Here is a 281,434-nt window from a genome sequence, read left to right as displayed (position 1 = left end):
AGGCTGATTAGGTGAGTGAGGGAGAGTGTGGTGAGAGAGCGGGGGCTGGGCTATGAGCTGAGAGAAATAGTGCAGGAAGAGTGAACAGGCGTGACTGTGACAGAAGTGGAATTATTCTTCAGGTCACGAAAGGAGAAAAAAACACCAGGAGGCTAAATTGCGGGATAACAATCAGGTAAACTTGTGTTCTCTCATCTTCAAGTTTAGTTAGCAAAAAGACAGTGACTGGGGAGTCCAGACTCTATATGCGCGTGATTGCACTCATAGAAGAACATTACTTTAGAACAAGTCAATGATTATCTGTTCTCTCAGTCAAGGTTAGGTTACAACCTATAGTCTATGGTTACAAGTCTGGACTAATGAAACATGGAAATGAATGGATTGACATTGATCATTGATCAATTATAACCAAATTTCGTATTTGAAAATGTATAAAAGGAAATCCTGGGGAGCCAGTTTGAAATGGCCTAAGGCAGTTAATAAATTAATAATAGTATTTTCAGGGCTATCTATAATTTACAGGTGCTATGCAACCTAGTCACAGGCTTATGTTTACATTGTACAGCCACATCTAATTGTACAATATTGTAAAGACTGGACTAATTACTAGGCAGCAGAGACAAAGCTCATTGCTACACTTTATTATCTTCTACATTTGATATTGAAAAAATGATTACATTTTAATGTCAATATTCACTTATTTTATAGAAAATATTCTATTAAATAAATGTTTGTTATATGTCATTCTGTACTATAGGTCTGCGCACTGTTAGGCTGCAGGGAGGGTTCTAGTCAGAGCACTGGGGTGAAGGGTGCGACTGTGGCAATGGCAAGTGGTTAAATTATCACACGGTTTAGGACATGCTCGGTACGCAAGCGTTGAGGGGGGAACGCCCGAATGTGTGTTCAAATTTGCAATCAGTCCAATACTACCAATACGTTAGATTAAGTTGGACCGATGTGGTGGACCGCCAGACAGGCTGCCTAAAAACCTTTCCTCATTACATTACATTACATTACAGTCATTTAGCAGACGCTTTTCTCCAAAGCGACTTACAATCAGTAGTATATATTACATATCATTCACCCATTCACACACTGATGACAGGGCTACCATGCAAGGTGCCACCATCAGACTCTAACTAACAGTCCACACCGATGGCAAGCCTTCGGGAGCAACTTGGGGTTAAGTGTCTTGCCCAAGGACACATCGACTGCCGAAGCCGGGTATCGAACCACCGACCCTCTGATTGGAGAACTACCTTGCTCTCCACTATGCCACAGCCGCCTCCTCAAAAATGGTTTCTCAAAACGCACAACGACCGGCATTACATGATGACATTTCCCTACAGTAAAAGCTTCGTATGTTCTCCGTCCTTTATCTTCATCGCGTCTGAGTCAGGATTTGATTTATTGAAGGTCAGCAGTGATTATTCAATATCTTTTTATAAAAGACGATGCAGTATTTGATTGTATGCTTTTATGTAAGGAACAGGCCCCATATCAAGACAATGTCCACTCTGGTATCTGCAATTAAATTGACATTATTCACTTAACATTTCTGCTTTAAACTCAGTTCCTCTGCAACTGTTATAACTTAATCTCACCAACCAGCAGTTTCAGTATTTGCATAGATAACGTTAAAATCCCCCACCAGTAACCCAACTGGCTGCTTCCATCAATCTTCTGTTTCAGTCGCCCATTCGCCCAACAAAATGCAACAAACATGAAATGTCGTAAGACTCGTTCAAGACTGTCATGTTGACATTAGAATAGGAGTGAGAGGTTGGGTGTAAGTGAAACGGAAAGCTTGTGCAATGTTGGCTGAAACGCAGCTGTATGACGTCACCTCTGTCGTGGTTCACTGGACTGAATGGCATGTTTGTTAAGAAGAATGATGGGTTTGAATGTGACGTGGAAGGTGAAAGGCAGGATAGCTGAAGGGGAATAGGTGAAAAGCTGATGACCTACCCAAAGAGATATTATGGACATTTTATAGTGGTACCTGAAACTCTCTCATCATTTGGGAATTTTCATCATTTTGCCCATTTTGCCCAATGGCCTTGCTTGCACAATGGCAGACAGACATTGTGCAAACAAGGCCATTTCTCTTTCACTCTTTTTAGCTGTTACATTAGTTGTGGACAACTTACAATACAGCCTGAACTATGGCTCTCATTGGATCTCATTAGTTACACACAAAATTTCCACAAGAGCCAAGTTGAGGCTATGTGGTCACCAGCGGGAGGGTTTTAACAGACTTCCCCTACAGGGACATGTTGAAAATCTGATTACAGATGGGAGATGTTGGAGGTAATCAGGGGAAATGTTAAGAAAACATCATCTGGTTTTAGCCCAGGCCGCCCTACCACCCAGTGACTATTCCCCCGCACCACAGGATCCCTAATAAATAAGACTACAACTCTGCATTTCACTTTTATTGCGCGTGTGTGTGTGTGGGTGTGTGTGTTTGACCCCCTCCCATCGTCAGGCACGTGGAACTTTTTGCTCTGCGGTTTTTACAAGCCCAGCGTTAAGCTGTCAGTCAAATGCCAGGAAAATACCCCGGATCTTTTCCCCCCATATCACACACACACACATGCACAGATACACACACATAGATTCCCCAGAAACCACAGTCGCCGTAGCGGTAGCCGCTCCTCTGCCAAAAGCTCTTAAACGCGCTGAAAACCAACCCTCTCTTTAAGGCCTCTCCTGTACATGAGCCTTCTCTTTTTACATCTCTCCCTCTCTCCTCCGTCATCCCTTCCACCCATCATTCATCGCTCTCTACGTCTCTCCCTAAATATCCTTTCTGCTTGGATACAGGCCATGTTACAAGGCCAGCAACTGCTGACTAGATGGGCCGCGATGCAGCCGGCCTCATCTAGCCTCACCACCTGAGATAGGCTTGTTGGGAGATATGATTGTAAATGTAAAATACAGCTTGACATGGTGTGCCTTTCGCAGTCAAAAGAGAGGGTGCAAAGGTTGTGTGTGCATTTGAGTGTGTGTGTGTGTGTGTGTGTGTGTGTGTGTGTGTGTGTTTTATTACAGGCAAGCCAATATATCAAGCTGAAAAAAATATCTTTATTTAATATTGAATATTGCAGGAAGCATAAAGGTTACAGCTGAATCACCGTCTCAAAATACATGTTTCGCTGTAAATGAATCCTTATGTGAGGGCTGGGTTGCGTCCCAGGTTAACTACTACAGAACCATTTTGGTCATGCTGTTGTAAAGAAGTTTCATTTTTGTTTTAAGTGTTTCTGTCCCATGATGACCTGCAATAAATAATGTTTCCAGAAAGAAAAACACAACACAAGATTGCGTTGTGCAAATTTTGACTCAAATTGAAACTGTATTGTCAAGAGGAAGACGGGAAGTGTTGGGGGGATTTAATGCAACAATGGTCCTCGGTCTGACTTGGACCAGTTTAAGCCTTTTTGTCTGGTCGTATCATAAATTGGCACTGCAGGGGGCGCGGTGGGCAAATCAACAGCAGCACACATGAAACATGCTGCAGAAGAAGAAAGAAGGAAAAGCCTCATGTGACGTTCTTTAAAACTTTAAAGCTGCTGCGTTTCGCCGTTGTTCAATTTGGTTGTTTCTAACTCGCTTTTTTGTTTCTTTGGCTTTTATAAATACGTTGGTTATCTGTGTGCTGCTGTGTTTGGAAAGGAGGCAGAAAAGGAAGGGATTGGATCGAGTGGTCCCATAGACCAATGAGCCATCCAGTCGCAAACCACATGTTTAAAACCATGTTTAAATTTCCGGGAGGCATGAATATGCTTAAAATTTTGTGAAGCACGTACGTAGCCGATTTGTTTGTGGATCCTGGAGCCAATTTTGACTAGCTAACCCTACTGAAAGTCAGTAAGTCGCAATTCATATAGTCAGCTAACAGCCTTACTTGTATCCACAATTTGTCCATCTATGGAGTCACATCCCAAATTCTTCCACACATTTCAGTTCTCAGTGGTTTGGTGTCATGATTATTTATTCAGCCAAAATAAAAACAATAAACTGGTACAAAGTAAAACTTGTTGTGCTTACAGTGCGTGTTTAAACTGATCATTCTAAATATTTATTTCATATATATATTATTTTCTTCTTCCTCCATGTTTGAGCAGTAGTTTAAATTCCGAATAAAAACTGACAAACATTTTCCTAATCTCTTACTTGTCTGCATGTCAATCCAGACACATAATAAATCATTGCATTTTTAATGGGGGGTGACATTTCTATAGTTCACTTGCTCAGCAGGAAAGTTGTCATTTTTATAGGTATCGTACATATGTATATATATTGTCCGTCAGTGGTTTCAGAAAAAGAATGAGTATTGGTCTTGGCCTTCAAAAACTCTGTCAAACCCCTGGTATAGCTATACATCTGTGTGCATGGGGGAGAGTATACCTGGGGAGAAAACACTACAGAGAACCTTTGACAAATAAAAGGTGGGAGACAAAGGGGGGAGAACTAAAAGGAAGAAAAGCATCACAGGGGCCATGATGGAGAGAAAAACATCAATACCGTGTGCATTTAGACGAAGTGACTGAGAAAGAGAGAGAGAAAGACAGAGCCATGGGAGAGAGGCAGGGAGTTCCGCTGAGAGAGAGAGAGAGAGAGAGAGAGAGAGAGAGAGAAGGAGGCTTGAGAAACAAGAGGGAAAGTCTAAATGAGATTATCTGAAAGAAGTCGAAGACAATGAGAGAAGCATTCAGAGAAACAGACAAAGGGAAGAGTGGAAGGCTTTCTACAAACTGAGCAGGAGAGGAAAAAAAAACTCCAGCCTCGTCAGTGACGTGAATTTGGATCTTCATTTTTTGCTTTCAGTGTGGACATAAAGACTTTTAGTCTCCATTAATGTGTGAACATAATTAACGTCATCATCTTTCCTGCATACAGTATGCACATAAGGTATCCAAGGAGATTGGCTGAAGGACCATATACTGAGATTTACTTGTAGAGAAGAAGGAAACAGGAAAAATAAAGCTCTCCAACTCTAGAAATGTGCATAAATCAAAGTAGAGTAAAATCATACAGCTACTCCTGAGAGAGAAACAGAATTCCATGTTCAATGTCATTTTGCTCCTTATTCATTTCTTTATTGTAATGTGCTAGTCCATCTCTCAGACTTCCCTACCCTGTTAATGTGCTTTTTATAGTTTTTTAGACAACAATGGACGTCTTGTGGCACATATGAATTACAACTATAAATAATATTTTAGATACACAGATATAACTTGTTGGTAGGGTCAACTCTTTGTTGGTTTTGGTCTTTTCATGGGATTTTTTTTTTAATTACTAAACAATATTGTAAGCCCTGTCTTGTTTAAAACAGAAAGTATATGCTGATTGACTGAGACCTAATTCACAGTGGGTCATGTCTACCTCACTGCCTCGCTTTATTCCTGCAGATCATTTAGATTTTTACTTGACCAGAAACAAGCTTTATAACATGACATGTACGCTTCAAAACTAAAACAAAAAACAGGCCTTCAGGCTTGAATGTGTACGTAATGCAAAGGCTTGAAAACAAAATACAGGAAACAAAGGACCAGATCCGTACAGCCCTGATCAGTGTGTTCTTGGAGGTTGAAAACACAAAATGCACCTCACTGCTCTTTATTTTGAAGACGCCCAAACAGAGCGTTTTTTGTCGTTTCAAATTTGTTGCTTGGCGACCACCAAAGAATTGCTAATGTTAGCATAGCGTAACACAAACCCTAAACTGTATGCTATCTAATAGTTAATAGCCCCGTTTTATTTAATGATAGCAATTTACACAAAATTTTAAGAAGCGTACTTATTTGCCTGCTGTTTCCAGATGATAATTTCATTGTAACTAAGGTTGGTAGGAAATATAGCACCGGTTATGCAGCAACAGTCAACACAATGATAAGTCTGTTATGTTTATGACACGGGTCCATCTGAACCACTCTTTTAGGTCTGTTTGGGTCCGTGTTTTATTTCAAATGGTTCGTCCCACTCAAGTTGGGTTGAGGTGCAACCTTTTGAGTAGTCCCTATGACTTGAAATTAGTATTCTGTAAAGGTAAATGTTAATGTCATACATCTGCAGAGTGTGTTATGGGTAACCGTAGGCTGCAGAGGCTCACAGAAACACCCCCTGGCACTCAGTATTGTGTTGTGTGGTCCTGCATATTTTTTTTAACACCACTTACTGTCGATATCTATTATTACCTGTCATACACAGTTTGAATTTTTAATTTTGGAAATGATTACATCTGTCTTGTAACATCATTTGAGTTTTTGACACACAGGCGCTGGTAGTGCAGATTTTTCCCTCATTGTTGAAAAAGTTGCGTCAATGACGGAAAATATTTGGTTAACGCGACCTCTCATCGAGGGGTTGTTCAAAACAAAGCCCTGGAACTTACATGCCACCTTGTAAACTGAAACAAACATTTGAAACTTAAAAGTACTACTTAAAATTGATCTTTTATAGACTGTTTAAAATTGTTTTCTATATATGCTGTAATCCTCCCCAATACTAAAGAGAATAAAACAATGTATAATCAGTGGAATCCCCCTTTTAAAGAGGTACAACATAAATACAAATACACAAAAATAATATTTTTTTGCCATGAGCCAGCCATCAGTTCAGCTAACATCCAAATATTCAACCACCTAAAATTGTGTCTCTGAAGAGCCTCTCTATAAGTGTGTGTGTGTGTGTGTGTGTGTGTGTGTGTGTGTGTGTGTGTGTGTGTGTGTGTGTGTGTGTGTGTGTGTGTGTGTGTGTGTGTGTGTGTGTGTGGTTGCTTTTGGTGGGGTCACGTCAACAGACAGTCGGTGATATAATTGCACCTCATTAGGAGTATAGATTGGCGCGTTCCACTCCCTTTCCATTTTCCTCGCTCCGGACGACCCCATAGGACGGCTGCCACTCAGAAGAAAGTCATTAACCAATCACAGCGTGGCGTTTGCCACTAAGGGAAAAATAATGATAATCGCAATCCTTAGGATCTCCCGGATAACTCATTTATTTCATTTAAAAGCCAAATTACAGTGCTCAGATGCGACGGAGGCCACGGTGGCACTCAAAGCCCGAGCTTCAGAGAGCGATGAGCAACGCGTCGTGTCTTCATTAACTGTGCGAGGGGGAAACCAAAGGCTCTGCACGCAATTAATGCAACATCACAGTGCTAACGTTTATCACTCGCCCCCATAGACACACACACACACACACACACACACACATACACACATATATAGTGAGTGACATAGACACAACAGCACGCTGCTCATTACTCCTGTGCATGGCTGGTCTCCATGGTCTAAGGGATGTGATGGGGGCTGTGGGAGCAGCCTCCCAGTCGTCTGACACACACGTACCTAGCTTCACCTGCTATAGGGGATCAGGATGAGGGAAACCTCTGATTCTCCGCCTTTTATCTCGGGCACATAGAGACACACACTCTCTCTCTCTCTCTCTCTCTCTCTCTCTCTCTCTCTCTCTCTCTCTCTGTGTCTGTCTCTCACACAAGCGCACACACATGCGGTGGAGTCATATCTTGATTAGGCAGCTTAGGTGGTCCCAGGGAAAATACACTCATCCCTGTCTGTCTCCCTGCCTCCCCCTCTCTTGCATGTTGTTATCTCCAGGGTCCAAATGTTTGGAGATATCTTCACACACACCTGATGGCAAACAACCTCAGTTGTCTCCCCGGCCTGTCCTTCCTCTAACAGGCTGCTGCAGCCTTGACCGGACCCACAGCCTGTTTACAAAGGGTCAGTCCCGACACAGCTATTAAGCCCTGGTAGTCAAACGGTTGAAACAGAAAGGTAAAGAGGTGGCAAGCTTTACATTACCAAATCCTTCTCTGGAAAATTGGATTTCTGACATACTAAGGAACTTAATTTGCATTTTGTTTAAAAATGACAATGTATTCTACTGAATAGTTGCCTACTCATTGCCATGCTGTTACAGAATATGATATTAATTATCCTATTTATTCTCTATCCTCATGGAAGCCTGTTTTTATTCATTGATGGTTTGTAAACTTGTGAGAATATCACTTTGTAAAAATGTAAGCAAGAAGTGGATCCGACATATAATTCATTAAATTATAAGTCAAATGTATCTTGTGGATATCTAGGTTTAGAGTCGAACTACAACTGGGCATTTAAGCTGAAGTTTAAACTGCACACTGATGCATGAGAGGGGATCTTAAACCTTTTTTAACGGGATCGGAAAAATACGTTCTGCGTTAACATTTACCCAAGCCCTCAATTTAAAGTGACGATGCAGCTGTTTAATACAATTGCAGGCAATAGTGGTTCTAGGAATCTTTATCTTTATCTTAAGCATTAATATTAATAATTACTCATAATCGGATAAAACATAATAGGCAACATGCATACACATAACCAAACCTTTATAGTCAAGCGGGCTAACATTAAAAATTATGAATAAAAAGGATATTTTTCTAAGCTCATTGACAAAAGTTTCACCAGACACAGCGCAGCGCATTTCAGAAGCAGCCCAGAAGCATTACAGAAGTAAGTGGCATGGGAATTGGCATATACCCAAGGAGAAACTGAAGTGAAACTCCTCCTTGTGCACACATTTTTTTTTTTTATTATTCTTTGCATTTTGGTATTTTCAATTTCATAAGCAATTGTGACCTGATGCCTTCTGGGGCAAGTATTTTGTTTTGCATTCATTCAGTGTAATACAGAAATGTTTGAAATAATCATTATCTTTATAATGAAAAGAGTTTAACAAAGCTGACAGTGCAAGTGCTACTTCAGTCCCCATCAGAAGGATTGTGTTTGTCCTTGATACTTGTGTTATTTTCGAAGATACATCAGTGTGCAATCGGAATAAGAGACAGTGTGCAGTAACCTTAGGGGTGGGTGATATGACCGAAAATGTCTTTCACTTGGGTTTTTTTGAGGTGATGGTATTATAATGCTGTATTACAAAATGATAAGGGATACTCCCCTTTTAAAACATGATACTACCAATTCTCACACTATTGGCAATGTATAATCCTATGTTAAGATTAACATTAAAAACGGATGCGTTATTTGGCTCCAATTAAGCATGAAAATTAGGTGAAGACCTACATGTGTTTTGGGAGGAGGAGACCAGGTGTTTTTTCGAGTTGTGAGTGAAGTGTATTGCTGAACAACTTGCACCTCGGCAATAAAGAATATTTCAATTTTTTTCCACATATTTACAGTAGTTTTATTATTTCAACGTTTTTTTCACTTCTTTTCACCAAAGCCAAAATAGGAATATTACACTTAAAAGACATTTGAAGAAATCCATTTATACTCTTACATCTTAATCCACAAGAATGTGCAGCGTATTTTCGTGGTTGGGCCAGTACAGTACAAAAGACACATGGACCTGGAGCAGCTTGGCTCGGCTGCGGGCGGCAATCTAAAGATTCAGCGTGTGTTGCCTGTTTTTTCTCAGATAAAATACACAGCGAAAATGTTCTGTTGAGGACTAGCAGTGGCATTTCCCTATGGACATTCTCATTTACTTCATTGTAAGCTTGGACTGTGACTCTCAATTTTTATTGTTGGATATTTTAATTATGAGAATAATTTATGTGGACGTCAAGTTATTTTATACATTTTTGTCAATGCATTAGCAAATTAAGGTTTTAAATATTGTTATTGTTAATGATATGCAATTGATTAAAAGTTGTGTGTTCATATTTTCTATGACAGCCGGACTCATTCTGTGCGTCTGCACACATTTTTTCGCAGAGTAAGAACAAATATAGGTGAGAAAATATTGTTGAATCCCGGATTGGTGCGAAAAAGTTTGAGCGCACGTTTTAAGCACTGATTTGTGAGTATGCATGTTTGTAAATCAGGCCCAATGTTTTCAATTTGCTTATAAATTCCCATCTCTGTGGTGAGAGAAGTGAGCTGAGAAAAATGAAGACAAGCTTACTCAGGATGAAAACAACATAAACATGTTTTTTTTAATAAAAAAGTAAAAAAAATAGGATGAGTGCATTTCTACATGAAATGCCTAATTAGTGCAGCTAATAAGCTTTAAGCATTTATTTTTAGCAGTGATAAAATGACTTGCACCTCTCAAATTACTTAAGAAGTTTTCCGAGCGGTTGGCCCAACCACCTACAAAGACAGAGCTTCATAAAACTGTCAGAGATGTGTGATCACCTCTCTCCTTTCCCTGGAACTAGGCCTTCATTCACTTCATTTAAACTAGTCGGAGACGGCAGTTGAAATTCAGGAGTCACGATGAACATTATGTTCCTAGAAAAACAAATACAGCCAGACACAGTGGAGTTTCTCGTCAGTTATGCAGGTTGTAAAAGAAGATATAAATCACTAATCTACACGGTGCAAAACAAAGCTGACAGTTGTGTTTATGAGTATTTGTGAAAGGAGACGTCCCTGCAGGATCAAATGTTTGTCAGCTCTCTTCACACCTTGACTTTAAAGATCAGTCAATAGAAGCTTCGGCATGACTCACGATGTCTTCCTCCCCTCAAGCAACAGATCATCCACAGGTACATTCAGATTAGCTAAATCACGCTCTTAACCGGCATCCTGACGAACTTCACCACAAATGAGATCACAATTCTCCATAATGACAAGTGTTTTTTGGTCACTATTTACATGAAAAAGATGAAGGAAATGGTGTAATATGATTAGCACTTAATTTTAACTGTGAATCTTTATCTCCGAAAGATGTTTATAAGTAATAGAGTCCTGCAGAGTTTGTCATAAACAGTTTCAAATCTTATGTATTTCTCTATCTGACTATACTTAATCGGCAACAAGTTAAAGTTAGAAGAAAATGTCTTATCTATTAAGACTTTAACACTAAAAAACTGTGTGGTTTGATTAACATAAATGAGGTTTATGTAGGTAGAGATCTTACTTTTGTCTGTCTATCCATGGCTGCTGTCATTGCTTATGATTACTACTTATTCCCTCTATAGGTGCGTCCCATCCCAGTAGCCAACTCCCTTAAAGTCCTCTATTCAAGACCAAATAAATGATTCATGCGTCATATCCGGTTCTAAAGGTCTGTCGTGTTGCAACACAGATTCACACACATCCTGCGTACTACGTAGAGCCCTTATTATCTCAAAACTGTCACCTCAAATGTGTTTGTGCTGTCCTTGCCAAAATGGAAATTTCCCAACCATATTGTTCTTACAAAAGGTAGTTATTCAGGTCACTTTTTTGGTCTTAGGTAAATGAAACCGAACTAAACCTGTAAATACTATAAGCTGGTTTGTTCCCATTTGCTGAAGATGCTGTTCATCACTATGTAGGTTGTTACCTGTTATATATGGATTTATTTACCATTAACCTTGTACATTATTTCCTGTCTGTCCATCACATGCAGAAACTAAACATCCCAAAATATAATGTAGTATGTGCTATTGTTTATCACTGCTTTTCTATCTTAACTTTTCCCTCCGACACATCATTAAGAATTTAGAGAAACACAATTTACAGGAATACTTAACGCTATATGGGAGTTGGTAAACGCAGGACACAGTGAATATCCAACTGTACATAGTTACACATACAACTTTGTGTGACGGTAAGTAAACCATGATAAGTAAAATTCCTGCAGTTGACAAGCAGCAACGAAATTTAAGGATGATTGACTTGAGTACAGACACACAAACACACACCCAAACACATTTTGCACGCATTGTCTCTTTCTGTCTCACACACACACACACTGATCTGCTTGAATGAGCTCTGTTCAGCACGCAATGACTCTGCTATGTGCTTTTTATTTTTCTTAATCCCCTATAGTTGACTCATGCTCCACTGCTGTGTGTGTGTGTGTGTGTGTGTGAGATGAAATGCTAACAGAGTTCACTCTTCTCATATTCACAAGAACTGATGATGTGGTGTGATCGGTGACTGTAGCCAAAACTATTGCAGACAAGTTTCAAAATGAGATAGAGGAGGAGCTGTTCAATTTTTCAACTGACTGGCTGTTGAAAGCCTGAGCTGCTTGTATAAATACAGGAATGTGCGCAGACACACAGGCTCGTAGCAGGTTTAAAATATACAGATGCTTCAACACACACAGCCTTGGAGCAAAATAAGTAAAGGCATCATAAAAAAGAATTCGCGCTACTTCATCCTCAATCTTCGTTTTGCTGGTGAATCACATGTGCAAACAATGATGTGAAAAGGCACGCTGACAGGGACAGGTAGGTTGTATCATGCAGTCTGGGCCTACAGTGCCAAAGGGCTCAGTAATTGAAAACAGGACAGAATGATCTGAGGGAATGACAGCCCTGAAAGATTATGTGAACTCAAACATTAACACAATTAAGTCTGTGAGCACTGGAGTATGTCGCAGCATTAGACACTGTCTTAATAGTCCCCCAGCAGAAAGACAGGAATGTGTGTGTGAGTGTGTGTGTGTGTGAGAGAGAGTGCATGCATGACAACCCATATCACCATGGTGCAATGAAGAAAGACCAGAAGCAAAAGCTTTTAAAGCACCAAATGTTGCAAAACAAAGAAATATGCTGCCATATTTTGGTTTGTTTTGTAATCAGTTTGATTACAAAATAACTGAAATTCAACCAGACTTCTCTGGAACCCTGTGAGGGGAAAAACACAGCGATAACAAACGGTGTTATTTTTTATTGCGGTGATCCGGTTGTTAAAGACAGACGCTTTATCAGACAGTGAGCAAATGATTCAATTGTCTCCTGGTGATTCCACGCCTTGGCAACAGCCGCCGGGTCGGCGTGGCGACGGCCCAGTTCTGATTTATCTAGCGGGCTACACTCAGGTGCTGTTTTGTTAACAGGATTGCAGCCATTTATAACTGTGTTTCATTACTGTACTAAGAGCCGATAAGATGATCACTCACGCACACATACACAAACATTCGCACACACAGAGGCGCTAATTCAATCCGCTGACAGGGAAACACGGCAAACAACATCCATTATGGCCTTAGAGCTAATTGGTAATGGGGAAGGGAGGGGGAAGGGGAAGAAGGGAGGCGAAGGGCTGTGTGAAGGGAGCAGGAGGAAGCCTGGGTTCGGTGGGCGATTTCTTCAATAATGTGATCCTTTGGAGAAAAATATTTCCTCAATTTTTTTCACCACCTATGGTTTGCGATTACTCATCACAATCTATCGCAGCTCACCTTATTTTAAGACGAGGCCTTTCCAGACACAAGACACATCTTCCTTCTCTTTGGAGGAAAGCAGTTGCCAGGAGGTAATAAAAAAAAATGAAAATACCTGCCAATAAACCAAACACATCCATGTGACCACCAGCCAACTGTAAGCCCCCCCAAAAGATGGCATCTCAGCCCCAGGTGGCATCAAACTACTGTTGACATTTAATAATTCTCTCTCTCCCACTAACCCTCACCCCCTCCCTTCTCAATCACCTGACTCACCATTACAATTAGAGATAAATCTCCTCCTATAGGCTACGCAGTGGAAGCAGGGAGAGAGAGACAAGGTAGTGATGAATTACCGTCATTCACGCTAAGACAAGATCTTTTAGGATTCCTGGCTTAGGCTCTGTTTATTTACTTCCTCCATCGCACCACATCAGCAACAGAGTGACGGTGGATGAATGGCTGGAAAGGCAGGCAGACTATCAGACAGATGGAGTTGCGGGGAGAAATACATAATGCCAGTGGAGGTGTTTGAGAAGAGGGAAAAGAGAGGAAAGAATTATAATACAGAGAGAGGAGAGGAAAAGGAAGGAAAAAAGCGCAGAGGGGAGGATTCAGGATTCAGGATTTGAATGCCCGGGGAAGAGAGACGGATAAACAGATAGAGGAGAGGAGAGGCAGAATAGGCAGGGAGCGATGGAGGAGCAGATTTAGAGGGCAGGAGATAAGAGGAGAGATAAAAGCGCGGAGGAACAGAAGGAGGGAGGGATTGGGCTGCTGCAGCGTACAATGTTTACATGCACCAATACGTTGTTGAACATGTCCGCTTACTTATGTCATTAGCTGGAGCTGCTGAGTACACACACAGACGGCGGATGATGGCAGGTACCAAGACACACACACACAGAAACCGAGAGCAAGAGACTGCGAGGACACGTCGGTAAAACAAAAGTATGTGTTTTAGCAACTGGACACACCGTTCTCATGTTGGCAGATCATAATCCTGTGCAAAGGTGTGTGTGTTTATGTCTGTCCATACCTAACGAACAAGACAGCACTAATATAACATCTCAAAAGAAGCACATATCATATATATATATACACACACACACATATATAAATAAGCATTTAGTCCGTTTAAATCAAGCTGTGATACGGTTCGTTTGGGCAGTTGTGAACACAGCAACCATACTCTGTTGAAGACCAAAACAACAAAGTGAACCAAGAGCTGTTCGATTGCAATGGGAACATAATGAGACCCAGTTGCAGGAAGTGAACTAAAACGCAGGGGAAAACAATTTTTTGAGCAGCAAACAACAGGGATTATAGGCTGCGTTTTGACTTTTTAGTTTGTGATACACTCGTGATAAACGCTACCGATGCCGGGTGAGTTTGAAAACTCCGGGGTTGACTCGTTGTGTGGACAGGCGCTGAACAGGAAACCTTTGAAAACGATATCGTAGACTAGACACCCGTGTTTGCTACTTGAAACTGAACTGTCAAGTTTTAACAAAGATTCCATTGCTGTGCAAAACCATTCGGTTACAATAATTTAAACACTTGAAGCAACTAAAAAATATATTGAACCAGTTACACACTAATATGCCTCCTTCCCCACAACAAACTGCACATTGCCCACATGCCCAGGCAAAGGTTTATTAGACGGAACATGAATTTATCCGCCGCTGCCAGAGAACTGAAACGTCATGGACAGTGTTGGCAATATTTATCACATATTTAATAAATATGCCAATTTGATTGTGCATAATGTGCATCATTTCATACATTAAACATTCTAGCTTTGATAGGAGAACTACACTCATGCAATAGATACAAAAAACAACATTGTTGAATTATTGTGGATCCCAACCCCTCCTGTGTTCTAGTTATTTTTACTCTAACCTCTGAAAAAAAACAACTATATTGCTTCATCCTGTTAATAGAATGATACGTAAATTGCAACACAAACATAAAGCACTTTAATGACTTTAAACGTGCATTTAGTTTTACCCCGAAGGCAATTGTGTACATTTGAATTAACAACTTTGACATTATTTTCCTACTATTACATTATTTTTTAAATTTAATTTGTAGGAAGTCATGCAGAAAATGTAATGGTGAAAAAAACATTTAAGGCCTGTTAAACTGGTGTAGAGACCTGGAACACAATTTAGATAAATAAGATAGCACCAAAAGTAGAGTAAAATGCTTTGATTGAGAGTCGTCATGAGAGACAATAAATATTTACTTTTAATTGTCCAATACATTTTTGGTTCAAATTCCGAGCTCATGGTGTTCAAGATTTAAAATGCAGGCTCACTACTCCTAACTGGCTATACTGGATATTAAATAGTGTTATAATCCTGCTTCCAGTGCTGGTACACGAGGCCTGGGCAGTGTGTGTGTTTTGATAAGATAAAAAAGCCTGCAGTTCTTTGAGAGATGACCAAGATGGATTTCTGCACTGAATTGATTGAAGGTGTTTGACTTCATTCTGGATTTCTCAGTGTGCATGCAGACATCATCGACTTGGAATATGGGGAAGTGATGCCCTAAAATGGCCTCATATTCCTCAACTGTTATACAGCCATACAAAGAAACCTTTGGACCCAGCAGACTCTCATAACACCTGTAAGAGAACCATGAAGGCAGCTCATTAGATCATCTTACTCCTGTCCAAGCCTCTGGGTTTTCTGGTCCTCACACACACTAACTGCATCTTTGTGCATTGGCCTTGGTAATAGGCTGTTTGTGAATGGCAGCCCTGAATGCCAGCTTTCACACTGTACAGGGTTAGTTGACCATGTGTCACAGAAAGTTTGAGAGGTTGATTAAAATCTGTGGCCAGAGTTTGTACTTCTACAAATGTTAGAAGCCTTTCCATTACAAGTAAATGTTTGTCTATCTCTGTGGCTGAGCTTTGACTCCGAAACACTTTAACTCTTGGCCCTTTTCATCCATTAAATTTATACATGAAAGAGGTTTTTTTGTTGCTTTTGTATGTGTTGGACAAATGTTGCTCATAAGAACCACATCCTGATAGAGGACTTTTTCATTAACAAGATGTCAACTTTTCAGAAAATCATTCACATTTTTTTATTTATGACTTCTTATTTTTAACAAATAGGATCGCAGGCTTATTTCCTCAACCCATAGAAATACATTCAGCCGTTAATCAGCCGCAGTACAACAGATCTGATTTTCAGTTTTATCGTGTTCAAGGACACTGGCACAGTTAGACTCTCACCCTCCAGTTCAAGCAAAGCAGTCTTGAAAATCAATCAAATCTCAAATTTATCTAAATGGGCGTTTCTATAGTTTGTTCGCTTTTTTCCATGCTAAGTAAAGGTGTTGTCATTCAAATGCACATTAGTACCTACAGCAGTAAATTAATGCATCACCATTTATGTCTATGACTATCCTCAGTTTAGCAGTATGTTCAGTCTGTTGTTGGTTCAACCTGTTTTATTCAGTTCAGTTAAATGCATAGTAGTGCTTTACGACCTGTTACAGCCAGAGCTTTGGTATTACTGTAATGACAAATAGTACCACAAGGTGGGGCATCCTTTTGTTGTGATGAGTTAGGAGTTGAGCCCACAGTGGCGTCGCTATGAGTTAAACGAGTTTGTGCAGGTTATGCTATCTATTTTTAACTGCTCACATATGACAAGTGAATATATTTCCATAGAGAACCGACATCATATGCTTATTGTTAAGTACTGTAGAATAAACACAAACGTTTCTTAAGTGATTTTGTGTGCTATCACAATGCTGTTCTTGCTTTTACTGTGTCATTTACTCAATTTAGTCTGTACTGACTGCCATCCACTTGAATATGCTATGCTCAGAGTTAGAGACGTAATCTAAAAAGTCTATTTATGGTGGGCGGGAAGGGAGGTGGATTGGGTCAAACAACACAGGACTTTCACCCAGGAGTTTGGTGTTAGTGTCCCGTGTGAAACCTTAAAGTTTTGTTGACTTATTTGAAGTTTCGTCAGTTACGTTAGTAAAGTTTGTGATAAGTTTTCTGTACCAATGTTGTGTGGATTTTGTTCGTAAACAACACAAAATCAATACAACCAAGACATTTTTCCTTGCATAAAAATAACCGCGAAAAAAAGCATTAAATGACATTCAGAAAGCTTAAAATGTGCGTCATGTCACACAGATTGTCCTTAAAAGTGGCGTGCTATATGTACGCCTTCTCATGAGACCGCTTTGGCCAACCTCACATTTCAGTCGGCCGGTGTATGACTTGATCATGTGGAGGTGGAATTCAGGCTACTGATGATGATGACTTCTTGCCTTTCACAAGGCCTACCTCCCAGAATGATTTCAATTAATTATTGCATTACTGTCACACATTAGCCCACTGGCCAGAAAACAAATCTTCCTCAGCAAACAAAGAAAACCAAGAATAAACCAATGAATTAATTTACTCTTGAGGCGATTTGCAGAGTCAAGCCCATGAAAACGGAACCAAATACCAACGATTATTCAGAGCAGAAGCAATGCCATCTGGTTTGAGTTTATATCTCTATGTGCGTGTAATTTGTGTTGTAGTTGATCCGAGTGCTGTGTAAACACATTTTAATGCACTAGGGGGGGAAGAACATCAGGACAGAGACGAGTGACGTGGTCTCTCTCAATCCACGTCTTTTCCTCCTCCTTCCCTTCTCTCACACACAACATTTTGGTATGTTGATGGATACAGCACAATATTTCAAGGTATGAAAGAGGCGCAAAAAAAAAAATCCTTTCAAAACAAACAGGCCTTCGAGCTGCTAAGGCTTGTGTTGACAAATGGAGAGGGAGCATTAAGTACATTCAGAAATGGCAATGTGAATCCCCTGAAGAATAGAAAGAGAAGAAATCTGACTACTTGGTGAGACCATAACCATAACCATAAGGCTGGGTAAATCTGACACTCACACACACACACACACACACACACACACACACACACACACACACACACACACACACACACACACACACACACACACACACACACACACACACACACACACACACACACACACACACACACTCTTCTGATGAGCCTCGGGCCTAGAGGGAATAATGGTTAGCAACCTGAAAAATGCCCTCATCACAAAAGGCCTCTGACAGTAATAAATGAAATAGTTGAGCCAAACACATTAATCCATACCGGGGCTTCTGTGCGTGTGCGTGCGTCTGTAACTCTCTGTGTGCATTTATCCTCATATTTCCACTGGTATCCGAGAGTGTTTTTTGTGTGTCTATACACACATGCATGCATGCGTACAAGCCTGTGTGTGTGACCCAGAGAGAGAAAGGGAGACAGCTGGAAAAACTCTGAGAGAGCTTTAGCGTATGAAAGTGAGAGGTAGTAACGCACTGTCAAAGAAAATACTCTCGCCTTCACTCTCTTTAGGCTGCGTTCACACTAAGCCTATGTGGAAAACACTGGTAACGTGTGAAAACAATGTGCGTCTAAAATACCGGAAGCTTTGATAACATTTTAGGATTATTGTAAAGTTGTCTGGCAAAATCAACACAAAAAACGATTAATGACACCTTTACCGAGACAAGTTCTCAAAAGGAGGACTATGGCACGGACTATTCGTTCAAATGCCTAAAAGCATGTATGTTCCTACCAGCAGTCAACAGATATTATAATCATGACCATAATCTTTTTATAACATTAACAAAATATATATATTATAACAAAATTAGACGTTATGGGAGGGACGCAAATCTGTCCATTAATTATAAAGCCACAGCTAGCAGCTTAGTAAGCTTAGCTTCGCACAACAACTAGATACATGGGGAAAGCTGCTAGCCTGTCTGTGTTGCAAAGGTAAAAAAAAAAATCCACAGGGCTGCTGCCTTTAATTTACACACCAGTTTACTCGTTAAAGGTGTCACTACTCAACCTGCGAGTACAGTTTTGTATCATGATGATGGCTCTGGAGTAGCCTACTAAAGTCTGATCTTGGCTTGGCCTTGGAGACACTATTGAGTTACATTATGGGCACACACACCCTAACCTTTGAGTCAGCTTAGAGAAAAATTAAATAAAGCCCAATCACTGTCGACACACTCTCTCCCACAAATCCTTTCGCACAATGGTGCATGTGTCGCCTCCCACTTCTTCTTCCACTCTTTCTTTTCTCATCTTTATCACTTTCTAAACTGTATACATTTTCACACTCTCTTTGTGTCTTAACTGTGTATTTTTAGTCACCATTTGGCCTCACCTTTTTCTTCCCCTCATTCTCTTTGCCTTCGCTCTCTCTCCCTCTCTCTCCAAACTGTGTATATTTGGGTCTGTCTGTGGGGAGTCAGGGGTCATTATTAATCTTGCTAGCTCTCTTACCTTCAGGCATATCAGCAGGGCAGCGTGTGTGTGTGTGTGTGTGTGTGTGTGTGTGCATGTGTTTGTGAAAGTGTGTGTGTGTGCATAAGTGAGTGAGAAAGGAGTTGTTGTGAATGAGTCAGTTACGCTGTTTGAGTAAAGGTGTGGGAGAACATGTTTTTGTGAGTGCACCGTCTGTATGCCGTTTAGGAGTGTGTGTTTGTGTGTGTGTGTGTGTGTGTGTGTGTGTGTGTGTGTGTGTGTGTGTGTGTGTGTGTGTGTGTGTGTGTGTGTGTGCGTGTGTGTGTGAAGCAGAGGGAAAGTGCATTTTGCCATGATGGATCATGAGAGACCCACATCCTTAATGCACACTCGCACAAGACAGACACCCATGAGAAATGAAGGGCGGGGGAGAGGGAGCGGAGAGGGGAAGGGAGCAATAGAGAGAGAGAGAGAGAGAGGGGGAGAGAGAGAGCAGGGATAGTCCCTGTTTCTCCTGAACTCATTAAATGTTGTCCTCTCCGCCCTCCCTCGCGCACTCCCACAATGCCAAGCAGCGGCGCGCATCAATAACGCCGGTGACAGCACGAGGGGGACGGGTCAGACAAGCAACCGCCATCTCCCTGGCAACCACCGCTACGGCCACGATCGCCACGACAACAATTGCCGAGTGCACACAGGGGGTATCCCCCTTCCCTGCCGGCCCAGCTCCCCTCCTGCAGCCGTGACACAGTGAGAGCCGCCGTGCCCGCTGCTGCCGGATCAGAGGCAAGCTAAATCCGCAGCACGGCTCCGGCATAGGATGAGGCGAGAAAAAAGCTGACTGATCTCGATTCTGAGGTGAACTGAATGGACAGGAGATTCAATCTGAGCCGAGTTTAGCCGCATTATTCGACAATTCAAGAGGAAAAGGAAGGCCGAGGGATGTTCTGGAGGCAGAAATCCCAAGAAGGGTCACTGTAGCTGGTCTGTGAGGATCACAAAGTACAGCTAGCTGCATGGAAGACATGATTTCAAGAAATTAGTTTGCATTTGTTTACAGAATGAAGTAAAAAACGGTTTGAACATTTAGATAAGCCTTGTGTTTTCTATGCAAAAAACAAGTAATATTTTGTGATTTATCTGCCTCTGATTCTTTCTGGATTGTGAAACCTGCACTAGTTCTTTTTTTTTTTTTTTAACACTGATGATAAGACTAAGTTATGTGATATGGGTCGATCACAATGCTAAAATCCTAAAAAATTACTTCCCAACTCTGCAAATCTTTTTAGCTGCTCTTTGCCCCTTTAAGTTTTGGTTTTGCTGACAACATCTTCACCGTCTGTAGTGAAGCAATGAAGCTCTGATAAACCTGAACATTACGACCACAACCGAACAGCTGACAAATTTAGCGGGTAGTTAAAAAAAAAAAGCTTAAGAGCAAAATGTTTCTTTCAGGAGCTGATGGAGACCACGCTAAAGACCAACTAAGAGCTAAAAGCAAAAGTGAATATGGCGAGCTCTCGCTAATTCTTTTTAAAAACATAAAATATTGCAATATTCAAAGCTGAATGTAGTTTCTAATAAAATCTAAACAGGTTAAAATAACTGTTATTTTGTAAGCATTCAACAAAGGTTTTGACATTGAAACAATTGCAAAGCTTTTACTCTAAGAAGCAAACATACTGTGCGTTTCTGGGACTGAGAATGACCTTTTTCTAATTCAACTAGTTTAAACATTTTGTGAGCTTTTAACATACTCGCTGTGTTTTTTGCTTTTTTAGAAGTGCCCTTTCACCTAACTGAACACATTTGAGACAGAACAATATAGCCTACTAACAATTCACATATGAATAAGTCCTTTAATAACACACTCCTATGTTTTAGTGGTGCACACTAATATAACATAAGGAGAAAAGTTAAAAGAACTGAGGACATAGCTAGGTAGTTAGATAGAGACCAGACGCTATACTCACACACCACATTTGATTAAGCTCTTTTGCCTGTTAATCTTTAGTAATACAATTAATTCATTAAAGGTTAATGGTCCTGTCACTGCAAAACTGCACATATGAACATGGAAAAGTCAGTGTTTTAGTGTGTGTGTGTGTGTGTGTGTGTGTGTGTGTGTGTGTGTGTGTGTGTGTGTGTGTGTGTGTGTGTGTGTCGGTGTGCACAGAGCACACACACTCCGAGCGAAGCGGCTTCTTCTTTATGAAGAGAAAATGAAGAAACAGAGACACAGGCAGAGCAAACGTCTCGGGGAAATTGGTGTTAAAACGAAATAACGCAACACTCCGCGCACGGCGATGTCGACGCTGAGTTAAACATCGTATCTCGTAACCTCGTGTTTGTCTTATTTTGGGGCCGTTCAGAGGATCGGAGCCAAATGTCAGATCTGAGTCCGCTCCTCCTGATAGATGTAAAGCGACGACGGCGGCGCGGCTGCCCTCGGACGAAAAAACAAGGCAAGGAAGGGTGGAGGGGGGGCAATAACGCAGTGAGAGCCACATGGGCGGGGTTTGAGTGTGGGGTCTCCGCCAATGAGAGCTCAGATTAGGGTTCCAGCCCCCACGTGGGTCCTGAGTTCCACGCAACAGTGACCAGGCTTCTGACCAATCACGGACGCGCAGGGTGTTAATCTCGACGCTGATTGGCTCGCCGTGTTCCACAGAGTCCCCTCACTCATCACGTTTAGCCCTTTGTTATTAACTCTTTCCTACCACACAGGAAGGAGCTGCTCTGCCCATAAAACAGCAACCCGCACTGTAATAGCCAAATGTGAATTAATGAATGATTCAGAGGCGGTTTGTTTTTAGAAACGCGATACATCAGTTAATCCGGACTGTTTCAAAGCCTCGTTTCAGACACATTTAAAGAAAAGCGAGGGTAATATACTGAACTGTAGTGAAGCACATGGGGCAACCAGCTTTTCCTTTACAAACGTGCGTGTCGCCCCGATCATAATCAAATCAGCATGCAAGAAAAACCAATGGGATTAAAAGCACATGATAAATGCATGCTTGGTAGTGAGGTATAACCCACATTCACAGATTCAGTGGGTCAGACCTGCTCCTGTTATACCACGTACAGCCTGCATTACAGACTCTGGTATACAGTGACTGGAAATGATTGAAACATGGGGAACTAGTCCCCCTCCTCCTCTCTCGTTTTAATTGCACTGATGTTTTACAGTTGATAACGCTGCACGTGTTGTTGACGCCTTTCAGTTTCAGCAAAGTCTCTCTCTCTCCCCCTCCAAAAAAAAAGGAGACATTAAAAGCAGCCATTTTAAATAGCACTAAAGTCATTCCCTCCTACGCTATGCAGTCACACAGGCACCAACACTGACAAACCAAGCATCAATCTTCTCTCTTTTTTTTTTTTTTTTTTTTACCCTCCAAAAAAATATATAGGCAAGGTTCTCATAAAGGAGCCAAAGTAGAAGGCTGACACCGCCTCCCAGTGGTAGCTTTGGGAATTACAGTTGTGAGCGTGCCAGGTCAAGTGTGTGTGAGGATGTTTCAACATGCATGAAAATCATAGATGAAACTAGAAAAGAGTGACTAAGACGTTTGTTTTCTCACTGCAGTACTTGTGGTTATAGTTGTACTACATTAGTTTAGATGCAAGACACTAATAATGTTCATCAAATGGAACAAAATGTAAAAGTGTATGTGTGTGTCTTTGCCAACATTCCTGCTGGCAACAGGATTGCGTGTTTGGTTAGCATTGAAACAAGATTTGTTTTTATCATTGATATGTCAGCCAGACAGTGATTACAGTTGAAGCTCTTGTGGGTGGTAGCATCCAAAAACTTATTTTCATTTATTCATACGCATGTCAGAAAAACATGTGACTGCAATAAAAAAAAGAGAAGAAAGTCTTTGCCATTATTTTTCTAACAAAGTTGTGTATTCTTATGAAAACAATAAGACAATCACTTCTGGGTTAACAAGTAAGAGCCATTTAAGTTGGCCAGTCTCAGGAACCAGGAGTTCCCAATTCTAGGATTTAGGTTTATATGCAGTCAGTTCTTTTAACCGTTTTACACTTTTTTACCCTGATGAAGTTACGCCTACACCTCAAATATGACAAAGAAGTCATAACAGTACCTCAGAATACTCAACAAAGTCTGTGTTTTCCTTTTTTCCCCCCCTTGTTCTCTTCTGGCACAACCCGGCCCTTAGATAGTCATGTTTAACTGATTAACAGGTTGCCCTGAAATGCATACTTAAAGTGTTGAGTACAAATTTGGGTCCTGATACAAGTTCTTACTAAAACACATTCATGTGTCAGGGAACAGAGGAAGTAAAGTGAACAAAAACCCTTTACAGCTTGTTTTGGCATGCTCTTTGCAACAACAAGGACAACCGCTGGACTGAAAGATTGATCCAGGTGATCTTTCTTTCATTCAGTTCACAACCTCTGGAATTGAACTGAAGATGAGAGAGCGAGGACGGGGTGGGGGGGAATGACTTAAAGTGGAAAAAGAGGGGGAGGGAAAGAATGACTGGAGGAAGAGTGTGGAAGGGAGTGTGTATCTGCGGTGTGTAGGGAAGGGGGTGTCTGTAAGTGCAGGGGGGGGCACTGTGGGGTATGAGGCAGCCCCCGCAGTCCCAAGTAATGGCAGAATAGAACTTAATAGGGTAGAAAAAGGCTGGAGGCTGTTAACTCAGAACGGTCATTTTGAATTTCCCATTCTCTCCCTCAGTCACTCCCTTCCTCATCCCTTCTTCCATGCACCTTCTATGTCTTTAACGTGGTTTCCCATCCCTGTCTGTCTGTGTAATTTGCCGATTCTCCCCCCGTCTCCTTCCACCCTTAACCCGTCTCCCACTGGTCACCTTTCAGCCGTTGCCCCTTTCCTCTCCTCTCTTCCGACACCCCTTCTCCTCGCTCCTCATCTTCTCCTCCTCGGCACCTCTGCACCTCTCGTCGCCTTCACCCATCCATCCTTCCCTCTTCCTTCCCTTGCCTCATCTCTCCCTTCCCTTCTCACCTCCCTCTCCTCCTCCCCCCTCTGTGTCTCCTTGGAGGAGGTGTAATGATAGCTATTTGAGTGTCATCAGAGGACCACTGTAATGGCTTCTAAAGCACCATTCCACGGTTGCCACGGTGAACCTTGCACAGCCGCCGTCCCAGAATAAGGGTTGAAGAAAAAAAAAGAAAAAGAAAAGAAAAAAAAACAACATCTGGTTGGATATCGACAGGCGTCACAGAATGAGTGCCGGCGCAACAGCAGACGATGACGTGGCCCCCGGGGGCCACGGAGAGCGAGCTAATGATGCGTAGGATAGGACACATATGAGGAGGAAGTACAGTAATAGTGATAATAGTGATGGTGATGAAAATAATAGACTGATAACAATAATAGTGTATGACTTTTTTTATTTTCGTGTCCATCTACTCCTCCTGCGTACCGTTTTCTCCAAATCTCTGCGCTGTGCTCCCTATATGTGTGTGTATTTGTATATTAGATAAGAAAGGGAGACAGAGAATGTGTTGGTTTCCCCGATGAAGATTTCATGCATGGGGAATGTGAAGATGTGATTTCCAATTTACTTATGTTATTTTAAAGACAGTCAGTGTTGCTTCACACATGCACACATGAACCATTCAGCTCCTCGTACCAATTGGAGGCATCTTGTCCAAGAAGCAGAGTGAACGTTTAAAGTGATGTGATTTAGCCACATCATCAAGTGTGTTTATGAACAGACAGGTGGACTAGAGTGTTTTTCAAATGTCCTGATGGACTACAGTAGCCCACCTATTGTAAAAACGTATTTTACCCTGCTAATGCCATTTAATGTCCCTTTCTTTGTTTGAATGGCACGTGTCTGTTGAATTGAATAGTAAAGGTTAAAAGAACACCTAAATCTCTACAATTTTGCATTGCAATTTTCTGTTTTTTAGCTGCAATGTAAGAGACAGTTGGTAAAAGGCCTATAATAATTATCAAAACAACATTTCGTAAGACTTTTTGAACAGAGTCTCTTTATATGTTCTCATTTAGATAATAACAGTTGATGTAAACACTGATGTGAAGAGTCAGCATTTTAATAAACACTTTTCTTTATCATATGACCATTATTAAAAAGATATGTCTCACACACACACACACACACACACACACACACGCACACACACACACACACACACACACACACACACACACACACACACACACACACACACACACACACACACACACACACACACACACACACACACACACACACACACACACACACACGTGACAGCGGCCGCTTTAATCATCTCTAGGGCTTCAAAATTATCCAAGAAAAGAAAGCTGTTTGTTATGAAAAGGATCCTTTATGAATTGTTATAATTAAAATTAAACAAGAAAACCCAAATTACCCAGTGCCTACTGTATTACAGCGACGAGTAGAACTAAAATTATTATTTTATTTTTGAAAAGTACCACAGCCCCAGGTTTGGCTTCATGTCTGATCCCAGTGTTGGTTCTAGGACATTTTGAAGCATTTCCGAGGTTCCTATTTAGATACTTTGTGGGTAAAAGGGATCATTTTCATTTTCATGATTATTGCAACATTTCGATAGATGATTTTTGCAAAGCCAGAGGTCTGCTCCTGGGTTCTTATCGTATCTACAGAGTTTTTACCATAGTAGTTGCATACTGTGGGGATAAAACTAGCAGGAAAAAGCAAAGCAGCAAAGTTTAGGGAAGCTGATCTCAAGCCAACATCTCAGAAATGTGGGATGACCGTCTGCTTAGTGTTCACACACTCAATTACACCACTCATGTCCCTCAGTATCTGTGTTTGTGTGTGTGTGTGAGACTTTATGTGTATGTGACTGTGTGACACACATTGTGTATCACATTTTGCGTTAAAGCGCAGCAGTTCAAGTCTGGGTCAGGAGGAGTAAATCTTCGGGTGGGTGGTGTTTACTATGAACTCTTGGACCCTTTTCTAACCTTTGTGTGCGTGTGTGTGTGTTTATGTGTGTGTGTGTGTGTGTGTGTGTGTGTGTGGTGATGACACGCATGTTGCTGTGGGTCATTGAGTCTCTGTGTATGTTTATAGCCATTGACAAGCAGAAGGGGGAGTGAGTGTGTGTGTGTGTGTGTGTGTGTGTGTGTGTGTGTGTGTGTGTGTGTGTGTGTGTGTGTGTGTGTGTGTGTGTGTGTGTGTGTGTGTGTGTGTGTGTGTGTGTGTGTGTGTGTGTGTGTGTGTGAGGAGTGGGGAGGGGTTGTGCCGGTAGATTAGCCAGGTTGGGATGATTGGTTTGAGGATTAGATGGATTCAGGAACAGACACGTCTGTTTACTCTGCAAAGAAGACTTATAATAGGCTGATTGGCAAGGTTGATTAGTCACAAACACACACACACACACACACACACACACACACACACATGCAGGCACACTTGCTGCAAACACACAGTCATTCAAAACCCCATATGTTGATTAGCTTATTATTGTTTCCTCTACAACAGCCACCATCTCCTTTCCCTTTGCTTGTCTACTAAATTTGTATGTAGAGCGCGACTCCCTCGGCCTCTCAGACACATTTCCCATTAGGACTGACCCAGAGAGCTTGCAATCAGAGAAGGTGTGTAACTTAACCCCCAGCATAGGCAAGTAAGGGGAGCCGCACTCAGGCAACTACCCCAGAGGCATGGGGAGCGCTCTGGTTACCCGGTGCTGTATGTGCATGTGTGTGTGTGTGAGTGTGTGTGTGTGCGCGCATTGTTTCTACTTACCTGTCTTTATGTGTCACAGAAAGAGGCGAAATGCAGAGCTCCGAATAAAGCGCAGAGAAAGGCAGGATTATACACATGGCAGGTTAGAGAAAGGCAGAGAGAGAGAAGGAGAGGATGGGAGGAAAGAGCGACAGAGGGAGGCTTAAGACTACAGAGGAGAGCACCCTTTGTTGCTGAGTTCAGCTGTGATGGACGGCTTATGTTTAGGGGAAGAGTGAAGGAGTCCTTCAATGCGCTACCATAAAATTTGCAGGACCGCCGAGGATGTTCTTCTTCACTGATCAAACTTTTGTCTGACAAACGAGGATCCTGGACTTCAAGGAGGGTGAAGAAGAAGGTCAGTGTATTCGACGTGATCCATAGATAGTCGGCAAAGGAACCAAAGGAGGGGCAAAATCAAAACCCAAGGGAAGGCTAGTCAGGTGGGACAAGGTGATTGAGCCCTCGGGGTGAATAACAAGTCAAGCAAGAGTGAGGCTGGACGAGAGAGCACAAGAGAGAGAGAGCGAGGGGGGGGGATCAGCTGCAGAGTTGGAGTTAAGCAGTCCAGAACAAAATTAGTCTGCAGAGAAAGAAAGGTTGACTAAAGAGAGATCAAGCTTGACTCAAGTCTTTGCTGCCTGATTATGGTGAGGAGAGTTAGCGGTGGAGGGGAGACCCGATCAACAGGACGTGAGAGCCAGTGAGAGAAGGAAAGGAGAGAGAAGGAATTACAAGAGGACGCTTTTCGAAAGAAGCCTCTTAAATCTGGGAGTTGGAATTAGAGCCGCAGAAACTGCAGAGGGGAAGCCACAAAACCACAGTAAGTAAATTAGGAGGCTGGAGCAGGAAAAATATATAATAAAGCCATGGGCGGGGGGAAGGAATTTGTGGTCTATGGAGTGCTTTATATACTGTACCTTAATGAATTGATTTCCTGTCTCTAAGACTTTCTCATTTCATCATTCTCCATGACTTCATCCCCTTCCCTTATTCCTCACCTCTTCAAACAACTCTTTAAACTGCCCTTTTTTAAGGAATAACCCTCACTTCTGCATCCCATGTCAGGTCTATTGGCCAGGTCTTCCCCTCCCATCCCTAACTTGCCTCACCCCTTGTCTCCTTCTCCTGAATCCACAGGTGAAGATGCCTGCTAATGGGAACCGTCCCTTGAAGTTGCAGTTTGGTCTCATCAACCATGAGGGTCGTTACCTTACTGCCGAGGCCTTTGGCTTCAAGGTACTAACAGAATCTTAACATATTGCCAGGATGTGTCTTTTTTTGATTAGGCATGAACTTGTTATATAGAGAACATAAGGCCTAGGATGAAAGGCCCTTATGCTCCTATGTTGGAACATTTGCTTTTCCCTCAGGTGAATGCGTCAGCACCCAGCCTGAAGAAGAAGCAGATATGGACCCTAGAGCAGGACTCTCAGGACGCCCAGGTGGTCTACTTGCGTAGCCACCTGGGACGCTACCTGGCCTCCGACAAGGACGGCAAAGTCACCTGTGAGGCCGATGGACAAAATTCTGACTGCCGCTTTCTCATCGTGGCTCAGTCAGATGGTCGTTGGGCCCTGCAGTCTGAGCAGCACCTGCGCTTCTTCGGTGGCTCTCGGGACTACCTGTCCTGCTTTGCACAGGTAATCACAGATGCCGAGCTGTGGGCGGTGCACCTGGCTCTGCATCCTCAGGCCAACCTGCTGTCTGTGGCCCGCAAGCGCTACGCCCACCTCTCCATGGAGGACGGGGAAATCGCTGTGGATATGAACATTCCCTGGGGCGTGGCAGCGCTCCTGACACTTGTCTACCTGGATGGCAAGTATTGCCTCAAGACCTGCGACAGCCGCTTCCTCAGCAATGACGGGAAGCTGTTGATGCAGAGTAGCAGGACCACGGCGTACACGCTGGAGCTGAAGTGTGGGAAGCTGGCCTTTAAAGACTGTGAGGGGAAGTACTTGTCTCCCATGGGGCCCACTGGCACCCTGAGGTCTGGACGGTGCTCCAAGCCGGGCAAAGATGAACTGTTTGACCTAGAGGAGAGCCACCCACAGGTGGTTTTGATGGCCGCCAACGGGCGATATGTCTCCATAAGACAAGGTAAGGAAAACACAGACACACATCAGCAGGATATTTTTGCCTTGAGGCCTTGCATGCATTTACAAGTCGCAACTCTTTCAGCTTCCTAGGTTTCCTAAAGTCTTACACAAATCCCAAATGTCTGATTAAATTGACCAAAGGCTGACCTTATGTGCCATTGAGGTTGGTCACATGAGCCTTTAGCTGACACACAGTGACCTGCTCACATACATAAACAAAGTTGCAACAAATACTACAGCTACTACAGTTACTCCTACTAACCTATACACAGTACATAGTGTGCACTGATACGCCCCCAGGAAAACTGACCTTACTATTCACAGGAAGTAACTTGTGTGCATGGTTTATCTGCATGGTAAAGGGAATAGGCCACTCTCTGAAGATTGACAACTGTTAAGGGATGCATGGTAATTATGGGTAGTGTAATTTGCACATCAACAGGCATCGACATCACATTGAATAGTGGCATCTTTCCAGGAAAACAAAATAGATGAGGCTGAAATGGGAGACCATCAGCCTCATTTGGTAGACCTGATACAAACACTTCATTCGTTTTAGAGCTGCAACTGATTCAGGTTAGTTCACTGTCGGTATTGAGTCTTAAACCTGTGACAGATTTACTGTGTACCTATGCTGAGAATAACTACAAAGTTTTTCATGTATGAGTTTGTGCTAAAAATGAATGTTGTCAATGAATATGTTGTATTCCTAAAACAGTGGATACTCGTTATTGAATGCAGCATATATAATGAAAAGAAGTTTTGCCAAATAATCCGCCATAAATGGTAATCCTTTCTAAAATCCCCTTTCATTCCGTCTCAGATCTACCTCCTGGCTTTGGGGGTAATGATGTTAACGCTGTACGCTTTTCCCTTTGGGGCTTACTGACACAGCTGCTTGTAACCTATATGCTGTATAGTGCTGCTCTGTTGATACTGTATTATGTATTTACTCTCCAGTCTTGTCACAGGGCTGTTGGAGTGCGTTATTTGATCAGCATGCAGGCCCGACAGCAAACTACTATACTGATGGATTACACCTTCTCCACATTGGCTTCAAAGTTGATGTTTTGTTTTTCACAGAAACATGGTTTGAATTTCTTCTTACACTCTGATCAGTGTAAATACTAGAAAAACTGTAATTGTGACGATCCGGTTTCATCTAACCAAAGCTGCACTAGACGGACTTGGACAAGTGTTCAGTTGCTGATATTTTAAATGGTTTGCTGGTCTGATTTTGAAACTGGATTTGGGGTGGATTAGCATACACCAACCGTGCTTGTCAGCATACTTGGCCATGACACCCATCCACTGGCTGCAGATTCTTGTCTGCAGGGTCGAATTACTTCAGCCCCCGGGTGCAGTAACTGAATCTCTCCCCGCTCATTGTTCCTGGGTAGCAGTGGGAGCTTCAGGCAGAAACCAAATGACTGGGAGCTCTGTAAACTGATTGGTTGAAGGGAAGGAATGATGTGGTGCAGTGTAACACACACAATCAGTACATAGAGCAGCTTCATGTACGAACGTATGCACAGACAGGAATATTTGCAGCATGCTCACATTTTTCTGTTGCTGTCTATCTCTTTCTTTCTCACTCTCTCTTCCTACACTTGTTCTGCACAAACAAAAGCTTTATCTTCCTCACACACACTCGCCCCCGCACACAACCATACCATCCTGCTGCGGCGAGTGGTGAGTTGAGGTGTGTTGAATTATTGATGAAGTTGGCCCCTGTTCCTGGAAGGCGAAGGGGGGGAGTCTGCTTTCAGAAACCCAAGCTGCCTCTCACCTGGGGCCAAGGCTTCTGCCCCTCTGAGTCCCACTCTAACCCGCTAATCTAACCCAGTTACCCCCAGCACGTCAGTCAGGGCTGATGTGCTGATGAAAATCAAGGAAACAAACTGATAAAGACAAAGACCTATATAAGGTGAAAGCTTACTTATTGTATAAGTTGGACTAAAAGAGGGACAAAAGCACAAATTTGGCAAATCCTTTCATGTTAGTGCCTCCAAATTCTTTAGTACGGGGGTGAAAATACCTTGTTACCTTCTACCTTTTGGTTCCACATGATGATTAAGGAGATGAAGAGAAAAATTGAAAGTAGAGAATCGAGGGTACAACTCTCAAAGGATCTGAGGACAATAGGAGAATGTGTGGAGACAGGTGTGCTCTTCGTCCTCCTTTATGTCATCTGTGTCTTTACACATCTATTAGCACCATTGTTTCTGCTCCATTTAGCACAGAGGAGTCACATTGGCTATCTATTTTAAAGCGAGTACGAGAGCAGTAAATGGGTTAGTAATAAAAGAGGGTCACCTGTAATGAGGTAGAGCTGAATTCAGATATCAAATTGTTAAAAAAGGAAAGCAATGGAATGCAGAAAATGCTTTCTACCTTGAGTGGTTCATCTTTATTACTTGCAGAGTGTGTGTATGTGTGTGTATGTGTGTGTGTGTGTGTGTGTGTGTGTGTTTGTGTGTGTGTGTGTGTGTGTGTGTGTGTGTGTGTGTGTGTGTGTGTGTGTGTGTGTGTGTGTGTGTGTGTGTGTGTGTGTCTTAGCAGCTCATGTAGATCTGCCATCATGTCTCTCATCATCTCCATGTGGTTTCGCTGTACGCTGAAAGTGAGTAGGAGACGATAGTCCATAGAGACAAACTTTTCATTAACACACGTGAACACATGCACAAAAATACATACTTGAACACGTGATGAACACATGCATACACAGGGAATAAAACGGGAGGACTGAAATAAAAAAAACAACAGAAAATGCAGTGTTGCAGAATATAGGATTGGGAGAATGATGAAAATAAGGGATAGGGGGATAGTGGCAGCAGCTTACCATTAATAATAGATGTCAGAGCCGGCTATTGCTGATGGATTAGTTAGGCCTGCTCCACTTGCGGCCTGCAGGTAGGACAACGCCAGAAAGTGGAGCTGGATCTGGGGTCTGATCCAAAATGTGGCACTGCTGATGTGTGCTTTTGTGAGTGTGTTTTTGTAGATGCACCAGCAAGTGTACTGATTAGGAGCGCACTGTGCATAGTTTATCAGTGATCATGGCTATGATGACAACACCTTATTTCGCATGCTTGACCAACTGCTGTGTCAAAGATGGTCATCAACACTGCTATTGATATCCTCGGATTGCTGGCTTGGATTTCAGCGTATCTAATCTCCTTTTCCCCCCAGTTTTCCTCCATCCTTCTCTCTTTCCTCTGTCCCCTCTCCTCTCATCTATCAGATAGTGTCTGCCAGGTCCCAGCCGAGCCCTGTCGGAGGATCATTTTTGGGTTGAATTAGTGTGAAATGGACACATGGAATAGGTAGACAAAGCATGACAAAGCATGACATTGAGTCGGGATGAAAGAGAATGAGAGTGATGGGCCCCCAGGCATAGGTGCGGAGTAGAGGGGCAGAAATGTATGCTTCAAATGCACTTAAGATCAATGATAATTCACCAGATGTAAGACCTCAAGATACCTAGTTTATCAGGTGTGAATGAGATGTGATAAAAGCGTCCCGGTAGCTCAGTAACCATGACATCTTTGTCACATGTCATCCCATTTCTCCATCCTTCAGTCTGTATCTGCAGTCAGATATCAAATTAAAGCAAAAACGCCTCAAAAGATTCTTAAAACAGATGGGATTCACACTGTCATGAAGCACAGGCCAAGGCTGAAAAACTGGTATAAAAAATGTATGAAGAAATTATTTTTTTTCAATCAAAAAACTGCTGTGAGGCGTCTTCAAACTGGTACAGACATGTGCATCTATGTTGGAATATGCAGATGTAACTTGTATGCATGCATCCCTCATTTACCTTAAACCACTTGATGCAGCGTGTCATAGTGAGCTCAGGTTTATTACTTGTGATGTCTTTAAAGCACAACAACATAAGCATATAGGAGAAACCTGAGTTGACCTAACTCAGGACATGCAGACTCAAATATCTCAGGAACTAGAGGATGGATTACCATGACGTTCTTTAAAAAAATGAAAGTTCTAGCGCCATCACCAGGTGAAAGTTTAATTACTTTGTTTTATGACAAAATACCTGCATATATACCATTAAAGTCAGCCGTATCTGTACTTAATGTTTAGTGCATGACGGTGTAGAACACAGGTGCACTTTCCTGGAAAGCATGGCCTTCATCTGTTGTGCCTTGAGAAACCCGATTCAGTTCTTTCAGTTACAATGCTGATTCAGTATATGAAGTAAAGTCAGTTCTGTCGGAAAATGTAATGTTTAAGATTTGTTTGTGCATGCACTGAAACACCTTTAGCGGGCATATTAACATGCTTACGTTAGGATTAAATCAGAGCACCGCTGTGCCTAAATAGAGCCTCACTGAACTACTAGCACGGCCTGCCTTGTCTCTGACAGAGCGCTTTAATATGGAGTGAAGAAGAAAACAGTCCCAAAACCCAGACTTTTTAAAGCATTTTTCCAATTCTGGTTCCCTCCTGTCGAAGTCAATAGGTTTTTTGAATGTTAATTTTGTTTTATGCCTGAAATACGGCCTGTGGTTAACACAAGCGTAAATTATTCTAACATTTTGTTCTACTATATTAAATACGTCAGTAAACAACCATTGTGCTCGTGCAACCGTCGTGTAGTTCGTTTTCTAGCTTAACGTTTGCTTTTTACTTCTGGTGATTGTACTCACGCGTGAAAAATCATAATGGTGTTGTTCATTTGTGAAGATTATCTTGCTAGTCAAAATGTGAAAGTATCATAAACTTGTGTTTGCGACAGAGTTTATTTCCTTCAATAATCCAAAATCTAATGAAAAAATCCCATTGGCATTTTTATTTTGAGGGAGTGCGTTATGTGTTATGTGTTACATAGCAGTCTACTTCTGGTACTTTTTATACATTTGGTTTTCAAGAGGTTCCAGTCTTTAATTTACCTTTTGATTATTTATTTTTTAAGTCACTGTCGTCAAAGTATGGTTAAATACAAGTCCCCTCTATACATGAATATACTTTGGGTCCTTAAAGATGTATAAAACAACATAGCCAGTTAATGCAGTTACATTTTTAAGCATGTTTTCCACATGCCTGATCCTTCATCGCTCCGTTAGCTCGAGGATGAGAAGGGTTGGTAATTATCTGTGCATCCCGCTAAGTGTGGACCATAAAATCCTCTGGTCTTTTCCTGTTTTTTCCTTTATTCTTTTACTGAGGGGATTGAGGGATTGGAAGGGTAGCACTTGAAAGCTGATTACATCAGAGCCCCGCTGTGAAGAGGGCAGATAGGCAGGGCCGGAGGTGGGGTGATGGTGGGTGGGTGGTGGGAGGTACAGGGGTCAGGAGGAAGGAGGGAGAGATGGGGGAAGGGAGGAAGGTAGAGAAAGGGGGAACCAGAGAAGGGAGCAAGGGAGAGATAACAGGGGGGTGATAAGCACACATGAGTGCTGTTAAAAGATTAAGGAAATGCATCTAATTTGGGATTTGGCTCTTTGCAATCTTTCTCTTGGTGGTGACCAGCAATTGTTATATTCCTCTGCCAACATTTATGATAATGTTTAAAGTTGAAATATTACAGTGGCCTGCTTTAATGTCATAAAGAACTTTTAAAAATAGAGAAGCAGTTGATAGTAAAGCTGCCTTCTGACTTTTTGAAACCAAACCACCATTAAAGCAGAAAGGGAGTGATTCCACTGTGTTGTGTTTCTAATGGTTTGACACAGATACTCAATGTACATTCAATGTGTGAGCAATGGAAATGCTAAAATAATTGGTTTCTGAGTGTTTGGCAATCAAAGGTGTGGTTTCTGTTTGGTTGTGAAATAGTCAATGTCATTCATGCAGAGTGTGAGTGTTATCTCTGTTATCTCTGTGAAGCACATTTTATTATAAGAAGCATGCATTCTACACATTTAGTGTGTGACAGCTTGTCTCTGGAAGATTCTCCTGCATGGGCAAATTAAGCGTATTTATTTTATTTACATACATATTCTGTCTGTATATGCATCCAGAACCACAATCAGTGAACATGTATTTACCCTCGGGAAAGTATATCCTTGGCTCATCAGAGCAAGGGTGCAGTTTAAGAAGGAATCGCTTAAAAACAACCCAACATCCCAGGATCAAATGTGATTAGCAACTCTTTCATGCTGGGCCAAACTAAACATAACAATACAACCTGATGAGGAGGCTGCTATGTTGCTGTTTCCCCAAATTACATTGTTGGTTTTCGACTTGCATTAATAATCCAAAAAAGGAAAGAAGAAGTCTGTAGAGAACTCAGTTTATTTTATGAACAAACACCTCAAACACCTCAGTACAATCAAATATATTTTTCTGAACACGCATTTTGATGCTGCCTTAAGTTTCAGCAGCAATTGCACATAAGCAATATACAACACTGCAATAAAAATGACTGAAATGGAAAGTGACCATTAATAAAAAATTGTGAACAGCAGTGAATGGATGGATTTCTCCAGACACTTAATAGTCCTCAACATTTAATGTTGAAGTATTAATGACATCGCATGCTTGCTCTGCCCTCCCAGGAGTAAGCCTTGCAGCCAATCAGGAAGATGAGACGGACATGGAGACGTTTCAGATGGAGATCGACAAGGAAACCAGGAAGTGTACGTTTCGCACCAGCCAAGGGAACTACTGGGATCTGGTGGCCCACGGAGGCATCCAGAGCACTGCCACTGAAGTGTGAGTGAACGCTCTCATGTATCTTGTTCCCAGTAAAAGTGTATACATAATCAATTGTATGTGTCAGGTCTATCTATATTTTACATAACAGATATGGGCTTACAAAAGGAACTGTTCAATCATTACCTCCCTATCGAAACATAAATGTTACTTTTTAATCACATGCAACCTTCCACTATGAACTTTGACCTCTGAGTTCACACGTTATGGACTGTAAATGTGAATCAATGCTTCATACAATTTAAAGTGACACAATAGCAGATATTTATTGAAGGAATAATGCTACATTGTCACCAACCCATTCTCACCGATCACAAAAAAGTGTCATTGAAAATGCAAGCCGGGCCTAAAAATGTAATCTATTGAAAGGAGAAGTGATTGATGACTAACACTAAAATAATGAAAATAATAGGCATGCATATAGGGATGTGTCACTAGTTTGAGTTCATAATCTCAACCCCCTAAACCTATCTTGACAACTTCAGTCTTTCTTAGTTAACCTGCTTTACCTTGTATGTGCACTCAACGTGCAAACACAGTATTTCCAAAGCACTTAAAAGCGAGGAAAGTCAAATGTTCTCCCCTGTTATGCTCACCTGCAGGTCAGCAAACACCATGTTTTCAGTTGAGTGGCTTGGCCACAGGGTGGCACTAAAGGCTAACAATGGAAAATACATCTGTACCAAGAAGAACGGCCAGCTACTGGCTGTCAGTGACTCCATAGGTAAAAGACAATTTTAGGTTTTGTTCTTCTCTGCCCATCTATTCACTAATGTACCTCCTCCCTCTGACTCCCCCTTGTGTTCCCTCTCATGTGTCTTCATGATTTCCTTGTCTCCTTTTGTCAGGCGAGGACGAGCAGCTCATTCTGAAGCTGATCAACCGACCCATGCTGATCCTGAGAGGAGAGAACGGGTTCATCTGCCACCACAAGAACTCCAACTTACTGGACGGCAGCAGATCGGTCTACGACATTTTCAACCTGCAGTTCAGTAATGGAGCGTACCATATTAAAGGTCAGGATATATCCACTAGAACAAGATTGATTTAATCCATGCTTCTTTTTGTTTTGCAGCTTTCTCTCAAACATATCCGTGTTTCAGCGACAACAAAAAAAAGTGTACTACACTGACACGCTGCTGCTGCTCTACTCTTTGTGTGTTCAAACTTTCAGGCGTGGACGGTCGGTTCTGGTACGTGAACAGCGCTGGACTAGTCTGCTCAGACGGGGAGGCCCCTGAGGATTTCACTGTGGAGCTCCTGGAGCACGGTCGCCTCGCCATCCGCAGCAAGAACGGCAAATATCTGCGTGGAGACCAGGGAGGCACGCTGAAGGGAGACGGACACAGCCTGAGCAGCTCAGCCCTTTGGGAGTATTAACACAATCCAACATTAGTCCTAATGCTGCATCCTCTCATCACCTGCTCTTCACCAATCAATGCTTTATCTAGAGATAAACTCTTTTTGAAGTGAAAGACAGTTACTGGTCAGAGACAAGATTTTTGTGATTTTATTCCACTTTTTTTCACTTTCTTGTTGCAAAGAGGTCGCAACAGAGACCTCACAACAGATAATTGCCTCATACGACAGGAGAACGTGCAAAATGAACTGACCATACTCAGCCAAGATAAGTCTCGAGTGAACAGCAAAAAGTTTGTCTGAATGAACATTTTAGTTTTTGTGTTGCTCCTTTGGATTGTTTTCTCAATGAGCTACTTTCAATATTGACGTGTAGATTTCTCAATGTCCTTGAACCCCTGCAGATGCAAACCCCTTGTTTTCTGGGAAACATCGTCTCCTCTTCTTTATCTCCCACTCCTGACATCTATTACGTTATTGACAGCAAGGCAACAAAGAGGTAATACAGGTGTGTAAATGATGACACTCCAGTCTAAGAAGTACAACCAATCAGGGTGCCACTTGAGACAGACATGGTTGCCATTACAAGTAAGGTCACCTTTTAGAAGTCATTAACATGGCACCGCTGTCTGAGGAAGTTTATTAGGAGAGAAGAATGATTGGGTTTCTAGAAGCTGGACTGTAACCAAGACTCATGTACATTGTAGCATTACTAATAGGAAGCAACTGGTAGGGGGTGCATTTTACATTTGTCTCTCTGTTTTGTTTTTCTACATTTCTTCTGTCTTTTATGAACATAAAGATAAAAATGACTATGGTTATGTTTTGTTTTAGTAATGTCACATTTCTTCCAGGATTATAAGAATTGGGTGTGGTTTGTGTTTTTCCTTAGACTGTATAAAAATAATTTATAATATGAATTTATATAACGTCTATGTTTTATACAGACTAACAGGTTACTCATTCATTTGACAGTTCTGCATGCTGTCAACAACAATCTTTACAAGGACCCACGTGGTCAAATCAAATTTCTGTATATCTTCTTGTTTCCTCCTCATGGTTTGTTGGTAAAACGTCTGAGTGAACTTGAACCGGACCAAAACTAAAATACAACAATGTATAATCTTTAACCTGGGTCCTGCCCAAATTAACTGAACTACAGGTGTGCAAGCATCCTAGACGTCAATAATACAAAATAACCTTCAAATGATACAGTCTGAGAAGGAAAAACAATGCTCTTTGGTTGAACTGCTCTACAAACACATCCATACTCGGGGCATGTCCATATGATTATGGAGTCTGTACTGACTAAGCCCTAAACTTAGTAGTACTGGTTGTTGATTCCGTTTATAGTTTCCGACGTGCGCCCAGCGCGCTCCAATTACCGCAAAAACGAAGACAGTTCAGTTTATTTTGCTGGTTTATTTTCCTTCCAATAATACACAGCCGCAATAATTCTAACTCAAAATACATGTAACAAAACAATAAACCCGAATTCCTCACTAAACTAAGATGCATTAACACACGGGGACACGGGCACACGGGCACAGTCGAAAAACTGTTTGCTTCCCCATCAACAACACCTGTGATCAGGTTCAATCAGGTTAAATGCCTCACTCTGCTGACCCGAGGTCAACTGAACCACACAGCCCCCTAGTGGCACGGGGTAAAATTACACGAAAATAAAGCACATTTAATATGGCTCCTACACACCAGCCCCTAATTGCGTCTGCTAGAGCAATTACACCAACAATTTTAAATGAGCCATGAATACCAAAAAAAATAAATAAAAATTAAAATATATATGTGTATATAAAGCTCATTTTTAAATGGGAACCAATTATTCCTTAGCTTCATTAAACAAGCATATTTTGGTTATCGGTCGTTCAATGATTTTTTTTTTTTTTTTGGTTTTTAAACGAACCACACGTACTAGACCTCTTTTATCAGGGAAGGTTTCCAGAACTCTTCCTAGCATCCATGACCCACGTGGTGCTGTGGAGTCTGCAACCATGACTAGGTCTCCAGGAACAAAACTCCTTCTCCTGGTTCCATTTTTGACGCTCCTGTAAAAGCGGGAGGTACTCACGGATCCACCTCTTCCAAAAGAGATCCGAGATGTACTGGGTTTGTTTCCATCTTCTCCTAGCATAAACATCCCTTTTGTCGAACAGTCCCGGTGGGAGAACTGGTTTTCCTTTGAGTAGCAGCAGATGGTTTGGCGTCAAAAGGTCGTTAGGGTCCTCAGATAGCCTTGTGATGGGGCGATTGTTGAGCATAGCTTCCTTTTCCTTCCTAGCCTTCTCCTCCTCCTCTTTCTTAATAATTTCCTCATCCTCTCTTAGCCTCCTTTCTTGTTCCTCAAGCCTCCTCTTATTTCCTCCACCAATCTCTCAAGTTCTTCCTGTTCTGCAGAAGCTCGGTCATTGAAGTCATAGTTATATTGGCTAATTAACAGTTCTTCAATATGGTCAATGGCAATTCTATTTGCACAAAATGAAGGGTGGTCACTTCCACAGTCGTCACTTCCCCCTAACGGGCCATTTATTACCCACCCCAGTAGGGTTCTGATCGCGTAGGGTCCATCTTCACCTTCACGACTGTTAATGACCTCCCAAGGCTCCATCAACTTGGAGGCGTTTGTGCCAATTAACAGATCCACGTCAGCGTTTATGTGTTGAATGTTTACATTGTCTAAATAATGCCATTTTCTCAGCTCCCTTTCACTGATTATGTTGGCTGTAGAGACGGGCATTTCTTTCTGGGTAAACACTTTGGGAAGTGGATAGAAGCTCTCACCAGACAATCCGGAAATCTCCAGACTGTCAACGATAGAACTTTCTATTGAGTTGTTATGGCCCAAGGTGCGGATATGAATTTTGAATTTGCGTCCTTCCATGTTCAACCTGTCGACAAGCTTCCTGGTGCAGAAAGTTCCTGTACTCCCTGGGTCCAGAAAAGCGTAGGTTTCAATAACCCTGTTTCCCTTTGCGCACTTCACCTTAACAGGCAAAATGGGAAGAATACCATTGCAGTGGCCAGCCCCTGTAAGACCACAAGCGGAGGATGTTGTGCGGCTCTCAGATGTTTTTGACCGCTCACTGTTCTTCTCATCCTTTGAAGAAACCCTTTCTTTCTCTTCAATGTGCAAAACACTGGGGTGCGTTCGGTTGCACTTTTTGCAAGTGATGCGCCTGTCGCAATTCCTGCTCAAGTGTCCTGTGCACAAACAACTGAAACACAGACCTTTCTCCTTTAGATAGTCCAGTTTCTCCCTGTGTGGTTTTCTTCCCAGTTTAAAACATTGATCTAAAACATGACCACCAGCAGCACAATACTGGCAGAAGACAGAAGTAGTTTTAGTGAAGGTGGTCACTTTGCCGAGAGCCTTTTCCCTCTGGTCACCATCTGGTCTGCTGCATCCGTCCTCATTCCTGTGAGTGTCTGCTTTATATCCATCCTCAATGACCACCTGTGTTGCAAAGCTGTTTCTTCTCAGCTGTGGCGTCACCTGTATCTTGCTCACTTTTGTAGCTCCTTTGAGCACAGGTGAAGTGTCCTGTATATCACCAAAGACTGGATCTGAAATGATTCTGACCTGGCACTCAATGAACTTGACAAGGTCTGAGAATCGTGCCCTTCGACCAGTTTTCTCCAGTACGTCACATGCCTTTGCTCTCCACTTGTCTCTTAGTTTATACGGAAGCTTCTGACTAAGAATCTTCATGTTCGCTGGCATGTTAAGTTCCTCCAAATATTGAAGATCTTCCATAGCGTTGGAACACTCACGGAGGAAAAGCCCATAAGCTTTGAGCGCTTTGGTGTCTTCAGCTTTGATGCTTGTCCATCCTGTGACCTTTTCCATGTAGGCCGCTGTTATTTTGAACTCATTTCCAAAGTGCTCCTTTAGTAACCTTTTAGCGACAGCAAATCCTTTGTCTGCAGTCATGTGAAGGCAGCTGCGTACAATATCTCTAGGCTGCCCCCTAGTGAATTGTTCGAGATAGTACAAACAGTCTCCTTTACAGCCAGTCTTTGCTTCCACGCAGTGCTCAAATGCCCTCATAAATGTGTTGAACTGCAAAGGGTCTCCATCATAAGTTGGAATTTCTCTGCGCGGCAGCAGATGTGATGTTTGCATTTGAACAAGGAGAGCCGTTATGTCATTCTGTTGTTGCAGCAGATTGTAAAGACCTGCTGTCTGATTTTGGTCTTGCAGGGGTTGCTGCACTTGTTGGCCTAGAGTGGGTTGAAAGCTTTGACTGAATGTTGGCATTGATTGCAAGTGAGGCAGTTGAGAGCCATGACTGACAGTTGGCTGTGGTTGTGATGCAAAATGCATGGACAAAGATGCTGAAACGATTGAAGTTTCAGCATTGCATTGTTGTGGTAAAGATTCACGCTGCTGTGCGGGTGGAGCCACATATATTGAGGCCTGTGGATTGAGAGAGGTGAGCTTAGATCTAGCCCCTTTTCTGAAGTAGGAAGCCATTCCATCAGATTGCCTTGAATGGACGCTCCCCATCTGTAGCACTGCTAGCTTAGCAGAAGTGGCAGCTATCTCAGTGTCCAGCTCAAGCTTCTCCCTTTTTCTCCTCCAGAGAAGTTCCTGCTCCTCCAAAGCATGTTTAGCCTTTAAAGCAGCAGCTCGGGCCAAGAGTGCGGCCTGTTCCGCCTCTGCCCTGCATCTGGCTGATGAAGTGGAGAATCTGCTACTTGACGATCTGTTTGAGCCATGGTGCCTTGACTGCACATTTGAAATGCTGTCTTGAGGTCCAATCTCATTTTCACTTTGGACAGTTTGAGATTGTTCAGTTTGACCCAGCAAATCATCATTAACCTCATCATCATGATCATCACCCACTTTAGTAGCTGGACAAGCAGCAGTGTCAGACAACCATTGATTTGTACCCACAAGAAACTCCTTTACATTCAACATTTTAGCTTGGTACCATATTTCATGTTTGCTTGCTTCCTCAGCAGGCAATAAACCCAATAAAGATGCATGCACCTGCTGTATTGTGTTACACAACTCATAAAAACGGTTAACTCATTTTCAACCTTATTCACATGTTCTTTATCACCCATGAATTTAAGAATAGATTGTTTTACTTTAGACAGTTTACCAAAGTTAGACTTTCTTTCCTTTTCTAAAAAGCTTATTTTTTCCAACAAAGCTTTATGTGTTAATTTACCCACACGTTTTTCAGTTACAGATTTTACCTCTGCACCCGCAAGCTCAGTCTCAAGGCCCAGTTGGCCTGTTCCCTCTTCAGCCATAATGACGACAAAGTCAGTTGGCTTTATTAGTCCGCAAAATAGTTTGTGTTGCGCAAACAACTCGTCTCGACGAGAAAGTTATTTTTAGTCGGTTGCGAGTCTGCTACCAATGCATTGGGTTTACGCGAATGTGTGCACACAAATTACCATGGCCATTCATATCAGCGCTGATCCACACATACCCCAATCGAGCGTTGGCCGGCTTTGATGAATGATGTCCCGGTGAGATGATGCTGTCGCTGACCCGTAGCTCACTCCGGTAGCTCCAGCTCCGTTAGCGATCGGCAACTCCAAACACAGGGGCGGCTGGCCCATAGTGGGCGATAGTGCACCGCCCTCCCTCACATCCGTGGTTTCCAAAGAAGACGTTAATCCACAATGTAACAAGTCGGCGTCCTCTTGGTGAACGTTCTCCAAATCGAAGCAGTTTTTCGACCTAAATGTACTGACTAAGCCCTAAACTTAGTAGTACTGGTTGTTGATTCCGTTTATAGTTTCCGACGTGCGCCCAGCGCGCTCCAATTACCGCAAAAACGAAGACAGTTCAGTTTATTTTGCTGGTTTATTTTCCTTCCAATAATACACAGCCGCAATAATTCTAACTCAAAATACATGTAACAAAACAATAAACCCGAATTCCTCACTAAACTAAGATGCATTAACACACGGGGACACGGTCACACGGGCACAGTCGAAAAACTGTTTGCTTCCCCATCAACAACCACCTGTGATCAGGTTCAATCAGGTTAAATGCCTCACTCTGCTGACCCGAGGTCAACTGAACCACACAGCCCCCTAGTGGCACGGGGTAAAATTACACGAAAATAAAGCACATTTAATATGGCTCCTACACACGTGGTCAAATCAAATTTCTGTATATCTTCTTGTTTCCTCCTCATGGTTTGTTGGTAAAACGTCTGAGTGAACTTGAACCGGACCAAAACTAAAATACAACAATGTATAATCTTTAACCTGGGTCCTGCCCAAATTAACTGAACTACAGGTGTGCAAGCATCCTAGACGTCAATAATACAAAATAACCTTCAAATGATACAGTCTGAGAAGGAAAAACAATGCTCTTTGGTTGAACTGCTCTACAAACACATCCATACTCGGGGCATGTCCATATGATTATGGAGTCATCAGTAATTTTTATGGCTAACAAGCCAAAATTAAAGTTGGGAACCTGTGGTTTACAGTCATGGGTGGTTTATGAGACAACAGGCACAGACATGGAAAAGGCCCAACCACCGCTCCTTCATAGGAGCAAGACACACAGACTTTTTGTAGACATTTTGAGTGTCATTGTTGTTGCTTTGTGTCTATTTGTGGTTGTTTTCACTATTTCATGATCTTAGGGAATCTTTTTGCAGTTGTTTTGCATCTCTTTGTAGTTGTTTTGGTCTCCTCATATTCTTTTTGTGTCTCTTTGTAGTCGTTGTATATGTCTTTGTGGTCTTTTTGAGTCTCTTTGAGTGACATTTTTAAAGATGAAAGCCAGGGGGCATGTGTGCAGTAGGCCCGTTAAGTGATCCATCTATGCTTAAAGTCTAACTGGACTAACATCACAAAATCCAATGGTGGAAGATGTTTTCCTCAATGTACAAATACTCCATTGCAGATACAAAAATCACGGACCCCTTCTGTCTTGTCTTGTCAAATTAATTGACTTACTTTTTTAATTCTTTTTGGCCATCAGCATTACATCATCAAACCCCTGCAATCTACAAAACTTCTTGGAAATGTGTGCAATTGTTCAAAAACAGCTATTATACAAGACGTCATGTCATGTGTCAATGTTACACCTACATGTCTGACACTTATATATATTCTGAAACTGCGACCTTCAACCGGCTGCGTGACAAAGTTTACCCATTTAGACCGTAATTGCAGATATTTTTATTCCACCTGAGCTCTACAGTCACCTTGAGTTGAATATCCTGGTTTGTACAGTGAGGTTGAGTTGAAGCAAAAGACTTGGGTGATGGACATTATTTCTCATGCATCAGCTGCAAAGACAGTTAACATAACATTGGAATAGGTCGAGGGCAGCTGCGTGGGCTCAGCAGAAAAAAAGGTGTTAAATTATAAGGAGAGGGTTTTCTCTGAGTTCTTTGTAAACGCTGAGAAGTGATTGGGTCATCTGCCCCGTGGACACGCCCACACCGAAGGCCCCTGAGATTCGACTTTGCTGGATCTGCTGCAAAAGGCGCTGAATAACAAAGAAATGCCACCAAGATAATTAAGATTTAAACATCACCAAATATGTCATTTCTACCTTTAAGCTCCAAAATACAATTTACAGCTTCAGATGCACTCAAAAGTGGATAATGTCAAAGAAACAATCACAGATGGAAAAAAGACAAAATAAACAAAACGTAGTTCATATAGGTCTTACCTCGGCCCGCTGCAGAGCCTGTCTTAAACCTAAACTCTGGATCCTCTTTGTAGAAGCAGCCCTCTCAGGAGCCGACTGCAGCAGAGCCTGTGTGAGGAAACAGAGCGGACAATGTATCTGAACTGGCATCAGTCCAGAACAGTCAGAGGTAGTTGTGCTGTCTAGTTGCAGCTCCATTCGAATCATTGTGATCGTGTTAGGGAATGATTTAGGTTTCTTTCACATACGTTCCAAATTAGCACGACACAACTAACATGTTTGATTGTATCACTTAGTTATTCCAGTAATCGGTTGGGTTAACTTGTGAAAGACTGGCAATTAACTAAACTAGCAGATTTTAGAAACCAGATTTATCCTCAAAAAAAAAAAAAACATTGAGTCGGTGTAAAACAAAAAAAGACTAAAAAAGTTACAAATGTCTGACAAAACTCACGCCACTGTAAGTTTCTCTGAAGATGTGTGTTTGTACCTGTATCCGGCGCAGCACAGCATGATGCAGTCCACACACTGCTGCTATAGATGAGCTCTCAACCTGAACCTCCAATGCGGTCAGGGACTCCTCCTTCCCCGTGCTCTCCTCCCCTACATTTACCTAAAGAACAGAGGAGCAACACTTTCATTGAAATAAAACAAGATAAAATAAACCTTTATCAATATAACGTTTGATCATTCTTTACCTCTTTCGCGGTCAGTTTGACTGCGTGTCCGTTTGGATCTAGCGCGTGGACCACTGAGCCGCTCAGTGCAATCTTGCGTCCCGCTGTGACGCCTGCAGGACCTTCAGACAACAGCCATTCCAACAGAGAAAGGCCCACATTTTGAGGAGCAAAGTCTGAGCGCCCCTGAGCGTCCAAATCTGAGCTTTTCAACAATAATGTGTCCCTCAGCAACTCTGACGACACTCGAACACTTGCTGAATGCTGCTCTCGCTCAGTCTCTCCTCCCTCTCCTCTTCCACTGCAGCCAATCCGGCGTGATCTTAAAAAAGCTTGGATTGTATCTGTGGTGTTGTTGGACTGAGATGAGGCCTTTCTATGCGTACCGATGGGACTGGTTACCTGCAGGGCGTGCAGCCAATCCACTGTCAGTGTGTTCAAGGGCAAACTGACACAACTACTCTGCAGACCAGGAAGGTTTGCGGCCTCCTCACCCAGGAGACCGGTGAGTGAGAAGATGAGCGAGCAGCTCACTGTCACGGGGAAGGATGTTTCACCGGCAACTGCTAGGGGCAGCGTTACTTCTAACGTCTCACCTGGATGGAGATTGTGGAACGGGAATGAAAAATTTGTGGAGGAGCTCTCCCCTCCTGCACTGGGAGGACATGACAAAGGAAATACAGCGATGCTCAGCGTCCATCCTCGTTCCAACACATAAGGACTTGAATTATCCAGGACGCATGTCAGGTTCAGGGAGTCTTTTTGAAGTAATCTGCTCCAGCTGGCGATGGCGTGACATCTGATCGGCTTCTCCTGGACGGGAAGATGCTCTTCAGTATTTGTGCTGGCAATCAGCAGGAAGCTGATGTTGAGCAACTGATTCAGGTGCCTCAGTAATTGGTTTTTGGATTTGATGGCAGTTTTGAGCACTGACGCTCTAAAATAAAACAAGGAAAATCACATTTATACCAACAGAAACATAATATTAACTACAACGAACGTCTACTGTGTTGGTTATACCTTTCACAGACGTCCCCGATAGCAGACAGGAGGTCCCTGACGCTGCCACCCCCCTCCGTGGAAGGCACCTTGGGCAAACTTGCATCCTCTCTTCCCACAGGTAAGGTAATCCTCTGGAGCTGCCCTCTAACAGTCAGTCCCAGCAGCTGAACTCCCCCTTGTATGTAAAAGCAATTAAGAAAGAAAAAACTGTTTAGTCTTAAGACTTCAGAGTCCCACGTTAAATGGAAAGCAGGATCACTACCTGCTGTAGACTTAATTCCCATCTTGATGCAAAATTTAACAGCATAAAGAGATTAGTCATAGTTTCTAACAATTTCTCTACTGCAAGACAGTCAACTAACATGCAGAGAACTAGATCAAATCAATCACTGTGAATATTATTGCACCCTTATTTTCTCAATAATTTGCTGTCAAAATCCCACTGACCCCTGTGAAAAGGATCCAATTAATTAAGTTTTTTTTTTTGCATTAATAAAGTTGCTGATTAGCCGCTGAATCACATGCAACTGAACACACTTGACACCTAACTAAACAATACCTTTTCTAATGCTTAACTTACACACATTTTTCAATTGTCTGCAAGTTCATTTATATACAGTTGTGGTGTTAACTGAAAGCAGTAGCTGCCAGAGGGAATTTGTTCTATGGTTGGCATTTGTAAAGTCAACACCTCTGTGCTAGACCTGCTTACCTGCAGTGTTGCATGAAGGTTCAGCCAAGGCGACCACTCTACACACGTTTAAACTAGTGGGGCTTTGGAGGGCAGCGTCTGGCGTTCTGGGTGTCTCTACATCCTTTCCATGGCCTTCTTTCTCAGATGATAGATCCAGTACCAGCAGGTCTGAGCCGGTGCTGTAGTAAAGACGCTTTTTATCCACACAGCCACACATCACAGGCCCCGGTACACACACCTCAATAAAAACAGTCCTGTTGCCTCCTCCCTCTGACCCTCCCTTGTCTGATTGTATCAGCACCACTCTCCCATGTTCACCCACTGCCACCAAACACTGTGCGTGTCCTGGACCAGTTTCCATGACACCAGATGCTCCAAAGAATACGATTGGCTGCTCAAGGCTGTGAAGGACTCTGAGCCGGGATCCTGGGGGACGCAGAGGAAGAAAACACAGGCGCCCATCCGGCAGACCACATAGGATGACTGGTGACTTGGCGAGGGCGGCGTCAATCCCAAACAGAAGTTTGAAGAGGACCGGCTCGAGGCATAAGTGACCGCCACTTACAGTGGCCTCCAGTGAAGAACCGGAGGGGGAAGATATTGGTGCTGCAGCACTAGAATGGACACAAACCAGCAGAGGGCACCTTCCTATTCTTGTCTTTGCCTCAACTCCTGAGACATGTGGTAGACTGAATGAACTGAGCATCTCGTAGTTTGAGGATCTGTACAAAGTCAAAATCCAGGACCTGTCTCTCTGAGAAAGAGTCAGGAGTACAGAGCCGACGAGGAGCAGCGATAACACTCCTTCTCCTGCAACCGCAAGAAACTCATTGGACATTTTCAGTACAGCTGGACTGGAGGATGCATCAGCTGGGGAGCTTTTAGCCCTGCAGAGGTGAAAGGTCACATAAATTAGAGGCATTGACAGGATTAAATATAACCATTTATAGTAAAAATGGGCATTTTGTCATGGACTTGGACTTTAAATGCACTCAAGGAACTAAATATTCGACCCTCTACATAAGGGCTCATACCTGGATGTCAGAAATTGTGAACTGACACAATAAACTCCGCTTCTACAGGCTACATAGAGGAACTGCTTGTCATGACTCTCAACCAGGTCAGTCACAGGATCAGGACACTCGATGACAGCCTGCAATAATACAACATATCACAGTCAAACAAAGAAAATGTAGACATCTTAAGTCATGAGCTAGCTTTGTAGTGTACTTGGGACGCCCGATCAGTGCACAGTGTGACTTATTTACCGTGAGTTTTCTCTCCTGAGAACTGAAGACATAGACCTCGTCGTTGCCAGTGCAGAGGAACACATCTGTACCAAAACCAGACCTGAGCCTCGGTGTGCATGATGCTCCTGAGAAGCCAAACTCTGCCCAAGTCTCAACAGCACACCGTCTTTCCATAGCCAAAGCACCGAAGAAGAAGAAGAAACGGACTAGTCTGTATATGTGACATTAGTAGGTAGTTAGATAGGACATTTGCGGCTGAACTGGGAGAGCTACTTCTGCACCGGTTGTTGACAGAGGTTGGGATGCCGGGACCACCTCACAAAATCAGGCGCGTCGCGGTTTAGACCAATCAGAGCCGAGAACTACATTACCCATGACTGATAGACGGAAGGCTGATATCAGGGAGTGGATGTGGGTTTGGTGTTTATACTTATTTCTGGAAACAGGGTAGAAGGCTAGAGGATGGGACTGTGTTATTTATTCTTTGAAAAACATTTTTATTAAAAAAAAAATGGGTCGACTGGTGGTTTTTTTTGTGTCAGCTCCGGTAAAAGTTCACCGTAACAGTTGCGCGCAGCCGAGAACACTGGGGGGCGTACCTGAGCGTTGCCATGACAGTGTGGCTGGTGTGATCCACGAAGAAGAAACTACGCGACCCACGTGATCTGCATCGGCCAATGAGAATACTCGAAACGAACATTAGGCGAAATTTGAAAACACCCTGTAGCTCGGACCCTTTAGGTGGCGGTGACACACTGTTTTAAGCTAAAGAGCACTCCTCTTTATTTGCGCGAATTACAATGGAGCCGTTAAACGAAGAGGATATCAAAATGTATTTTTATGAGAACAGGCTGAAAACTTTCGCGGGGTGGCCCTTTGACGAGGACTGTTCGTGTACCCCGGAGAACGTGAGTTTGAAACGGTTCAGACTTTGGCTGCACGGCCTCTAGCTAGCACAACAAACAGCTAGCTGCAGCTAAAGCAAGGACACCGACATTAGATGAGATAGGTGCTGTAGGTAATCAGTCTAGATATTAACTGTATATAGACTGCTCTGTCACAAAAGTAACGTTTCAAAGGATAGATTAATGTTACTAAATTACTAAAGACAGTTTCCCAGGGCTCAAACATGCTTCATTTGCAATGACATAAAACTAAAAAAGAGAAGCAAATCCTCACATCTTAAAAGTTAAAAGCATAACTGACAACCTGGAACCTGAACTAAAACTATTATTTTCATTATGGATTGATTTTAATCAATTATCATTTCTTCTATATAATGTCAGACAACTGTAAAAATGGCCATCATGTAAACCCAGAGCCCAAGGTGAATCTTCAAAGATCATTTTTACTGAAAAATAACTGAATCAATCAATTATCAAAGTAGTTCATTCATTATTAGTTAATTGATATATGTTCTGTGGATCTACTGTTATTCTGCTTATTGTTTCAGTTGAGCACAGTTTTTGCTTAGTAATAAAATCTTTATTGAACAATTAAGTGGTTGTTAATTTATTTTCTGTTAGTCAATTTATCCTTCCAGCATATTAAACTACACAAAATCTCATGTGGTCTGTCTGTTCATTTGTTTCTCCAGATGGCCAAAGCTGGCTTCATCCACACTCCTTCAGGGAACAGCCCAGACATCGCGATGTGTTTCTTCTGCCTCAAAGAGCTGGAGGGCTGGGAGCCAGAGGATGACCCAGAGTAAGATCATCACATCCCTAGGCTCATGAGTCAGAAATACCAATAAATGAGCAGGAGATTTATGCAGCTTCTTTTTTTTTTATCAATTTAAAGTCATCTTATTTTTCTTTTTAGTGTAATTTTGATTTAGTAAGAAATATTATATGACTCAGCAGGGTAAAAAGACAAGTAGCACAGGCAAGCAATGGCACAAGAAAATTATAAAACCATATAGAAAAATAATAAAGTAGGCTGTAAAGTTAAATAATTTGATCAGTATGCAGTTTATGTTGTACTCCACATGGTGAATAAACTGAACTCAAATGTGTAAAATCTGCGCATTACCTTTTAAAAACTTTGAAACTGACTGGCCATATATATGTGTAAACGAGCACCAAATGATTTCCCATAAACACATTTTGAGGCAGCTCTCTTGACCCTGGGACACTCACCCTCTTTGGCTGACCGCTAACAGAATGTTACTGTGTGGGAGATGCAGTGATAGAAGTCATGGACAAAAAAACCCAAAGTACTATACAATTTTAATATTAAAAACATGCCAAAGCCTAACCTAAAATCTCTCAACATGCATTTTCAAGGCTGTAGTTTAACAGATTGCAATGCATATGTCCTTTTTAACTTCTGTTCTGTTTCCAAGCAACATTTTTCCTTGTTGTAAATTTTGTTATAATTCCCAAGACTTTCCTCCTTTGTGTGTTACATAATTTTGCAGTGTTCTTGACTGATGAATCAGCACTTCAGGCATAAACTCTCTGACCGCATAAATATTTGATTTATATTCATGGTCATTAAAATGGCACCATTACTTTGAAATCACTGTTGGTGAACTTAACAATATATGGTGTGTATATTTTAGTGTTTTACCAGCTGTCTTCTCCACAGCAATCAGACTTGTATTGGTAAATGGACTGTACATTTCTAAGCAGAAACCATAAGGAAATAATTTGTGTGTTACAGAGTTCTTTAGAAGATGTCATACTATGGGATTAGAGAGCGAGCTCCCCCTCATTCTTCCACTTTGTTTTGTTGGTAGGAAGGAGCACACATCTCATTCACCATCCTGCCAATTCATGGCCCTGAAGAAGAAAGTAGAGGAGCTGACTGTGGAGGAATTCTTCAAACTACAGAAGGAGAGGCACAAGTTCATCATTGTACGTTGTTCAGGGCGCTCCATACATTTCAAATTACTGACTTGCATAATACATCATTTAATGAATTGATTGTTTGATCAAACTATTTGGCCGCAAACATTCTTTTTCAATCCTTTTGTTTTTTCTTACAGAGTAAATGAGAATTGATTGCACAGCAAGATTAACATCTACAAAATGTTACCAGTTTCCTGTGAGAACATTATGTCTCATCCAGATTTGATTTCCTCCATCCACAGAACAAATCCTGTAACGAGGCCATCACAAAGTTTGAAGAGGCAGCCAAATTGAGAAGAGCGGATATCATCAAGACAGCCATGGGCGAAGAGTGACACGATAATAGATGCAGATTGAAAGAGAGAAATGAATTGCTGGCTGACTGTTTCTTACTGAACTTATTTCCATGTTTCCTATATATCTTCACCTTTTAACCTTTTCTGTTGTCATGCTATCTGTTTTTATTCATTAAACTTGTTATTTCCTGTTATCCTTATTCATTATTTGAGGGGAGGGGATTCACATGAGAAATGTAATAATGTCTATAATCTAGGTGAATCTGAAAATGTATGAATCCAACAAGAGGAAAGCTGTACAGCCCATACAACTCAAAATGTCTGGCTTTATTATCCTATGAAACTTTGGTGATGATATTCTTGGCTTGATCTTTCCAATGGTGCTCGTTTTACCAAATCGGTATACAATTTTTAAATATATTATCCTTAATCTAACTCTCTTTGTTATAGCGCAGCTGGCTGTATTCTTTTATTTGATCCTTTCACGGTTTTTAAACGCCTCCCTAATATTGAAGTCCCTCCCAGACAGAAGAAGCTGCGGCTCAGTAATGTTCAGTCCTGTGACTTCATTCAGGGATGAGTTGAACTCAATCTCCATCCTTTTAGATATTAATTAATGCCTCGGTAGACCATTTATTTTCGGATAACCTCAACATCATTATATTTATTGCGCATCCGCGATACGCATAAGTTAAAGCCATCACCATTACGCGTGAATAACTCCATCACCTGTTCGGGAGGATGAAGGTTACCTTTGGCTCTCTGGTGATCACAGCCGGCGTCTGCGGGATTCTGAGTTTCGCCTTTTTGGCGACTTCCCTCGGAACCGAGTATTGGTACGTAATCGAGAATATTAGCGACTTTGAGGACGCGAGCTACCACTCGGGACTGTGGAGCACCAACGAAGGTAATGGGGAATTATTTCCCATAACTCTCTCTCATACTGATTTTGATGTCAGTGCTGTATTTGATAACCAAAATAATTACTCAACTTGGGTGCTTTTAATTGTGACACCCAGGTGTGAAGAACAACGCAGACGCTGTTGAGTCTTTCACAGCTGACTACTCCGGGCAGTCTGAGACTCAGCTGCACATGCTGAGTGAGTCTCTACTTCATTATGGCTCTTCTTACCACATCAACTCTGCTAATGAAGTTTCACTGTCAAGACAGCCATAACTCTACTGATGCTCCATAATCTATCTGCTGTGTGTGTGTGTGTGTGTGTGTGTGTGTGTGTGTGTGTGTGTGTGTGTGTGTGTGTGTGTGTGTGTGTGTGTGTGTGTTGGTGAATACAGGCATGCACAATGCAATAGTGGTGGTGCTTTCCCTGAGCCTGGTCCTGCTGCTGTTTGGTGGGATTGGCGGATTGGTCAGCTCCCTGGCTCGAAGCCCCGTCCTCCTCACCGGCACAGCATCCTACTTCTTCATCTGCAGTAAGTTGAGGTTCAGTTCCTTGTCTGGGGTCTGCTCTCACTCTATCCATCTTCATCTATAGTGGGGCCGTCTCTGTGCACCATCAAAGATATTTCTAGCAGCTATTCAAGACCAATCCGTTAAAACAAAAACCATAATGCCCAGTGGCACCCATGCACCAAGATGAACCAGTGCTGCCAATACTACCATAACTATTGGCAATACTTCAAAGAGCTTCAAAACACAGAGTAGGGAGTTTCCATCTACACAGCATGGACAACACTCTCTCACAACTACTGTGTTTCTATCAAGAAGGCAATGCTGCTTTTGTCACATTTAAGATTAAATTGCGGTTGTAACATTGATACTATAATTATTGCCAGTATGTTGTTAGAAAGATGCTAATACAATGACGTATATAGAAATCATATCTTTAGCTACGTACATGTGTCGAGTACATTGGGCACTGCTTCTGCAACTGTCAATGTTTCTCTGTGCTTGTCCCTTCCAAATAAACTAGGAAATACTTAAATAAAACACAGAAGCAGGATTATCAGAAATCAGATTAAAAGAGCACAGAACAGACACAGTTTCCTGGTTTAGCTTAGAAAATGGTCAAAATCAATGTGGTCGTGATTTATGGTTGTACTCTCCAATCATACAACATTTAATGCACTGATTATATTACAGAGGTAAGTGGAACACTGGAAAGGTGCAATTTATATGGCTGAAGTGTGGCAGTAAAGCAAGGCCATGTGGTTAATTTGCGCAGACGAGAATACTTTATGTGCAGAGCTGAAGTCGACCTCACTCATAGTTATTGACCGCATGAGGCAAAAGGGACTGACGTTTATCACCACCAGGACTGATTGGCTGTTTCATCCGGCCATGTTCGTTAAGTATGCATGAAGGGCCGTGTGTGTGTGTGTGTGTGTGTGTGTGTGTGTGTGTGTGTGTGTGTGTGTGTGTGTGTGTGTGTGTGTGTGTGTGTGTGTGTGTGTGTGTGTGTGTGTGTGTGTGCGTGTGCGTGTGTGCGTGGCAGCTCTTGCTTCTGTACCATCAGAAGGCTTCATCCTGTACTCTGTCAAATGGGTTATGAGAGCTTTTATTAGTCTTTGGAGAACAACAGGGAAGTCAATATGCTTCACAAACAATTGCTGCTCAAAATTGCGTCTCTCTCACATTCAGTTTTTCATATCATACCGTCAACACTTGAGAAGGCGTTCTGAAACCTGCACATGCTGGTGAACCAACTTGGTGGGGTTCAGGTAGGATGTAGAACATTAGCAGTGCAACTAAACAGACGAGACATATACTATATTTATATGTCTTTGAGAAGTTTCTATAAACGACATGGTTAAAATCATTATCACAATTAATTATTTGATGCATATCACTATGGGGCACGATGTTATGTCTTTGACAATGACTTTCATTGTTAAAAGGGATAAGTTCCAGACTCAGCCCTCACCATAACAGTTCACCTTGAAAAGCCGTTCAGGCTACAGCCGAGGAAACCAGCATCCATGAAGACACCACAATACTTTGGGACCATATGATTATTTCACATCACGATTATCCTGACCAAGATAATTGCAAATCATGATAATATCCAGATAATCATCAAAATATGCTTAAAACACTTTTAGGTTAAAAGTTTAAGTTACATTTTAAACATGGCTCTTAAAATATTGAAATCACTTTACCTTGCATTTAGAAAAATATTTTTATTTATTTTTTATATATTATTTACTATAAAAAAGAAAACACGTTTCTTAAATAAGGTAATCATAAATCATTAAATCCCCCTGCATGAATAGAGAATGAATTTTAAAAAAAGCACTATTGGGTTACATGATAATTCCTGTATTTTTAAAAAGCTTTTTTCATTTCTCTACCATGATAGTGAGCTAGCATGCTTTTATTCAGGTCACTCATGTCGATATTGACGATCATCCTGATAATGGAGATTTACCACATCCATCTAATTTTGGGTTGTTTTTATTGCAATCAGCAATACAATGCTATATAATCCCAGCCCTAGTTACAGACAAATGGTACCTGTGTTTGGGCAAAAAATAAATCTGGTGATTAAATCACAACTCACAAATAGACTAAGTCTCTATTTTACCTACTGTTTCCTTTTAAGCTGCCTACCACACACTGACTTGGTCATTATTTTACTCTCAAACAGATTCTATAAATGTGGGTTATTGGGAGAGTTAGATTACCGTTAAGCATGTTAGCACTGTTATTTTAATCTGGGTATTTGCAGTAATGAAGTTATTGGTGTGCACATAGATGTAGTTCCTGAACATCTCTTGTGTGCTCCCCTTCCAACGCCTTGTGACCTCTATCAAGAGGACCTTGTGATGGATAAACACTTACTTTAACAGACTCCTAATGTTCTTCCTTTAATAAGCAGCACATGGCGATGTGTGGAATGGAATAAAGGCTTTTATTAGATTGGAGTTGTCTTGTGAACTTGTTGACTGTCTGAGTTTCAAAATACAACCGCATCCAAGCAAAGCATTTCTTTGTTTTCAGTGTCTTTGTTCCCCCCCAAAATTTGTCATTTCCCTGTTTGTTGTCTAGCCTTCATCCACTCTTAAATTAATAGTATTTCAAAACATTCTGCAGCAAGTATTCATTCATTAAAGTAAAACACCTGTGCTTGCTCTGTCACTGTGTATTGTGTTAATAAACCCCCAACACGAATAGATAATGTGTGTTAACTATAACAGTGGGAGGTTGAGAGTGAGATCATGCCTTAATGGAAGATTTATATTGTATATATTTATAAGAATTCTCTTTTAATTGCTTTGTTCCGTCTTTGTTCTAATGTTGCAGCTTCTTTCCTTAACCAACCATGAAAAAGCCTAATGTTTTTTGTTAGTCAGGGTCCCCTGCAGGGTCGTTCGACTGCTTCCCTTGTTCTTCATTTTCAGGGTAATTGCCATTCTGAGGAAGGTTTCCTCTGAAATGAGCAGATCCACAAAGTGCTACCATGTTAGAAACCAATCCACACTAAAAACGAAAGAAAAAGTACATGAAATGACGTCATTATTATTGTGTCGCTGACCCACAAACATTAATGTTGTTATTGCTGCTGTTTTCATCATTGTAGTGTCTGAAAATCTAAAAAGCTATTTGGACTAATTACAGTAACAACACCAGTAGGACAAGGGATATAAGAGTTTCCATAACATTAACACAATTATTGCTATACAGTACATGGGACTGTCTTTAGTTTTGCAGGTATTGATCATAAACATAAGTATTGGACAAACTCAATATTTAAATCTGATGTTGCTGCTACACCAAAAGTTAGGGAAATCACAGAAGGGATTTTCCATCTATCAAATAGTTGTTGAGATATTTTGTCTGGACCAAAGTAACTGACGGGCAGACAGATATATTGAGCAATCTCTCTCCATCTCCAAAAACACCCACCACAATTTCCCAGAGCTCAAGCTGATATGTTGCCTGTTTGTTTGGCTAAAAATGGTCCGAACCCCAGTTTCCTATCACAGTAGATTTTTAAGAAAGCAGCATCTTATTTAATTTTTTCTCAAAAGTTTTTCAAACGATTTCTCACTAATCAAAATTGTTGCTGATAACATCTTGTCAATCCACCAATCAATTAATTGTTGTTCCTACATCTACAATATGTGAGGCAGTTTCCAGACTTCCGATGCAGCCTCCTCCTCATTCTCTGAGCCTGTAGCACCTCTGGGTGTGATCGTCATAACACGATTATTATTTCCGCCCTGGGTAGTAGCCTCTACACTCCGCTAGCATCCCCTTAAAACCAGTCGCAAGCCTTCAAATTTCCAATGGTTTCCAATGGCAACACTATGACACTTGTGAGGACTGTGTGGGTTTGTGCGTGCCTTAATCGTTTCTGTTGACTATTGTGTAAGCAGACAACTCGTACGTCAGTATATTTCTGGTCTCTCACATTATGAGATTTTGGGAAGCTACTGGCGTCATGTAATTGCTGTTGTTCCTGATGAGCTCTCAGCAGGCACAACTATGACTATTCGAATTTCCGCTTTATTATTGCTTGAGCATGATGACGTCAGTGTTTGTTCCTGAAAACATAAATCTAAAATGTTTTAAATGGGCAGATAATGAGTAAAACAATATTTTAAGTTTTTTTTCCAGTTATGTGTGTGCCCTGCGTCTCCCTCCAGGTCTGCTGACCCTGTGTGGTGTGAGTCTCTACATCATCTACTCGTACCAGGCCCTGGCTGAGACGGAGAGGCTGGTGGGGCCGGAGGGTCTGGCCTATATTCGCACCTCCTTCGGCTGGTCTCTGGGTCTGGCCTGGCTCTCTTGCAGCCTGGAGCTCCTCACCAGCATGCTGCTGCTCGTGGCTGCAAGAATGGCTAAGCTGCAGCAGAGCAGTCTCACCATGACCCGACACGAGACTCCACCGTGGATCCAACACATTCAGGAAGGAGGATTGAACTGTACTGAACTGCATGTGTTGCTGGCATGTGGTTCTGCCTTAGAACAAGGTAACAAACAATAAGTGGGTACTATTAAGTCTTTCACAAAATACAAATGAACTAAATATGTTTTTAGACTGTATTAAAGGAGTGTCTTATAAGTTAAATGTCCTTAAACTGCTTCAGATTGGCGGTCTGGTGAGTTACACCAAGTAAACTGAAATGGTGGACTACTCTGAGTTAAAGTTGACCAATTGCGCCCTCTTGTGGTTATAATTGAAGATGCTTTTTAAATCCACCATCATTTCACCTGACCATGCTTATTTTCATACTTCAGAAATGTAATGTGCCAAACTAAACTGAGGAGCCCAAACTTTAAAACTATTTCATGATACTTAAAATCTACATATATTTTTATTCTCACAACATTTCATATTGTCTATATTTTGAATGCCGATTATTTGTTGTAAGCCATCTGTTTTTTGCTTTTGATTGTGGATTTGCAGTGTTAGAACACCATAAGTAAAATGTAAAGTGTTGTATAAATCATAACATGTTAGTGACATGTTTTTCTATTGAAAATGTATAATCAATATTTGTTCCATGAAAGTGCAGCTTACTACCACTAGTTCTCTGAGAACTGTTCCCATGTTCGTTCAGTACTTCCGGTATATGATCTACAACAGTGTCTGTATCATACAGTGGTTTTACTTCATAACCAGTTACTCTTTTTTTTCTTTTTTTTTTTACCATTAAATGTATTTCCTTTTGCAAATATGCCATTGTTGGTCATTTAAATCTGTTTCATAGTGAAAAGAGAGAGAATCACTTTTTGGTGCCAGTACCAAAGTCTCTATCTCTCCCCTCTTACTTTGTTTGTTGCCCTTAGAACTGCAACATTTGCACCCTAAAAAGGTTAAAATAGATTTGGTTCGAGCGTGAAAGGCAATTTGTATTCTTTACTTTCTGCAGCAGCAGTGAGCAGAGGGAGGCGACTTGATTCCTGCTGCTGTCACACATTAGCTGGCTGAATCTTTTCAGAAAAACGCAAACCCACATCACCAAATACCTTTTTAGACGTTCCTATGGAAACCTAAGCATTCTGTGCATCCACGCAAGGGATGAAAAGTGGGTGTGAGATTCTGCTCTAAACAAGTGCTACTTCACTGCAGGAGCATGATTTATTTTGGGCCATCAGATTAATTTATGTTATCTAAGATTTTAACAAAAAGCAAGCAAGCCTTCTATTTTTCAGCTCTAATCTTGAGATATTTTACTTTATTAAATGAGGTGTGGAATGATATTTTTTTCTACCTAATGAAAATCCTTCAGCTGAAATTTTAAGAAAATGAAAATCACCTAAACACAATAGGTTTTCACAAAACAGCAGCTATATGTTGACATTCCAATATACAGTCACTTTGAATTAAGAAAAAAAATGCCATATTTTTCTGTAATGAACCCAAATCTGAACTCCTTGAGCTTCTTAACTGCTGCTCACCTTGCGGTCTCACCTTGCCTTCTTTCACTGTTAGCTGCTCCAGATTGTCAATAATTACAGTTCCATGGTCTCCAAAAGACAATGTTAAATTGATGAGACAATTGGTGTTCCAATGGTTCATTTTTAATGAGATGAGATTTTCCATGCTCTTTCGTGAACATCACAGTGTTTCTAGAAAATGCCACAGACCGGCTGTCTGTTCATTTATACAGAAATGAATTCAGGATCAGTGTCTCAAATATATAAAACAAACTAGTCATAGATTCAGTCATTTCTTGATACAGTGTTTAAACAACAGGAAATGTTCTAAACTGTGAATGATACATTCATCATCACCTAAAGTAACAAAGGTGTAACAGACAGTTACCGCTTTGTGGTGAGCAGGTTTGACCTGCTGACACCACTGATCCATACTGTGGATGGTTTAGCTCAACAACATCCTAGAGACCAGCTCATCGTCCAGCAACACATCCACTCCCATAATTATAATTTTGGAAAGACACATGATTGCCCATTATACATTCCAGGTCTAATATTTCTATTCTAAATCATTTCATCTAAGTTGATCCAAAGCCACTTAACAGTATTATAGTTTTTCTAAGGTTAACAGATCTTTTAAGGCAAAGTGATGGACCACACATATTAACGCCGTGGAAACACTGGGATACATTGGGCCTTTTACTAAGATTTGCCTTTACTAAAAGACATAACAATTAAACAAATAAATAAAATGTGCCTAGAAAGTAGAGCTTCGTTGAGTTTATTACATATTGTTCCATGTAGCTGTAGTCAGGAAGAGCCTCCCTCATAGTAGAGGTAACTGGTCGATATTTGGTGCTTTGGCCGCTATTCGGCCTGACACATCAGTCTATGTGCATCGTGGTTGAAGGGATAAGAAGAACAAGGGTTATTTGTTATCTGTCATCAGATCTTAGGATGACGGATAATACCACAGCGCTCCTTTGAAAGTCTGGATGCTTGAATCCATTTCCTTCATGTTTTATTTATTCCTACTATTCTCCTTTCTGTTACCACCTCACAGTCGTCCTTCCGGAGGGACTATGGTGGAGGCCATTTCATAGCTCCTGCTCAGTCTCAGAACCAACAGATGCAACGCGATGATTTTGGCTCCCATGACAGTTCATCCAAAGGGAAAACACACACTGGTTCTTCTTCAACAATACTTCCAAAACTGCCATGGAAGAGTCGATTCTTACAAAACTTGCTTCCTTTGGTGTTTCTCCAAAGATACAAAAAGAGGAGGAAGTCAGCCAGGCAGACAAACCTTGCCAGCAAACAGCAGTCCCACAATGGTGAAGAATATGGACAGAACGAAGAGTACGTAGGAGGAGCCCACCGCCGTGTTGTTGGGTAGCTTATATGGCTGTCCTCCAACCTCGTTGATGTAGAAGCCTGTGGGGAATATGAGAGCAGCCATGCAGAACAGGACCACTGTGACAGAGGAAAAACAAAGGGACAGAGAAAAGATTAGACAGGTACTGCACACTGACATGATTTCTTTGAGCTGTAAACTAAACATCATGACTGTCCTGTGATGAAACACATCAATGCTGGTGTTAATATTGACATTTCGAACCACATTTATTAATAAAAATCAGCATTTCATGGGTTGAGAATGGCCCAACAAAACATCTACTGTATTAAATCAGCCCTGAACCTTGCACGGCAAATGATGACACAGAGTCAACCGGTCGTCCACGGTGAATTAGCTCAAAGTAATAGATGCAATGGTTTAAAAAGATAGTTACTGATAAGAGAACAGCGAGCTCAAACTCATGAATAAATGGTTGAAAAAGTGGAGTCATTCAAAGAGTACTGGAGTACATCTGATATGGCTGCAGGCTTTATTCTGATTTTAAATTAAAGGTTAGAAAAATACATCACTCTAAACAACTCTACATTTGGTTGAACAAAAAATATTAGTTTTTTCATATCAACCCCAAACAACTTCTTTACCACCTTTTTAAAGCAGCTTTCGGGTATGAAATATGTGATTAAAGTTGCCCCCAGTAAGAACCTGCTTCATGTGTTAACATATTTAGAGCCAAGTGAAGTGCAGCTCCTGCCCCGGTCCTCTCTTATAGACAAACTGTCTCTTTCCTTTAAAAATCGAAACCAGCTCATGTGGAATCACTTTGTCAAGATGCTCATAATTACCAGACTAAAAGCTTTTATGAAATTCTGATGTCGATGTAAACCCCATTTATTTCACAGGAGATACTTAAGTAGAATCTCTTACTTTCACAGGCATTTTATAAACTATAATGGGCAGTTTTGCTTCCACCTACAGTTAATTTCTGACCCCGATGTGGTGCTGAAGAGCTAAATTGTTTTACTGTGATATTAAAGCAACTTTGCAACACTTCATAAATTCTGTTATATAACAGCTACAAACTGGACAGAGCAATTATGTTTCCTAAGATTACTGATGCTTTACAGGAAAAAGATCCAAAATATATAATTCCAGTCTTCTGATGCAGAACATTTGAGACTGCTTGTGTTTTGCTCTCAACTTAATTTTCCTGTTGGTTGACAAGTGTCCTCGACCCTATACTGTAAAGAGAGAAAATCAATTCGGTCTGTTTATATGATGTTGATTGGACAATGCATGGACATGGAGTTGCATTAATATAAACATTTGGACTCTATTGATTCAAAGACAGCTGGCTGTGATGGAGGAGGACGACGGTGAACACCTACTCCCAGTGAAGGCGATCCACCGGGCGTATCGGGCGGCCTCGCGGCGCCAGCGTGACATCACCAGCAGACCACAGGTGACGGTGAGGGAGATGATGCCCAGGATGATGAAGAAGAGCGTGGTGATCCACTCTGGGGGCAGCTGCGGGGGAATGCAGGTCCGGTCTCGGCCGTGGATGGTCTGGCACTGCCGGATCAGACCCACAGTCAGAGAGCCTGGATGGAGACAGAAAAGGTCAAGCGTGAACAGAGAGAAGTTAATCAAAATGTTACTAACCAAAACCCTGAGAACTTTACTTTAGTTACAACTCCAATCAAATGTGATCAAAGCACATCGATTGGAGTTGATTAGCTGAGTTTTCTTGTGTTAAACTACTAATAAAAAAACCTGAGGATGGTTTTTTTTTCTGAATTTTAAGTTTCATTGTTGCTTATTCACTCATCAGTCTTTAAACAATTTTTTGCCATTTCGGGACACTTAAAGCTGTGAGACTGAACAAAACCACTTAAGTTGTGGACCAGCCGCTATTCAATAAGCTGAAACTTTCTTTAGAGCCCAATAAAGCCGAGGGGCTTGCAGATTTTGCTAATATTCTCTGTAGGTTCATCACTACGAGTGGCCCCTTTCACATTGTTCTAACATTCTAAAGATATTGATTATAGCTGCTTTAAAAATACTCTGGATTTACAAATCAAGTTTCCAGGGGCTTTGATCACATTCAGAACAGATTTTTTTCATTGATTGTAATAGATTAAATATTATCCTGGCTCCACAGTAAATAACACATCAGTCCAGATGGTATTTTATCCAGAAAATTTCAGAAAGTGACTCTAAAGTCTACTACACATTAAATCCATTAAATGACAAGTTATAGCATAATGTTAGCTTGCGGCCTGTTTGATGAGTTTGCATGCTTCATATAACAAACTCAGCCTAAAGCACAACAACATATATCATAATTTGTTCACAGTGTTGGAAAGGTTACTTGAGAAAAGTAATGGGTAACAGTTACCCTGTTTTATAGTATATAATAGATAATACAACTATTTTAATAACTTCATCAAAGTAATGAAACATGTGATTACTTGTTGGTTACTTTTCAAAAGTGTTAAACTGGGCAATAGAGTTGAAAGTCTAAAAAAAGATATATATATTAAACCATGCAGTGTAAACCTCACAACGTGCTCAACCTCATTACTGTAAAACTTTTGTTAAAAGCTCATAAATATAACTTCAATTGGATCAGAGCAACAGAATTAATGTTATATTCTACAGATAAGCTTTTTAATGAAAAGTATATGTTCGGATGTAACCCTTTTGTAACTACCAGCATTTTGATATTTAACTCAGTTTCACGTGAATAGTTACTCCCCAAACACTGTGTGTTTATATGTTGACTCTGGCTGTAAGACATGATGACCTCCCAGGAGTCCCTCTGATTCCCCCCAGTGACCGGGGCAGACAAACCTGTTGGCATGGGAACCTTCTGATGGGGGTGTGTGCCAGCAGCAGCAGTGACCCCCCAAGTAATTCATGAATGATGTCAAACAGGCACAAAGTCCTGACATGAAGCACCAAAGCATTAAAGAAGTAGAGGGAAACGGTGAGATGTACAAAATAAAGAGAACAGTGACCCTACAGCAAGTCATCTGATGGCAGAGCCCAAGAGAGACTGCATCTGCTGAACTCTGCATCCATTCTGACAACACTGAAGAAGCAAAATACAGCACATAAATGCTTAATTAAATCCTCCCACACCTTCATTTATTCTTTTGTCTCTGTCCTTTTTCTGTCTCATTATCCTCGGCAAGCAGTTAGTGCCTGCCAAAGCAGACACAAGGGGAGGAGGATATTTAAACATTTTATGGATTTATTCAGGGCAAATTAAACCCAGTGACTGTAGAATTAACATAATTATCACGATGGCCAAAGATTACAAATAACTAATATCACAAAGAGTGCAGGACAAACAAGGAGAAGCACTAAAACATCATTTAATTAAGAGAAAAATGACATAAAATAAGCTGCTTGTGAATAAACGCCTGGTACTTAAAGCCATTAAACCCCTCAATTAAGTATTTTAAAATAAATATTATGTAAAACATGTACAAGTTTAATTAAGGACTTTAGAAAAAAAAACGAAAAAACAGACAAAGGACTTTTTCATGCTCATAAGGGGACTCCCATATCCATTAGCCCTTTAAATATTTATCGTTGAAATGGCTTCAGTTCCTGATCATGGATAAAGTGCTGGGTGATGATTCCAGGACCAGGCTGAGGGGAACATCAGGCCTGGACCACATCCTCCTGCAGGCTGACCTATCCCCCTTATTCACAGGAAATCCTGTTCCATTTCAACACATCCCTTCATGCTGCAGGCTGGGGAACAACGTAAACAGTGCATTCATTTCCGTGCATATGGGACTTCATAGCAAAAAAACAACCAAGTCCTTCATAAATGTGTTTTTGCCTCATGCCATTGTGGTTTTGGTTTAAAATGAAAATATGATTGAGAGCGATAATAAGAAAAACTTAAGCAACAGCAATGAATTAGTAGGAATATGAGCCAGCATTATAAAAAGTGAAAGCAGTCAATTAGTCATTTTACGTCACGCATGCCACAAACATTGTATATGCTTATCTTGTTATGGGAACGTCTGGTATTACTGGTGTATTGTACAGGAAATGGCCTGATATGATATTGAACACTGTATGTAATCAGTCCAATACTTATTTAACAGACTAGGCCTTTGCGATAGCTGACGATAACAATAGCTATTATTATACTTGGCTCTAGTTCAAAGTTTAGTGATATTATAAATGATATGTTCATTATAAGACTGTGACATTTGTAAACTTTGAAAACAATTGATCGTGATAACTATAAGGAAGTTAGCTTGGGCTTGTATATTATCACTATTATATTATTATGACTATTATTATTATAAGTTTATTTTTTCTTCCTCCTCCTTTGGGTTAAAAAAAACTAGAGAGCCAACTAAAAAACAGAGCTGGGAAACGAAAGGGTCTGAGAGACAAATAGGATTTTCTTTACTACGTATGCACAAGGCATCAAAGTAAAATACGTCACGGCTGAGCCTGAGGAACCTTTATTCTCCAGGTGGGAAGAGTTACTCACCCAGGAGGCCTAATTAAAAGTCCCACATCTTCATTACCGAACAACACTTCCTGCCTTCAGGTTATTGCTATTGGTCTAATTAGGCCGGAACAAAAAGCTTTTAGTACAGTAAGTACAGTCATTTTACACCATGTTTACTATGAGGGAATGTTGTGAGCTGGTCTGAACTAAGGTCTATTTTGTACTGTGACGATTTAGAAAGAAAGATTTGGAGCTTGGTTACTCATTTCATTATGCAACAAAAAACTGCTCGTTATGTACTCAACTTGCTGCGGCAGACAGCATTTTTTAAAACAATTAAATCCTGTAATAACCACTTGGCACGCCGGTTACGTGCTTATCTCTGCTCCGCTGTAGCATTAGGATGGAGGCTGACAAGAACCTCGGCCAGCTGTGCATATACTGTGGTGTTATGGTTTGTGTGTTGCATCACTTTTAGTCAATGTTTAGCTTTTGGACTTTGTATCTGAATATTACTCGATTGCAATAACCAGGGAGGCTGTGGGATTTAGTAGCAATGTGTTTGATTTGCAACGCTTGATTCTAGGAGTGAGTGTACAATAAAGGCAAATAGCAATTTAATCCAGAACAACAGCTTGATGAAGACATAAATCTGAATTATCCCATTAGACGTAATTCTTTGCCCCTAGTGGTGCATAGTAGATGTATTTTAACATGATTTAACATCTTAAGTATTAACTATGACATTAAATATCCATTGAATAAATACGAAATAATAAATGAAAAGGTATGTAAAATATTCTGAGTTGGGATTTGTTCAAAGTTAAAGGGGAACTCCACCCATTTCACACATCAAAGTAAGTTTACAGGTGTTGGGGAGTAATATTGCACATGTGCATAACAGTTGTTCTTTAGTGGCTCCAGGGGGAGCTGCCTGAAATCTGAATCTAGCTCTATTAAGCTAGTGGCTACAATAGCAGCTTCTAGCATAACACGCCTAAATCTATAACAGAATTGTCGATTGTCGAGTTGCATTGTGGGCAATGTAGGCACAAGGAACTGGAATGCGTGGAATGCAATAGACAGTATCTCTGGATCTGCTGCATAGATTTTGATAGTGTTTTTTAAACAACACAACAACTGTGCTCACATTTTCTTTAAAATATGATATATCTTCATAGGTGCATGTACATGACATCACATTTTTACAGCTTAACTCAGACCAGTATGACGAGCACAGATACAAATACAGAAATCCCAAATGTAAAATAACCAAAACTAATAAAACTTTGCAAAAAGCTGATTGAGAAAATGAGTTTTTAGTGACTTTAAAATGCACTGCACTATAACGAAGCTGCATATATTTACAGTATGGCTCCTGGAGAAAAAAACCTCATGTCGTGGGTCCAACACTCTTTATATGACACTCTTTAAAGATGAGTGCAGATGATCTTGCAAGAAGAATATGGACCTTTGAACATGTTTAAATACCACAGAACAAAGGGGACACTACTGGCACTATGTTGTTACTTTCGTATCTAAACTTTGAGACTTTGGATACATTTGCTTGACCTTTGCTGAATTCAGGAGACAAGTTTGATAGATAGTGTTTCCTTTTTTTGGCTTCATTGCCACTCACTCACTACATTGTAACATATCTGTGCAATCCTTTCAAACTGTGATTCCCATCCTGGGGTCGGGACTCTCCAAAGAAATCCGGGCAGCCACCAAATTAAGGAAAAACATCTGTTATGGATTTGTTGCTTCTTTTTAAGGGGCCACAAGCAAAAAATGATGAGAACAACACTCCACTGACAACTTATCAATGTGTGTTCACAACTGTTGCTTTTAAGTTTGCTGATTTTGGCTGAAAACACTCTGACATATACTGACATATACTGACTTCTGACACACATTTGTATGTGATTTTTCCTTACAAACAGATACCATTCTTGATATATCCAATGAACTGACCAACTAAAACAGTGCAGGAGTGGGACAAAGTGCAACAACAACAACAACAACAACAACAACAACAACAACAACAACCTACCAGCTGACTCTCCAGTGCTGATCCAGTCCGGGTTAGCGATGCTGGCGATGGCGAAGATGTCTGCAGCGAGGAAGAGGCATCCTGATATCACGGTGAGTTTATCCATGTCGGTGAGCCCAGGTGGAGGTCAGTGTTTTTATGCCTCTCTCTCTCTCTCTCCTAAAGGGAGGCGGCACATGTAGAAGTCAGTAACCTAAAGCCAGCCATCGTTAGGGAACTTGGAGTGATGGTGAAGGGGTCGGCTTGATCCAGGATTTGTCCGCACATTGTGCTTGATCCAAGGCGGTGAGATAGGCAGGGTGTTCCTTCAAAAGACCCCCTTTCATTTAGTCCTCTAACAGCCGAGCCTGACCCGACCTGCTGGCCCTTCTTCAGCCCAGGAGAGGGAGTCACCGCCCGGGCTCGGGGGAACACTTAGCTCCGGATGCTCCGCCACATCCCGGTGACATTAGCAGAAAGAGAGTGGAGACTTTGAAATAATAGCTGGTTAAATCTCCAGCAGTGAAAACGGACTCATGCAGGCGGTCGACTTATTTCCTGAGTCTTGCATAGAGCCCGGAGCTCTCTCTCTCTCTCTCTCTCTCTCTCTCTCTCTCTCTCCCCCTTATGGAAGCTTGTTCTCCCCTCTGGACGCACACAGACGGGAAACGCCGCCCATGCTAAAAATAAAAGCGCATTTGTTTTGGGTGTTTCAAATTTCCGCTAAATATCGTCAGTTCATCTATTTAAAAGCCCTATTGAACGAGGAGGAAGTGTGTTTTTCCAGCAAAGACAGTGCCCGTCCTCTCTCCGCAATTAGATCTCCAATTCAGGCAGCTCGCATCTCCATGTCTGTAGAGAACAAATCTCGCGAGAAATCTGTAAATCGCTCACGCTCCTGGTACTTTTTGCATCATCACAGATTATGCAGGGGTGACCATTTAAATTATATTCTAAAACATCTCTGTGAACATGTTGGCAATTTAAGTAACACTACAAAGCAGCACCTTTTTTTTTTTCTCAACATTTGAAATTTGTAAAAAAAAAAAAAAAAAAAAATAAAAAAAAAAATAAAGAAATAAATAAAGAAAACTTGAGGTCCACCTGCCTGCTCTGGAGCTTTCGACTGCGTTACAGTTTTCATCAGCAGATGAATTAAGCCCAGTTACCAAAGAACTGTATTTTTTTAAACTGTTCACATCATTGGACTTCTCATCCATGTTGACATGACAGTTAATTCTTGTTTAGTCGGATTCGGTGGAAAGCTCAAGAACAAGGGAGCATGTGGATCTGGAGTTAGGATTGTTTTTGTGAAATGCTTGTTTCCAGTGTCAAGAATGAACTGTCAACATGAAACTCTTATTTGATATAGTAGGAATGGAAACATTAAACACCACGACAAAACACTTTAAGCTCTGTAAGGTAGATAGAATTTATTCATTATTTTACATCAGCTATACAGTTAATGTGGACAGATGAGTGGATCCCGATAATGTGAAGCGCCAAAGCAGCATCAACTGAAAATATACCGTTACAACACCTATAAATAGCCAGTGGTGTCATGACATTAAATCCCTCAGAACAACAGCATTGTTGACCCCTGCTTTATTTCTGTTTAAGTCAAATGTAGAGGAAAACATCTGTTGTGCACAGTACGAGGTAACGAGGGGAGGGCTTTAGATCTCATCCACGAAGGGTGTTTTTATAAGGTTGCCGCTGGATGTCATTGTCTTCTTGCCAGTCACAAATTTCTTGGCAGCCTGCAAATAAAAAGAAAGAAAGTTAAAGCACCATTATTAACAACAAAACATACTCTTGTCTTAAAATTTGTATTTAACTAATGTAAATTCAATAATATATGACTATGTCCTATCATGACAACAACCAGGCACCGACAACAACCAAACGTCTTACGTTGGCGACATCAGTCAAGGAGACGTTGTCGATGTTTTTGGAGACTTCCTCAGCGGAGCAGTAGGATCCCTCGGCCAGAGCCTGAGTGCCCATGGCCTCCAGCAAACCCTCTGAAGTCTCCAAGGACATCAGGAACTGCCCCTTCAGCTGGGCCCTGAAGAGAAAACAGAGACAAGCTCATTATAAAAAAGGTACAATAATGGAAACTAGGAGGAAAACTATTAACTTGATGTATTTTCTTGTGAATGCCAAGAATGAGTGTGAAATGAAATGTTTGAATTAGTCCAGTTGATATTCATTCCCCCCCCCCAAATTTCTCAGTTTCTCTCATCAAACAGATATTACATTAAGCGGTTTAAAGGATTAGTGGAAATAGAGGAAAACAGCTAGCCTAGCTATGTCCAAAGTAACAAACAAAATCTGCCTGTCAGCAACACCAAAGGTCACTACTAAAACACACTAGTGCATGTTGGGGCTGCTTTCAACTTCCAAGTCTGAAGTTGACTGGATGAACACACTTACACACATACACATAAATGTTTTCTTTTGTCAGAAACCTGGTTACTGATTTGTTGTCTGACAAATAAATAAATCATTATGTATCATATTAAATTGCATAGAATTGTATTATTTAGCATCGCATCTTGTTGAATCGCATCTTGTTGAATCGCATCGTGTCGAATCGTGTCGAATCGCACTGTCGCAATCGCACTGCATTAAGGTTCTCAAGATTTGCAAAGACCAGTCAGTCATACATACACAGACAGACGAAAATTCATTCCTTAGATACAACAGCGCCACCTACTGGCCAAATGGCACCAAATTTCTCATGGTCACTCAGACGTCCTATTTTCAGATGTCCACCAAATATGGTAGCAAAAGCGCAAGCGGAGAAATATATATATATATGAGGAGATATATTTTTTCCGTGAAATACGCAATGCACACAGTGTCTGAGTTTACTTTGAGGGCCAGTTATAGCAAAACTCTATGGAACATCAACAATTTGAAAAAGGGACATTTTACAGCCATGTTACAGGCCAAAATGGGAAGTTTGTTACAGCGCCACCATCTGGTCATAGTCAGCCACATTTGACATGCACTCTCTTGAGTTCCCAGCAGTACAGTCACAGAGTGTGAAGCAGGTCAGGTTCTTGAGATATGAAAAGGACATGCTTACAGTCCTTGCGTTTATTGTTGGATAAACCTGATTTCTTTAATCTTCTTAGTTCTAGAGCTAGTAACCCTAAATGATATAAAAATGTAGCGGTTGCATAGCTTCATCTCATCCGCATTTTCTTTTTACCATTAAGCCCATTTTGGTGGTGTTGATAGAAAACTTGAATAAAAATGTAAAAATTGACCTCAAAATGCATTCATAATTTAGACTATAGCTTAAAAGAGGCTAGATATTAAAGTAGTGGCTCTATTCGTCTGTATGTCTTACTTTGCCCGAGTGAGGTCAGCAGCTGTGACTCCACCATCAGCAACAGCCTTCACCTCGGCAAGAGCGGCTTTAATCACCTGGAGAGACAGAGGAGCACAGATATTACATCAAGACCCCTTACGGTTTCTAGTTTTATTAAAACATTTTTAACAAAGATTGCTGCTACTTTGTTGAAGAGACTCTTGTCATGACTATTGGATACTCACGTCACCAGCAGCTGCAGGCTGGGAAATGGTGTAGACTCCAAACAGACCAGAGTCAGAGTAGCTTGAGTTGAAAGCACTGACCTGTTCAGGGGGAGAAAAAAAGGAAAATGGGGAGAAATTTAGATATTATGATTTAAACCAATCAAGGCCCCAATGTATGTCTCATTTTAAGTGTTTATATTGAGAACTGACAATCACTCACATCAAAGGGGTCAGCAGTTGCCTTAGCAACACCCTGGACCAGTTTGCTGGAGACGCATGAGCCCCTCTTGACATGCAGACCAGCTCCCAGTAAATGCTGCAGCACACTGAAAGCCAGAGCCTCGCTGGTGCCCGCTGCTGCTGACTGGCTCACCACCGCTGAGTGGACCAGACTGCTGATGCTGGGCAGTCGTATCTCACCTAGAGAGAGGAATTCAGGGTGTTACATTTTGTTGAAAAGTTTAAGCTGTTCCATGGCAGTTTGTTATGGCGGTTCAGCTCACCTCCACGATACTGAGCCTTGGCCCCCGTGGTGCCTGCCCCACTGCGAATGTTGAGGAATTGCTCCCCAACTTGCGTGAGCACCGTGTGGTCCACACCTGAAGGAAAGACGAAAGGAATCGAATGGATATATTTATTTGGTGACCACTATAACTTGCCATAAAAACGTATAACGTTAAAACAGTACTGCTATCATTATTTGGTTATAATGTTTAATTTAATCCTGAACCTTACCAAGTCCAACAAGTGCCATTCTTGCGCTTGTGAAATTGTTCTGGACAAACTGGTGCAGCTGGCGAAAAAAACAAAACATTAGAAAAAATGTAATCGGTATATTCACACCATAAGTCTTTAGAAATGACCATTTGAAAAATACTTACATGCTCAGACTGGATGTTGCCAACCATGTGGTTAGGACAGTACAGGGAGTTACAGAGAGCATTCTTGTAGGCAGCTTCATGCAGACTTTCGATCACACCTGGAAAAAAGAGAAAGCGGCACGATCACAATGCAATATTCTAATCTTAAAGCTGAAATTTGCAATGTCTTAATTCATAAATCATGATATATGCCTGTTTGGTGGAAATTAATTAATTAATACCCACCCTAGCTTTAATTCATAAATCATGATATATGCCTGTTTGGTGGAGACTTCCAAGAAACAGTGATTGAATTTCATGCACCGTTCTAAAGTCATTCCGCTGTTGTCACTTAAGTAAATAACAGATTTTTAAGGGAATTACCAGACTTTTCACCAACAATTGGATAAAAAAGAAAACTCATAACCTAGACGCTTGATGCTCCAACATCTTTGCTGTCATTTATAGCCGAGACAAGGTCAAGGGTTGCAGTTTCAATTACGGCAGTACTCAGAAATGACATGTACAATCAGCATGTATAATCAAGCATTAAGAGGTCATAATCAGGCTCCGCTCTGTAGCAAGGAAGGTGGGAATAAAAGTAAATAGTTCTATGATCAACCAATGTTATGACCCTTATGTTTGTGTTATCAAGCAAAGAGAAATGCTCTCCCCTAGTCCTAAAATGACAAATTAATGCTAAAGTTCTTCCTTGTTTAAGAATGAAGCGGTACACAAGTTGAAGCATGCTATGTTTGACAAATCAGCGACGGTCGTCCCTGCAAACCCCACCCAAAAGTCCCTGTACCTTCATAAAGTACATCGAGCTTGTAATTCGTTACCCATGTTGAATTTAGTGCTGGAAGTCAATGCTGATTTTTGTTGTATTCTTCCAGATAAGGATCATGTGATCGGGCTGTGATCACGTTGTGACTGATAAGACCCAATCAAGACGCAAACGTGAGCGTCTGTGTCTCTCCATTTAAGAGACTGTAAAACACTGGGGTAGTAGTGTAGTGGCTAGGCATAAACATAGAAGAAATTATGCAATTCAAACAAAAACAGTATTATGGATGTAGCCATAATTTTGAACTTGGTCCCTGCAGTCAGAACGCAGTTCCTCACAAGGTTTCCAGTCCCCGGGGAAACTTTGAAAGTCTGTGTGTGCATTGCAATGGAAATAAAGGCCCACCTATTTGAGCACTCTGTGCAGCTTGGGCCCTGTCCCTCTTTACTCTGGACGTGAGGTCTGACACCTCCCATGGCCGGAACTCTGGGGCAGTTGTCACGTTGATCAAATACTCCATCACTGTGTCACTGCAGACGAGCAATGAAAAGGGAGAAAAATGTGTTAGTGATATAATTTGCCTTTCCAGTGTACATTCCTTTGTTACAGTTATTGTTTCAAAATTATTTGGTGTAAGAAACTGATGTCCCATTAGGCCCAATCTCATGTAATTAACTTCCTTTCTGTTCTAAAAGATACTCAAAACATATCTACAAACTTGGGAAATATCATGATTCCTGTTCATTTCTGACTCTGTGTTGTATCCATCACAATGTTGATATTATTCAAAGACTCACATGTCATCTCTCAAGCAGTCAACGGTGTAGATCATGTTTTCTCTGGAGGAAGTCACACTGCAGAGCAACATGCAGATATCCAAATAAGAATACTGATCATGGAAGAAACTTGTATTGAATAGTTAGTTATGACCTTTCTTAGAGGGAACTGACCTCAGGTTTCCTCCCACTGCCTCAACACCGCGGCATATCTTGAAAGATGAAGCTCCTTTGGTTGTCTGGAAAAGCAGAAAATGCAAATCAAACCCAAGCTGAGACAGATGGCTAAATATTAATGCTCAACGTGAACTCAGGAAGAAAGGACGACAAAATACTAAATTAGCAACAGTTTATTGAAACTGTAGTATCATACCAGGTTGGAGGCCAGCCGGAGGAGGTGGGTGACCCCCTGGTTGTCAGGGGTCTCATACCGACAGCCAGCCTTGATAAACACTCCGATTTTGGACGCTGGGGAATAGTTCTCCAGGGAGGCAATCACCAGTCCACTTGGAAGCTTAGTCACCTGGACAGGACACACAGATATGTCCTTAAGTTTCATCATTTCCATTACATAAAGAATAGAAAGACATTAAGTTCAAACATGTCGACCAATAATCCTTATTTCAAACTCTATAGGGTCAAACATAAAGACATCAGCAACATGTGTTTTTTTCTACTAAACCAACTCATGTCTTCATTTTAAGACCAAAAACCACACTGTCTGGACGAAGCCAACCCATCCTCATCACCAACATACATGGACGTCCTGGAAGGAGTGGGCAGCCCCTGGAGAGAGCTTGATGCCAGCCAAGGGCTGAGCCAGGGACTGGCCTGTTCTGGCAGCCACATGGAACTGTCTCTGCGGAGAAGAAACAGAAGTGAACAACCACTGACCTGCACATCCTGCGGCTGAAACTTAACATGCTCGGCGGCCCCGGTGAACTCCACCTTACGGGCTGCCTGGGCCGCGTAAAGCCTTGTCTGGAAAAATAGAGAACATGGGAAGGCGGGACAATTACAACTAATGTGTTGTACTGACTGATGCTAGGGCAGTTTGAGGGGGAGGGAAATCCGAGGCATGTAAGATTATGAAATGATTGGAGCAGTTGCGTTTTATTTTCTCACCATGACTTACGCTTCCATAAATACAACATGCTTTCACAAAACAAAAAATGATATTCATTTTGTACGGTTCCTCACATATTACATATATTGTAGATGGACACCCTGCACTGCTGCTTAATGACAAAATAATCTCACCACGGATCTATTCATTATGTCTTCTGGAGCTTTCACATGATCTTCTTCAGCTGATGGAGTTTTTTTTTGTTTTTTTTACAGCCAATATGGATGAAAAGCCCATCAAGTGCTCAGAAACTGTACATTTTTTATTTTTATACTGTACATTTTTATTTATATTGTATAATATGTTTTATTTATTATCTGTTTCCATGTAGTTGAGCTGCTGCAACACCCACATTTCTCCCATGGGGATCAATAAAGGAATATAATAAACCTCTATGATTCCTAGACAAAAAGGCAAAATGCATCTGCTGATGAAGATTGCCGTTATGGTCCTTCAGGCTAAAAGGATGTCAGACTTTTGACAGCAAATGTAAAATCAGTCACAAATCGTTTTAGATTTGCATTAGTATTTCAAATCAGCACATTAAAAACAATGTGTTAAACATTCATCCAGTGATGCTGGATGAAGTCTAGAAGATGCTAGCTCTCACTTCTCACACCTTGAGTTGAGTAAATTGGTGTTGAACAGTAAATCTAAACATATAACGACCCGGCCTGTGTTGTTACTGGTGGAGCAGAGAGTCACGACGAGCTGCTTCCTCGCCTGCTCCTCATCACACCTTGACCGGATTGACCCTGGATTTTTACACCGTCCGTCAATCACACAAGGAATGAACACGTGTGTACAGCTTCCCGTACACACACATATTAAGGATACGTTAACGGCCTCCTTACCGAAAGCTGACTTATTCCCCGAATCCCCTTCATCTCCCTCTCTCTCCTTCAGTCAGGACGTTGGAGCAATATGGCCGTCGTGAAAGTGCCCTACCCACAATGCCTTGCGCGCTCCTGGCTAGCAAAAGTACCGCTGAGCCAACGTGCGCGCGCCCTCTGTTGCCCCGGAGACGAATTGCGCGTAACACAACAACACACGTGTTTCTGTACAGTGAAGAAAGAAACACGTTTCTGGACTGCACAACCCAAAACTGTGCGACATTTGTTTTGGCATTATATCAAGAGATTGTGGCAGGATATGTCCAGGCGTATTACTGATAATTGAAGGAGATATTTTACTTTATTTTATGAATGCATGACTAATGTTTAGGTTCACAAGTCACACAAGAACAGCTTAAACATCTTACATTTCATGATATAAATGTATATTCTCTCTTTTCCTGTTTTCCAAAAAGAATGTGAGCAGTAATACCATACTATTTGACACCAGTCGGAATGAATGTTTTTATTGTTACTGCTATTATTGTGTTGTTTCTATATTATTGACACATACATTTTAAATTATTTTCAGTATCAGAATTAGTATATTGTCATTATATTGTTGTTGTTGTTGTTGTTGTATTACTGGTATAAACAATATCTACCAGCTTAACATTTTATCTCATTATCAATTTTTTTTTCTGTCTGTAAATATTATATTTCAGTTATTGTGTTTTTCTACTGTTTTTATTGCTTATTTATAATACTTGTTTTTTATTTTTTATTTTTCATTTTATTTTTACCTTGTCTTTCTTACTATGTCTCTTGTGTGCACTTTAACTCTATGCTGCTGTAAGCCTGCAAATTTCCCCGCTGCGGGACTAATAAAGGATTATCTTATCTTATCTTATCTTATTAAATGTAGCACCCATGCAGGAGGAGGTGTTTCCTGTCGTTTTCAGCGTGTGGCTCCAGTGCGCATGCGCGGTATCCCACACGTGTGGTGAGGTTTGGACTGACTGGCTGCAACAGAGCTGAGAGAGTTCGTAGCTCCACAAAAGTATTACTTACATCAAACATATCTCACGGTTTTTTTTTGCCCTTTTTTAACTCGGGTAGAAGAAAATAGTCCTCCGTGAAGCATTTCGCCGAGAGGGCCGGACTATCAGAAACAAAACTCTTAACAATGGTAAGTGTTTGATTCAGAGTGAACTAACAAGCTAACAGACTAGCTAACTATAAGCTAGCCTTAGCTAAAGTAACTAGTATACAGAGTAAGCTAACCTTTTACTCCTGACTCCCTCGTGTTTGTTAACTATGTACTATGTCCCGTTGTTAATGTTGTATTTCTTTGTTTGTTCTTTGACCAGACTGAAGCTCAAGTCAACCCGAAGGCCTACCCGCTGGCCGACGCCACGCTCTCCAAAACTATCTTGGACCTGGTGCAGCAAGCTTCCAACTACAAACAGCTGAGGAAGGGGGCTAATGAAGGTGAGGAAATCAAAATCTTGGGACAAGAATGTCTCTTAAGTTAGTTAGTTGGTTCACGTAGGCTATAAGATGGTCACTTGATTTCCCATTACTTTCAGAGGTAATGTAACATCGGACTAGTGTGTGAAGCGTGGTCTTCTCCTGTAATGAGCATAAACACATGGATATAAATGCACAAATATGTGCTTTTAAAGGACTCTGACCTGGTAAATAAATATCACTAAGACTTTATCAAATCTCATTGATTATAAATTAAGTTAACTTTTTTAATTTTTAAGTCAGTTATTGAAAGATTGCCGGAATGTGCAATATTTGTTGGTGCTGTTTCTTCCAAATGAAGATTACGTGTGTCTGTATTATACGATTACAAACTAAATACTTTTTTTTTTTTGCTTTAAACTGTTGGTTCGATTAAACAATCAATTTAAGGCCATCACTTTGGGTTCTGGGAGGTTGTGACAGATACAGTTTTTGTATATAGATTAAACAAGAAAGAAAGAAGTCTGCAAATTAATCTCCAATATCTGTTCTTAAACCTATAGGCTACCAGGGTACAGCTGCCAAAACAGTTATTTAAGTAATGGTGATAACGTGTACATGTTGTGCTAACTGTGATCTACTTCTTCCCCAGCCACTAAAACCTTGAACAGAGGCATCTCTGAATTTATCGTGATGGCTGCTGATGCTGAACCACTGGAGATCATCCTCCACCTGCCACTGCTCTGTGAGGACAAGAACGTCCCCTACGTGTTTGTCCGCTCCAAGCAGGCCTTGGGTCGGGCCTGTGGGGTGTCTCGCCCTGTCATAGCTACCTCAGTCACCATAAAGGAGGGCTCACAGCTCAAACCGCAGATTCAGTCAGTTCAATTGGCTATTGAGAGACTGCTCGTCTGATTTCTGTTGCACTGTTGTGACAATGTCTCCTTGAAAAAAGGACAAGGAAAAGTCCACATTGAAATAATTCTGTTTTGATTAAAAAGAAAAAAGTTGTAATGCATGACAAGAGAATATAGTTTTTTTTGTTTTTTTTCTTACTTAGGACAGTGCGTCCATTTCAGTGTATCAGTTTGCCAAGGCATCACCTGATTCATAATAAAATACTTTTTTATTTAAAGCTAGTGTTTTGTCAATTTCAATGTTTCCTGTTTTCATTAAGATTGTGTAGTCAATGCAACAACCGCTAATATCTGAGTTTAAGAAAGGTGACTTAATAATTTAACAGCCTCACATTGCTTAAGTGGCCTTTTGGTTATTCATTATTTAGTCCACTGAATGGAATGTGTCTGCAGCATGCAATTAAAAAATGAACACAATGTCTTATTGTAAAAATAATATTAACCCTATTATTTGATATTATTGTATTCAATTTGAAACTATTTATTAAAATACTTAACGCATCGAACAGCTACCAGATTGAAAGCCTACATCGGTGGTTGAAGAAGTACTGCAACTGCCAGTGTAATGTTTGAAAAATAGGCCCTCTCCATTGCAAGTACAATTCTATTCAAAATCATGTCAGTAAAAACTATCAGAAAATTTAATTTAATGTAATCAAAGGTCAAAATCCCCTCCATAAAACAAGAAAAGGGCTTTTCTTGTCCACCAAGCAAATATTGCCTGGACTGGTGAAAATACATTTGTAGGCTGGTGGAGTGGGTAGAGCAGGGGTGAGGGTGGCTGGCAAGATGAGCAGGGAAGCTGGGGGCTCTGCCCTCCCCATATCAGGTTTTCTTGGCTTTCCTTGATTGCAATTCTTTACGCCAGCGTTGCAATGCTACTGTCTAAAAAGGTTGACTTTCCGGGCCACTTGGGTTGAGTAAAATATTTTCCTTTTTTGTGAGCATTTCTTTTTAACTATGACATTGTAGATCTATATTATTGAAGCATCACAAAATGGTGTTACAACAAATCATGAACATGAAGTTGTGGGATGACATAGGTGTTGTTTTTCATTGTCTAGCGGAAATTAACAGGGTTGGTTCATTACATTTTTGTACTGCATTGCCAATTTGAATAGAACACAATCAAATATTTTTGGGATGTTTTGTAAGGGGATATTTTTACTTAATACATCTAATAAAGCTAAAATGTAGTAGCACATGTGCCATTATTACACTTTTAATCTTTTTTTTATCATATTTGCTCATCTCATATGCTTATGTACATAGTTTAGTTGGATATTATTTATTGAGTAATAAGTATGACTGACATTTTTGAATTAGTAGAATAAATAGTTAGAGGTGTTCATATTGGGGTTTTTTCAAATATATATCTTATAATTATTTTACTTGTGAATGTTATAAAAATGTCAATAGTAAATTTGTCTTTGAAATACATCTTTCTAATTTAAAATGGACATGCATGTTAAAAGTGTAATAATGGCACATGTGCTACTCCGTTTTAGCTTTATTAGATGTATTAAGTAAAAATATCCCCTTACAAAATATCCCAAAAATATTTGATTGTGTTCTATTCAAATTGGCAATGCAAAAATATTTCATATTATTTGTGCATACAGGTTAAGAAGTACTTAATCAAAAAATATAGGACTTATGAACTACTTATGGAAGAAAGTACCACATCAAAGTTGGCAGAAAATACTGAATCTTGGTCTCCTGAAGAGACTTTGACCTTGGATTACTCAAAAAGTACACAGTAAAAATACTTCATATTATTTGTGCAATTAGTCCAAGAAGTACTCTGTCCAAAAATATTAGACTCATAAACTACTTATGGAATAAATAGTTTTTATCCCACATCAAAGTTTGAGGAAAATGCTGAATCTTGGTCCCCTGAAGAGACTTTGACCTTGGATTACTCAAAAAGTACACAGTAAAAGTACTTTATAGTATTTGTGCATATAGCTTAGGAAGTACTTATTCAAAATATATCAGACTCATAAACTACTTATGGAAGAAAGGGTTTTTATTCAATGTCAAAGTTTGCCAAAATGGCATATTCTTGTTCTATGGGGGGGATTTGACCTTACCCACACAGCAGTAGACTCCTATGCGGATCCGCATAGGAGTCACCAAACTGTCACATCCGTTTTGGCGCCGCCTAGAGGACCCGTGTCGGATCCGCGAACGCGGACGCGCCATAACGTTTGAAAGCCTATCACCAAGAGCCGAGACGATCATATCATTTGAGATTTTCTTTGCTGGAACACGGTTGCGTAAGTATGATTTATTATTGATTTATTATTATTATTTGATTTATTTGTTGATATATTGTGGATCCTGAGCGGACCCGTGTCGGACCCGTGTCTGATCCGCGAACGCGCCAACACGTTGAAAGCCTATAAAGAGCAGATCATTCAGTTGAGACTTTCTTTCTTTGCTGGAACACGGTTGCGTTACGTAAGCATGATTTATTATTGATTTTGATTTATGTAGGCCTAATTATTTATTGATAGGCCTATATTGCGACATTCACAGTAAACATTGGCCTTTGTGTTTTTGTAATCATCATTTAGACTACGTATGATTGTAATGACGTTGTTTGATATTAGGACTAGCAGTAGGCCTAAATAATTTTTCAGTTAGGCTATCATTTTTTGCACCAGGCTATTGTTAGCTGAGAGGCGATAATCATGTCAGTCTGTAGCCTATTTGATTTAAAATGGAATAGCAATTACGGCAGAATATGTTATGGTAGTTAAGTTAAGTTATCCTTCATTGGGTTAGGGTTAGGGTTGGTCTGTTCTGTTTTAATGTGTCGCTGTTATGTATAAAACGCCGGTCATCGGGAAAATAAGCCCCGACAGGGCGAACCGGCTTGCTTCACCCTGAAGGTGGTGCTGGTGGCTTATTTTCGATAATGACCGGCGACGTTCTATACATTATCTCGCTTATTACATGGCTACTTGCCAAAACGAAAAAAATAACTTCACACGGTGTGTCTTTTTACAATTTATCTGTTACCAGCATTCGTAGTGTTGATTAGCAGAGAAATAGTCCGCCAAACACCAACGTCTTTGGCGTCGCCTAGCAACCGAGTACGCTTGGGTCACCGAGTACGCTGGGATAAAAAAAAAAGATCCCCTGTCCTTGACAGCGGTCAATTATACTTAAGATCGTAAGCGTTTCTGAATAAAATAGCTTTTGAGTAGCTTAGCTCTTTTATTGACCAAGTAGGCCTAATGCGGTATCTCCATAAAAGTTACATTTTTTCAAGCATTTCTGAACAAATAAAACTGCTTGTCCCCCAGTGTTGCTAGATTGGGCCGGAATCTTGCAACACTGGCGACCCCCATGACGGCAGAGGGAGAGTTATTATCATTTTGAAATAATGTTAATTATGTGTAATTAAAAAATATATATTACTTAATTCTAATTCTAATCTTATAGACAATAAGAAAAAGATTTGAAGAATTATCACAAAAGTGCTCTTCAAGATGCAGAAGTGAGAAGTGTTAGACTGTTTATTAACAAGGCGTTAATGCTTTGAGAAATGCATTTGTCTATTAGTGAAATCAAAATCATGTTATGGCCTTGATGCCCTGGCATGTGGCCTTTGTGCCCTCAAAAAAATTGCCCCGCTGCAGGCCAAGTGGCCTTGCCCCTCATATCACGAAATTCCAGGCATGCGTACCATACAAATAGATCGCAGCAAGTTAACATTTTGGCAAGTTTGGTCTCATATGTAGTGGTTATCTGCCATCCTCTTTATAATGAAAATTTGCCATTTTAATCACTGTTATGCTACTGTATGGAACTTGGTCCCCATCTTCTATTTTGTGTTTTCTGCAGCATCTGGATTTGACTGTTGCCCGTTCTGGATTTGACTGTTGCTACAATTTCCTCTGCTGGGTTCGCTTGATCAAGTAAGATACTTTCTGGTTTCTTAAAATGTAATGTTGCTTATACATTTTCTAGCAGTTGGAGCAGTTGGCCACAGAACAAATAATGATACTACTACTGCTACTACTACTAATAATAACTACACAATGCATTTCCTGCAGAAAATGGCACATTTCTATGTTCTTGTCTAGTTTGTAGCAATGAAACAGACAACACCACCATTCAACAATGTGTTTATTTAAATACAACATTAGAAACAATGATTAATGATACATTTTACTTTCTTTTCTTTTTTTCTGAAATGTCTTTTAGAACAAAAATGAATAGAAAGACTGTGCCTGTCTCCTTATCAGCCTTAAGACGAAGGACACGTGCAGACGTTCAAAAAGGCCAGGAACTGCAGTCCCTCCTCAACTCCCTCCACCCCCGGCACCAGCCCTCAACATGGAGCCTTCTTCAAGCCTGGCCTACAGACCAACATGGCGAGGGGAAGAATGGCCGATACCATTCCCTGCTCTGGTGAGCAATAACCGACAAATACTGGAGGGTCATTCTGTGCCACAGATTTTGGAAAAAATTCTGACAACCATCACATATTTTCCTCAAACTTTGTCTATAACTTTTGTCATTAATTAATAATGTCAATAGCTAATGTCGGTATTATGAGTAATGAGGATAAACACTGAAACGTGATATATTTGATACACTACATTTTAGCTATATTTCATGTTTGTCAACAGCGGCCGAGTTCCAAATCCTTAGCTTGCTGGAAACCATCAAACAGCAAAACGACCAGCTTGTGGCTAAGGTGAACCTGCTCACCAGTAGGATGAACAGCACCCCGGGGCCAGATGCGGAGATGCCAGACAGCTTTCAGTTTCCCCTGGAACAATTGGAGGCAGTGGAGGCATTTGAAATGTTTTTAAAGGAACCGTCAAATGGCCCAGCTCGACAGAGAGTGGTGAGTTTTCTTACTTAATCTGAATGGTGCCATTAGGTTTATTGATTGCCCATGATTATTGCAAATATTCTATTTAAGCAGCCCTGAACAGGCCTGTCCTGAACCGCCTTTTCCGAGTGGACAGTCAGTGAGTGACAATCTCCCTGGTTTGACATTGTGTGTAAAGGTGGCACAGGTCCATGAGGATGTGAGCCAAGTACATGTTTAGATTTTTTTCAGTTTTTCTACATTTCTGGAAGCTTTCAACAGAAACAAAAACATTTTAAATGCAACTAACCTCAGGAATGTTTACCTACCTGTCTATTTAAAAAAGATGTCTTTGCCTTTTAGATTTCATCTTTGGCCACCATTGGAGGCCAGGATGTGAAGAGGGTGACCTGGAACATCCTGGGCAGGCTGTTCACAGATGAGGTCTCCCATCAGATCAATTGGAAGGGTGTCAACAACAAAAAAGCCTTTTAGTAGGATGGCAACAAAGACCTTGCTTTTCAGTAAGTATATAATTCACAGTAATATTAAATACGCTCCAAGTCACGTTTGTTGGGGCAGCCTTAACAATCTTAGCAACCTTCATACCAATATGAAGGTTGCCTTTTTTAAACTAGGCTACTATACCAGGCATAGACCTTTTTTTTTTTACATTTGATGTCTCTTTTTTTTACTCGAAATCAAACATAGTATGACCATGACACCCTGAGCAGCTGATGGCTACTTTGCCTAAGCACATTTTAGTGCTTAGGCAGGTAGGCCTATGCCTGATGGTATGTTTAACACAATGCAATAGCTAGCGCGTCAGTGAAAACCTGACACGGTCACTTATTTAGTAGGGACAATATGCTAGTGAAAATGTTCCTGTTTACTATCAGACAGTGCAATAATGAATGATAATAACAAAAATCCTACCTTTCTGACATGCACTCTGCTGTGAGACTTCCTCTTTTTGATTCCTTCAGTTTCCTTCGGCGTTGACCATGGGTGCGATTCTAGAAAGTGGATATGCCAATACTAGCCTGGGTATACCCATGCTGCCTTGCGCGCGATTTCATTTCCAGCTTTACTTTCTTTCACGCAATCCACCCAACCCGTGGATTATCCACGGTGTCCGTGGGTATGAATGCACAACCGCGCATCTCTACTAGTCTTTACTTTAGGCTACTAGTTTCTTTACTAGTTAGTAACACTTGATGCCCGTGAGCTCCAGCTGTTCACGGGATTCCCTCAAAGTCAACAGTGGATACGTCATGCGATTCCCCCAAATTTCTGGCATGACAAACTTTCGTCGTGGGGGTTTCGAACGTTGCAGACGAAGCATGTCACATTACAAGACCCATGTGCCATGGCAACGCCATTGCTGTAGAAGGCCTACTCTCATTGGTTGAATCGTTGAGAAAACGTTTTAGACTCAATCAATATAAGGTCGCGGGGAGCCGAAGCTCTGTTCGTTTGTATAGTAACAATGTAAGGCCAAAACATTACTAAGAAACGAAATAGTTCATCAATACAGGCTAAAAAAAATGATTATTATAATTTATTTATTTTCCATGAAAAGTGGGGTGGCCATTGGCCCCGCGGCCTCATAGGTTCCGGCGCCTATGAGTGGATTATCATGTCAAGAGAAACGCACCCCAGGTGTGGGCAACAGGCCCATCATGTTATCAAAGTAAACGCACGCAAACGTATTGGCTGCCTGGTGGTTGCGATAGATTTCAATAATAATTCTCTGCCGTATCGATACACAAATACCAGCTGCGCTTTCTCGCTCTCTTCTCTCGGACAGAGAGTTAACAGACACACATCAGCGCCAACATAACCCCGCCTCCCCTCACTCCGGTCTCTGGCAGTAATTACTAGTCTCAATGCTGTGTGTTAGCTAAAGGTTAGCAAACAGAGCTAGCATGTCAAGTGCAGTGCCTCCGCGACCAGTTTAAGTAGAGAAGGAAAACGGCAGGAGTGCTGTTTAGAAATACTTTGGATTTTAGGCAAATTACCAAAAGACGCATGGGGGCGGGGCTAAGGATCATCCTCTACATTAGGGCTCGTCTTATACAGTTTTAAATGATCAAATAATACCGGCTGCGGTTGTTCAGCTGGTTCTATTTGCCGTTTATTGCTTCGTTTTCGAAATGTTTCAAGGTGCTTGCTCCAGTAGTCTTCTCCTTGCTGCTACAGTAGGCCCAAAACAAAATACTCGGTTTATCGAAGCACTTTGCATGTTTGCATGCCTAACAGTTGCCATTAATGCACCCTGTTGTTCACCAAATGTGTGCATTCTTCTTAAAGTTAGTAAAAACCTATTACATAAAATCTGTCTGTTTGATTACAGGTGCTGTGAGGAAAAACGTGGTGACACGGTCAGCCACGGACGCGGAGGTCACCAAACACGCCATCAGGTGGTTCAACCTGGAGACGTGTCCTTCCTCCATCCACTCCTCCACCCGAATAACAATTAAACAATCTTTTGATTGAACTTCTTGTCGTTCACCAGTTATTCATTTTCTGATATTTTAGCTGTATATAGCGCAGCATTTCATGTTGTAGCCTAATAGATAACATATTTTATGTCTGCACCGACCTATGCCTATAAAGCACTAAATTAGGTCCACAAAATGAATGTAAAGTAGCCTAGCCAACGTAGACTACGTAACAAAAACAGAATAGGCTATAACCTATAATTTTCCATAAATGTAAATGTCAATTTTCTATTTTTCTATTGAGTAGTGATTACTTTTGTGCAGTAAATTGATGTCTTGACTTGAAGCTTTTCTGTTATTGTTATGCCTATTGACAATATTGTTAGGTAAAACATACAAGGCAATGCATATTTAAACGTATGCCTAGGCCTATATTGCTGTAGCCTAGGCTAGGAATGATAGTTTTGAGTTTTATCCTATAGTTTAGTTTATCCTATAGTTTAGTTTATCCTATTTTATCCTACAGCAAGAACAGAAGGGATTTTGAAAATAAGATAAACGGGTCCAAAACGGATCCGGAGCGGATGCGGCGCGGAGCCACTGCGGATCCGCGATCCGCCTTCGTAGCGGATCCGTCCCTGAGTGCAAGTGAACTCCGATACGGGTCCGTTTCGCGGGTCCGTTCCGGAAGCCGCAATACCTCCGCGGCGGAGTCCTATAGCTTACTCAAAAAGTACACAGTAAAAATACTTCATATTATTTGTGCAATTAGTCCAAGAAGTACTCTGTCCAAAAATATTAGACTCATAAACTACTAATAGAAGAAATAGTTTTTATCCCACATCAAAGTTTGAGAAAAAGGCTGATATATATTCCTTTGCATTACCATATAAGTATTGGAGCAATCGCACACTCCGAATACACGGGCGGCTAGTTTGACCAGACAAATCTGACAGGTGGCTGGCTTGACCGCATGCAGTTACAAGTAGCGATCTACTGCGCATGTGTGGAACACGCTCACAGATCAGAGATCCACCGATCAGCAGTGACTCAAGCTGCCCGTGAACGCCTCATTAATCGAGTATAACTCAAACTTTTCTCGCAGCTGTGGAAGCCATGGCCGGACCTCCTGTTGTTATATGGAAGGAAGAAGTGCAGCGTCTGTTGCATTACAGAGAGCTGGTCCCCCGTCTGGAGGAGGCTTTGGGGAAGTTCTCCAGACGAGACAGCGCAGAGGTGATCCAGCCTGTTCGCACCACACTTCCCCTGCAAAAACATAATGGGTAGGCCTGCACTGTTCCACTGTAAATTAGTCATTAACAGACTGTTGCTATTGCTGGCTGACACTCCTAAACTTTTTTTTTTTACAGCTTCCTAGGATCAATGCCTACATACATGGAGAATGATGGAGTCCTGTGCACAAAGCTTGTGTGTTTTTACAAGAGGGAGGCTGGTTCAACTCTGCCAGCCACACAAGCCACAGTGATGCTGCTGGACCCAGAGTATGGGAATGTAAAGGCTGTAAGTAAAACTAATGCATGCATAAATGACTCTGAGGCTTAAAGAAGCTACAATTGTCTGAGTCTAGGAACATAAAAACAACCATTGTAAACATTTAGGTCCCATGGGTAGCTTTTACAGCCTCAACAGGTCAGGCCACATAACATGTTTCCAACCTGCAGGTCATTGACGGAGAGGGAATCACAGGAATGAGGACAGCTGCGGTCTCGGCCATCTCTGCTAAGGTACTTCCTTTTTTTCCGATTATTCATTCATGTCTGTTTTGTAATCCTACAATGTTCTAATTTCGACATTGTCCTGCTGTTCTTTTTGTCACACAGCTGCTGATGTGCCCTGAAGCAGAGGTGTTGGCCATCTTGGGGACTGGCAAACAGGCATTAACTCATTACAAGATCTTTACAGAAATGTTTCCATTTAAAGAGGTAATTACAATATCTTGTGAATATAAGAATAGCAAGTGTAAACAAAAGCCTGCATTTATCAGTTCAAGGAAATGTAATATTTTTTTTATAAGCACAAGGAGGGTACTATTCTCATATTTGTGACCAACACACCATATCCAAAAAGATTGTCATCGACCATAAACTTTCCTATTTCATAGACTCCTACTTTTGCTCAATTGCCCTTAAGGTAGCCTTTAGTTTGATATTTTGGCAAATAAACTTAAATTAACTTGGCTTTCTTGCCCAGAGTTATATGAGGAGATTGATACCACTCATGTCTGTACGCTAGATATGAAGCTACTGGCACTTGGCTCAGTTTAGCTTAGCATTACGACTGTAAACAGGTGGAAAAAATAAGCCTGGCTGCATCCTCGCCACCAGGTGCGTGTGTGTAGCCGAACAAGAGAGGGAGTGGAGAGGTTTTGCCGCTCTGTCAGTGGTCCGGTGACGCCATGTGGCTCAGTGGAGGAGGCGGTGAGGGGGGCAGATGCCATAGTGACGGTAACCCGCAGTACAGAGCCGGTGCTCTTTGGTCGGTGGGTCAAACCAGGAGCCCACGTGGCAGGTGAGAGGAAATAATGACTCAGAAACAAAAATCAAAGCTAATGAGATTTATTGATCAGCATTTCCCAATGTTTTCATCTCCTGTTGCTGAGCAGCAGTGGGAGCCTGCAGGCCAAACTGGCGGGAGCTGGACGACGTGTTGATGAAGGATGCGGTGGTGTACAGTGACAGCAGGGAAGGAGTAATGAAAGAGTCCGGTGATGTCATCCTCTCTGGGGTCAGTGTGTCATTGTGCTTTCTAACTGCCTTAATAAAATAACTGAAGGGTGTGTCATAGGCTCCCTTTGCAGAATGTATGCAGAGTAAAAAACATGATTGTAAATCTCTTGTTTTAGGCTGAGGTGTTTGCTGAGCTTGGAGATGTTATTAATGGGACAAAACCTGCACACAGAGAGAAAACAACCGTGTTCAAATCCCTCGGTAAGCCTTACTTGACATATGCCCAAACCATCGTATCTGGAAAGTTCTTTACTCCCATTCAGTACATCAAGACTTGTTTTGTTCATTTACAACAGGAATGGGAGTTGAAGATGCAGTGTCTGCTAAGCTGATATTTGACCAATGGAAAGCCAAAGCCAGCCTACCATGAGGTGGCTTTGTATTTCAATCTGAACATGACTTCTTTGCTTGACATTCATGGCCCACAAACTAATCCAGATCAAGGCAATATAGGACAGGACAAGAAATAACATAGTTCAGTCCAAATTAATTTTACTTTAGATTACCCATCCTGACAAAAAAAGCCTCTGCTGTGTAACCTGATAAACCTACATGCAAACAAATTTGCCATAGAGCTGTATTATTTAATGACGAAACCGTAAGTTAATTTATCAAATAGAGTAAATGTCCCTATTAAGCCTACGTACAAAATAACCCTAATTGCAACTTCTGGGTTAAGAAAAAACACTTTTTGCTGTGCTATGTTTCTTCCAATGGAGCTGCTTATTACAAAAATGATAGTTTTTATTGTAAGCCAATCACATTTTTCTATATTGAGTTATCGAAGCGCATGTGTGATTTAAACCAGGAGAAGTGGCAAAAACATGTAGGTACTTTGCCCTCATATATGGAAGAACACGGGGGACTCTACTAAAATGATAATGTTATCTTGAAAATGATATGTAATTCCACAATAAAAAAACAAATTTTCAACAGAGTATACTATGACTATTTCTGGCATATTATGCTTTTTTATGACTTTACAGCTGACATCTTTTGACATACCACATTATTCATTTTTTCATGACCCAGCCATCATCTTATTTTCACATTCTCTACTATGACATTCATTGTGACATTTTTCGACACAATAAATTTAGCACGACATTTTTTGACATACTATACTATGACTTTTTTTGACATACTTTTCTGTGTTTTTTCATGACGTATTTCTAATTACTATACTACTTGTTGACGTTTATTAACCTATACTATGATCTTTTTTGTGACTTTTTGTCAACATACCATACTGTGACTTTTTTTGACATATTTTGACTTAAAAATACTATGACTTTTTTCAACATACCATATCCTATGACTTTTTCATTAAGATAAGATAAGATAAGATAATACTTTATTAGTCCCGCAGCGGGGAAATTTGCAGGCTTACAGCAGCATAGAGTTAAAGTGCACACAAGAGACGTAGTAAAGAAAGACAACAAAATAAAAATAAAAATAAAAAATAAAAATAAAAAACAAGTATTATAAATAAGCAATAAAAACAGTAGAAAAACACAATAACTGAAATATAATATTTACAGACAGAAAAAAAAACTATATTAACTATTATTGCACAGTGTTTTTATTGTCATGTGTCATGTGGTCTGCTGGGAGCAGAGCTGGTTGTGCAGCCTGACAGCAGCAGGAAGGAAGGACCTGCGGTACCTCTCCTTCACACACCGGGGGTGAAGCAGCCGGTGGCTGAAGGAGCTGCACAGAGCTGCCAGGGCGTCCTGCATGGGGTGGGAGGTGTTGTTCATCAGGGATGACAGCTTGGCCATCACCCTCCTGTCTCCCACCACCTCCACCGTATCCAATGGACACCCCAGCACACTGCTGGCCTTCCTGACAAGCTTGTTCAGTTTCTTCTTGTCTGCTGCTGAGATGCTGCTGCTCCAGCAGACCACTGCATAAAAGATGGCTGATGCCACCACGGAGTTGAAAAAGGTCTTCAGGAGTGCTCCCTGCACTCCAAAGGACCTCAGTCTCCTCAGCAGATAGAGTCTGCTCTGACCCTTTTTATAAAGTGCATTTGAATGATTAGTCCAGTCCAGTTTATTGTTCAAGTGAACACCCAGGTACTTATAAGATTGCACAATCTCAATGTCCTGTCCCTGGATGTTCACTGGTTCCGGAGGACAGTGTTTACCCCGGCGGAAGTCCACCACCAGCTCTTTGGTTTTACCAGAGTTGATCTGGAGGCAGTTCCGCCGGCACCATCCTATGAAGTCCTGGTTCAGTTCTCTGTATTCCCTCTCATCGCCGGCGGAGATGAGGCCGACGATTGCAGGTGGCAGGTAGCAGAGTTATATGTGAAGTCCGAAGTGTATATGGAGAAGAGGAATGGAGCCAGAACGGTTCCTTGTGGGGCCCCCGTGCTGCAGGACACCCGATCTGACTCACACTCCCCTATCCTCACATACTGTGGACGGTTGGTGAGGTAGTCCAGTATCCATGCAGTGAGGTGGTGGTCCACCCCGGTCTGCTCCAGCTTGTCCCTCAGAAGCAAAGGCTGGATGGTGTTGAAGGCACTGGAGAAGTCGAAGAACATGACTCTCACAGTGCTTCCAGCCTTTTCCATTTTTGACATACTATACAATTACTTTTTTCACTACATTTCCTAACATACTATACAATTACTTTTTTTGACATACTATACTGACATTTATTGTGACATTTAAAGATATACTATACTTCTACATTTTTCGACATACTATTCTATGACTTTGTTTTCGATATACTATACCATGTCTTTTTGTTTTTTTATGACATATTTCAACTTACTACACTATTACCTTTTTTGGTGACACATTTTTGGAAATACTATACTATGACTCTTTTTTTAACATACTATGCTATGGCTATATATCTGACAATTTTCAACATATTACACTAAGATTTTTTTCATGATAGTCATCAACATACTATACTATGACGTTTTTAATAACATTTTTCGACATACTATATAATTACTTTTTTCATGACTTTTGTTGACATACTATACTATGAACTTTTCATAACATTTTCCGACATGACTTTTTTTGACACAATATAAAATTATTTTTAATGACATTTTTTGACATACTATGACGTTTTAATGACATTTTTGACACACTATACTATGACTTTTTTTTATATTTTTCGACTTACTATAGTACTACATTTTGCACAACATTTTTCGACATATTACTAGGTTTTGCTTGACATATTTCAACATAGAATACTACGACTTTTTTGATATTTTTTGACATACTATACTTTTAATTAGACATTATTTAATAAACTATATTACGACTTCTTTAGACATACAATACTATGACTTTTTTCCCCCAAAAATTACATAGTACACTATGACTTTTTTCGACAGACTATACTATGAATTTTTCATGACTTTTCTCAACATACTATACATTTACTTTTTTATACCTTTTTTCGATATACTATAATATGACTTTATTATGACTTTTCTCGGCATGGTTTTCAATTACTTTTATTGATATAGTATTCTAGTACTTTTTTATGACTTTTTTCGACATACTATGCTATGACTTTTATGACTTTTTTCAACATACTATGCTATGACTTTAATTACTTTTTTTTGACATACTACATTATTTGAATTTTCATGACCATTCTTAACATACTATACTCTTATTTTCACATTCTCTACTATGACATTCATTGTGACATTTTTCGACACAATACATTTTGCATGACTTTTTTTGACATACTTTTCTGTGTTTTTTCATGACGTATTTGTAATTACTATACTACTTGGTGACGTTTATTAACCTATACTATGATCTTTTTTTGTGACTTTTTGTCAACATACCATACTTCGACATACTATGCTATGACTTTTTTATGACTTTTTTTGACATACTATACTATGACTATTTTATAACTTTTTTCGGCATACTATACTATGCCTTTTTATGACTTTTTTCGACATACTATACTATGGCTTTTCCTTGACTTTTTTCAACATACTATACTATGACTTTTTACGACTTCTTTAAACATACAATATTATGACGTTTTTTGACATACTATACTATGACTTTTAACTATGACTTTTTTCACAAATTGATTTTTACATAGTATTCTGTCTTTTTGACATACTATACTATGACTTTTGACATCTTATACTATGACATTTATTTTGACATTTTTTGACTGACTATACTCCATGCTTCAGAGGCAAGGACGTCTCATGTCTCTTAAAACACATTTCCTCGTTTCCTCTCTTCTCGCATGGTTTCCTTGCGTCTCTCCATGCATCCCTCCATGCAAGGAAACGACGCAACTGAGGGAATCGAAGAGGCAATTTAAGAGACTCGGGATGTACCCTTTGAGTATACAAACTCAGAGGTCTTAACCTCCCCAAGTGTGCAAATGAACGCTACATTACTGTAACAAGACAATTCACTAAGGCTTGGTCTTAATTAATCCCAAAGTGAGCTGAATCTAATTTCTGTATTAATTCAGTGGGCTCTACAAAGCACAACCTTTTAATTTAACCTTTAATTTAACCTTTAAGCTCGTGATAGGCTGTTTCTTACAGCAATGCTCTTAAGGACTTGTAGTTGACGCCTGTATTTATTGAACTTTCCAAATATAAAACGTCTGATCTTTTGTCCTAAGGTTTTAACTCTGTGAATGTTATATTCAAGTGTTGAAAATTTCCCCAAAAGTCACCATAAATTTTTTTTTTTTCAACAGAACCATGACTAAATAAAACTGATATATTTTTCGTATTGCAGTTTCTTTAATTTCATGCTGTTACACTCCTGTTCCTGTGATCAAGTTTTGATTTAATAAAAGCTGTATAGCATATCCTGAATTATTAAAAGATGTAATTCTCTGGAACAGTTGTGAATCAAAGTGTCATCTTTCGCCAATGTTTTGAGATTGCAAGTTCTTTCCTCGAGCAATTTTTGAACAAATCTAGTACCCTTACATTACCTTCATTTAGCTGATGATTTTATCCAGTGCAGCTTCCAATAAGTGCATTCAACAATGTAGATACAAGCCAAAAAATAATCATGGACGTACATCATCTTCAGCCCATGTGCTACATTTAGCGACGATAAGAGACATAGAAAGTTGTTCTTTTATTATATTATATATATATATATATATATATATATTATATATTATTTTATGGACTAAGGTGGAGGTGATGTTTTACATAAGCTTCAAACAACAGTTCGATTTCAACAGGTACAGCCTTCCAGGGTCTGGGAGCTCTAACAACAGCAAGATAGACTGAGGTCTTGAGAATCTCCAAGTGTTGTCCCCAGTACTGCGGACAAAAAAACTTAGAACAAAGGTTAACTTCAGGAATAGCTCACTAAGGTGCTGATAGAACGAATACTTGATAACCACAAGTAAAAGGATAAACCACAAATGTGTTAGGAAGGTCAAGTCTATATAAATATATACTATACTATGACGTTTTTCGACACACTATACTATGATTTTTAATGACATCTTTCGACTTTTTTCCATACTTTTGGACATACTACACTATGACTTTTTTTTTTTCGACATTTGACATATTCTACTGTGACTACTTTCAACATACTATACTATAATTCTTGATCACATTTTTCGAAATACCATACTATGATTTTATTTCGACTCACTATAGTAAGACTTATTTTGGAACACTTTACGATGCCTTTTTCAACATCCTTAACTATGACTTTTTTCAATAAATTATAATATGACATTTTTCAACATACTATAACTTTTTGTGACATACTATACTATGGCATTTTTCAACATATTATACTGTGACATTTTTGAAATACCATACTATGAGTTTTAATGACATTTTTGAGCATACTATGCAATATCTTTTTTCATGCCATTTTAAGCCACAGTATTGGACATTCTATACTATGCCTATTTATGATATATAATACCATGACTTTTTTAAGGACATTTTGGACATACGCAACTATGAAATTTTCGACATACTATTTTACGACTTTTTTCAACACGCTATCTGAGGTATAAAAGAACAAACCAATCAAGAATAACAGCGTCGGGGTGTCGAGGGAAACGTGGATGCAATTAAGAGTCTTGGGATGTACCGGAAGTGAGGTTTCAGGTGCCGCTGTTACATTTTTCTTGGTCACTGAACAAAGGAAGTGTGTCGTTACTGAAGACCCGCCTTGATAAGAGGACTGACAGGTTGCAATTTCATTTTGACACCAAAATGTTGCTTAAATAGATGGAAAATCTGGTTACATTCTATTACATTTTTGTGTAAAATGTTTGATTAACATTTGAATATTGTCCACTGTACAGCAGGGTAGACCTTTAGAAAATAAACGTCAAACAACTTTTCCATTTTTACTTTAATATGGTCAGAGTATGTGAAAATGAAAATACAAATTGGATTATTGAATTTTCATTTACATTTTTACTAAAATAACACATACATATGTTGAAAATTATAATGCTATTGTACAGTTATATGTTCTATTTTTCATTATCATAAAGTCCCCTTTTGGCTTTCATACTTCACTTTATCCATCCTGAAGCTGTATGACCTGGTAAACCTGCCTCAAATATGTATACTGATCCTGTTTATTTTATAAAGAAATGGTTAGTTGATCAATAATAAAGTAAATGAACAGAAGATAAAATTTTGATTATTGATTTGCTAAAGAAATTTAGCACGCAACTGAATCAAAGTTGACAGAACTAAGGCGCAGTGATGCTTTGAGCTAAAAGCTAATGTAAGTTTGCTAATGCTGATGTTAAATGGGTGTAATTTTTACCATGTTCTCCATCATAAATTCAGTATGCTGGCATGATAACATGCTCCCTGACAATAATAACATGCTGATGTTAAGCTGGTATACTTAAATGTTTGGAGAGAAATTATAAATTCAAAACATTTTCGATGAATGTATTTGCTTTTTTTTTTTTTTTTTTTTAAATCTCCCTATTACTATGCAAAAATTAAACCGCAATTAGCAAGAAGATAAATCCAAGTATGCACTTCCAATGCGCCATTTAACGCTGATAAAATAAATCCAGATTTACAGTGGTTCCCCAGAGCACCCATGCAATTTGATCATTGCTCATTACAAAATAAAATGTATTTGCTGAATAGTTAATGCTCAAATAGTATAACAAAAACATTACAATCTGTTGCAACATTCGAGCGTGAATACACTAGTTTGTAGACTTCATTAAACACAGGAATAAATGTGGTCAAAATCAGAAAGAACTTAGTGGGAACTTAAAATCATGATACAACCTCTACAGATAGATTGAGAATGAACCTGCACAACACTGGCTGCACTTCACATGCCAGACAGTTAGTCATGTGGGAGTGTGTTCACTTAACAAGAAGAGAGCAATGCATTCATTCATCTAGACAGCTTTTTGGAACAAAACAAGATAATCAACTGTTAATTATCTAGCAGAGGCTTTGTTTTAAATGCTTGTTAAATACAGACTAGTAATTATTACTCATCTTAGAAGCTGCTACAACAATTGTCATAAGTCATCTAAGGGTGAAACTGTTTCTCCATGATGGTATCTTGTACACGTTACAACAAAATAGAAAAAAAAAAAAGAGACATTTTAGTATTTATGGAGTGACTACAAAGTGATGACCATTGACTGAATTTTGGCAACACCTCAGTCTAGTCAGATGACACATGTAAACACAACGGTCTCTAAACCAGAGCTGGCATGATGATGAAATGAGTAGACATTAAAACTTCTAAATAATATTTTTCTCAAAGTAAAATTTCATCAAGGCAGCAGGAATCTCTTAGTGTGTAGGGGGGAAATTGTGCAGTGCAGGACATCATTCTCTTTTAGAGTTAAATCTACAGTTACTTCATGATAAAATCACATTCGAGTAGTGTTTCTCCGTAATGTCTGAGAAAAATGATTCAAATTTTTTTTTTGTTGTAAATCCCCCTCCTCCCCCTCCTCCTCCTCCACCTCCTTAAATCAACCCCAGATCCCAGATCAAATCCCCCACCCTCACATTCCCCAAGGCCTTTACAACATCACTTCATTCCCATCAAAGTGAAAGAAATAAACGGATGTAAGTAAACTGAAACCATAGCTGAAAGAAAATGTTCAGCACTGCTTAAATCTGTGATGAGTTTTCAGATGGGAGTGTGAACTACCAGAGCTTCTATGTAAGCAAGGACACAAGGGGTGAATAGATATGTGGGGAACCCAGCCATCATCTTCTTCCCTCTGAGTAGGCGAGTTCTTACTGCAACCGTATTTTCTATTCCCTGTGGTCCCTTAAAATATTTTGCACCTCCTCCGTTTGTCCTTGGTGGGTGGGGGGCACAGGACGGCCCTGATGGCTTCGTCAAACACCGTCTTAAGGCCGCGCTGCGTCAAAGCGGAGCACTCCAGATACTTTACTGAACCTGGTAGGAATGGAGAGGAAAGTAGGAAAAAGAAGGGTAAAGTCAGCCAACCAGTTTGTGTTTGGTTGCACATCATCATCATCATCATCATCATCTTACATACAGTTAATAGTTTAAGGCTTGAGTAAGATGAGCAGGTGTTTTCTATCAATTTTGCAGTATGATTGTACAATGTCAAATCCCAACAAAATCTTTTCACACTCTTCACTGGGCGCATGAAGTAAAAAAAAAAAAAAAAATCATCAACCCAATTAATGGCAGCTGGAAATGTATTTAAAATTAGGTTAACAATGAAAATGAGTAAACAAAATATGTTCAGCCATAATTCATCAGTATATAAAAAGGAAATAATGTCTTTAGGGACATCATGTCCAACATCTTTCAGGCCAAGAGAACATCTTGCAACCATTTGTCAAATGAAACAACTGAAATAAAAAAAAATGTAATGTATTAAAATATAAAGGAAATCAAATTCAAAATTTAAGATATTTTAGTGATTTAAAAAACTGTTTCATTTAGAAACAATAACAACCTTATCCTTAAGATAATTTAAACATTTTATCTGTGTATGCGTGGTGTTTGAACTGACTTATTTCTTTAGCCATGGCCAAGCCCTGAGGGTAGGTGATGGGGGATAGTTTCTTCTCCTTGAGTTTTTCAATGGTGTCCTTGTCGTCTCTCAGGTCCAGCTTGGTGCCCACCAGGATGATGGGCGTGTTGGGGCAGTGGTGTCTCACCTCAGGGTACCACTGGGGGAGGGAAAAGGATACAACGTCATAGGTTGCAGGATGCAGATGGACAGTATGGCAGATAGCGTGGAATGTAAGTGAACTGACTTTGAAAAAAAAAAAGAGAATCAACATGGTGTGACCTTCGAGGAACTCAAGAGCAAAAAGAGCAAACACTGAACGATTCTCAGTCCTGCTGTTACAATATAAGGTGTGTCTTACTGTTACTTTATCTACTGAACTCCAATTAATCCCCTTCTATTCAACTATTACCTTTGAGGTAAACATGAGAAAAAAAAACATACATTTTCATAAAGCAATACAATGCTCCACATGCAGATCAGAATTTTGTAAAGAAAAGGCCCAGTCAAGGTGTACCTGCAGATTACCAACATTGACAGCTGTTCTCTGCCCGGAAATATGTTTATTATGGTTGCATCATCACATCCAACACAACATTTTGAAAGTTTTGTGCATAACATTTAGGCTGTTATCATTAAATTCTGAATATTTTATCTTGTTATATATTTAAATATTTGAAAATAAAGTTCTGTGAGTAACTGTGTAATTGAAAAGGGTAAGTTTCCAGATACATTGATTTTATTTTAACTCAAGCATTACTTTGAGATTTTTTTAAATCAAGTTTCTCTCTCTGTTTGTTTTAGAGTTTAGTCGAAAAATGGTAACTGTCTAATGGCTGAAATCCCAGATCTGTCTTTCTTATTCCTCCACCCATGCAGATCTGACCATGAGATTTAATGGTAAAACTGCTAAGCTTATATTTACGATTACAGATGTGACAAACTGCAGGGATAAAGAGCAGGTTGTTCTCACCTTGGCACGGACGTTTTCAAAAGAGGCTGGACTGACAAGTGAAAAGCAAATCAGGAACACATCCTGAGGAGAGAAAATGATTTACAATCAATACAACATTCAAAACATAATCAACACTGTGGAGATGTTTCGGTTATAACTGGGACAAGAATCGTAACGCTAAAATGTATTAACAGTGTGATGCTGAAAATAAATGGATAGCATACAATATTGACTTAATAGACTCAAAATGTTCAGACATTTGGGTTCATAAAAACTAGGCAAAATCTGGACTCTGTTGGTTAAATGCACATTAACTCCCACTTTCAGCTCCCAGTGAGACGTTGGCACAGAGGCCAGTTTGTTGTCAGGACAAAGAGTGCAAACAAGGGCCTCCTTTCACTTCCTCCAGACAGTGTATAGGTACTATGGATACAGGGCTCTACTCTGCTGAGTGCAAAGACTCTGTCCTAAGCATTACAGGCCAGTGAATAACTCCAAATCAATGCTGGTAAAGTGAAAGCAGTGTTCATGCCAACATTGTCTGGCTGACTCCCGTCTGTGCACGGCAGTGGTCTGAGTCAAGCAGTTGTTACTTCTATTCATGAATGCTTATACATACTGTCTGAGGGTAGGACAGAGGCCTGAGCCTGTCGTAGTCTTCCTGTCCCGCTGTATCCCACAGGCCCAGGTTTACTGGTTTCCCATCAACCATCACATTGGCAGAGTAGTTGTCAAAGCTGTAGGAAGGGAGGTGCAGATTAGGCTCCAAATCAAGCACAGTGTGTTTTAAAAATGTATCTTGAGTTCAATAAAAGTTCTATCTTATCTAAACGTACCATACAGTGAAGAGATTAAGTTATGCATAGATGTTAATATATTTCTCAACCAGTTTCTGACCATCTGACAGCTGTTCATGAGAGATGTGTGTGTGTGTCTGTTACTTACACTGTGGGGATGTACTCTCCAGGGAAGGCATTGGTGGTGTAGCTGATAAGCAGGCATGTTTTACCCACAGCCCTGGGATAAGAAAGGAGAGGAGCAGAGAAAACACAATGAGGACGGAAGATTGCTGCTCGATTCGTTGTCACATTAGAGTATATTCTTCAGTGAAATCAAGCTAAGATAAGTTTTATTGTGAATATGCAGTATCTTTAAGCTGTCTTGCCTGAGAGGTTAACAAGTCAGGCAAGCCTGATTTAACACGTGTTGCCTGACTTGAGGAATTATTAACAATTGAGTTAAGCTTTTAGGGCTTTTTCCCCTATACCCATTAAAAGACACAAGATGTGCACACAGGGATAAAAACACATCAGAAGTGAAAACAAAATTTGGAAACCATCATAGCTACAAATTAATCAAGCGTACAGTTTAATAAAACATTTAAAAATCTTTCAAGTATGACTTTGACAGTACTAAGCTTTGGTTTAAGAAAACAATGTCCTAGACTCAAAGTCAATATAATGACCTATTATTTTAAATGCTCTGCTGTAATGGTGAGCAGTTTCCGACCCATGGGATGAGACCAAAAGCTGACAACAAAATATTAGGGGTGTGACTATGTTTTATAATACAAACTTGTCACAATGTCCATAGTTGAGCTGAAAAATATTTTACAGACTTAACTAAATCTGTCAAAGAATGCCATCAACTGTCTGCATACATTGCATGCCATTAAACTGTAAACTATCAGAGGTCAGAACTACTTCCTGGAAATGATAACACATGTTAAAAAAAACCAAAAAATCTTAAATATGGCGTTGTCCTGTCACAAATTTTAAAATCTGTATGTTAAAATGTTTGTTTAAAGTAGCATTTTGAGGTCAACCAAATTCAGACATTAGCTATTTTTTATTTTTTTTATTTTTTTAATCTGCTTTTGTATTCAAATGTTGGTTTAAAATTTTGGACGACCAAATATTTTACAGAATAAATGGCGAACCTCTGTTGAATCACAGCTGTTGAACATTTCCTGCCAAAGGTTTAATGAGCCATTTGGAGATCACAGTTTGTTTTTAGTCAAAGTTTAAACCGTTTAAAGTATAAAAAAAAATTAAAAAAAATAAAAATACCCATCGCTTGCTGGCTATAAATGCTCTATTTGCTCTCTCTTATATAATCCCAGAACGGACTGGGCTCCTTGGATTTTTAGAGTTTACCAACTGGTCTTCAGCTTTTAAAATGACTGGGTCCTATACGTTTGGGGTGGGACTTTGCTGCATTTTCTCTTCAAGAAGTACTACCCTGAGCCTTCCACTTAGCACTCACTGTATTCATATTAGTTTGTTGCACTTATTGTATTCATATTAGTTTGTTGCACTTATTATATTCATATTAGTTTGTTTCTGTATTTTTGCTCTGGTTTATGCTTTTAGATGCTTGTTTAAGAAAGGAGATGCACTTATGACTTCTGGTGACTAGTAGTTCTCTTGAATACCTATGTTGAATACACTTATTGTAAGTCGCTTTGGATAAAAGCGTCTGCTAAATGACTGTAATGTAATGTCATGTAATATCTATATGCTATGGAGTAACATTTCAAAGAAAAACATCTTGTTTCAACGCATGAAGTGGATCACAAACAAAGTGTGCCCAACACATTTAAGACAAACACAACAGTGAACACTTGTACATGCAGTAGTTATCTACATGGCAGACTGCGTCGACATGCTGTGAGCCATTCAGTCAAACCTAACCCGAGCATGCAGATAAATCGGGTCTGACCCAGCTGGGCTGTGGAGCAGGCACAACAACAGCTGTGGCTCAGGTCGGCGTGTTATCTGAGGCTCGGTAGCCGCCTGACAACTGTTGTAACTGGGTCAACTAAACCACCTTCAGCGGGTCTCCTCACGGTGGGACTCACACCGGGACACGTCAGAGGTCAGAGTTAGGATACAAAAGATGTTTCACGTACCCGTCCCCCACCACCACACACTTTATGGCCTGCATCGGACGCCTCTCTTGCTAGCAGCCTAGCCCACGTTACAGCAGCTCGATCCCGGTTAGCTCGGCTAGCTAACGGCGGCTAAGCTAAAGACCGGTCCTGTGCTCGACTGAAACCAGAACAACGGGAACAACCTGCGAGGGCCTCGGCTGAACAACACAAAAAGTTGATGGATGTTGTCGTTACAGAAATGATCCGGCTTGTATTTCCTTCTCTACAACACTCCGGGAAACTTCCAGGCAGGCAACACCCAGGAATAAAAAAAGATTGAGGGAAAAAACGCCCACAGTTTGGAAGCTGCTCCTCCGATATCCATGCAAGTCATATCCGGTCCGAGCAGGACGGGAAACCGCGCCCCCTGCTGGTCACCGCAGGAACTGTCACAACACCACACTGAGTTAAATGACAAGAACCAGTATCTGCTACCAAAACTACTCGCACGTAGGCATCTCAAACACGGTGATGGTGAGACATACAGTACCAGTCAAACGTTTGGACACACCTTCTCATTCAATGGTTTTTCTTTATTTTTATTTTTATTTTTTTCTACATTGTAGATTAATATTGAAGACATCCAAACTATGAAGGAACACATATGGAATTATGTGGTAAACAAACAAATGCTCAACAAACCAGAATATGTTTTAGATTTTAGATTCTTCAAAGTAGTTGAATGAGAAGGTGTGTCCAAACTTTTGACTGATACTATATATATATATATATATATATATATATATATATATATATATATATATATATATAATATAAATCTTTTTCCTGAGTAGAGTTTGCAAAGATAAAATGCAATAGGATATTCATCACTTTAGTTAGTTGGATAATAATTCATGATGCATGGATGTGTAAGAAGATTTTTAAATATTGCAGCTGGTTGAGATGGAGCTAATTTATTATCTATAGAAACTAGTAACTATAGCTGTCAAGTAGATATAGGAAAGTAATGTAGTGGAGTGAAAGCAGAAAGCAGAGATATTGAATTTCAAGTGAAAATACAATTATCTCACACTTTGAAGTGAATAAATAAATACATGTCATTTCCCACCACTGGTTCGTGTGAATGAGTGCTATTTTAGGAACGTATCAGACTTCCGTGTACCAACAATCTGCAGAACTGAGTCTTGATGTGTGAAGAGTGAACGACAAAAGAAACTACTTTCTTTATTCATATGGTTTCTCCTCATCTTATTGCAGCAGTGAAGGGTTTTCTTTCCTTCATTTTTAATGTTAAAAAGAAGTCGATCTCAGATACTTAATGCTTTGAGTAAATAAAAAGACGAATTGCAGAGGAAAAATACAAATTGTAGGGGAAAGTAAATTCACTCGATTACAATTGTGCAACTTTAAGGTAATTCTATTTTATAAAATGTTGGTTTTTTTATGTTTAAAGTCCACCATTTGAAAAAAAAAATGCATTTCTGCTCCTCTAAATGTATCTGACAGCAATAGTTACTGGCTAAAATGTCAATGAAGATTTTAAGTAAACACATGATCAAATGATGAAATACACATGAACACAAGAGGACAGCATTTTACACTTTTACAATTTTACTGTCACACTACAGTCTATGATAATGTCCAAATCTTTAATGCCAAAAAATCTAAAATAGAAAACACACACACACACTTTTTCTTTCCTCACAGTTTCTCTCATGCCTAAAGTATCATGTATCATCTTTGTAATGGTTTATTTCTCCAACCATTAATCACTGACTCCATGGCAACCAGTGTAGCACACAGTGGACACACACACACACACACACACACACACACACACACACACACACACACACACACACACACACACACACACACACCAATACATTAGTAACCTTGACTCTGGATTATGTTATTGGGGGATTCTCCCAACAAACAACACATTAACAGGATAAACGTCACCATTAGGTGGGGGCTAAAAGCATAGGAGAGAGATTAATGAAGGACAAACAGGCCTGTCGCTGGCACATCAGGGAGGCTGTAAAACACAGTGGAGTCACACTGTGGGACCTCGGGATGTCAAACGGTGAAAATACATTAAGGCGGAAATCTGTTCGGAGGCATTAAAAAAAACTCAGCATATTTTAGAATTAAGTATGTCTTGAATGAGTTTCAAGGACCCTGGCTTTTCAAAAAGGTTGTTAACAATGTGCAACGTTTGCATCCAAATTATCAGAAATATATCACTTACCCACCCTATCACATTTTGACTAGTTCCTCCTTTCAGTTCAATATGTCTGTGTTAGGCATGTGTTGCTGTTATTTTCTATGCTGTTCTACTGACTGACTAATTTGGCAGGTCTTTTTACCAGTGCACTTTACGCAGACGATTTGGCCGCTTCGAAGCTCTGTTACAGCGATTGAGCTCCTTTCATTGTGTTTGGAAACTCATAAAGGACTTCTTGTCAGACCACTTCTATTCAACATCAGAGGGTTCAATAAGCCAGAACTATTATTAAAGAGAACATTGTTGTTTAGGCCTTTACTGTGCACTGTCACGCTCAGCTCTCCTCCTGCATCCCTGCTGCCCTCAGTCCCCATGCACCTTCCTTCACACCACAGTTCCAAGAGTCATTTTATCGGATCATTATGTTTAACCATTAGCTCTCTAAATAATCACCAAGATTTAATGACCCCTGTCATGGTGCTCTCATTTGCATAGGAGTCAGATTGACTGTCTGCAGGCAATCAACACTTAAATGCCAGAATGTGCTCTGTAATGACCGCAGCACTCACGATAGAGTCAACGGGAAGTCTGGTATCACACGATGTGGAGAAAGTCAACATTACTAATGGAGTGAAAGCTAAAGGATGAGAGTTTCCACAACTTATTCCTTGGATTTTATCAGTTCAGCTGAACTGAGCGCATAATGCAGACGGAAGAACCAGGTTTTGGCATTTGTGCTGCTGCTATCTCCAGTTCCCACAGGGTCAATTTAAGCCTATATGCTGCAGTAACAAGACCCTATATCGCTATGAATCATTTAGCAGCTCGAATCGTGACATTTGATTGATTTTCAGAAGACTTATCTGTGGAGGTGAGTCTTATTAGGGCACTGCAAATCTGATAATAAAGTTTAATAACGGCTTTTTTTTTTTATATCACAGCGGCATCAAAGAATAACATTTTGCCACCCATGAAGCATTTCAATCAGACTCACCAACACACTACAAATAAACACTTAATAAATGCACAAAACTACAAATTGTTCTTGTGCTAAAGCTGCATGTACAGCTGCACAACACAACAGATTCCATGTGGAAATGTCTCAGCAATGGAAATTAATTCCTTGTTAATCTTTGAAAGCTATACTTGTCTCTAGATGCTATCTGCAAGCATCCATCGTTTGGCTGCATATTGAGTTGTGACAGAAGGATTCACAGTTTGCCTCAGATTGGTTTCAGGCAGTTATGTGCAGCTCTTATATCAGCCAATGGCAGCAGATATTAAACTTCCTGAGAAAAAAACAGTTGAAGGAGTTCTCACTCTGCATTAGCAGTGACTTGCAGCATATGCAGTGCTTTAGTCATAAGGTGAAAGTGGACTACTTCTGTATGTCTACTTGTGTCCAGTCCCATCATTTCGCAAAGCAATTTTTTTCTGATGACATTCAACCGTGAGACATTTCTGCATACAGATTCAGTCAAATCCATTATAGCTGTGAGGGGAGTCACATGCTGCTGTAGTGGATGTGATGGAAAGTTTCCAGCCAAATGACAGCATTTTTCTCCCAGTTGGAAAGATGCCCGACGCGTTTCCTTTGTCCTTGCTCTCATTTTGTGTGTGCGTGTGTTTCTCTTTCTCCATTCTCTTCCGTTTATTACCGACATTGCCTGCTTCACTCTCTCCCCCACTGTGAGAAAGGAAGTGTGTCACATTACTTGTGTGTTTGCATTAGCAGTGAGTGTGTGTTGAACTGTTGCAGATGGGTTTCAAAGGTTCAGGAATTCCTCAGAAATCCGACAAAAACGTACTGTAGAGTCCCAGATTTGAGTATTTATTAATGCAACAATAAACATTGTAATTTTAAAAGAACCCTGAAGTTGTTGTACACAATCATTACTGTCAGTAGACTCTCCTCAGGGACACACAAGTGGCATTAAAATCAAGCATAGCTGACTCAGTCTAACTGCTGAACACAGTCCAGATTAATGAGGCATGTTATTTCTCTACCACGTGCCAAACAGACATATTGGAGGGCTGCATAGACATTGAATAATCAGCCCGTCTCAATCTAAATAAATCAGACTATCACAGATGACTGAAACTCTGAAGATGTTCTGCTCAACGGCAATCTCGTTATAACAGTATGGGTCATGAAGCAGGTTACTAATTTACAACGTTGCTACAACTGCAGCAAAGTGATGCAATGGATGAATCCGGTCCCACACAGCACAGGGATACTTCCTTGTTGATTGGGACAACAATTAAGGCCTCAACATTCTGGATTGAGCCACATTGAAGTGGTGCTGTGCAGAAACCGTCCACGCTGATATAAGGCAGGATTAAGCCTGTTAGAAGAGGGGGTTTGTCAGAGGTTTTGCGTGTGTGCTTTTTAAGCATAGAGCATGGACCTGAATGTGTCTCTGTTGACTGATTTTTCGGCGCACCTACTCACCCTCAAGGTTTGTGAGAGAGAGTAAAACTTGTTGCATGCTAGCTGTTGGGTGTAATCTTAAGTGTGATAGTAACAGCAAAATGTTATTCCAGTGAAAATAAAGTGAGACTTCACATACCCAGAAAGTACATGTCTTTACCAGTACTTAGGCTATTTCCATTAGCGTCAGTTGTGCTTTGGGTTTCAGCCGATACCAATTAAGATAAAATAAATCTTCACATACTCATAAAGGACATGTCTTGTGGCTGCATTGCATTCTGGTCTATCGAGGCTACCAAATGAGCGCAAGAAACTACAAAATCTCACCAGTACGGCTTGTGCTTTGTTGACATGCAGGTTAATAATAAACACAATTAACTGAAAAACAACATTTTTCAGAATATATCATTAACCTGTCTGTTTTTGTTAAATAATATAAAACTGCAATAAGGCACAGTAAACTGAACCAGGATTCTGTGCAGAATGTCTCTTTAAAAATGACTAAAACCCTATCTTCATCCGATTATCCGCTTGATTTTTCTTAACAAAGACACATCAGCCAACTGACATAGCCCTATATATCTCACACGCATGCATACATATATGCACCCAGCTGTAATCAGAGTGGGACCATATGGAGTGGCTGATACATGCTGCTTTGTAGGACCCTGCTTCCAGAGTGCATCCAACGTTTTTTCTGCTGGCTTGTTAATGGGGAAAAATAGATACAACTACATTTAATTGCGGGCAAAAATCACATCATACTGACTCCAAGTTTATGGGTCAAAAGTTAATTATAAAGGCTGAGCCAAGCAGAGGCTGACTCTTGCATCTTCTGTCCTATTATGTTTGCAGTAATATGTCTTGGTTCATTTGTGAGACAAATGCTTCAATTCCTAATGTTCCTAATCCTACTAAACAATGCGGGCATTGTGAACAGCATATGAATTAACTTCAGTGTTTAATTGATTAGAGGAAGCTAATTGAATTGTAGCATGGAGAGAGCTCTTGCTGGGCTCTGCCCTATTTTGTTCCACTACAACTGGAAACGGCGCCTCTTCCTGTGCTGGTCCGGACATCTGCACTTAACACAGGATTATTCCCAAAACTGACATCCTTCACCTCCCTCACACAAAACCCCCCTCTACTTGTTGTGGGCATGGCAGGGAGATACACCGGCAGAAATATCAAAGAAAAAGAGAGATGTAGATGATGTGCCTAGTCAACAAGTTTCTCAGTAAAGATGAAACCATTGAACTCTGTTTGGTTCCGACTGCAGGCGGACCTGTGAGGGTGAATCTATGGGATCATGCTGCAAATTAATTGTAACTACCAACGCTGTGCAGTCATCCTTTGTTTATGCCTGGAGCTTTTGAGGGGGGAAAAAAACATGTGAAACCATTAATTTTCTATTTTAGGAAAGAGAGGATTGTTGGTTTCACAGTATGCTGTCATCCATTTGTAATACAACATTTCAGCCAGAAAGTAGAGTAATCTTTATGTCCCAGGAGAGAGCAGCTTTTGTATCAGTAACATGTGATCAGATCTTAAGACTGATGCTCTTTTTTCGAGACTAAACTAATCAATACTTAAAGGTAATTAAACCATGCCGACTCTTTGAGCTTTGGCCATTTGATGATTTGACCATAACTGGCTGATACAATAAACATATAGCACCGCAATATGCTGTACGTACCAGTATATACAAATTATATAGCATACAAAGGATCATTCAAATTTGCACTGATTGGAAATGTGTGTACATTTATTCTGATGTACCTTACTCATTCCATTAAAACTGAGGTCATTACTGGTGTATGAAACAATAGTTTCATGCATCAGTTATGTAAGCATGACCGTACTGCCAGCAGGTGATCTTTCAAAGCAGTAGATGTGCAGATTTGTACCACAGTGGGGAAAGTAAGGTAAGAGCAGGGTGCCACTTTCAATACCTGTAGCGTAACAGTTCAAGCTTTGCATGAACAAAAGGAAAAGTCAACATATTTAAACTCTCACTTATAATTCACAGAAGACTGGGTGTGCGTGCTTAATGTCTAACATATTCATGTACATGTGTACATTGGCCATTTGCACTGACAATGAATGAACATTTTGAGACACTGGGCTACCTTTAAAGCATGTTTTGCTCACACGATTATAGTTTTAATGTTAGAAGCAAACCACTGACTTTTTTTAAACAACACTAAAGGCTGGATTAACAAGAGGGCAAAAAAGACCACAAACCCTGAACTTCAAAATTGATTAATTAACAAATTTCAGCAATAAAGTACAATATCAACTAAGAAAAGAGTTATTAACTAGTGTAACCTAATGTGAAAATCTAGTTTAAACACCTTTAATTAATGATAGTATCTATCATGCTTCTATGGTGTGTATTTCTAAATTAAGTGTGTTCAAATTGTACTGACTGTAAAAATGACATTAAAGTACCAAGTAGCATTACAATGAAAATACTCAAGTAAAGTAGGTACCACGATATAGTTGTTGAGTAAATGTCCTTTGTAGCATTGCACCACTGGTTGTGAAGTGACACGGGTCAGATCAGATTTCATAATAAAGTAAGGGTGGAGGAGAGCAGGCGGATCACATCACTTCCTTTTCTGTAACTTTCTCCCATTGTCCGCCTGTAGTGCTGCACAATAAGTCCTCAGCACAACTCCCTTCCTGGACGCTGGATGACAAAATGGGTCCTGCCTTCATCACTGCAGTACATCACTGCTGGTGTGGCCGGGATCTTCCCTGGAAAAGCCTCAGTGAGGCATGAGCTCATATGGGTAGGGACAGACAGGAAGCTCTCTTCAGCCACGAGTCTTCAAAGGTGTCCTGTCCTCATGCCTGAATCACCAATAAGGAAAGTGGGGCGGAGGTATGAGGTCAGAATCAGAGAAGCACTGTTGACAGATTTTTAGTTTGTTCACCATATGTTTGAATCAAAAATAAAGCCATTCCTAAGAAATACTTCACTTTAAATCAAAAAATGTAAACAAGGTGAAACAATGTAAACTTGCAAGACCATGATTTATTTTGAATGTATATGGAAGCAGCTTCAAGAGATAAAGCAGATCAATTTGACCTGTAATAAAACTAAAGGTACCCCTGACATGTTTCTTGTTCTTATCAGTTTACCTTCACATCATTGATTAAGGAGTTTAACCCCTGAGTGAACTCAAGGAGCCTGTCCTCTGACCTTTAAGAGTAACTTAACACTGGCTGGGAGTCTTTGTGTTTTGTAGAGTCAGTAAGTTGCAGATGGATCTACTTCTGAACAACCCAGAGAGTGATGTGTGTGGTCTGACGTAGTGTAATACTACATTTTTCAGCTTCTTTTATCTTGTCCACACAATTCAGTTGCTGTAGCCTCAATGGTTTCATATGCAGATATGAGATTTAAAGAGGCACTATTGTGTGCAAAGATTCAGAGTCATCCAGCCCCCCAAAAATTGAAATTTGGTAACAATGGCAAATTATGTTTATTATTATTAGTGGGTTGCTAAAATGACTGAAAATGAATTCTTGACTTCATCTAATGGAATTGCCAAGTTGTTACTAAACTGAATCAAGGTTCAAGGGTCCATGGACTTTTAATCCTTATTGTCTGAGGAAGATTGTTTGATATGATAGAAAGCACCAGAACAGCTACTAATGGATCTCGTGGTGTATTGTTTTTTCAGATACTTATATTGGATAAAATTTTGTATCTCGATCAATCCAGGACATTAGATGGTGTAAAGAAAATATACAGTGCATTGTTTTTAACATCTAGTGAAGATGTTAAGTGGCTTTTAAAATAATTTATAAGTTTCAAGAGACCCTGGTTCTTCTCAGTGTACCCTTGCCCATTGTTTCTAGCAATTATAATAATATTTTACACAGACTCTAACATTACAACAACATTACTAGAACAGAATTGGTTAGGGCCAAGGTTAGGGACAAGCTGTAAATAAAACCCCAGTTAACCCAGTTATCTGAATCAAATAAGGGTGAAAAATGCAAAATACACCCAGGGGCTCTGTCAAATCTATTCATAATGCACCATGTAAAAATATGAACACTTTATATCCAACTTCCAAATAATTGTTTTGTTGACATTTTTATTTACAAAACGGCCTATTGGATTTTGATGTAACTGGATTCAGCAATTAAATGTAAAATGATGGCGAGAACTATGGAAGTATTTTATATTTGTCCCCTATTGATAAAGAATACTCCTTCAAGTACAATTTTTATCTAATTGTGCGTTACTTAAATATTTCCATCTTAATACATTATTTTTCTACTTGACATTTGACAGGGAATTCTTTTTTACTACACTAAATTTATATGACAGCTTTAGTTAGCCTACTTTAGGCAAATTTTACACAGTGAACCTGTGATAATGTATTGTAAAAGGCTGAACATATACAGTGGGGGAAATAATTATTTGATCCCTTGCCGATTTTGTAAGTTTGCCCACTGACAAAGAAATGAACGATCTATAATTGTTATGGTAGGTTTATTTTAACAGTGAGAGACAGAATATAAAAAAAATAATCCAGAAAATCACATTATATAAAAGTTATAAATTGATTTGCATTTGATCGAGTGAAATAAGTATTTGAGCCCCTACCAACCAGCAAGAATTCTGGCTCCCACATACCGGTTAGATTAGTCCTTTCACTTTAAGAAAGTACTCTGAATCTCAACTCGTTACCTGTATGAAAGACATCTGTCTCAATTCATTACCTGTATAAAAGACACCTGTCCACAGAATCAATCAATCAGATTCCAACTTCTCCACCATGGGCAAGACCAAAGAGCTGTCTAAGGACGTCGGGGCAAAGATTGTAGACCTGCACAAGGCTGGAATGGGCTACAAGACCATCGGAAAGCAGCTTGGTGAGAAGGAGACAACTGTTGGTGCGATTATTCGGAAATGGAAGAAACACAAAATGACCATCAATCGCCCTCGGTCTGGGGCTCCACGCAAGATCTCGCCTCGTGGGGTATCGATGATCATGAGAAAGGTTAGGGATCAGCCCAGAACTACACGGGAGGAACTTGTTAATGATCTCAAGACAGCTGGGACCACAGTCACCAAGAAAACCATTGGTAACACACTACGCCGTACGGCCAAGGCAACAAAGGAGTGGCTCAAGAAGAAGCACATTAAGGTCATGGAGTGGCCTAGCCAGTCTCCGGACCTTAATCCCATAGAAAATCTGTGGAAGGAGCTGAAGCTTAGAGTTGCCTAGCGACAGCCTCGAAACCTTCAGGATTTGGAGAAGATCTGCAAAGAGGAGTGGACCAAAATCCCTCCTGAGATGTGCGCAAACCTGGTGACCAACTACAAGAAGCGTCTGACCTCTGTGCTTGCCAACAACGGTTTCTCCACAAAGTACTGAGTCATGTTTTGTTAGGGGATCAAATACTTATTTCACTCGATCAAATGCAAATCAATTTATAACTTTTATATATTGTGATTTTCTTGATTTTTATTTTGATATTCTGTCTCTTAATGTTAAAATAAACCTACCATAACAATTATAGATCGTTCATTTCTTTGTCAGTGGGCAAACTTACAAAATCGGCAAGGGATCAAATAATTATTTCCCCCACTGTATAGAGTATGGTAGTTGAAATGAGTTCCAGTAAAACAACTGCGACATTAATACTAATGTTCTGGTAAAACATAACATAATGTATTGCCAAAATTTGAAGGCAGGACTTCTTTGTTTTATTTTGCAGTTTTATATTGATACTTTTTGCTTTTTTATACTTCCTCCACCCCTAGAGTATTTTTGGGGAATTTGGGCTTTTTAGTTTATATTTGTAGGCTTCAATAACAAATTATGTGTGTGTGTGTGTGTGTGTGTGTGTGTGTGTGTGTGTGTGTGTGTGTGTGTGTGTGTGTGTGTGTGTGTGTGAGTGTGTGTGTGTGTGTGTGTGTGTTATGTGTGTGTGTGTGTGTGTGTGTGTGTGTGTGTGGGTGTAGCGTGGGGGTTGTTATCGGCGTGGGGGCGGGGCTTGATGACGTCGCCGTGGACGCAGTGGAGCTCCTGTGAACGCAGACAGCTGAGGATGGAGCAGAGCAGAGAGGGAGAAGCTCTCTCACATCGCCGTCTGACACCTCTGAAATATTCCTTTAACAATTGAGGACCTCCATTTAATTTACACCCAGACTGCGGCTTCTTTTTCTGTCCCCTTTTATATTATTTTCTCTCCACTCCACTTCATCTGTCTGTTAACACACCGGCTCCTTGGACTGTCTGTCAGCGGGGAAAGCAAAGAATAAACCCGTTAAAAACACTCTAAAATACCCACCTTCCTGCCGGACTGCCCTGTCACTGCTACAATCAACATGGATGAAGACAATCACGGTAAGGCTGGTTTTTTTTTTTATTCTGCCCCCATGCAGTCCCCACATTGGTCTCCTCTCCCCAGCCCGTGTGCAGGGATGGATGGACGGCATGGATGTGTGTGTGTGAGTCAGGAGGAGACACGGATGTACGGAGATGCATGGAGGTATTTCAGAGCCAGGATGTTGTTTTGTTTTTTTCTGCAGACCTGCCCAGAAAAAACAACAACAACGGTAGGTGCTCATGATTTAAGACCCGATGTTAAAGGAGCATTTCTCAAATTACAGTGTGACTCGGTTGGATAGCAGGTGAGGAAGAGTCTCCTGTAGAGAAACATGTATAGAAACGCTGAAGTCATTGTTAAAAAATAAAAATAAACACACACACACACACACACACACACACACACACACACACACACACACACACACACACACACACACATAAAGAGGCAATTGTATCATGCATGCACCTTTTCCATCTGTTTGATGTCTTGCTGTAAGGCTTTGAAGTTGCTCTCACTATCTCGTTGCGCTGTTTGAAGCCTCTAAACTGGTGGAAATTGATAAAATATCTGACTGGCACCCCAAGCAGGATTTACATCCTTTTACAAAAACATAGAAAATAAAGAAAAATAAGTCCCTGTTGTGATATTTGAGTCATAGTGATACCATATTAACACATTATGCTTAGGTTACTGGAGAGGTGGCAAATTGTGCAAAATATAGTAATAATATTATAATATAGCTAATGATATGGAATATAATAGATGTAGCAAAAAACACACAGAATGCATTACTTGGTATAGAAAACATGCATATTAAGTGAAGAAGTGCCTTTATGGACAATAAGGGACTGCAATTATTGAGCTGGGGTTTAGTACACTAAAGTCACATTGGGCTATACCCAACATTGAATATTTAAACAGTCGTAGCAGAGTATATTTGGTGCCATGAACCTGACCGTGTGGTGTTGTGATAAAGAATGAATTGAGCCGGTGCAGCTGCATGCCTAACCAGGATTACCGCTCACATGGCGGCTGCACCCCGGAGTCCCATATCAGTTATTATACGATATGTTTGCTGAAACACGCATGCAGGATGCTTCTGAGCAGATAATCCAAACCGCCTTGTGGGTTGAAGGCCTCGAAGGCAGTGTAGTGTAAACAAAAGTCTATAGTCTGATAACAGTTTGTCAGTTAAACTGTGAGCGATTAGCATGAGCCAGGAGAGACCCTCACCCCCACAATATTGTCAGGTTTGAACAGTTCGGAGTGGACCTAAACCAAGAAGTTTTGCCATGAATTTGAGTGGAAATGGGAATGACCTGTTTGACCTGTTTCAATAATACTTGTGCAGACATAGGCTAGGGTGTAACTATTCCTGTCTTTAATCATACTTTATATAATTATAAAGGCTACATTTTAATTATATTTTGTGAAATTTCCATAAACACTGCTGTATATTCACGGCCTCCAGAGGAAGGGTACCAGACATTTGGTGACCTCTTGATGTTTCCTTCAATTGAACATAAGAAATATCATAATATTCGGCCAAAAAATGGGCAAACTAACATGAAAGTTAATAAGCATATTTTTATGATCCAGCGGGGAAGAACCCTTCATATTTTGGACCCTTCTCTAGCTTTACTCCGGTAAAAAAAGAAAAAACTTTGCATACACAATATAAAAAAAATAATAACATTTGTGCGTGTTTCAAAGGAGAGGTTTGAACCTTGGTGTAAATGTTGCTTCAGAGGCTTGTTGAAAGTAGTATTATTCTGAAATCAAAGGGTAAGATTTGACCAATATCCTCTTTGTGATTCAAATCATGCCATAGCCATAGAGCATAAATGTCACCTTAAAAAAATGAGCTACTCACATGTTCCACCCTGCGTAGATGAGGGCAGTCAAAGGAAGAGATACCGGTCACTGAAACATGTGACAGGATGTCAGAGAGCACAGAGGCCCGTTGTCTGTGATCAAACTGGAAACATACGACATGCAAGCCCAGAGAGATTGTTTGCAGAGCTGTGCAGCACATGAGAGTTATTAAAATAACTTACCATAAATGTAAAAGTAATCAAGAGTTCTTGTTCACTCACTCACACCCTCGCTGCCTCTCGCTCTCTTGCACGCATCACTTAACATTTTTCACTTGCACACCTCGATATATGCTGGTATCACAGCATGAGCACTTAGCGCTAAATTTGTCTCCAGCAGTCACTTCAAGCAGCTGAAGTCCCAGTTACAACTCCATCAAGAGCCAATTAATTCAGTGGGCAATCCAATGGCAGCAAGGGCAAAATAAAACAAATAGAAACTTAGTTATCATCGTAAGTTAACATAGTTTTGAATCAGGACCTGCAGTTTTTGGACCAAGATATGTCAGATTTAGTAGTCTACAGCTGCTATTTTCAATGTGTCAGATACTTATTTAATCAACATTTTAGTGAATTTAAATATCCGATTAGACACCTCTACAAAAATCATGCAACTATGAACGAAACTTATCATATGCCATTTCTAGGGACCTTTCTGCTCAGTGCCTGCTCTGGGGTGCTGTATTTTTCATGCCAATACATGTGCACATTACCCTCCTATGTGTGCATTAGGGGATACTGTGCATTGACAGTATGCATGCAAACTATACAACATATGTTCGAAGTAGGGGCTATGATTTGTTCTGCACCAGTGAGCCAAAGGGTAAACAGACACCATGATACTCTTTAGGATTAATACATGCTATATAAACAGCTAAGGCATCTCACAAGGATGAAACAGCATGTTGAGAGCTGTATTTTGGTGATCAGAGTTAGGGAGGAAGGGTTGCTAAAGTTTCTGAACTGAGAGGCCTTTTGCAGACTAATGGAAAAATGGAAAATTGGTGGAATGACGGTGGTGTTGCAGCAAAGGGAGACGGACCTGCACGCATGTTTCTCAGCTTAATTTTTTAAGAATTGAACTATAAACGGTGGCACTCTGCATTACTTGTGGTCCTCAGCTGTAACATGGGATTCATTAGTAAATGTTTACAGCGCTCGCTAACCAGAGTCGGCGCTCCTCTGCTCCGTAAACATGCCACAGAGCAGACAAAGCCTGGCCTCAAAATGGATGAAAATCAGCAACAAGCTCGAAATTTCAAGTGTTTTTATTACTCACGTGTCTATTTTTACCATCATCATATAGCTGGACTGAGAAGTGGAAAGAACACAAGCAGAAATTGGCTGGAAAGCGGTTCACCGAACGTCTGGATGGAGGCCATAAATTTTAACACTTGGCGCTCTTGTATTTTCTCTTCTTTATGGCAGTTTTGTTATGCTGCAGTCAAGGGATTAATATGGGCTGACTAAACGCTGTTTTGGGAATTCGAGGTATTAAAACGCTGAAATGAATAGAATTCACCTTTAAAACATGCCTTGTACCTAACTAAAGACATATGTGACGACTGAGGCTCCTTAGCAAGACATGTCTTGTGTTTGTGGGATCAGACGCCTCAAAATGTGCTGAAATGTTTGTTAATGGGGTTTCCTTGACAATATTTCCTGTGTGAGTGTCGTGATAACCCTGGTGTGTCAATCAACACTCTTCTGTCTATCTAACCGTGGGAAAAGTTGAATGGGAAGGGCCTTTCCTTCAATTCTTCTATTCTCTTTGGACTGAATGTGTGAGTGTGCGCTGAAATAACAAATCGTATCTGACTGCAGCACTTGCTGTTTTGTCTGTCGGGGCCTTTTTAATGTAACACACATGGCGGCGTCTGTTTGCAGTATCATGCCTTGGCTTTACGATTGGAAATATCTCAAGTAGAGAGAAAAATTGTTGCCTTTCTTCTTTGCATTTTTTGTAATCTTCTCCTCAAACTTACTGGACTCTGTATGCAATTATTTCACATCCCATTCACCCAGCAGGCATGAAATCCAAGCTAGGGTGGCTTTTTGGACAACCTGAATCAACACTCTGTATGTGTGATATCTTGGCGCCTAGTGCTGTAGTTCTGAGGGGGATTAGCTGGTAAGAAGGGGAAGTTGGTGTGATTAGGGTACGGCCTTTGTTGTGGCTGTAGGGTGAGTGTGTGGGCGGACATCAGACAGTCACTAGCTAAACTTCGCCCAGGGAGGCTGGCTGGCTTATTGTAAGTGGTTGGTGCTGAAGGGCTAGATAGCCACAGAATAGAGCTCAGACATCTGTGTCTCTCTCCATCTACATGTTTCATATATCTAACGTCCCCTTGGAGATGCACTACGTGTGGAATCTGCTTAAAGGTAGAATAAATTAAAGCAATTTTGGCAAAAATGGCAAAGAACTGTTCGCTAGTTCCACCCTGTCAAATGGGATTTTTTTCTGGTTTTATTATAGATATTATTATAGATTTTTAGTTTACTTCTATAATAGTAAACTAAAAATCTTCAGGTTTTGGACTGTTGATTAGACAAAACATGAAGAGGTCACTATGCGGTCGGTGAACTCGTGATGGGCATTTTTCACTATTTCATCCATTTGATTTATTAAAAAAGAAACATGACAGATTAATCATGGTTCAGAATTAATTAATCCATGATTAAAATAGACAAACAGTCATAATTAGTTGCAGCTCAAATCATCTTTCCAAGAATGAAAAGTAAAGGCATCACAGAAACTCCTTCCATCCATGTGTAATAAAGCTAAACATATGGATGCTGAGTTTTGCAGGTAACTTTCATGTCTATACCTTAAAATTAAGCGACAGCAAAGTAACGATAGCTTAGCTTTCCATAAAGACTGGAAACAAAGGAAACAGCTAGTCTGGCTCCGTTGAAAAGTAACAAGAGGCTTGTTTGTTAACACTTCATCTCTTGTTTAATTCATACAAAAACTTGATGTATAAAGGACCTGTTGGGGTTTTTGCAGGGGGTTGTGTCACAGACTATTACTAGGTGGATTTTGTTACCTTTTGACAGAGAAGTTTCACCCCAGTTTGCAGTCTGTGTGCTAAACTAAGTTTACCAGCATACAGGCATAATAGGGGTATTGATGTCTCTATTAACTTTAAAGTGTATTTCCCAGACTGTTGAATATTTGACCAGAACAAATACCACCAACACTGCATTGTGATATAGGTGTATCTTAAGCCATAAACCCTTTTTAAAAGCCTTTGCTTTTATGGGAATGCCTTCCATACTTCACATCTGTTTTATTCACCTGGCTGCAGAAAGAATTCTCACTTGGTTATAAAAACATGGAGCTGGATTAAATTCACCTCTTCCAAATTTCCTGTAACACCCCAGTAGCCTGTAATGAATGTCTGCCATTTTTTAGGAAAAACGTGTCTCTTATTGTGTGTAGACACAGATGCCCAAAAAATTGCTAAAATGTACTCTTTACAATCTCTTTGGTTGACCCAGCAGGCTGGCCATGTTGATTCAAGGCTTAAGAGGAGATTTGGAAAGAACAGAAATTCATTTTGACTGCCAAGATTATGGGTTTTGTGGTGCAACATTAGAAGATTAAACATGCAGTACAGTATACCGCATGCAACGAGACAAATACTCAAACACAGACAGTGCTGGCGCGTCGTGTGCAGGGATTGAGCCGGAGCTTGTAACAAACTGCACTACTTAAGTGTTGAGAGGGAAGACTACATATGGACCTGATTAAGAGAGAGAGAGACTGGGGAGGCTTCCCGACATGTTCCTATCGCCATGGCAGTGTGTGTGTGTGTGTGTGTGTGTGTGTGTGTGTGTGTGTGTGTGTGTGTGTGTGTGTGTGTGTGTGTGTGTGTGTGTGTGTGTGTGTGTGTGTGTGTGTGTGTGTGTGGGAGGGGAATACAAGACATTGTAAGGCAACATTTCGGCTGTTGTGATTAGAGGTATGCCCTGCCTGGAGTTATTGCTAGGAGCTGTCGAGAGGGGAAGCTCTTTAAGCGCGAGACAGAGAGCAGATGGGAGACAAAAGAAACTCCAAATTGAATAGTCGGGGAGTAGAACACAGACAGACATTAATGGCAGCAGAGACGTACTGTGTGAGTGTCAGTGGAAGGAGGGTTAAGAGAAAACAGGGTCCAGCTGACCATACAGACAGGATGTGGTCAGAGAGAGTCTGGAGGGAAGACGAGTGTTTCTTGGCTTCTGGCTCAATAGAAATGGAGGACCACAACAACGCCCAGCTCGTTCTCACCTTCATAACATGTCCTGGCACTCTTTCATTTAATTTCCTGCACTTTTTTTTTTTCATAATCAAGTATATATTTGCCCTCCTGTTCTGTTTCAATTGGACTTGAGGCCAGAGCGTTCTTTGATCCACCATGTAGCCATGGGACAGGTTGCTATTTAACGTGATCCATCTATAAGGAACTGTATTTAACTTGGAGCCTATACAAAGAGAGACAAATCATTTAAACTTTGTGTGTGGTTTCTGTTGTTACTATCAAAGGTTGCTCTGGTGTCTTTGTGAATGGGATAGGGGTTGTTCGCCAAAGTCAGTGTTTTTGCAGGCAGGCGCACAAGCATCACAGGAACATCCTGAACCTCTGAGCCAACACAGAGCTACACGTCAACAGAGCTGCACACTGAAAGGTTTGAAGTCAGTGCCAATCATCCAGGTTGATGCTCTCCATGCTGGTGTCTGCACATCGTCAGCATCGTCAGAGACATCGAAACGTATTACCTCTCATTCACGGTGTACAGAATAAAAAGCACCCATACAGATTTCAAAATTGCCTCCCAAGATAGATATCTTTCACAATAATGGAGGTGAGCGTGTTCCCATCAGATAAAGCATTCGTTCATTCCACTTCCTGTCAATCACCTGACACCCACAGGAAGCAACAGCAGTGTCTGTCAGGAAATGATCCTTGGAATATATGTCGCCTTTCAAAAATTAATGTCACATCCATGTCCTCCATGTAGCCAGCAAGCTAAAATGCTCATAATGACAATAATAACTGAGCAAGTATAATGTTTATGTTCACTATCTTAGTTTAGCATGCTATCGTGCTAACATTTGCTAATTAACACGAAACAGAGAGAGTTGTGATTGGAAGTAATGTGAACTAGATTCAGTAGAGAGGCTTTAACTCTATGTAACATCAGTGTTCAGCCACTTTTTGTTGAATTTTAGATCTGCTCGCACCATTAGAGAATAGAACTGAAATTAACAGATTTTATAGACTAAACTTCTACAGTGTCCCTCCAAAATCTGCCTAAAAACCTGGCCGATCATCTGTTGCAGTGAGTGAAAAGGTAGCCACTTGGACTTCACTCAGCCTGTGAAAGCCCCTCATCCTGCCCGTACGCCAGAAGAAACAGCATCCATCTAATCCATTCTCAGGCCGATCAAATCATCAGATTATGGTTACTTTGGCCGCCAGCATATGGCAGTGGAAGCCCCTAAAATGCTGCTGACGGTGTTCATCGAATCAAATATTGACATAGTGCTGATGCCGAGCAGATGTGTGTTATAAGGAGGACATCATGTGCAGACCACCTCCTATGCAACCACACTCTCGCACAAATGCACTCGCAGCAGGAGGTCCCTACCCAAAACTGCAGATTAACCAGAGCAATCAGCGTGAGGGCTCCCTGAGCCCCATATTCTCCTCTCGGCCCCAGATGTAGTTAAAAACTAGAAGCCATATTAGCGCCCCCAATCTCTCTTCTCATGCAACCGCCAGGACTGTTGTTACTGAATTATTACTGAAAAGGCTACAGCAGTGTACTAATGCATGATTCCAACACAAATAACTTTCTTATACAATTTGAAAGGAGACAAATTGCGCTTTTTTCAGTTTTGCTACTTCCCATACCGGATTAATTGAGCACAATAATAATTCAGCAAAGACAAAAGCTTCCATGTTTTCTGTTTTAATTGATTTCTGTATGGTAGGTCTGTCCTTTCTGTTGTTTTTCGCTCTATATAAAGCTGAAACAACAAGTTAGTTAATACATTTTTCCGTCTATTTGATCAAAAGAACATCATTAACAAAAAATGTCAAGCAAAAATGCTCTACATTCTCTAAATCCTAGTTTTAAGGATTTGCTGCTTTCTGTATCATATGTGTAAGTGATTTAAAATAATTTAGGTTTCGGGCTCTACAAGCAATTTTGAGACCTGAGGAAATTGTGATTCTTAAAAAAAAAAGAACAGATTTTCCACTGTTTTCTGGCATTCTATGGACCAGTCAATCAATGGTTTAGTTGAGAAAATAATCTGCAGATTACACATTCATAAAAATAATAATTTTTGCATTTTCAGCATTAACAGCAGTTTGAAGGAAAAAACACAAAGAAGAACCTTAGAAGTATTTGTCGTTAATCCCTCATTTAACACGGCTTTTATCTCTCTTTTTAAAGAAAATGACATATTTTAGAGCATCTATCACAGCACTTGCAAAGTTAAACAGCAATTCACTTAAATTTAAACAACATTTAATTAAACAAACTACAGTTCCCATGAAAAATTTGCATGTGTGGCATCGTGGTTTCTTCCACATCAATGATATTCACCAACGCTCTGTAATTTTCCAGCGTTTTAGCCATCTTAAATGTCTACAAAGTTCTGCTCTTTCCTGGTCATTAAAGGCAAATAAAACACAAATCATTTACAAGTCACAAATGGTTGAATGGTGCATTCTTGTTTTTGACACGCTGAATTCTCAGTTTCAATTAGAAAAATTGCTATTGCTGCATGGCAGCATGCTTTTTCAGAATGCACGAAGACTCCTGTGTGCATGACCTTTCACCGTCCATATCATGACCTCCTTCACCTCCTCATGTTCCCACCATTCCTGCTCTTTGGCTCAGGGCCAAAGTGCCTCTGCAATCAGCTACGCCCCACTATCTGCTGCTGCATATTCTGTCCATCATTTCATCACTGAGGCAAAGTAGGTTAAAGGCAGGGCCAGGCAGTGGCTGCTTGGCGGCAACATCTGTGTATATGCTGTGATACTGTACATCACACTTCCGCTCTGACCGACTCGTATTGGGCTCACAAAGAAGGGGGGGGGGGGGGGGGACAAATGTGTGGGATTAATGCCAGCTGGCCTTAGTGTGTATGTGCTCATGTGCGTTTGCATGCACATGTCCGTCTGTCTGTCTGTCTGTATGACCCAGGCTTTAATACAGAGCATGTCTTAATCTACAGTTAGAGGGATTTGCGGCAGATTAGAGTCTGGATGCAAAACCAACTTTCCCTTGTCTTCCTGCTTCCTTGCATGTGTCCCATTGTGCTGCAGGGACAACCAGGGTAATGGGGTTATCTTTTTTTTTTTAAAGCTCATCCACTTTAAAAGACATTACAGCCGTTAAAGTCGGTACTCTAAAGCCAGTAGATCTCGACAAATCCTCTCTCACTCACACGAGTCAGTGAAAACTGGGAGCGCAGCCAGTGTTAAGTGAGCGTGGGATTCTCACTCTGAGCTCCATGTGCTCCCGAGTACTTCGCCACTGGTATGAATGGTTATCACTTCCGAAGGCCTTTAAATCTGATATATTTTCCCTCTCTGTCCGTCCACTCTAACAAAGGGCTTAAGCATATTGATATGTGACCAAAATAAGCGTGGTGAAAGTTATGAAACTGGAGGTTGATGCAGACTGGTGTGGGTTTTGTGCTTGTCAAAGTATCCCTGCATTAGTTTAAATGCCATCAAAGCCTCTGGTTTCAGTGGGTGGCCGGGGACAGTTGTTAGTTTTGGGTGTGAAGAGCAGCAGGGGATTTACTCCTAAAAGTAGATTTTGAGGGATTTTGTTTTTAGGGGGGAAATTACCGGAGCCTCTTGTTCTGGGGTGCACATGTTGGAGTTTAAACCCTTTGGACCCTCTCAACTCACCACTAAATGCAGTGGATTTCTGAGTTTATATATCGCAGATTTATTTGAGATGTCACAGAGGTTCAGATGGGCGTTAAGTCTAGTTTTCTCATGCACACATTTAAATGAGCACCTCACCAAATACAGCTAGCCCACTATTGGACGATCTTACCCTCCAAAGGTCTATTGATTACTATGAAGCAATGACTCATACCATAAAAGATTTTAGTGGATTGACATTCAAGCGTGGCTGTGTTTGGTTTGAGCCAATGTAGAGGTAAAGATCAGCCCCACGGCGACCTCTGTGCTTGCTAAAGACACATGAGTCATAGAGGGGGTCAAAGGGGGAGGTGTGTTAATAATGTAATTGGTGGACCACCTCTGTAGAAAACCCCCCCTACCACTAGACAAGATTATCTGCTGGAGCAGAAATGTTAACACTGGTTTCATAGTCTCCTCTGTTATCAAATGTGTGGTTTAAAATACATATATTACAGTATATAATACAGTAAGAGAGACCTGGTTTTGAGGATAATAGCAATGCTTTGCCATTAATGGTGACAGGCTTTTATAAAAGGACGCACCCTCTGCTTTTCATTAGATTTGAAATATATCAAGATTGTAATCATGCACATAGTTACAGCCAGTAGAAATGTCCATTAGCTAATGCACGGCCTCAGGCAAATGGGAAAAAAAAGCTGTTATCTTCCTCTGAGCAACATATAACGTACAAATATCCATACAAATGGATATATTCGATATTATGGCTGCTAATGTTTTTCCCCATTATGCTGACTAATTATTATCGACTGGTTTAATCTAGTTGAAAATATTCATATTGGTTTTTTTGTCCGAGCAAGTGTTCACCATCTTAGTTTAGCATGTTAACATGCTAAGATTTGCTAATTAGCACTAAACACAAAGTAAAGCTGAGACTGATTGTTCGCTTCGCAGGTATTAGTCATAAATTTAAGTAATGGAAAAATGACTATTGATGCTCGATGATGCTTCAGCTCTTCAAAATATGGTCTAATTTCTGTTTTGGTCTGTCACACCAGTTCATCAATCAATTGAAAAATAATGTGTAGTCTCTCAGTTTTATCAGAACTGGAGCAGTGATGTGGCAGTAAGTCTGAAATATTGACCTTTTAATGACAGTGTTTCCTAAGGCCAATTACTTTTTATCTTATTTTGTAAACCAGCAAACCACATAGTTATCTACCACCATAAGCATCTACCACCTAGTCTTCTTTTAGTTAAATGTCAAAATGTCAAACATTTGACATTTCATTTTGATACACTCATTAGCTCAGTGAGTTTAAAGGAACAGCATCCTTGTTGACTTTTTTGCCAAGAGTTAGATGACAAAATTGATGCTACTCTCATGTCTGTCCTTTAAATATGAGGCTACGGTCAGCAGCCGCTAGCTCAGATTAGCATAAAGACTGAAGGAGTATAAAACAGCTCACCTGAAGCCTTAGCCATATATATTTACTGGAAAGATATAAGAGTGATATTAATCTTATCTAACTTCAAGATAGCAAGAGTATTTTCCAAAATATCTAACTATTGCATCAAGCATTCCCCCATAAAAACAGAGTACAACAATGCATCTTTAACCAACAGGTTAACTTCTGCTTGGGTTCAGCTATTCTGTAGGACAAATGGACAGATTCAGAAAGCACTCTGAAAGTAGAAGATTAAAGAATTGTGTAAAACAGCCTTGAAACTTTTTGAGAGCACTAATTGGCTTTAGAGCCACATTCAGAGCGCATAAGTGCTTTAAGGTAGCTGGAGGTCAGCAACGCTAATTAACACTTTATTTTGGTACCCTCAGTCATTGTGCATTTTTATCCCCTATCTTGTCTATTAAAAACAAAGCCCACAAAAGAAATCCCTCAGTTGTTTCTCCTGCTGTTTACCTGACACGGTGCTTCAGGATTACATAACTAGGTTAGGAAGCACCTTTTGTCTGTGTTGATGTGAATACGGTCTATAACAATGCTCAGCCCTTCTGAACCCAACTCTTTAACAAGCTGTTGAATTAAAAGTAGGTTGAATGCTTCCTCTTGAGCACAGTGACCTTGTTTTACTTTAATTGGTGCTGTTTCCCGCCTGCGAGGGAAAATAACACTTGATATATTTTTTTTATCTCTACTGTAGCAACATGTAGGAACAAAGCTGCGACTGTGATAGTAGATGTGCCATTTTCCTGTTGAGAGATTTGCTTTTTCTGCCTTTAAGCTTTCTTAATGAAGCGAGATGGCGCAGGATCTTTGTGCTGCAGAGAGATGAAAAAAATGGAGAAATAAAATGTGTGTGGGGGAGAATGAAAGAGAGAGAGAGAGAGAAGTGTGATACAAAAAAACGAGGAACAAGATTGAGAAAGAAAGACAAAGTGAAGAAGAGGGAGAAGGAAACATTGAATGGAAAAGGAGTTATCCTCCCTTCTTTTTGCCTGGAGCTGTGAAACCCTCACAGCCTGAGAATCAAAGTTGCAGGCCTTGTTAAATGAGCAAATTTGCTTTTAATGAAAGAAAACTTTATCTGGATTGGTTTTATTAATATAATTTCCCCTGAGCCAAGTGGAGAGGGAGGGGGCAAAACACTTTCAAGTGGAATAATTAAGACCCTTCTCTCCTTCTCTTGTTAATTAACGTTAATTAACATGAACATGCAGGCTTGTGATATGTGTTGCTGCTGCTGAACAAGCTGAAACAGTCAATGCAGCAGCAGCAGCCCTGTCACTTAACCGCATGAGGAGGATGACTCTTTATACGAATTTCCATCTGTGGTTGTGAACTCCTTAAGAACTTTTAGGTTCTAGATTGGATTCACTTCTGTTTTCTGCTGTGTGCTGAGTTGGTACCGTGATACGAGCTGTGTACATATGAGGGGTTAAGGTATGCTGTGTTTTCTCCATCACATGTTTCAGTTCCTGAGGATCTGTCCCTGGAGGAGAGGGATGAGCTTTCAAACATCCGACGCAGGAAGAGAGAGCTGCTCGATGATATTGAGGTGCGTGTTTGCAGTATAATATACAATATGTTCAGGATACATTTGAGCTTCATCTCAGTAGCTGAGGCCTCTGTTCATTAGCAGTGCATTGTAGCTATGGTGACAGATGATAAATGTCATGTATTGTATTGATAGCAGATTATTTTAATGTGAAACTGGAAACCAAAATAGGAGTACAGTACTTGTTAGTAGGTTATTTCTGACCTGTTGATTCTTTTTGCATATCTACTGTGCACTGCAGGTCTATTTGCATGCTGTACATAATGCAAATATACCTAGATGTACACCCACTGCTTACTGTACAGTTCATCCTCTGCCTTTCCATGCCTTAAAACAGTTTTCCAGTTTTAACTTAAAGAAGGAAACCAACAGTATCACTCTTTTCTCTCAGAGGTTGAAGTTTGAGATAGCAGAGGTCATGACGGAGATCGAGCAGCTGACGTGTGTTGGAGAAAGGTAAGTAACTGAAGTTGAAGTTGAAAGCACTGTGTGTAAATGTTCACAAATTTTTACAGAAACTGAACATTACAAGCTTCTTAGTGGTACGATTTAAAGCTAATGTATTGCATTGCAATAGATTGTAGATGTACCTTGTACATTCATTTACCTAGAAATATTATGACACCAGGGCCAAAGCAATCATCTTTACACTGTTCTGGTAATTTGGATATTTTATTATATAAACTTTATTCATAAAATTCAGTGATATCTTCTGTGAATGTTATATTCTTTGAAAGGCAGTAGTGTGCATTAGAGTTTCTGTACATTTTAGTCCAACAGTTGTTTCAAAGAGAGTTTCGGATTTGCATGTTAGGTTCATGAGACTTCAAAGGCAGTTGGATTACAAAGGTGTAGGCTTACCTAGACATAGCTGGAAAGGACGTATCTTTGCATCATAGCAATATAAGGTTGTCATAGCTACCTAGTTGTTTGTTTAGATCAAATACTAACTTATTTACTAGAAAGTGTCCAACCAACAGCTGCACGAAACAAATAATGAGAGTCAATGTACAGCCTACCGTATGTGCCAGGTGGCTCTGTGCATGTGTTTTTCAGATTATGTGCACACAGATCTAATGGGAACAGATGTGGCAGGAAATAATATTCTCTGTTGGGACTATTAATAAACTATATTGTTGTGTTTTGACATTCAGGTACTTGACAATCTGTTAGTTTCAGTGTTGTTTAGGGTTAATACGTGCCAGTAACCTTAATTAAATGCTTCTGTGTTCTAGTAAAACGTCCCAGAGAAACAAACAAATCGCCATGGGCAGGAAGAAGTTCAACATGGATCCAAAGAAGGTACCTTGTGTCCTTTAACAGCCTCTCCTGTTTCTGTAGCCTTGATAAGAACAATTTTGTTCTGGTCTGAGGAACCATCCATTCTCAGCCTCGTCATTTTGAGACAAACAGCCATCCTGTTTTTCTCTTTTCCATCATCAGGGAATCCAGTTCCTGCTGGAGAACGACCTCCTCCAGCACACCCCTGAAGACATCGCCCAGTTCCTCTACAAAGGCGAGGGCCTCAACAAGACCGTCATCGGAGATTACTTGGGCGAGCGGTGAGACAGAGCATATATCAGGCTGCAGGAGAAACTCTTCCTTCCATGAGATTTATGCTCCCCCTGTGATTAGAGAAAGACATTATGGACTGGATTGATAGCGAGCATGATTGACCCCCCCAACATGAATCTTTGAGTCAGTGTGTGTGTGTCTTGTCATAGTCTACCCATGTAGACTTATAACTGGTAATAAAAGGACCATCCAGCTCCTCACATCTCATGCAAGACTGCTGGATGATGAAGGAGAAAGGAAGTCCTGCAGCCAGGGAGATATATATGTTGTCATCTGAGGGTTAGATCAGATAGTTAAACATACTGTATGAGGCGTACAGGGACTAAATACTCCAAAAAGAGAAAAGGAAGCTGCATTAGCAAAGGATGTAGATAGAGAGAGAGAGAGGCAGTATAGCAAAATCAAACACAAAAAAGGTTTTAAAAAAAAAAACCAAGTATCATTTTACAAAATGTATATTAATTTTAAAGGAGATCCAAGGTAAATACAGCACTATCTGAACTATTTCTATCAGGGAATCCCATCAAGTACAGTCTGTGTTATCCTACGTCAGTACAGGTGCTGATTGTGCAGGTGAAGACACATGAACAGACAGTTGCAGAACAATGGAACACACACACAAACACACACATTCACTCACATTGTGAATGAAGCTGAAGGTTGGGGGGGGGGGGGGGACTCTGGGGACTCCTCTTGTTGGCAATAGGCTTTACTCATGGAGGATCAAAGAGGCCACCTACCCGGTGTAAATCACACTAAACTCAGGCTGAGGGTTTACGCTCAGTAATTATCACTAATTGAGCTTATGCAAGGAGCAGGAACCTATTATTACATGCTGGGTTGAGAGGGAGATGAAGAGAGGGGAAAACAGGGGGGAAGCACACATGGATAGGAGGAAGAAGGAGAAAAATAGCCTGAAGGAGAATAGATCGTGGGAGATGGATATGGGTGATTGACTCCAAAATTACGCGACCAGACCTTTTTATTGTTCCTGTATAATTCAGCTTTGTTCGTTACACACAATACACTTATTGCAATCGCACTGAAACACATTCTGTATATATGCAATTTCATTTTTTTTTTTACAAACAACAGGCCACATTCACATTTCTTTTTAATAAATGTACCCATAATAATAACCTTATATAGAACCCTCATAGGACAGGATTCATTTTATTTGGCTGCAGATACCAGTATAGACAAGAAGAAGAAAGCCCCCAAATCCTCATCCAAATAATCCAGTTATTGCAAAACAAGTTTGATGTTTGTTTCCTGTAAGCCAACGCTTTCTCTACTTTTCTCAGCCTTTCTACAATGTCTTTCTACAAAAAAAACACAAAATGCTGAGTCTGGCAATTCCCAGCTTCTATTGAACAATACACAACACAAAAACGATACAGGATCAGGATCATGGCCCCTGATGTACAACAAACATGATCAGAGAAGCTGTGACCACAGCCTGAGGGCAGCTGTTGTGACTTTTCCTACAAAAGTCCCACCAATTGCCAAACAAACCTCTGACCAAAGGAAGCCTGTATGGGTTTGGTTTAAGCTGTTTTTCATCAGTCAAACGCACTGTTCCCCCCCCCTCAGGGAGGAGAAATACTCAGCATCGGCCAGCTGTTTAAATTGCTTACAGACCACACGCTCAGCGCCCGGTATGAATAAGGGCATAAACATGACAGGAATGCTATGAAACAGGAATTCAGGTTGAGAAATGCTTTCATGGAGGAAAATATGTTTTTCTCCACCCTGTCCTCTGGGTTCACATTATGTTGAGAGTTATCTGACATCTGGATGGTCTTTTTGCTCTTTGAAATAAAACGAATTGCTTAGAGATAGAATGTTATTGGAAATCAGATTTTCTCATCTGTATTTTTGTTCACCAGGGATGACTTCAACATCAAGGTGCTGCAGGCTTTTGTGGAGCTGCATGAGTTCGCAGACCTCAATCTCGTCCAAGCACTACGGTCAGCTGAACGATTGACAGAAATACTATAAATTTTAGTATTTATTTTACAACAGCTATGTCATGTGCACCCTGACTCCCTGTGGCATCATACATTTAATCCACTCCATTCACTCTAATTATAGGCAGTTCCTGTGGAGTTTCCGTTTGCCAGGTGAAGCCCAGAAGATCGACCGTATGATGGAGGCGTTTGCCTCGCGGTACTGCCAGTGCAACCCTGGAGTCTTCCAGTCGACAGGTCAGACACAAAACAGGCTACTGCAGTCTAAGCTAGTGGTCTCCAACCTTTTTTTTCAGATGTACCCAGAGAAGGCCTGTCCTGCTCCAGAGCCCCTTCATCTTCACAACCTGTAATTGGTATTAAACTGGATGTTAATTTAACAGTGTTACTTAAATAAGCTAATATTGTTACAATATTTTTTCATGCAATCGAACAGTCAGAGTTTAGGTCGATATGGCCAAGTTTCATCTTAACAGATGTTTAAGCAATTTATCCATTACTTTAAGCTGATTATTTATTATAAATTAACTATAGACATATCCATAATTTATCATTTACTTTAGCTTTTCCATTGCCATTAGTCAAGGGGTATATACTGGCCATTTAATCCATTATTTTTAGCTAACTTTTTTGATCACTCTTAATTGCCACAGTGTTGATGTTACAGCTGAATCCGTGCAGATTTCTTCTTTTTTGAAGCAAATCGTAACTTCAGATTATTTTTAATGAATTGAGCTAATCTTTCCACGTACGCCTTGGAAACAACAGAAGTACCCCTTGGGATACATAAGAGCGAAGTGTGAAATCCAATATGTTGGACAAAGTCAATTCACTGATAAGCAATTTAGCATTTTCCAACGGAGGTAGTGCCCGAGGGTGCAGGATGCATTGAGTGTCGGCCTGTATTTTTTAATGCATTTTAATCATTAAGCCATAAGAGTTACTGTAACTAAAGCTCAATGAGGTTTATTCAGATTACAGTAACTACAGATCACGGTTCACTGCAGAATATGAGTTAAGAGTAAACAACCAGCAACAAACAAGGGACATATATTATTCAGTTAGACTGAATCGGGTTGAGTCATACTTGGTCTTGTGATAAACAACGCCTACAACTACAACAGTCGGTAAATAATTAAAGAGGTTATAAAGCAACGTATTGTGAGCAAAATTGTCGAGGGTCCATGTGGTTCCATGGACGACATACTTAAGTAGTTGACGGATGCCTGTTCAGGTATGGGTTGAGCAAATTCAAATGCTACTAAATAAAATGTAATAATGTCGGGTGGTTAAGTCACACAAAAGGCTTTTTATTAGTTTTTAGAATTATGGGGTTTGCTACAGACAACAATAATTTGATAATCTCTGCAGAGGCAGGCATGCATGACTGTGTTTGAGACAGTTGTGGGTGCAGGGCAGAAAAGCAGCTTAGATTCATGTATGTGGTAGCAACCATAAAACCATAAAATAATCAGAGATCTTTGATCACCAATGGAATGAGCAACCCATCTCTCTCTGTGCTTCACCATGCACATCGAGTTTTTGATTACACTGACATTCCTCTCACAGTAAGCAGCTGCTCTGTCCCTGTATTACCCACTATGTGCAGAGCTCCTCTTTTTTTATAGAGAATTGTGTTAGTGGGCAGACAATAGGCAGCGCAGGACAGCCAGGACCAAAGTGTGTCAGTGAGAGGAGGCAGACAGAGAGGAATGAATGATTCATTTAAGGCAGGCACTGGCCCGTGTGTGTCTGAACATTAACTCACAGTAGAGAGACTAAAGCCCTGCCTCCCCCGTTACTTTTGATCCCCCTTAAACCCCTCTCTCTGACGTACAAATGCAGTACAAAAAAAAGGATTCTTTGTCTGTATCTTTTTCATTCCTACCAGCCACTAAGAAAATTCCTGTAAATAAATACACAAACATTTAGAGGAATTAGGCCTAACTTTCCAATCCCCTTGCCTATCTTTATAGTAATATAAAAAATGTGTACGAAGAAACGGAAATTATCAAAAAGTATCACCATATGCTGATGACATCCTGTTATATCTACTGATGCATGAAAATGTTACACCAAGCATGCTAAAGACAATTTGGTTGACTGTCTAATTACACAAAGAAAATAATAGGAAACATAATAAAACTGGACATTAATGATCTGTTATTTATTTTTGGAACTATTTGATTCCCTTTCTGTTGCTCTCAGATACCTGCTACGTGCTGTCATTTGCTATCATCATGTTGAACACCAGCCTCCATAACCCCAACGTCAGAGACAAGCCCCCTGTGGAACGCTTCATCTCCATGAACAGAGGCATCAACGAAGGAGGGGATCTGCCAGAGGAGCTTCTCAGGGTGAGGATTTGTCTACAATGTGTTTGTGTCTGTGCAATGACTGATCTCTGTGACCGCTAGGGTCACACCTACTCCTTACAAGTGAGGCATTTCCCTTAATGTTTACCTTTTTGATTATTACTTTCCCTCACCTGTCTGCAGAACCTTTACGACAGCATCAAAAACGAGCCCTTCAAAATCCCAGAAGATGATGGAAACGATCTGACGCACACGTTCTTCAACCCCGACAGAGAAGGCTGGCTCTTAAAGCTCGGTATGTGCATTAGGAGTCACAGAAGTAACCTTGATTGTGTTGATTTTTATCATTTGTAAGCAAACCCTTAACATCAGTTTTGATGAGCAGTATCCTTTATTTACCTGGTGATGAGTGTTGTTTGTTTGTGTGTAAATTGTTCATGATAGGCTTTCAGGCAGCCATGTTGGAGGTTGACAGCTCTTGGGCAACAATTGCTGAAAAAACAGCCACAGTAACTTAACTCAGAATGTTCCAGCAGAATTAAACATAAGGTCGCTATTTGCCCCAGTATGCTAACAAAAAACAATTTAACCTCTACAAATATTTGAGCACTTTTAAGCATGTGGAAAGTTCCCCGACACACCAGCATTTATAATATAATGCTAAATTATTTGACTACAGGGGAACTGCTCAGATTTGCTCAAATTTGTGGGTTCAGTGTAGGTGAAACAAACGCGCCATTGAGCAAATTGTAAACTGTCTTGGTAGCCCTGACTTTTGAGAGAACAGACAAAACTTGATAGTCCAAAATGGAGAAATATATCAACAGTGGTGTCACACAATCCGAGCACAACCCCATTAAGCCACTAGCATGGCTGTAGACTCTTAGCTTGCTTTTAGTAACACTGGGAGACAAAACTGTGAATCAACACCACATTGAAATATTTAGTGAATGTAGGACACATTTTGCTATCTTAAATACTACTTTGTTTTGAGTTTGTTTTCCCATATTTAATACACTACTAACTCAGACCCCTGGCTAATAAGCCAGATAACAAAGTAAGAAATTAGTATTTGCTTAGTTGCAGATAGAAAAATGTGGTAAAGCAAATTTTAGTGAGCTCAGCATTTCTGCTCACGCAGCCTCAAAACTGTCCACCTTCATTATAGTGCTTGATACGGTTGCTAGGAGATCTGTGAAGGAACTGCAAAGGGTCTTTTTTCCCCCTCGTCCTTCATCCTGTGACCTCTTCGTTTTGTCTCGTATTGTCCCTCCTCTCCTTCCTCTCCTCTCACTTAAAGCATGCTCCTTTTTCTGATTACTGGCATTGTGATTTTTGTGCTTGTTGTGTCTTTCGAATTCCTTCTGTTTTTTGTTCCACACTCCTTTTCTCTAACCTTTCACACTTTCACCTTTTGTTCTGTTCTCTCATTCTGTTCTGTGATGGCCGTCCCTTCTTAAATATCTGTATTAGGAGGTAGGTAACACTCCTTCCTCCATCCTCTCGGTTCATCACAGAGTGCCTTCACACTGGCATTGGCTGCCATTATCTCCTTAGCACACCGGGCCCCTGAACATGCCAGCCGCCTCATTTAATTGGCTTATTGTATCAGAGCTGTTATTGGGCTAATAAGAACAGCATTGTGAGGTGATGGGTTATTTCATTAAAGGGCAAGGCAAGTTGGAGGTCAGTGGTCTCTCTAATTTTGCATGAAGAGTGGCTGCATTCCTCTCGTGGCTCTGGATGGCGCAGAGGGCTTGTCTCAGATGGTGTTCACGCAAAAAACAAATGTTTTTCCCAAGAAGTCTCAGCATAAAAGATAACTGTCGACCACAATAACCACAGTTCACATTCCCTTTATTATCCTTCCTCTTTTTCTTTACCAACACGTGCCATGATAACGTGATTAAAAAGGAAAAGTGAAGTAGTCATAAGCAAATCAATAGTAATCAGGCATGTTTGAAACAAATCCATATTAATTAAAGTAATTTAAACCCCTTATTTTGATGCGAAAACTAAAATCAAGATTACTTTATTTTACTGACCTGCTGTATTCACTGTCGTTGCTGTGCATGCAGTTTGACAATCCAGTGGACAATTAGACATGTGAATTACGGTTACACAAGTTCAATTCCATACTGGTCAGGACAATTGATTTGAATTGCACTTGTTTCAAGGAATAGTGCAAACTTTGTTAAAATTTGCTTTTTGTCACATTTTTGCTGAGAGTTAGAGGAGAAGATTGATACCACTGTCGTGTCTATGCATTCCCCTGTTTCCAATCTCTGTGATATGCTAAGCTAACCAAACTGCTGGCTGTAATGTTAGCTTCATATTTAGCTTTACAGGCATGAACGTGGGATCAATCTTCTCAGCTATCTCTCGGCAAGAAAGTGAAAATTATATAACCCCTTAAAACGTTAGCAAGTCAACCAAACAACTAAATCAAACTGCTGCATGCTTTGATTTTTTCCCCAAATAACTCGTAACATGCATTGAACATAAATGACGTTTGCTTCCTCATAGATTTCCTGAAACAAACACCCAGAGTTCAGTTGAACAGGTCGCCTCACGCTGTGAACCATTAGAGACGGCCCTACGCGTCATACAGCTCCTGTGTAGCTATCTGCCAGAATACACACGCTCAGCTTTAGTGAATGAATGGGCTGCTTGAGTCTGCGCTGTGGGAATGTGTACCTACCGCTGCGTATCTGGTCATGCAGTGAAATAAAGGAGACCTTTGCCTATTGTCATTGTCCTGTCCCACAGGCCTCAGTATCCCACGCTGCTGCTTCTTTTCTTCCCGTACAGACTCCCCCTCTCTTTCTAATTTGCCCTCCATCCCATATGCTACACTTGCCACATCATTTTAGGTCCAGTTTTCCCCCATTAGTGAATTCCATGCTCATTTTAGCTCCATCAGCTGAGTCCCTGCTTAATAAGAGAAGTTTTTTTGTTTCTGTTTGAATGAAGCACTCGGATGGCCTGTCAGGTTGTTCAATATGATACATTGCTGCACTGCTATGAGGCTGTGAAGCTCCTTGAGATGTCATTACATTTATTACTATCCAGGACTGAGCCTGCTGCTTTGCCTGAATCCATCATCATCACGTGTGAACGGCATGCCACTAAATTCAGCTATTTAGACATATATTTAAGAAGGCCTCATATCTACTGAAGGGTCACAAAACAGCTCTGTTGGCCATGTGAGAAAATTTTCAGAGCTCAGCCAAGCTTGTATTCTGGGACAGAATAAAGAGACAAGGAGGAATGCAAACACCTTTTCCTGTCCTCCACATTCATTTAAACAGAAGTGAATGGAACAGGGAGATGGGATGTCAAAGCATTATATCTTGACTTGTCCCTGATTTGCTTCTCTCAGCAAAGCGTTCAGCATGTAAACTGACAAACATGCTATCTAATCAATATTTAGATGATATAAATGACCAGTCAGTGTGCAGTATTCTGCCTGTTCTGCATGCAAGGACTTCAGTTGCAGTCAACAAAGAAGCCTTTGACTAAATTACGCTAGTGGGAAACATTTTTTATCCTGTTCAATAATTCAAATTATGAAATTGAGTGATGCAAGACTTTAAACTCTTGCATCACTGTGCACATGCCCCCTCTCTGGAGTGTCCATAAACAAACAAATGAGTGATAAATCAGCATTAGAAGCATGCAAACATGGGAGGTCCTGCAGCGGAAATCCATAATGAATGTCAGGTTTTCAGGATGAAGTTAAACACATGGTTAAATGGGATAAATAGCTCACCAGAACGTCATATTGTCTGTTTCAAAATAAAACCTTACTTAATATTTTGTATTAACCCGACAATAGTAGACCATGTCTTAAATCCTCATTACATTTTAATGAGTTAAATGTAGCAAGTGCATCTGAAAGTCAACATTTCTCATAAATAATATACTGCAGATTTTGGATTTTTACTCTAGCTAGCAGTATATAGTGAAATCTGGGTCAAGCGAACATTACATATTGATTACATCAGTAACGGCTGCTTTGTGCTCATTCTGTTAAGTCAGCAAACATGTTATTATGGGGCACCTAAATCCAGATTGTACATTGACGTTAGACGCATTTTTGAGTTTTGGATTACATAGGTGGATTGCATCGCTGATGATGTAATTAATAGAAAATCCAATAATCCCAATAATCTTCTTTTATCTGAAGCGGGAGGCAGATGGAGAGAATGTGTATATCCTTATATTATTCCTACATTAAGATGTTTAATTGTATCATAAAAAATAAAGTGTTTGACTTCTTGTACATGCTCCAAATTCAAACGTTCTCTGCAATGATCATTACAGTTCTCCGCTTCTGTTTTGTATTTTTAAAGCAGGCTTTTCTCAAGTCAAGCTCAAAAAATCTATCACAAAAAGTGCACCCCTGCCTTAGTTTTAATGTGTATTTGGTGTGTACCTGTCTGGGGTTTTTTCTCCTGGAAGGTAAAACAGTGTTAGACAAACCCTGCCAAACCCTCGGGCATCCATCTCTTGAGACTGGGTGGGGAGTGCTGGAGGCCTCTGATTGAGCCTAATAATGCAGAGAGCTGATGATCAGAACCAGATGTGGCACGTGGAGCTAAGGTCTCCTGCAGGTTAAACTCTACATGCACAAACACTGTCGCCTCTTAAATTCTAACTCAAACATGACTTTTTTTCTCTGCAGGCGGCAGGGTGAAGACGTGGAAGAGACGGTGGTTCATTCTGACCGACAACTGCCTCTATTACTTTGAATACACAACAGTAAGTAGGCAGATCGATTTTTTCTAATGTGTCAGAAGGGACTCAATCTGGGTTCTTTTGTTGTTTAACAGAATGCATATTGCACAAAAAATAATTTATTTGCAGATTACCCACAGAAAAAAACCCATAGTTGATCAAAGTGGGTGGATCTTAAAGGAACAAGAGTCAGATGAGAAGATTTATGCAGGGTTATGTGTTTGACTATTTCTTGGCGGTGAGTGGGGACTCTCCGGAGTATCCATTGGTTGCCAGGCCAACTCATGGTGACGACATGGAGAAGTCATTGCGCGCAGCCAGGAAATTGGCCAGCACATAACTCTCCTTAAAACCAGAAGTTCTTGTTTTAACACTTTGGGATTGGTCCTTTTAAAAAAATAAAATGACACATTCAGGCTTTATGCTAGGTTAAGCTAACAAATTGCTGTCAGTTGCTTCCTATCTAAATAAATATAGTAATTTTAAAATATTAAAGCCAGTATTGGTAATTTAGCTTAGTGTGTGAAAAAGATAATGTTTAAATGAATTTAATATAGAAAGTCAGGTTAAATTAAGTTGGATAAACTGTAAGAAAAACATAAAGAATTAAGGGCACACGTGTAATCTCTCACACAGACACACAGGAATACGCACACAATTAAAGTCCGAGGTCTTTTCCTTCCAGCTTTGCACTTTAACAAATGCAGCCCCCTTGACCTAAATGAACCTCACTCCAGCAATTGACATGAGGCATCATAGGAAACATCTGCAAACTCTGCGGTACACATCTGGCACAGCTAAGCCGCAAGCCAAGTGCCTCCCCCACCCGCTGCCTGTCAACCCACTCTTCACCCCATTTCTGAGAACACCCCCTTCCCCAAACACACACATGCCACCAATCCCCCAGCAAACACACTGCAGTGGGGGTACACACACTAAAAAAAAAAAGGCGCACACGCAGCCAGCTGTGAGCAGCCGTCCCAGGGCATTTCCTCCCCCTGCTGTGCCCCCTCATTAGTAGGAAGATGACAGGCCGGACACAAGGCTGTTCCTCAAGGTCCCCCCTCACATCTGGCCCCGCAGACACAAAAGCAGTCACTGGAGGATGGAAGATGGAGGATGTAGGGAGTATAGGGTTATGTTTCCCTCGGGTGCTGTCCCCTACGTGACCAGGATGAATAAAAACTTCAAGTGTGCTTTTATCACCTCCTTGATTTTTTGAATTTGATGCTGACAGCCTCAATATGTAGAGATAATGGTTGAAATACTTCACTTTGCTGCACTTGAAATTAAAGGCGCTAAAGGTAGCTTAAAAAATGTTACTGCATCAACGTTCTGACATTAGAAGTTTCATGTCATGTCATCTTGTGTATCTGTAACACATTTCATGTCTGGAAGAAGTTAAAGACCATGCAAAGAAACATCTTTCACTGAAGAAGCAAGTTTCTTCTTGACAGGATTTATGGGTAATGTGCACCTAATTTAAAAAAACACTAGCAACAATGAAAACAGTGGTAGGACCAAGAGGCCTAATGATTTAACTATGGTTTCAGTCTGATTTACAACAATCTATTCTACGGACACAACGAAGCAGAAATAATTTGGTTGCCTCAAAGACTTGAGTGTGTGATTTCATGTGTAACTGCGCCCTCATTGCACACAGATTTTGTCCTTATGAGACATGTGTGTGTGTGTTTCCAGGATAAAGAGCCTCGTGGGATTATTCCTCTGGAGAACCTCAGCATCAGAGAGGTGGACGAGCCCCGGAAACCTGTAAGGACTAACTCCAGACGCTGTCTTGTCGATCTAATTCTGTTTCTCTTTTAAATTGAAATTCATACCGAGATCATAAACTTTTTAAAAACAAAAACACAATTAAAATTTTCTCAGAGACTGTATATTTTTTTTCACTATGTATATCATGTTGTTGCCTCCCGATGTTTCCCCAGAACTGCTTCGAGCTATACAACCCCAACCACAAAGGTCAGGTGATCAAGGCCTGCAAGACGGAGGCCGACGGGCGAGTCGTCGAGGGCAACCACGTGGTGTACAGGATATCAGCCCCCACGCCGGAGGAGAAGGAGGAGTGGATCAAATCCATCAAGTAAGAGACGCTGTGTTCTTGTGGATCCATTTACACTGAGAGGGCACTTAGCCAACGCCGGGCTGCTCCCATGTGGGACCGTCTCATGTCTGACCTTGACTGTGAGAAACCAACACACACACACACACACACGCACACAGAGCTGTGAGCTTAATCAGAAATGTGCAGACCAGTACAAACACACACTCACACTCACACACACACACATACACGCTGGTGACTAAATGTGACTCTGTTTCTCACACTTCCGCACAGATAACACTCAGAGGTGATTTCTGCTCCGCTGGATAAGCTCACTTCCCTTTGATTGGAGCTCAGCAGTCACATAGAGACACACAAACACGCATATCTTCTCAGGCACTTTGCCTTGCTACACTCTTAGAGGTGTTTTGACAGCCCTTACACCTGATTTGTCATGTAGAAACTCTGCCTTGTTACCCAGAAAGAAGAGTGGAGCTGTAGCAGTAAATTGGGTAATTGATCAGCTGGCTGGTTATCATCCACTCAGCTTCAGCTACACTGGAAAATATGATCAATATCACAGCAGAAATCATATTACACAATGCTTCCACGCTCTAATGCCATTAAAGAAATACACTTAGCATTGACATATGTTTATCCATTAAATGAAAGTGAGTTTTTTTTCGGCTAAGTTACTGTAAATCTTGTTCGGAGTGAGGCTGCTTCACGCACAGTTAAAGTGATTGGAAATAGGAGAGAGGTGGTTCTTTTTTCTGTGTGGGAGATTTAGCCAATTGACCTTCAGATTACACACACGCCTGTAGCATGTCTCAGAGCTTTTAGTGCAAAAGCACAAGTGTGAACCAGCAGTGTTTTAGTCCAGTTGTGCTGGACATCATAATGTAAAGTCTCTTCCGTCCATTGTTGGAAGAATTAATTGTCAGAGGTTGCAGCAGGACAGAGGTCAGCAGGACAGAGCTGTGCTGCCTCACACACCTTCTCACTTGACTCAGCTGCTGGGGCGGCAGACTGTCCTGTGGTCAGCAGACACACACACACACACACACACACACACACACACATTTGGTGTATCCACGCTGTCCCACCTGACTCATCTGCAAGGCTGGAAACTGCTCTTGTGGTGAGGTTTTGTGCACACATACACACAGACAGTATAGGATTGGCCAGCTCAGCATGTCTACTGTTCTGCTGCTGGGAAGGCTGTGGGGTTACTCAGCGTTGTTCCCATCCTCAGTGTGTGTCAGTGACACTTTAGGGCTTTTATGAGGCTTTGGTGGAACATTTTTCGGTTAAAGAGCAAGAAATGTCCCTCATTGGTATTGCCCAAAGCAAAGCAAAAAGATGAGTTAATATCAGAGTGACTTACAGAAACAACACTCAAAACCAATGACGATGTTGCTTCATGTCTGCTGGTGTGTAAATAGGCAACTGTTTGTAATGACAGTAACCTGACACACTTATCAAGAATAATCGGACTTTCGTACGTACATTTTGACAGCTTTCTCCTCTGAGATCGCTTTAAATTGACTAGTTGACAACATTTATGTTGCCTAACTGGGTGCATTTTGCTTAGTCTGTTGTGTTTTATTTCCGAGGAAAGCCTGAATATATATATATATATACATATATATATATATATATACATATATATATATATATATATATACATATATAAATATATATATATACATACATATATATATATATATACATACATATATATATATATATATACATATATACATATATAAATATATATACATATATACATATATAAATATATATACATATATATATATAATACATATATATATATATATATATATATATATATATATATATATATATGTATATATATATATATATAACAAATCACTGTACATGTCAGGCTTTGGTATTGATCTCTCAGATTTAAAGCGAACGGGTTTCTCTCTAGATTCACCAGAAAGCAATACAAACACTAGACATGATGTGCTTTGAATAATATGCACAGATTTCACTGGTAATAAAAATGCATCTTCTTCACAAGGTTGACAAATTAGTCCTGCAGGCAACAAAACAGTCAAGACAGCATATATAATATGTAGGCTTGGCATGAGCAGTTGGAAACAGTGGTTCAGTGATGGGTCCTTCCTCTCCTCTTTTTCTTTTTACAGAGCAAGCATCAGCAGGGATCCTTTCTACGACATGCTGGCCACCAGGAAGCGGAGGATAGCCAATAAGAAATGATGACCGTCCACCTCCAACGGCACCTGCACCTACACCGCCACCGTGTCCGTGACCGGCAGAGTCCTCGTGTGTGTATGTGTGCGTTACGTCACGGTGTGGGTCATGAAGTTTGTTCTTTCAGGTCTGGAGGATGAGCAGCAGACACATGTTGGGAGTTTTTTCCAATTTATTTCCACTTGAAGATTGTCTGCACCTCAGTTCTTGGTTTTTCATCCAACACAGAACTGATGTTTGTTTTGGGCTGAGACCTTATGGGGGACTGCGCGCAAAGAAATCTTAGCCGGATCAAAACAAATGGACAAACAAATGACTGAAGCCATGACTGGAATCATGGGAAATCTTTGCATAGTGTGGCTGTGACTAGATTGCCCTCTACTGGACATACAAGGAATTACATCTACGGGAGAATTTGAATCCTGAATATTCATCCTCGTCATACATCATCCCGTTTATCCAGACTGGCTAGTCTGCTGTCTGCCAACAAGACTCCCGGACGCCAGTCACCTTTTTATCGTCAACTGACTTGTTCTTCTGACAACTGCCAACAACAATGTTTTGTAGTATCCTGTAACTACAGAAAGCCTCAAACGTATAAATCAGCTGGTCTGATTGTTAGCCCTCACATGACTGTTTCTGTATATGCAAACAAAGATTTATTCTACAAACTCATACTTCATTTACAGAACGCGCCCTTATTTCCTCTTTCAAGGCAAAGCCATTGATGCAGGTTGAGGAATACTTCACATATATTGAGTGTAATAAACCTTTTATGTGACCACAGTTTGAAAAAGCTATATACATCCTATGTTAATTCTGTAAACGGTCATTTTATGTATTGAAGATCCACCTCTGTGTTCAAGTTCATTTCTTTTGTATTTATTTTCTTAATTGGTTTAACAAAAGAGGCAGCCCCCGATTTACATTATGCATGTATAGAATATATTGTACATACTGTTCTTTTCCCCCGGTTTCTTTGTTGTGTTTATGTAGCATGTAAATCATAATGGCCGTAGCCTATACCCGTTCACCTTTTTAGTTTAACAGCCTAACAGTTTACAATAGAGGAAGGAAGCGGGACTTTGTGCAGCTTTATGCAGAGCAGTGAACCCTTCTCACACGGTTATTACTGAAGATCAGATAATACATGTTTTATGAAATAAAAACTCACTATGCTGAGTTGGACAAGAGAGTATAGGACATAGGCGTTTGCAAAACACCCTGGAAAAGGTTAAACAAAAGAGATACTAGATACTTTTCAAAACGCCAGTCGTTTGAATGCTAACTGGAATCTGAGGACTGCTTTCCCCGAACAGAGATCGAGAACAAGGCAGACTAATCTTTCATTAGTAGAGGTGTGAGATTTAAACATGACTTGATCTTAGCTTGGGAAAACTGCTCCTGAATACTTTGATGAAAACGTTGAATAAAAATGACATGCTGATCAGTTATTGTGTGCATGTGGATTCAGTAAAAAGAGCTCGACTTCCTTAACATACCAGGTCTTTGGTTATTCCAAACATGGAAAGTGTTGTGAATAAAATATAGAGCCATCTAAGCCATCATGCCAATAGCTAGAAATGTGTGTTCGTGAATTACAGAAGAGTGCTATGGGTTTCAATCCACACTTAATGTATCTACATCATAATTTAGCTATTGTGGAAATATTTTTCAACAAGAAGCTTGGATACAATCAGTCTATTCCTAATATATCATACAAAAGGCAGACAGGAGCTTTTCAAAAATCCCTGACAACTCGTCAGTCATCGCAATCAGCATTTTTCATTCATTTCAACACAGCTTGTAAACAAAGTCAAAGACCAAGAACAAATTACAATTTCTGACATTACCAAATGTATTTTAAGGCTTTTACCTCATACAATGTATAAATTCTGACATGCTAAACTAAAATGGTATAACAGCATTTTTTTTTCAACTTCTGTCTAAAGTTGAAAAAAAAAAAAAAAAAAAAAAAAAAAAAAAAAAAAAAAAAGAAAGAAAGCAAACATACTCATTCCCAACTTTTGTTGAGAGAATATGGTCAAATTGAACATGAATGTTTGTAAAAACAAAGCAAAACAACAAAACATCTACTGATCACCCTGATACAGGATTTTTACGTATAAAATTAACTGATAGTACAGTTCAAAAATTAAATTCACAGTATTTTTATGACGATAGAAGACACAAACCGTATTTTTCATTAAAAAGCAAACACAAATGGTCCACAGCCATGATAACAAATTTTTGATGCATTTTTTTTTAAATGTTTAAAAATAAAAATAAAAATAACGTGAGAGAGGCATGATCCAGAGAAAAAAACAAAACTCTGTATCTGTGAAAAAGTGAAAAAATTAAAGGGTGAATCTTAGGCTTTAAAGCAACAATGGAAACCGATTAAAAACAAAAAGGTGGGAAATGTCCTCAAGTCTGTCCAGGGTTAGTGTGGAGGTATCAGTCAGCGAAGCCTCATTCCCACCACTGCACTCCTCTGTCTCATTCATTAATACCTCCCTCCATTAGGTTGTCCGCTCCCAGAAAAAAACTCAGAGACATTGCGGCTCTGTAGATATGGTGACATCTTAAACCTGCAGCCAACATGATGCCTTACGGTTCTTCTCCTAGGCAACACATTTCCCTTAAGTTTCACTCTTATTTGAAGCAGGCGGATATCCGTGATGGATGTTAACAAGTTTTCAAGTCCTGAGTTCCACTGAGCAGCAGTTGACATGTTTAAGCTCCAGGCTTTGTCTGTGTTCATACAAGTATATATTAATATTTTTCATCATAAATGTTCATCGGGTGACGGTTGTTTTTGTTTATCAATAGTTCGGAGAATTACCGCTGATGAATCTGCCTTAAAAAAAGATTTCTGAACAGTTAAAACACTTTTGTTGTGGTAAAAATACAATATGCCCCCAACGAAGAAGCACCACTCAAAAAAAAAAAGTTGTTGATGTCATTCCTCTGCTGTTGTTAAAATGGTGTTGATGTGTCTGAAATGAGAAAGAAGAGGCCTCCATACAATCTATTTGCATAGCCAGGAGCATAAATATTTGCACCTATGATAAGAGGTCCGACTGTTTATCAGCACCGATTGTGCTGGAGCATACTGTTATAATCAGTTAAAAGGCGCCCACTCACAGAGTCAGTGTTTCAAGCCACTGGAGAATCCGTGGGAGTCACCATTGGTCTGGCTGTAACCATTTCCTGCAAAACATGATCAACACTTTTAATCAGCGAGCTCCACAGCAGCATTACGTCAGCGTGTTTGTTATGTTTGAAAATGACTCTGGAAGTGAAAAACCTTAAATACCTTTGTATCCGTTGAGATGGGGGTGAGTGGAACCGTTTGTGGTGGGTGTGTGGTTGGAGGAGAGTAGATGATCACTGCTGCCGTCGGCGTAGTCTGTGCACCTGCGTTTTTCCGGCAAAAAAATATTGTCATGCTTAGCGTCCTTGATGTCATCATATCGTCGCTTGCGGCTCTCCCTCTCCTCACTGCTCCTGCTCTTGTGGCTCCTCACTGCTCCTGGGCTGTGCTGCTCGGCATCGCTGTCCCGCTGCCTCCTCTTTTTCTTCTTCTTCTTTTTTGTTTCAGTGGCTCTGTCTGAATCCACTTCGGAGCTTCTAGGGGAAGACGGAAAATACACCATGATTATTCCCAATTCTTGACTAAATCCAAAACAAATCGACTTACATCTCAAGACAAAAAATGCAGGTCTACAACTCAAAGAGTATTTTCATTATCTTTTAAATCTATAAATATCAAAATATAGTGAGAAGATGCTGATCACAACCTCACAGAGCTCAAGTTAATGCCTTCAAATGTCTTGTTTTCTTAACTAAAAGTCCAAAATGATGAAACAAATTTGCACAAAGTACCACGAGGCATGGCGGCAAAGATGATGTTACTCACCCGCTCTCACGGTGCCTGTCTTTATCCTTTGACTTCTTCTTTTTCTTGCTCTTTTTGTGTTTTCTGGAGCGGTGGGCCTCAGAGCTGTCATCCCTCTCCTTGTTCAGAGGATCAGCCGTCAGTCCTTTTTGATTCTGATCCTCCCTGTTTAGAGCTGATTCATGCGTGGAGAGATGAGACTGAGGGGGCGAGCCCTTGGACTTTGTGGAGGTTTCTGGCTCTGTGGCAGAAGAGGAGTTCTCTTCTTTTGACGGATAATAGTCCCTCTCCCTGCCATTGCTCTTGTCCTTAATCACCCGCGATTCTCGACTGTCTGGCTGCCACCTCCCTCGACTATGAGACTTCTCGCTGTAGGGGTAACCGTGTGCCCTCCGACCACGTTCCCAGTCATCTCTGTAGCGACGGTTGTGATAGTAGTGGTAATGGTTAGAGCACCTGTCACGATCACGCTCCCTAGGGTGGGGGAGGCTCCGCTCCCAGCGACGCTCGGACTCCACGTCCCTGTAGGAGCGATTGTGAGGAGGCAAACGGTCCTTGTACGGGCGCTCATGGTGTTGTATGTCTCTGGAGTCCCGTTTGTAACGATGCCGATCACCGCCACTTTCTCGCTCGTGACTCCTGTCCCTGTAGTGTCTCTCTCTATCTCTGCCCCAGTCAGAGCACAGTCTGTCTCTCTCCCTGTCTCGGTAAGTTTGTATTTCATTGCCTCTGGAACTGGGCTTGGACTGGTGTTGCTCCTTAGAATCTGCGCGTCCTTCAGTTCCTGCTGACGGATCACTGGTCTGTGGTAGATCTCTTGCTTCATCCCCACCTCTGCTAACTTTCTGTGGAGCTGCAGAGGCCCCATTGGTGCAGTCTGGCGGGATAGATAAGGCCGTAGGGTTGCAAAGCTGAGCAGAGGAGGAAGCAGATTCTTTAGATGAGACAATATGGGTCTTTGTTACAGTAGCTGAGGGTGGAGAGCTGACAGCGGAGGATGCTGTATGCTGAGGCAGGGGATCAGACACATTCTTAGCCCTTGTGTCAGGAGTGGAGAGGAGCCGGTCTTCACTGGCAGCAGGATGGATGCTCTGAGAAGAACTGGCCTGGGATGAGGCAGAATTATCTGCCTCTTTGCTGTAGAAACAAACAAAATATGAAGCATTTAAATATTGCTTTGTATTATTATACCTTTGGGGTTCAATGTCTGTGTTTACTGTGAAGATGTGATCAAATTAAAAAAGAAAAATTTAACTCTTAATATGTGGTTGACAGAGTAATCACTTTTCCAGTTGAGTTTAAGAGTGCTAATCTTACCTTGTTTGACTATGGTCACTGTTAAATCCATTAGCAGCAACAGTAGTCACAGAGGATGAACTTCCTTGATTACTGCCGGAGACCTGAGCAGCAAAAACAAGCCATGAATCATTTATAATATAGCAATTTAGACATAAAACAACTGTTCATTAGGTTATCAATATACTATGAAGAAAAAACATAAAGACAAAGCATATAATTTACTTTTTCAGGGGTGTTGTGTCCGTTCACTTTGTGGTGTTCATAATGGTGCCCATTTTGACTGGATTTCGAGACACCATTGGTTGGTCCATTTAATCCGTTACCGTTGTGGTGTGCTCCTGACTGTCCGTTGGTGGCTTGAGTAGAATGATCAAAGACGTCTCCCGTTCTCTTGTTTCCATTAAGGTGAGACTTGGCCAAACAGCCCTTATCCGAAGTGCCACAGTTCTCCTGGTCTGATTCCTCTGAAGACTCTTGGCCGTACGGCACCAGGAATGACGCTCCATTCACTCCTGTGTGGTGATCCCCATTACTGCGTGACATGCCGTTACCGTGGTTAAGCTGACGTGGAACAAAGCGAACGTCTGAGGTAGACTGTGAGGAGGATAAAGAGCTGGAGGAGGAGCAGCTGCTGCTGCTGCTGCTGCTGCTGGCAGAGGACGGCTGGCTGTAAGAGGACGAGGAGGATGAGGACGGGCGGTTCTGTTTGCCTTGACCAATGAAGAAGGAAAGCTTCTGGCGCTTGTCGTGGTCTGGGATCATAGTGGGCCGGCTGATTGAGTGGGAGATGGAAGAAGAGGAAGAGGCCAGTCCATGGCTCGGTTTTCCCACAACGCTGCTGCTGGTGCTGGGCTTGGAGCTGGTGGGATAGTCCCTCAGAGATCCATTCCCATTAACGTGGAGAGTGCGCTGAGGAGGAAACAAAAAGGACACAAGGACGTTTTTAGAGCGTCTAGGTCAAACATTGTATATATTTCTTATAACATTCAAAAAAAAGAGTGATCACCAGAATGTAAATGTTAGCAAGACTGCAGTACCTTGGTCAGGTGTGGTGGCAGCTGTGGACCTATGAAGCCAACATTGTTGTGGTGGACGGTGGTGTTGATGCGTGGAATCACCACCGGTCGTGGAGATGACTGACCAGGGGTGCCTGGGTTATGGCTCATGTGGCTGTAGTCCCCTGTTTTCTTCCCATCACCGGACCTAGAATAGGACATTAGCAATATGGAACATTTTAAATGAGTGGGAGGGTTCATATGAAAAGGTTTTGAGACTTTAATCTCTTCAGAGTTTCATTCAAAATAATAGTTTACTCACTTGATGTAGAAAAGGACATAGGCCTGCTGGTTTAGAACAGACCTGATGTCACTGACAGACACAGAGGAGTCGTTCATCTGATACCACTGACCATTGCTTGCCTGGGAAACACAACAGAAGAGTTGGTAGGTATTAACATACTTTCTAAACAGAATCCTCATTGTTACACATCTTCCACTTACATTTATTTTAAACTGTTGAATATAATAAAAGTTGAGAGCTTTTGACTGTCAAGAACAAATATAATAATGTATCAATGTGTTTACATGCATATTTTAATAGAATAATTATATGTTAATCTACTTGTATGCAAGAAAAATTTGACATTTTTAAACATTTTTAAAAGTCAAGACTTCAGACTGCCAGGAGCAAGAGTTTTTGTAGGAACTCTTCGTTAAACTGTTATGGTGAGACAAATGTGTGCATGTGTACTTGACAACAGTAGTGCCCTGATAGATTAGACCAAAGGTCCGTAGCGGTGCCAGTACCTTAATATAGCAGAAGTAGTGTCCAGCATGGCAGCTGAATCCAGAGTGGACCAGCACAGCATACAGCCCGTAGACCTGGGGCTCCCCTTGAGACTGAGACATGAAGGGCCGCAGGTCCAGGTACTCTGGATATTTCACATCCTGATGACCAAACAACAGCTGAGTATTTTCAATTAATCATAACATATCATGTTCTTGATATTATAGTCCACACATGTCATGGTACCTTTGTGATTTTGCCTCCACTGAAGTTTGCAAAGCGTTTGAGTGAGAGGGTGAGCACATTTGAATTGCGGTGGATGGTAAATCTCTTTGAGGCTGTGACCATTTTTTTGCACCTGAGGGAAAGTAATGTTCAGTCAGTTAGCTGTCAAACGCATACAAATAAGCAAATAAAACCCTAGCTCTTTCTTGTCATGTTTTCTAAATTCCTTTAGTCTGTAAAATGACTCACTTGGTGCATTTGTAGGCGTTTTCTCCATCCAGCTGTTCTGGCTTGACAAACTGCTCCAGAGCCTTGGAGACACTGGGAGCTGTCTGCATGGAGAGAAAAATGGGTTTTAGTACCGTTCGTAAGAATGTTGCAAAAAAACAAAACAAAAAACAACTGAACTAATTGATTTGTTACTATGCCTGTCACGATAATTACATCAACGACTCATCATACGTTATAGGGACATGACCTGGATCATTTTTGCTGACCCCGCCATTGCCTATTGACCGCATTGTGCAAACAATGTTTATTTTTGTTAAGAGAGCCCAACAGTCAAATTAGTTTTTTTTGGTTGTGTATTTTCTTTTTTTTCCTTTTTTATTAAGAATATTTTTTATATTTTTCTCATATTCCATGAGTCTAAATATTCTTAGGATTAGAAAATAATTTATCTTTGAAAGGGTGTACTTGCTTTATTATGCTATTGTATCGTAATTATTTCAGTCGCATTGATTGTCTTAAAATGACAATAATATTGTTTTCTTATTATTCCTGAGACAATATATTGTCTAACAAAAGTAATTATCGAGACAGGACTAATTGTTATGCAGTCACACGCAAAACAGTCATATCAGATCCACATGTGATTTTTTCTTTACCTTAATTTCCAGCGTTATATCTAGAAAAGGGTCAAATGTATCAGAGACTGCTTTGCAGTTTAAACATTTAACTGTAAAAGAAAAAAAAAAAACAGTGATTATTTAGTAGTCCAGGAAAGCTGTAAAACAAATCAAAAGAGACTTGATGTAGAAGAATCAAATCCAAAAAACTAAATAAACACTTCTAACGTACCTCTGGACCTTAGATACCCGCCAAATACTTGATGGATGAAAGTGGTTGCCTGCGTTTGCCTGTCCAATCTGTCACAAGGATAAATATGAGGATGAAAAACAAGCATAAGGGTAATGGCATAACTGACTGGTTGCCTTGTTAATCCAACAAACAACAACAACAAAAAAATTCAGGTTATACTGGAGAAGAGAAAAAAAATATTTTTACAGTATTTTGCACTGTCAAGTCACAACATATTGCTGCTGAAAGAGCAGGAGCGAGAAAGGGATGAATTAGAGCACGAGTAATTAGATGAGAGGCCACCTGTTATTACAGAATAAGAATTGACTTGATACTTGAGGTTCCTAAAATCATTCTCAATCCCCTGAGAGCCACAATGGAGAGCCCAGGGTATCTATTAAACATGCATGTAAGCTTTGAATGTGTACATAACCTACTTGGCAATGGCTCTACACATTTCAGTAGAAAAACATGAATACTTCAACGTTGTATAGCTCTTATGCTAGATTTAGCCTTTGCAGAATATTCAATGTATCAGCACAATACAGAAAACATAGAATACAGTAATACTTCCCTTCCTAAAAAACGAATTATCCGAAGCTGTGTACGGTTTTGGAAGTGTAAGAAACTTACTTGGTTCCAGGTAAGCAGGACTTTTGCATAGCATCCACTGTGTACCGCAGGAACTCATGGGCATCCTCCTGGCTTCCATAGCGGAAGTGCTTAGCAATCCCTGAGAGGGGAAAAACACAAAACAGTAAAATATGTAACAAATTGCAATATGATATCACACTTGCACATGGATGTTTAGTTCAAAATTACTTTAACGGCACATAACAAACACCCGCGATAAGTTTCCCTCCAAAAATAAAAAAAAGTAAACAGCCAGACAGCGCCTCCTGTCATTCATTTCAGGTAAACATTTTGTCAAAGGGCCCGATTTCAGTGTTTTACTCCACAGACCACCACTTACTTTTAAGCTCATTGAGCACACCAATGGGCTTAATGACATTCCCAGAGTTTGCAAAAACCTGAATGATGTGGTTTTGCATGGTGCACATCATACAGAACCCAGGCTCGTGACCTGCAGCAGGGACAGATGGACCAAACATTGATGAGTAAGACATGAATTAGACAAGAAGCCAGCTCATAGATACAAGATAGATGTGATAATTACTGCAGGACTGTACAATTGCGCAAGAACTTCCATGGTCCAAAGAACCATCATCAAACACTAGCTTACACGTCTTGGTGTGCTCTCGTGTCAGCAGAAAGTTGGTAAAGGGAGGGGTGTAGGTGAGACACTGCAGGGCTGAGTTGAGAAAGCAGGTGTTCCCCATGTTCTGCAGGCCCGCACCAATGCGGTGAACCTGTGTCCACTTTAGGTTGAGCCGCTCTGGAGGAAAGAGGACCTTCTGGGGCGAGTCGATGCCATCACCACTGCTCATCACTGTACACACAGAGCCAACATTATTACTAAAGTTAAATTCAATGAATTAACAAGGTCCCGGACATAAACATGTATTTGTATATATGCTACGTACTCTATGTAAGTACACACTGGCACATGGAAAAGAAGCTTCAGGACAATCATAGCTATCAGTATTAGGAGATACATAATGTGATCCTGAATACAGAGTCTGTAAAAGACGCTGAAGGACAAAAGAAAAGACAGAGTTTCTCTTCTGTTAAACTTGTCAGGTTGCTGCTCTTTATATCAAAACACCAATAGCGTCACAAGCACAAGAGACTGATCATGTTCTCACTGTAAAACTGGCTTTGTTATGTAACTGGATAAACGAAAGTAGAGTGGAAGTAGCAACAATACACCCACAAAACCAGTTGTGCCACACTCCCTTAGTAGGAAATACCAAAGCTTCATTAGCGCAGCTTGGTATTGTTCGTGTATGTGTATATCCGCATTTCCAATATGGGAACGAAAATATTGACTATTGGTATATGTGTCAAATTCATGTCAAATTGTACTGCTTGAAGGCATAGGTGAGACAACTCTTCCATATGAGGGACAAATAAAGGTATGGTGTATAGTTTCCACCCAGCTTTCAAGACACGCGCATTAAAAACATGATGAAAGCCCTCGTTGCTACCTTGCTCCTTGGGCCGTTCCACAGAGGAGGGTGTGCTGTTGTAGACTGCAGCTCCAGGCGTTGGGCCCAGGCAGCCTCCTGCAGCCTTCAGCCTTGGAGAGTCGCTGGACATGGTAGGACCCATTGCCCAGCTGCTGGAACAGCCACCGTCCATCCCAACGTCTCCACTGGTGAAGGGAGAACGCTTACACCCGACTGACTCGTGGTCAGACTTTTCTGAAGATCTGTCAACTATGGTCATTGTTCATTGCTGTACGTGGGGCAGAAACACAGAGTTACACAACTTTATGGCTGATAAAAATACAGATTAAGTTCAAGGTTTTGTGTTCTTCATTTTTGTTGTTGCTTTACATGTAGACTTATCCGTGTGTGTGTGTGGCCCACAACTTATTAGGGTACAATGAGATTACAACCAATCATATTCTGGTCACATGTTATTATAAGATATAACACTGGATATTATGACTAAATTATCTTCCTAGATTTCGCGCGGGAAATACACACACACACACACACACACACACACACATATATACATATATATAAATAAACACACAAGATGCCACAGTGGCTTGACTTTGGCCCTTGGTGATAGCAAACTAAAGGGACTTTTGCAATGTTTCATTTAAAACAAACGTCAGAAAACACTGGCAAGACATTCACTTGATTTTTAATGTGTTCAAATCGACCAAATCCTGCTCAAGTGACTGAGTGGACGTTAAACACGTTAGCTCAAACCCCCTCAGAGGAAACGTCCTCGTCGGAAGCACGCTGACAATAACAGCTGTTCCCTCCCACCTGCCCCGGCAGACTGGCTCTCGCTGGCTACCAGACGGCTGATAGGCCTTTAACACGCAGCGTCGCTAAACCGCACCAAACACGCACTGCTGCTCCGCTAGTCCGTCTGGGAGACAGGGCGCCGACTCAAAGCTCACTTTTCTTGTCGATGGCCGGGACAGAAGGACCGGTGGAGAGCGGGAGGCTCCAGACGGCAGGGACGCCATGGAAACGGCTAACGTAACACTCCGACGTTAGCTTCCGTCGTGCGCCAGTATTGATGCTAGCGGTGCTAGCTAGCTCGGCACGATGGTGGCTGACTGACATGGCGGATAATAAAGTAACCGTACACAATACACGTAAAAGAGCAGTTTTATGTGTCCACTTCGAAGTACATTTGATAAAGAGTGCGTGGGCCCGGGGAACGGCACGTCTATCTAGCCGAGAAAGGAGGGGCTCGACACCGGCGGTGGTGTGTGCTCACTGCGCGGCTCTCTCCGACATGACAGAGAGAGACAGAGGACCGGTGTAAGGCTACTACTACGCATATCACAGACTCAGGCCCGCGAAAATATGACGGCTGCACAGATCAAATGCCACTCAATCGTAAAATCAACAACACGCTCACCTGGAATCTGTTATGAATACGTTAATAGTGGTTGTAAATCCATTCCTTATTTCCAGCGGGTGTCCGGCGGTGAACAATGACGTAGCTAATTGCCCCACGGGTACATCCGGGTACCTTCGATGAAACGAGGCATCTGATTGGTTCATACGGCCGTTTCTCTGAGAGGAACGTGTTTCGGGAAGATCCGTCGCATGAATACTCTCCTGACCTTTGTGTACATAATGTACAACCAGCATTACGTGCATTACGCCCATAAATATACTATGAGTGGTTTTAGAAAAATAATTTGCTTTAAGCAGACCAAATTGACAGCACATATTGTTATATTAATAACAGTACCCACAGTATTGACACTTTTAAAAGTTTTCATAATAAAACAGAGTGCATTCCCTGTGACCAGTAATTTAACCTTACAGCTAGCATCAACCACATGTACAGGTGAGAGAACAAAAATACTGTTTGAATATCCATGCATGGAAATACACATGCCCATATCCCCATAAAAATCTAAATTGGAATGCTAATTGTTTCCACAAATGGTTTTCAATTTGATGAAAATGGGCTATTGCTGCACAATATCATAAAACACATTGTGAATCCTGCCTATAGGTCATTTTTTCCAATTTGTAATAAGTGTACTACTTTCAAAGCAACATCTCAAATAATCAATAATCACATATTGCTTCTCATACATCCAACAAGATGTAGCAGAAGTAGGTTTTATTAAACAGCTGAATGAAGATAAATAATTGAATCCTTACATCCCAGTGTACAAGACACATTCATATGCTAACACACACACACACACGCTCTACCACTTGTACCAAGTCACCAAAACATAGTACAGCAGTATTTGAATAAATCAAGTTTTGACAGTCTGTGGAGGGCTTAGACCCTTTAAGGCTTAGGTCCTGTCAGACTCAGAGAAATTAAGTGTGTCTTCGGAGCTCTGAAGCCGACTGATCTGTCTCCTCAGCTGAATGAGCTCTTCCTCCTGCTCTTCAACCCTTCTCTGTAAACTATGGATCACCTGAAGAGGGAAAAAAAGGTTAAACTTTGTTGTCAATTATTATTAGGAACTGTACTTCAGATGTGTTATAAGCCTTGTTGGAGCCAACAGAAATCACTTTCTGGTGACACATGCAGCAAAGCAACACATGCAGAATAACAAAAGCTGCACACGACAAGTAATCATGGAACTGACATTCGATCCCACACAGTTACACACTTTGAAGAGTTTAGATCAGTAATATAAAATAATTATTAATAATCATTTTTTTATTTATAGCTCAAAAGTCATCAGGGTTCTAATGCCCTTTTTTGGAGCTATATGTATCCATTTATCCAAACATACTATGTCTTTACTGCAGAAGAGTTCACTCTGTAGAAGCTGGCGAGCTGTGGGACGAACACTAGGCTCCTTATTCGTCAGGTTCATGATGAACTTCGTCAGGACCGGCCATCTCAGACAGAACGAGTCTGGGATTTTCCCCTCTCTCAGGTCCCCAAGGGTCCGGACCCGCTCCATCTCTGTCCCAAAGGGCTGGAATAGCTCGAGAGCCAGCACTCCGATGCTGTACATGTCTGACTGGGAGAGCAACAATATTACAAATAAAGTTGTTGAAAAGTCATAGAGATGATGATGATGAGTTGAAAGGTGATAAATGATAAAAAGTATAGAACGGAAACGTGTCAATTTCATGAAGAATGTATTCTGAATTAATATATATTTATTTGTCATACTATTAATATGTTTACCTTTGAATCATAATGGGAGCCCTTCAGTTGTTCTGGAGCAGCATACACAAATGTGCCAACACCTGTAGTATGTGAGGAATCTGCAAAATACACCAGAGATGTGACTTTAAAGCACATGGCGCCATCTACTGGTGATTCTGTGAGGTACTGTCATGAAAATAAAACAAGCTGAGAGGTGCATTATTACCACTGCTGGGAGACATGGTGCTTTTACGGCCATCCATTATTATATCCCTACAGGCCAAACCAAAGTCCCCAATCCGAACATGGCAGTCAATACCATGGAGGAAAATGTTCCTGGGCTGTGGAAAAATACACATTACAATTAGTTTTATGTGATATGTTAGTGGGTGTAAAGATACTGATAATAAGTGAATAAACAATTTTAGGGCTCTCAGAAGCCTTTGTTAAAAGGAGAGATGATGATGATGAAACCTCTAGCTGCTTCATATCACATAACTCAATACAACTGAAATTTGTAAATACTGAACTTATATTGCAAAGTTTTAAGCTTTTGCAAGGTAAAAAATTCAGTGCTTTCCTCAAAGTAAAATAAGTGCAACAAGCATGGAAAAACCTATAAACTAGCCAGAAGGATGTCTCCAGTCGTCATTATTGGCAATGTGCGCAACACAAAGTTATCAGCTGTAACAGGAAGACATCAAATGTACTCTCAAACGGACATGATGAAATCATGTGACCAAAAACACCAAATACAGGAAACAGAAGTAGCATTTTGTCTTTAGCTAAATTAACTGATAAATATGTGCTTGTTTGAACAAACCAGAATAACCAGCTTTCAACAGCCACACACCTCCTGAAAGACTTATAGCACAGACAGCAGTGAAGCTGCAATGCCTGGTCATGTTGGAGGAGAGCAAAGAACATGAGGACAGGAGCAGTAACATTGTCAAGTTTCCCAACAACGAATTCTATACTGCAATTATCGATGAAGACTTGGGACGTATAGAGGACATGTCAAAAAAGTATGGGAGCAACTTTCTTATCGAAACACAAGGCGGTTCACCCGGGGAAGTTCTGTGGAAGGTATATCATCAATCATCATTGACATTTTTTTATATTACTTGTTAGAATTGAAACATGTTAAATGTAAGTGTGGACAGTGTCACATGGACAGAAAAACAGCATCTTATATGTAATTATATCATAATTATATCATATAAAAAATGATGACGCATATAGACAGCTCAATGACTGCTATCAATTGTTACGTGTTTATGCTCTGATGTGATCATTCAATTAATGAAATTAAAAGTAAAGTAAGAGAACATTCTTTCAGTGTTAAGACTGCAACATATTTGTATTCTCTAGTTTTCCAGTTTGTCTTGTCTTGTCTTGTCTTGCCTCAGGGCCTTGCTACTCTTCCCCTTCATCTGGCTGCCTCTTACAGAAGAGTGAAGAGCATGCAGAGCCTGCTGTCAGCAGGGGCGGACCCTGAAATGAGGTCAGGACCAACTCAAACCCGGACAAGGAAACAGACACACAAACTAACAACTAACACCTCGCCTAACTATACTACAGTCTTACATGAGCTTGTTTTTCTTGTGGTATAAGCCTCTGATAGAATACAAATTCAATAACTTAGCTGAAGTTGTTGAAATAAAGTGATGACACACTGACACACGTGTCCCTTGTCCCACCAGTTTCTCCATCTCTACCTCTGTCACAGGGACCGGCTCGGTCGAACCCCTCTGCATTTGGTGATAGCCAGTTGGCCGAGAATCCTAACTACTACAAAGTCAAGCTCAAAGTTCCAGAATGCTGTAATTGGCATGCGTAGGCAAGCAGAGGCCTGTCTACGGCTCCTCCTTGAGCACGGCATCAACGTCAATGCAAAGGTGAAACGTTTTTAATGTAGAAAATCAATGTTTAGCCTCTTTTTGTACTAATTTCAGCTCCTCTCTGCAAAATTCAACAAGCAGAGTAAAAAAAACAAGAAATGAGGAAATTATTTGTAATGTTTAAATTAAATCATGATGAAAAGTTATAAAAAAAGATTGCAAATATATTTTTTATAAATGCTCTTGCTCCATTTCTATGGATGTGTTTCTTGTGGTTTCTCTCTAGGTTGAGGGGAGTCAACAGACGGCTCTCCACCTTTCAGTACACTACATGGCTCTGTCTGCTGTACCAATTCTGACCGGCTTTGGTGCTGATGTTAATGCTGTGGACAGCAGTGGGATGACACCCCTGCTTATGGCTGCTGGGATACATCATAAGGATATCATGGTTAGCTTGATCAAGGAGGGAGCAGATGTGAACATGGTTAGTGTTGTTGTCTGTCTTCGCATATAAATTCATAGGTGACGCCCAGCGATTCCCCTTTTACTGTCTTATCTGTGTTTTTAACTCTGTTTAAATATGTGCATTAGGTTCTACATCTGTCCTGCAATAAATTCAATTAATTCTTGACTATTTTAAAAGGGGCTGAAGCACTCTGGGAACACTCCTCTTCACTTAGCTGCTGTGGCAATATCTATGAAGATGACTCAAACCCTGGAGCACAACATTAGCTGCATCTCTGAGCTGCTTGAGCAGGGGGCCGAGGCCAACGTGGTGAACAACGCGGGATTCACGCCTTTACAGGAGGCATGCAGCATGGGCAACAAGGAGCTGGTGGATGAGCTGCTCAGGTATGGCGCCAACATCAATAAGCTGAGCAAAGCAGGGGAGAACTGTCTGTTCCTGTTCCTGAACCACAGGACTAATGCAAGGAACAGCTCTCTGCTGGGGAAACTCCTCAGTCTGACCTCCCCGCTCACTGTCTACAACCAGAGCGGCCACCTGCCCTCTACCTTGATGCAACCATGTTTCTTCAAACAGAGAGACCAGCTGCTAAAACTCACTCAGCAGACGAAGAGGCTTCAGGACATCTGCAAGAGTTACATTTATCTACAACATGTCCAAGGCAAGAGCGAAGAGTTGAGAAAACTTCTGCCTGATAAGCTATTCGACTTTGTGTTCAACCACTGGGAAACAAACATTTCCTTTGTGACAGATGGTGACCAAGACCATTATAATGACTTATTTGACGTTAGTTGACACCTGTGTGTCAATGCAAACTACAAGTGACTGCAAAAGTTTGTATTAAGCTACAGAGATAACCTCAAACATATGCTGATCAAATAAAAACTATAAAAGCACCTTACCTTTAGGTCTCTGTGCATGATTCCCCTGGAGTGAATGTACTCCACTCCTTCTAGAATCCCTCTCAGGAGGCTGAGTGTGTGTTCAGTGTCAACACATCCATAAGGACCTGAAAAAATAAAAGTTTTGGGTTTTTTTCTCCAAAAGTGTATTTGATGTGGTTTTTAATCTTTAATTTGTAATGGAACAATGTCATTTTGAGAAGTCATGCATGTTTTAAACAATTACATCTTGGGGTTTGTTCTTCTTTGGGCTTGGCGTTCCTCTCAGAGATCCAGTCCTTCAGTGAGCGCTCACACAGCTGCATCTGGATGTAGAGCATCAAGTGGAACTGTACCTGCAGATACAGACCAACCGTACGCGTATGTTTTACCATACATTTTTTAAAACATATCAAACGTTGCACTTCCAGTATGCTTTAAAACATGGCAATCTTTATTTTGAATTTGTCTGATCACTGAAAGCCTCTTTAAGAGCCTACCTCTTTAGAAAGCTTTGTTGAGCGTTTTTTGCCAGCCCACTGCTGAAACTCCTTGTCGATGCACGAGTTGTTGTTCAGTTCGATGCTACTTCTGCTGGACTCCTCCTCTAACAGTGCTGAGCTGTCCCCTCCCATGGCAGGACATTTGGAGCTCTTTGGGGGACCTCCCTGTCCCAGGAACACACAGGGGACGTAGTTCTTGGGAATCGGGCGCATTGTCTTGGCACACACCACCTGGCCCTTCTCTGGGGTTGGAACCAAAGCTTTCAAAGGCTCGGCCTCTCTTGGGAGTAAATTGGCACTAGAGTCTGTTGGTGCTTGACTGCGGCTTTGAAAAACTATCGAGGAGCTGGTGCTGATGTTGTCAGAGCGCTCATCAGAACTGCAATTGAAAGAGCCGAGATTGGTTTGGCGTTAATGGGCAATATAAGGACTATTATTGTATCTACATACCCTGAGATGAATACTGTAAATACTGTTTGAAATATTTCTCTATTCACTTGCTGCACTGCCATAAAAAATATAATTAAGAATAATTTCTACCTGTCATAAAAACAAAACAAATCTAAGTTTATGTTCTTTCTGTATAGAATCAAAGTATGCAATTATTCCAAAGTTGTTCACCACAAGAAAAAATAGGCTGCCATTTAGGATTAATTCCATTTTCAATTTATATGCCGATTATGTCTAAATCAACGAATTTATACAATGTCAGAAAATGGTAAATGGCTTTAAAGGTAAAAAATTACCATTAGAATTCATGTAAGATTAGTTAACACTGGACACTGGTCCTACCTGTCTTGTTGTTCAGGTGACTCCAGTGCAGGAAGGTGAGACTCAGGATCTGCAACAGAGTTGTCTTTCAGTAAAAACCTCTCTTATGATAAAAACATTATTACGTTATTGATCTCTAAACTCAGTGAAGAGTAAATACACTAATTTCTGGCCAAGAAACTTGTCAGAGAACAGAAGTACTCACATGCCGCAGGCTGAACATGCTCCATCCACGCAGTGTGATAGCCCACAACATTTACATGAAGCAGGCTGGATAACACTTTGACTTCCCTGAGGACCTAAAGCAAAAAAAAGAAAAATCTAATTATTAGTACATTATATCTCTGAATTTGGGCATATAAGGGCTGTATTGATGAAACCCTGATGGCCTACCTTCATGCAGTCATCCTTTGAGACTTTTTTGATGAGAATTTTCTTGACAGCATAATACTGTCCATCCAATTTGTTCATAACCTTTAAGATGAAGAGATAAAAAAGATGATTGTGTTGATAAACTCAACTCATGTTCTTCTTAAAATGAGTTTGTATGAAAAAAATAGCATGGAGTAGAACAGAATGGAATACCTTAAAAACATTTCCATAAGATCCTTTTCCGAGACGAAATAGTTCTTCAAATTCACTAAGATACCGGGACGTTTGTGCTTGAAACAGTCCCTCCTTTGGTCTGCGGGAAGGCAAGAACAAACATCTCTTACACAATACTTAATAACATACTGATATTCCATTGAAGCAACTCGACATTAAAAACTACTCGAAGCATATCCTACCTTACAGCAGGCTTGTGCGTGTTTGTGGCGGCACCTTGCTGGCCCTGCAAAATAAGATGAGGATGAACACACTAACCACACTGTGGACACGATGACACTAGACTGTACAGTTGGCTTATTATACCAAGTACAAATACCCACTTTACATAATAGTCAAAGTCCTAAAATGACAACAAACCTACTACTACAAAGGCCACTAGTGGTCCACTTACCTGTGGATACAGTGAGGAGCTAGCAGCATGAAGCAGCTCAGTGAAGGCCCGGTTGTGCTGCAGTCTGACGGTGCTGAACTCATCACTTATGGCCAAAGGTGAGAGGAGGTTCATGGCAGCTAAACGCTGGCCAATGACTGTCAGGGGAAACAACATAAATCATTTGTGACTACATTTGGAATAATTAAACAATAATGACAGGATCCCAATGTAGGGACAATAATGTAAATATACAAGTTTTAAGATAACTGTCAATTCCAGTCCAACAACTCAATACATACCTTTAAACAGCGTACATGAGCGTGCTGGGTTAGTCTCGTAGACGAAGCACAGGTGCTCCAGTAGAGACCCCAGGAGAAGGTGGTTGGGGATTGCTGAGGCAAACTCTTGGACGGACGGGTAATGTCTACCAGCCATCAACATCTCACGGTTATTATCTGTGTCGGAAGCTGAGCATACAAAAGAAAAAAGAAAAGAAAAGCAGAGGGAAAGAGGAAGCAGTGGTAAATAAGGGTAAAATAATTAACTGCTTCTAAATAATACTATGTTCGATTCTGTTCTTGTAGCTATAAACAACGGTTTACATTACATTTTACTTTGTTGAACTCACAATTAAAATCAAATACTCATATAAACACAACATCACCTCTTTGTAGTCTTACCTTCTTCAATTACTTTTGCTATCATTTCAACAATGTTTCTATCTCCAAGGTCCATTTTGTCTGTATTAAAACACGTTGGCTCCAATATTAAGCACTCAAGGCTGTACTTATGATTATCCAGATCACCTCCAATGCAAAAAATTAGCTCGTCTTGTTTGTACATAGGGGGGCGTGCACAGCAGTAATGCTTATCTGCCAGGACCAGCAGACACCAGCCTCCTCCACCTACTGTACTCACTCACTGATTGTAAACACTTGACAAAGTTGAGACACTTGGTCACTGTGCCAGAATGGGATGGAAAAACAGTTTCAACATTTCTTTACTCTCATTTCATCTTCCAGAAGGAAGAGTGGATTGGCATGTCTAGACTAGTTCTGAAGCAGAAATGTATTGATATACTAAGATTTGACTTGATCTTACACACCAATGACGCCACTAGACCTGTGCAAACTTATTTGACAACTGCAAATTTGTATTATGGGTAAAGAGGAATTGCACCAAATGTATACATGAAGGTCAATTCACTTGTCATGGAGAGTACTACTTGGCCTGTGAACACAGCTGTATAAAGTATTCTGTGGCACTGAAGGGAGCTTTCTAAAGTCTGAGAGAGTAACCCAGATGATCATCAGGGTAATACTAACTTTGGTTTCAGACTCCAAACATTTCACCCCAAAAAAATGGTTGCATTAAACAGGCAGGGAGGGTCTAATAAAAGACACTATCAAGTTGCATTAGGAAACATATAGGATGATACACTAATTTTGCACCTTGATTCACACTAGGAGCAAACGGTCAGGATGTCCCAGCATCTGTTGCTTCAAGTTCGACCATTCTATTTTGAATCTGTCTTGCGTTAGTCCTCCTAATTTATGATATCTATATCCATATCTATATCAAATTACTGGCGTACCCATTTAAGCCTGTTGATTAGGGTTGGGCTGTACAGAAAGAAAAATGTCAGAAGACATTCATTTTATATTGATTGATACAATAATATTTCAATATACTCTGGTTTAACTGTACTGTGATATATATCTAGAAACGAAATAATCTGAACAAAACATGTAGTTGTAGTTGATATCATTAGACTTTTTAGACATTAAACGATTCTGGAAGAAATCTATTTAGAAATTGCAGTGTAAAATGCACGATATAGAGAACAGGACTAGAATATCTTTATTTGTGGGGTCATTTCTGTAATGCATCTTGTGGAACACAGGGACACTATCATGGCTTGTATTGTTATAATAGTTTTCTGTCTGTATATATAATATTTTTCAGTTACTGTGAATTCTTCACTGGTTTTTTTATTGCTCATTTGCTTATTTATAATACTTATTTTGATCTTGTTTTTTTGTTTTACCATGTCTCTTGTTTGCACTATCCTCTATGCTGCTGTAATCCTGTAAATTTCCCCACTGCGGGACTAATAAAGGATTATTTTATCTTATCTTATCTTAGGATAACAGACTGTTATAAGATGAGAAAAAAGAGAGGACATGTATTAATTGAAATGCATTTAGTTGCCTAAAAGTGTAACAACAAACACTATATTGATATTAATCAGGATTGAAGTCTACAAGATGTAGATTTTAAAACATGTCTATATATATATTCCTTGACTGATGGGGGGGGGCTCAGAGTCACTTTGGTCACATGGCCTATAATTCCTCAACTTCGCCCTGCCTGTTTATAAAAGCGAGAAAGTCTTAAACTGTTAATGATCTGGCGTGTTATTTCATTGCATCATAATGTAGGATATGCGGATCAGTAAGTGTTACGTCAGGCAGCAACATGAAGTACAGAAGGAAATGCTGCTTACTGTCAAACTGGACTTCGTCGTCCTCTTGGCTAGCCACACTGAACAGGCTGACGTTACTCTCAGCCCCATGTCTCCTGATGTGTTTAAGGTTGCGGACGACCAGAAGGTCACCGCTGTTTCCAGAACAGTCCTCTGTCATCAGGAGTCCGGTGCTGGATGTTGAACTGTACATTTTTGTATGTGGGAAAAATGTTGACTTGGCAAAACAAAGTACTTATTTTTTAAAACGCTGCCAAATTCAAATAAAACATCTTATATCCTCAAACTGCTCGTAATATCCGTCCTTCTCCGGTGTTTACATCCTGTAACTCAGTCTGAAGAGAAATTTACATATTTTTCTCCAAAGTCCCATATGGACCATTCTGTCAAAAGACGGCCATGATTGAACTGGATAGGGACCGTCTGGCAATGTACGTGCCTGGCTTACAAAAATATTAACGCATAGAGAAAAGTGATACCACAGAATTACAGTAAAATGACTGGAAGTGTTGTTTTATATTAGAGTTAGAATGCTACAGCTTCAAACTACCGAAAACATTACTGCAACAAAAAGTGATTTATTCGTCTTTTGCGTTATGAGGTAAATGCAGACGCTCCCTAACATCTTGCTCGGTCACAGATTCCTCTGGGTTTGGTGATGAAATGTCAGGCAACGGATTTCACACACTTATTTATGTACATCGATATATATTCTTGATACTGTTATCACTCATATATTTTTGAGAAGTTGCTGTTTTACCTTAATTAACATTTTTATGTTATGGTTTTAATAGTCAGCCTGCGCAGGTTCGCGCAGTGGTGAAGCTCGCGACAGCGTGCGCAGAGCGCGCGGTACAACTTCGCCTGTGTTTACAACCTGCTGTTGTGTAGCTTTAGCACTTCTTACACAATTTGATCAGTTAATGAATACAAACTAGCTACATTTGCATTTATGACAACATTTTAGTTGGCTTCTCTTCCTTTTCTCTTTTTCAGATTAAGTCACATTAAATATTTTGAATGAATTCGTCCTGAAGCTTTTCAGCCCTTGAATATGTCTGATGCATGGTAAGTTAGTTACTTAAATAATTACTTACCGTTAACTTACCTGCATTTCAGATATATATCTCTCTAACTAGTATTGACTTAAGTAGAACTTCACTTTTCATTGTAAGGTAACCAGACATTCCCACAATCTTCAGGTGTTCATGCACTGAGCTTATAACATCTTTGATCTTTTTCTACTTGTTAGCTGTTCATGTATAAATCTGTTGCTGCAGTATACATTTAGGCTGTACATCGCTATCACTGAGCACTGGTATTCTTCTCAGCAGCTCTGAACCTGCAGGAGCCATCAAGGCCATTGACAAGCACGCAGTGCATCAAATCTGCTCAGGACAGGTGGTGCTGACTTTGGCCACTGCTGTCAAAGAGCTGGTGGAAAACAGCATTGATGCAGGGGCTACTAACGTTGGTAAGGATTGATGCATAAAAACTGAAACATGGTACTGGAGTCTTTTGTTTACTGATTCACTCTTGATTGCCCCACCTATGACTCAGTAGGAAGCTACATTTGTAAATGCTGTCTTTGTCATAATTACATGGTGTAAATCTTGTACAGTTCAGTAGAATAAGAAATATTGATTCAACACAATTAGAAAATCAGGCTTCTGTTGCATGTTCCAGATGTCAGGCTGAAGGAGTGTGGAGCTGAACTAGTGGAAGTGTCGGACAATGGTAAAGGGGTAGAAGACGCCAACTTTGAAGGACTCAGTAAGTTTCAGTGTTGTTTATCCCGTCCGTGTTAGTTAAAATCTGCTTTATCTTACTGGTCAAGTGAAACCTCCTCCTGTTCTGCAGCATTGAAGCATCACACGTCAAAGCTGAGGGATTTCTCTGATCTTATCCACGTGGAAACATTTGGCTTCAGAGGGGAAGCCCTCAGCTCTTTATGTGCTCTGAGGTAAAACACTTTAACATTCGCATTCATTTGGCACATACACTTATTTTTCCTGGTCATCTAAAATTCCGACCCCCTGCTTCAGTGTTCTAAGTGTAGTGACATGCCACGAGTCCAGCCAGGTGGGGACCAAGTTGGTGTTTGACCACAAAGGCCACCTAGTGCAGCAGTCTCCCCATCCCCGGCAGCAAGGCACCACAGTCAGCCTGCAGCAGCTCTTCTACACCCTGCCTGTTCGACACAAAGAGTTCCAACGTAATATTAAGAAGGTCAGTCGTTTAAGGATCATTGTTATGTTTTTGCATATTTTAGTCTATGGGAGTACAATTAACATACATTTACACATGGAAACTCAGATGTTAAAACTCAGATGTTGAACATTTCAGTGAAAGTGTGACCGGCAACCTTCTTCATGCAACAACTAAATTCACACCATACTTTTTACTATGCTAATTTTTCCTCATCGTTTTTCTTCAAGGTTTGATTTTCTGACAATATAGGTTGTAATTGAAACGTTTTACTTGGTAAAAGTAAACTAAGGGCAGCACCAAGCCCTGGATGTCTGATATCCCGATCGACACATGAACGCACCACCTGGCAGGCTTTTGATTTGGAATCCATACTTTCAAATCTATTATATCTCAGTTCTAACAAAATTTAAATGTTCAGTGTGATAGATCGTCTACTCTATCTCAAACCAATTTCTAGACTTGGCAAGTTGATTAACCATGAATGTAACCCAGTGAAAGCCAGGTGGATAGAAAAAAAGCATATTAATCAATGTAAAAATGAAAGTAGTCGGCAGAAATGTAACACTGTAAAAACAAAAACAGCGAGAGAACATAATATAACATTTTTCATTTTGTATCTTTGAAATCTATTAGTTTGAAGCCAATCAGTGGCTTATTAAAGTACCTGCTATGTCATCCATCTATAATCCCCATTATTTCATTGTTCTGTTTTTTTCAGGAGTATACTAAAATGATACATGTCCTGCAGTCCTACTGTATCATTTCTACAGGAGTGCGCATTACCTGCTCCAACCAAAATGGGCAGGGAAAGCGCAGCACAGTCCTCAGCACCAGTGGCAGCCAGAGTATGAGAGACAACATAGGGGCTATATATGGACCAAAACAGGTTGGAACATTGGTTTCACACTTTACTTTACTACGCTGTTTATTTGCATCTGCAGAACGTGTCAGTCTGACCATATTACTGCTCTCTAAGACGCTGATCAGAACTAAGTAAAACTCTTCTTCTATCTTCATGTTCATTGTTGAGTATACTTACTGTGTCTAACTGGTATTAAAGCCAAAATAGAACAGATGAAGAATTTCCCAAACCCTTACAGGAACTGTGTCATTTTTCAGTTGAAGTAAAATATGCAACAAGAAACGTCCTTATTTTAATTGCTAAATATTTCATTTTTTCATGTGTGTTCTGCAGCTACAGAGTCTTTTGCCTTTTCAGCAAGTGACTCCCACAGAAAATGTTATTGAAGAATACGGACTCAAAGATGCAGATCTACCTAAGCAGCTTTTTTCGTGAGTGACTCCATTGCAATGACAGTAAGTTTTGTGTATGCCTTCTCTGCAAAAAAAGGCTGCTTTTCTAATTAAAAACTCTGTTTTGGCAGCATGACAGGGTTTGTGTCACGAGGAGACCACGGTGTTGGGAGAAGTGCCACTGACAGGCAGTTCTTTTTCATTAACAACCGGCCTTGCGATCCTATTAAGGTAATTCAAGTATAAGTCTCCACATTTCATAATTAATAAGCTGTATACAAACATTTAAAATGGTTTTGAACATGCTATAATCTAGTTGTGAGCAGATATAAGGCAGCTTTAAGTTTTTATTGATGTCCACTACTTGTCAAAACATTATAACTCCTATGAAGACATGTTCTATATTATTACAACTTTTTCAGCCTAATCAGTTTTTTCCCCCAATTTGCAGGTGACCAAACTTGTGAATGAAGTGTATCACATGTATAACAGACATCAATATCCATTTGTCGCCTTGAACATAGCTGTTGCCTCTGGTAAGGAAATTGCTGAAAAGTTATTTCTGAAACCTACTGCTGACTTTTCTGTACCACATGAGCGTTTCTGTTGTGTTATTTCAGAGTGTGTGGACGTGAACGTAACCCCAGACAAACGACAGATCTTCCTTCAGGAGGAGAAACTCTTGCTGGCTATTCTAAAGACCTCTCTCGTCAACATGTTTGAGGCTGGTGTCAATAAGATCAGCCTGAACTATACACCCCTACTCAGCACCAGTAAGAACAGACATTTACCCTGCATGTCTATATATAAGATGGTTATGTTGAAAGTAATATAATTGAGAGATTTTCCAGGGCTTTTATTTTGTTTGTTTATTTAGTTGTCATTTGTCTCTAGATACAAAGTCTGCGTCCCAAATATGTCCTGTTGTCCCATCTAATGAGAACATGCCAGAACCTGGAGAGGACATGGAACGGGTATCTCGGAGCTCAAAGTTGTCCCTAAACCTGGCCGGTCTAAAAGCTGCTTATTCAAGCCATCAAAGCTCCAATCTTGGGAACAAGTCTAGTGTGGCAAAAGCTGCCAACAGTGGCCCATCTCAGAAAACACTGCAGTCTTTTTTTAAGGACACTGTCAAACCTCCTCCCTGCCACCAAAGCGTGGCATCTCCTTTGAAACACGTAAGAGATCTAACTAAATGCTCCACAGATGGAGAGTCGGTGCTGGATGGGTTCAGGTACGGAAGGACGTTATGTAGTAATACAGACTCTGAAAAAGAAAGCGCCTTGACAGATATTGATGTCACTATGGCAACACAAGACATGAAGTGTTCTGGCCTGGAGGTCTGTTCCCCTGAACCGACTGACAGTGTAAAAGAAGAAACATTGGAAGAAGCCTCAGAGCATAGTCCCACTGTTCCTGATCACCCAGAGGTACAGACTGAGCCATGTACTCCCAATGAGGACTCTGCTGTGTGCCCAGATGCAAAGAGGGCCAGGACAGAGAAGCCGCATTTCCCAGCTGAACACAAGTCCGACACTTTTTCGAGATCCTCATCGACAGTGGATGCTCCAGTCTGCCTACAGAAAAGGACAGTGCCCCTCCAGTTCTCTTTACAAGAGCTGGCGCGGAAAGTGAAGAGGCTACAGGACCTGCAGAAAAAGAGGGCTGGTGAGGATCTGTGCTATCGACGCTTCAGAGCCCAAATCAACCCCGGAGAAAACCAGAGTGCAGAGGAAGAGCTCCAAAAAGAGATCAGGTGGAATTTTACTCCTAGCAATAACTACTGCTAAACTTGCCAATATTATAGTTTTTTCCATGTTAAATTATTTTTCTTTTATCCCCACAGTAAAGACATGTTCAAAGAGATGGAGATCATCGGACAGTTTAACCTGGGCTTCATTATCACCAAACTCAACTCTGACATCTTTATGATTGACCAACATGCAACGGATGAGAAATACAACTTTGAGATGCTGCAGCAGCACACTGTGCTCCAAGGACAGAAACTCATAGTGTAAGAATCTGACTCAGTTGATGAATTTTGCCTTGTGTTGATACGAATGACCACTTTAGTGATCTGGTTATTTTTTTTCCTCTGTGTTTGCAGCCCTCAGAAGCTTCAACTCCCTGCTGTTAGTGAAAACGTACTCATAGAGAACATTGAGATTTTCAGAAAGAATGGATTTGAATTTCTTGTTAATGAAGACGGTACGAACATTTAACTGTTAAATATGCGTGATTAACGTTCATAACCATTCGTTCCCATTTGATGATAATGCATACTAAACCAACTGTTTTTGGTTTTTTTGACTTCAGCTCAGGTGATGGAGAGGGTTAAGCTGGTATCTCTGCCCACCAGTAAGAACTGGACCTTTGGCCCATCCGACATTGAAGAGCTGATCTTCATGTTGAGTGACAGCCCCGGGGTCATGTGTCGACCATCTCGCGTCAGGCAGATGTTTGCCTCCCGAGCTTGTCGAAAATCTGTGAGTTCATAATGATAGTAAACGAGATACTTTAGACAAGTATTGTCAGATATTTACACATACCAGGTTTTGGCTTTAGATAAGAATCATATGTACTTTTATCAGAGTTATGGTATTGTGTGTAATGTAACACAAACTTATGAAATTAGTGCGAGCTGTTAATTAAATTGCCAATGCAATGATATTGTTAATTTGAATGAAAAAGTAGATGTGTGCATATCTTAAGAAACCTGTAAACCTCTGCAAGTTAATTGTAGCACTGCACTGAAATCAGTGGAAAGAAATGGCTGCATGGAGGATCAAATATATACAGTATATATAAAACCCACAAATTAAAAAACTTCAAGTATTGGAAGTAGTGTCAGGTGTATTTGTGATATGTAGTCTCAAAATGTAAAAAACTCTGTGATGGTACTTTTTGACTATCTACATAAGCCCAACGGTTAATCAGTTTTGTTGTAGATTAATTTAATAGCATTACTATTTACTGACGAATACTCTACTGTTTTGTTTGTATCCATATTCAGGTGATGATTGGCACTGCTCTGAGTGTAGGTGAGATGAAGAAGCTCCTGGTTCACATGGGGGAGATTGACCACCCATGGAACTGTCCTCACGGCAGGCCCACCATGAGACACCTCGCCAACCTGGACATCATCTCACAAGACTGACCATGTTGGGAGAATCTTACCTCACATGTGCTTAATATAACTGGAATGTTGCACTGATTGAAAGAAATGTCCAAATCAAAGATACTGTATATTTTGTGTGGTTCAAATGTTTGTTATTGGCTGTTTTGTATGCTCTTATTTTATTTGTATTTTGCATCATAAAATGTATTTGTTTTATATTTTAACACCCAAGTAATTGGGCAAATAAACCTGATATGTCACTCTGTTATTTGTATTGTTAAATCAATGGTACTACCCTGGTAGTAATAGATGTAGATGTACCCGTAGTACCCTTTTTGACTGATAAAGGCTCCCGTAGTTGTGAGTGTGCTCTATCGTTACCATGGAGAGGAACCTACCTTTAAAAGCGAGAGATACACAAACGGCGCAAAATGACACATGGGAGAGAAAAGAAGAAAACTACGATAAGAAAAACAATAAACAGGAAAACGAGACAATGCGCGGAAACGCAGAGCTGCCTCATACAGCGGAGGAAAGAGAAAAGAGGAAGTTAGTGGGCTGTTGTGCAAGTTCAAAAGAGAAACAGAACCAAACCCACCTACACGATGAGCAGCCCGAGAACGACGCCATTCATGAATTCACTACACTTTTAAGTTTAATCGTACAGAGGTAAATCATCATTGTTTTAGGTGCTCTACACGCTTCATTTCCTTAAATAGTAAAGAATATATATTCAGTGGCCTGTGACCTAAAGTGTGACGTTTACATCCATGTTGGTGTCTTATTGACAGATATGAAGGGGAAACCAGTGAAGACCAGTTTCATGGAGAAGGGGTTGCTTGTTTTGAAGGAGGTCATATTTACAAGGTAATATTGTAAATAATGCCACATTTGGAAAGACAATATATTAACCAATACAGTAAATGCATAATTAAGTTTATTGTCCATTTACCTAAATCAAAAATGTGTATGATCCTAACAAAAAGGTATTAAAGTAAATTTGAAAATATTTCAAACCATTGCAAACACATTTCTAAAAATGTTTTAAACACATGCATGTTGTCATGCCCGGTGAGTGACAGGATCACAGTTTTACATGGCTTAAAATGCATTTTCAAATATATTCTGAAAATGCACCAGAACTGCTCTTATTTCCATAAGGATAAATAAAATCAGTCACCTCTTTGTTTTTCTGTAGGGGATGTTTTCCAAGGGACTTATGGATGGGCGTGGTATCTTCACAGGAGCTGACGGATGGAAATATGAGGTAGGGTACAATAATGATACTTCATGATAACTGTAATAAACTTAAATCTTATTAAGTGTCTCTTAACAAAGTGTGAAAAACATCCTCAACATGTGTCCTGTATACATACAAAATAAAATATTGACAGGGCTTTTTAATATCTAATCCATCAGGGAGAATTTGTTTGCAACATGCCGATGGGCAAGGGCACCTACACCTGGCCAGATGGCAGCTCCTATAAGGGGGAAGTGTACAATGGTATACGACATGGGACTGGAACTTACAAATGTGCAATAAATGGTGTGTCATACACAGGGCAGTGGGAACAAGGCAAGAGGCATGGCAAGGTATGATCCACCAAGTCATATATGTTATAGTCCTTTTTTTGTGTATGTATAATTGGTTTTCTTTGTGTTAGGGTGCAGTGTATTATAACCTGGATAAGACATCTTGGTACAAAGGAGATTGGGTGAAAAACAACAGAGAGGGAAGGGGAGTAAGACGGTATGTATGGAGGACATAATCTAATCTGTAGCCTGAGTGATATTTGAACTGCCCAAAGGTGACACCAGTGTCTCAACAGCTACCCCTCTGGAAACATGTACTCTGGTGAGTGGAAGAACAACCTGAGACATGGAGAGGGCACGATGAGGTGGCTAGAACTGGGGCAACAGTATGTTGGGATGTGGCAGAATGGAGACCAAGTATGAGAGAACACCACTGACACCAACGTATCCATATTGCACAAATTCAAGGACAATAGCTTTTTATCCCCCTTAAATCGTAAACCTGTTTTCCCCCTCTTCTCTGGCAGCATGGACGAGGCACACAGTTCTGGATCATGAGGCGAGCGGATGGATCTCAGTATCCCCAGAGCAATCAGTACACAGGGGATTTCGTTCAGGGTCAGAGACACGGGCAGGGAACCTTATGCTACGCTAGTGGTGCCATCTATGAAGGAGAATGGAGAAGCAATAAAAAACATGGCAAGGTTGATCAATAATACTGAATTGCCTCTCACAGTATATACGCATTTCACACTTCATTGAGTTAAATTCAGGGTGAAAAGATTGGAGGTTTCTTGCTTGGAAGTTGCAAATACTTGTTTTATTGCTTTAAAAGTGCATTTTAATAGCAGAAGATGAAAGATCTGTCATCCATTTTAAACTCAGAGCTCGCCTATGAGAGACGTATGATGTATATTATTACAAAAATGTGTAAAAGTTACTATATGTACTATGTGATTCATAGGCAAAATTCACTTTTGAGGATGGGCATGTTTTTGAAGGAGAGTTTATGGACGACCAGATGATGCCACACAACCTTAATGATAACAAAGCTCCCATTGCTCTGCCTGGTAAGACACCTACAGTACATTCAAAATGTTCAGCCTGCCAGCGAGGAGATAATAAACAGTGTTTTGTCTCGTTACAGGTTCATCTATCTTAAAAACAGACATGACTCTGAACATTGAATGTCTCCTGGAGAAAATCCCTGAGGGAAAGCTCGGCACTGAGCTTAAACAGGTAGGTTCCGGCTTCACACTGCAACAGTGTCAACATATCATCTTTTCGCCATGTCCTTATTTTCACCCCAGCTCCTACCCTGATACTCTGGCGGGCTCATGTATAAACAGGTGGAGTTTGTGGTGCTGAGGCAAGCGTCAGAGCTGAGGTCTGTCTATAGTTTCTACAGCAGACTTGGCCATGCCCACTCCCCAGACAACCCCTTCCTGCTGTCCCGCCTGCAGTTCTGGCGCCTGCTCAAAGACTGTAACATCCACCATCAAGGCATCACTCTGACTCAGATAGACCACTTCATCAGAGGTGAGAAGGACTAGCACTCACAATCTCTCCTACATACTTAATACAACTCACATATTCATGACAGGAGGTTGATCGTTGATCGCTTCATAAATACAGTATTTTTGTGCTTAATGTTGTTACTTTGTGTCTCAGAGGATGCTACACCAGCCGAGATCCACTCTCCTTTCACTCCCATGCTTCTGCGTAGGCTCCTCAGCTGTCTAGTGGTTGTAGCCTACCACACCTACCATAAGGACATGGAGTAAGGAATGACTTCTAACAGAATGAATTAGTCCAGTACTTCGGTTCAGGACTAAATACCTGCCAAACTAATGACATTCCCATCAGATTTAGCTGTACTTTGTGTTTTGTGCTAATTAACAAATGTTGGCAAGCTTACATGCTAAACTAAGATGGTGAACATGTTGACATCAACATGTTAGCATTGTCATTGTGAGCATGTTGTCATTAGAATTTAGCTCAGGGCACAGATGTTGCTCAAACTGTAAATGAGCTCCAGTGATGTAAGAGTTGTAAGGTTTTCACTCAAAGGCAACATGGGGACACAGAATAACTATCCCACCAGGAAATAACACAAGGACACAATTTTATATATAAACATGTTATCCTTGGTAACAGATTTTGAGCATCTCCTCTTTTCACAGGTCACAAAACAACCTTCTGGCAGCCTGCTTTTCTAAACTGATGACGGACAACATCCTTCCTAATTCTAAGAATGTAAAAGGTGCTCAAAGTATAATATTATAGGCTAATGTGTACACACTTATAAGTCGACAGAGCAAACTGATATATTACGGCAAAAAATGTTTCTGTCTGTCAGGGCATTATCAGTTTTCAGGTTCCTGGTTCGTTAGATGTTTTTACATATTTTGTGTAAGATATCAGCCACAGAAACTTCAGAATTCAACCAACTTGTTTAGCTCTATGTTATGAAGTTATAGTCCATTAACTGTTGCTGTTTTGACCCAGGTTTCCTGTTTAGGCAGCCAGACTGTGCAGTGGTGGCTGTGAGCTTCTTAAAGAAGTGCTGGGAAGTTTATCAGGCTTACTGCAAAGTCAGTGCACCCCCCCGAGATGACCAGACCATGACCTGCCGACACCTGCTGTGGATGTTCAAGGTGCAACAGACTATAACACGAAGATTACCATGATATTAGCTTCTTCTTAAAATATATATTTTTTCTATGTTGTGTACTACAACCAAACCAGAGGGCTGCTCAATTTTTATTTACTAGATCAAGGAAAACAAACTTTTACCAGCATTTAGTACATTCATTTAGACACATTGGTGATACATTTATTGTTCCCCTGCCAGGATCTCCATCTGCTAGACAATAACCTGACCACAGCCAGATTACTGCAGATCATCACTGCAGAAAACCGGGACCCCAGCAACCTGTCCGCCTGTCTGGATCTGGAGGTCTGCCTGTAGTGTTTATACCAGTTGACTCATTCATTATTTTTCAGTGTTTATTAACAGATTAGCATTAATATACTTACCCTTGTTTGTGTGTCTTCCTTTCCCTCTCTGTATAACTTTTGTTGTTGTCCCACTTGTTCTGCTTCAGATTACATTCCTGGAGTTTTTTGAGGTACTTCTGGGCTCTGCTGAGGTGAAGTGTCAGCGGGTTGCTGAAGGCCTGGAGGAGGCCCAGTCACCATCCAGCCCTGACGCTGAGGCCAGGAGGGTTATACCTGAGGTGATTTACAAACAGATTACAAACTTCTCAGTCGGTCAGATCCTTTCTCAAGCCTCTCTTGACCTCTGCTTTCCTTTCTCACTGGATGTGAAGAGTGTAGCTGATCCAGCATACTGTGATTTAGTTGTTGTTGGAATTACAGAATAGATAAGACTATAAAGTAAAGCTGGGAATACTACACAAGAAAATAAACAAAATAATGACTTTTTACAGTTTCTATCCATCCAGGTGGCAGCTCCATTAAATCATCCCATCACTCCTGAAATCTCCAGTTCAAAGACAGTGGAGGTTGGTTGCAACGGGCAATCTATCATGCACAATAAAGAAATTTGTGTGCTTCACCTATGCAATGATTTGGCATCATGAGTTATGAATATCTGTATTAGAAATCACACGTCCACCATTATGTGAAAAGATGAGAAACACATCCAAATATCCAGAAGTGATTCATCAGTATTGTAACATCTCCTCTGTTGATATTAAGGAAATATGCTGGGAGCTGGGCTATACGACATGGCTGAAATCTTAAATAACATTATTTTATTTGCATCTTATTGTAGACAGGGAAATCAAGTGATACAGCAGAAGTATCCACTGCTCAGGACGTGGTGACTCAACAGGATGTCAAGACTAAAGTCACTAAGAAACCTCAGTCTGCAGGTTTGTTTTGTTAGGTTTTAGTGTCTCATTAATTCAAATAATGTATTTTTATGAATTGCAGAAGGGAAAAGGATTTCAGCACTCTTCTATATGCTATGTTCAGAAAGTGTCAGGACGTTTACATTTTTGCAGTGACTATATAGAATATATCATGTTTCCTCTAGAGCAAAGAAGTAAAGGAAAAAGCGTGCTAACCAGAGGAATTGAGTCCAAAGACTGTGAAGTGGAGCTTTGGAACCAGACGATCCATCAGTTCTTCAACCACTTTTTCTTCCCGGCTTTTGAACATTACCAGTTGGTGTCCAGAAACATGAAGGAGGAGAAGCTCTGCCAGGAGGCCCAGAGACGCATCGCTCTGGCAAAGGCCAAACAAAGAGCAACTCCCAGCTAAGACTTATTTAGTTAGGTCAGTTGAGAGTATTTTGTAATAAGTATAATTTGTCAAACTTTAAGCAGGTTCAACAGCAGTTTTCCCCCCGCAAAATGACAATCTTAATGGACCACTTTTTATTTGAATGGAATAAATTATATATTATTTACTGTATTCATTGTGGGTTTACATGTGTAAGAATAGTCTGGTGTGTTTGACTTGATTGCGGGGTTGAACGTGAGTTTGACAAACAAGCCAGTTTCATGAGTTGCTTTGAGAAATAGAAACCAGACAAATGCATTAATACAGCCACTAGATGGCAACTTTCCCTCCCAAAACTTCAATTCCACTATTATCTCCGCCTCTTGGGTGTGAAGTCTCCACCAAAATCATACTACTGCTCCTTTACTCACATTATTGTGCCAAAGATGTGTGCAATTCTCATTGTTGTACTGTATTGTGTTACAGGTAGAGGGGGCGTTAGGAGGCTGATTGATGACAAGAGATGCACCTGAACTATCCACACAGTCCAGAAACAAACCAAAGCCTTTAAATACAGTGACTAATAAAAGCATTAAATGTACTACCGATTTGTGCTTGGGTGTAAATGAAGACTACTGCTCAATACTTGGTTGTAAGTAAAATTTTAATTATATGACAAAACTATATTCCCGTAATCTAAAAATAAAAAAAAGGCAGAATCACTCAGATTATATTTTTTTCCAATGAGAGTAACAAAATGAGTCAATATATGCAAAATATAAAAGCACAACAGTATCTCTAGGCTACACATCAGAGGGGAGGAGTGAAGACCATGAGGTCACTTGGACAGACGGACTGGCGTATCCGGTCCTTCAGGTCCGGGGTGAAGAGAAGCATGGCAGACTCGACTGTCTGGGCCTGAAAAATGCACAAAGAAAAATACAGTAAGACTATTCAGCAATGATAAGGCTGAAATAAAGATATAGAAGTGATAAATAGTTTCAATGGGGATTTAAAAACAGTAAATATTTGAAATAAAGACAGGAAAAACATTGACCTGTGGTGACTGAAGATTTAAGGCTGAACGCACCGCTGGATGTGCTGTGGTGACAGTGAGAAGGGAGCATAACAGTGAGTGAAGAAAGTAGAAAGTGCAGTTTAAAATAAAACCTTTGCCAGAAGAAAGCCCCGTTTGATATTCCCTTAGAACCAGACAATCACAACATTTTCTCTGAAAGCTGCACTATGAAGGTCTGACATTTAAGGATTGACAATTCCTTAAGGAAAAACATCAATCACACTCAGAGAACAACTACTGAATTCCTTAAATATAAATCCTAGTTTTGATATCTTTAAACACATTTCAATAAAGAAATCCTGTCCGCTGCATTTTAGTATAAATTAGTGTCAAGCTATAAAAACCCACATGTACACAGTGTGTGATATCTAAGGGCATCAATCATACCTGGTTCTTGCTGAGTAAGCAGGTCCTCTATCTGACCTCTAGGACTCTCCATCTCTACATCCACCGCCATGGGGGACATCGCCTCCAATGGCGACAGGCTGCATCTCTGTGACGGCTGGAGGTAACGCTCAAAGTCCAACCCAGGAATTTCCTTAAAATAGCAAGAGAATAACTTGTTTATGCATAGCAACATAAAATAAAAACAGTTTGGATTGTATTTTTTTTAATAAATGGCATCCTATGAGGCTTATATTTGTTTTAATAAATAACTAGAAATTTAGTGAAGCCTGAAGATGTGTTTACCTCAACAAAGGAGTTGTCTGGTGTATTACACACAGGCTCTTGGGGCTTCAGAAGACCCTGCACAGCAGGAGGGGAGGAGATGAGAGGCTGGCGGGGAGTCACACAGGGTGACAACGTGAAACTCAGAGATAATGAGGTCTCAGGGGCCTGGGACACAGTTGGAGTTGTTTTGCAAGGAGAGAGCGGGAGGTCAACGTCGACAGCTTCAGCTGTTTCGCCTTGCTCCTCTGCAACGTAAATGGATGGAAGTGAATGCACGGTTGCGGGCGTGCTCAATTCGGAAGGAGAAGCAGTGTTTTCCTGCGTGGTGACCATTTCCTGGTGTCCCTCAGGCTGGGTGTCCTCTGAAAGCACTTCCTTGACAGGTGAGAAACAAAGGGAGACGTTTACAGTGCCCTTTCTCTTCTGGCATGACTGAGGAGTGCCACGTTGAGACTTTGGTGCTTGTGCTGGGGTTTGGTCCAGGGTAAGTCGGAGGTAGGCAGGAGTGTGGATGGGCTGAGCGGGAGAGGGGATGGTGCGAAGGGGGGTCTGTGCCAGTGCAAGGGATCGCCGTGTGCCTCTTCTAGGTGAGAGGTAGTTTGAGCAGGGGGAAGCCTGAGGCAGCACAGCGGCACTCAGACGGCTGGATCTCCTCACTGAACCTGTAGAAACTACAATATGACAACATGATCATTAGATCACAGTGGGGAAAAAAAAAAAAACAAAAACACAAGCAAATGCTGACAAATGACATGAAAAGCAAGTTCTTTGGCAATTAGCCATTTTTCTCTCACCCGATGGTCTGGCCGGGCTCTCCACCTGGAAGAAGCCTCCGTCAAAGACCACCGTCGGATGGGGCTCGGCTTGGGGCTGGGGTTCCTCAGAGTTCAGGCTGTGGCTGTCTCCATCACTGCCAGCATCTTTTGCTGCTTTCTCTGCCTCGGCTGCCTGCTGTTTGGCTTTCATGGCCGCTTTCACAGCAGCCAGGCGAGACTTGGCTGCTCCTTTAGTTCCTGTTGGCTTGGCAGGTGCAGCTGATGGTTTCTGTCAAAAGCACAGTACAGGCATAAAGTCTTTACATCCATGGAATGACACTGTTTGCTCCTCAACAGAGCAAACAAACATTTTTTTTTTAAACAAATATATTTAGAAAGAATCTTCACCTTCACCACTTTCTTCTGTCGTGGTGGTGGCTTGTGCTCCTCCACCCAGCCTCGGCTCTCTGCTTCTTTAAGAGCGTCAAACTTATTTTGGACATCCTCTACCTGAAAAAAGTACAAAGCAAATATAATAAACCTTCTCCTTATGCATCTGAAACAATGTGTTGTCCCGCTCTTGTGGACACTCACCTGGTAATACACCATGTCCCAGAATCCCTGCAGGTCAGTGCAGGTGGTGATCCTCTCCCCCCGGCCCAGCTCGCAGTCATCCACCAGACCGTTGAACTGTTTAAAGCGCTCCTTCATCAACAGCCTCGCTTGGCCCACTGCTGTACGCATACGGTCTCTCACTGAAGAGACATGGACAAAAAAGACAGTGAATTAGAAGTGTTCAGTTAGGGAATAATGTACTGTTTTCCAATTAGGGATATCACATATTCAGCATGACACACTCACTCTCTTCTGGGATGGACTCATCCTCCACTTTAGCGTCCCAGAGGACACTAAGAGTCGTCAGTCTGACCGTCTCATTGGCAATTTCCGATCTGAATAACATACAAGAAAGAAATTATTGTAAATATTTTTGAATTAACTAAAAAAAGTCATTGGAAAAATCGGAATAGATGAAACGGCAGATTTTAAAAAGGGATTCCACCTGAAGTATGGTACGTCATGTTTTGATTCCAGGGGGCTGCCTGGAGTTGGAGGGGCCTTTGTGGGAGATGTGCGGGGAGGAGAGCGACGAGGGGATTTTGGTGGATAGGGTTCACTGGGCTCAGCCTGAGACTCAATGTTGAGAGTGGGGACCTCTGGAATACCGAAGCTGGGGCTAGGCAGGAAGAGCAACAACATGGCATTGAGATAGGAAACAACTCCAAGTTTTAATCCATAGAAACGATCAAGGTTAAAGACAAAAATCTCTGGTACCTTGTCGTTTAATATTTACTGCCATTATTTGGCTCATAGTCACAGTGTTATTAAATTTCCAAATAAAAACAAACAGACCTTGGTGTAAGGAAGGCGTCTGCTGAGCGAGGAGTGAGAGGCTCAAACTGGAAGGACGACAAGCCAGTGGGAGCCTGGAATATAAAACCTTTTGGAGCAAAAGAAGATACAGAGGATGTAGCTTCTACGGGATCCACAGCAGGGATAGAGTCGGTCGGAGCTTGGTCTACCACCATGTCTTCAGGGCACGGTGACGGGCACGGGGGACAAGGCTTTTTCTCTGGCTCCTGCATCTCAGCCTCCTACACAAAACATATTAAGTTAAGTTTTATGGGTCAAAACGTAGTCGCAGCTTTAACACAGTGTGTGTAAAACTCAAAGAAATGCTCACCTTGGCCCCAACAGGCTCAACAGTGTTGTCGAGCATTGCTGCATAGAAAGAAACACAAAAAAAAATTTGTGAGAGAAGTTCAAAGCAATTAACATGGGAAAAGTGAAACTGATGAACAGTCTCTTAAATTGGATGGCTCTTTTTCAACATTTAATGATACCTTCAGAGTTATTTTCTCCGTAAGAAAAGGGGGCCACATGGTTGACAAACGCTCTGCTTCTTGTGGCTCTTACATCTGAGGGTAAGGAGAGGAATTTAGGAATATTAAGAGCATTTTTGTCAAAACGATATCAAAAACAGTAAAACTGCGGCCCTGGCACAGTGCGTATCTGCAGACTTACCCTTAGGTTTGTCTTTCACTACAGGAGCTGCTGTAACAGGAGGCCTGTTGGCAGTTCTAGTCCTAGACGCTCGAACGACAGGCTCCACTAAAGGTAGGATGGCATGACACAGACACAGTTTGAGATGGAAATAAGGGAACACGATAGGGTGAAACCAACACAAGAGCCGGTCTCAAGGTCAAGCTATGTATGAGGTTTCTTTTTTTTTTAATATTACTTACCTGCAGAAACTTTAATCTTGGGAATAGCTGGAACAGGTGCAAGCTTGACAGGAGCGGCCCGGCTCCTGGTTGATCTCTCCACAGCAGGTTGAGCTATAGGAGGGGCAAGAGGTCAGATCCTACATACACCAGGTCACAGAAGACGGTATGCTTCATTTAAAATAAAAAAGATACATTCGATTTATTTACCTTTTTTTGCCACATTATTTGTATCCTGCATCTTCAGAGGCTGTAGAAATTTTGTCAAAAGAAAAGCAATGCAACAATGTGCGTATTAGATTTCACTTTTTTGAAGGTAATATGAGAATACAATGAGGTTTTCTTAGAGGGAGTAGTACCCTCTCGATTGGCTGATGCTGTTTCATTGATCGAGTGATTCTGGCACTCTGGGAAGAAGCTGTGTTCCCTTTTGTCTGAAAGACAAGCAAAAATGACATGTTGATCATTAGAACTGCTAAAAAGAGCCATACCTCCATTATAAATCATGTCATTGTATCTAACAGGAGTAGTGGGGTAGATATTTACAGTTAAGATGTGTAAACTAGTCTATTGATGAGTCCTCCCTCACCTCCTTAGCTCTGGTTGAGGAAGCTGGGACCACGGGCAGAGAGGGAATGGTAAGGGTGTCTTTTGGATGATACATGCCCGTCTTGAATACCCCTTTACGCTCCTTTTCTCTCATTTCCTTCTCTTTCTCAAGAGCCTTACGCTCTTTCCAACGCGCAAGCTGTTTCAACCTCTCTTCTCCAGCCAGGTCTGTGAAGAAAATGGAGGGTTATTGTGTGGGTGCCATATTCAGAACATGTTATTAGGGTTTAGTTGTAGCTGTGATGTAAACTGAGGACTTACTTTTGGCAGATTTGGCATTGTTCAATGTCTTCTCCTCAATGGTGGACATGTTGGCCATCGCAATGGAGGCCTCCAGGGAAGACATCTCCATCTCCGGGAGCTTGGCCAGCTGCCTGCGTGTATTCACGATCCGTTCTCGGTTTTCCTTTTGGGACTGAGACCTCCTGCGGGACATTTTCACCCTCAGCATCGACACACTGGTGTCCCGCTGGCGCAGGTGAGCAAATTGAGAATCCATGTTCAGGTATCTGGAGAAGAGAGGAGAGGGCAGAAGATGGTGCATTATAGGCATCGTTATTGGAAGTACAACATATTGGATTATCATAAAGTAATTATGCCAACTGGCAAAAAATGTAATAAACTGAACATTTTTTTAAAAAGAAAGAGGAATTAGAGACTGTTGAAATGACAGAAGTAATGACATCTGTTCTGAACTGTAGTCATCTATAACAAACCAACTGAACAGAGTAGGACCATACTTTTTTTTTAACTAAGGGCTGAAACTGATTGCAGTAATATCATTATCTCAACAGAGTTACAATGTAGCCAAGTTACCAAAAGTCATGAAAATGATCAGGATCAGGATTTACCCTCACAAAGAACATCAGTTGAGCTAAAGAACTCTACGACGTCACACGCTTGTTTCTACAGTGCAGCGTTAGACAGTCACATCCCGAGAGCTCGGTGGTTCAACACCGAACGTTAGGCTGATGTTCGGCTACCAAACACCGTGTGACTACCGGTAGCCGCCGTTAACGACAAAGTCCATTAAAACGGCCACAAGTTGAATTAGTGCGAAAAGTAGCGTTAACGCGTTACCTAACAAAATTAGCTAAAGGGATTAAACTAACGCTCCCGTCAAGCTCAACAATGTCCTGATCGATTATGAAGCACAAGCGTCGAGCTGAGCTGACGTCACCGTGTTTAGCATAGAAAAGCCTAACTGTCTTCTTAGATAATATATAATTGCAAATATATCTTACCTTGCTCTCTCCCTCCTAAAAACACGTATAAAAACAAACTTCCTCCGCTGGTCGTCCAGTAAAAAAACTTACTACACGAGTGGGTGTCCTGGTCCAGCCTGAACTACACAACAATCATGGCGGGGGACTTTTTGAAATTCATCTACGGTAACGCTGATTGGCTGCAAGGCGACCGGGTTAGTGATCACTGATTGGTTCTTTTCCCTCTTCTTCTACAGAGTATTTTTTGGTGGTAAGCAATTTAGGATTTGACGACACCCATTGGCTTGGAGTGAGAAGGGACAATTAAAGAGTTTCATTTGATCAAGGTCTGCTCTTTCTGTCTGTGATTTACATGACATTACATTACAGTCATTTAGCAGACGCTTTTATCCAAAGCGACTTACAATAAGTGTATTCAACATAGGTATTCAAGAGAACTGCTAGTCACCAGAAGTCATAAGTGCATCTCCTTTCTTAAACAAGCATCTAAAAGCATAATCCAGAGCAAAAGTACAGTGCAACAAACTAATATGAATATAATAAGTGCAACAAACTAATATGAATATAATAAGTGCTAAGTGGAAGGCTCAGGGTAGTACTTCTTGAAGAGGTGAGTTTTCAGCCTGCGCCGAAAGATGGGCAGCGACTCTGCTGTCCTGACGTCAGTGGGGAGTTCATTCCACCACTGTGGGGCCAGGACAGAAAAAAGTTTACCTGAGAATGGCCTTCTCAGAATACTGGGCTCCCAAAAAATGATCCAATCGGGTCCTGAAACAGTTAATATCCATGATCCTTGCCATGTTCCAACGCCTGCAGTTTAAATGATTTTAGGTAAATCCTCAAATTACTTCTTTGGTTGTTTTTCATATTTAAATGCAGAAATGATTGCTATAAAGCACAAAAAAAAAGGCAAGATCCCTTCAAAGGAAGCCCACCACAAAAGCAGCTTTACAAATTGTGTGTAAGTAAATGGATGCTGTCCAACTGTTTAATAAATTATCTCCAATGTCGCTATTTGGACGACTGCCTAAAGCTTTTACTTTTTGAGCATCTTCAACTAAAAAAAGAACTATCTTACACCAAGTAAAATGACTCCTTAATTTATTTAAAGATAGCACAGTCGGGTACAAACCACAATGCTTTTGACATGATGACATCTTGTTTTCAAACTATGACTGATCATCAAAGAAACCTAGAGTGAACTGTTCTGTGCATATCAGTTTATAAAATAATTTGAGACATTGTAATGTTGTGTTCATAAAAAAAAGCACAACAAAATCTAAATGAACAGTCAACATAATCCTACAAGTATGTACAAAGAAAATGAAATAAAATAAAGTACATATACAGTAAAAATCTGGATTTACATTTAATTACAAGTGAAAATTACAATCTTATAGGTTAAATTAAAAACAAACTTGGTTAGAAAGCTTTGACTTTTTATTTGTTATTTTACAATGCAATTATTGCATTACGCTGATGCTGTCATGATACCCTGCAACACTGACAGATTTAGTGTGGTGAAACAGCCTCCGTCTGACAGCTCCATCAGTCCAAAAAGAAAATGTTGTTGAACTGCGTCGCACAAAGCCTCTTAACTTCCTCTGTAGAGAAGAAAAGACAAAGGTCATTAAGGGTAAAGAAGAGATTAAGTATCAAGGCAGATTGTCTATTGTGTTTGACGGTAATGACACAGTTTTACTCATCGCCAGGTGGTGGAGACATACCGTTTACTTCGATCAGGTTGGCGTTCTTCTGATTGAGGATCACATACAGTTCTCTCTGGTCTGACTTCTTGCCGACTACCCAGTAGTCTGTCATTGCCTTTACGATGATTTCTTCATCTTCATCAACCCTGGGAGCAAGAAAGAAAAAACATTAAGCACCATCAAATAAAGGTAACTACAGCAGGCTCTTTGTATTCAAGGGCAACTGCTCTTCTAAGATTAAATACCTACACAGACCACAAAATTTCATTAAAAAAGTTATATAATTGTCCAAAATGACACACAGGTTCTTAGTTGAAAAACTAAAACATTATATTTTATATTAGTGAACACACAAAAGGACTTATATTTCAATATTTAATGACACAAATAGCAGTGTGATCATGTTTTGATTGTGCTGCCAAGCAGCAACTACACAACATCTGCACTTAATGAGGAACCGATAGTGAAACTGGGATAAATGCCAAAAAAAACTAATGCTACTATGTGGAATTCTCACATGACTACAGTCTCATGACTGCTTCAAAAGGGAGCGACATAGATGTGCTGATATCAAAGAGAAAGTTTGTAGTTTTATATATTTTCTTTCCTGGGTTTGTGAAATCTGAAAACACTGCCCAGATGATGTTCAGAGCTGAAGAGAGTTTTAGGTCTACTATTTGGTTTATGCTTGGATGATGATGATTTGTGGTCAGTCACTGTAACATTTTATTGAACAAATGTCTGGACGCATTCGCTCAAGATGAAATAGACACAGATCAACAAAGCCAACGTTCTCTGCTGTACCTGGCGAAGTCACAGTTGATGTCTCCCAGGATCTTCATGAGGTCAGGGTGGACAGAGGTGAGGCAAACACTGGCAGTCTTCCTCATGTGGATGGTGCTCTTCTCCGCCAGGTTCATGTGGTTGAAGTAGATGAATTTAAACTGGGGCTCCTTCTCTGGACTTAATGGACACAAAATGAAAGAAAGGATACATTAAAATATAATTCTTGGCCCACACAATCCTTTAAAGTTATTTTACACAGTGGGTGTCTCTGGGGAAAACACTCATTATTAATAAATGATACAGTAAGCCAAATCCATTTGGATGATAATATCCAATAAAAGGCAAGTTGTGCTTTTAAATTAAGCCTACTCCACCCACATTAAAGTGAGCTGAGGACACTGTTATTATCACAGCTTGAAAATGCTACTGTGGTATCATCTCTGGAGAAGTGTGGGTATTTATTCAAACAGGCCATACAACAGATTCTTATCTATGCTGCCTCTAATTATTTACAGTTACACCAGGCCAAATCGGTACACAGACCTCAATGTCAGCCGAGGAATTTGGGACGGCATTATTTATTCAGTGGATTTTTCACTGGGGTGATTTAAAATGTAGCCCATCAAATTGCCTGGGTCAGGGAGTCCAGTCTTGGATTACAGACGAGGACGTATCTGAATCTAAGCGCTGGGGTTAAAGGAGAGTGGGTCAGGATGCCAGTCTTTAAAGCTCTGCTGCTTGAATTACCTCCAAGTAGTGCCCTGACAATATCCAATGGTATTAGAGTCTCCGTTAGAGTCTCCACTACGCTGCCAACTAGGCAGACTAAATACAAAGGGTTGACGACAAACAACATGGCTACTATAATGAATTGCAGAATTAAACTTTTGATTAAGGCAAGAAATGTTTTTTTCGGACAAGATGACACTGATAGTTTAAATGGCTTTGTCCTCTGCCCTGATGCTACATTCTGGAAGCAGTTTATCGCCTGTATATGAAGTAGTGCTAAAATTATTAATTGATTGGACTAAGAATTGCGGAATAGAGTGGAAAGAAACATCGCAATTCCCTAACCCGAACAACACTCAAAAACCCCAAAAATATTTAGTTCACTATCAAATTAGATAAATAAAAGTATCAATTCCAGCTCAAATGAGGAAACATGGGAATATTTGGTATTTTTACTTGAAAAAAATTCTAAAACAATTTCTTTCTTTAAAAGAATAGTGGATTATTTGTCTGTCAATTAACTAATCATTTTATTGATAACTGATCTCTTTAATGATAAATCCTCAAGTCATTTAAATTTCGCTATTTCCATCTTCTCAAATGTGAACATATGATGGTCAATTTTCACCATTTCTTAACACTTACTAAATTAAACAATTGGCAGAAGAAAATTTGTTAATGACATAAATTATTACTTTTCAGCAGCAACAAGAGAGTATGGAGAGTAAGAAGAAAACACAAGACAAGATTTAGACACAGGAAACCGGGCTGCTATAGTTACACAGTGTTCCTTACACTGCAAGTTCATCTGAATGCTCCTGTAAATCATTCTAGCTTTAAAAGCTTGTCTTGTGTTATCAATGATGTAAATGACGTAAACCAATTTAAATAAAGAACTGTTTAACGACGGACAGTATCTTAAAGACAAAGTCCTCTTCAGAGGGTGGTAAATTGGTAATTAGGAGAGTGGTGGATTCTTAACTGACCCTGATATCCTGCGGTTAACTGTGAACTGTTCACATATGTCAGATGCCAGCAAAGTAAGTTGAGGGCCCACTAAGCCGTCGAGCTGTTCGCAGAAGTCCCTCGTCAGCTCCACAGAGGCTGGAAAGAGATGGAGGAGAGAAGAAAGTCAGACATTATGGGACATGAGCTGAGAAAAAAAAATATTCCAGCTTTAAAAGAGCACTAAAATGGCATACATACTAGAAAACACCAAAATAATAGAACTTTGTTTTTAAACATCAACCAAGAGAAAGAGAGTGACAGATGGCTACAACCTTAACTGTTAGAACAGTAGGTGGGTGACGGTGCACACTTACCACTGATCATAAAACAAGTTGCAGCGCTCATCGCCTGGAATCAAGGTCACACAGGTTAGAAATTACATTAATGTAATGATGACCAACGTAGGATGTACTTCATCATTTTAAAAATGTAGCTGTCTAATCCCCAAAAATCCATATCGTTTGATAGAGCAGTGGAAAATAATCACAGATTATAAAAATCATTCTAAAAAATGAATAACAACTTCCCCACTACTTTAATACATTAAAAAACTCCTGTTTGGGTATGAATGATTAAGCCTGTAGTCTGTCATGACATGGCAGATCACATCACATTTACTCTCCCTTACCTTATATACAATCAGATGCAGCTCCTCATAGCCGTCCTCTGTGCTGACAAATATTTTGGGAAATCGGAATTTGGCCTCTGGATCTTTGAGATTAGTAGGTCCTGTCAAAAACCTGGAGAGGACGGAGGGGTTAGGGGCTGGGTTAATATTCCAAGAACGGGACTGAAAGTCAAAACCGATGTCTGAGAGACTAAAAATCAAAAGGATCACTACCCTGACAGGCTGTGATGCTGGAAAGAAGAGCCTAAATGTAGAATATGTCAAAAGTTTATCTTCTTGGGAGCATAGATGCACTCAGCAAATTTCATTCGAATCTTTCATTTTATAAGATGTCTACCATGTCAACAACTATCGGATGGATTGGCATGAAATTAATGTTTCCCCACAAAGGATGAAGCCTACTGCTTGTTCACTGACTATTCCCTCTAGCACCATCAGCAGGTCAACATTTTAGTTTCCCCAACACTTTGGTTTAAGACTACTCAGGAAAAGGCGAGAGTTGTCCAATTAATCTGGGGCTTCAATTGTTTTTCTCAATTAATCCTTAATTTATCGCATAGAGAAAATAGTGTAAAATGTCAAATCAATGTTACCCTGGACCAAATGTTCTGTGTTTGAATGCCTTGTTTAGTTCAACCAACACTTCAAATCCCAAAGATATTCAAAACAACATAACTGTAGAGTTAGAAATCATGAAATATTCCCATTTGGAACCAAAACAAAAGCAGGAACAAGTGGATTGTTTTTAATTTTTTTAGTCAAAAAGCACTTCAAAAGTATTGGCATTTAGTCAACTGACATATCTTTTCAGCTCTAGATTCTTTATCAGGTTATCCTGAGTAGCTAAGCAAATTGCAAATTGCAGGGAAGTCTTTATCTTATTTTCTTATGACACCATGTAATGGATCTAAGTGTTGCTCAAGGTGGAAGGTTTGGCCTGATGGTGGCAGTAGAGGAAAGTACAGGGGTTTCCAAAATGGGGATGAATCATCATCTGGGTGCCATGAATATTCATACCAAATTTCACAACAACAGAGCCTCTCGCTGTCTAGATATCTAGAACCAACGTGTGGGATGAACGGAACCAGACCTTATTAAGTAATTAGCATACTTGACGCAACAGAACTAAGAGATTCATTTTCTCTATTCTAAAAATGGACCAGAAGCTGTTGACCCCTCACTTTCTTCTTGCCAGATCCAAAAGATGAGATCACAAACAGAACAAGGATTTCATTGTGCTGTTGATGCACGGGATACCAAGTATGCCACTTAACATTAAGTGGAACCATTGGAAGACATGACTATGTGTGGTTACTTGCTCCTCTACTGTGTAGCTTTGCCTGCGTGGATGTTTTCATTTGTATATCTTACTTTTAGGCTAGTTACTAGTTGTAACAGCTTTTTCTGGCCCTCATCAAATACTCTTTATATTCTGGTGTGTTTTCCAGTTAGAGCTTTAAAGCTGTGTTTCCTGTCCCAGGATAGGGCACCAGGAGTCAGTCTTGGACTACTGCAGCGTCTCAATTCACCTTCAGGAACTAGTTACTTCAATCATTATGCAGATGCATGTTTTGTCAGACCGCAAACTCCTGAGTAAACTTTCTCTTCTTACATATGTGTACTGAAAATGGACAAAAAAGTCCATTTGCACACTGCAGCGGCAGTAATAATCTTCCTCCTGCTGTCTTCCTTAAACGGGTGTTAGCCAAGGGTGTTTCCTTAAATAATTCGGTTGACTGCGAACAATGTATTAAGTCAGTTGGTCAAAACCACAAAGACAGGCACGCATATTCAAACACTCTTGCCAACTTCCACATTATGCTTTTTGACACGCATAGATACTATTATTTCCTCCTACCCTCTTCAGAGGAAGCAGGTTCACAGATACAGACACATGGGACCAGCGACGTACCTCCCATAGTGCAACAGATTCCCTGCGACCTCTGGCCTCAGAGGAGAGTCCCGGCCAGCCAACTGAAATACGACAGATAGAAAAGAAGGACAAAGGATTAGAGTGAAAATGAATGGCCTGGCTTTGAATGTAATATTCAGAGTTCATATTAAGGCCAGTAGTCTTATACGCTCTGTCTGGATCATGAATATTAAAAACCATATTGATCACATTACATTTTTATATCAAGGGCAAGCATATTAGGGGGAACACACTATGTCTTGTCTTTATAACAGATATGTTTTGCAATGGTTTTCTAGGAGCAGGTAGAGAGCAGTGAGCCTCTTTCCTCTGTCCTACAAAAACATCCCTTGCTCCTTTTTCCTTTCATTTCATGCTCCATTTTTCTTCCCCCACTTCCTTAACCTATTCACTTTATCTGTCCTTGTGCACCGGCAGCACCCCCACCTCCTCACCTCTGGTTCAGAGTGTCTGGGGAACAGCGAGGTGGTCAGGTACTTGTACAGGATCCTCATATCATCTTGTTCCAGTCCGCTCCTACAGTCCCAACAATAACAGCATTATACCACATTCAATGCACAACAAAAGATGTGGCTGTGTACAGTATTTTTTTTTTCTTAGTGTGTTGTAAATTGGGTCATGCATCATGGGCAAGTGTCTCCTGACTGTAATTACACTTTAATGAATACTCCAGAGGAATACCGCTTAATTTGGACAATAATTAAACGTCTCCTCCCAATTTGTCCAGTGACGGTTCACGATGAAAGATCATACTGCTTTCAAATCATTTCATTAGGAATCATGTAATCCTCCGTGCTCTCACACACACCTCAGTACAATTAAAAGGCAATGACATGTCATGGGGCACATTAACGCCAAAGAGGATTACAGGTCGTGTTTAGAGCCAACTCTGTTTATCTAGCATACCCCGATGTGTTTGTAGATGTCAAAGCTTGGATTATACAATGGTGCATGGTTGCAAATATATGCAGGGTTGTACAAGGTTGAGCCCCACATTAACAAATCCACGGGTGGATTTTAAGGACAAGGACACACGCACACGCGTTCAGTCCGTACCAGATAAGCTGGTCGTTATACAGGAAGGCCGTGTATTTGATCAGACTTAGGCTCTCCTCCACTCTGTTGACGAAGGACTGGATCTTCAGGTAGGTCATCTTGTCCAGTGGGAAGAAGCTGATGCCACTGAATACGTCCAGTAAGTCGCAGGACTGCAAGTGGAGAGTCTGAAGATACTGGAAACACAAGCAGGCGCACAACAACGCCGAAAAATAACGGGAGACAGCCCAGAGACACAGGAGAAGGGAAAGAAGAAAGGGGTTAGCTTACCCACCTATAACGGGCTTGCTTACAGTGCAATAAAGACAGAGGAATAAGAAACTCTCTGACTGATGCTCTGTAGAGACGCTTGCATCATCCTGACATTCAACCTCTGACACCCACACCACAGCCTCTCTCTTTCTCTCTGTCTTTGGGTTACATGGGGAAGAGGGAAGCCTGTGTTAACTTAAGAAGGGCGTTCCTTAATTACAAATGAATTTTTTATACTTTCAAATAAACATTAACGCTTGGAGCCGAGTCCCTCCGGCATTGAGGCAAAGGGAGCTAATGTAAACAGATCGTTATCAAATAATAAGCCATGACACCAAGCATCTTTTCAACCGCTTTCCCAAGTGAGTTTCTACAAAGAAACAATGTCCATTTATCATCAATGGAGAGCAGACCTTTTGAAAAACACAGACTTTGAGGCTTAACTGACTTTTACTTTATGAACACCTTGGTAGAGAGTGTGTAAAAAAAAAACATATCTACTTAGAAAAAAGGATTTTACCCTGTAGAAGAACTTTTCAAGCTTCTGAATTAGCAGCTCCACCCCGCCGGCTTCCATTGCTCTGCCAAACGTACCATTGAAGAGCTACAGCACAAGGAAAGGGATCACTGTTACAAGATGCTTCTTTTGGCATCAACAAGAAGCCTTGAACTGGGAAGTCTGAGGTACTGCAGAGGTGTTATTATATTGCTTTTAGAAGAAGAGGAAAATGAAAAACAGATTCTAAAACATACCGAAACTCACCTTGTACATACTGTAGCATTGCCTTACCACTGCACCATAAACAGTGTCCTGCAGAGTCAAGAGTGCCAGTTAAGTACAACTCTTAACTGATGAATGTAAGAAAGACAGATGTTGATGAGTATCTCTCCATACTCACAAGTATTTCCTCTTCCTGATATTCTACTGTGGGAGGTTTACCATCTTTGTTTGGTTTCTCAATCATTGGGTTTCGAACCACCTGAGGAAGGAATTTGAAATATGTAAATAAATGGCAGATAAAACGGATTAGCAAAACTACATTCCACAGAAGGTGAACAAAGTCTCTAAACAAACAGATTAAATACTGAACAAGTGATGTACATGTAAGCCTTTAAAATACCATGACTATCCAGAAATTGTCCTCGGGCTCAAAGAAAAACTGACGGTTCTTCTGTGTGTGCAGGGATTTAGCTGGTTTGGTTGGACAGAAAGTCCTGAAAGATAGAAGACACGACGTGAAAACAAAGTAGACACACCCAACCAAGAGGATCGCTTTTGTGCTTTTACAGGCGTTAGATATGCATCAGTGTGTGTCAGGCCACTTATTGCAACATTTCCCTATTCTGTTATACCTCAGGTTCAAAGAAATTGAACTTTTGGGTTTTCCTCAACAAAGCTAATTAAACTAAGCCATGAAATTAATGTTAGACACTTTTTGAATCCACTCAAGTCCTGACAAGATGCCAGACAGCTAAATAAACATCAAAATCCACCCAGTCAGTAAAGTGTTAGGGGAAATGCTGCTGTAGCTTTAATCTGCTTCTGTTGCAAATACAGTACTGAACTCTTTACCTTGTGAACTGAACAATGGCCTCACAAAGGCCCACATTTCTGATCTTCTCATTCTTCTCCACATCACTTGGGTGGTAAAACAAGATCTTCTTTTCTTCCTAAAAAAAACACATCTTGAATTAGCAATTACACTATCATAATGTTTTCCTAATCACCATAATACACTGATTCAGCTGTAAAACATGTGCTTAGCATATCTTCATCTGGGAATCATCCTCACCTCTCCTTCCCGAGGCCCAAATGTGGGGTTGTAGACGAAAAAGTTCAGCAGGGATGGTGTGAACTGTTTCTCTTGCATTCCTGAAGCCATTCTGGGACTGTAACCGACACAAGGAGAAGGTTGACAGAAACAGATACACAGTTAAAAGCTGAAAGAACTCTAGACATCATGCCTTGTATCAACACAATCATGTCCGCTTTCACCTAATCATCAGCATTAGTGTAATCGAATTTCCTTTGCTCCAAAGACAGATGGGTTAGCATGCCGTGTGCCTGCAGAACAGAGACAAATACATCACACTGTCAGATGACAAATCTAGAGATACGAATCATTAACTTCTAGAGGGTCCACACACACACATGAGTACAGCTGATGTGCATCAGTCAAAGTTGGAAGTACAGAAGACATTTATACTAGGGATAAAAATAATGAACACTTTATCGCCTTTGTCATATACATACACTCATACTCTGCATTTCACATATTCTAAGTATGTTAGAAGCAGCCAGTGTCTTGCTCAAGGAGACCTCAACATAGGAACAGTTGGAGCTGGAGATCAAACCTCCAAAATTGAGGTTTAACGGCTGACCCGCTCTAACCCCTGAGCCACAGCCACCTCGACTACAGATGCACTGATCACATTTCAAACATTTGCATCACAAACTATGGCCCAAAAAGTGGACATAAAGTTGAATGTAAAAACAAAAGAAAAATCACATAACCTTTATGAAGGTATAGGAGTTATTATTGCAGAGCTGTTGTATTGTAATGCATTAGTTTTAGCTAGGTGTGCATACAGTAATAAACTGGAAACTTAATGTAATGTTAACCTTCAGCAGTAGAATGCATATGCACCATGCTACCTCCTTAAGGATTCACGAATGCATCACTGTGTGTGTGCAATATTTCTGCAAAGTGTCAGGTAAGCACAACAATCTTGTGCAGTTTTTTGAATGTAAAGTTAAAAACCTTTAAGGCCAAGTAACCTAGAAGCCGTTACATGAATTAAGTATTGGAATAACTAGTACTGGATAACAGTACCTTTCACCTTTGCATCATTGGGACACGTTTGTTTGCTTCTTGTATTACATTTCGTCACTGTCATGCGCACTTATTTTACTGTAACTTGGACAACAGGACTAATGGGGTAGAGCCGGTTAAGTCTCTGCGAGCTGAGGTAACGCTAACACCTAGAGAGGGGAAACCTCTCAATGTCTTTACACTCTCTGTTGTTACCGGTCGTTCGACGTTAAGTCAGTCTGAGCAGCTAGTTAGCCGGCTAGCTGTCTCTGCTAGCACTGGAGTTATGCTCCAGGCGGAGGGAAGCTGAGTGAAAATAATAAATAAAATAATAACACGACGGTAACACTCACCTTAAAGAGCATAAACCCAACACGTCCAGGTGCTTGTGGTTAGAAAGGGCGTTTACAAAAAAGAACACATGAGGAAATGATATCAATGAGAGGGGATGCCCATGGAGATGCCGCATAATACTTTACATTTTTAACTTCCTGGTTTTGACAGCGCGGTGTCACAAGTTCAACTGTTCGTGTACAATCGAATTCCAAGCCAAATAAAGGTTCCTAGTCCAAACTGGGAAGTTGAGTAACTTCTGGGTTATTAAATGTACTTTTGAATATGCAATGTTGTGGGTTAATTCAATATTAGTTATCAATATTATCAGTGAGGTTTTTGAAGAAACGCTTTGTAAAGAGGATTGAGTCTTCACCAATGACACTATTAACTTCAATTAAGAAAGAAATGTTCCCCGTCCCTCAACAAAAACGTTCACATTTAACCAATTTATGTTTCTTATATTTTCTTTATAAAAATGTAATGCTTTAAAAACCATGACTCAACTAATACTAAATTCAAATAGCTAAACTTTTAGTATGATCCATGCATAATTCACCAAACATAATAATGCACTTCATTGTCACCAACATGAGTCTGAACTACAGCTTCTCTTGTGTGTGATCAACTAAGTGATGATTTTTTGTTTAGAACTGTAATTTGTTTGCAACTCTACATTAACATATAATATACATCATAATTATAAAATGTTCTGTTTTATATTATTGCACGATTTTTAAATATTGCAAGATGAATTCCAAGTGGAAATAGAATCCAAAAAGAATATAAACTCATTTTCAAATTAAACTTTTCTTTGGCATATTCAGACATGCAACACTTTTAAATAATCCCATCAAGCCTTTATTCCCCATACTTATTCCCTGCTCCCTGCTCTCTTTATGCTCTTGATGAATCATCTAGCATTTGTGTACATACATGCATTATTGTAGCAAATAAATGGAATGAGGAATAATTTTAGAGCATTTGTTTATCAATATTACATATTTTCAGAAGACATAAATACAAAGACATGATTTGTGTTTCCACATGTTTATTTATCTCATCCATTGACAGATCCAGGGTGTGCACAGAAAAGAAAACGTAGAAGTACACGTAGGAAAGACTAAAAAGCCTGTTGTGTTTAAATGGACAAAAGGTCATTTAAAAACAATTAGCACACACAGAATTTAGTAGAAAACAAAAGAAATCACAAAGGAATGGATGCTTGGATCAGAAGACTCCTGAGGTGGGGCGAGAGGACTGAAGGCCTGAAGACTTGAGCTTCATCATACTCAGGACAGGACCATAGTCTGGAATTCTGGAGGAAGAAAAGCATGTTGAATTGGCTGTGAATCATCTGCAAAAATATTCACTGTCTAAATCCTTTATCCTATTGATATTGCTAGTAACTTGACAATAGGCAAAAAAAACATGACTTTAATCCCTAAAGAAATTGAACACATTTCTCACATTTGAGTGGTGCAGTTCAGCTACAAACTGGGGGTTTTAAAGGTAGATGGAAGAAAATCATCAAGGTAGAAACCTTAATAAGTAAGTAAGTTAAAAGTGCTCTAAGAATTTAAATAGCCATCGCTTCTCTGTTGACATAGATTGTGGTTGTTGGACTTGATTTAGCCCAACCAATGAGATCATTTCTGTCGACATCATGAGTTTGTTCAAACACAATGTGAGAAATTAGACACCGACCCTCTGATCCAATTCTGCCGTCACTGTCAGCATCAGCCTCTGATATGAAACTCTTGGTTTCTGCCTCGGTCAGTGTCCGCGCCCCGGAGACAAACCGCTGCAGGAAGTATCTAGAGACACACACAAGTATATGTGCTGTAGTTATTTGAGTCAATTGGACGCTTTAATAAGCACATAAACGCACCAATCCCTAAATTGCACAGCTCGGGTCGATCCTCAGGTTGAATTATATAACATAATGGCAATAATAACACAGCATATTATCAGGAGACAGCTTTATAGTGCCAACCCAATAATACCACTACCACCAATATTTGATTGTTTCCAGTGCATTACTGTATTTACACTGAATCAAGGTACAAAATAATAACATCATCAGTATCAGGATAATGGTGTATAAGCGAGTAAAGGAATCAAAGTTTTTAGATTTATCATATCTGTTATATCATATAACCTGTCAATGTCTCACACACTTGAGCTCAGACTCCTCGATGAAGCCGCTGTTGTCCTCATCAAGGATCTTGAAGACATCTTTGACTTCCTGGGCCGTCTTTGAGGACAGGCCACACAGCTGGAAAAACTTTTTGTAGCAGAATGAGTCCGGAGCTGGAAACACAAACACATACATATATATATATAAATAACTGAAGTGAAAATAGGGTTAGGGCTGACCCACGAGGCTCAGCAGGTTGGGAGCTGATGTGGAGATTAAAACAGCATGTGGCTGCTTTCCAGGTGGGAGATTTTCCACCCCTGTTTTTATCTTTTAAGTCCAGTAGGCAAAAGCCTCTGCTAAACAGACAAGATGATTGAAAACCTTTTAAATTCAGTTAAAGCAGCATATGAATTTAGTGGAGAGGATACTGTAGAATATTGAAAACAATGCAGCCGTAAAGAAGATTATGTCGGAGAGTGTTTCGATTATCTAGATAGTGAGAGATAAAGCTATTAATCCTGTGAAGGTGAATGTTGAAGCTCATGTCTGAGTCACATATTCTGCATAATTTGCTTTCTGGCATTACAATGAACAATGACTTAAGATCAAACATTGGTAGGGCAGGGTGTGTCTCTCTCTCCTTCTCTTTCTCTCTCTCTCTGTGTGTGTGTGTGTGTGTGTGTGTGTGTGTGTGTGTGTGTGTGTGTGTGTGTGTGTGTGTGTGTGTGTGTGTGTGTGTGTGTGTGTGTTTGGAGATGCTACCTTGACAGTCCTTGACAGCATTTTCAATGGCCTCAGCTGACAGAATGGAGGTGAGCGACATGTTGATCCTGTATGTTCAAAGAAAAGGAAAATATTTGTATTATTATTTGTGTCATGCTGGATTAACTTCCTTTGTATTTGCAGCTGTATCTAGGTTAATATCATGATCCCATCAAGCCGCAAGTCATGTTTGTATTGCAAAATATGCTCAAGCTGTCAAAACAAAACATGGTGAATCAGCAAAACCACAACTTTAAAATTGTTTCTGCAAATTGAAAAAAGCTGTTCTGCTTGCTGCATGAGTGTTTTAATTTTCATTTCCCCAGAGCTTCCTAATTACTGAAGCTATTTACTTCCCTTGAACTAGTTAATTGGACTGGCTGGGTTCGGCAAGATAACTGGCACTTAGGGAATGTAAAAAATGATTAGGGTGGAAAGGGGGGAACTTATATTTTATAATAATAAAGAAAAGCCAAAGCCTCGACAGTGTTGTTAATATGTGGTCCCTTCTCCTAAAAAGACAAACATTTTCGCCATAATAAATGAAAAAATATAAATCTAGCATCAGAAAAGGTCTTGCTTGTGTAAAAATAAAAATCCATAACTTTTCTGCCACTCCTCTAATAGTTTTAGTACAATCCCTTAAAGCCTGAAGAGTTACATTTAGTTTTAATATATATGCCTATGGTATATATATATATATATATATATATATATATATATATATATATAATAATATATCTTTATCATCGTATAGGTATAATGTATAGGAATCACATATGCTTAGTGAGCTGAAAAAAAATCCTATTATTGACTAAATAGCTTATGAAAAACTTTTATCAAGTCATTCATTGCTCAGCTTCGTTTATTCGATAGGTTTTTTTTTTTAAGGTCAGTTGATCGACAAACGAAGAATTTCCGACGAGGCTATACATTTCTAAAAGGTGCATAAAATGAAAAATAAAATAACATAGGCTATGTTTCCACTCCTAGCTCCGCTTGCCACCAAGCTTCACAGAGCAGACAGGTAGCGCACCTGGCCAACACCTGTGTTTCCCCCCGGTGCATCTGCGGGACTCACCGCTGTTGGCTCGGTGTCCTCTCCGGGCTCCAGGTCCAGAGCAGCAGCAGCAGATAGATAAGGCTCTGTGGTGCCCGCTGACAGCTGGCTCGGTCTTATATACGCTGAAGGATGCTTGAGTTTCCAACCTGTCTGCGGATCAAATGTTTCCTCGGCCAGACCGCCTCCGTCTCGTGTTCCTCACCTGCCAATTAACTCTCTCTCTTTATATTCGTTATACCTCCTTCCCTCTCTCCCCCTGCTGTCATAAACTCTATATTTTTTGTCCAATCAACTCTTTTCTACATTATCTCTCCCCCTCCCTTTCACCCCCCCAAAAGATCAGGACTAGAAAAACCACTGTCTGACTGGGTTTATTTTATTTACCTTTTATTTTCTATCATTTTATCCTTATCTTTTTCGGTCTGTCGCCTTATGCAGAGTTTTTAGCTTATTTTTCTATTGAATTATTTGGTATACATTTTACTTGCTGACTTAATAAAGGAACAAATTCGGTATCCTATTACCAATCTCTATCAGATGTCATCAAAGGGAGGAAGTTGAAAAACTGGAAATACGTTATGGAATTTGATCCCTTGCGGAACTGTCTTTACAAAATAAACTATCTATTTCATAGGAAATCTACATCTGTGACAGTAGATGTACTACCCTGAGCCTTCCTCGTATTAGTTAGTTGCACTTATTGCATTTGTATTAGTTTGTTGCACTTATTGTATTCGTATCAGTTCGTTGCACTTATTGTATTTGTATTAGTTTGTTGCACTTATTGTTTTCGTAGCAATTTGCTTCTGCACTATACTTTTGCTCTGGTTTATGCTTTTTGATGCTTGTTTAAGAAAGGAGATGCACTTATGACTTCTGGTGACTAGTAGTTCTCTTGAATACCTATGTTGAATACACTTATTGTAAGTCGCTTTGGATAAAAGCGTCTGCTAAATGACTGTAATGTAATGTAATGTAATGTAGAGGGCAAATACAAAAAAAACAACTATTCAGTTAAAATAATTAGAGTTTTAGATGTTGGGTCAGTTTAGTGTATTATGGTTTTCATTTAGACATGCTGTAACACACATGCCCAAACTCACCTGACTAACTGTAAGGTGAGGGGTTGGTTGTGGGCTGAAGTTTTTTTTCTTTTCTTAGGGTTTATAAGGTTTGTACCTGGTCACCATGACAACTGGCCACTCTAAACTGATGAGGTTGTTTTCTGCAAAGGGAAGCCTTTCAAACCATCTGACACAGCAGCATCTGCTGTGAATCCAGTCAGCACTAATGGCATTAGCAGAGAGGGGAGGGATGCTTTTTTTGTAACGAGAACCAAGGGAATAAATCTCATTATTCTTAAAAGAATCACATGCAGAGAAGCTCTGACATAACACTTTGTCAGTGACAGTATTTTCACTCATGTAAAGCTCAGAATAACAAATTCATTTTATTTCCAATCCTGAAAGTTTTCAATGTAAAACCATAGAGCAACTCAGACTCTTGTGAGTTACTGACAGATCAGAGGCACCACCTTGTGGCTGTTTCCTTTCAATGCAGGGCCACCTTTACTTTGAATATGACATGCCAAGGAATTGAATCTCATCTCACTGTATATGTAAGCACAGTCAGGGGTTTTGCTGCTACAGCCTTACTTGGTCTGATATGTATCCTATGGTGGCTAAAGTTAGCAAACTTTAGGTAATATAATGCACATCACTGAGTCAGCCTGTTACTTTTGGAATGTTCCCCACTTGTGCTGCTGTTACATTAGATTAGCATTTTAGCTAAATGTTTATCATTCAGCATTACTGGGGCGGCTGTGGCGTAGTGGAGAGCAAGGCAGTCGATGTGTCCTTGGGCAAGACACTTAACCCCAAGTTGCTCCCGAAGGCTTGCCATCGGTGTGGACTGGATGTTGCATGAATGTTAGTTAGAGTCTGATGGTGGCACCTTGCTTGGTAGCCTGTCATCAGTGTGTGAATGGGTGAATGATATGTAATATACTACTGATTGTAAGTCGCTTTGGATAAAAGCGTCTGCTAAATGACTGTAATGTAATGTAATGTAATTACTTTCATAGGTTGCTGTGGCCTCAGTGGCTTTCTTATGAAAAATGCACATAAGAATTCCTTAAAAGAACCCGTTTTAGATCACTTGCTCTGCTGTGGTAATTTGGTGTTTCTTAAACTTTGTTCCCATATTCATCATGTAAATCACCTTCTTTGGTGTAAAAAATAAAGAACGCAGTATTAAGACCAATTCCTTGACTTTCTTTGTGTTGACATTGCTGATTTTTTTTTTTTGTAACTTTGATTTACTGAATCGTATTGAAGACCAGGGTCAGGCTTATTGAAAAAGAACCTTTATTGATTTCTCATCGTCTGTCCGTTTCCCATAAAAGTGCATCATCACTGATCTCACAGTAAGCAAAACTCACATAGTAAAACTAAGACAGAAGTGAGAGAGAGAGAGAGAGAGAAAGACACAAGTCAACCACGCTATACACTTAGCCAGGTACATTCATCGTGGACAGCAAAGGGGTGAGCATGATTGGGAGAGAGAGAGAGGGGGAGAGAGAGGAGGGGGAGCAGTTTGTTTACGGTCCGGGGGGAAAGGTCAAATGTATAAAACTGGTGTGGAGAGTTGAAAAGAGAGAGAGAGTGAGAGGGAAGAGGAGAAGAAGAGAGGAGGAGTATGTCTTGGCTCAAGTTGTTCCTTTAGGGTAGTGAAGTAAGATGTTGGTCTGTTCTTCATTTAGGTCTTGACCATGGCGGCAAACTCTGCAGGGAGAAAGAAAAGAAAGAGAGAATTTTGAGTGGTGTTTCAAGATATATGGAGGGCAAAACATATATTTAGATCTGGTTCTAATTCCAGATAAAGTTCCTCTTGTTTTCTCACCATCCATTCCGATCATGCCGTCACCATCGCTGTCACCAGCCTTAAGGAAGGCCTTGGTCTCAGCCGCGGTCAGGGCTCTGGCAGAGGCGGAGAAGTTCTGCAGGAACAGCCTGGAGAGGACGAGCAGAGAGAAATGCTGAGTATTACAGTACATATGCCTGTAGAACAGAAATAGGCCTGTAAATGTATCTCCTGCCAGATCAGGAATTGATTGGTTTCAGAGTTATGTAGAGGTCATCTTTCAGAAAATATCCAAAGCTGCTTACTCACTGTATTCTTCTCATTATATTTAATTCTGAATAATTTAAGATTTCCCCATGAAATTCACTTAATTTGGTCCCAAAATTTCAAGTTGGCTGTCTGTTCTGTTATGCCCTCTGGTCTATGTCACCCTTCATTAAGTGACACCAGAGGAGAGAGCTGGCATAGAGGTAAATTCTAAGAGAAGTTGCTTACTTCAGCTCATCCTCCTCAATGAAGCCACTCTTGTCCTGGTCAATGACTTTGAAGGCATTCTTGATGTCATCAGCACTCTTGGCAGCCAGGCCGATCTTAGCAAAGAAATCCTTGTGCTTGAAGGAGTCGGCAGCTGTGAGGAGACAGATAAGAGATCACATCAGGCATTGTAGATATATCAAAACAGGAACTTAAAAGTGTTTTGCAGCTGCACTGGCCCTCGTTTTCAAGGTCTGGCAGTTGGTTTTTATTCGCCTGCTCTGGCTCTCATTCAGCGTTTTAGCTCAATTAGCAGAGGTGTTTTTCTTACAGAAGCTACACTGGTGAATTGGGATACATGCTTTCTGCCTAGGCAGACAGAATTTGCATTAAAGTCACATTTTGCGAGCTCACTGTACTATTGATCCAGCCCCATGATTTGTTTCATAGGACAAACATATGATGTTAAATACAGCAAAGATGCCAGGGGCACCTTCTAACTGTCTTTATCTTTAATCCTGTAATGTGATTCTGTATGAACAACTGAATTCTGCAGCAGGATCTTCAGCTACATGTGAGTAAGACAACAAAAGTCCAATAAAGTGTGCATGTATCATCCAGGTTCTCCTAAACTGCAGTGCTGTATGCTGTGTCATTTTCGTGGTGGGGTTTACCTTGGCAGGCTGCAAGGGCTGCAGTGATGTCAGCCTTGTTCAGGGTTGCTGCTAATGCCATTTTTGTTTTTGTTTTAACTGAGGGAGGAGAGCAGAGGACAAGTCATCAGTTCATCAGTTCATCAGTTCATCAGTAGCACATCAGACAGGATTTAGCAGTTTTACTTTGAATCTATAAAGCATGTTAAGTTCCCTCACTGCACTTTAGGTCATGATACAGCATTTCAAAGTTAAGGAGCTACAGTAATTTTCATAATATCATGCAATATATTTTACAGTTCCTCTCTGTGAGTATTCCTCTCTGGTAGCCCCAAAAGATAAGGCACAAATGATCAGAAAAGGTAGTCCAATTTTCCCAAAACCAAGCCCTCCAAGGCAAAAGATCAAATATCCTTTGCAGCTGTGGTTGGTTGGCAAATCGATTTTTTTTTCCCATTTGGTTCCGTAGTTAGTCCAAAGCCAAACTCTGAGCCTCTGATGTTCAGATTCTGGCCCTTTCCTCGATTTATATCCCATTGCATGAAGTTGAAGCCCTGAAACTCTCTCTGAGTCAGGCAGTAGATTTGCCTAAAGGTCTGCAGCTCCTCAGTGCAACTCACCTCAGGGGATATCTCCAAAGTAAGGGTGGATTATGCTCAGGTTGAATCTGCTCACTGCAGTGAACCCCTCAGCCGCTCTCGCAGGCTTATATACCTTCACCCGGCCGAAATATGATGCATAGGCTATGTAATGGACACTGTGTGCAAAGCAGTCGAAGCAGTCGGTCGAAAAATGTGTCCAGTAGACAGAGCTGTTCTATTTATATGCACATAAATGAAGATGCTTAAATGGTAGGCTAAGTGTGGGCCTATGCAAAAGTGCTTGATATTGCATAGGGCTAATAATATACGCTGCTGATTTGGGTGAAACGTACTCTGTGGCCATGTAGTTTTGATCTGTTAAACTGTGCAGATCATCACGGAGTGAAGAATGAGGTAAACTCTTATTTATTTATTCAAATGATCAGGCACATCGCAGCTACTTATCGCGTTGTCAGACAGGTTTGTTTTATAATGACGATGTTGTTTTGAACCTCAGAGACTGTGACACCATATCAGCTTTTTAAACAACGTATCCAGGACTTTTCTCATGAGTAATGTAAAGGTTTTTATCAAACTTCTTTATTACGATGGTTGCAATGTTTGTAAAATATATTGTGTGTAAGTCCCTTTTAAATGTCAGTTCACACCTTAAGCCTTTTTAGGTATACTTTGCTATTGGCTACCTTAATAAAGAAATTATTTATAAAATACGTTGAAGTTGTTTCTGATTATGTAGCCTATCGCAAAGCACAAGCCTCCCTATAGTTTTAAACCACAATCACCTATCATGATTTATTACCTACATGGGCCTCTGAACTGTAAAGTTTTGGTGAAAACGAGCCATGTGCATAATTGGCATGCATAAAATGCCTGCAATGACTTTGCTGGCATTCCAGTGTCAGAAAGTCTGGTTGTTGTGATTGATTATCACAGGGGACAGTTATGTGGTGACCAGGTATAAAAATCATATAGATTTTTTAAAGACATTATATGTTTTGTTTACTACAAAGATAACAAGAGGAATTCATTCAATAACTATAACTTCTCTGTTCTTGCGTTTAACTCAATGTAGTGGAGCATTTGTGGACACGCAACTTTATCAAAGCTGCAGAAAGTGATTGTGCAAAGTTTAGTTATTTAGACTGCTGTCCAAGGGGCCTAGGAGGCTGCAAAGTTAAATACATTTTTTTTTTTTTTTTTTTTTTTTTTTACACCAGTCTTTATCAGAGAGTGTAATTGGAGAGCCAAAGAGGGGAAGGGGTTTGATTAAACCACAAGTGACCCACTTATATTCTTTAATTCAACAGCACACATCATCAGAAACCACTGAACATGCAGCCGAGGGCCGTCTGCGAGGTTTTATTCTCAGAGCTCTTACACCCATTCAGACCATTTCTCCATATGACGATGAAACTATTTGTCATGCTATTTTCGGAAACACTAAAAGCTGATATCATCGGTGTCATCATCATCATCATCATCACACTTCAGTGTTAAACTACCGCGTGGTTGCGTAATAACACAGAGTTCCCACAAAGCACCAGACCATGAAAGTAATGAACAAGTGCAAAGGGGTCTTTCCATGCCCATATTTGCTCTCATGACAGGTTCAGGCTGTTATGTGCCCATCATACATCAGGTGGCAGTGTTGTGATGATCCTGAGACTAAAGCTAATATTGAATTATCAGCAGATTTTTTTATTGCCTGTCCAAATCATTAACTAACCTTTATTATAAATTAAACAGGTGGCCTATGGGTAGCTTATGTGCTTATTTATTCTTATTAAATTTTTTTAGTTCTACAAATCCTGATCTCTTTAAGTATGTTGTCTACTTTGTCCCTTCCTTCACTTCAGTAGCTTCAGGTGTGTGATGTTTCAGCACCCGAAAAAAAAGACACAAATCTTCTTTAAAGCCCAGTAAAACGTGTCTTTGGACTTTAACATTTGCTGTGGTCAAGTGAGGTCTCTTACCTCGAACGACTCAGCCATAGATACTGAGACTATTCCTGCCCTTCTTCAATATCAGGTTTAAATTACAAATATCCCACAGCGAGTATGAAACCCATAAAGCAATGCTATGGACGTCTGCAAGACAGCAAGACAGTGATTAACACCCTCCCCCTTCCTATTCTGAAATGTGAATTTGAAATAAGTAAGATGTATAGAAAAGCTAAAGCTACTTAAATTTTTTGAGAAATAAACAACCACATGATAAGACTTTAATTAACTATGTTTCTCTAAAGCTACACCTGAGAGCAGGAGTTTGTTCCCTCATGCTGCAGCAGAAATAGAAATGACCTATATTCGCTGCCATCTGAGAGAAAGTTGCAAATAAATGTGCCTCACTGACAGAAGTCCTGCACAGAAACTCTATCCTGTCCCAGAGTTTCTCACTGCAAGCATTCCTTGGACCAGCACATCTGAAGCTCTGCCAGACACCCCAGTCCTCCAGAGCTGCTTCTCTCTCTGCCAGAGCCTCTATTCCAGCTGTGCCCCCCCCCCCCCCAGATTACCCCATCTCTAAGTACTACAATTTTGAGGTACCTGTACTTAATTTCAGTACTTCCATTTAATGCCACGTTCTCTTTTATAATATTATACATTATACATATACTGTATATGTGTGTATTTGATAGCTGCAGAAAGCAGTCAAAATTACTTTCATCTTAGCCAACTAAACAGATGATAATGACCAAATAATCCTTAAGTAAATACTTCTTAATTTCAATATATTTGTTATAAATAAACTATTTTTTACAGTCAAATTACTCAGAGCAAATACATTATAGACTGTTTTGTGGCCACAATAAGCTTGTTAAAAATTAAATTAAGTCAGCAGAAGCAAAGTCTGAATTTATTTGTTTTTGGTGATAAATATCAATATCATCGTTCAATTGACATAGTTTATATGTAAGAACTATTTCAAAGAAAAAGGTTGATACATGTTGAGTTGATGTTGTCTAAGTGTCAACATATAATTCATACCAAATAACCCCATCTAAGGTGTCAAAGTGAGGTTGCCAGAATGACAAACACTTCATTTGCACAGTAGAAAGCTGCTCATGCCGATAATTGGAGAAACCAAAGCCTCCCAGGCCCCTTGGACAGGCTGGACCCCTCCCAGTGCTCAATATAACATTATAACACAAGGTACTTGACAGGATTCTGCTCATGTCTCCGAGAGAGAAAAAACACACTGTAACATATCACAGAGAAAAGTTCATTTATTTCACCACTTGTTTGGCAGGGAAAGCCACATAGCAGAGATGCAAGATTTCATTATTTTGTATTACTTTATTACGTTACTTTCCATTAAAACCACAACTTATCACTCTAAACACATAAGATCCATGGATGAGTCTGTGTTATTTACTGCAGCTAGTTCACATTTTAAAAAGAGGTCCTCCCTGAGATTATCAACATACAACAAATCATATGGATCATGTTTTATGAAGATTTGACCAGCGCAGAAAACTCTGAAAAGAAAGAAAGACAGAAGACATTTTTTTTAGTTTGCTCTATCACATTCACCAGGCCATAGTCAACTTCTCATTTCATTAAACCCGAACGAAGATAAACACCAAACGGACTGAAGTGTTCTGGCAGTGACACTTTGTATGAGGTGATTGTTGTAGCTGCACTCAAGCTGCCTAGCAACACAGTCAAAAACACCAAAGGGAAAAAGGAGTGGCACATTTACAGCAAAGGATAACATAATATTATAAAAAAAAATGTGTTTCTGTTCTTTTCTTATACTTCTTTCAAATGGCTTACAACAGGGCCTGTATTTATCAAAATGCTCAAAGTAAAAAAGATAAAAGGATTTTTTTTTTACTATTAGTGACATATTTAAGATAAAAAATCACATCTCTTGCAGTACAGAAACAGACGTGAGTACATACCTTCTGAGACAGGTTTTGGAGTGACAAATTATTTTTGGTCATGATGATTACACAACATGTATAATTCACACTAGGGCAGTTTTTAGCAGTATATTATTAGTTTTTTTGTGTGTATTAAATAGGATGTTGTAACATCTTTTCTCCAGTTTTTTAATAAGGGGTGAAAACAAACAATGTTAATAAAGATGGCACTGGTTTTGTTTACAGTCACTTCCAATGCATCTTCATTGTCTGCGCTTGTCAATAAAACACAACATTTCCTGTAGTATCTGTTTTCTCTGATGATGTGAGATTGGTTTTGTTAATGTCTTCTATTTCTCTATTATTTCTTCAATTGATTTTCTATAAATTATTATTATTCACAATTTAATTGCCAGTTGTTTTTATATGTTTTTCTGCATAACATATCACAGATTAAAAAGTAATTATTTAAAAGAAAAAAAAGGTGGTCAATATGGTAGATGCAGGGTGAATCCTTGTATCTGATAGGCTATTTTTGCTCTTAGCATAAATATGAAAAATCATGTGATCACTGAGATCGCTTTTAAAAGTTACACCTACACTTTACTGTCGTAGTATTAAATAGCTTGATAAATGTGTCGTATTCTTCACTCTGAACAAAGAGCTTGAACTCATGTGATTCATAGAAGTTTGATAAAAAACAGGCCCTGATTTCTGAAACCCCTCAGTTAGTAAGAAATGTAGCGCTCCTCTTCCTCATGCCAATCTACAGTTAAGTGCTTAGACCTTCTTACCTTCCCAACCGATCTTCCCGTCTCCGTCCGCGTCTCCCTCCAGCATGAAACCTCTGGTCTCAGCTACAGTCAGGGTTCTCGCGCCTTTGGAGAAGTTCTGCAAGAACAGTCTGATGAACAGCAGGGACGAAGAACCACAATGAGAAAAAAACACAAGAGGAACAGAATGGATAGACACATTAAATGTGCTTCATTTGCAGATAACTACCAACTGTCTGGTGAGATACAGCTCGACTCATGATCTATAGGTGGAACAGAATATGAAGTATATTTTCTGTGTATAGAACTCAACTGTAACTCATCCTGTTCAATGAAGCCGCTTTTGTCCTGGTCCAAAATCTTAAAGACCTTCTCAATCTCTGTTGGAGTTTTCCTGGATAGACCCACTGTCTTGAAAAACATCTTCGGGCTAAAGGAATCCTTTGCTGAAAGTCAAATCACAGATAAAACTTGATTAGATCCAAGCAGTTAAAATGATCATGTGACTTTGAGGTTTCAATAAACTACAATGAACTGCAAAAACAAAGGCCTTACGTCCTGTGACAAAGAGCAAGACAAAGACACATTCACTTCCAATCCCAAAATCATTTCCTCACCTTTACAAGCATTAAGAGCCGATGTGATGTCCGAGGCTGCGAGAAAGTCGGTGATAGCCATGGTGGTGGAGACTCTGTTGTGGTGGATGCTGCAGCCTGGGGCAATATGTGACTACTAGAAAAGAAACTACTGGTTACAGTGAATAGGCTTCAACCCCCCACCCACCCAGTGTCAGAAACCACCAGTGTCCTTCTGTCTGCTGTCTTCTGCAGCTGACCACTTCAGCAAACAGTGTGTGCGTGAGTGTGTGTGTGTGTGTGTGTGTGTGTGTGTGTGTGTGTGTGTGTGTGTGTGTGTGTGTGTGTGTGTGTGTGTGTGTGTGTGTGTGTGTGTGTGAAAGGGAGGCTGAGAGACCGAGAATCTTGTCATTGCACAACTGAATGTTCAAGAGAAGTTTCTCCAGGGTTCAGAGGTCATTGTGGTTTTAAACGCACCTGAAAACCCCCAGTCAGGTAACATCTGTCTGTAAACAAAAGTCACAGTCAAATAGGGTATATTTGGTGCATCTGGGGGAAACCTGGCTGGCTTGTAGACATCCCTGGCAGCGTTTCCACAGGCTGTAAACATCCTGTTATTATGGCCTCTGTCACTTTCAGACTGCGCTCCATGGAGCTGTCTCCACTCAACAATCCCCTTGTTCCAGAATGCTACATTTAGCATATGACCTCTCAGACAAGAGGGTGTTCATCTAAAAAGATGCTAAACAAGCTATAGGTGACAGTCACACTCACACACTACGGGTTAATTTGGGTAAATTAAAATTAATATACAACTTATATTTATTAACTATGTACCTTTATATGACATAACTTTTAGCTAGTTTCAAACTTACAAAATTACGCTAAAGTTGTACATTATAAAATTCCACACAATGGGTCCTTTAAATAAAAGGATTTTGAGTCACGCTATTGAGCTGCATTTGGGGTTGTTGTTATGTCTCATCTTGCTGAAAACTGGTTGAATAAAAAAACCTAAAAAACACCAAAATTGGACACAAGAGTTACCTGATGATGACAGCATATTGTTGAGTCATGTTGCAGTGCAAGGCAGAGCCATGTTTATTATATGTTTGATGTTCACAGGGTTCACATTGAAACTGCAAACAAAAGACAGCGAACACCAGAGGTATATGTACATTTTTTTATTTGCAATAACGCTGGAAAACCACCTGCTTAGGATTCCAACACTTGCAGGTGGCTTGGCAACTAGTACATATAGGAAATGGAGGCTGGTTGGCTGGCAAAGTTATAGACTTTTGTTCTGGCAAAACACACTATCTCTCCTCACCACATGTGACCCCTTTTGTATAACTGAAATACACTTGATGTGACTTTGTGTAGACTTTTCCTGCTTGCTAATGCCATTAGAATAAGTTTTAATCCACATATGTCTTTATAGCTCCCATGTGTGAGGGGCTGCTGGCACACTGGACCTACTGCGTCAAACCGGCCCACAACAGGCAGCACGTGTTGGCCCAAGGTCTGGTTGGAGTGACGTGAGCATGGTTTCCTCAGGATGGACTACAGTGAGGCCTGCAGCAACCAGAGGGGCAGAAGAACGACAAAAACATCCTCTAGTCCCCCTCACGTACCTGCCCCCCTCAGCCTTGTCCCTTTCCACGCTCCAATGCTTGTTTTCAGGAAGACCAGGCTTCCTGCGTGATGGAGTGTTGGATGAGAGGAGGAAGAGGGGGGATGGGACGGAGAGGAAAAGACAGACACAGAGAGAGATGGATAGGGATGTGGGTGACGGTCCCGTGCACGTAGTGATTTGGTTTGTCGCATTGGTTGTTTTCTTGACAGCCGCAGGCAGCTGCAAGCAGTGTGAGAACCGTAAACAGGGAAGACGGCAGTACAAATCTTTTGTGTAGATAGAAAACTTTAACTTTCTTGGGTCTTGCACCTGAAGAGAAGTCTTGTCCTATGAGAGTATAGGGAGCCTATTGCGCTACTGGGCTTAATTTAAGGAAAATAAATCTATTTAGTGTCACGCAGGACCTGGAATTTTGTACTTTTACATGCCTGACATACAAACTTCATGTTTTATTCGGTTTGTGTTGGGAAATAGTGAGCAATGGGACAATCAACACAAGGAAACCAGCATAGGTAAGTATTACAAGAACAGATGGTAGGTATCATTTTACACAAATGAAAGAACCAGACAGTGTTGAATACATTGTTTGATTTGCACTGAATTGGTTTGTGCAAGTCTGCGTATCCATAGAAACAAAGCTTATCTTATGATTGAGTGAGCTGGTAGACATTCAGTGTGTTGCCCAAGGACACTTTGACAGGATGTATCATGGATGAATTCACACATAGTGACATATATGATGATTTATTATGTGAGATTTGGCTGTTTTTTCCCCTGTAGCATCAGTCATTATTTTATGGTGAATTAACAAGTAATATTTTATTATATCATATATCATTATGTAAAAGCTAAAATAGATCAACTACAAAGTTGGTAGAACAGCAGTGAGTTATTCACTCTAGAAAACAGCCTGCAGTGCTTATTTCTCACTCTATTCACCAGTATTGTTTCCCTTTTTGTCCTTCCCCCTCACTCTATCACACTTTAGGTGACTTTTGCAGACTGTGTTGCATCATAATTGCTTGTATCTTTACAACAGATCGTGGCTCAGGCATTGAGAGGGTTTTCAAGTTATTAACTAAATAACTGTAGGTGTGGTTGTTAGTTATCCCTGGCTCCTTTTGTCCAAAAGTCAAAGGGACCCTGAGTAGACAAGAACCTTATGAAAACTTCGCCACAACCAGTAAGACTTAGGTTAAAAAGTGCACCCCATTAACCATTAAATCATTTTCATGAGTACTTCTAACCTGGTTTCAAATATTCCTAATGTTGCTCTAGATACTTTTTGTGGAGGATGTCCACCCCAAAGAAAGATTTATTTAGATACTTCTATCATTAATTCAGGCGCTGTTGAGCTTTGGGTTGCTGCTTGATCATTTACACTTCACTGCTATTATTTACATACACAGCTAGTCTAGTCTGTTTGTCACAACTAATGTATGCTTAAAATAAATGTTTGTGAATATCTTGGTTGGAAGAGGAACAGGAGGAATGGGAGGATGGGAAATGTTGCTAATTTTTTTGGGCCCAGATTGCTTTTGTCAAGCTGGATATTTCTCAGTGAACCTTTTTATTTAATAATGTTGTTGTGGTTGGTGTTGTATATCCTGACAGGTTCGATGACCTGTTTATAAACGTAAAATATCTTTGCATCTTTGCATTATGGAAAAAATACATTTCATTGAGACATTTATGAGAAAACCCATGATGTTTCTGATTCATGGTGACCTTTAACCTTCTCTGTGTGGAAACATTTAAAATGTTTACAAAAAAAGATTTCAAACGTCCCTCTGTGTTTAATGCCTTCAGTAGAAACAATTTATCTTGTAAGCCATTCTTAATTCAGATGGATGATAATGTCACCAGGGTTAGATATAATATCCTGCTGCAAGCTAAACTAAATCTCTAAGTGCCTCTGTAAAGTCTGAAGCATTTGACTTCTTAGACAGAGAGACTTGTTCATCCATACATGCATCCCTGAGGAAAGTGGTTACTCCTCCGTTTTCCTGGGTTCAGTTACTGCCTCTTCTATTTCTATCTACAGCTGTGTTTTGGGCATACCAATGACACTCTTAAATTCAGCCAAGACGCCCCCTCCAACACTCACTTTAAGCTCCACCCTCAATAACAGCTCTCAACTCTGTGTTGCCCTCAATCTTTAAATCTGTTGTTGTTGTTGTTGTTGTTGTTGTTGTTGTTGTTGTTGTCTGTGGCATTCAATGTGTCACTGTCTGTTTGCATCTAATTCTCCTCACTGCTCTGTTTGGACATGAATCAATCAAGACTGGATGTGTGAGTTTTGATCTGTATATGCGTATATTTTGAGTATGTATACTTTACTGTAACGGGGGGCCATGCATGTATCAACTGTGTGAATGCTGTTGCCTCTCAGTTGACCTCTCATCTTATATTTTCATATTTCTTCATGCTCCAGTATTGGCCTTTGGCAAAATCTTCAAACATTTCAATCTTTAATCAATGTACCATTAAATTAAAATGTAGAAATTAGTGTAAATCTAAAGTGGTCTTTACTTAATATGTAAAAATAACTCAAGTAATGTATAATCTTCTGTGCTAAATTGCAAGTAAAAGTAAAAGAGTATAGCTATTTGAGAATACATTTGATTGACAGTTATTTGTGGTCACGGTGAAAAGACCAATAAGAACAAGGCATCCAGACTTAGTTCATTCAATATGAGTTAAATAATGCAACAAGTCCCTCTTCAATTCAGATATGATCTGAAGCTTTCTCAGTCTTGAGGTAAATGAGGTCCAATGCAATGCAGGTCCAAAGAGTTTAATAAGCCTCCTGATTGGGCAAAAAAAGCTGAACTCTTATATTCCTTCTAGAACAACATTCCATAAAAATAAGAAAAGAAAAAAAAAGAAATATAAAAATAAAAGAAGAAAAAAAAAATCTCTGACATTTTGGGGAATGCACTTTTTTGTGTCCTTCCGGGAGTTTAAAATGATTAAATCTAATCTCATATATGTATGCTAATCTTAAAGGAACAGCTAGCAACCAACTATCTTAGTTTAACACAAAGACTGCCAGCTTGGCTTTCTAACCAAAGTTTAAAAGCAATTTCAAGGCCAGGAACAGCAACTTCCTGTTTGTCGGGTTACTGGTACTGGTCCATATAAAGTCTGTTAGCACACATAACCCCCTTAGATAGCTGTTTCCCTCTGTTTCCAGAACTAATGCGAAGCTATATTAGCCAGCTAGTAGCTTCATATTTAGCGTACAGACATGAAAGCGGTATGAACTTGCCAATAAGAATATTTCCCTAAACCACGAAGCTTCCTTAAGGAAGGAAAGATGGGAGTTGATCCTCCTCCGCTTTATAGATTAACTGCAAATATCAAATGCACAGACGTTCAGCAATTTCTTACTTCTGTGTCCTGACTTCTTTATTTCTTATCTGTTTGAGCTGTAACTAAGGGACAATCCTGACTCATTACATTTTTGACTTAAATGTGGTCGCTGCCGTGTAACTGGATCAGGGCCCGACGAATACCAGCCAGCTTAGGATGCAAGTGATAGGATCTGTGTGCTGTGACATGACACGGTATGAGGGTTGATGGGGTTAGGAGGGGGGAGATAGGGACTCCCTCGGGTGTCTCTGAGGGGAAGAAGGGAGGTTGGGGTTGCAGCAAAGATTGTGGTGTCAGTGAGAGAGGCATGGTCTTGATTTATAGTTGTGCTGGACAGATGGATGTACGGTACACAGAAGCTAAGACCTTCCCTGAAATGTATTCCTTCTGAACAGCCTTTTCTCCAAACGACAGGGGACAAGGGATCTACGAGCCCAAACAAGTCTCATTTAAAAGTGAGGGTTTGACATGAAAGCCTGGTGTCCTGTTTCTATAGTGAGATGTAGTGTGATATACCCCCAGGTATTACTTGATTCCCAAATAAAGATATGTATGTTCAAATGTCACAGACCTCTGTAAACCTCATCACATTTAAGATTAGCTGCTGAAACAGATCTGCTCTTATCTGCTCAGCGTTGTATGTGCGTCTGTAAATGAGAGCTCTGTCAACGAGCTCTCAAACTCAGCTCCTCCATAAACACTTTAAACCACTCGAGGAGTCCCACAGCTGTCCTGGGCCTGCTTGTGTTCAAGCATTTGTGCCTATGCGAGTGTGTGAGGTCAGAGGTCTGCCGTCCTGACATTTCAAGTCAATTCGTCTTCACTTGTGTGCGTGTCAACTGTGTGCTAACTTTATGTTATTGCTGAAATATCATTTCGCCTTGCTTAGCTGCTCCCCTAACTGTGGTTTGATTACAGGTCGGGATCAGGTAAGTGTTTACGTACATACACAGTTGCAGACATTGCTCAACCTTTTTTCAAAGTGCTGAAGCAAAAACGGGCCCACATGAAATGACAGACAGGCACAGGCCTTTCACCACTGATGCAATAGTTTAGTGTTAAAAGCAGTGGTCTTTTTCCGCTCCTTGATGCTTGTTTGTTACAAGGATTAGCACGGATGTGATCGGAGGATCGTAAAAGTAAAAAATGCAAAAAGGAAACAATTTGAACTCTGAACTCTTGCTATGTCTTCATTTCTCCAAACAGGGTTCAGTTTGTTTGTGTGTATTCCAGAAATCCTCAACCACATTGCCCCCACTGAGGCCAACTGAGACACTCTACTGCAGCCTAGTGGTAGAACACTGCAACGACATATGCTGAAGAAAATAGTTTTTCAATAACCGGAAAACAACATTTCTGCTCTTATTTGTTTGAGTAATGCTCGTGAATTAAGAAGTATTGACACTCAAAATATCACAGCTGAAATAAATATCAATGCAAATTACATTAATTCAAGTTTATTAATGATTGCAGAGTAATGGAGGCAGTGACATTCCCTGTGACATAAAATCTTCCAAACTGAACTTATTTTACACCCAGCAGACCTTAAATTCAGTGTGTTTCTCCACATTAACATCAAGAAAGGTAACTCTGTATGGCAAAACTTTCATTTTGCTTTTCAGCAGGGTCTTGTTCCGCCAAGTCAGACACAATTCGTGTAAACAAGATATTTATTTTGGATTTTTTTGGATTCTATATGGTGAATGATGGAGTAATAAATGGCTCCCAATAATCCGTGTACTTTTAGCACCAGGAAATTAATAACGACAGACTTACCCCCCCACCAACACAGACCCACCCTCCTCACACAGCTCTCTCTCCCCTTCTGTCTCTCTACACCTTGTCATACAAACACACACACACACACACACACACACACACACACACACACACACACACACACACACACACACACACACACACTCCCCCTCCCTTTACACTCACACACTCACACTTCTCCCAATATGGCAGTTGCCTTGGCAGCAGTGGTGCTGGTTCAGGCAGGGAGAGCTCCCAAGTCTGGACTGAGGAAGAGCAGGTGTGCTGCTGTCAACAGAGGCTCATAAATACTCTTCCAGAGATCTGAGCTGGATTACACGTTTATGTCATCTTATTAAAGACTATCTGTCAGCAAACACGTTTAAGACCCTATAATCTTTAAGACCCTAGAAAAGCCATTGAGAAATGTTTTTAAAAAGGAGTTTAAGGCAACAAAATCAGATGCATCAGATGCTCTTCTGTCATTTAAGATATAACGGCTGCTAAAAAGTGCTTACTCGAGGGGGCATTACAGTTTTATTACCTTAAACAAATATGTACACAACAGTGACATGTTTACCACTCTGTATACTATTATTTTAGTGTCACAATTCAACCCCCCTCGACCCCTCTCCTCTGCGGCTGTAAGACCCGGCTGTGTCCAAATAAAGGCCCGTATTACCCACGGCACTTTGCAGTGCCCCGTCCTATTGGTGGCGGTCAGCGACTCCAGCTCCATGTGTTCCTCTTCAGGCCTCAAGCCCGGTGTATCCCGCATGCTCAGAATAAGCCCAAAGATCTCCAATTACCCTCCTCTCACGGATTGTTCGGTGTCACTCGCTGGCTGGATATGATGATTCTGCGCCTGCAGTGTAAAAGGATAGTTCTGCAGTTCTCTTGGTGTTCACCGTGAACGTTACAGCTCAATCAGAGCAGTGAGATATAGCAGGACCGAACCAATTAAGTAAAAATTCAAGCTGAGGTGTCACCTTGGGGCTTGGGCTTGTTCTCACCCTCTTTGGCAGAACAAACACATTCTTTATTTTATTACCTGTTGGTGCCCTCGGCTCAGGTTTCCCTGTATGCTGCAGGGAATTGTGGGATTGAGATACTTCTCTGTAGGCATGACAAGAGAAACGGGCAGACTGAACAGGGCTGTCTGCAAACTAAATCAGCCCGCTTGATGGCTTTCAGCACACCTCTGGCTGACAGAGCAGATACATCAGTGGCTAAATGATAATGACTGCTTTCCTGTGCCTAAATTAACCACAGCAGATAATAACGTACAACTGTTAGGCTTCCTCAGCTTCCACCCAGTCAGTCAGATGGCCTGAAACCAAAGAGGTGCCACTCATTCATCTGACATTTGAGTGCAGAAGTTGACGAGATATCGTATTATGAGCGACTCAGACAGCACGCATCAATCATTCCTCCCAATGTGAAAATAGAATGTGCCGGTACAAGCTCACATTTTGTGCCAGTGAGAAGGCTTTCAGCTCCGGCGACTGTATCACATCCTCACACGTTCTGCTAAGTCCAGTGAAAAAAGAGTTGACTGCACTGAAACACTGTACTGTGAGCAGACAGAGTGCACCAGGACGACCTCATAGCCTTCCATGGGTGCAAGTTGCTGGGGTGACACGTTGCCTCGGAGGACGTCTGTACGGGGGGAAGTGACGGGAAGGGGGAGGGTGGCCAATAACAAAATGAGAAGAAAATAAATGCAATCACTCATTCTGAATGGAAACACCATCTGTCCATCTCTTCTTCCATCTCTTCTTGCTTCAGCACCTTTCTTTTCTCTTTCATTCCCCCTCTCTCGGGGAGCAGAGTTGGACTGAATGGTGACATTGTTGCCTCCTGGGAACAACATCATGATGCTGTCTGGGTGTGTAAAGTAGAACTCCAGCATCAGTGATTTTGTTGCCAAGAGGAGGACTATACCAGCGTGAAATTCCTAATAAATGTGGGTGCTTGAAAGTTATATCAGGATAATAATGATGATGATGAATACAACAGAACAACTCAGCCACAGCAGCAGAAGTATAGGGGCATGTACAGTAGCAGTAGGGACAATAGTAGTAGTGATAATATATACAACAGTAGTCATGATGTAGCAGCATTAGCAGTTGTATATCTGTTTATATTATTAATCCTTGCTATAGCTACATTATTGAAACTAACAATAGTAGTTAAAAGTGTACATAGGGCCAAATATTTAATTAACATATCACTATTTTATACGATTTGCCAATTTATATGTATCAGCCAAATATTTAAAGCGTCATTACCTGGTAAGTTTTGTTTTTGGTGGAGATGGCCTGGGAACAAGCATCAGCTGCAGTTCCCCTCTCTGCCTTTGTGCTGACAAAAGCTGCCTGCTGTTCTGCTTTGAACCTCTAGAGGGAGCCAATGCTCACTGTTGCATCTGGTGAGACCATGCAGCTAAAACATTGACTAAGGAGCAACTATATATTCATTTTTGTATGATGAATTTCATTTCTTAATTGTAATGATCCAAATGATCACTTACAATCAGAAGAGATTGCGGTCTTCTTTAAGCCTGAACTCAAGTCAATCCCACATTAAAGATGTATTCAAACTAAATGATAATAATCATATCGAAGGCGGGATAAAATGACTGGGACAAAATGACTGGGACAAAATCATACAGTATAACACATAACTGTGGCGTAAACAGTAGGCAGAAAAAAATCTTCGAACAACCATTCATACGGTTCCTTAAGATCTTTGGGAACCAACAATCTCCATATCGCCAAAATAACTGTCTGATGGTAACTATATTGTAAGCACTAATCTTTCTATTGAGAATAATTAAAGCAAGTTTCCAGGACTTCAATACAATGACAAATCAGAAATGCACAGTTTATACTGTTACTGAGTATGTATAGGAATTTTAATTGTGTTATGGAACCATTTCACAATGAGTTATAATTATCAAGTGATGAGGAGTTATGTCCTATCAGTTATGACTTTATAAATGTATAGAAGAGGTCCTGAGTAGAAACAGAGCTCCTAACAAGACAACCCTGTTACGCAAATATTAAACAACAAGCCAGAGGAATCCTGCAATTTATTCTGAGCTCATAACATGGGGACCATAAGATATGTTTATTAATGTTAATATTATTAAGACTCTTCTCTGTGTCACAGTGACATCCACTCTGCTGCTACTCTCCTGGTTCAGGCAGGCAGTTGTGTTACATTAGACCAGATGAGTTATTGATCCCCATCTTGCACTCTGCTGCTGCAGAAAGGCCGGAAGCCTCCAGGGAGTGTGCTGTATATGTGAGAGCTTTGTCCTTTCTTTGTCCTCACATCCTTTCTCCTCCTCTTCATCATTTTCATTCACTCTTCTTTCACCTCCACATACCTCCTCCGATCTACTCCCCCTATTTATCCCCCCCATCATTCAGTCACCCTCTTTCCCGTCCGATGCCTCCCTCCCCTCCTCTCTTTTTCTGTGCATCCCTCTATCTCCTCTCTCTCTTCCCATATGTTTAGCTTGTCTCTTTTCGTGCCCTGAATGAGGCGTCTGCCCTGCACTAAAAGCCCTGGGAATGAGTGGGGCTCGCAGAATGCAAGGTAGGAAAATAAATATGCTGGTGTCATGCGTGGTTGAACGCAGATAGATTAAATGTGTTGCAACACATTTTGCAACGTCATGATGCAGCAATATTTTGGGGCAATATCAAATGGTAGACATGTTCCTCTCTCTGTTTTACAGAGTTGAAATACTTCAGGGATGGAGCTACGTTGGTGATATCATTAGATGGTTTAGATTGGATTTCTAAAAGGAGGTGCAGTGACAAAGGAATCAAGAAAAGGTATTATTTAGATTTTTATCATGTTATTTGTGGAAGCTTTGAATGTTATGTGGGGATTTTTGTGTGTGTTTGTGCATTGGTTGTTTGAAAGTGATTGCTATCTGTTTTTCCCCTGAGCCTCTCCACCTGTTACACGGCAAGGTGTTAATTTACCCGAAAAAAGGGCAGTTTACAGGCTTCACGGCCTACTGCATACGTGTGTGTGTGTGTGTGTGTGTGTGTGTGTGTGTGTGTGTGTGTGTGTGTGTGTGTGTGTGTGTGTGTGTGTGTGTGAGACCATACAGTAGTGTGTGTATGTGTGTGTCCTTTTACATCTTTTACGTCACAGCTGCTGTGAGTCAGCTCCTCTCTTCCTCTCCTGAGTCACTCATCCAGCGGTTGCTAGGTTACTGCAGAGCGGTGAAAGTTTCCTATTGCCTTCGTCACTGAGGATGGATGGGCCCCGATATTTATTCAGGCTCAGGAGTGAGTGGTCAAATAATGTGTGTGTGTGTGTGTGTGTGTGTGTGTGTGTGTGTGTGTGTGTGTGTGTGTGTGTGTGTGTGTGTGTGTGTGTGTGTGTGTGTGTGTGTGTGTGTGTGTGTGTGTGTGCGTGTGCATGCATCTTGTATGAGTGGTTTCGCAAAGGCTGACGAATCAGTTTTAGAATATCCTGTAGGGCTGTCTGTGAACTGCAGCAGACCTCTTAAAAATGTCAAATGGATCCAAAAAAAAAAAGAGAGAAAGAAGACATTGTCATGGCATTATATTTTTTTTAGAAGGAGATTATCTTTTAGACAAAGCTTACATATAATTTCAGGTCAAAGTGCCAGCCAAAGTACACCAACCACAACCAAGTACCCTTTGGCCAGGCACTAAGCAGTCAGTTAAAACATGTAATTGACTTTCAGTGTTGGGCATCATCTTTAAAGGATATAGGTATATGCCACCAACAGTGTTGACTATTGGTATGACACAAAGACTCTTATTGGTATATGCCACCTGCAAACAGCATGTCGCCAGTGACATTTGCCACTTCTGCTGGTGCCATTTAAAACTGTGTGGCGAATAAATTATGCTATGAGAGCGGTAAGAGTGAACAAAACAGTGAAGTTGTGGACCGTAGATAAACAACAAACTTTAATTCACTATAAAGCTCAGAAAAGCTGAGGGAAGCTGCATATTGTGGTGATAATTCTCTGTAGGTTCATCTAAGAGCAACCCTCCATTCACACTGTTACATTGTAAAAATATCGATTACAGCCGCTTTAAGTTGGTTACTGCCACATAATAACAACAGTCATGCCTGTAAAGTTTAGTTCTGCTTTATACAACATGGGTGTTACTTTTGTAGTTTTGGCCGTCAAAAAAAAAAGTTCTTTTCTGTCTCATATCTCCGCCATTATTGGTAAGTAATATAATATCACAGGCCTTTTTCACAGAAGACATTTTGACTTGTCTTAGCAGAAAAAGCACAGGTGTTACTTTTTTGCTTTTCGTACTGTGACATTACAAAATGTATTCAGTGAAAAGGGCCTTTTACCAGGAGGAGCAATGGCCAATATTACAAAAATAAGTATTGGTATTATCAGTTAAGCTCTGAAAAATTTAATTTCCTTGTTTGTTACAAGATGATGAACATTAACCAGTTAAAATAGCCAATAATACAAGTTATGCATCATACAGGAATGAAGAGACCCAGCTGTTGATATCAGCTGGTGAGATGATCCAGGCTGATGAAGAGCTGCCGGCCATCACCTGCATCTTTAATCAAAGAGGAAGTGCAGCATCTCAGTTATGGAGAAACCGTGACTGCAGATCAAATGTGGTGCCGCAACATTCACCTTTCTCCACCTCCCCTCACCTTTGTTGTCTTCCAGAGGAGCCCCATCGTTCAACACTCACTTCTTTAGCTTCTTCCGTCTCAGAGCGCCGAAAGAAGGCCCCACGGACTAGACTTGTTTTAAATATGCACAACTTATTTAGTTTAATCAAAAACAATCCAAACATTGTGACCCAGCAGGACAGTGTTACAATGGATCGCCATGATAGGTTCATCATTTTCTGTGATGAGGACATACCGCTGCAACGTTTTGATGAAATTTGCTACACTGAGGATTGTAGGACATCTATGGGGGATACTGGCTGGCACATCAGTGATAACAATGTGTTTAGTGCTGCACCCAGTCCAAACACCAACAACTCTAACAGGAATCAACATGCACTTGTTATCAGAGACAATTTTAACAACCTTAAAAGTCGTCTGAAATCGGGTCATATCCACACTGCAGGAGAGTTGTCTGGGAGCGACACGAATGTAAAAAAGAGGAAGAGTGTGTCCTTCGAGGATGACGTCATGGTCTACCTGTTTGATCAGGTAATGTTTCCTGTTGTCTGTTACACTACAGCATGGTGGGTTTATGGACCACTCTATTAATCCAAACCAAGGCAATGACACTGCCTTTGTTTCCTGTTTAATTCCCACTGTTACTATTCTTAGGAGAGTCCCACCTTGGAGCTGCACTCTGAGGCCTACACATCTCTGCCAGACATCACATTAGAAGACAGTGGTAGTATTTTAAAGGACGATACCAGTGATTCTGCATGTTTTATCCAGTGTTTAAACTTAACAGGGCCGACCATTTTGCACTGTTGGAAAGCATCAAAAAACATTAACTCTATTAATGTAGATTAAGAATACTTGAGTACTTCCATCTCACTTTATAGTCACTACAAGTCAGAGGGAAATATTCACCTTTTGACTGGACTATATTCATCTCACAAATATAGTGACCAGTAGCCTTAGAACTCAATATTTTACAAACAGAATATATGATAAGCTCATAAAATATGATGCATCCTTGTAGATTAAACTATCCAACAGTGTATAACATACTTTCAGTTAGCTCCACCATCACCAGCGACAACAGTAAAATGCTGCTTAAACAATAATTCATCACCAATAATATGATACAATTTATACAAGAATTTCCCTCGAAATGGGGACCACTGTGTGTTATTGCAACTCTACTGAAGTGATTATTGGTATACCATTTTTCGAACTTTATACATACTTTCGTAAAAATAAATAAATTTGTCCTTTATTGATGAATAAGGTAATATCTTGACTCTCAAACTTCATCTACAATGTGTATTTTTTTTTTATTTAACTATGTAACTAACGACTTAAGCCTAAAATGTCCCTGACAATGCTACAAGATCAGGGCGGTACACTACAAAGGCTAACAAACTTTGGTGTATGTAAATCCTGCTAATCCCAGATGCTGTTGACACTTGGTTGTCACTAATTGTGTGTTTTGCCTGCAGGCTTGGAGTGGGAAGATGACTTTTCAGCTTTGGAGAAGAACTGCCATTTTCAGTGTGTCAGACACTCTCAGCAGCACACCGTGTCCCCGCCGACACAGAGCAGCTCTTCTCTGCCCCAACGTTTCTTTCTGTCCCAAACCTGCCTGTTCCTCACCCATGTCACAGAGTCAGACCTTGAGCTGTGAGATAAGCAGTTATTTACACACACATACACACACACTGAGTCGTAGGTGCTGATGTTTATGACACGTGGTGGTCAAATGCAGCCTTTCCATCCCATCGTCTGCAGTCAACCAAAGGCCACCTCACTGTCGCCGTGGCCCACTGTGACATCCACACTTGTTTTTCTCTCAGGCAGTCGGCCTTCGCCTCATGGAAAAACTGACTAATCGTCCGGATCTCATCCTCTTCACCTCTAACTCATCTCCCCACCTCCCTCCTCTTTTTATGATGAGTCACGGATTTTAATGGCTTTTCTCTCTCTCTCTCTCTCTCTCTCTCTCTCTCTCTCTCTCTCTGCTCCAAATGGATTCTAAGCACCTGCCGTTCATGACATCACAGCCACGCAGGACTGTGTGACAGTGCATTCAGCTTTCACAGTTGTTGGTATGAAAAGACCACAGGCTATGATGAGTTGCATAACAGTGTTGGTACCATTCCAGATGCAAAACCTCTTTGGAAGCTACTCTTCATGCCAGGTTGTGTCCTTGGACCTGAGCTGTGACATGGAAACATGATGTTTTCAATTACAGTAAATTCAATTTAATAAATTGTCATCTGTGTCTTGAATCACATTTAATCATTAAACTGTTTTTTTTTTTTTAGAGAAATTCCAGGTAAAACCTGGAAAACGAGTGGTATATGTTGTTGATACAGTTTGTTTTGCTTAAACAGAGCGTACTTGTGGAGGCCCTGTTTGCTTGCCTCATTACTGAAGTGTATTCAGCTCAGAATTTATCAGCGGCTGTGACTGAATAAACAGTGTAAGCCTTAGGGCCAATGGAGCCAGAAACTGAACAAACTAAAAGTTAAAGATAGTGTTTCCACAGAGCCAGCATAAGCGAGGTTTGGTTGATTAGATACAGCGTACCTGCGGAGGAAATAGTGAACCTGGCAGGACCAGTCTTAGTTTTCACACACACACACACACACACACACACACACACACACACACACACACACACACACACACACACACACACACACACACACACACACACATGCACACGCATGCACACACACAGGCTGTTCAAGGACACCAAAACCTAAAAGTGTTTGGCTCTGAGAGCTGGGAGCGTCACACCTGTTTTGGTGTGGTTCCATGTTTTTGATATTCTTAGGCTAATATTGAATATGGCTAAATTATACTCTTATTCTTTGACTTCATTCAAGTATTTTCTGATGTTTCCTTCTGTTTTCAAAAAGTTCACAAATTTGCTATTACACATTTTCCCTAATAAATTAATTAAATATTTTACTTACTGTTGCTATGTTTTAACATTACATTTCTTGTTAAGTGGCTCTTGCTAGCTGCTAGCTTAGTCATGGATTTTTTTAACTTAGTGTGGCTCCTAAAGTTCATGATTTTGGTTTGAGTAAACTAAAGTAAAATATTTAGGAATGTCTTCTCGATCAGTTATACATTTCTAAAATTTATAAATCATTATAAAGGTGATGTATACATACTTAGAAAGACGACTAACATTGGCAACATTAGCATTAGCATTAGAACTACATTTAGAATATTTGAATGCATTTCTGAAACATTTAAGAACTGTTAGTTAATATATGATAGCAGATGGTCAACTATTAACAAACAAAATAAAAAAAATGATAGAAACAGTCAGCAGAACTGTAGACACTTTTCTTAAAATGTTTTTAGACCTGTTACTTTTAATTAAATACATTTTAAAACGACTTCAGACTACCACCATATAAACTATGCTGTGAAACAGACGAATGTTCAGTCAGTTTATCCACTGCCATGACACCACCCTGACTCCACTCCACTATCTATCACAGCAGGAAAGGGCAAATAATCCAAACTGCCAACAGTTGTGTTTGGACCCCCAGGTCAAACAGACATGGTGGAATTACCTCAGATCACACATGCAAAAGGGTAAGGGTTGTGTGGGTGACTATTCAAAAAGATAATGAGATTACTTGTGTTCTTTCCTTGTTTGTTGTGCTGGTTGTGCGGTAGTTTTATCTGTATTATGCTAGGAAAACCACAGTCTACTCCCAAACGTTTAAAACAGTTTGTCTCGTAAAAGGTAAACAATCTCACAAAGTTTAAATGAGACCTGGCTCTGCTTCTATACATTAAGGTGTAGCCTGGAGGACTGTATTCAAATGAAGCAGTGGAAGGCGATAAGCCACAATGGAAATTATGTTAACTGCTTCGGGTTAAAGGAGTCGACGAGAAACAATAAAGTAGTGTTTCTGACTCTGGCATCTCATTAAACCCCTTATAAAATGTGCCAAAAATTGGTAATAGTGTAAATTTGAGTCTTTTAATGGATGATGTAACACAATAGTGGTAATATGATGCTATGATAATAATAACATTTGGAAGGATGCTGATTATCTGCACAAAAGTAAGTAGCCTATGGTAAGTACTGTACTTTTGAGGCAGTTGTACTTTAATTCCATTTTATGCTGCTTCATACTTCTACTCCACTTCATTTCTGAGAAAGATATTGTACTGTTTACACTACTACATGTATTTAATAATGTATTTAGATTCTACACAAAAACATTTTATATAAGATTATACATCATGATGCATTGATACAGATTAAACTATACCCAATATTTTAAAAAAGCTATACTTAGACTCATTTCAAAGTTAAAATGAGTTGACATTTTCTCATAAAGGACTTTTACAGGTATAATGTACAGTATGTATAGTATTTTATTTTTCACTTCGTCTTATTTATCTGAATACTTTTCCCATCACCGACTGCTAGGCCATCACACAAAATGGTGAAAAAAATACATTTGAGTAAGTTCCTTCTTCTTCTATTTGGATACGCCCCATTTTGGACTCTACAGTTAAAATTAAATTGAGTATTCATTGTAGTTTTGTGACATCGTGCAGGACATTTGGGCAGCGCACAGAGCTGGAAGGAGTGAGCGAGCTCTCTGATTGGCTGAGCAGCGCGACGTGGACATCGGTCAGTTACAGGTAGCTCGCATGTGACAGTTATCTGCGTTTGTGTGTGTGTGTGTGTGTGTGCGTGCGTGCGTGTGTGTGTGTGTGTGTGTGTGTGTGTGTGTGTGTGTGTGTGTCTGCTGCACCGCGACGCTCTTCTGCTCACTCCGCTCGTTTTACTTTATATGATGGTGCGTTGAATGACCGGCTGCATGGTGGCGATTTTTCTGTAAACACTGAGGAGGAGGAAAATTAGTTTAACTCCCACGGTAAGGCTTTTTACATGTTTTAGTTCAGCTGTTTTATTCACTTTAATGGCTGCTGCTATCATTTACTACAGTGAATTAAACTGACTTTTGCTTGTTTAGTCTCTAACACTAATGTTTGGGTGATATACTTGGTTTAGGAAAATAATGAGAGGGATGCTGTTGGGGAATTACCCTGGAGGTTTTTTTTTTCCCTCATTTTATTGTGTCCCTAATCTATGTAAAACAGCTTTATCTGAAACTTTTTACCCGTTTCAGCACATTACCCTATTTGATAATATGGTTTAGAAATTTCCATTGCTTGTGGACCTACTCTGGTAAACATTCAACTAAAGCTAGAGTAAATTCAACTGACTTTAAGAAGTTGATTCATCAATACCCTTTTTTTTTAAAGCTAAACATCTACTGGGTGTTAGAAAGAGAAATGGAGGTGAGTTAACTGAGTGCTGGCTGGCCTCTGTGTTTTTTGTGAGTGTAACCTTGAAATGGGCATTATCGCAGGGCCGTGAGGATAAGGGAGGCGAAGATTAAAAAGCTAACATCATGGAGTTTTCACACCGCAAGAGGACGATTAGATACAACAGGATGCTGGGCCGTTTGACTTGGCAAGAGGCTTGTTAGGGAATTGGGGATTACTTGCTGACTGGGAGGAGACTGTTTTTAAATACTTCTTGTTAAAATGCCACTTTTGTATACTTCAGAAACACAAAGTTTTTCTTCCTTTCTCTAACAGTCCCATCTTTTCTTCCAGGCCTGTTGAAGCTGTGAGAACTACACTGTCACAGAGAGAAAGGTGAAGGAGGCCACAGGATGAAGTCCAAAGGGAAGGCTCTTAAACCATCCAGGAGGTCCTGGTCTGACCCAGAGCCAGAACTTGACACAGAACCAGAACCAGGTTCCAGTGAGCAGGAGGGCTCGGAGGCCTCGGTCCGGATCGGCGGCTCCTGGAGGGGCTCGCTAAGGGGCGGGGACGGCAAGCGAAAGAGAGCTGGAGGCCGGCGGCGCAGGCAGCACGGCTCCAGCACCAAGGAACGAAGCGTCCGGCGACTGGAGAGCAACGAGAGGGAACGCCAGCGCATGCACAAACTCAACAACGCCTTTCAAGCATTGCGTGAGGCCATCCCCCACGTCAACACCGACAAGAAGCTGTCCAAAATCGAGACACTGACCCTGGCAAAGAACTACATCAAAGCCTTAACCACCATCGTCGTGGACTTGTCAGCGGAGTGCCTGCCCGCTGGAGGGGTCTCGTCCGAGGCCAGCACCGCCAAGCTGCTCCAGTGCTACCAGCAGCACCTGGAGGAGGATGGGGAGGATGATCTCACCCAGTACCTCAACCACATGCACAGCTTCACCAAGCGCAGCTAACAGTGGCTGAAAGGTGGTCTGGAGACCAGTCTCCAAGGCAGAGAGAGGTGTGGGGAAGAGCTTTAGGGCCAAATCTCAAACCATATCCAGGTCCTTCAGGTGCACTGCTCTGGGATCTGCTCAGAAGTGGTTCTCTGCAGGAAATGGGTGCTGTTCCAGATCATAGACCTCTGACATTCAAACCATGCTTGACCAAAGATAAAGGTGGGCTGTCAAGACTAGAACTTCATGCAAAGTATGAAACGATTGGAGCACCAATATACAAAGCATACAAAAAGACTGCAGACTGGAAGGTGAAGAGCAGATGGATTGTGGTTATGAAGAGTGATGAAGACTTATTTGTTATTGTACTCAGGGCTAATCTTTCGCCATTCTGTCTCTTTATTTCTCATCTTCTACGGTTTGAGCCAGGGCAGGAACTTGTTCTCCTTTGTGTTATCTTATGATCTTCTGTGTGTTTTTCTGTTGAGAAACCTGCTGAGCGTTGCCTCTAGTCATAACTGTCACATCGAGGAGGAAAAGAAATGCCTGAATACTGAAATGTTGAAGATAGAAAGTGTGTTTGCTCAAGAGGACAATTTCAGACCATGTGTCTTCTTACAGGTTGTGCGCCAATAGCTGGAGGGCAAAGATGATATTTAAAGTGTGTGTTATTTGAATTTTTCATGTCTCCATGTCGTGATAAAGATCAGGAGAAACTATTGGGTGAGTTATTGTCAATAAACACATTTATTTATTGACAAGGACTGTTACTTTGACCATGCACAACACTTGAGAAAAAAGTACTCCACAATGTCAATAGCACTGACAGTATGATGTTAGTTATACACAGATAAAAGAGACAGATCTCTGTACACTTTTAGCATTGACAATATCATATTTAGACAGTACATTATGAAATGGGGGAATTAAGCCAACCATTAACATAAATGGTTGCCTGAATCATTGCAGCAACTACTGTACTACTTGTATATTATTAATATCTTACAGACTTATAAAAAAAATAGTGTTTTTTTTTTTAAACGTTTTTTTCTAATTGCTCAGTCATTCTACTATCATCAGGAAGTAGAGCATGCAAATATTCTCCTGCTAAAGAGGAAGGTTCAACCACAAGACATTTTCAAGTAATCCACATGATTCCCTTATTTACATTGTTAACCATTGCACGTACTCCATTACAACATAAAAATAATCACATTTTTTTAAGAAAATAACATTAAAATCCTTATAAAACATCAGTTGACTGTTTGTACAAGGCAAGCAGCAACCACCACAGGTAATTAAAGCTAGTGCAGGTCTTGTTACAGCTGCTACAAGCTGGTTCCAAAAAACACTCAAGAGTGCTTTGAAGTCAATGGGAAAAACATAAACTTCCTGAAAAATACACAGTAGTTTTTTTTTTTTACTAGGTGTGAGGGTTTCAGTTTCATCAATAAAGCAGAGAACTGCTTACAGAAAAGTATGTTTTGGGTCGCTTGCCTTGATTTACAGCCTTTCACACTCAGTTTGCTTCTCGCCTGGGTTTCACTACTCTAAATTGGATTCTCTGGCTCCAAACAATTGACTGGATTTTTGCAAACAATACACCCAAATTAAGGCATCGCAAGTCCGTTCAGAAAGCTGTGACATTAGAAACCAATGGGGGAAATCCAGATGCTGCAGTCTGTAGTGGTATAAAATCGTACACGTGTGTCAGATAAGCAGTCTGTGACGCCTGTAACATTATCCTGCTTGCTCTATCTTGTTATCAGTTTTTACTGTTTCCAGAGGCTAATTTTAACATTATTTTTATTTTGTATACACTACCAGCCCTTGAGCTGACAGTTCAGCAGCTAAGCAACCTTATTTAGAACACTATATACAAAGAAAACCACGGAAATATGACGACCTGATGAATAAATAAGGAAAATGCATTAAGACCATCAAGTTCAATGCCAATGACCAAAAACAAATTAGACAGAAATGCCCGTAAGTATGCCAGCTAAGTATAAATTAACATTCTGGTAAATTGACTATCGATTGTCTTCAGAGAAAACGAGAAAGATTCAGCATTTAGAGATAGTTCTGAAAGTCCAAAAGTCACAACTTTCTTTTACACTGATTGCAGTGAAGACTAAAGGTTGTCCTCTAGAGTTTGAAATTGGATTATCATTTCTGCTACTCCAGCGTTAAAAGAAGAAGTACTTTTTAAACAAGAACTATAGACTACAAACTGCATATTACTACAAAGGTAATATGGTTTAGGGTGGCTATGTACAGTACGTGTGTGTCTATGTGTGTGTGTCTAACATCCCACAGCGTTGCCGTTGACCTCTGTGTTCCTGACTGGGATCGGGCTCTGAGGAGCTGGGGCTGTTAGAGAGGGAAGACGGAGGCGGGGCGGCTCCATGGAGTTTCCTCTCACTGTGATGTGGTCCCATCCACCCTAAAAGACAGGAAGAGCGGGAAAAATCACCTCCAGGTACTTGTGCTTGTTGCAAGTGAACATATTTACTGTCTGGCTCTATGCACAAAAAAAGGATTGAACGTCCTCCTGAAAGCCTGTAATCTACAAAAAAACATTGTATACTAACATTACTGCCTACATGAGGCAACATGCATTATTTAAGACTTTTGCCAATTAGAGTCAAGACTTTTTAATACCCTGACAACACAGTCATACAGTTTGGTTTCTTTGGTGCCTTACCCCAATACCGTAGTCCCACGACTGTCCTTTAGGCTCCACAGGTTGGACCCCGAGTCGATGGCACACCGTTCCACAGCTCAGACTCTGGCTGCCCTGCACCTTGTCTGCTATGATCCACACCTACCCCACAACAACAAAACAACAAAAATCAAAAACATTAAAGGGTTGTTTATTATCTCAAAGAAGCACTTCTTAGTGTGGAATCATTTGTTGACACATACATTCGGAACTCTATCAATTTCGAGACATATATTCTGAATCATTAATTAAAGCTGCATACTTTCATGTAAGAAGTTCAACATAATAAAAAAGACAACTCACATTCAAGTCTGAACTTCAATGCCCCAAAAAATGATGTGCATTAAAATCTATAAACCGCCAAAAGCATGCTCATGTTCGCCAAACACAGTCTTACTGTGTTGCTTCATACAACATAGAATATAAAATTGACAGATGTCATGACTGTTGATATAACTAATAAAAGGACTATTACATCCACATCTATGGCTTGCAATAACAACAGGAGATCAACAGTGAAAATACATTGTCCCTGGTACTGACCTGGTCCAGAGGCCCTGCAGAGACCTTGCGAACATTATTAGAGATATGTTCCCAGCTGGAGCCCTGAGGGTAGCTTGGGGTCAAACCCTGGCGGTACCACAGGTTACCTGGAAAGGAAATAAAAAAATAAATATCAGGTATCTACTTATTGAAATCAATATTTGCATTAGGGTAAGCTCTAAATACGAATGCAGTCGTTTTTTACCATTTTCATCTACAGCTAACACCGATGTCCTCCCGACAGACACCTGCTTCAACTTCTGTTTGGCCGGGGAGGGGATGTGGTACCAACAGTCTCCTGCAGAGAGAGACACAGCACTTAATACTGTAGAAGTGAAGCTCATCTTTGTTTGCAGGATCAGAAGCTGACACATTGCGTCCTTAACTCTCCTCATTTTTAGGTATATCTTAATGTTTTAGATTTAAACGGGACAGATGCAGGAATGACACCCAGTTTCTCCTGCTGACCTGCTGGGCTCTGTGGACAGACAGATCCCCTGTAAAAGGCAGAACCGTCCTTTGCGATGGCCCAAATCTGGCTGGCAGCCCCGATGGAGATGGACTTGAAAGGCTGGTCCGTTCCCACGTGGAGCCACGAGGATCCCTGAGTGAGCAACAAGAGGATGTCAGAACAATTTCCTCCCAAGTATTTTTATAATTAAGTTTGTTGCAGCTTCACTGGAGGCATCTTTGCAATGTTTATAATGTTCAACAAGAATCAACAAGATTTAGACATAAAAGATGTCCCGCTGAATCTTGTATCAAAGTCATGAATGATAACTGTGACAAAAAAGCCTCCATTAGGACTAAAGGACATAATAAGAAAAGGATCCTAGACACAGTTAAAAGCAGGGAAGGACAATTTGGTACGGATCTGAGAACAGGAAAATGGTTGTGAAAATGTATGGCTGACTCACCAGCTTGAGTTAAACCTGTTCATGGGGTGTCTGTATTTGTGCAGTAAATGTTACTCACAGCAGGTGTCAGTGTGGTGACTCCCAGTCTGCAGAGCACGTCTCCCTTGTTGCTGATGGCCCACAGAGGAACCACGTCCACGCTACTCTGAGCCGCACAAGGCAGGATGGTCACATCACTCAGTGATATAGGCGGAATTTCTTGCCAGGGTCCTGTGGTGGTCAGTTTACACTTCCTATGCAGGAGGAAAAAAAAAACACAATTCTCACAGGTGCTCCCTAATCGCAATATCTGTGTATGACATGTGACAAAAAGAAGCCATTGATAAGTCCTCCCAGAATGCACTGGAGAAATAGATTCATAAGCCTCATTTTATGTGTTTATGCTTAGGAACTGGAGTTTTTTTGTTCCATAGTTGTGCTGTACAATGTTTCCATTCTTTAATCACTGGTACAAAGTGAATATAGTTCAACTAAGAGAGATGTTGGTGTATGATGGCTTGAGTTTTCCTTAGGACGTGTTTTTATTTTATTTTTGCTGACTGTATCTTATCTGTAAGACATAAAAAGATGATGAGGCTTGTAAAGACTCTCCGTTATTGTGTCCAGCACCTCCGTATATTTCATATTAGCTAGACATTCAAAACTACCGGTGATTAGCATGTTAAAACATTTTGTTAAGTATTTTTTACAGATTGGTGATCAAATATATTTCCCCACACTGACCAGACCTTTCTCTCTGCTCTGTCTCCTAGATCGGTCTGCCCTTTGTTGACTTTAAAATAAAATCTACACACACAAAAACTGCAGATGTGGAGTGCACTATCAGACTCTCAGACCACTGTCAACCTGCTGTGCAAACACATGTGTGACAGTATTGCTTTTTATAGGTACCTGGCCCATCGCCTGCGACGCACAAAGTCCTTCAGCGTTTTATAGCCATGATATGAACTGCATTGAGAGATGAGGAAGAGGAATGAGCACATTGCGGGAAAATATTAATAAGTATCATAACTATGAGGGCAGCATAGTTAGTACAAATAACCGAAGAATGGTAAATGAAACCTACGCTGGAAAATCAGCTGCATATTGCCAGCCTTCTCTGTCTGTCCCCCCTGAGACGCTGTAGTCAATAGCCCAGTCAGACACCTGTAAACAGCCAATATGGGAAGTGAAACACTGTGAACACGACAGTATTTCTGGCTACACACCTTGTCCATGATAATTTAAGCCGATGTATTTATACTTTGTTCAGTATGGAAGGTTAGCGTACAATCTGTGAACCACAGGACCAGTTTCAGATCACAACAGGGCATTTAGTGCAGCGATTCTCAATCTTTTTCAACCATTGGATCTGTCTGAAGACTTTAAATGAACAAATACTTTTCATGGACCCCACTTTGAGAATACCTGTCCAAGTGTGTGTGTGTGTGTGTGTAGCTGTACTCACCCATGTCCACTGAGGGGAGGGGGGTTTCATATTTGTTTTTGTGCACTCATGTAGTCCTGATGCATCGCTCCACATGTAGCGGTCTGTAGGGAGCCCTCTAGAATAAAACAAACTCAAAATGAGTCATGTGTGACTTTGTGTTTTAAATCGAACCATGCTCTAGTAGTAATATTTCGATTTGTTTGTCACATCATAGCGTTATGGTAAAGGTTTAGATGTTTGGAGAAAAAAATGAAATGTAATATTGCTCTGCTTATGTAAAAACTTCCAACTCATAAAACTCAAAAAACACAAAAAACTGCAGTGACAGTTAAGAGAGTGGCAGTATGTATTAACCTGGCAATCTAGAACAGTTTCAACGGATAAAAAGTGGGCACATGTATTTCAAAAATGTCAGTGGTGAAAGTACAAACTTCCCCTCTTGAAGTTGAATCTCATCGTTGCCCAAAGCAAACAGTCTACCTGTTGGTGTAGCCGGTGACAGGGTTCCACCTCTGGTTCTCATAGATGTAGACACTTTTGACATCCACCTGTGTGTAAATGTTATCTGTGCAGCTGGCCAGTCCCTGAGAGAAGCCTCCTCCGTAGCCCCCGGTGTGGACCCAGGCAGTGTGGTCGTAGCCAATCCCCCACACTATGCCAACACTGTTGCACTCCACCATGCGTAGGTGACCTCCAACCTGCCGCCAGAACCTGCACAAAGGAATAAATGCTTCATAAAGGCTGAGTAATTAAGATATATAAAACAATATGGCAAATATTAAAAAAGAAAACCTTTTTTTTTTCACTGCACGTTAGTCATTCTTATTCTTACATCTGGTCGCAGGGGGTCGGGTAAGGCATGGCCTCCAGACTAGGAGATGGCTCACTGACAAAGATGTCTCCTTTACAGGTGACGGACCAGATGGCCTGTTTAGAGGGAGAACCCTGGATCCCCCTGGAGTTGCAGCAGGAGTCACTCAACAACGCCAGCTTGAGATCAGGAACGAGGTGAAGGCAGACCGATCGGGTCGGAAAGGGAGAGAGTAAGAGAGATAACGAAATTAAAAAAAGACAGAAAGAAGGCAATGCAAAGGAAATGGTAGGCATGTGTGCAACACCCGAATTTCCCCCATGGGGATCAATAAAGGCATATCTTATGCTCTCTTATGTGTCCATATCATGTGGGCATCTAGATCACCTAGGACAGTGGTTCTCAAATGGGGGTACGTGTACCCCTGGGGGTACGTGAAGGCACTCCAGGGGGTACGTGAGATTTAAAAAATATATATTTAAATTAGCATCCATTCAAAAATCCTTTAAAAATAGTTATTTAATAAATATTCAATAAAATATAAGTGTAAGTTCATAAACTGAATTCAATGCAACAATGCAATCGTCAGTGTTGACAGTTTAATAAATCAGACACTGATGGCAGAGCGCTGTGTATTACATCTTTTTTTCAACCAAAAATGCTTTGCGCAGGTTAGGGGGTACTTGGCTGAAAGAATATTTCACAGGGAGTACATCACTGAAAAAAGGTTGAGAACCACTGACCTAGGAGATTGGTATGCACCATTTTGGTTTTCTGTGCAGTATCCATACGTACCCAGTCATGCATCTCTAACTCTGTGGCTGCTGCCAATCTGATCGGCCACCTCTGTTTGGTCCGCTCAGGAGTGTAGATGGCAAAAGAGTGTTTGGAGTCATTTAGCACAGGAACCAGGATCGTTACCTCGTTGATAAAGGCATGCAAGTACTGGAGAGAGTGACAGCAGAGGGAAGAGGAGAAAAAAAATAGATAGAAAGTAAATAGAGAAAAAAAAAGAAGAAGAAAAAAAGCAATAGTGATTCATTTGGATGCCTCATTCCATTGCCAGAGGACAGATGCAGTCATTGTGACAATCTGACCTGGACACTATGAAAACAACTATTTCCTTCGAGAAGGCTTATGAAACGTTAGTAGTGTGGTATTGATCAAATCCACACAATATCGACCTCACCTTCTTCTCTTCATTAAAGTTGTAATAGATGAAGAGGATGCCGTCCTTGTTGCCCTCTGGTCCTGAGAACTGCTCCAGGGCAAAATGAACATCTATCCACTTGTGTGGCTTCCAGTCTCTCCACCACTGCATGGTTCCCTTCTTCACCCACACAGACTGCATCCAGACAGAAATAAGGACCGAAGTTAGAAAAAAAGAATAGATATCCTGATGATCCTGCTGTTGGGCAGGTCTCGTCTTCTAAATATAATGAGAGTACCTGTTCTATGGCTTGTTCGTAATGTCTGAAATTATCCAACTCTCTTTTGGTCCTCTCACTGAGTTGCTCAAAGATTTGTCTCCGCCAGGCTGCCGTCTGGGCCGGGGTGACCGACAGACTCATGGACTGGACTGACTGGACCAAAGCTGGGAAGGACAGAAAGGAAAAACTTATTTTTTTTGCTGCCTTAAATGCACCATGGGTGTCCTGCAGACACAGAATAAAATATAGTCATGCTAGCCTTAACCTTGGAGCTCAGATTTTATGTGAAAATCCTCTCTTTGTGTGTTCTGGGACTCAGATGTTATTGCATAATGATGTAACACCACCGTACCACAGTACATGAGCGGTAGTTTGTGCATAAAAACTAAATTCTTCAAAGCACTGATTCAATGTTAATCTGAAAAAATGTAGAGCCTAATCATTTACTAGATAGCTATCTCATGTAACTCACATGAAGCGTTCATAGAGTAGTTAAACCAGTTGAGTTGGGAGTGACTGTCCACAGAGCAGCCGCCTCCACTGACCCACGCCCACAGAGAGTGCTCATCTGCCCCGTACTGGTCCTCTATGGCCAGAGTGTATGTGGCCACTGACGACAAGCTGCATGTGTCAGCTGTGTCCACTACGGCTCCAGTCTGGGCCTGCTGGCCCTGCGCCTCCTCCAGATCAACGTTACTCCACTGGGGGTCAAGAGGCCCTCCGGACTGGCTGGAGGAAATTGCTACACCAGCACAGGGAGCTACAACCTCTTCTTCTCCGTGGATGGGTTCCTCCTCCAGAACAGCTGGACCTGAAAGACCGCCCTCCCTTAATGTCTTTCCTGGTTCTCGGTCAGAGACGAGTTCAGAGATGAAGCTGTCGCTGGTGACTTTGGGGATGCGGGGTTTGGGGGTGTCCATCGGTTGGTCAGAGAGGTCTGTCGGGGCATCAACAAATGACTCTGGGGAGATGGAGGCGACGAGGCGGCTGGCTCCATCTATAGATCCTTTCTCTGTGTCTGATTCCACATCACTCGCTACTGACTGAGCACGCACCTCACCACAGAAGTAACATCCAGCACTGTGACATGGAGGGAGAGAAAGAGGAACGGTATGAATTTAATATTGCATACATGTTGACATGATGGCCTGCACTGTAAACGTATGTCTGTAAGATAGACTGTATATAAGTGGACGTGGCGTCGCCCACTGGTTTATGGACTACGGTTTTGAAGCTTCAAGTTCTGGCCATCACCTTCTTGTTTTTGGTGGAGATTTTTGGGCGACCAAAATGTTATCATAAAATTTCATGAACTGAAAAATGGCAAGTTTAAGGCACTCAAGGATTCCCTTTTAAGACCTAGAGGTTGCTGCCTGGTCTGTCATCTACTATAACTGCTCTGTGAGTATTCCAGTGATTACAGACCCCAGATTATATACATTTGAGTACATTTGTAAAACCGTTAATTCAACAGTAATAACAGCAAATAATTATATTTGTGTGGCACTACTACAGCCCACTCCCTAAAGTGTTGGCTGAAATCTGTCTATATGCGTGCGTGCGTGCGTCCACTGAGACCTCTGCAGGCTGCTTGCGCTGGCACTGGAGTGGGATCGTTCTCCGTCTCGGGGGACGCTGATGGCCCTCCAGGTTTTCCCACTCAGTTCGCTAGAGGTCACACCTTGTCGGAAGTAAACACCCCGATCCTCACTGCTGATAGCAAACACCTACACACGACAACAATAGGTTCACTTAAATATGTCCACATCCCATAACTTCACACTAAAAGCCATATGGTAATGCTTCCGCAACCAACAGAAAATAAGGTACTTCATTTGTTACTTCCTCACAGTTTTACGCAAGGTGTGATATCATGTGGCTGGAATTCACCTGATCGTTGAGTCCTACGTTGATCATGATCATTTCTCCCACCATGTTGATCCAGCCGGAGCCACAAGGATTGTGGGAGTTCACACCGCGTCTGAACCAAACCTGGCAAAGCAGCAGAGGGGGGAGAAAAGTGTACGTTAGCATAACACACATCTGTTAGAGTGAAAACCATAGTACTAAATGAGGATAACAGTTTTATTAAAAGGCAGCTGGTATTTGTTTGCAGCAGCATTCCAATCATGTAGTGTGTCTGTTATAATGTTCATTACAGAATTTTCTTACTTTGTTGTCCTTAGTCAAAGCCCAAACAACGTTGATTCCCACGGCCACATGTGTGGCTCCCACATCAGGACTGGGAGAGTCCACCACCACCCAGGAGGTACCTGACATGCAAGAAGTATTATTCTCAATACAAACAATAAACGCAGTCACACACAACCCACATCGTCCCTCCACCAGTGAGCCTGTTTACCTTTGGGGCAGTCTCTGCTGATGCCCTCCCTGACAATGAACTGCCCCTCCCACAGCACCGCCCAGATCAGATCCCCCGGGCCACAACTGATCTGGACCACCTCCCCGGGGAGAGGAACCTCCTCCCACAAGGAGCCCTCAGGGTTTTGGTGGTAGATTCCCTCTCTGAACCACACCTGGAGAGATAAGGAGGGTTGGATAATCAAGATTGATAGCAGGACAGTAAATGAGGAAGAGAAATGTATAAGCATCAAGCAAATGCAGTTGTTAATCCGACGTGACATGACTGTGTGTGTGTGACCTTGATATGGGCAAAAGGTCAAAAAAATTATAAAACTGACCCACAAACACATACATCCTAGTTATATGTGTGTTTGTGTATATAACATAAAATCTTAAAACCATTAGAGATTGGACAAACGAAAAACGAAACGAGCAAAATGCCATGGATGCCTTAGGCTGAGGTGGGTGTTGCATGTGTGTGTGTGTGTGTGTGTGAGCTGTACCTTGCCCTGCAGGGACACAGCCCACAGTGACAGACGGCCCCTGGGCTCTTCATTGATCTCCCAACCTCCACAGCTGATGTCACTGAAAGGATCTGGAAGAGTCGTCTGCTGTGAGGGGATCTGTAAGCACACACACAGGAAGAGACATGCAGGTGAACGAACAGAAAGCTTTACACACAGGCAATTTTTGTTCACTAAGACCCAAAAGTTGTCTCCAAGTCACGTTTGGAGATAAATATGGCTTATCAGACAAATGCACTGGATTTGTTGCTAAGAGACAGAATGTAATGTGTTTATCCCCCCATGTCCTTGTCTTTGCAAACTGCCACTGACTGCATTAAAACCTCTTTAATTTAAAAGGCCTCTTTACCGCACACACACACACACACACACACACACACACACACACACACACACACACACACACACACACACACACACACACACACACACACACACACACACACACACACACACACACACACACTGTATAACCCACCTTAGCCCAGGTGTCCATGGCTTTGTATCTCCTGTAGCGGAGCCATCGCTTGCGTCGGACGCAGGAGTTCCACTTCTTGTCTTTGGTGTAAGTGGCGGGAAAGTCAATGGCGTAGGTCCATCCCTGCAGAAACAAACACCTCAATCATTAAAAAAAAGGCAGGGATTAAAAAGACAGACACTGATGCTGAAGTAGGGAGATGCCAACAAAAACAATAACTGGACACTCACCCCTTTCTCTGTGGGCTCTCCCTCTAAGTTTTCATCCGCGTACCAGTCGCCCTCCCACTCCCAGCTAGTGGAGGGAAGCTGGAAGTTGTCCAGAGGTTGGTGTTGCAGACCTGTGACATCACTCCACTGCCAGCGATCGCTTGGCAACAATCGCTCTGAGAAACCATCAACAGGATTCCATCGCTGACAGAAAGACAGACAGACCGACGGACAGAGATGGCATGTTAGAGAACACACAGGGTTAAAACAAGCAAAAGTAATTGTTTTCCCATGGCTGCACCCAACAATCCAACCCATTGCCTTCTCCCCCAATTTGACCTCATTTGGAAAATACCAAAGAGCACTTGACCCTGGAGAGGAAGTCACAAAACAGCCACTGTCCAGTATTGGCCTAATGTACACACGACCTGATGGTCATTTACAGGAAGCATTAACCTAGTCGGCCATTCAAGTTCAATAAACAGTATTCTTTCACTGTGTGGTATTTTGCTTAAAATCTTGTTCATTGTAGTTCTCCTGTGCTTGTGAACGAACACAGCTGACAGTGTGTGCTGGAGGTAGCAAGAGAGGAAGTGGGACACTGTTGTATGAGGATGTTACTCTTTCTTTTTCAGTAACTCAATCACATCTATCACAAGACTCAGGGGGAATTCCATGTTTTCAATTTTACTCAGCATATGTTATGCAGAAAACAAGGAAAGCCACAGAAAAATATGAAGGCCTAGTGAGAGGGAAAAAAAGATCTTTGCTTCCATTCTTCCAGAAGAGACTTACTTGATTCTCGTAGGTCTCCTCCTGGTAGCGGACCGGCAGGTCAGAGGCGTGGAGATTCAGGTAGATGTTGTTGTCACAGGCGATGCCCCAGCAGCACTGCTGAGCCGCCGTCACCCGCTTAAACTCCATCTGGGCATCGCGACACTGCTCCCACACCTGCCCCGCCGTGGACAGGCTGTAGACCCGCCCGTACACGTCCACCGCCCACAGCAGGGAGACGGGCATGGTTGGACCGGGAACCTGGGGAACAGGAAGAAGAGAGAGGGGTGAATGTAGATAATGTGGCCTTAAAGTAACAACATGTTTTTTCCCTCTACAGTGAACGACGATATCAAGTATATAATCTGTATCTGTTAGTTCCAGTGTGTAATTGGAAATAATATTCAAACAAAATACACCGTTTTTTAAAAACTGCATCATTAAGTATATAAATGAATGATACTATTCAGGATATCATGGTATTAATTGTACACACATTTCCAAATGGTATCTTTGAAAAAAATTGTGATGATGGCTTGAATCTAAAATGAAATTCAAGGTTGATTTACAGTACCAGTCAAAAGTTTGGACACACCTTCTCATTCAACTACTTTGAAGAATCTAAAATATAAAACATATTCTGGTTTGTTGAGCATTTGTTTGTTTACCAAATAATTCCATATGTGTTCCTTCATAGTTTGGATGTCTTAAATATTAATCTACAATGTAGAATTTTTTTTTTTTTAAATAAAGAAAAACCATTGAATGAGAAGGTGTGTCCAAACTTTTGACTGGTACTGTAAGTGCTTGTTATAATGGACCCAATGGGTCTCAGCAGGATTAAAAAGGTTAAGGAGGACGGATGCTGACAGACAATAGACCTACAAGGACAGATAAATAAATTATAAGCTGAAATGTTATGATGAAGAGAATTCATTGAATGCATTGAATGCATTTGGTCATAAAATAACATACAAAAAGCATACATTTAAAGTGTGTTACACAAATATTTGATGTGGTAGGAGGAGAAATAAACAGATAAAAACTAACGACCTCTGCAACCCAGGGGTTATTGAGAGATTGTTTATCAAATTTGATTCACTTTTTTTTTTTTTTTTTTTTATCCTTCATTTAGCCGGCAAGGTCCCATACAGATAAAATGTCTCTTCTTCCATGGAGATCTCATGGTATGAGACAGCACAACTCCCTGGGACATTAATGCACTCACTTTCACTTATCATAGCAGGAAGAGCACAGGTGTCACACATTACATTGCTAACGATAGCTGTGTTCTATTCAAGTGAGCCATGACTGTGCAACAGTCAGCCAGTCAACATGAACAATACCAGGATCATTTACACCTGTGCACCTGTTTTACTACTGAGGCATTCATACATACAGCACCATATGTGAAACAATAACAGAAGAGCTGTACATGTCAATCGGGGTCATGTGTTGAGGTGGACCTGATCCAGGCTCTCTGTGCTCTTTTGTTTGTTTACACCACTTCTGCTCCACTTCTCAGGGCCACGACCCAAACCCATTCATTCTACATCCTGGACAATGTCATCATAACATCTAAGCCTGCATGGCAAATGTGAAATGACAACAGCAAACTGTGCGAGGACTGCTAAATGCCAAGTGGTGTCCATTTCACAACATTGCGTAACTGGCAGGGATGCTGCTGCTAAAAGGCGTATCCCCTGTCACCTACAGTCTGTATACATCCAGCTCATAATAATAACAATAATGATAATAATAGTAATAATATGATAATCAAACAACAGATACATAGACTCTGACAGTAGGGACACAGTGTCGCTGAAGTCAAATGAACAGCAATATGTTTATTTGTTGGTGTTGTATTACAGTATAATGAGGTATGTAGCTGCATATTAGCAATGTGCTACACATTAGCCGCACTACACTGCAGGTGTGAATGAAGCTGTAAATGCTACAAACAAACGCCAACTGCATAATAAAAACAGCTTTAGGCTTTGACGACACTCCGCTTGCTCTTGGTGCAGGCTTACAGGCTAAGCCATCTGGAAATAGCGAATTAACACCAAACACACCAACCTTGAGCTTCCTCTCATAAACAGTCACAAGGCGCAGGCGTCACCGCCGTCCATCCAGCGAGCGATAATGAATGAAAACAGCTGTCTAAAGCATAGCAGGTCTCATCACCTCTGATATTCACATCACAATGTCTCTGCTAGGTGAAACAGGAAGTGTCGCTGTTTCTTCACTCTCATTGGCTCTTCTCCCGGCAGCAGGTGTTTGCAGCTTCCGCGTCCAGCAGGGGGCGCTGCTGGCTCATAACCTGAATATATTCACAACAGTGGTGATAAGTAAGATTCACTCAATTTTTGGGTACCTGTTTTGGGTACTTTAATTGAGTATGTCCAATTTCCAGTACTCCATTACATTTGTCTGACAACACAAACAAAACACATTATCAGCTTATAAAATATGATTAACTGATTTAAAGCCCAGCATTCCCACACAGGTGTTTTCAGTTGTGTGACTGATTACATGACAATAAAAACACTGTGCAATAATAGTTAATATAGTTTTTTTTTCTGTCTGTAAATATTATATTTCAGTTATTGTGTTTTTCTACTGTTTTTATTGCTTATTTATAATACTTGTTTTATTTTTATTTTTTATTTTTCATTTTTATTTTTATTTTTATTTTTATCTTGTCTTTCTTTACTATGTCTCTTGTGTGCACTTTAACTCTATGCTGCTGTAAGCCTGCAAATTTCCCCGCTGCGGGACTAATAAAGGATTATCTTATCTTATCTTATCTTATCTTATTAGGCCTGCCAAGGTTGGAGCTGTGCAAGCTTTGTTGTGATTTACGTGAGGTCACCATAATGATAAATTTGTTACTTAACTGCATCAAAATTAACTAATTAACTATTATGAACAGCAGTTTTCGATTGTTGCCATATACAAAAAAATGTGTCAAAAAATAGTGAATGCGTACTTTTCAACAATTAACACTGCAAGAAAATCTTAAAGGATCAGAGTACTTCTTCCAGTGCTACTCATGTTTCGTAAGATTTTTTTGCTAAGAAGCCCAATTAGTATATTACAGAAGACAACGTATAACATTTAAAACACCACAGTCAAACCAATAACAATGGCCAGGTTGTTCTGTCTTAGGTAGATAAAAAACACTGACTTAAATAAATAAACTGAACTAAATGTCTGGTAGAGTAATTATGTTTAAGTTATTTTTGAGTGTGCAAGTTCTAGTATCCTTAATGTATGTAATGTAAACAAACCTTTCTTTCCTTAGTTTCTAGACATCTCTGTTTCTGTAATAATCTTTATACTGTTTATTAACTGTTTGTATGGTAATTAGTTTGATAATAATCACAATATTAGCTTCTAAATTCACACAGAGTAGAAAACAGGTTATCGCTTTCATCCCAGTCTTCGATAAAACATATTCGTATGTGAAGTAGTAACGCGTATCAAAATAGAAAAGGCAATTGAACATTAATCATGCAAACTTTTACTTTACTTTGTTTTATTGAGAAAGAAAGACTACATAGGTCAACACAGTGGCAAGGTACTCTGCAGAAAGCATGAGGCAATAACTACGCTGGCTTCACTTACACACACGAGTGGGTCTATGAGGATCAATCAGCTGATCATCAGTCAGTTCCTCCTCATACATTTACATTTTGTAAAGCATTTACATGGCAAAAAAATCTTCTTTTTTTACAATACAGTTAATACTTTAAAACAGAGACCCACTTTCTTCATACAATGCAAATGTCTACTAGTACATATTATTTTGTATAAACCGTGCATTGTACACAGGATAAACAACAGTGAAACCATGAGGAGTGAAAATGTTCCCTTCATCAAAAGGTCATTGCCCATTTTAAATACATACCAGCAGTCAAATTAAAATAATCTTGGGATCATAAGTACGGTGGCGGAATAGACTTCTGCACCCATATTTTCTATTTAAATATCTCATACAATCTTAGTGTATATAAATAGCCTTCTCATTTTAAACAGTGACATACTGTTTTGCCTTCACTCAAATGACAAAGCCTCTTCCCAACACTCTCCCTTCATTCTCACAATCTTTGTATATCATAATGCCTCTTAAGAAAAGAAAGACAAAAATAACTATAACAAAAACAGGAATAACAATATATTTTTGGCAAGTCAGGTAGACAGCCTGGATGCTGGTCTTCCTCATCAGCATCAAGTCAATCTGGATCTCTTCATTTTATGTGAAAACACTGCACTGACTGCAGCACAAACATGCTGGAAAAGACCTTATGACACTGTTTAAGCAGCTCTTTTGCATCTTAAAGGGACAGTTCACCTAAAATGAAGATTCAGGTTTTATCTCCTTTTTAGCATTTCAGTAGAAACTCCACTGGTATTTGTGGGACCACCAAACGCACAATAAGCCTCAATAGCTTTATCTGAGTTCCATTCAAAGTATTTACATTCAGTAATTACCTATCTATACACTGTAGTAGGTTTTATCATCTGTAGTGGAGTCCGCCATTCCTGTGCATGATCTTGATTGTGTACATAGTCTAAATTTTTCGGTTTTGGGTGAATTCCTACTTAAACGTAAAATATTTGCGTCACAAAACTTTTAATTTCTGCTTCTCAAAGTGTTGTTGATGCAATATTTTCTGTCGTGGTTGATGTAAAACACACACTGGCACAGTCAAACACACCTGTGCCAAGAAACAATGGATTCCTTTAATAGAGCAGACTGTTACTGAGAGAGACAAGCATGCAGGCTGGTGAGATGTCGGGTTGGGGATGATATTTAGTGTGTCGCATCATTCCAATGTTGCATGATTCCCCTGAAGGCATGAAAGCGGTGAGAATCATTATCTTCTGTGTTAGATGTGTGGTGCTGATCTGTCATTCGTGACTGTTGGTCTCAGCTTGATTGTGGCAAATGGATTCCCTCCTCTGCAAGATGAAAAAAAAGAGAAAAAATCATCACGCTGATATAATGCCTTCAAATTAATCATTAAATGGCCATCAACCAAAGTTTAATAACTAACACACATCTATGGAAACCTGTGAGTTTTGGTTAGTTGAGTTAGGTCACTCACCCTAGAAAGGGAGCCACTGCAGTCCCATTGGCTAAAGAAACCTGTTGTCAAAAAACACAGAATAAAAGACCCTTCAAGATCCAGTTGGACAAAGAGAAATAACACACACAACATTCAACACGCACCACCACAGTCATCACAAATCCACACCCTCCCTCCTGCTGTGAAGAAAGTCAGTGTTGTCAGACCGGTTTGTTAAGATTTCTCATCAACAGTTGCTCCCCCCTCCCAACTTCCCAATAGGAGCTTTAAACTACATGCTAACCTCAGACCTCACCAAGTCTGGAATCTGGACAATCTAGAAAGGCTGGATGGGGACATACACACTCCTCTTATTCTCTCACCTGAGGAGAATGAAAATCTTGTCACCCTCCACAGAATCAAGTGAGCATGGGGACGATAAAGCTGGGGAACATAAATATTGTACCTGACCTTTGTAAGGCCACTATAGCACTCGCTGCTTTTGAAATGCTGTAAATAAAGTTTAGAGAGGAGTTACAGCAGTTAATATATATTATGTTTGTTCGTTAGTTTAGGATGTTGTTTTCATTTTAGATCAGATAACAACAGATATTTAAAGTAAGATTCATTCATTCATTAACTGTGCATGACGAGGGCTGATAAAGAGCGGTAACTTAATGTAGATAACTTAATGTATTTTATTTTATTTTTCAGATGCAAATCTTTACAATTTACCTCTGTGAAACTTATAAGAATGGTTGCATTGCATTCATTACTAATTCTAGAAAAAAACATGCATTACCCTGGACTTCCATTAGAGAGCAGATAACATCTAGAAGTCACTGAACATGCAGCCTCAGTTTAGGAGACTTTTATTCCCTGAATGTAGCCTTTAGGGAAGCACCTCCTGTTGTTGATGTGGCTGTGTACTGCTCTCAGCAAACTCTTATATTCATAATAACGTTTCAACTTGAGTTTTTGTTTTTTTCTGGCTCAAAATATATCTCAGAATCCTGTTTATTTTTCTTTAGGGATACAGACATTTCAAGTCCAAATATGTATATGCCAAGATTATGTAAATGTAATTCAGGAATGAAAAACTATTATAATTTTTTTAATATGTTGCCTAAGAGGCTCAACTCAGGGAACTAAAATCCCAACGGCAATGGTGACATGGTACACCTTTGCCCCACAGTCACAATAACAAACCTAAAGAGCGCGGCCAGCCTTCAGCCCTCTAGACAGTTTGTCAAAGGCAGGGCAAGGATTCTATTTTGTATGTGGCCTTATCAATGCTGGGCTACGTTTTTACAAAATGTTGAATCATAAGATGATGAGATGAAAAAAGGAAAAATAAAAAAGCACTGGGAACCCAACAGTGGGAAAGGTACATCCCTCACTGTGGTTTATTTAGCGGTAAAAACCCTGAGGCAGCAGATACAAAGTACAGGACACTGAGTACAGGCAGAGGAGTGAGGAAGGTGATGATGAGGGAGAAAGAAATGTGCCTGGGCTTGTCTGCTGGCTGGAGAGATACTAGTATATTCTCAATCAGCTGACACAGTGTAGGCATAACAATTAAACAATCTTGTCCTTTATGTAACTCTCTCCTCTAACCTCTCCATTCCTCAACAAAACCTGGCTGGGAGCATTTTTCAGATGTCTTTTTAAACAACAACTTTCTGGTTCGTTCACACTTGTTATTTTTTGTCTCGGTACAGCTACTTAAAGCTACATAACATCTTCAAGGCTCACACATCCTTTAGGGAAATAGACGTCTAAATAAATATAAATGGTTTCCTCAAACTGGTTAGAGGAATTGAGGTGTGTTTCTGGCTGAGCGCCTTCTTAAGGGTGTGGAGGCAATTACTATGCAGCAAGGAGATGTTGATAAGATGTGATTAGTCAGACTAGAAGTTGGACGTGTGGTGGCATTTTGTGATGTGGTCGAAGAGTCTGTGATTATTAGGCAAGGCAATAGAGATATCCTGTCAGGGAAGATAATAACTTTTCTAGAACGTGCGACATGGCCCACTTCAGAGACATTTAAACATGTCAGCTGTCTAGCACAACCAGAGTCCCTTGAAACCATAGCTAACAGCTTACTAGCAAAAAACTTACCTATTTACATATCCAGCAGATTTTAACATTAATTTGTAGTGATATTCAGGCAAACTGGTGAACGAAATACAATCTTCTCCTCTCTCCTTTTAGCTCTGGTTTTGGTTTCCACCAACTCCACTAATCTGGCTAATTAGATACTCAATGCTTCAATAAGTTTACCAGCTAAATGCTCATTTTGTCTGGCCTTTTAGTTATATTGTGCGTCATTGTTCTAAAATATACCATTCTGTTTTCAAAATATCACACTTGAAAAAGCATGTTTTTTAATTGTATCTTACAGTGGAGTGCTTCCACATTATTAAAAACAACTAGCATTCTCATTTTCAAGATTGACAAATGGGAGATCAAACAATTAAATAATGTTTAGTTAATCACATCCACACAACGGGAAAACGTACTGTTTTAATAAATACAACAGACGACATGTAGTTAGTAGATGCTTATTGAGGTGCTGGTATTGACCTTGTTCTGTGGCGAGCGGGTTGAAGGGACCACCGGGCTAGATGGGGTGTCGTCGCTGTAGTCTGGCGGTGGCAGCAACACAGGCTCCTCCTCCTCATCCTCATCCTGCTCCTGCAGACTGGCCGAACTCAGCCTACGCACCGGCGTGCCAAGATTGCTGCTCACACACATGACATAAAGGTTCAGCTGTAAAACAAATCATTGATTCACTACCGGGCATGTTGTAATGTTTTCTTACCTATTTAATATCACTGGTTCAGTGTAAGGTCTGCAGTAAGATGAGGGAAACCAGCCCCGCCTGACAAGGAAGACAAACACACCATAATGTCATAAAACATTTTTTTTAAATAAACATTTTTTATTGTTTAATGATCACTTGGATATCCTTTAACTGTTATCTTCCTGGAGTCCAGTTAATATTATACGTGCAAGAGAGGTATCGAACAACAACACGATTAACCAGAAAGAGTTGCCACATGGTGCCAGATTCTAGTAGTAAACCATTAAACACAACAATTAGGCCAATATAGGTTAATGATGTTTGTCCTGCAAAATAACAGAAACATTAACCAAGGTAGGTAAGTTTATTATTTATGTACCCCAAATAATAAATATCTTAACAGTATCAGATGATGTTCTGTATTTTCTTTTCAGCCTGGGCGGGTCACATGCTAATATAATAATATGTCAAAATATAATAATGATAATTGACACTTTTAAATATGCTGATTTGTAGGACTTTCAATGTTAAAAATATAGAAAGAGAGCCAAAGCAACAGATTGGTTGGCCGCTACAGACCACACACTTAATCGAGATGTTCATATAATCTATGTCAGGCAGGCAGTTTTTGTTCACTAAGACCCAAAAGTTGTCTCCAAGTCATGTTTGGAGAAAAATATGGCTTATCAGACAAATGCACTGGATTTGTTGCTAAGAGACAGAATGTAATGTGTTTATCCCTCCATGTCCTCATCTTTGCAAACTGCCACTGACTGCATTAAAACCTCTTTAATTTAAAAGGCCTCTTTACCACACACTCACTCACTCTCACACACACACACACACACACACACACACACACACACACACACACACACACACACACACACACACACACACACACACACACACACACACACACACACACACACACGGAGCAGCTTGTGTTAATTTGTTTCAAATAGTCGACACAAGCTCTTCGAGCACCATGTAATCCATTCGCCTGCATTATGAGTCCTAATTGATCTAGCGAGTAGTTGAGGATGACTGTAATTACACAGGCTACTCTATGGATTTGTGCTGCTGCAGCTCCATATACAAACATTCCTTATTGTACATAAACATTTTCCAAGCGGATGATTTGAGTAAACAAGACACACAAAGCTAACAGGTGCCATACATGTTTGCATTGGAGAATATGAAGCAGGGAAGTATATCTCTCTCTCTCCCAGCACCTCAGACATTCCCTGTCACTTGCCACTTTCAAAGCTGCACTTCAAACTCATTTATTCAAATCTGCTTTCAACCTCTGGTGCTTATTATGTATGTTTTTTTTGTTGCTGTTTTAGATTATTACTGTTATAATGTGATCTGTCTGCGTTGTTTATATATCGTTATTGCTTTTATTGTTTCTGTCTTCACCATGTAAAGTGCTTTTGAGAACCTTTTAAAGCGCGATACAAATAACATTTATTATTATTATATTATTTGCTTAAGCGGCTGGGAATATTTCTCCCTCTCTGCCGTCTTGAGGTAAATTGGATTGACAACTTCTGCTCAAAGGAATGGATTAATCTTAATTGCTCTTTTAACTGACATATTAATTCCATTCACTCATTATCATGTGCCAGGGTGAGTGAAAAGGGAAAAGGGAAAATCCTTTAGGGAAATATGCAAGACCAGATGCCTCTTGTTTGTTTCTGTGTCTGCACCTGGATTAATGGCATACGTGTGTGTGGTGTTGGTGGGCAGGGCAAGAGAGTGACAGAGAGCGAGAGCGAGCTCTACAACTGTCATTTGGAACATACCTGACATACTCTGTGTGCCTAAGCATTGATGTATTAGCACAGCTCAATATTAACAAACACAGAGCAAGAAACAAGTAGTGCTAACTTAAGTTATGTGAAAAATGTGTGTGACAGTGCTGCTGACATGTCCTCATGTGGGTGTACCAAAGGTTTGGGAGGAATTTCACAATAAAAGTTTTCTATTTCACATTTTAGTTTGTATTAAGTTTGTATTCATTTTATACTAAGTTATGTTCGACTTAAAAGCCCTATATCCTATCCAGGTTTTAAGATTAGAAGATAACACCGTCATCATTTTTATATTTTTGTTATCGTCAACAAGTCACATGAAAAGGCCAAAACCAACAATGTTTTTGTCTTTGTCACAGTACTTTCAGACTTCCCAAGTTTATCTGGCAAATTATTACACATTTGATGGATTAAGGAGTATTTATAGTATTATAGTATTAGCAGGGATCGAATCAAAATAAACTACTGTGGGTGTGTTCATGGAAATAAAAAATCATGTTGGACAACAATGGTGGTCACTTGCACAGAGGAATAAACTGTATCAGACTTCTGGCTACACAGGAAATACTGTTGAGTAGAATCACGCCATAGTGTATATGGTGCTTTCATGGGGAAAAGCAAAGAATCATGGGACTTTAAAACCACACACAGTTAAATGGATGAAAAGATGGATAAACTAAAATGAGCATCATGAGACAAAGAACCACGAAAACAAACAGAAATCATTAATATTTCCAGAAACTGAGCTGAGCAGTCATTTAGCCATCCACACATCCCTAGTCTAGCCTAGCCAGACATATTTCCATAGCACTATGTCAGCACTGAAGAAAGGCCTGGCTTGCAGACATTTTCATCTGGTATAGGATAAGAGACGCAAAGAAGGTGCCCTTGCAAAAAACATACCGGAAGGGGAGGAGAATGCTGCTTGAAATATGCATCCAATAGCAGGCTTATTCCTAGAGTCTACCTCCGGTGAGTCAGACTAAAACATTAATGAAAATGAAACTAGTGGAAAACATACTGCTGTGTCTTCTCCAGCTCTCCGTACAGCCACCCGTCCTTCTCCTCTTGGATGAGCAGGCTGAGGATGTCGCCTTCGTCGAAGCTGAGAAGCGTGTGGTTGTTGCCCGCCATGTGGGGAAAGATGGTCCTAACTCTGGGCTTCTTGCCCACATTCAGACCGGACGACTGGGACGTCGACCGGGACAGACTGAGCTCTCCAAGACTGATCTGGTCTGGAGGAGATTAGAGATGGGATCATATCAGTTATCGGTCAGATCTTGAAATCAAAAGTTAATTTAAAGCAATATTAAATTTAAGTATTTTGGGAATGGTGGGTGGATTTTGTTACCTCTTTGGACTGAGGCTAGCTCTTTCCCCCCTGTGTCAAGTCTCTGTGCAAAGCTAAGCTAAGCTAACGGGCTGCTAGCTTCCGTTTACCACACAGATATGAGAGTTGTGTTCATTTTATCATCTATCTCTCCCCCAGAGAGCCAGTAAATACATTCCCCAAAAATATATATTTTTTATATTTCTCAGACTTGAAAAACATTGGTTCTATTTTGACAAAACGTCAAAGGAGGAAGCCAATGACACGTGACTTGCTGATGTGCCTGGTTAGTGATAGGCCGGAGAGCTGCCACAGTCATTTGTGAGGGACAGGTATATTTATGTTTGTGGTTCAGAGAAGTCATCCGTACCTGAGTTGTGGTCTGACGGGGGGCTGAAAGGAATCCTGGGCTCTGGGTTGAACATGTTGGCTAGCGGACTGGTCTGTGCCTTCAGTTGCGGTGCTGGAGGAGGCACCCCTGATTCCACGTTGTTCTGAGGAGATGAAGAAGAATATGATTAGCAGATGCACAATGTGACAAAATAGGAGACGGCAATAAGGAAATTATAACACGCATTTTCTCAGAAGGACCAGGGTAAAGTCCGTGTCAAGGCGATGATGTTTAAAAAGCAATTACGGTAATTGAAACCTCCTACGCTTCAATAAATAGCCACATTAAAACAAAACAAAACAAAAAAATGGACTTTACAAGAGCAACAAGAGCACATGCAGGATTTCCGTTGGCTGATAGCCAGATAATGATAACCAACCACTTTACACACAACAACTGATACGACAGATATCAGCACCTTCGCACGATAAAATACAAGCAACAACACAAGATAAAATACTTCAGGGCCATTTTTTTCTAAACGGTGGACTGTTATGTAATATTTGAAAAGCTTTTATCTGAAGCATCTTACAGTAAGATGAGTATTACAGATTGGGATGAAAAGCAACACATGATAAGAAAATAAAGCTCATAATGTCATATCCCCGAAATGTAGCCATTTTGATACCATTTCGGCATGAATCCAAACACGACCAGCTAATACTCACCCTGTTGTAATGTTCAACCAGAGGCGATTGTTTTGGAGTGGGGGACATCTCCTCTATCATGGTGGTCACCGTGTCCGGCACCTTGGTGATGTCGCTGCACTTTTCCTGCCAGCTGGGGAGCTGCACTGCCAGCATCTCTTTGGCCTGGAAACACCAGAGAAAGAAAGGTGTCAAACAGTCCATTAATGCAGGGGTCTGACTATGCAAGATGACCTCTCTGTCCATGCTTACTTTCTCATGGAAGTTGCTAATTTGATAGGAGAACATGCAATGTTTGTCCGCCAGGAAGCAGAAGCGTCTCTTTTCTTCTAGTAAGGCCTCTCTGCAGCCATCAGCGATGAACTTCTGCATGTCCATCTGGCGCGACGAGATGCTCTCCACATACTGCAGACAGGGTCATAGGACAGCAAAGAGGTCATGGTTATGGTTTAATAACTAGTGAGGTTTCAAATGAGCAATGTAATGAGTGAGCGATTGTATTTTACTATATTTTATGGAGAAGTGACAAAAAGACAATAAACAAAACAATAAAACCGAGAGCAAGGTGTATCTCTCAGTGCTTCATCAGGCTCATAAGAAGGTAGACTGGGACTAAATCAGTAAGATAGTGAAAAGACATAATAGCAATAAAATAATGATAGAGAATTAAAACATATTATATAGTGAATAAATAAAAATTGAAACACAAAAATAAGTAAATGATAAATGAAAACACAAATGAAAAATAATATAAATAACAGGAAAATAATAGAAATAAATGTAAATATTATTTTAAATACAATAGAAGAGGGCCATAAAAAAGAACATTAATAAAAAACTATCAGAAAATAATAGTTATACATATGTTTCCCATAATTTCCATTTATTTATTTTTGCTTTCCCTTTCTGTATTTATTTATTTATTTACAATTCAGTTCTTTTAAATCTTTTTTTAATAAAATAATTAAAACATTTGTTGACTACATGTACATCTTTCAGCTTCAAACCTCCAGGGTCAAGCAGTTGGGATTGTGAATGTGTTTTTTTAACCCCAATCTGAAACTAGCTCTTGAACTTTATGGCCGCAGCTTGTGTGCTTGCCTCAGGCCAGAGTCACAAATCAAGGCACTAACGAGCAATGTCATAAAAGTCTCTTCACATAGCTACAAGTTTATTTGTAAACTATATCACTGTGCAGAAAGACAAACTTTCCCCACAGAGGACGGTTCTGCCAGTAACGCAGAGCATATTGCCGACTGGACCTCATATAAGACTTATAAACTCTTTACAATGACTTCTCAACCCACTCCTCCATTATTGGATTCTACACCCACTTCCCTTACAGTATCGCTCCAATTTTCCCAGGTTGTCATGGTGATGGTTAAAGATGCCTGTCTCTAAGGGCTCTGTCTTAGACCCTCCTCTACTGTCTGGTCTCTTTCTCTCTCCACGATAGCTTGTCAGACCCTGAAGCAAGGCTCTTGATTTCCCATTCTCACAGCAAACAGTCGTCCAAACTCTCAGCGAGAGATGGGAGAGCAGAAAGACAGGACTGAGCTCATTACTGACAACCGGCTACACATGATTATGAGAAAGCTAGCTTAGTTAGCCTTGTCTCCTTTGTAGTCCATCGGTGTCATCTTTAATCAGATAATAGAAAAAGACAGTTCTGAGAGATAAGGGATCCCAGATAGGACGACTTCCTGAACGAGTGTCTTTTAAAATTTGCCATTCAAGTGCAAGGATAAACAGGAGACTGATTCTGAAGTTAGCAGCAGAGAAAAAAGATAGAGCCCTTTCACAACCTGCAATCACTTCTTGATTTTTCAATCAAAAGTTTTGTTTAACAATTCTGTCGAAGCAAACCAGGCCCACACACCATCTATCATCAAAGTGAGGGCATGAAAACAGTCAATAAATTAAAATAACAGACAGACAGGATTGTATTGCTCTGGCTTCGCAGTCTCAACTTCATCTCACCACATTGATTTACAAAGCAAATTGCTGTCTGAGGTGTTAAGATTGCTTGTTGCGGGTGGACAGCAGGACGTAAACACCCGACAATGTGCACCACTCATTTGGAAGCATTCCCTTTAACACAATAAACTCAGGGTCACTGCACGCCACACAACAGACCTACTCAAGCAAAGGTGATGTCAACACAGACTAAATCTTCAAGGCCAACTGTGTGTGCTTCTATTCACTTGGCAGTGACACTTGTTTTCAATGTGATTGTAAAATGTGTGTGTGTGTGTGTGTGTGATGCAAAATAATATATTTCTCCACACTGCTATTTGTCTGCTTGGAAATATTTATTAAGCATTTCCTGGGATTCTGTTAGTATACACATTGTAGCATTGCACACTGCTTAAGGTACAATTCTACCTATTGATAGGTTAAAAGGAAAGTCACATGTGAGCTGATAAAAAGCCGGTATAATGCAACCACAATAGCCTGTCAGCATGCTAGCTTTTGCTAATTAGCGCTAAATGGCTGTTAGGAACCTGTTTTGGTTGTTGCTGTTCAGCTTCACTCAATCAAATCAAACATTTAAACTGATTTTGAGCAAGAAGAATCTGACATGCATCCAATACAAGATGGATCTCTGCGTAGTCTTGAACTGTATGTCTGCATATATGTGAGCATTCATTCATGCGTTTGTGCAAATTTTCAATAAAAACGCAATATTTGAACGCAGTGAGCCAAGGCATTATGTACTCATTCTGTTGCGTGCAAAAACAGAATATGCAAACCACTATGGGCGTGGTAGCTCCTTTCATGGTCCTATTCCCTTGTCCTATGCAGAATTTTTTTTTATTTTTAAAGGTATTGAGTGTTAGAACACACATCTCGAATGTCTGTCATCAATGACGCCATGCCCTTACGTGAAATTAAAGTATAACCAGAAAGCAAAACCAGCAATTTCAGTCCGACAAAGTCCCACACCTCCGTCTTTCTCCATCGCACAGGTATGTGATTATCATGACAACTATCTTGGCAACATCTCTCCGCCCAGTGACATAAATTCTACACTTGTCAAATTGTTTGCACGGGCATCGGAGCGTGAGCATGCAACAGCATTCTGCTTGAAAAGCGATGCAAAGTATCGAACATGCTCTGTTTTGAAGGAAAATAAAAAAAGTTGGGGCGTCGGCTTGGTTTCACTCTCACCTCATTCTCTTTGATCTCATACTTGGATGAGTGCTTTCCCTGGCTTTTCCTCCTGAGCTTCTTCAGGTCAGTCTGAGAGCGCTCCAGGGAGTCCTGCTTCAGCTTGTGATCTGACTGGTAGCGCTTGAAGGTGGCCTACAGGACGTTTGACAAGAGAGGGATGAGACAAGTGAGCAGATTGCTGTTTTCGTTATACAAATGTTCATCAGAGACAAAGAAGCTAAAACAATGTTGCGATTGACAGAACCTAAGAGCCAGTCAAATTGGCAAATTTAAGCTTATGACAGTTCTAAAAATGATGAAAAGAGACAAGTATATATGATTATACTTACATTCATGTATTTCACATCCATCTCTGTCTTCTTCTCCAGCTCAATAATAACGTCCTTATGGAACCTCTTTAACTGCAGAGAGAAAATACACACACCTTAAAATGATTGCAAGACACTTCACGCTGCATGCACGCTGTTCTTAACACAATGTACAGTTCCGTCACATGGCTCAATGGAGACGCTGCGATAAGAGTGGAGTGACCTGGTGGAATGCATGATAATGGGTTTCTGAGTGGATGAGATTCGAAACATCAAGGATGTCTTATCAGCATGTTATGGTTAAAGATTTACAATTTTGCACTCTCGCAGATACATGACGATCAGTCCAGGGTAGGCACAAGCAGAAACGAGAACCATTCACACATACGTTATTTCTACATATGAGATTCTGCTTATTTCCGAAGAGAATCACACAACAAGACTGAATGTTGTGTTTCAGTTGTTGTTCAGTATTCAAACGGGGACACAAATTATTTCTTGTCACTAGCAGGTATTTGGGGAATTTTACCCCGAGGCAGCAGGGACAGGAATGATTATTTTGGGTTTTCCACTCTCAACAAACTGTCCTTCACCTTTTGTTACAACAAATTAAAACTCTTTAAAATGTTAAGAATGAGCACAAAAGGTTTAAGAGGTTACGTGTTCAGAAAAGGTCAGTGCATCAAATGGCAAATCTCGTTCTGTTATGTGAAGATGAGTGTTATTCAGTCACACTTAAAGGCTCAACAGGTGACTTGCCAATGCACAAAATTGTTTTAACGACATAATTGCAGCACAGGAAAGGCTTAGTCTCGTGTCATTCTTCAGAACCATTATGTTACTCTCTTTCTTCTGATGCAGGACCAGACAGAATGAGGCAAAGACTAAAGGAACAACTTAAGAGCTGTGAGTTTTACTAGGAAAACACAAGGTGTCCATTCAAAATCAGAGCTGGCCATATTCTACGTTTTTGTTATCAAATCCCATGTAAAATGTCTTTCTTTTTTTTTATAAAACACTACTCAAACTTTAGAAAACTGATTGTGGGTGACTATTTTTTAAGGGTACTCACATTCTCATCCATTTCATTGTAGATCTTTCTGTGGGCTTCTGAGATCTCCATCAGAACCACACCTAGAGAGACATCAGGAACATTGTTATGTATTTCAGAGATCAATTCAAAGAAAGAAAAACTCATTTTGTACATATGGCCCATTGTTTTTTTTTCTGACCAGGGTCAAGAGGAGGTTTAGAGAAATAACATTTTTTTCTTTCTTGTTGTGAGTTAGAAAAGAGTGATACCACTACAGAAAGTGACACATAACTCATCTTTAAACAACAATGTTGTTTGCTTTATTTGCACATTTTATATATGCATTTGCAGGTATAATATGTTAATTTGTGAGCTTCAGGGGTGATGCCTGGTGCGTGGTTTTGTTTCCTTCAGACAGAGCCAGGCTAGCTATTTCCCCCTGGTTTCCCGTCTTTGTGCTAAGCTAAATGCTCATATTTGCCTCATATTTACTGTTCAGACATGGAATCAATCCTCTCATTTTATTCCTGGCAAGAAAGTGTATTTCTCAATAATAAGTATCCCTTGAAGGAATGCGGTTGACAGAGAACATTTGTAAACCAGACAGCACACATACACATCCACCACACACAAACAGTTCATAACAAAATGCAGATTTTGGAGAAAATGTAATTTATAATAAACCAAAGAAGCCTGTTTTCATCAGGCCTTTCACCCATCTTTACAGCCCATATTTTGCAGATGACTTATCTCTTTTCAATATTTGAACAGCTGTCAATAAGTAATCTCTATGAAACGTTCTGGTAATGTGCGGTCAGATACAGAACAGTCTCCATTCACAGACTGGCTACAGCATAGATAGAGCAGCATATGACACGAGACAATGGGAGTGAGTCAATACTGTAAACAGAAGTGGACAATTGTAGCTAAGCAGTTTATAGTGCTACCTCTATCACAATGGGGCTGAATCTAGACTTAAGGTTTACTATAGGGCACCGTGTTTCTGGTGAAACCTCTAAAAACAGTATGGGACATCATAAAAGGACATGTGATAGCGACACCACTAGGGAAAAGAGCAAAAGTGAACATCCTGCAAGAGTGTCAGCACCTTCAGAAGAATTTTAAGAAGGCACAGGTGTCGGGTTCACTTTGTTATTTTTAGGAAAAAATCTCTAAAACTGGCCCGTGTCGGCACACTCCACCTAAACCCACATCAGACCCAACACCTGACATTCCTCCCTGCACGCCTCCACTCGGGGCAAACAAACGTAATAACCCACTGATACAGAGCTGTACTCCCGTGATCTGCGAGGCAGCGTCCAGCTACAACAACATTGCCCTCTGAAGGTCACCAGAACGTACTGGTAAATGCTGCCTTTGTGCTTCGAAAGGGAGGGGTGGCGCGGGGCTCAGGGGCTGTTTGTACAGCCTCAACAACGGACTGCCAGGGGTGGAAGGGGGGAGGCTGAGAAAGGCCGGGAGGGGGTTCAAAGAGGCCGTTGTACACCTGCAGCTTTGGGGTTAACAAGGTGTGGAAGCTTGCTAGAGGGAGTCAATGCTACAGAACGTTACCACAGCTTGGTACAGACTGTACGGTGATTCATGAATCTGTCACACAGGAGTGATCAAAAGTAAGATAACGGATGCTTGCTTTCTCTCTGTGGAATTAAGGTGTGAGCGTTTAGGTGTAAAAAGTAAAAAAAATGGATTCTCTCTAGCTAAGGTGTGAATAAAAAACTAAAAAAAGTACCTGGCTACACAAAGTTTTAAGCATCTACTTGGCTGAACTGTCATTCAAGCTGTTTCTGACTTTATCTTATCTCATATCTCTATCTGTTGCAGGCTATTTGGTCCCTTTTAAGTACCAAGATAATCTAATCTTGTGTTGAAAATTTTCACCATGTGCACCCATACAGTGTTGTCAAGAAATCCCTATGGAAAACTAAACTATCCATGATTCACTCATAATGCTTATGAGTTATGAACACACCTGTTCTCTCCCCCACTTGTTCAAACACTCAAATTTGCCATGCCTGTGTATAGAGATTCAGATACTTTAGCACACAACTAGAAACATTTTTACTTTGAAGTATGTAGTTGGGTAGATGGAGCTTTAAGCATGTCTAAAATGAACATACACATTAGGTTAATTTTTAGTTAAAAAATTCATAATCCAACTTTGATGTCAACCACAGCTAAAAGTGAAGACAAAAAAGCTATTAATAAAGGGCATTTCTTTTGCCGCTTTAAAATCAAAGTTGGTCATTTAAAAACCGATGCAGTTAACATACAATCTGTATGGAATCTTTGCAAACTGTATCAAATGCCTGTTTTAAAAGACCGCAGATGGGACGCAGAGCTTTCTACATTTTCAACATGTGGTGCCATTTATTTGCTGGGAGTGCCCCGGGCGAACCCCTGACTATGTGCTGTTAGATAAGGAAGCTGTACAACATGAGATGACGTTGGCATCGCAAACACTGGTAGCTGAGTTGGCACCTTTCCTCAAATTCCCCTTTATGTCTGACTCTATCTAAATGGCAATCTTTCCTTGATTGAGTTTACTCCTCTATCCAAGTGCAGGCAACATCTGAGTTAGCGCTGAACTTGGTAGTGCCTATGTTGGTCATGGTCTTGTGGAACTGTTTTATCATCAGATGCATCACTGGGCTTGTCCGCGCAGACTTGCGGTGTGTGTGTGTGTGTGTGTGTGAAGAAATGCGTCCACCTCCTTTGTGACTCAGTATCAAATGGTATCTCAATTGCACACATTCCAGTGCAGGTGGGGAGAGACACTTTTCGGAGGTTGACATTAATGAGCTCGTCCCTTACTGTTATCATCATGATGTCACTGTGATTACGTGCTGAATTCACTGTAGTGGAAACACATGTGAAGGTGACTGTGGTTAAACGCTGGACTCTGGACTTACTGTATAAACAACCAAGTAGAACCAACAAACACTGCATTCAGCAAATCATGTTGAAAGCTCCAGATCAGTTTATAAATGGCCCCTGAGGTGAGACCGTTTTGTAAAATGCTGTTTTCAAGTTCAAGTATGAACTGAAACTCAACTTTGATCCAACAAATGTTAATGTTTCTACAAACTTGGCTACCCTCTCTGCTGATGAAGATCATGTTATATGATCGAAAGCTCAGGAGTGGCTTATTAATGGGCCTTGAGGTGAGATTGTTTTGGCAACAACAATTGACCTCAATATGCAAACTAAAGGCTGCAATGCTTAGTTCCTATATTAAGTAGACATTTGGTAGACACACAACCCTATTTCTTTATTATCGATTAATCTGTCAATTATTTTTCAAATAATCACCTATTTTATAAAATGTCGAACAATGGTGAAATCATCAGTTTCTCACACTAATGATGATCAAAAGCCTTCTTTTTATTAGTTTGTATTCTTTAATTATTGATTAGAGAAAGGATCTACTGCCATTCAGCATGTCTACTGTGTGCTCCAGATCAATAGCTGTGACAGCTTCTCTAACATAGAGCGATGACCTGCAGTCACACACACAAAACATAATTTATTACAAGAATACATACAAACTAAATGCAGCCTCGAGTATCAATATAAATCTCTCTTTACTTAGTACAACAAACTGAAGGCAAACCTTATAACCTAAAAAAATATGTTCTTTATGTGAAGAATAACGTTTTATAGACAGTGTTTTTCTGTAAATATTGATTCAAATCTATAATGAGTAAGCAAAGGAGGGACTAATGGGATATTTTTGTGAAAGGATTGAAGTGTGACAGGGCTTTAGGTGCTCCGACATCATGGTTTATTGAGCGGTAAGTGAGTCTCTGGTCTCTTTAGAGGTCCCTTGGAGGAAACTCCCAGTGTGCTGGGAGCCTTTATTTTAATAGTAGATGCAGAAAGAGGGTGTTCTTTCAAACAACCTCCTTTATTTGTTTTCAACAGTCTAGGCCTGGTTTGGGAAAACAATCTGTGTCTGTGTGACTGACCTTGATATTTTGGTGTCACAGATACATTCATGCAATACGGTCCAGCTAATTTTCTTTAGCAGCTGCCCATACACTATCATGAGCATGAGAGCAGTTACCACTTTTTAAACGTTTTAAAGTGAGTGGGAAATACTAATTTACTTACTTTCCTGCCAAGAGGTAGATCTTTGACGTCTGTATAATAAGTAAACCTATGCCGCTGAAGCCAAGAGACTGTTAGCTTATCTTGGCATAAAGACAGGAATTAGTAGGACGCATCTAGCTTGCCACTGTCCAAGAGTCAAATTAACCCTGACTAATTTCAAACAGAGAAACAAACTATATATGACGTGTGAATAATGCAGAGTGGTTGTTTAGCAGATAACCTTCAGACAGACCCAGGCTACTTACAGGTACTTTCAGTCTTTATGCTAAGTTAAGCTAAAACAAATGAGTATATTTCCCAAAATGTTGGACTATTCCTCCAATGAAACTTTGGCCAATGTTGCATGTCATTACTCTTATAGCCTAAGGAGAGCCCTATAATTAATTATGTCACATAAATCATCTGAGATAATGAGAATTAGATTTTGTTCAAAATGCATAGAAATGATGCATCTCATTAATTATAAGAAAAGCGCTTTTAACACTTTTAACACAAACTGGCCCAAGGATACCACTATTAAAGGACTTGACATGGAGACAAATTCTTACATGGTAAACATATAAACTGCATTATTTGTGATGCAGACATGCATTGTTGTTATTGGTGAGCCTTACCACTTTACAAGGGAACCCGCTCTTGCCAAAAAAAAGGTGTTCTCAGTCAAACTATAACGTAGGAAAGAAAATGAAGGGAGGTGTACCTTCACTGACTTTCAGGAACAATTTATGGTTCCCTGATGAGTCTAGTGATGTTGTGTTTGTACTAAAAGATAAATTGCCAATCACGTACTGATGATGCAGGCAAAACTGTTTGTTATGTCTAGAGAGCAAAAAGGTCCCATGAAATGGCTCTAGGCCAGATGTTTAAAATGTCCCAATCTCTTATTATTTATACAATCAACCTCCCCACCGAATAAATAGCTCCTCTCAAAAGCTGAAACCTGTTACAGAAGCTATCGGCAGGAAACACTCGCTTTGGCTGACATTACCATTTTTCTCTTGCCTACAGTGTACTTCAATATTTCAAAAAACAATTCAACTGTGTTGAGCAAACGAAGAAAAGGTGGAAGGGGTGGGGATGTTGCTATTCTTTCTCCTGTTACATTTTCAGTCCCTAAATACCTGCTGCTTTGCAGAGTGGAATGGCAACTCCCTGTGGAGTCCAGTCAAGGCCTCATGCACAGGAAGTTTCTAATTGTACACCCACTGAAAACTATGACTTATAAATATGGCAAACCAGCTGTGCTGCCATAGCACTTTATTATACATGAATGACAACAAATATAAAAATATTTACTAATGCCAAGCTATAATAATGAATCATTTCACATATGAAACTAGTTTAAAAGTGAAACTAAACTTTTGCTGAACAGCGGAAATCAAAATACTGGCACCTGGAATTTTCAAACCAAACACGTAATGTGTTTACTTCTTTTTACTTAAGAGAAAAAAGTACAATGTATGTTGGATGCTAAATGGTATCTTGCTAAAATAAAACACAAGTAGAGAAGAGCAATAAGTCAGCAAACTGAGTAAGTCAGTAACAGCAATATCTTTCTTATGTTAGCTAACATTAGCAACCATTAGCTACACAGCATTATAAGTCAGATTACATTAGCTACCATGGTGGAGTGTACTGAATCTATACCGTATCGATTCAACTTTTAATTTGTAAGAGTTATCATTTGTTACATAGCATTAAAGGTACTTTCTGTTTTGTTTTTCTTAAATATTTGGGGTAATTGGTAGTGGTTAGAAGTGGTATCAGCCCATTAAAGTAGCAGGAAGATGGTTATTTGAAGTAAGACATGGGAGAAAATCTTATCTAAGGTTTTACCTTTCTTCGTTTGACTGCGCTGTATCACTAAATCAAATTCCTGTGTCTATTGTGGCCTACAATTGGCGAATGAAGCGATTTTGATGGAGTAAAAAGTAGTAACTAAGTAACTATCTTAAAAGAAAGTATGCTGTTGGGTTTTTTAAGTCATAAATAAGGAGCTCAAACAGCAAAGGTGAGAGGTTTTTACTTGTTGTCTTCAGGCAGTTGTGACCTTTTACTTGTACACTTTCACCTCCATTATAGCGTTCATTTGAGAGAGAAAAATGTGGACAAACTTTAGCTCATGGAAAATGAGCAGCGTGGTATGAAGTAAAAGCCTCAGGTAACGTTCTGCAAATGCCTGCCAACCACCGTGACGCTTCTGAACTGAACTCTAAAATCACGTCAGAGAAAAAAAATCCTTACAGCGGGTCTGCAGTTGAGATCTAGTCATAACAACACAGTGATGTATCTGGCCTATCATTCTTGACAGTGGTTCAGTTTAAATAAATTCTTGGACTTTTATGATGAAATGAAGCTTCCTACTGTCAGAGATGGAGTGAATGGTTAAAGATTGACTTGAGGCAATAATAAGCAATCGTAAATCCTGTAGAGGTATTTACGAAGACTGAAGGTAGAAAGCTGTCCTCTCTTGAAGTCTGTACATTCCAACACGTCTATCATTGTTTAACTCTGTCTTATGTCTTTTGTTTAAATACATACAGCACCAAAATAAATTTGTTTGTCTCTTCCCATATAGTTTGAGCCTCTCCTGGCCTCCACAGATACACAGTAAAGACCAGTGTTGGGGTTTTGGTGAGGCATATAGAAGAACCAGGGGATGAGGTGGATCATGGGTGGGAAGACAGTCTCCTCTGTCTTTCTGTTTGTTCAGCGTGTTTGCTACTCTGCTCGCTGCAGTGTGTGAGAGAATTCACACTGCCTCACTGTCGGCCATTCCAGGCAGAGCTGAGGGTTCAAGACTTTGAAGCACCTTTTTACTAGAGGCAATTTAACCGTGTGACGTGAACATACTTTTTAATGAAGCAATGATGTACTTGCATTGTTAATTGACAGGTGCGCTCCGATAAACTTGGCCAGCATTGCCTGATAGCAGAGTATGGAGATTGTTGGCTAATTGGCACAAACAGGGATTTTATACATTTGGCCTACTGTTATAATAATGGGTAACAAGAGAGCTTTTTTTTAATGTCACTTATAAAAAATCTAGTAGACAATCTTTCTGACTGACAGGAGATGGTGATATTCAGGGGTCCAGATTTTTCTGCAAGCCTGTCGGTTTAGCATTATGAAGCTTAATCTTCACCATGGTTTCATTTTCAGACACTCGACACTGCACCAATGTTCAGCTGTGCTGCCCTGGTTGTTTGCTAACTTCCATATTCCTTAATTTACATTTTTCACCAAATGCGACACACGCCTCATATTGTCTCTTTCACACAGTAACAGCTCACCTCACCTAGTCTGACATTTCATCAAGTATTGGATGGCATTTGCAATGCAAATGCCATCCAAAAAAAACAAAAAAACTTAGTCAACACATGATATTCACTTTGGTAACAATCTTTCTTTAAAGGACCCCGAGCTGAAAGAAGGAGCATTATTTATCCATGTTTACAGCCCTCCTTGGATTCTCTGCATGTCAACCTGAGCCTTGTTTGCCCCATGCATTAAGGAGTGACGCAGCAGAATATAAAAAACAACTTGATGAATTGTAATAGCACCAAATTGCAACCCCTGGATAAAACAGGTCAGCTCCAAATAGTAGCGCTAATAGAATAATTGGAGATGAATCACAGGATGGATGAAAAACAACCTGTGCAGGCTTGATGGCAGCCTCAGCGAACAGACAGAGGAGGCACTTCAATCAGAGCGAGGGGGAGAGGAGACTGCAATCAAATTCTGCTTCTACTGTGCCACAAGGGTTCAGTCAATGTTATTTCCAGATGTTTGCATAATTGACTCGCATGCAGTCAAAATATGGCATATGGTGGTGATGTGAAAAATCCCTTCCATCAATTTTGCGGTGACTTTAAGGAATCAGTTAAACTTTTTGGTAAATGCACTTATTTGCTCTCCTGTCAAGAGTTAGATGAGATGATTGAAACCACTCTTGTGTCTGTACGATACATATGAGGTTACAGTCAGTTAGCTTAGCTTAGCATAAAGTCTGGAAACAGCCAGACTCTCTCCAAAGGCAACAAAATGTACCTACCAGCCCCTTTTAACCTCACTAATTAACAAATATCCGTTTGCCCTTGTTTCATTCATGCTAAGCTAGTTGTAGCTTCATATTTACTGTACAGTCAGTGGCGTCGATCTTCACATCTAACTCTCAGTAAGGAAGTGATTAAGTATGCTCTCCAAAATGACAAACTATTTCAACATAATATGTAACTAATGAGTCACTTTATTTTTCAAGCTCTAGCGTCACCACAGAGACATTTGAATATGGATTTCAGGCACACCCCCTTGAGATTTCAAGCACTGTAAGGTGAATTTAACCTGGACTTGTATGAAACTCACCAAGCTCTCTGGAGACTGGAGACACGATAGCATTCTCTCCCACCTTTGAGACTGCATCAAAGTAGGCTTTCCCAGCAAGAGTCATCGCTGCATGGGAGAGACAGACAAACAAAGTTACTGGTTGAGGAACTCTCTGAACCATTTTGTGTTCTGGTGAAACTTTACTTAAACCAAACTCTTTGATTAGTGGAGATAGTTCTGACACTGAGGTACACAAAGGTCAAATTTAAATTTCATATAACGACGCATAGATCATCAGGTGTCATCCTATTTTGAGGGCGAAAGCTTTACCTGTGACTGATTTCTCATAGTTCTTCCCGAGGTTGACCAGATTCCTCAGGCCTGGGTTGAACTGCTCCATCACATTCTTGGGGGGGGAAAAAAAGCAGAGATTGAGGGTTGTAGCGAAAGACAACTCTTTTTTATTCCTGATCTAGAAACAGTTTCATACAGTTTGATAACTAAGTTTCTCTTTCACTTACTCGAAAACATCTCTAATTAAAAAAACCTGCTGAGAATAATAAAACTTGTGAGGCTATTTTTGTGGGAGTGGGTGGAGAAGAGAAACTCATGAAAACAAGTGCATGTGTTTGTGCTGCTGTTCCATAAATATCACCATCTCAGAACAGTAAAACTTTCAATCTTTAACTTGACCCCTTACATGTGCTTTACAGCTCCCTCATAAGACCGAAGTCCCACACAAAGTTGCAGCTATTTGCAGTATTAACATCATCACCCCTCCCCCCCCCCCCTCTCTCTCTCTCTCATTGAAATGCCTCAACAATCAAGTGCTGTTCACCTCCCTGTCTCTATTCCCCTGGCACGCCCTCAGTAGAACAATGAAGTGGTAGGTATGACTTTACATGAAGAAAAGAGCAGAGCAGAGGAGGAGAGGGAAAAGGGGAAACTGGTTCCTTGCTTTCTTTTCTCTCTCTCTCTCTCTCTCTCTCTCTCTCTCTCTCTCCCCCACAGCTGAAACTGTGGCACACTGTTTACTACAGGTATGACTTTCTCTGTGTCACACAAGATCCACAAAGAACACACTCTGTATTGCTAATCCAGCAAGGACATTCCACTAAATAATCAAATCTAAACCAAGTTATTTTATTAAATTTAAACTTAAACCCAAACCATAAAATAATCTTTAAACCTCGAGTCCAAACTTTCTTCTTTTGGATTTTAAAGACATTTGGTCCTGACAGACACATAAATACAGCCACACACACCCAGACACGCTCCCACTTGCTTATCATATGTGAAACCTGATTAGATTACTCTAATCCGACTAATCATTAATCCCATGATCAAATGACTATTGATCAAATCACTTTATATCCACTGACAAGCTAGAGCAGGTTGATTGGTGGAAGAAACGTTTGTCTCACTCATCACATGTCAGACAGACAGTTAGGCTTTGACTGCATTGTGGCTGTGTGTCATGCATCATTGAATAATTTAAAAAAAATGACTGACAAATACATTTGTATTTGTTGTTGGACATAACAAGCTGTTCTAAGATTTTTTTTTTAACTTTATTCCCCTTGTAAACAGGGAGTTTCAGATTATTTCAACAGAATGGGTGCTTAATACAAAAGGTAGGCATTTGAAGAAACTGTCCCAATATAACAACTGTCTCTAACACATTTATATTGTTGTTTATAGTGTTGTTATATCTGTGACTTATGGTCAGGGTCAAAATGCAACAAAAATAATTATAACCCAACTAAGAAAAACGGATCCCCACCTCTAAACATTCACCCCAAACCAGAGACAATCATGGATTATTATGTCATTATTTGCTACAAGACTTACCTTGTATGTACTTTCAGTGAGCTTGCTCGCATCCTCTGGAGCCCGAGACATGATGGCAGGTTCTTTTTCTTTTGCCCCAAATTTAGGAAAAAGTAAGAAATAAGAAAAATACAAATGGTGTTTCGTAATCCAGGTGTTCACTCCGAATAATAAGTCCCAGAGCCGGTCCTGCTCCCTGTGTGTGCCCCCTCACTGTGCGCATGTGGACAGAGAGACGCTCGACGGCCGGCGGAGGACGCACTGACTGACGGACTGACTGGCACACAGAGAGACTCCCCAGTGAGTTCAGGTTTATGAGGGCGGAGCGCGAGGGGAGGGCGCCGTGACGTCACCGTGGACGTTATCCACACTGACGTTATCCAAAAAGTTATGACTCTAGGGTGTTTTTAAGGTGTGATTCAATTTGGCACTGTTCTGCTGTTAAAATGCAATGCTCCAGTTGGCCGGAAGAGGGTGCAGTATTGCAAATAGTTGCAAAGAAGGCCAATCCTTGCATTATTCATATTAAACATATAAAGTCATTAACTGTAGCTGTCAAAGGCTGCACTGGGGTATACAGTTTCCTTCTGAAATGCAGTGGAGTACAAAGAAAAAAAGCAATATTATGTGGATTTACAGCAACCTTAATAATTGTACAGTATTTACCTGTGTGCTTTCCACCGCTGAGTCCATGATAAAGTCACACCTGAAGAGGCCACATATTGCTTTTCACGTGTGAAATGCTGTTTTTGGACTACCTGATGAGATATTAACATGTATCATATGAGGATAGGTAAATGTCACATGGCTTTAGAAACTTGAGGATAAGTTAATTACATGGTGTGACATTTGCTGTAAAACATGAACGTGCATGGCCTGATGCCAATCTATTGAAAAGTCATCAGTATATTATCACTAGCCTGCTTTTTATGAGACTTGATGAGGCACCATGAATCATAATTGGGGTAAAGGTGCGTAACACACTTTTCGTTGTGAAGTAGTTCATATTACATACAACAATGAACAATAGCGCAGTGCTTACATGTGCAACTAGTTTTCTCTCTCCATACCAACTCTGATACCTCAAATCTTGATGTTGTAGTTTGATTCCATATTTTACCATATGAATACAAGCTTTTACCATAAAATTCAGTGATTTCTGTCTGACATTTCAAACTGTGAAACCCTTGGACCCTTCTCTTAGACTTCAAGAAAAATGGACCCTTGCCATTTTAGTTGATAGTGTGATCTAGTGCTGTACATTCAAACAAATTTGAAATTAATCAAATGTAGACAAATCATAAACAAAGGTTTAGGGCCTGGGGCAGTTGTCTGCTTTTCCCTGAGTATAGCTTCAACACATTTTAGCAAGACAAAACAAATAATGTAGTGTCACTTCTTAGTACTATCTATTATGTGTAGCCTATATTTTGAATGACTTTATACACACCATTCTTTTCTTTGTGTTATATGTAAGGAAGCAAAAAGGGGAGATTATGCTGACTTTTACCATTAAATCTGAGTATAGGCCAACAAGAAATGTTAATAATATAACCAGTTTTTTTGGTTGAGCCTTGAGTTTTTAGCACCACCATGTGGATATCAATGTACCTCCACTGTTCTTATGAAACTAGGTGTTATTTCTGTTTTCAAATGGCCACATCTTAGAAAGATGCCCCACATATCTGACAGAAATGCGACCCGGCAAGAGCTTCCTTCACAAAAGCTGATTGTTGTTCCAGAGCCACATGATTGAAACGCATGGTGACAATTTCAAGGCCTTTACAGCTCTAGTCGGCATGCTCTGAATCTCACAGGCAGTCAGAAGGAGCCACATGACCAACCACTCTGCTTCCAGGATTAACTTTACTTATACTTGAGGTCCTCCTGAGGACCAGCAGATATGGACAGGTAAATCTAACATTCCTTACATTTAAGACGTTTGACTTTATTGATCTCTTTTCAAACTGTGGGATGTATGCTTGCAGAAAAAATGCTGCATGGATCTTGATGCTCCTTTATCTGGTCGGCCTGGGTGTGGCAGACAGCATGGACCCTCTGACAGATTTGGGTAGGCCAACCAACAATTCACATTTATACTTTTTTTTACAGACATTGTGGCTTCATAACTTAGAATATCCTTCCTTTTAAACAGAAAACATCGCTGGAAAGTTGGTTTTCTACCAGATGGATGGAAATGCCACCTATGTGAGGGACACAGGAGAACTGGCTTCAGATGTCCCCACTGAGACCATGTTTGAACTCTTTGATCACCAAAAGAATTTCAGCATGGCAAAGTTCACCTATACGTGGGACTTAGGGAACGGGTACGAGGACTTTTTAAAATCTGAAATGTAAACAAAGGTGCGATGCCTTTTTAAAAATATTTTACTACTTATTTTGATCCAGAGAGGTGATCCACGGGACTGAGCCGGTTGTCCGCTATCATTACTCCGAGTCAGGGAACTACACACTGCGGCTGAAAGTAGGAGGGAATTGGACAAAATACTCACCTCCAATCATTGACGTCTACTCCACGGATGTCCAAGTCCTTGGTTTGTAGTTTTATCTTTTAGTACAAAATATAAAAGGTTCATATTCAGCCTTACAACTTTAATTAATTGAAACAAATAAAATGGTCAAATGATAAGGATTAGTTTCAGCAAATCTTAATAAAACAAGGCAGATATAGGCAGGTAACTTCAGAATTTGGAAATGAATCCTAGAAAAAGAATAGATAACTGTGAAATGGTCAAACGTAACTGTCATTGCGTTGAATAAACTGTCAAAGTGGATTTATATAGAGGTACATACTGTATTTTTGTAAGGTAAAGTTGAGCTAAAACTACTCCTAGAAAGTGACAAAATGACTAATAACTGAAATTCATTTGTAGATGCCATAAAAAACATCGAGCTGAAAGGGCCTTCAGATTACGAGGTGTCTCAGAACCTCAGTTTGGCTTTTCACGTTGATGGAAGGTAAGCTGCATTTTTTATCTTTTATTTCATGTTAATTGTAATTAAAGACAGGTTATCTTTAATGCAATATGATCAATGCAAGTAACAATGATGAATATCAGCATGAAAAAAAATATCACCCTACCTGTTTACTCTTTCATTTTTAAGATTTGAATTTGAATTTGATATGCTTGACCACTTTAGTGAAATATCATGACCCCCTCTCTCATGTATGTCTGTGCGTCTTTAGTCCTCCCATGTGGGTGTGCTGGCGTTTCCTGGACAACTGTGTGCCGGACATGACGGGGAGCTGCACGCTGACCATGCTGTATGAAAACACCCTGCGGCTGAACCACACTTTCACCTCTGCCGGCGTCCACTGCCTGGACATCAGCGTACACAATGACGTCAGCAAGATGCAAACCTCCTTCAGCCTCTATGTTAGGAGAAACAGTGAGTGGCACACACACACACACACACACACACACACACACACACACACACACACACACACACACACACACACACACACACACACACACACACACACACACACACACACACACACACACACACACACACACACACTCTCTGGAAGGAGAGAGGAGAGACACAACATAGAGATGAAACAGAGGAACTAAAGTGCAGAAAATTGCTTTCTAAATGGAGGGTTTAGGAAACTATTTGACTATTCAGGGTTATGAAACCATTCCAAAATCTATTAGATAATGCCAAAAGTGCCTTTTCATAAAGTTACACAACAAGATGGAGGCTCTACTTAAGTGTAGATTCTTCTCATTCATCCACTTAAACTGCATTTGTGAATAAGAAAAAGCTGTTATTTTACTCTTAGTAACAACCTGTAAGGATGACCTAGAAAATCTCGCAAAAGCTTTTTGATGATAAAACCAAACATTAAAATAGAGAAGATCAAACCAGCTGGTTTATTGGTAAAATTTAAATTGTCTGTCAATTTGTTTTAATTCAAATAATTAATATTTTATGTTATTATTTAATATTTTAAATCCTAAATTGTCTGTCAATTTGTTTTTTTAACAATTGATATATATATATATATATATATATATATATATATATATATATATATATATGTATATTAAATGTATATTTTTTATTTATTTCATTAATTCAATTATTTATGCATCTATGTCCCTTTCCATTGAGCGGATGAATGCTGAACTTAGTTATTTTATTTGTAAAATGGTATTATCAAATAAACTCATAATATTTTTCATAATCTTTAGATATCTTTATTATTATATAAATGCATTCATTTGGTCACACTTTTCTCTAAATAAAATAGCCATTTAAAGATTTAAGGTCATAATGTACTCGGCTCTCTTAGCTCTCTGATCTCACTGCTTTGCTGCAGTTTGAAAAATTCAAAATGAATCAAAATCCGTGACACTTTACATTGATTAATCAATTTAATTTGCTTCATGAAAACAGTTAATTATTTCTAAAAGTTAATTAATAATTAATATTTTTTTCCTGTATGGTATTCCCCAATTAAAAAAGGTTCTTGAAAATAAGGAAAGCTGTGTTGTGTCATGAGGTGTTTCAGATAAAACTTAGCATGTGCCGATTAGCTGCTTTAGTTCCACAGACAGAGAGGGAACAGTGGGAATGGAAGGCAGGGCAGATCCCAGAGTGATCTGACTGCTCGGCACATGTCCACTGTGTTCAATTGATTCGCTGCTGTTGTGATCCAAATAAAACTCAAAATAAACTAAAAATAAGCAGCCTTTAGTGTCTGCTTCTTATTTGCTACTTAGTAGGAACATTTTGACTTTGCATACTGTACTTTGACGTCTGTTGCTGTGCTGTTTGGGGTCAGACAGTGTTAGAGTCTTATATGGTAACATACTAAATAATGTCATATTTCCGTATAGATAAATGTTAGTGTGGCTAACACCCTCATAGGCTTTCAGCTCCCATCAATGGACTGCATTTGTGAAGGTTGTCGTCGCAACAGAGCTTCTACAGTGTGGCTTATAGGTGGAGCAGCAAGTGAATCCAATAAGGGATGAAAGTAAACCTCTTTCTTCATGTCACTGAGATACTGAATAAGACTTTAACATTGTTGTAAACATGACACACTTTAATTCACATGTACTGCACTTTGATACCTTACATATAAAACAACGTAACAAAGTTAAGTGTTTTCTTAACATTCTGATATCAATATCAACAATCTGGGTATTTTTGACCATTTAATATTGTCGTTGTTTTACCTCCCAACATGATTGTCTCTAAAATATCCAGTTTCAAATGGAACTACATCATCATAAAACTTTGTATAAATGCTGTTTCACTTTGACTTTGATTCTAAAAGGACCACACTCACAAGCAGCATCTCTTTTTCCTCCTTTGGAATTGCAGCTAACACCCACTTGATCTTCATCCTGTCATGTGCTGCCATTCTTGTAGCAACCTTCTCCTTCATCACGGTCATCGCCTGCCGCCCTCTTCATCACAACAGATTTCAGGTACAGAACTGAACTTGTTGCGACATCTAACCAAGACACCTTACATTGTATAAAGTACTCTTTTATATTTCAATACAACTCTTTATTACCCAGGGTAAAGTTTAAGTAAAACGATGGTAAAATGCTTTATCATGTTTAGCAGCATATAATCCCTGATGTGTGTTTGTCTTCATTAGCTCTGATTAATGGAGTCTAGACCCTCATAAAGAGCTTCTGTGATTGCAGTTTATGACCACAAGGAGGCTGTCTCTGCTTACAAATAAGTTATGCCTGAGCAACAAATTGTCTGTGGCACAAAAACTCCCAGACCTAGTTTGTAGAACTGTCTTTAATCTAAAATGTTGAATCAAATTTATGTTTTACAACATTTGTCTGGTCATATTTGATTTTTTTGCAGATTGCTACTTCCAGCAACGCTATATTCCTGAAGAACCAAAACTCTGAAGGTCAAAGCGCGATTGTTTTTAACTTCTCCAATGTGAAGAGGGGAGAGAAGGAGCCACTCCTTGCTCAGTATGAGACTCAATACTCCTCTTAACCATCAGACTGCTCATCTGTCTGCTCTGCGTCTGTGCTCCAGAATACTGAACATGTAGAAAGAAGAAAAATGCACAATCGTGGCATCACAGAACAATCCTCATATTGCATATCACTGTACTAAAGATCTACATAGGTAAATCTATTAATGATCTGTGCACAACACATTTTAATAAATACAGTTGAATAAGCAGTGCCTGTATGTGTTTAAGAGTATGGTCTAAGCTGTGCTAATGAATTGTTGAGTCACAAATGCTCAGTTAGTTCACGCACCTTCTGTATTATAGGGTGATCAATTAATGAGTCACAGACCTTAGACTGACATTCAAATGAACTCATAATAAATTAATAGCACAATTGCAGGTCATGTTTAAGCAATGAGCGTTCATTTTAGCATGCTGTGAATAAATCATTTATTTATGTTTTTTTCCCATATTGATGTATACATTTGGGCCATGCTTTGCTTTGCTTTCTGGAAAAAGAATAAAACATTTTTGCTATTTTAGAATTAAATACTTTATAATACATTTTGCAGCTCGGTTTTGATCTCTGACATTTGTATTTTTAAACTTATACAGTATGACTACAAACCAATTGTCACAGTATATAGCATTCATAAGTATCACAAACTTAAACATTTTAAACTAACAGATGATGATGCAAGCGATACAAAGATGCCGTTTAAACTGTAAATACTGCCAAGTACCTTCATAAGAACATAAAAAAGAGAAAGCAAAACTGAATCTTTATTGTTTTTTGTGTTTTAATACTTGTCTTTTTGTTTTGCAAGATGTCTTTGAAGCTGTTTCACCCACAATTTATGAAAATTCATAAATCCATTTGCATTGTGGGAGAATATTATGCATTACAGCACACTCACAAAAAGAAGGTTTTAAATAGAGTCTGGACCCTGCTCTGCTCGGAGGAACATGTAACACACTATATACTAAACATTTGCAGTTTATGTTGTGAATTTGAGACATGATGTAAGAGTGTACAGTCATACTAACAACTTGGGCCAATCCAATTTGTAGATATTGTAGATATTTCACTGGAAAAGTGATATGATTAACACGCTTGTGGCACTAGAGGAAAGGTCAGCGGATGAACAGTCACGAGAACTCATCCTCTTGACACACATTTCATGGCATTCCATACAATAGTTGCTGAAATATTTCAGTCTGAACCAAAGTGGTGGGCTGATATTCCCGGCCATGGAGCCACCTCTTCACCACAACACACTTTTTCAAATAAGAACAAGCCTTTCTGCTGTAAAAACATACTATAGAATACATTTTTCACTATAAAGTATGAGAAACAAGAAAACATCACAGTGTCAGGAGAGAAAGAGTTGAATGAAATGAGGGGTTGTATAAATATATAAAATCCTTGAATCTTTCCAACTGTGCTGACGTCAGTCAGATTGTTTTCACGCTGTTGAGTACCTTGCTGGTGTTTAATGATCGCTCGTCCTCTGTTAGAGATGTCACAACATTATTAATGTGAGTCTCCTAATGAATGCCAGCTGTCAGAGATGCTGTGGGAAGCTGCAGGTCCCAAGATGAATTCTTCACTTCCATCAGAGGATCGACCTTGAGCTAAAACTCTGCTGTGGTTAAAGTCTGCAGCCTTTCCCAGATTTTAGAAGAAGAACATTTAACGAACATGGTTTTGAACTCTGTTACATTCACTCACATCTACTGAAGCTGTGTCATGTAAGAAACATTTTATTCACAAAGATTGAACCTTAAAAATATATACCACATTATCTATCGCTGGTGGGTAGTTGTTCAAATTAAAATAGCCTTCTATGTGGTAGGATAACATTTGGATGCTCTCTGATTAGAAAAGTGCTACCTAACATACTAAAACAACAGCCACACTTAAAGCATCATATTTAAAGATTAAAGCTGATGGGAAGGACATATAAGAGAGAAAACAGGTGGCTATTCAGACATTTAAGCTTTAGCTTGTAAAATCCGACATAAAACACATGCGTATAAAGTATGAACAGATACTGACATTACTTGGACATCTTCTTTCCTATCTCCATGAGCATAATTGATTGAATTCAGCTCCACATAGGAAGATAAAAACTTTTATGTAATTGCTTTTTTTTTCTTTCAGCCTGTGTCATAGGAAAATGGGATGTTGTGAAGAGAGGAAAAAAGAAGTGCCTAACACTACGGCATGACAATTCACATGGCATTAATGGAGTCCTCAGACGAGGCCACCTAAGGAACAGCCCTATGTGAATTATACAAATGAATCAGACGACTTTACTGAAGACCATATTGTAAAGCTTGCAACAACAAAACCCTATCCCTGTCTCCAGAAACCCAAACAGTGTAATGTTTTTGTTTTTATAAATCAGGATTTTATTGAAGCTTATACTTTATGGCCTTCAAAATCAAGTGCAGCTTTAGCCCTACTTCAGCAGTTATCAAAGCAGTGTGTGATTAGAAAGCTTTGTCTGAGGACGTGTGGATGTGACTCCACCCCTGACCTTTCAGTCTTTCTCATCTTTTAAGTGTTGCTAATGCCACCCAGGACACCTGTTGCTGTCTTGGCCCAAGCCTTCTGAGCCTCGAGATCCTGCTCAGCCTGTGTGATTAACTCATGCCATGTCAAACTGCCAGCTTGACCATTACTGCTACCAAATGGCAAGATGATTTTAATCTGTTGTTGATCTGCCATAACTGAATGATTAAATGCCTATAATAATATATGTAAAATGGATAACAGGAAGAACTTGCAATGTAATGGCTTACAGATAAAACAAAAAAACAACATTTATGAATTCGATTTGCAGAAGGAATTTTCTTTATTTTCCACATTTTCATTAAAGGCAAAGCAAATTATTTTCCACACATAAAACATTTAATGGCACTTAGGTCTCCATAAGAAGGCCACAAGAAAAGGTGGGCAATGTCTTATACATGTGCTAAAAACAGAGATTACATTAAAAAAGACACAAATAATGGAAAATTACACTATATATTCAAAATACATTTTAGAGAGTTTTGATCTAATCTGTTACATTTGCTGTTAAATGCTTGAACTGCAACAGTGTGACAAATCACAAACTCAAGATATAGCACAACATTGAAGCTATGAATACATTTCAAACATGATTAACCATTTAAACAAGTTTGGAAACGGAGAAAGGCAAGGAAAGAAAAGCACGGTGATAAACTCACTAGTATCACTGGTATCACTTATGTATGCACAGACTGACAGAGACTAAATCCACAGTAGTATTTCTATAGTAGTATATTGCACACATGCTCCAACTAACCGCTAATACAGATAAAGTGCCAAATTGTACTTTTCCAGTAATATTCTCCTTCAAAAGAGCTACATGTCAGGACCAGAGGTGGGGTTGATGCTGGCTCTAAGCCTTTTACAAGTTAAGGAATAGACATAACACTAGCCAGACCTTTAATCTATCCTCACTGCCACAGCACGCAATACTTACTCACATGTCGACGGAAACTGTCAGCTTGTCTGGACCTCAGTGTATTTGTAGTGGTTGCAGAACATGCGTGCGTCTGTGTCGGACTAGAGTGGATTTTCATTACTTCAAAGCTTTTGAGTGAGGAGGGAGGGGTGTGTGGGAGGCTATGTGGGGATGAGGATGTATGTCTTAGCACTGATACCTGAGGGGACCTTTTTCAATGGGGGTGGGTGTATTGAAGGATTGAAGTACCTTAGTCGTGGTAAAGAGAGAAATGATACATATGATATGAAATGGCCACCATTCAATGATGGGGTTAACCCTCCACATGACCTCTCACCTGGATCCCAAATCTGAAATACCTCTCGGTGCAGAGCAGATAAAACAAAAATTGTTACACATCAATGTGTAAAGTAAAGTCCATAAACTGCCTGTCAGCAAAAGGCAGACAATTAAAAAAAATTGCTGAATGGATGGAAACAGCAGCTAATCTAAAGACAGGTAGACAGATGAGTTTTGAGTTTTAAGCTTTCGGGAGTCGATCCTGACACACCTCCAAGGGCCGCTTGAACGCTCCCCTCCCAAAAACTTCAACGTTGCTTGCTAGCCAGGAGATCACATTTCCGGGCATATAAGAGCTGCAGTTAGCCATGGACTGGATCTCGACCGGCTTCAGAACACGGTCCCAAATGTTCACCTGACTTAGCTCGCCCACGAAGGCCTGTCCAGCATCAAAGCGCCCGCCCACCACGTCCTGTAGGGGCCATAAACAGCGGGAAGTTAATGGTAAACGCATTAACAACAATGTAATCAAAGCCAGATATCTTACTGAGGTTGAGGAAGTAGTCAGTGGGACTATGGGTGGACTAGTCATTAAACTTTCAGGGTTAATCAGTGTTTTTTCCTTGTTTTGTTCGATTCCGCAAATGTTGAAGCAGCGTGTGTAAATATATGCCATAAACGGATTTTAATAAAGCTTTGATTAAGAAATAAAGACACCATTACAGTACTTGTTTAATAGGCCCTTTTCACAGCAGCTATTTTGACATTCAATTGCAGGGTAAGAAATGAATGGGCTCATAATTAATGTTATTAATTACACCTGTGTTTACCCTGCTGACATGTCAAAATGGCTGCTGTGAAAAGGGCCTTTTGTCCAAATGTCACACTGTAGTTCACAAAACGGTCTGACTGAGCTGTGATCCCATTCCAGACGGTACTGAATACTATACCCCATTAATCTATACTATCAATAAGTAGGATGCAGTATTTAGTGTGTATTATGTACACTCAAGTGAATGAACCTTCATAACATCATCTTAGCATCTCTCTGTTCCCTTCTAATTTAGCCCTTTTATTGTGCTAACACACATGCTACAGTCATGCTAGCAGCTCTTGGAGGCTGCACTTAGGCAGTGCTTTGAGCTGAATGCTAACACCAGCAAAGCTAACAAGCACACAAGGACATCCTGATGTTTAGTAAGTGTAATGTTTACAATTTATATCATCTTAGTTTAGAGTTTGAGCATGCTAACATGGGCATTTTGTACTAAACACAAAGTAAAGATGGGAATGTCATTAGATTTCAGGTTTTTGGTCACAATGGTCTAAACAAATGACAATTTGACCTGATGATGGCGTTACATAAAAGGTCAGCAGATCACCAAAGTGATTGCAGTTCATCCTGAGTTGGACATGAATGGCAATTGATCCGATAATTGTAATGACATATAACCTAAAACCATGAATGTCCACAAAGTCAGGGGATCACTAACATCATTAGGGCACATCCTCTGGGAACCATGAATATCAGTACAAAATGTGCTAACAAGATATGAGAGTTCATCCTCTAGGAGGCACAAATGTCTGTGCAAAATGTCATGGTAATCCATTCAATAGTTGTTCAACAAGAAACCAAAGTAATGGATGGATTTTATTTTATGTTTAAAAATTGTATATAAAATATATACATGCTGAATTGAATTAGTTGCTTTTGTCACTTTGTTCTGAGTCATATAGCTAGAAAATGTCTTCTGATAAGAAGCGACTTCAAACACTGAAGATTTTAACACATTTGATTTCCACAAAACTTTACAGACTGATGGATCTCATTCGGACATTTTTTAATAATACACAGATTGTTCCAGAGGGAGATCTTAGCATCTGTGGGCAGAGACAGAACTCCCATTATTTTGTTAATTGTTTTGTCATGATAACCTTCCTGCAGCCTATTACTGCTGCTTCAGGTGTACAACGGTGTTCCATAAATAACACTGCTTATTAGCTGAACTGCTTGACATTGTACTTAGAAGTGTTTGACTTGTGAAAATGGGAAAATGCTGCACTAGTTGACGGTACAAATATAAGTGATCTGTTCTGCTTTCTTTGATCATGACAAAGGAGCTAGAGTGATGCGTAAAGCTACAGATACGGGCGGGAGTCAGACTCACGGGGTCCTGCTTCACTTCCTCACCTGCTCCTGCCCAAGAATGATGACCCCCCCGGGTTTGATGGGGTGCCAGGCTGCCAGGTTGTCGCCAGTTCCTAGCTTCCCTCCATCTTGGTAAGCATCCCATTGGCCGTCTCGTGTGGTCCAGGCGATGCAAATGTGGTGCCACCTTCCATCACGTACCTCCAACGGCAATTGGGCAACCTAATGGTTCAGAATACAATGTCCTTAATAATGTATCCTTAAAAAAATAGTAGATTTAGTAAACCTAGAAACTACTTGCCTTGTCGTTAATGAGCAGCTCTATTGGGTTATTGCCCCATTCGATCAGCACAATCTCATTCGCTTGGCCCGGCACACCGTAAGAGAAAGGCGTCCCTATGCCAGGACTGGCGCTGGACTTGATCCACATGCAGAGTGTGAAAGCATACATCTCTGGCAGGCTCTTGGTGATGCGGCCGTACAGGTAGTTGGTCCGCTGGGGGAGGGACAGCTTAAACTGCTCTGGGGACTTGAAGTCTCCCCCTCCTAGAATAAGACATGGAGAGAGAGAGAGAAAGAGAGGAGAAAAGGTCAGGAAGGGAGATGTGTGGAGTGTCCCATGAGTTGTTGTTTTTTACTTGTTAATTGCTACCTTGGAATGGAAAAGGGAAAACAGCAGCATCACTTCCCTTTATGTTTAGTACGGAGACAGTCGTGATATAAAAACTCAACAAACGCCCCTTTTATGTAAAAAAAATATGTTCATGTCTGTCTCTGATTCATCAGACCCTCTCAACTCTTGTATTCCCCTGAGGGCCTTCCTCTGCCTCCTCATCATTAGTGTAGTGGATGTACAATAGGTAGCATGCTTTATAAAGTCTTATCTTTCCTTCTGTGCAGCACCATGAACCATTTTCCCATCAACACATCCTCTCTACTACCTTACCTTACCTTACCTTACCCTAACAATATCTCATCTTGACTTTATCTATACAGGTATGACAATGTGAACTTGACAACTGTTGAATGAACCGGCGTTTTCCTTCACCTTTCTCCAGCTCGCTGATCCTGTCCACCAGGGCGGTCAGCGTGCTCTCTGTCTTCAGCCTGTAGGCGGCTGTGGCATTGGACAGCATGCTCTTCTCCTCCTCCAGGCTGCTGACCTTCCTCAAAAGCTGCTTCTCCAGCTCCCCGAGCCGGCGCTGCAAGATGTCGCGGAGCTCACTGGGGAAGGAGGCGCCGGATATGTTGGCCCGCAGCTGCTGTTGCTGAGGAAGGACGGACAGGTAAACATGAGCAGGAAGTGCACAGAGATGATCAAGGACAGTGGGACCCTCCTCAGAGCAACAGGTGATGTCTTACATCACTTCTCTATCAGTCCATTCCTATATCACTGATTGAAAGGCCTGCAAATATAGTTTATGGACTGTATATAAGGTTTTGGTCACTTTCTGTTAAACTGAAAGTGGCAATAAATGATCCCCAGCATGTCCCTATCATTAGGCCGGCATGATCATTTGCTGACACAGTTAGTTAAACATGCATGAGAGGTTGAAATCACCAACACGTTGCTATTTTAAGACTGTGAGGAAAACAGTGTTCATTCTTATAAGCACTGCAGTTGGTCTGACAAGAATAGTAGCTCTTGTCTCATAATAGGCCACGGATTATTTATTTTAGGAATTAAAAGCAGGCCAATTAGACATTCTCTTTCTCTGTTTGATCACCACGGTGCATAATGATTCTCAGAAGTGCCAGACTACTGCTGAGAAGTTAATCCACATCGTGTGGTGATCCAATAAATCTGCTCCAAGAGTCTAACGGTGCCTTTACGCATGGCTTTGGCACTGACTGTACGCCTTGAGCATTTGGTTTCTGATTTACCTCCAAGTTCTCCAGCCGGTCCTTGAGCCCTTGCATGGTTTTTCCAAGACTGTCAATTGTGTCATTTGGATCTCTAGGAACATCCCCCATTGTATTTTGCTTTTCTTTGCCCCAGGAACCCCCCTTGTCGTACTTCCTATCGTCGGTGGCCGAGGCGCATAGGGACAGCTTGGTGGTCAGCTCGTTGATGGTGCCTATCTGTTTGGAAATCGTTTCTTTCTGCTGTAAAATTGTCTCTCGTAGCTGCATGACAGTATTTCTGAGCTCCTCTTCCTGGCTCCCGGCGTTCAGCTCTGGTAATAAAGTCACAGGGCAGCTTGAATCGCCGCTGATGGGTACAGCCCGGCAGATGTACCGCTTCCCATCGTCCGGCTGGCCTCTCGTCGCTATCTGACCGCTGCAAAGCGCACAGAAACACAACAATCCGCACAAGAGTGAAAACATACCGGCGGCGTTTACCGTAAAGGAAAGTCAAAGGGAAAGTAAAAAAGCCAAACACTAAACTCTTTAACGAATTCCCCTCTCAGGTTTTGTGCGTAAAAATGTATAGGTCCACCTAAACATCACGTAGGACTATTTCTACAAAGTAGCGCAATGCCTGAAGAGAAAATCCGATCCTCATAAGTCGAGGCCACTTAAACTGGCTCTCGTTAAAGGGACTATTTCTGGCGCAAACAGAGCGCACACTGAGATGCTGGTCGGGACAGCTCCTCCTAGGAAAGAGGATTACCAAAAACAAGGTGTCTACGGAAGACACTGGATTGGTTGTAGTAGGCTGACGTCACCGAGCAACTGCGTAAAACATTTGTTGATTCATCTATTTGGAAAGTTAATCAAGCGATGAAGACTGCGAGGAGTTAATGATCTCTCATCAGTTAAGCTGGTCAGAGGGTTTGATTATGATGCTCTCTTATTTCTGAGGATGTCAATTCAACTTTAATTCTGTTCAGAAAGGCTGTTATCACAGTTTTCACAGTTTATATGAAAAAAATGCCGCTGAATGGACATTGTTTATTTTGTAGTTTCAACATTGAAATGCTAAAGTTAAATCAATACTGTTTCAATATGCCTGTATTTATTAATTTAAATGAGGAATGGGAATAAACTATTTTAGGGACACATTTTTATTTATATCACTGTATGCTGTATGCTTGTAATGCAGCTTGTTTGGTTTTAAATCAATAAGACAACTAAATAATAATGTGTAATGGGGAATATATTAAATAAGTCATTTTTTGATGAAAATGGCTACGAGGGAGAGTCAAACCCTCTGCTATAGAAAACAAATGCTGAACCTATTAACAAATGGAAATGCTATAGGTCAGCTTATATATCTTGGCATATTGGTCCATTGATTGTAATAGCTATAACTTCGATGGTGATCTGGCCGGTATCAACCAAACAATAGGCTGGTCAGTAAAAAGGTGGGAGTGCAGAGCCGAGAAAAGGCCCTTCAAGGCGACAGTAATGAAAGATTGCATGTGATTTTATACCACAATAAAGTACTACAGATAATGTGGATTTAACCCCCCTTTTAACCCCACTAAGATACATTATGACCTAGATATATTTGGTTGTGTTTATTCTGGTTGATCAGATGGTTTGGAATGTTAACAATATACATTGAAACCTGAGCACATGAATAGTGACTGTATTCAGTTATATGAATGTTGACCTTCTTGGATTTCTGGTTTTAAATTTTTAACTTAACTGTGCTAGCCTTTAAGGTTCAAGCTTGATCCTACTGCGATTATTTTTTTCTGTTTTCTTGAACTTTATTTACAGGTAGAGAACAATAACATCTTGTACTGTTGGATACATAAAGAAAGGTAGTCAATAAGTGTAACATTGATTCCATATATCAAAATGGCTGAAATTCAATCCCAGGTAAGGAGTACAATATCTGGATCATAAATTAACAATAAATACACAACACAATCATTGGATGAGATCAGTGAAGTAATATTTACTCTGATAACATTTAGAAAAGTTAAAACAACAAGCAAGTACCTATCTGTGCCAGTACATTTTACACCAAGATTCAGAGGTTTTGAGGACATTTGAGGACAGACTTTTCCAACCATCAAAAACACGACAAATCATTATAAATGCAGGTGAGTCCCTTCAATAAAGGAAGCAGTGAAGAAACAGGATGTGGTGATAAACAATTAGCAACAGCTGCCTGCCTGGCTGTGAAAGGTCAATAAAGCCTGGTGTGCGGACTGGAAAACTTACCACTGTGCTTTGCACACGGCGTCCAACTATACTCCAAATCACACCGGCAGTAAGGGAGTTTATGTTATAACAGTATCAGCTGTTTGGTTTTATTCACTGACTGCACATTGTTCAAGTTTTGTTGTTTTAAAACAGCAAGTAACTCAGCCGTCGGGCTTCTTATTAGCTCTAAATTAATGATCAGATAAAGACGTCATTGAAAACACTGTTATTCAAGTGATTACATGAAGGTAGTGTAGGTTACCATCTCTTACAGGCAGTTCCACGTCAATGCATCACATCAGATCCACATCAGATCAACATCAGGAATATTGTTAGACAATACTGATACTTTATATGAAATATTTGAATAATTCAATATGAAACCAATGGAGAATTTTTAGCACAAACTATGACCAGGGGCCAAAACCAGGGGGATCAGAAGTCCAAAATGATTGGATCAAATTATTTGATCTTAATCTGGATCCAATGATTTAATCTTAATCAATGCATTACATTTTATTAGTTTATAATATGTATATATATACATACATTTATATATCTTAAAATACTCACTTCAAAGTATATAGCAAATTAATGTAGGGGACATACAGCATTTCCCTCTGAATTGACTGGGGTAGAAGTATTCATGGAAATACTAAGGTACAAATACCACAAAATTGTACTGAAGTACAGTACTTTAGTAAATGTACTTGCTTACATTTGAAAGCAAGATTAAACAGTATAATATGAAAACGTTAGAGCTGTGGCTGTTTTGCTAATGAATGGTGTCTGGATATGTGGTTTAAAATCTGTCAATGCAATACTTTAAACGTTTTCATTTTATGCATGTTTGCAGTCAAATCATTTTTTAAAGATTTATTTATTCATTCTGATAACTTATATCCGGATTGTACAACACAAGAATTACCACACAATTGTTCAAAAATGTACACAACATGTGATTTTTCAGAATATCACAGTGGACATTTGGTGTGTTTTTTAGAAAGAAAGAATAAATGAACAAACAAAAGAAAGAAAGAGAAAGAAAGAAGAAAGGGGGAACCAGGATCTGGCAGCAGTGATTGACCATCAACACCTTCAGAGTTACCTTTGCAAAGCCTGTGCAAACCAATTACAATCATCGGTGGAAGACTCTGACATCACACCCTTTTTATGCTTACCAGTTGACAAAAACAGTATCTGCCCGTCCAATTCACACTCAAGCAGATTTATTTTTTTTAAACTTGGAAATTGAGAAATCAACGTTGGTTCTATAGGATTGACATTCACGTTATAAGATTAAGATTTCCATTAACACCCATATTCACTCAGCTGGTGGACTGTCTTGTCTGAGTCTTTGACTCAATTGTTTATAGAGCTGGTTCACCGAGAACATGTCCTCATATGTATGGATAGAAAGAGATAATGCACATGGGTGCTTCAGATACATGAATAGATTTCCGGGGTATTGTTGATTCAGTCTCAAGGAAAGTGCTCTTCTTTCTATATGAGAAATAATAATGCACGGGTGATGTGGTTTCATCATAAGGGCATCAGCAGCCGCAGCGCTATAAAAAAACACAAATCTAATGGACACATGAGTGGTTTTTGGAAAGCTGGAGAACCAGTGTGTCATCCACTCTCCCCTCTCAGCATAAAGCCCCTGTCACACAAAAAAGAAAACACTAATGAAACGAATAGGACAGTGCAATAAGCCTGAGACAAACATCTTTTAGCAGTTCATTATAACTTAGGGAACAGAGAGCGAGAAAGAGAATGAGAATGTCACATTGTATGTCTGATTACCTCTTAAATTATACATGACATTAACTGAAAGGAGTATCTCATCCTGCAGTCTTTTGCCAGTGGTTTCACTCTATGGACAGAGGAGGCTGTAAAGGAGAGAATTATGAATTAAAAGCCATTAGTAAAGCATGTGGGCAGGAGACAGGCCAAGTTAATAATGATCATCTTTGAACCTGCCTTCATTATTTCCAAAGCTATTGAAACAAGCATTATGATATAAAAAAAAGAATCTCAAGCCTTGTTGCCTTACACCTTTACTGGTAAACCACAGAAGTGTGTATGACAGCAATTAATATTGTGACAATAAACATTGGGAACAACCTTCAAAATGATCATGAAAGGTGATTTGTTTTAATTTTAGATAGTGACTGATTTTCCTGTAGAAGCAACACAATGCATGAAAGAGGGCAAAAAACAACAACAACCATAGAGGATCAATGAAAACCAGAACAGTCATTGCAAAATCAAATTATTTTGGGCAACCATCCTTAAATGTTTTTATGATTAATATAAGAATAAATAAGACGTACAAAAAAATAAAACAAAAAATATTATTGACTTAGACTAATATTTGACAGCTGCCATATCCATACAAAATTCTTCAGCACTATCTTATGAAAAGACTAATTTCCTTTGCTTCTAAACAACACGCAAGTTTATGCCAGGCACCAAATAAGAAAATGAGGTGGAAGTGCAATATTTGCAACACTTCATTACCAGTTCAAAGGATTCCTGCAGCCCATGTCTTGTGTTTTGTTACACATAAAGGGCTGGAACTATGCTTGAAATACTTTCAGCACTGAGGATTTAATTGCCTCTGGCTCCTTTAGTGGGCTGCCATCTTGTGGTCAAAACAAACCATGCCAGCTAATGCAACTGTATGAAAATTTATTAAAACAATGAATAAATTAACTTAATTCTGTTCCAGTGTCATTCCCTCTCGTGGCCTGTCCCTCATAATTCATCAGTTATTCTCCATTATAATTCCCTTTAGGTTGTAAAATATCCTTCTGGCTGATCTTAATTCTCCTCTGGCATGATGGCACTTTTTTATTTATTTAATAACAGTAGACATCTGGACCAAAATAAATCTAACAACATTTACAATTACAGAATTGGTGGATTGTTGCAAGCGCATCCTGTTAATGACTTACTGACATTCATAACAGCAGATTTACTTGCTTAATCCCAAAAACTTTTGACCCACTATTAATTACTTTTAAAATTCAAACATTTTAAAATGACCCTTTGACCTTGATCTACCTTGAACTATAAATCAAGGCTAGTAAATGTTTCATTAACAATGAATGAACTCATTAATTTTAACCTATACCTTAAACCAAACCAAAATGATAATACTTCAACTTTAGGCCAAGCATATATAATGATATACTTGGTAGGCCTTAGGTTTGCAAAGCAAAGTTGCCTTTTTGAATCCCTTGCCTAAACTGACAAATGAGCAAATATATTTAAGCAATACATTTAAAGTTGAACCATAACCGCATGAGTTGACG

General features: G+C 40.4%; 26 protein-coding genes and 2 long non-coding RNA genes across 37 annotated transcripts; 14 read left to right on the top strand and 14 right to left on the bottom strand.

Annotated features, from left to right (window-relative positions):
- The first annotated feature begins 28,335 nt into the window (after positions 1-28,335).
- On the top strand, positions 28,336-37,346 carry fscn2b (fascin actin-bundling protein 2b, retinal). The gene is made up of 6 exons (XM_054599378.1): positions 28,336-28,428; positions 28,563-29,289; positions 35,810-35,966; positions 36,569-36,690; positions 36,815-36,982; positions 37,141-37,346. Exons 1-6 carry the CDS (start codon positions 28,336-28,338, stop codon positions 37,344-37,346), a joined length of 1,473 nt encoding a protein of 490 aa, XP_054455353.1.
- Positions 37,347-44,258: 6,912 nt separating this feature from the next.
- On the bottom strand, positions 44,259-48,908 carry faap100 (FA core complex associated protein 100). Its single transcript, XM_054599208.1, has 8 exons — positions 48,624-48,908; positions 48,390-48,508; positions 47,374-48,242; positions 46,680-46,836; positions 45,681-46,596; positions 45,473-45,595; positions 45,004-45,090; positions 44,259-44,817 (listed from the first exon to the last, which is right to left on the bottom strand). Exons 1-8 carry the CDS (start codon positions 48,777-48,779, stop codon positions 44,686-44,688), a joined length of 2,559 nt encoding a protein of 852 aa, XP_054455183.1. The 5' UTR covers positions 48,780-48,908; the 3' UTR covers positions 44,259-44,685.
- Positions 48,909-49,299: 391 nt separating this feature from the next.
- On the top strand, positions 49,300-51,947 carry birc5a (baculoviral IAP repeat containing 5a). The gene is made up of 4 exons (XM_054599282.1): positions 49,300-49,513; positions 50,203-50,312; positions 51,346-51,463; positions 51,700-51,947. Exons 1-4 carry the CDS (start codon positions 49,406-49,408, stop codon positions 51,790-51,792), a joined length of 429 nt encoding a protein of 142 aa, XP_054455257.1. The 5' UTR covers positions 49,300-49,405; the 3' UTR covers positions 51,793-51,947.
- Positions 51,948-52,494: 547 nt separating this feature from the next.
- tmem235b (transmembrane protein 235b) lies at positions 52,495-57,704 on the top strand. The gene is made up of 4 exons (XM_054599467.1): positions 52,495-52,660; positions 52,773-52,853; positions 53,050-53,187; positions 57,364-57,704. The coding sequence occupies exons 1-4, from the start codon at positions 52,495-52,497 to the stop codon at positions 57,702-57,704; spliced, it is 726 nt and encodes a 241-aa protein (XP_054455442.1).
- A 1,519-nt stretch (positions 57,705-59,223) lies between these two features.
- Positions 59,224-67,816, bottom strand: LOC129091382 (uncharacterized protein C16orf52 homolog B-like). Its single transcript, XM_054598977.1, has 3 exons — positions 66,995-67,816; positions 61,844-62,056; positions 59,224-60,574 (listed from the first exon to the last, which is right to left on the bottom strand). Exons 1-3 carry the CDS (start codon positions 67,098-67,100, stop codon positions 60,390-60,392), a joined length of 504 nt encoding a protein of 167 aa, XP_054454952.1. The 5' UTR covers positions 67,101-67,816; the 3' UTR covers positions 59,224-60,389.
- Positions 67,817-68,391: 575 nt separating this feature from the next.
- LOC129091381 (cytochrome b-c1 complex subunit 2, mitochondrial) lies at positions 68,392-75,034 on the bottom strand. 2 transcript variants are annotated; one of them, XM_054598976.1, is made up of 14 exons: positions 74,926-75,034; positions 73,840-73,926; positions 73,319-73,468; positions 73,120-73,184; positions 72,967-73,023; positions 72,575-72,699; positions 71,404-71,501; positions 71,258-71,315; positions 71,026-71,121; positions 70,743-70,942; positions 70,541-70,621; positions 70,335-70,411; positions 68,888-69,041; positions 68,392-68,733 (listed from the first exon to the last, which is right to left on the bottom strand). In XM_054598976.1, the coding sequence occupies exons 1-14, from the start codon at positions 74,956-74,958 to the stop codon at positions 68,650-68,652; spliced, it is 1,365 nt and encodes a 454-aa protein (XP_054454951.1). In that variant the 5' UTR covers positions 74,959-75,034; the 3' UTR covers positions 68,392-68,649. The 2 variants fall into 2 exon arrangements, with proteins under 2 accessions (XP_054454951.1, XP_054454949.1); XM_054598974.1 differs by lacking the exon at positions 73,840-73,926 and adding an exon at positions 73,703-73,804 and having other exon boundaries at positions 74,926-75,028.
- An 818-nt stretch (positions 75,035-75,852) lies between these two features.
- On the top strand, positions 75,853-77,509 carry snu13b (SNU13 homolog, small nuclear ribonucleoprotein b (U4/U6.U5)). The gene is made up of 3 exons (XM_054598924.1): positions 75,853-76,093; positions 76,275-76,395; positions 77,027-77,509. Exons 1-3 carry the CDS (start codon positions 76,091-76,093, stop codon positions 77,287-77,289), a joined length of 387 nt encoding a protein of 128 aa, XP_054454899.1. The 5' UTR covers positions 75,853-76,090; the 3' UTR covers positions 77,290-77,509.
- A 2,191-nt stretch (positions 77,510-79,700) lies between these two features.
- LOC129090941 (uncharacterized) lies at positions 79,701-81,610 on the top strand. Its single transcript, XR_008531210.1, has 3 exons — positions 79,701-79,754; positions 81,147-81,220; positions 81,510-81,610. It is a non-coding gene; the product is annotated as an uncharacterized LOC129090941 (long non-coding RNA).
- Positions 81,611-81,692: 82 nt separating this feature from the next.
- LOC129091855 (uncharacterized) lies at positions 81,693-82,533 on the top strand. Its single transcript, XR_008531235.1, has 3 exons — positions 81,693-81,716; positions 81,938-82,158; positions 82,489-82,533. It is a non-coding gene; the product is annotated as an uncharacterized LOC129091855 (long non-coding RNA).
- Positions 82,534-85,608: 3,075 nt separating this feature from the next.
- On the top strand, positions 85,609-88,250 carry crym (crystallin, mu). The gene is made up of 8 exons (XM_054599227.1): positions 85,609-85,852; positions 85,940-86,090; positions 86,252-86,314; positions 86,411-86,512; positions 86,915-87,098; positions 87,193-87,314; positions 87,433-87,517; positions 87,613-88,250. Exons 1-8 carry the CDS (start codon positions 85,686-85,688, stop codon positions 87,684-87,686), a joined length of 948 nt encoding a protein of 315 aa, XP_054455202.1. The 5' UTR covers positions 85,609-85,685; the 3' UTR covers positions 87,687-88,250.
- A 5,994-nt stretch (positions 88,251-94,244) lies between these two features.
- Positions 94,245-100,529, bottom strand: LOC129090904 (ras-related C3 botulinum toxin substrate 1-like). The gene is made up of 6 exons (XM_054598291.1): positions 100,195-100,529; positions 98,229-98,300; positions 97,903-98,020; positions 97,302-97,364; positions 96,329-96,488; positions 94,245-95,739 (listed from the first exon to the last, which is right to left on the bottom strand). Exons 1-6 carry the CDS (start codon positions 100,227-100,229, stop codon positions 95,609-95,611), a joined length of 579 nt encoding a protein of 192 aa, XP_054454266.1. The 5' UTR covers positions 100,230-100,529; the 3' UTR covers positions 94,245-95,608.
- Positions 100,530-110,929: 10,400 nt separating this feature from the next.
- Positions 110,930-138,922, top strand: LOC129091245 (cytohesin-3-like). Its single transcript, XM_054598793.1, has 13 exons — positions 110,930-111,211; positions 123,908-123,990; positions 124,382-124,446; positions 125,226-125,292; positions 125,434-125,552; positions 127,455-127,535; positions 127,660-127,772; positions 129,744-129,892; positions 130,034-130,145; positions 134,538-134,614; positions 136,292-136,363; positions 136,540-136,694; positions 138,833-138,922. The coding sequence occupies exons 1-13, from the start codon at positions 111,193-111,195 to the stop codon at positions 138,903-138,905; spliced, it is 1,185 nt and encodes a 394-aa protein (XP_054454768.1). The 5' UTR covers positions 110,930-111,192; the 3' UTR covers positions 138,906-138,922.
- A 2,890-nt stretch (positions 138,923-141,812) lies between these two features.
- Positions 141,813-150,761, bottom strand: usp42 (ubiquitin specific peptidase 42). Of its 2 annotated transcripts, none has more exons than XM_054598785.1 (18): positions 150,703-150,761; positions 149,298-149,547; positions 148,433-148,639; positions 148,163-148,273; positions 147,823-147,922; positions 147,190-147,257; positions 146,997-147,067; positions 146,359-146,441; positions 146,131-146,242; positions 145,905-146,045; positions 145,417-145,517; positions 145,137-145,302; positions 144,322-145,008; positions 144,118-144,200; positions 142,822-143,937; positions 142,219-142,532; positions 142,047-142,112; positions 141,813-141,898 (listed from the first exon to the last, which is right to left on the bottom strand). In XM_054598785.1, the coding sequence occupies exons 2-17, from the start codon at positions 149,536-149,538 to the stop codon at positions 142,051-142,053; spliced, it is 3,663 nt and encodes a 1,220-aa protein (XP_054454760.1). In that variant the 5' UTR covers positions 149,539-149,547; positions 150,703-150,761; the 3' UTR covers positions 141,813-141,898; positions 142,047-142,050. The 2 variants fall into 2 exon arrangements, with proteins under 2 accessions (XP_054454760.1, XP_054454761.1); XM_054598786.1 differs by having other exon boundaries at positions 142,219-142,529.
- Positions 150,762-151,277: 516 nt separating this feature from the next.
- On the bottom strand, positions 151,278-160,775 carry eif2ak1 (eukaryotic translation initiation factor 2-alpha kinase 1). 2 transcript variants are annotated; one of them, XM_054598790.1, is made up of 15 exons: positions 160,372-160,775; positions 158,165-158,332; positions 157,884-158,020; positions 157,672-157,715; positions 157,469-157,568; positions 157,277-157,357; positions 157,089-157,182; positions 156,905-156,953; positions 156,110-156,491; positions 155,857-155,965; positions 155,631-155,737; positions 152,648-152,762; positions 152,461-152,540; positions 152,057-152,290; positions 151,278-151,732 (listed from the first exon to the last, which is right to left on the bottom strand). In XM_054598790.1, the coding sequence occupies exons 1-15, from the start codon at positions 160,541-160,543 to the stop codon at positions 151,607-151,609; spliced, it is 1,998 nt and encodes a 665-aa protein (XP_054454765.1). In that variant the 5' UTR covers positions 160,544-160,775; the 3' UTR covers positions 151,278-151,606. The 2 variants fall into 2 exon arrangements, with proteins under 2 accessions (XP_054454765.1, XP_054454766.1); XM_054598791.1 differs by lacking the exon at positions 160,372-160,775 and adding an exon at positions 158,546-158,660 and having other exon boundaries at positions 151,293-151,732.
- On the top strand, positions 152,772-155,592 carry LOC129091244 (ankyrin repeat domain-containing protein 61-like). Its single transcript, XM_054598792.1, has 5 exons — positions 152,772-153,507; positions 153,831-153,925; positions 154,151-154,319; positions 154,549-154,746; positions 154,906-155,592. Exons 1-5 carry the CDS (start codon positions 153,325-153,327, stop codon positions 155,521-155,523), a joined length of 1,263 nt encoding a protein of 420 aa, XP_054454767.1. The 5' UTR covers positions 152,772-153,324; the 3' UTR covers positions 155,524-155,592.
- A 253-nt stretch (positions 160,776-161,028) lies between the features above and the next one.
- pms2 (PMS1 homolog 2, mismatch repair system component) lies at positions 161,029-167,179 on the top strand. Of its 3 annotated transcripts, XM_054598788.1 has the most exons (16): positions 161,029-161,046; positions 161,347-161,418; positions 161,682-161,824; positions 162,037-162,123; positions 162,211-162,313; positions 162,396-162,579; positions 163,280-163,447; positions 163,757-163,854; positions 163,947-164,046; positions 164,267-164,351; positions 164,436-164,588; positions 164,710-165,571; positions 165,662-165,829; positions 165,923-166,023; positions 166,132-166,301; positions 166,829-167,179. In XM_054598788.1, the coding sequence occupies exons 2-16, from the start codon at positions 161,405-161,407 to the stop codon at positions 166,970-166,972; spliced, it is 2,580 nt and encodes an 859-aa protein (XP_054454763.1). In that variant the 5' UTR covers positions 161,029-161,046; positions 161,347-161,404; the 3' UTR covers positions 166,973-167,179. The 3 variants fall into 3 exon arrangements, with proteins under 3 accessions (XP_054454763.1, XP_054454764.1, XP_054454762.1); XM_054598789.1 differs by lacking the exon at positions 161,029-161,046 and having other exon boundaries at positions 161,215-161,418; positions 161,685-161,824; XM_054598787.1 differs by lacking the exon at positions 161,029-161,046 and having other exon boundaries at positions 161,215-161,418.
- A 173-nt stretch (positions 167,180-167,352) lies between these two features.
- On the top strand, positions 167,353-173,281 carry rsph10b (radial spoke head 10 homolog B). 3 transcript variants are annotated; one of them, XM_054599143.1, is made up of 19 exons: positions 167,353-167,602; positions 167,725-167,800; positions 168,132-168,200; positions 168,353-168,526; positions 168,598-168,683; positions 168,763-168,883; positions 168,994-169,170; positions 169,431-169,536; positions 169,614-169,705; positions 169,816-170,005; positions 170,138-170,246; positions 170,650-170,729; positions 170,975-171,123; positions 171,321-171,425; positions 171,574-171,705; positions 171,934-171,993; positions 172,266-172,365; positions 172,530-172,771; positions 173,204-173,281. In XM_054599143.1, the coding sequence occupies exons 1-18, from the start codon at positions 167,430-167,432 to the stop codon at positions 172,754-172,756; spliced, it is 2,226 nt and encodes a 741-aa protein (XP_054455118.1). In that variant the 5' UTR covers positions 167,353-167,429; the 3' UTR covers positions 172,757-172,771; positions 173,204-173,281. The 3 variants fall into 3 exon arrangements, with proteins under 3 accessions (XP_054455118.1, XP_054455120.1, XP_054455117.1); XM_054599145.1 differs by lacking the exon at positions 171,934-171,993; XM_054599142.1 differs by lacking the exon at positions 173,204-173,281 and having other exon boundaries at positions 171,919-171,993; positions 172,530-172,909.
- A 93-nt stretch (positions 173,282-173,374) lies between these two features.
- dlgap5 (discs, large (Drosophila) homolog-associated protein 5) lies at positions 173,375-179,485 on the bottom strand. 2 transcript variants are annotated; one of them, XM_054599140.1, is made up of 19 exons: positions 179,358-179,485; positions 178,375-178,622; positions 178,094-178,281; positions 177,864-177,938; positions 177,715-177,754; positions 177,526-177,618; positions 177,305-177,391; positions 177,124-177,198; positions 176,964-177,001; positions 176,633-176,874; positions 176,283-176,456; positions 176,084-176,172; positions 175,817-175,977; positions 175,631-175,732; positions 175,262-175,511; positions 174,486-175,138; positions 174,183-174,333; positions 173,775-173,818; positions 173,375-173,635 (listed from the first exon to the last, which is right to left on the bottom strand). In XM_054599140.1, the coding sequence occupies exons 2-19, from the start codon at positions 178,610-178,612 to the stop codon at positions 173,528-173,530; spliced, it is 2,808 nt and encodes a 935-aa protein (XP_054455115.1). In that variant the 5' UTR covers positions 178,613-178,622; positions 179,358-179,485; the 3' UTR covers positions 173,375-173,527. The 2 variants fall into 2 exon arrangements, with proteins under 2 accessions (XP_054455115.1, XP_054455116.1); XM_054599141.1 differs by lacking the exon at positions 173,775-173,818 and having other exon boundaries at positions 173,376-173,635.
- A 1,276-nt stretch (positions 179,486-180,761) lies between these two features.
- ccz1 (CCZ1 homolog, vacuolar protein trafficking and biogenesis associated) lies at positions 180,762-190,762 on the bottom strand. Its single transcript, XM_054598453.1, has 17 exons — positions 190,607-190,762; positions 189,437-189,505; positions 189,234-189,330; positions 189,014-189,111; positions 188,562-188,655; positions 188,340-188,420; positions 188,204-188,251; positions 187,961-188,044; positions 187,189-187,364; positions 186,567-186,648; positions 186,112-186,173; positions 184,200-184,311; positions 183,886-183,919; positions 183,550-183,667; positions 181,853-182,011; positions 181,067-181,194; positions 180,762-180,943 (listed from the first exon to the last, which is right to left on the bottom strand). The coding sequence occupies exons 2-17, from the start codon at positions 189,448-189,450 to the stop codon at positions 180,888-180,890; spliced, it is 1,443 nt and encodes a 480-aa protein (XP_054454428.1). The 5' UTR covers positions 189,451-189,505; positions 190,607-190,762; the 3' UTR covers positions 180,762-180,887.
- Positions 190,763-191,836: 1,074 nt separating this feature from the next.
- pvalb9 (parvalbumin 9) lies at positions 191,837-194,740 on the bottom strand. The gene is made up of 5 exons (XM_054598455.1): positions 194,573-194,740; positions 193,492-193,559; positions 192,767-192,899; positions 192,294-192,403; positions 191,837-191,904 (listed from the first exon to the last, which is right to left on the bottom strand). The coding sequence occupies exons 2-5, from the start codon at positions 193,550-193,552 to the stop codon at positions 191,879-191,881; spliced, it is 330 nt and encodes a 109-aa protein (XP_054454430.1). The 5' UTR covers positions 193,553-193,559; positions 194,573-194,740; the 3' UTR covers positions 191,837-191,878.
- Positions 194,741-197,200: 2,460 nt separating this feature from the next.
- LOC129090948 (parvalbumin beta 2-like) lies at positions 197,201-198,628 on the bottom strand. Its single transcript, XM_054598344.1, has 4 exons — positions 198,565-198,628; positions 197,912-198,044; positions 197,456-197,565; positions 197,201-197,337 (listed from the first exon to the last, which is right to left on the bottom strand). The coding sequence occupies exons 1-4, from the start codon at positions 198,623-198,625 to the stop codon at positions 197,312-197,314; spliced, it is 330 nt and encodes a 109-aa protein (XP_054454319.1). The 5' UTR covers positions 198,626-198,628; the 3' UTR covers positions 197,201-197,311.
- A 3,728-nt stretch (positions 198,629-202,356) lies between these two features.
- On the bottom strand, positions 202,357-204,477 carry LOC129090947 (parvalbumin, thymic-like). Its single transcript, XM_054598343.1, has 4 exons — positions 204,401-204,477; positions 204,097-204,229; positions 203,805-203,914; positions 202,357-202,623 (listed from the first exon to the last, which is right to left on the bottom strand). Exons 1-4 carry the CDS (start codon positions 204,459-204,461, stop codon positions 202,595-202,597), a joined length of 333 nt encoding a protein of 110 aa, XP_054454318.1. The 5' UTR covers positions 204,462-204,477; the 3' UTR covers positions 202,357-202,594.
- Positions 204,478-214,328: 9,851 nt separating this feature from the next.
- LOC129091498 (uncharacterized) lies at positions 214,329-219,022 on the top strand. Its single transcript, XM_054599153.1, has 5 exons — positions 214,329-214,733; positions 214,876-214,975; positions 216,641-217,331; positions 217,455-217,524; positions 218,282-219,022. Exons 1-5 carry the CDS (start codon positions 214,709-214,711, stop codon positions 218,464-218,466), a joined length of 1,071 nt encoding a protein of 356 aa, XP_054455128.1. The 5' UTR covers positions 214,329-214,708; the 3' UTR covers positions 218,467-219,022.
- Positions 219,023-220,200: 1,178 nt separating this feature from the next.
- On the top strand, positions 220,201-223,792 carry bhlha15 (basic helix-loop-helix family, member a15). 2 transcript variants are annotated; one of them, XM_054598778.1, is made up of 3 exons: positions 220,201-220,400; positions 221,382-221,468; positions 222,453-223,792. In XM_054598778.1, the coding sequence occupies exon 3, from the start codon at positions 222,512-222,514 to the stop codon at positions 223,067-223,069; it is 558 nt and encodes a 185-aa protein (XP_054454753.1). In that variant the 5' UTR covers positions 220,201-220,400; positions 221,382-221,468; positions 222,453-222,511; the 3' UTR covers positions 223,070-223,792. The 2 variants fall into 2 exon arrangements, with proteins under 2 accessions (XP_054454753.1, XP_054454752.1); XM_054598777.1 differs by lacking the exons at positions 220,201-220,400; positions 221,382-221,468 and adding an exon at positions 221,545-221,704.
- A 1,047-nt stretch (positions 223,793-224,839) lies between these two features.
- tecpr1a (tectonin beta-propeller repeat containing 1a) lies at positions 224,840-237,472 on the bottom strand. Its single transcript, XM_054598776.1, has 24 exons — positions 237,332-237,472; positions 235,274-235,513; positions 234,500-234,682; positions 234,270-234,392; positions 233,771-233,890; positions 233,266-233,440; positions 233,076-233,176; positions 232,794-232,895; positions 232,482-232,630; positions 231,376-231,983; positions 230,922-231,067; positions 230,663-230,818; positions 230,269-230,418; positions 229,495-229,652; positions 229,143-229,373; positions 228,681-228,777; positions 228,300-228,379; positions 228,125-228,181; positions 227,292-227,466; positions 226,785-226,920; positions 226,522-226,614; positions 226,317-226,423; positions 225,756-225,875; positions 224,840-225,494 (listed from the first exon to the last, which is right to left on the bottom strand). The coding sequence occupies exons 2-24, from the start codon at positions 235,496-235,498 to the stop codon at positions 225,354-225,356; spliced, it is 3,633 nt and encodes a 1,210-aa protein (XP_054454751.1). The 5' UTR covers positions 235,499-235,513; positions 237,332-237,472; the 3' UTR covers positions 224,840-225,353.
- A 1,317-nt stretch (positions 237,473-238,789) lies between these two features.
- On the bottom strand, positions 238,790-262,376 carry baiap2l1a (BAR/IMD domain containing adaptor protein 2 like 1a). Its single transcript, XM_054598779.1, has 14 exons — positions 262,142-262,376; positions 260,621-260,696; positions 260,330-260,416; positions 251,873-251,934; positions 250,822-250,893; positions 250,490-250,624; positions 247,571-247,723; positions 247,340-247,483; positions 246,651-246,774; positions 245,972-246,185; positions 243,152-243,211; positions 242,914-243,070; positions 240,367-240,407; positions 238,790-240,220 (listed from the first exon to the last, which is right to left on the bottom strand). The coding sequence occupies exons 1-14, from the start codon at positions 262,190-262,192 to the stop codon at positions 240,148-240,150; spliced, it is 1,449 nt and encodes a 482-aa protein (XP_054454754.1). The 5' UTR covers positions 262,193-262,376; the 3' UTR covers positions 238,790-240,147.
- Positions 262,377-264,130: 1,754 nt separating this feature from the next.
- Positions 264,131-268,126, top strand: tmem130 (transmembrane protein 130). Its single transcript, XM_054599466.1, has 7 exons — positions 264,131-264,191; positions 264,276-264,447; positions 264,530-264,675; positions 265,015-265,099; positions 265,329-265,531; positions 267,482-267,588; positions 267,986-268,126. The coding sequence occupies exons 1-7, from the start codon at positions 264,131-264,133 to the stop codon at positions 268,124-268,126; spliced, it is 915 nt and encodes a 304-aa protein (XP_054455441.1).
- A 3,152-nt stretch (positions 268,127-271,278) lies between these two features.
- Positions 271,279-276,437, bottom strand: nptx2b (neuronal pentraxin IIb). Its single transcript, XM_054599281.1, has 5 exons — positions 275,898-276,437; positions 275,062-275,281; positions 274,315-274,559; positions 274,056-274,235; positions 271,279-272,336 (listed from the first exon to the last, which is right to left on the bottom strand). Exons 1-5 carry the CDS (start codon positions 276,339-276,341, stop codon positions 272,106-272,108), a joined length of 1,320 nt encoding a protein of 439 aa, XP_054455256.1. The 5' UTR covers positions 276,342-276,437; the 3' UTR covers positions 271,279-272,105.
- Between the last annotated feature and the right edge of the window lie 4,997 nt (positions 276,438-281,434).

The sequence above is a fragment of the Anoplopoma fimbria genome, chromosome 5 (genome assembly GCF_027596085.1).
Source record: "Anoplopoma fimbria isolate UVic2021 breed Golden Eagle Sablefish chromosome 5, Afim_UVic_2022, whole genome shotgun sequence".
In the NCBI taxonomy this organism is placed as follows: domain Eukaryota; kingdom Metazoa; phylum Chordata; class Actinopteri; order Perciformes; family Anoplopomatidae; genus Anoplopoma; species Anoplopoma fimbria.
The sequence above is the reverse complement of the archived record's forward strand: the minus strand, read 5'-3'. Positions and strand labels throughout refer to the sequence as shown.

Excerpts from the sequence above, each read along its gene's own strand:
- fscn2b (XM_054599378.1), top strand. The coding sequence starts at position 28,336 with ATGCCTGCTAATGGGAACCGTCCCTTGAAGTTGCAGTTTGGTCTCATC. Across the intron at positions 29,290-35,809 it reads ATATGTCTCCATAAGACAAG|GAGTAAGCCTTGCAGCCAAT; the intron begins GTAAGGAAAACA and ends CTGCCCTCCCAG. Across the intron at positions 36,983-37,140 it reads TGGAGCGTACCATATTAAAG|GCGTGGACGGTCGGTTCTGG; the intron begins GTCAGGATATAT and ends TCAAACTTTCAG.
- faap100 (XM_054599208.1), bottom strand. The coding sequence starts at position 48,779 with ATGGAAAGACGGTGTGCTGTTGAGACTTGGGCAGAGTTTGGCTTCTCA. Across the intron at positions 45,091-45,472 it reads CTGTGCTGCGCCGGATACAG|GCTCTGCTGCAGTCGGCTCC; the intron begins GTACAAACACAC and ends TTCCTCACACAG. Across the intron at positions 44,818-45,003 it reads AGGCTCTGCAGCGGGCCGAG|CGCCTTTTGCAGCAGATCCA; the intron begins GTAAGACCTATA and ends TTTGTTATTCAG.
- birc5a (XM_054599282.1), top strand. The coding sequence starts at position 49,406 with ATGGAGCCGTTAAACGAAGAGGATATCAAAATGTATTTTTATGAGAAC. Across the intron at positions 49,514-50,202 it reads GTTCGTGTACCCCGGAGAAC|ATGGCCAAAGCTGGCTTCAT; the intron begins GTGAGTTTGAAA and ends TTGTTTCTCCAG. Across the intron at positions 51,464-51,699 it reads AGAGGCACAAGTTCATCATT|AACAAATCCTGTAACGAGGC; the intron begins GTACGTTGTTCA and ends CTCCATCCACAG.
- tmem235b (XM_054599467.1), top strand. The coding sequence starts at position 52,495 with ATGAAGGTTACCTTTGGCTCTCTGGTGATCACAGCCGGCGTCTGCGGG. Across the intron at positions 52,854-53,049 it reads GACTCAGCTGCACATGCTGA|GCATGCACAATGCAATAGTG; the intron begins GTGAGTCTCTAC and ends TGGTGAATACAG. Across the intron at positions 53,188-57,363 it reads ATCCTACTTCTTCATCTGCA|GTCTGCTGACCCTGTGTGGT; the intron begins GTAAGTTGAGGT and ends GTCTCCCTCCAG.
- LOC129091382 (XM_054598977.1), bottom strand. The coding sequence starts at position 67,100 with ATGGATAAACTCACCGTGATATCAGGATGCCTCTTCCTCGCTGCAGAC. Across the intron at positions 62,057-66,994 it reads CAGCACTGGAGAGTCAGCTG|GCTCTCTGACTGTGGGTCTG; the intron begins GTAGGTTGTTGT and ends GTCTCCATCCAG. Across the intron at positions 60,575-61,843 it reads GTGGATCGCCTTCACTGGGA|TGGTCCTGTTCTGCATGGCT; the intron begins GTAGGTGTTCAC and ends CCTCTGTCACAG.
- LOC129091381 (XM_054598974.1), bottom strand. The coding sequence starts at position 74,958 with ATGAAGGGGATTCGGGGAATAAGTCAGCTTTCG. Across the intron at positions 71,122-71,257 it reads AATGGCACTTGTTGGACTTG|GTGTGGACCACACGGTGCTC; the intron begins GTAAGGTTCAGG and ends TCTTTCCTTCAG. Across the intron at positions 70,943-71,025 it reads CAAGGCTCAGTATCGTGGAG|GTGAGATACGACTGCCCAGC; the intron begins GTGAGCTGAACC and ends TCCTCTCTCTAG.
- snu13b (XM_054598924.1), top strand. Across the intron at positions 76,396-77,026 it reads GAGGAAGGGGGCTAATGAAG|CCACTAAAACCTTGAACAGA; the intron begins GTGAGGAAATCA and ends CTTCTTCCCCAG.
- crym (XM_054599227.1), top strand. The coding sequence starts at position 85,686 with ATGGCCGGACCTCCTGTTGTTATATGGAAGGAAGAAGTGCAGCGTCTG. Across the intron at positions 87,315-87,432 it reads GTGATGTCATCCTCTCTGGG|GCTGAGGTGTTTGCTGAGCT; the intron begins GTCAGTGTGTCA and ends CTCTTGTTTTAG. Across the intron at positions 87,518-87,612 it reads AACCGTGTTCAAATCCCTCG|GAATGGGAGTTGAAGATGCA; the intron begins GTAAGCCTTACT and ends CATTTACAACAG.
- LOC129090904 (XM_054598291.1), bottom strand. The coding sequence starts at position 100,229 with ATGCAGGCCATAAAGTGTGTGGTGGTGGGGGACGG. Across the intron at positions 96,489-97,301 it reads TTGAAAACGTCCGTGCCAAG|TGGTACCCTGAGGTGAGACA; the intron begins GTGAGAACAACC and ends TCCCTCCCCCAG. Across the intron at positions 95,740-96,328 it reads GGCCATGGCTAAAGAAATAA|GTTCAGTAAAGTATCTGGAG; the intron begins GTCAGTTCAAAC and ends CATTCCTACCAG.
- LOC129091245 (XM_054598793.1), top strand. Across the intron at positions 136,364-136,539 it reads TGGACGAGCCCCGGAAACCT|AACTGCTTCGAGCTATACAA; the intron begins GTAAGGACTAAC and ends ATGTTTCCCCAG. Across the intron at positions 136,695-138,832 it reads GAGTGGATCAAATCCATCAA|AGCAAGCATCAGCAGGGATC; the intron begins GTAAGAGACGCT and ends TTCTTTTTACAG.
- usp42 (XM_054598785.1), bottom strand. The coding sequence starts at position 149,538 with ATGACCATAGTTGACAGATCTTCAGAAAAGTCTGACCACGAGTCAGTC. Across the intron at positions 145,009-145,136 it reads TGCCACCACACCTGACCAAG|CGCACTCTCCACGTTAATGG; the intron begins GTACTGCAGTCT and ends TTTCCTCCTCAG. Across the intron at positions 144,201-144,321 it reads GACACAACACCCCTGAAAAA|GTCTCCGGCAGTAATCAAGG; the intron begins GTAAATTATATG and ends TTTGCTGCTCAG.
- LOC129091244 (XM_054598792.1), top strand. The coding sequence starts at position 153,325 with ATGTTGGAGGAGAGCAAAGAACATGAGGACAGGAGCAGTAACATTGTC. Across the intron at positions 154,320-154,548 it reads GCATCAACGTCAATGCAAAG|GTTGAGGGGAGTCAACAGAC; the intron begins GTGAAACGTTTT and ends GTTTCTCTCTAG. Across the intron at positions 154,747-154,905 it reads AGGGAGCAGATGTGAACATG|GGGCTGAAGCACTCTGGGAA; the intron begins GTTAGTGTTGTT and ends CTATTTTAAAAG.
- eif2ak1 (XM_054598790.1), bottom strand. The coding sequence starts at position 160,543 with ATGTACAGTTCAACATCCAGCACCGGACTCCTGATGACAGAGGACTGT. Across the intron at positions 158,021-158,164 it reads CTCATGTACGCTGTTTAAAG|TCATTGGCCAGCGTTTAGCT; the intron begins GTATGTATTGAG and ends TTCCCCTGACAG. Across the intron at positions 156,492-156,904 it reads TCACCTGAACAACAAGACAG|TTCTGATGAGCGCTCTGACA; the intron begins GTAGGACCAGTG and ends TTTCAATTGCAG.
- pms2 (XM_054598788.1), top strand. Across the intron at positions 162,124-162,210 it reads CGCCAACTTTGAAGGACTCA|CATTGAAGCATCACACGTCA; the intron begins GTAAGTTTCAGT and ends CCTGTTCTGCAG. Across the intron at positions 164,047-164,266 it reads GGCCTTGCGATCCTATTAAG|GTGACCAAACTTGTGAATGA; the intron begins GTAATTCAAGTA and ends CCCAATTTGCAG.
- rsph10b (XM_054599142.1), top strand. The coding sequence starts at position 167,430 with ATGCGCGGAAACGCAGAGCTGCCTCATACAGCGGAGGAAAGAGAAAAG. Across the intron at positions 168,527-168,597 it reads AAGGCAAGAGGCATGGCAAG|GGTGCAGTGTATTATAACCT; the intron begins GTATGATCCACC and ends TCTTTGTGTTAG. Across the intron at positions 169,171-169,430 it reads GCAATAAAAAACATGGCAAG|GCAAAATTCACTTTTGAGGA; the intron begins GTTGATCAATAA and ends TGTGATTCATAG.
- dlgap5 (XM_054599140.1), bottom strand. The coding sequence starts at position 178,612 with ATGGATTCTCAATTTGCTCACCTGCGCCAGCGGGACACCAGTGTGTCG. Across the intron at positions 177,199-177,304 it reads AGTGAAAGACAAACCTAAGG|ATGTAAGAGCCACAAGAAGC; the intron begins GTAAGTCTGCAG and ends CCTTACCCTCAG. Across the intron at positions 175,733-175,816 it reads GGGACATGGTGTATTACCAG|GTAGAGGATGTCCAAAATAA; the intron begins GTGAGTGTCCAC and ends TACTTTTTTCAG.
- ccz1 (XM_054598453.1), bottom strand. Across the intron at positions 183,920-184,199 it reads TGCATCTGATTGTATATAAG|GCGATGAGCGCTGCAACTTG; the intron begins GTAAGGGAGAGT and ends CCTTGATTCCAG. Across the intron at positions 181,195-181,852 it reads ATCAACTGTGACTTCGCCAG|GGTTGATGAAGATGAAGAAA; the intron begins GTACAGCAGAGA and ends TCTTGCTCCCAG.
- pvalb9 (XM_054598455.1), bottom strand. The coding sequence starts at position 193,552 with ATGTCGCTCACCTCCATTCTGTCAGCTGAGGCCATTGAAAATGCTGTC. Across the intron at positions 192,900-193,491 it reads TGCTGTCAAGGACTGTCAAG|CTCCGGACTCATTCTGCTAC; the intron begins GTAGCATCTCCA and ends TTGTGTTTCCAG. Across the intron at positions 192,404-192,766 it reads ATCGAGGAGTCTGAGCTCAA|ATACTTCCTGCAGCGGTTTG; the intron begins GTGTGTGAGACA and ends GTGTGTCTCTAG.
- LOC129090948 (XM_054598344.1), bottom strand. The coding sequence starts at position 198,625 with ATGGCATTAGCAGCAACCCTGAACAAGGCTGACATCACTGCAGCCCTT. Across the intron at positions 198,045-198,564 it reads AGCCCTTGCAGCCTGCCAAG|CTGCCGACTCCTTCAAGCAC; the intron begins GTAAACCCCACC and ends GTCTCCTCACAG. Across the intron at positions 197,338-197,455 it reads CGGCATGATCGGAATGGATG|AGTTTGCCGCCATGGTCAAG; the intron begins GTGAGAAAACAA and ends TTCTCCCTGCAG.
- LOC129090947 (XM_054598343.1), bottom strand. The coding sequence starts at position 204,461 with ATGGCTATCACCGACTTTCTCGCAGCCTCGGACATCACATCGGCTCTT. Across the intron at positions 204,230-204,400 it reads GGCTCTTAATGCTTGTAAAG|CAAAGGATTCCTTTAGCCCG; the intron begins GTGAGGAAATGA and ends TTTGACTTTCAG. Across the intron at positions 203,915-204,096 it reads ATTGAACAGGATGAGTTACA|ACTGTTCTTGCAGAACTTCT; the intron begins GTTGAGTTCTAT and ends GCTGTTCATCAG.
- LOC129091498 (XM_054599153.1), top strand. The coding sequence starts at position 214,709 with ATGAGTGGGGCTCGCAGAATGCAAG. Across the intron at positions 217,332-217,454 it reads TGGTCTACCTGTTTGATCAG|GAGAGTCCCACCTTGGAGCT; the intron begins GTAATGTTTCCT and ends TACTATTCTTAG. Across the intron at positions 217,525-218,281 it reads CATCACATTAGAAGACAGTG|GCTTGGAGTGGGAAGATGAC; the intron begins GTAGTATTTTAA and ends TTTTGCCTGCAG.
- bhlha15 (XM_054598778.1), top strand. The coding sequence starts at position 222,512 with ATGAAGTCCAAAGGGAAGGCTCTTAAACCATCCAGGAGGTCCTGGTCT.
- tecpr1a (XM_054598776.1), bottom strand. The coding sequence starts at position 235,498 with ATGCCCGTCTCCCTGCTGTGGGCGGTGGACGTGTACGGGCGGGTCTAC. Across the intron at positions 228,380-228,680 it reads CCTCCCCTCAGTGGACATGG|GTGTCTGACTGGGCTATTGA; the intron begins GTGAGTACAGCT and ends GGCTGTTTACAG. Across the intron at positions 225,876-226,316 it reads CTGCAGGGCCTCTGGACCAG|GTGTGGATCATAGCAGACAA; the intron begins GTCAGTACCAGG and ends GTTGTGGGGTAG.
- baiap2l1a (XM_054598779.1), bottom strand. The coding sequence starts at position 262,192 with ATGTCTCGGGCTCCAGAGGATGCGAGCAAGCTCACTGAAAGTACATAC. Across the intron at positions 260,697-262,141 it reads TCACTGAAAGTACATACAAG|AATGTGATGGAGCAGTTCAA; the intron begins GTAAGTCTTGTA and ends TCCCCCCCCAAG. Across the intron at positions 247,484-247,570 it reads TTAGCAACTTCCATGAGAAA|GCCAAAGAGATGCTGGCAGT; the intron begins GTAAGCATGGAC and ends TGGTGTTTCCAG.
- tmem130 (XM_054599466.1), top strand. The coding sequence starts at position 264,131 with ATGCTCCTTTATCTGGTCGGCCTGGGTGTGGCAGACAGCATGGACCCT. Across the intron at positions 264,192-264,275 it reads GGACCCTCTGACAGATTTGG|AAAACATCGCTGGAAAGTTG; the intron begins GTAGGCCAACCA and ends CCTTTTAAACAG. Across the intron at positions 265,532-267,481 it reads CCTCTATGTTAGGAGAAACA|CTAACACCCACTTGATCTTC; the intron begins GTGAGTGGCACA and ends TTGGAATTGCAG.
- nptx2b (XM_054599281.1), bottom strand. The coding sequence starts at position 276,341 with ATGTTTTCACTCTTGTGCGGATTGTTGTGTTTCTGTGCGCTTTGCAGC. Across the intron at positions 274,560-275,061 it reads GATCAGCGAGCTGGAGAAAG|GAGGGGGAGACTTCAAGTCC; the intron begins GTGAAGGAAAAC and ends GTCTTATTCTAG. Across the intron at positions 272,337-274,055 it reads TCATTCTTGGGCAGGAGCAG|GACGTGGTGGGCGGGCGCTT; the intron begins GTGAGGAAGTGA and ends TGGCCCCTACAG.